Source organism: Struthio camelus, chromosome 1 (genome assembly GCF_040807025.1).
Source record: "Struthio camelus isolate bStrCam1 chromosome 1, bStrCam1.hap1, whole genome shotgun sequence".
Taxonomy (NCBI): Eukaryota; Metazoa; Chordata; class Aves; order Struthioniformes; family Struthionidae; genus Struthio; species Struthio camelus.
This window is the reverse complement of record NC_090942.1, coordinates 37,738,820-37,956,510: the sequence shown is the minus strand read 5'-3', so window position 1 is coordinate 37,956,510 and position 217,691 is coordinate 37,738,820. Positions and strand designations below refer to the sequence as shown.

General features: G+C 37.6%; 2 protein-coding genes and 3 long non-coding RNA genes across 10 annotated transcripts; 2 read left to right on the top strand and 3 right to left on the bottom strand.

Annotated features, from left to right (window-relative positions):
- Nucleotides 1–27,973: 27,973 nt before the first annotated feature.
- LOC138066284 (uncharacterized) lies at nucleotides 27,974–29,525 on the bottom strand. The gene is made up of 3 exons (XR_011139558.1): nucleotides 29,391–29,525; nucleotides 29,221–29,313; nucleotides 27,974–28,110 (listed from the first exon to the last, which is right to left on the bottom strand). It is a non-coding gene; the product is annotated as an uncharacterized lncRNA (long non-coding RNA).
- A 12,639-nt stretch (nucleotides 29,526–42,164) lies between these two features.
- Nucleotides 42,165–117,787, bottom strand: MON2 (MON2 homolog, regulator of endosome-to-Golgi trafficking). Of its 5 annotated transcripts, XM_068934344.1 has the most exons (36): nucleotides 117,505–117,787; nucleotides 102,974–103,037; nucleotides 98,473–98,600; nucleotides 97,479–97,610; nucleotides 94,598–94,727; nucleotides 93,958–94,055; nucleotides 93,168–93,293; nucleotides 92,146–92,340; nucleotides 91,196–91,320; nucleotides 90,721–90,860; nucleotides 87,181–87,334; nucleotides 84,018–84,250; nucleotides 82,326–82,407; nucleotides 81,400–81,581; nucleotides 79,840–79,952; nucleotides 76,593–76,697; nucleotides 76,165–76,245; nucleotides 76,004–76,077; nucleotides 75,835–75,925; nucleotides 74,301–74,402; nucleotides 71,841–71,951; nucleotides 70,816–70,991; nucleotides 67,380–67,542; nucleotides 66,581–66,874; nucleotides 65,651–65,849; nucleotides 63,143–63,771; nucleotides 57,963–58,106; nucleotides 57,393–57,410; nucleotides 56,994–57,122; nucleotides 54,865–55,055; nucleotides 48,103–48,163; nucleotides 46,676–46,799; nucleotides 45,621–45,828; nucleotides 44,977–45,059; nucleotides 42,698–42,840; nucleotides 42,165–42,613 (listed from the first exon to the last, which is right to left on the bottom strand). In XM_068934344.1, the coding sequence occupies exons 1-36, from the start codon at nucleotides 117,613–117,615 to the stop codon at nucleotides 42,599–42,601; spliced, it is 5,154 nt and encodes a 1,717-aa protein (XP_068790445.1). In that variant the 5' UTR covers nucleotides 117,616–117,787; the 3' UTR covers nucleotides 42,165–42,598. The 5 variants fall into 5 exon arrangements, with proteins under 5 accessions (XP_068790445.1, XP_068790465.1, XP_068790436.1 ...); XM_068934364.1 differs by lacking the exon at nucleotides 57,393–57,410 and having other exon boundaries at nucleotides 42,330–42,613; XM_068934335.1 differs by having other exon boundaries at nucleotides 42,539–42,840.
- Nucleotides 117,788–117,864: 77 nt separating this feature from the next.
- On the top strand, nucleotides 117,865–123,868 carry LOC138066276 (uncharacterized). Its single transcript, XR_011139539.1, has 2 exons — nucleotides 117,865–118,900; nucleotides 120,388–123,868. It is a non-coding gene; the product is annotated as an uncharacterized lncRNA (long non-coding RNA).
- A 10,328-nt stretch (nucleotides 123,869–134,196) lies between these two features.
- On the bottom strand, nucleotides 134,197–200,224 carry USP15 (ubiquitin specific peptidase 15). 2 transcript variants are annotated; one of them, XM_068934313.1, is made up of 22 exons: nucleotides 199,737–200,224; nucleotides 185,146–185,273; nucleotides 180,560–180,690; nucleotides 178,440–178,566; nucleotides 173,268–173,413; nucleotides 170,513–170,574; nucleotides 159,500–159,583; nucleotides 152,633–152,777; nucleotides 147,362–147,535; nucleotides 146,499–146,657; nucleotides 145,560–145,784; nucleotides 143,466–143,549; nucleotides 143,281–143,375; nucleotides 142,926–143,114; nucleotides 141,946–142,061; nucleotides 141,535–141,810; nucleotides 141,142–141,212; nucleotides 140,721–140,836; nucleotides 138,639–138,788; nucleotides 138,136–138,239; nucleotides 137,410–137,498; nucleotides 134,197–136,110 (listed from the first exon to the last, which is right to left on the bottom strand). In XM_068934313.1, the coding sequence occupies exons 1-22, from the start codon at nucleotides 199,823–199,825 to the stop codon at nucleotides 135,925–135,927; spliced, it is 2,946 nt and encodes a 981-aa protein (XP_068790414.1). In that variant the 5' UTR covers nucleotides 199,826–200,224; the 3' UTR covers nucleotides 134,197–135,924. The 2 variants fall into 2 exon arrangements, with proteins under 2 accessions (XP_068790414.1, XP_068790422.1); XM_068934321.1 differs by lacking the exons at nucleotides 134,197–136,110; nucleotides 137,410–137,498; nucleotides 138,136–138,239; nucleotides 138,639–138,788 and having other exon boundaries at nucleotides 140,719–140,852.
- A 655-nt stretch (nucleotides 200,225–200,879) lies between these two features.
- On the top strand, nucleotides 200,880–213,054 carry LOC104143155 (uncharacterized). Its single transcript, XR_011139546.1, has 5 exons — nucleotides 200,880–201,046; nucleotides 202,876–203,011; nucleotides 204,866–204,932; nucleotides 207,806–207,905; nucleotides 211,200–213,054. It is a non-coding gene; the product is annotated as an uncharacterized lncRNA (long non-coding RNA).
- Nucleotides 213,055–217,691: the final 4,637 nt, after the last annotated feature.

Sequence of the window (217,691 nt, the reverse complement as noted above, 5' to 3'; positions counted from 1 at the left end):
TTCTTAGGAATTATTATCTTAAATTTTGCTCTGAGTTTGCATTACAGTAAAATCAAAGGTGAATTCATTGATTCTATCAAAGAAAGTTGTCAGGGTATTTAATAACCAAAGACATATTTGGAGGTGCTAAAGATGCAGAAAGTAACAGCTGCCTCTTTGCATCGTACCAGCATGGAGCCAAGGGCAATATCCATTGACGTTACTAACATAGCTGAAACGATGGACAATGTGTCAGGTGTGAAGAGTAACGTACATGTCCCTCACCCTGGGGGGGTTGGGGCGGGAGGGCAGAGAGAGAAGAGAAGAGGCAGGCTCTCAAGACATCTACCTTAATAGTTGGGAGGCGTTCATATTCCTCCTTGTCCTCCAAGGTGTTGCCTACTCTACACTGAAATATGGCTCTAGTTTCTTTTCTCTGTACGAAGTAGAATACACAAAATTTAAGGACTAAACTATTCAGTACATGCAATATAGTATTTCAGGTATCCTTTATGTTCATTTTTCAACAAGCATACAAACGGGAGAGTGAGAGCTAGGCATGTGTCTGCTGTTTATATCTTTGCAAATGTTGTGCCGTAACACAAGCAGTTCTCCTGATTGTAATTTGCCTTTAAATTTCGTAGAAGAGAAGTTAAAACACGTTTGTTCTGTCTCGCTATTGTTTCCGCAGTTTTTAAAACGTTACATACGCCCGTGGTGCTCACTGAGCATAACGGAGAATGGGAAGATGAGTGATTTGTTACTTTCACTCTGGCTCTTCTTACTCTCCAGTAAATCCTACAGTTTATTACTGCAGTCAGACCAGGGACTGAAGCTTAAAATTACAGTGCAAATAAACTTCAGCACAGCTTTGCCTGACTCACTAGTGGAAGCTGAATAAATAAGTGGTGGTGGTGTGCGATGCCAGGGTACTGCTGCAAGTCAAACAAACCTGAAGGAGCATGGCCCGTGTCGTACCAGTGCTTTTCCATCTCTTATAGCCAAAATTCTATAAGATTGTAGGTCCAGTAAGGCTTATTATTTTCATTTTCTAGGTAATAAGTGCAACTCTAAATTTGGACAATTAGTTTCCCTAATTCCTGCGTGCAATAAATCCATACTTAGTGACATACTCATGTTTTTCTACTGAATGCATTCAGTTAACTAAAGCGGGAACAATCCTCATATTTTATTGTATTTTGTATAGTTACTGTAAAACAGAGGTCTGAAGTATTTTCTTCTTAATGTATCCTTGTTCAGCAACATACCTTCACAAAAAGTTTACTTCTTTATAACATTTTATTGATTCCAGAGTTACTCTAGTGCTGTCCAGGAAGGCTTATACAAACCAAAGTTATTGCACATCCTGTTCTTGTTAGAAGGAAAGATGAAGGATTTTTTTTAAATCCTTCCACTTTGCAAAGGAAAGGATGCCATAACTTTTTAGGGACATAAAATGATTTCAGGAGAAATTGTACTTTGAGGAAAAGGATAATAAAAAGGAGTACAATCAAGGTAGACAAACTGCATCTACAAGTAGATGAACAGATAATTCAGACACTCCTGTTTAATAATTTAAAAACAGTTAATCATAGATTTGAAGCTGCAGAAAGAGTCTACAGCACTCTGTCACAAAATGCTTAGGGGAGAGGGAGGAAGCTGCAGTAGAAAAATAATTAGGTCTTTACTGCAGCTAATTTAAATGAGACTAATTATTTAAATGCATAGACAGATGAGAGCTAAGCCTTTATGAATTTTAGGCCACCTAAGATTAGGATTAACATCTTGTTTCTTGGGTGCATAATTTCTAAGGCTCTAAAGAGCCCAAATGTCGCTGATCTTTACTCCTGGGCATTTATTCCCTTAAGCAAGAGAAGGCAAGCCTTTATGATGAACTTCTACAAGGACAGCAGTACAACCAACTGTAATGACTTGGTATCATCTCTGAATTTAAGAGTCATCCCTGGACTTATGCAGTCTATTTTTTTCTTGTCTATGGTCAACCAAGGACCTTCCCAACAGGCTCTACCCCAACATAGCATCCAGCTGGTTTACTTATGGGTGTTGGTTTTTTTCCTTCCTTCTTGTTACCATCCTCATCTTTTTGACTTAAGACACATTGGGGTAGTTAACTGCTGTTTCAGAAGTTCCTCTGAGGCTTTGGCTGTCCACCTCTCTCCAGCTCGTTTCCTGCGGAAGCTGATACACAACACCACCAACACAGTAAGAATCACTCGTAGCCAAAGGGGACATGATTTTTTTTTTTTTTAAATCTAAAAAACGGTCCCTCAGAAGAAAAACTTGCATGTGTGTATGTGGGTTCTGCTATTTGAAGGAGGAAACTCTTAAAGTTTATGTTGATTTCAGAGGGTTCTACCTTCTGGGCCGTTGTTTCCCCAGTGCTTTTGTTTGGCCCTATTTTTTTCTAAGGAAACTACTTCTCAGAAAATTAAGAGCTGATTGGAAGTTCCAAAGGTTGTCACACAAGCTCAAATGTTGCATTTAGCTTGTGATGCGATAGTTAATTCTTATTTCTGTATTGTTCCAACTTTTCAGGGACTAAGCAAACAAATGTGAAATTTTGCTATTTTTGCTTTAGGAAGAGAAGATTTGAATATATGGTAATTCTGCAAGATAGTCCTAAAGTAAAATTACAAGAAAAGATACGGTTTTCCCGTGAAAGTATGAGTGGGAGACAAGTGACTAGAGTGTCACCTCATCAGGTAGCACAGCTTGTTCCTAGATAGAGACTATTTCTCTGTGTAGTACAATGTTCATTAAGAGATGGAGATGTAAAAGCAGCTAACACAGCTGCAGCCGTTTCAGTCATGACAAAAAATTGAGAGTGGGTCTGCCCATCCATATCTCTTAAATGTATATTTTGTTTTTAATCCTGAACCCCTTTGTAGCTGGAGAGCCTTAGCAGATGTGGGCTGTGGCAGCTGTTTCACAGTACAGCGTGCTATCACAGCATGTACTAGGACAGGAGAGGGGACGACAAGAATCTCCAGGATCTAGACACGGACAAACCAGTTATTCAAATAGGGAACTGCCAAAGAACATATACACAGGTTTTGGGGGGAGGGGGGGGGTTGTTGGGTTTTTTTTTTTTTTGATTTTTGGCTTTTTTTTTGGCTTTTTTTTACAGCCACAAGCAATTTAGACCTTGATTCTAACTGAAGGGAGAAATACTCTTGTCCTCACGTTGTGCCTGTTTACTTTCCCCCCTCGGTTGGTGCCATGGGTTAGTGCACCAAATTTTCTCATCCTCCTCCAGCTTTCCCCAGAGGTTTGCAGCCCAATAGCAACTGCATCCTACCCAGCTGAGCTCAAGGTACTACAAGGACAAGTTAGTAATACACATTTATGCTGCATTTCCTAAGGAATAAGTACAGTTTGCTCCCAATTAAAACAAACAAAAAAAATTACTTGGCAGGTCTTTGCACCCCTCTCAAGTACTTGTTTTCCACCACCAGTCATGCAATTGAATTTTACATCTGGGAATTTGGAGTATTTGGAATGTAAGAAATGGAACATCGTTCTTACCCCTTCTCCACTCGAGCACTAGCATATAACCAGTTTAAATGAGCCAGACAAGAATAAAAACACACCCTTCAAACTAAGTCTCATGTCCAGACATATAAGTATTTTATGAATGGGAAAAATATTAAACACAATGCTCAGCCAGTAAATCTTTCTGTGGTTACATTTTTCTAAGAATGGTGTTTTAGGGAAGGTCTGTTTGAGAAAAAAGAAAAAGGAAAAGAGAAGAGACGAGACAAGAGAGGAGAGGAGAAGAGAGCGAGAAAAGGTAAGAGCAGATCTAGAGTTTTGTAAAATTTCCTAGTAGTGCTTCTCTGCTACCTCTCCTACAAGAGTTCCCTGCTGACTGCTTCACTAGGAAAGCAGAGAGAGTGATGATACTCATTAAATTAGGAAATGGGAAGAACAACACCCAACTAACCTGAAATTAGCTAAATGGCACAGGCTAAGTTTTGATAAATAAGCATTTGTAGAAAATTCAGTTTATAAGCGTGTGTGCATTTTTTTTATATATATATATATGAAAAAAATTGGCAAGGAACTTGGAACAGCAGCTAGGGTGTTGGAAATCATGGTCTGCTTGTTTACGTTCCAGGTGCAGAAAGCAAGCAGTGGTCTGTAAATAAATGCATTTTAGCTGTCAATTACCCAGAATATAACTGAGTATATGTTCATGCTTTGGTTAACTAACCCTCTACCTTTCACATGGGCTAAGGGGAGCGGGGAGATAGCAAGACACCCCTTTCTCTAAGTAAAAGTGCCTCATCTTCAAAGGGAACAAAAGTAAGTTTTTAAAAAGGCAACTGGGAGTGACTCACTTTTTGTTTATTATTTGGAGGATTCAACATCTAAGTCTGTATTGAAAAGCTTCCTCATCCAGCAAATCCTGCTGGGAATTTGCCGGGATGTGGCCATCAGATGACTTGATCCTGTGAAGCTGCCTGTGCCAGGCCAACAGCAGATGTTTGAGCCACCCAGAGAGCAGTGGAGACTGAGATTCTTGAGGACTTGCAAGGTTGGGCAGTGGGTAAAAAAATGGTAGGCCACAGATGTCTAACCAAGTGAGGGGGGTTAAATCCTTCAGTACCGACCCCTTTTTTTTTATTTTTTATTTTTTATTTTTTATTTTTTTTAATAAATGCTATTTGCACATTAGCAGAAGCAAGGCTCACAAGCAAGACCACTGCATCTTTGTAAACATCTCAACAGAGTCACTGCTCCTCCACTTAGGGAAATGGAAAATAAAAGGACTCTTCTTTCCTTCTGTCCTGGAAGCAGGCAAAGAGAAAGAACAGTGCTGTGCTGCTAGCAGTCAAAAACCTGCACTACTGCTGCACTTAGGGACGTGTCTTAGGCCACAGTCTACCCGATAAGTGGAGCGTGATAATGAGGCTTGAGGTTTTGGGGGCTCCACCTTGTTGTGCTTTGCATTTGGCTCTGTTATAGTTGGCACTCAGGAATGTTGGTCATTGTATCACAACAGCTGAGCTGGATTTTGTTGCTTTTCAGCACTCCTGTGTTGCTCCTAAAAACAGATGTGCTGAGGTTTCTGGAGAAATACTTATTATTTTTAAGTACAGCCAGGTCCATAGCACTCTGATTGGATATCAGCTTCCCCCAGCAACGGTTAGTACCCCCCCCCCCCCAGCTGGATAACACAGTATGCACCGTGAGGCACTTGCTCCCGGGAAGGTGATTCATTTCTAACAACAGGCGTGTTTGCAGGAAAAATGTTTTGAGGGTGTTGTTGTGGCTCTGTGTGACCTGCATTGAGGATGAAGTAGAAACTTCAACATTGCAGTCATATCCCAGGGTCGTGTTCACAAGGCACAGGGAAGCAGTGGGGGAAGGAGAAGACCAGGGCATGAGCAGCTCTGTTGCCTCACATGGAAATAAACGCTAATAGCAATTAAGGGAAAGGAGGAGGAAATTAATAGGGCAGTAAAGATTTTTCCAAATTGGTCACAAACCATTGGTTTATCCCCTGGATAGCTCAGCTGATGAGGATTCTCTCATCCCTTTGTCCCCCTATCTCTTTCAATAATCATATCCTTCTTCATGCAAATACAGATGGAAAGGGGAGAACAGTGAAAGGTTAAAATGGAAGCAGGCTATCTTTCATCGACATGGTAATTTTGCTGCTTGGCTCAATGCCAAATGCTCACTGCAGTCACTAGCTGCCATTCCAACATGAGTGAAAGGATCTTTAATAAGAGTGTAAATAAAAGCCAGGCTGAGAAATGAGTTTTCCATCCCAGCAATCGCTGGCCTAACCTCTGCTGTAAATAGTCTCTCAGAGTAGCACAGATGGAGTACCAGCACCTGGGGATCAAGGCAATCTCTGCACAGTGCAATTTAAACAGCTGGGTACAATTGAAACATGAATTAGCAGGGATAGACTGAGGGATTCCATTTTGTGCATTAGGTAAAAACAAGTAATTCAGGCACGTTTCCCCTTTAAAGAAAAAATGGTGTGTGGGGGGAGAACTTTTGACATGATCTTGTGGGAGGTGCTCTTCACTGCAGCTGTTGGATTAATTTAACCATGAGAATTTCCCACAAGGCGCTGTAAAAACAGAGCCCTAATTTATGATCATTGATTTAACAGCTTGAAAGTGATTTATCTGACCTCAGTAAAGATAGCGAAGACACCAGAAGAATGATTGGTCATTCTGGGCTTTGTGTGTTTGTGATTGGCCTTATTAATTTAGAGCAGAAGGTCTGTTTCAATGTCTTACTGAGACAGTCAAAGACAGTTGGCAACTGAACCATTTTAAATACTTTTTTTTTTTTTGAAGCATTACTAATGCTGCTAAGTACTAAGAATTTATTCCACATGGAAAAGATCCTCATTAGTTAAGAAGTGGTAAAGCTTCATTTAGAACCGCATAGAAACAGATGCCTGGTCTTGGATTTGTAAGTTGTTGGGATTTTTTTTAGAGTAAGTTTTTTGCTGTTGGTGGGAATCTAAAGCATCCTGTGAAATAGCATTATTTAGCATTACAGCAAACAAGAAATAGCTTTGGGAGAGATAGATAGCTAAAGGAGGTTGGCACAAGGGATTGCTGGCTCTTGCCCTCTTTAAGGGTAGATTTCAGGAACACCTAAATGCTTCACATGTTTTACTATTTTTATCATTCAGTTTTCTTCGAAGACATTACAGAGCATATCTATTGGCGTGTAAATATGTCTATGTTTTGTTTCAGAAGAATATTATTTATTTTGGTTAAAATGAGTGTAGCATCCACTACTGAAATGTCACAAATGAGTGATGCAATTTCACTGCACAAATAGGAAGAGAAAGAATGAAAGGCAAAGGGAAAGGTGAGTGCTCTCTCTACAGAAAGAACAAATGTTTTCAAGAGGAGCATAAAATGAAATATAGCTGCTTCAAAAGTTTATCATCTACACCAGAAAATTTGAATACAGAAAGCATGTTCACATGTGCATGTGCATATAGGAGGAGCTAAGATAATTTCTGGTATTTAGAGCACTAACCAGCAAAATAGACTGGGAGCAGCTGAATATCAATTCATCTCGCCACCTGGACTGATGTGCAGTTGGGTTAAATGTCACCAATTTGGATGGTTATGCATTTCATTCACTGCTGGGTTATGCCCAGCTTTAAAGCACATCTACGAGGATCTCAGTAATTGTCTTGCCACCTTTCAAGGTGGGAGACAGAAATCCTGCAGGCTAGAATTTCATCCACAGGGGATGAATGCTTACAGTCATTTCACTACTCTGATGAAATGCAATCATCTGACCTGAAACGAAGGTGGTCCACTTAATATCCACATGACAGAGGGAAAAAAGCAGAAAACAATATTTCAACCCTCCAAAATATGAAACAACAATTGTTATTTTAAACAATTAATTAAAAGATGACATAAGACAATAGAATAAATTATCAAATGTGCAGAACAGCCCAAATATATCTATCTATATCTCATACGTGTTGTCAAGAGACTGAAGAATAAATGTGTGCGCAACTATCTATCTATCTATCTCACTACAAAGGTTGGGAGGCCAATGATAACTACCAGAATAACCCTAAAACCCATAAAAATAAAAACAAAGCTGATGCCCACATTACAGACCTGAAGAGTACAGAAAGACCTATGCATCAGCCTATACGTCTCCTTGCCGTTACAGCATAGTTGAGTTGTTCCCTATAGCACACTATAGAGATATTAGGAGAATCTAATAAATTATGTCCAGTATTAATTTTTTTCCCCATAAACCTGAAGTTAAGTAAAGTAATCAGTAATGTGAGGGGCCAACTAAAAAGTTTCTACACACTGTTTTTACCCATGACAAGATCATACAGTCTCCTAAATAAATATTTAACAGGTCCTCTTCAGCTCACAGACTGGCATACCAATAAATACCAGCAAATCTTTGTTTCTCCCAAAATGACGATAGATATTTCTTCCCATTTAAAGCCCACTCTGGATGGGTTCAGATTTAATTCTGGAATATTACAAGTAAATACACTCAATAGCATAGAAGTAAAGAAAACTTGTAAAGGAATGACTACTTTTTAGTAGCCAATTTACCACTGGCTTCATGCTAACACTTAACATTAACACATACATAGAGGTAATGGAGTCTTACAGGTTAGTTTAAAAGTATGAGTACTCTTCATTTATCATCACTGAAACAACCTAAAAGATGTTATCTTTAAAATAATATATTCTACATGACCTCTTGTAACATATGATTGCTTGGCTCAGAGATTGTGTCATGTTTAAAATTCCTGCAAATGCTCTTAATTAGCATCGTCTAAAGTAAGCAGCTTGCTTACTGCTGACGTACTGACTGTTCGAGACTAGAATATACAGAATCATGTTTAGCTTCTAATAGTTTTTAAAATTTTTCAGGCACTGCATTTCCAAAAAATACTTCTGCTTTAGCAAGAACCAGAGAGAACATTTGAGATCATCAAAACTTTGAAGAAAATGCTAATAATAACTGACAAGCCCAATGAGGTAATCTTTCATACTTTGGTCTCTTTTTCTTCTTTGAACTTCTAAGAACCATTTGAATGAAAAAGTGTCTTTAACTACTGTGCGAAAGATCTGCAGGCACATATTCTGCACCATCAATGCATTTGCCATGAAATTAAAGAAAGAGACAGCCCTTTCCTCTGCTGCTGCGTTTCCCTTCCCAGATACACCCTTGCTTATCGTGCGCTTGTCTTGCAGTTTCCATATCCAGTCCCAGTAAAGACCAGAAATAGGCTTTCCTTGAAAAATGCGAGACAGAAATCACTGACTGTCCAAGACCGTGATTAATGTCATTTTTAGATGGTATTTTCACATAAAATACAACACAAATGGTGGTGCACGTCTCCCAGATACATCCATAGCTTAAGAAAAGACAGAGTCTTGGGGTTTGCTGGACTCTGTGTAGCGTGAACAGGAAAGCATAATACGAGCCAAAATACAATAGGTTTAATGAATGTCTTGCTACAGTCTAGTCGGAATGCTACACATTTTATAACAAAAGTGTAATGTCCAAAGAAACCCATAAAACAGCCTGAGAGCGTTAACATTGCTGTTAAGTCCTCTAAGTACTGATGTGGCTAGAGTTACAGAGAGGAGGACAGCGTTTGAAAGTAGCTCAGCGCCCAGGGAAAGCTGGACTCGTTCCCGCCGACGCGTCTCACGGCTAGGAGGCGAACGAGGAGCCCCGCAAGCCCCACGCTACAATAGGAGACACGTGCGCAGGCGTAAAGCCTTCCCAAGCAAAACTCTGCAAACTCAAAGCAAATTTGTCCGCTAGGGAAGGTCGGAGATTTACCTGATGAGCGTGTTTTATGCGTCAGTAAGTATAAAAATTAACTGATGTTTCAGTAATGTTGTCCAGACGTTACGCGTGAGGACAAGGAAAAAAAGGATCCTAGCTTGAATCTCTTTAATTCGTCTGTGCAACTATCTAATTTACAACGTCCCAAAACTACCAGAAATCATTTTGTTATGGAGGGGGCCGGCCAGATTCAGAAGAAACATTAAGCACAGCGTACGACGGCAGCGAGGATGACAGGGGAAAGCTGGGCTCGCGCACCCGGGCCGGCCGCTAACAGCGGTGAGTTGAGGGGCCTAACCCACGGCAGCGTGTCACCAACAAGCCTTAAGGTGATCGTTTGACCCAGGGGGCTGTTTTGAGGCAACGTAAGATGAACGTGGATGGGGCAACATGTATGACTGAAAAAAAATTTCCGGTGATGTTTTAAGAGACGGCGAGGCTGAGCAGCCCGACGCTCGCCCACCCAGCGCCATTTCTCCTCTGCTGAGGTGGGGGTGGGGGGGGAGGGCAGCAGCACCTGATCACCAAGGCTAACAGATCCAAAAAAAAGGAGGGAACTGAGGCTCAGTATGAGACAAAAGCGCAACGTAACACCCGGGAGCCCCTTGGTGGCTACGGGGGACGTGGCAGAGAGGGCTGAGCGGAGGAGCGGTACCCTCCGCCTCCCCCTCCCGCTACCCGCGGTGGGGCCGGCCGAGGCCGTGGCGGGAAGGCGCGGCAGGAGGGCCGGCGGCCGCCCTCTCCCTGCGCCCCCGACGGGCCGCTACCTGCCTCGGGGGTCCCCTTCGCGGGGCGGCCGGGGAGGGAAGCCGGGGGGTGCAGCGACACCCGCCCCGCTGTGGGGGCGCAGGGCCTTTCCGCCTCGGTAGCGAGGGGCGAGGAGGTGGAGGCTGAGGGCGGGAAACGGGCAGTCAAGCAGGCAAGAGCAAGCAGGTAAGGCCAGGGCTGCCCTGCTTCCTGGCCCCGGAGGCAGGCACAGAGCTAGCATCGATGGATGCCTGCTTCTGTAACGTCCTGCTTGCCAGACACACCTTACAGTATATGAAACTGGACCTGGAGATGCGCTAAATGTATTTTTCATTCTGTAAGGGACATACTTGTACCTGCTTGCTCTCAGGAGTTTAATGAGACTTACAGAAAATGACCAGAAGCGGTCCTGTGTACGGCGGTGTCAGTAGTTAGGCGACAGTGGGTTTGCAGCTAGATGGAACAGCATGACGCTGCTCGGCATACTGAGGTCTAGAGCTAACCTGGGCAGCTGAAACGACCATTGTGCCCAAAGTCACTCAGCTGGGCTCTTACATGCAACCCTTCTAAGTTAGGAAAGGCACTAGAATGAGGTTTACAGGACTGCAGTAAGATACAGTTTTTTGTTTACCTTTGCAGAACAGGTAGCATTACTTGAGAACTCCTGGAGAAAGGCTCAGTTCCAAAAACACACCCAGCCTGACTCAGTCCTCATAAAAAACAAAGCTGTTAATTAGTCAGGCATACAGCACATTCCTTAATACAGAAGGGGTAAGAGAAAGCCTCCATGAAGAGTCTTGCAGCTGCAGGACTGCAGTAACGATATATGGATCCTAGTTTTACTTCCACAAAAATGAACAAAGCAAAGTCAAAAATTTTGTTCAGCTTGGAAGGATGCCATTAGTAGGTGTATGGGAGGAGGGGGTTACTGCGTGTTGTGTAAGAGAGACTGTTTATAAGTGATCCATTCCTAGAGTACAAATGCATGATGTTGCAGCAGATGAAAAGCAGTACCTGACTGTCTGGGGATTAGCAAACAAAGTGAGGGCTGTGAGATCAAAGGTGTATGATGAATCTTGTTTATCTTTAGAATGAAGGCACTGTCCCCACCTCATATGCAAAGAGCCATGCTATGGATTACAGCTATTACCTATAGATATAAATCTGTGCTGCATACACAGAATGCCCGAGTTATGCACAAAAGCAGTTCTTCAGATTGGAAGAAGGACATATATGAATCCATTCCACATAAACAATCTAACAGAAAAATGTTGACTGAAAGCATTTCCTGCTTTCAGTCTCCTTCCTATGGAAAGGAACTAATTGCTGGTTATCATCAGTTGTATATACAGTCAGAACTATTTAACTTAAATTTCAATATATAATGGAAAAACGTTTCATCTGTAAAGTCATTATTCCTACCGTCACTGCATTTGTAACTATTTCTTGGGGCTAGCAGTAGGCCATCGTCCATCATCTGCATTGATGGGTGAAGGCTGACACACAGGTTTTCAACAAATTCCCTAAGAACAAAACTCCTAAGACTAAAATTCCCAAAATCATAACTGCCCAATATATTGTTGCCCTCTCTAGCTACTTAAAAATTGCACTTTATGAAAGAGTCACTGAGAAATATTCTTGTTCTCACCATGTCCTCTTTTCTACTCATGGCAGAATCTTTATTTTTGAACAGAGACTGTTGGATATATGTTTAACATCATCCTTCAGTATTGCTGAGAAACCCTATGCTGTTTTTTAGCATGCTTTCTTTAAATACTTTGGGGGGGGGGGGGAGAAGGGGGCAGTAGTCCTTTTAAACCACCACCAAGAACGGTTAATGCATGTATCCTGTTAGTTTAGCAAAGCTCTCAAGTTTCAAATGTGCTTCTTGCACGCTTCTTCTATCTTCACAGTGTTTTCTTCCTCCATTAGACCAATTCAACTTGCAAACAATAGTACCATAAAACCAGCATTTGCCAGGAAATAAAAGAATGGAAAGAGTATTGTTACTGTAGCAATATTTCTGGAAATGAGAAGATGAAAACCACCTCAGAATCCGGGGCACAGTAAGAACAGAAATTGTAGGACAGCTGAAGAAGGTAACAGATGCTCAACATCACAGTTGCAAAGACTTAATTTGTGTTAGTAGTTTTCTATTCTCATTTGGATTTTCAGTATCTAATAAAGGTTGAAACTCTTACAAAGTCTTTCTGTTAGCATGTCTCCTCTTCATCCAACTGCTTAGATAAAGACATAAACTTCTTAGAAACTTAATATTTCTCTTCTGGCTGGTCAAATTTGGATGAAAAAAGCCAATGAATTCCAGGTTCATAAGAAGAGAGTAACAGATGCACAATCACAAAAACTTCATTTTCTTAGAAAGTCAGGTTAAAAATGTTCACAGGCATAGTGAAGTAATTGATAAAAAGGCAAGTGAAATTACCTTATAAAGCAAAACAAGCTTCTGAGAAAGAAGGAACAATAAAAGAGCACATGACTAAGGACTTGTTTTATCTTCCTGTTTCAGGAGACTGAAAGGCTGAAGGCTTCAGGAAGGCTGAAATGTTTAAGAACTACTTGGCTGCAATGTTAAGTGCATAACAGTGGCATGACACAACACAACAATGGTTAACAAAAAGGAGTTATAATAAGGCAGGATCAAGCTAAACAGAGAACACGTGGATAAATATTTAAAAGCACGGAATGGAAAGGGCTCTTGGAAACCCAGATATTATTCTCTGGTACTCTGCAACCGTCTCACATATGCCTCACATGAGTTTACAAAATATTTTCTTAAATCTAGGATTTTTTTTTTTCCTCCTAATCCCAGAAGTCTGTCTAGGATGACTATAACAGCACTACCCCTCTTTCTACATGCCATAGCTTGCAATTAATGTATCATACCCCCTTTACCTTATGCCCTCCTTCTGTTTATGTAGGCATGGATTATAAGTAAATATAGCTCTATCTCAAATTAATTGCCTCCCCCCCCCCCCCAACATGGGCTAGAGCTGAATCTCAGGAAGTAGCTAGAACACTCACGTATCCATTATCGAATCACTGAGAACACTACATAAAGAATATTTCTCAACCTCCTTCTTAGCACCAACACTTATCGTCTGCTAATCATCGTGCCTTTGCCATTACTTCTTTAGGCGTGAGAGAACTCCACTGAAGTTCCTAGGAAATCTGTACACTTCTGTTCAGTGCATCATTACAGTTTTCAGGTTCAAATCTTATAATTTTGATGTTAGCAAACACACTTTTGGATCTGTTCTCATGACAGCCTATCCATTTTTCTTCAGAAGGGCGTCCCAGTTACTTACGTATTCTTTTTCTGATGCTAATCGTGTCTTCCTTAGATTTCCTATCTTTTCTTTATTCTGTCTGCAGACCCTTCTGTCACCTGTTCTCGTTCGTAGTCTGTCATGTTCACTGTTCCTTGGGCTTCACACCTCTACCAACATAATTTTTTTCCTTTCTGCTGGTACTGCTGCCTCTCTTCTACTTCTCTGTTACTCCATTTTCTTCCTTCTTTCTCTCTTTTCTCGTCCTTCAGTAAAGGAAACTTTATTCCTCAACTTTATTTTTCTTTCACTAGCCAGTCTTGTCAATCTGACTTGTGCATCAGTTACTCAAAAGATCACTTTCTCTATTTGCTTGCCTTTGTTCCAAGTGTTCTCTTTTGGTAGATGTCTACAAATATTAAGTCATTCATCTAATTTTCTCCTTCTTCATCCCATTTTGCTGCTGCTTTTCTTTTTTTTTTTTTTTTGAATCCAGCTAAACTTACGTTGTTGTCATAAGCTGCAGAGTTTATCTTCTGAAAGATGTGTTTATAGAGAAGTAAGGAAATAGCAATATTTGACTGGGATTATCTAGTATTATTTCTACATGATCACTGTTAGGTGAGGTCAGAAAGAGTTAGAAAATGGCAGCTACGTAAACTACTTCAATGTATAAGTGTATATAGGGGCTTACAATTCAGTATTTCTAATGAAATACTAAGCTTAGTGCCAGAAACATGACAAAGTAAACAATTTCAAGCGCCAGGAGGACAATAATTAAATAGTAGTCAACTTGGTCATCAGAATCAAGTGCAACTATCTAAACTTGCTTTGTTTGATAGAAAAATAAACTCAGCGGAGAGAAAAAAAATGCACTTGTTAAAGTATTAGTTGGAAGAAGATTTAGAAAGGTATTCTATTAGAATCCATTTTCGAAGCACACTGCTCCACACCTTCACTAACATTTGCAGAATGGTATAGGGAAAATACCATTATTAGGATTATCTAAAATGGAAAAGATCACAAATCCATTTACTGTAAAATGAAATTCAGTATCATCTTGATAAATAAAGACATCACCTGAAATAAACACGAGCATCATGAGAGATGTAAAGCAGTCCTGCTAGGAAGAAGGAACTAAACTCAGAAAAGCGGAAAGGGGTTAACGGTAACATTGAATTAGGAGATAAATTTTATATTCATTACATAGTAAGGTAATACTGTTCCAACAAAAATAGAAAACCTGTATTTTATGCAAGACAAATGAGGTCATTAGTTTATGTTTGAAACTGGTCCGATTTCAGCCACAGACCTAAGATTCTCTCTAGTACAGTACATTTTGGAAAAAGGTAATGAAAATGGTCACATGGGAATGGTCAAAACCAGAAAAAAAAATGGAAAATAAGATTCATCAGGCAAAGTTGTGAAAATGTGCTTGTGTTTGAATAGATGCATTCATGTCAAGAAAAGTATTTTCCACATGTAGGTGAAGATCTATCCTTATTTTTATTTTTTTTCTCCCTCAAACTGCATTAATCCCTTGAAGGAGAACATAAGTTACTTTGTAAATAGAAGAGAAAAGCAGCAGAAATGGAAACTCAAGAAAGAAGTGCAGTTATTGCTGGAGAAAATTATACTTTCATTTAATACTTGTGCAACTATTAAAGACTTATGTACATAGTTCTTGATATAAAGCGGTACGTTCTTCCACGGAACAGTATTAATTCACTATCAAGCCAGACAATGTAAGAACTCAGATTTCTTTCCATGATTTGCAAGTAACTTAAAATAAATGCAGAGATGTGCAGCGCATCCTGCAGACTGCCAAATTCAGGTTACATTGGACAAAAAAAGGGAAGTGAGAGGGGGAGAAAATATAATTGCACATGTTGCTCTTCTAGCAGTTCCTTCTTTTATTTTTGTAGTTACCAGGCACAGGTGTCTCTGAAACTCTCGGCTATGACAGGGAGACAGAGAAAGGTAGGTAGGTACCTTATTCATTCCTTTACCCTTTTTCCTGTAGGTAGGTTTTAAGATGTGTACACTTACCCTAGAAATACAAAGGCAGGTAAACAAGTTGCATTATGCAACGAGGCATCCAAACTACAAACAGGAGCCTATGTTCTGGGTCAAGAACCTGGTTCAGGTTCAAAATCGGGATTCTTTTAAAGTACAGCCTAACAATATAGTCATGGCACCAGTCTATGTTTTAGGTGACAATAACGTGGCAGGGGGATGCAGACTCCCAAAAAGAATATTTACAATTTCAATAGAAAAGGTTAGTTGTTTTTGCTATAGCTTCAGGCTACTTCTTCCAAACAACCAAACTTATCTGTGTCCCATCTGGTTTGAGTCTTAGCTCCCTCACTGATTCCCCAAGTTCACTGGGGCAGCTGAAAAAATCTTGATCCATGTTTCCTGAATAATTCTGTAAATGGACCCTTTCAAGTGTTAACAAGGCAGAGAGCAGGTTTAGCTGGTTATGCTGCAGTAGGCCACAGAGGAGTGTCCTCAGAGAGGAAGAGCAATTTCCCAGAAGTCACTTTAAGAGAACAAGCTGTTAGCACATACACAGATGCTTAAAAATAAATATATCATTCCTGTAGAAAAGAACAAGGATCTAACAAAACTAGCCTTTATCACAGCCTTTCTGGTATTTTTTGTGAGAAGCAGACCATAATTTAGATTCTGATCTGATTGTTTAGGTTAAATGATAGTTTAACCTGAGCCTTAGCAGCAGCTCAGATGCTTCTTTAAACGGCGCATGTGCTCTGCATTACTTCAAGGGGATACTGACCATACGCAGCAGTGGATCTAACATAGTCCTTCCACAGTACTTCCAAAAAGGACTTACATGGAATACACTGTTGAGTGAAGGATAATTCTAATACTTGCAGTAACTTGGAAAGCAAAGCCTGCTGGAATTAGAGAAAAAAAAATGTTTGAGAAGACAAACTTTCCTTGCACAGATAACTTGGGTATTTTTTTAACCAGCAAAGTTAAAAAAAAAAAAAAAAAAAATAGAAACCACAAGTTTGCAGTAGCAATGGTTGAATAAGACCCAAACAGAGACTATGTGTTATCTGCAACCAAAGCCAACGTTTATCAAAACTTTGTTGATATAATGGTGAAAGCAAAGGAGTCTGTCTTTGTGTTTTGTACAGCCATGCCATAACACTAAGATAACTCTAATTCACATATTCCAAACTACTTTGCCAAAGCAGTCCTGCTGTCATCCAACTGGGTTTTTTCTATAGCATACAGACTCCCCATTTATAAGAAATAAGTGTTTTTAAATTCTGATTCCAACACCAACAAGAAATTACCAGTAGACACTAGAATTTGTCACTGATAGCTTAAAAAAAATAATAAGATTACAGTCCAGCTAGCGGCCCAAAGACCGGAGGTGGCTTGCAGAACTTTTCTGACTTTATCTTTTTTATATAAGATGGCAGGATACCTCCTCCTAAGTCTGTTCCCAGTCCAACACAGAAAGCCAGGGAGAAAGGGCTACTAGTATTGCTGGAGTAAAAATGCATAGGAGGGCTGCCTTTCAGCAACAACCACGGCTTTTCATCCTTCCCAGCCACTACAGCAGCAGCTGTCTGACCTTTTGGGTAAGGCTGCTGGCCAAGCATGTTTTACGGTCTACCTCCCTATCTGAATGGTAGAAACCTGGCTTTTGGTGACAGGCAGAGAAGAACGAGTTCAGCAACTGTTAAGGGAAGGGAAAGGAAGAGCATGTCCATCTCTGTACTGTACGGGTTACACTGGGCAGGATTGCTGCAGCTAGAAAACGAGATCAAAGGACCCTGTGTTTTTGGGGACAAAGCTATGGCTTGATGCTGTTGACAGTGGGAAGGCAGAAGGCTGCCCAGATGAAGGGAAGGAAGACAGGACCCAAAAGTGGATCTGGTGATTAGACTGGTCCGGACATATTCCATGATCAACATACTTGTCAGATACATTAAGATGACCATCAGAAGAGCTACATCTAGCACTAAGGATGACACTAAACACAATTCATCATAGTCTCAGAAAGAAGCAACTTGTTCCAAAGTACAAAAGACTCCATCCAAAGGACAGAGAGGACAAAAGAGTCCTTTCCAAATGACAAAGAAGCTAAAAGTGGACATGTGCCTTGGGAACCAGAATCAGGAACATAAACTCAGCATAATTTCTAAGAACAGTCAAGTCAGCAGGATATGAAGCCAAGGAAACACTAGTGAAAAGCGTGCAATAGAATTATATTTCGTAGAGAAAATTGTGGCTTACAATACTGTAACAGCATATTGTTAATGATTTTATTTTTCTTGACCACTGGAAGAGAAGAGTCAAACGAAAATGCTGACTTTGAATTTTCAGTTAACAGCCATAGGCATTCTGCAGATTTTTGCACTACAGAAGAGAAGACCAACCATTGCCATGGCTATATCTGTTGGACTCGGTGGAGCTGAGGAATTTAAGAACAGCAAGGATGTCAGGATTACTGATTCCTAACGATAAAAACAGTAAGGGAAGTTTTTGCTAAGACACCAATGAAGAAAGGTCTGGTGTCCAAAGCACCAAGTAAAAAGTGCCAACTATTGGTGATCAGGCTTTCAATTCCACTTAGAAATCATTGCAAAAGCTTAGCCATTGAGTAGACATGGAGTTTGATACTGAAGACATCCACTCCCAGGAACAGCTTCAGCCTTGGCAGTATCACTGTCATCAGCTATTCAATACAATAGCCATACAATTTTTTTCAAGTGTCTGAATCAGTGTTTATAGTTTAAAGAGAAAGTTGCAAGTCTTTTGGCATGTTTCAGTGACCTTTCCCAGTCAACTGTTCAAATGTTTAACTACTCCCAGCACTTTAACTGTAGAAATGAATTACATAAGATACTGCTTGATCTTCTGTGCTTCTATGCAAGAGTAAAGGTCCCCACAATCGGGTCACCTCCCACCCTTTTATTTGATCAGCTGAATATATATGGTTTGTACCTTGAGACTTTTTTCCAAAAACTTCATTCTCTGAATTCTCCCCAATAGTCCTATTTTCTTACTGAATTAAAAACATCACTCACTGTGTACAATAATCAAGTAGTGTATGAAGGGAAGATCAGTTTCTAACTTCAGCTTAATAGCCTTCTTTCTGTACAATGAAGCACTGAAGAAAAGTCCACAGCAAGTTAGTTATCTATGGTGACACTAGCCCCTTTTCTGAACCTTTGCTTAATAAGATATAGTCTTCCTGTTGTACTAACATTGGCAGTATACATGGACCAAGACAGTCAAAGTGTTAACGTGATGCTGTCTTGTACAGTATTAAATGGCAGAGTTATGAGTCTAACAATCTCATTATCTTCTACTTAAACTGCTTAATTCTATCACAGTTAATGATGAGACCTTTATAAACAGAAGAGGAGGAGAAAGACACTAGAAATTCACACACAGTTAAATCATCTGAAGGGTAACCTAAGGCTTAATTGTATCCCTTTCCTGATGTTTTAGATATATAAAACACAGAAGGAAAAAAACACACATTTTGACAGTCTTGACGAACCAAAATGTTGTTAAAAGTGTTTTTAGGGAGAGGAAGAAAAATTGAAATAGGATAGAGATTCAAGGCCATGAAGCCAAAAGGGAGGCACAAATGTAACAACGGAGAAAGAGAGAAAAAAATCCAAACCCTGAACAACTAAGAAAATGCCATTCTGATATTGCTAGTTCTTTTATACCACACTAGAGACATTGCTTTTAACCTGCTTACAATATTGCAAAAGATAAGCTTTTGACTAGAGAAACAAGGCTTGATCAGCATAAAAGCAAAACCAGAAGAGCTAGAAAAGAAAGAGGGAGAAAACTGAGGCACAACAGGGCAACAAAAAGTAGCAAAGTCTGGTATTCCAGGTGGTGGTTGGGACTAGAGCCAAATCAGTAATGATGGCACGATCACCTCAGTCCTTCCTGCTGTCTTGGTTTGGTCTGAGCAGGTTATGACTTTGATGAATCATGGTAGAACCTAGAAGACTGAGTGTGCTAACCATACTGGTGCAGCTGATACTTGTAAATCAACACATCTTTTTACGCAAATAATGAATTCCAAAGATATAGACAAGGAAAGTCCCCTTATTTCACCATTTAGGCTTAACTTTGAAAACACCAGCTCCACTGTACTGTTTTCCTGTCAAACACCCTTACTATCCATCAGATATAATCTCACTAGGCTCTTAAAACCAGCAGGAATTTTTGACTGAATTAATTCTATTTTTATTTTTGTTTCCTGACGTTTACAAATAATTTTATATAACAGACTGAGAGTTGCCATCTGTTACCTCAAACTACTTTTAGGTCTTTACACAACACATCCTGTGGATATAGCCTACTTTTTCGCTACTAGATATGTTACTTAGCATTTGACAGTATTAAAATATGTTGGACAGTGACTAATGAGACGTTTTGGATCGCTCTGTAACAGTAAATGATCCACGTTTACTGTCCTATCAATCACTGTGTCCCATCAATCACTGCAGCTAAGGGTGGTGTTTTACCTTCTAGATCATTGATAACTGGATTAATAGTGGCATCTGTATACCAAATTGCAAATTTGGCCTTGGCGTGCAGGTGCCAGGGCAGACAGGTTCTGGGAAACAGCCCCAGTTCTACTGGTTTGTACTCTCTGCCTCTCTTGAATCTTCTGAAGGGGGCCCCTGCTGCTCCAAAGCTGCTTGCAACCCCTCTTCTCACACAAGTCAATAGGAGGCTAGGGAGGCTACTACAAGGACCTCAGAACTACCAAAAAGGAGTTTTGGGGTAAGCACTAAATCCAAGCTTGACATGAGCTGACTGCAGCCATCCGGCCAGGCTTACGCATGAGCATCGTGACCAGCTGAGCCACGTGCACTAAGGTTTCCTGAAGCAGAAGACCATAAAGGCACCCGACCTGTTTGAGTGCTGCCTCTAACTTCTAGCTCAGTTAGCTGCAGCTCACATGGTGGCTGTTGGGGGTTTTCAGAAGCTATGTGAGGTCCTAAACTCTCCAGCAACACATTGTCCCAGCAGCAAGAGCTGTAGGTAGTACATGCCAGAGGAAGGAGGAGAAGTAGAACACATAGCATTAATATTTAAGGGCCCTTGGTCCCTCTAGACCTTGCAGTGATCATTTTGCTTGTGTTTTAATTAGTAGCACTACTTACCTGCTTTGTTTAAGCCTTGCATCTTGTTGCCTCACTAGACCATTTTTACTTTTCAATCTTTGGTAGAACTGAAGCACTTGCCTCCTATGCCATCCTTTTACTTTTCTGCTCTAACCTATAAACATGTATTACAGTAGCATGGGCACAGGATGCATGACAGACAATGTACAACATCAGAAACTATCTAACTACATAGCAATCTTTCAGATTGCTAGAGAGACATTAATGAGGCTGGGAAGTAGTGGAGTAACTGGGTCATGAGAGAGAGAGAGAGAGAGAGAGAAGAAACTTGAGGGACCTGGGAAAGACAGGCACTATAGCTGCCAGACTGGTGCACCCACAAACATTTAGTGAGTACAGCAGTGCTAGCTCCCTTATTGCAAAAGCATATGCAGCGTTTCAGACTTATCTTACATCTAGGCACCCTAGTCAACGGGAGGTTATATATAAGTAACCCACCGCATCCATTTCTGATAGAAGCATTTCTCTAGTCCATATTCAGATTTTGCAGTGTGAAAGGTCACAATGATACTGACAGCACTGGCAACGAGCCTAGCTCAAGGGATTACTGTTCCACTGTCACACTAGATCTGTAGGCTACAGAATCTCAGCATCTTAAGTCAGATGCAAATCACATAGGGTTGCATGACACACAGCAGCAGAAGATATATACAGACAGTCACAATGTGTGCGTCATCCTGGTAATACTCACGATTATCATCATATCACCTTGGGAAAGAAGACCTCAGGAAGCACAGGCATCACATACTCCGTACAGGCCATTGCATATCTAGATACTGGCCCCTATAAGCAACTTGCCCTGAAGGTAAGGAAGTGCTTTCTCTGCCGCTTAACCCAGCTGCGAGGTGCCTACAGAAGGCATCATAGGGAGAAACAGATCCCCAACAACTAATTAGTTTTTGAACCACTGCTATGACTCAAGCCATTCAGTAATGTAGATTTGGATGTCAGATTTACCCGCTCTTAAGTCAATGTCCACCAAGTGATCAGAATTGGATGCAGCAAAGCTCTATAGAGGACAGTTGCCCTCTTGAACTTGAGAAGAGGTGTGCTGGTGCGATAAGGCAAGTCACAGCTCTTCACCCATAATTCTGAAGACAGGCCTACTCATGCAGTAGTCCTAGATCCGTTGGCAATTTCCCCAGTATTTATCTGGGTCAAATTTACCCCTTGATAAGGGGTAAACTGTAGTTTGACCTAAGCCTCTAAGGATGTATAGGCAGCTTTCCAGCCTGGAAAGCTTTAGAAAGCTAGAATTACAGAACATACGAGATACACACCTCAACCAGACTGCTGTAGATGACCTTGTTTCATCCCATAAAAGATATACGGCCTTGAGGTAGGCCTTGCTAGAGGCAAGCAGCAAGAACTAGATGCAGTATAGCAGTGAACTGACTTTGCAGGACACGCTGAAGGGCTGTGGTTCATGCAAGACCCCTACATAAATTATGCATGCTAGTGTAGTCCTTAGGTGTGCAATACATGAATAATCCCCACACTACAGCTGTCTGCATTGCCAAGAAACTTAGGAATAGCTTCCACATCGTAAAGCACAGCTGCTGACTTGCAGTACAGAGGTGACCTGTTAATCTGGAAGAAGCCCAGGGCTTCAGTTCCATCAACAGGGATCAGACTGCACAATTTAGCCTGTGCATCTACTAAAGACTACGCAGACATACCACTTCACTCAAGCGTACTCTGGCCCTATCTCTCTCTCAATTTCTAATACAGGCGTTCAATTTAGGAAGAGAAAGAAGAACGCGTGTCATTGCGTGTCTACTTCCTTGGCTTCATCTTCTTGCAGACATACTCAGCATTCAGCTGTGCAAGTTCAGCTACAACCACATCTAAAAATCATGCAAAGAAACATACAGCAGTAGGCTCCATCCACTCCATGTAGGGGGAACAGAAGAACGGAGCTAGACAGTGACTGACTTTCTTACCTGAATTAGTACCTATTAATAGGTCATTGACGTAGCAATAAATTTTTTAGAAGATTCTGACAGTCCCACGCACCACTACCAGGCCTAGGAACAACACAGAGGCTCTCAAAGAAAAGTTCAAGTTTTCAAGTTCATTTTTAGCCTCTTTGTGTTCTTTCTGTTAAGAACACAACTGCATTTACCACTGCACAAGATATGAACATGTTTGCCTGTCTGCACTGGCTGCATACATCACTAATTGATGAAACCTGAGGTTCTGTACAGAAGCACAATTCATCTGGAATATTAGATCATTTTATTGCACTAAGAGCTACACAGCTTTCACATCTACATAAGAAGAAAAAAAAAAAGCAACGCTTCTTACTTCAAATACTAAAAAATATTTAAGCATCGTAACTAAAGCTTTTTACGATAACTAAAATGGACTGTTTTTTAGTTCAATCTTCCAGAAGCTTCCTTCCTCAACTGCACCTTTAGACATATTCCACATTGCAATACACAGAAGTACAGACATAAGCAAAGAGAAAATGTATTTCATATAAAGTCATGATCTCAGTGCTCAAAACTGCCATTCCCACTGTGGGACCAATTTTTCCTTTTAAGAGCATGGTGCAGAAAGGGGAGGGACAAGTTCTGTTTTAGCCCAAAAACTAAGCTTGAGCCTGAAAAACAAGGCCTCAACAACTGCTTCAAACTTAAAATAAAAAACAGATTTTTTTAAATCAGATAAACTGGAAACCAGATAAAAAGGTAGATTTCAAAGGAGCTAGAAGTCTGTCACCATACTTTTTTTCTTTACTTCCACGCTTATTATCTTTCCTTTGCAGGTGGCATGCCAAGAATTCTCTTGCCTTTCAGGTCAAAAGTCTTAGCATCAAAGTAACATATCCTTTCAGGAACCTGTGCCACAGATAATACTAGGTCACTGAGCTATGACTTAAACAGTTCCTCCTGATGTGGTACTTCAAAAGTCAACAGCAAACTATCTCCTCCTCCCCCTCCAACACATACACCTTCATACAGAAGATAAGTATTACCTTGCCTTATTCAATGCCAACATTTTCACACTTATTCTTTCATCTCACTGCTGTGGGACAAGGCTTAAAACACAAGGCAGAACTCTCATTTCTTGCAAAGGATGAAACAAAAGGCAGAAAAAGCAGAATTTTCACGTGTCCTTCAAAATGAGATGCGGTATAGACTACTAGTGGTCTCCAGGTGACAGAGGGAGCAGAAAAAAAATATAACAACACTTCAATAATAAGATGTTTAAACATATTTTCATGGAAGTAAGAAGAACATAATTTGCTTTTAAACCTTCTGCCTTCTTTCAAGCGACTGAAGACAGTTCTTGTTTTCAAAAGTTACTGTGGAGGCAGAAAGAAGGAATGAAGTGATCAGGGAAGGGATCTGATAACCAGACATCATAGATAATATTTCCTGCACTAGCCTAGAGCAAGAGACTTACGGAATCTATGAAAAAGGATGCAACAGTGCAGTTTTTCTATTTGTGTACTGACAAACTGGTGTCACTAAGTTCTGAACAAAGTTGATCTGCTACACCAAGACAGTTCTTTGTCGGAGTCATTGCAACCCTTGACAAAAGCCTAACACAGACAAGAAAACTTCAACAGCTACTAACTGCAAATATGTGGGCAGTTTTGCTTGGGAAATAGAGGCAAGCAGGGTACACAAACTGATCAAGAAGAGTGAGAACTTAAGGTATACAGAGAAAACTGAAAGACAAGTAGCAGCAATAAGCAAGCTTTGGTAAGTGAAACTGGAAGGCCAAGTAAGAGAGCGCTTTCTCTAGGGAGAGTCTCAGACAGAGATAAGAAATGAAAGTTTATCTGGTCTTCAAATTCTTTTCCCAGACCAAACACATCAGCTCTGTTCATTATGGTATTTCTCATGCCAAAGTGCACCCTCCTCCTCCAGCCCCTTCCCATTACATGCAAACCTTTCACTCAAGCAAGTCCACTTAATCCCCGGTAAAGAGAACTTTTAGTGTTATAGTTCTCCAGTCATTCTCCACCTCAGTGGCAGGACACATGTTCTTCTTTGACAGAAATTCACAAAGTCTGTACATTAATGCAGCTGAGAGGCTACAAGACGTTTTAAGTTGCTTAACTAAAAAGGCTGAGTACTTCTCAAAAATAAACTCGTAACATTTTTACCAATTAGGATCCAAATAGAAGACTATTATATATTCAACATATTCTATACATCTAAAAGTTAGACATCTAAGACCGTTTCACAAACATCCAAACATTTTTCTTTTGTATAATGACATTGCTATTTCTGCTGGAGAAAAAAACCTCACTACACACATACACCACTTGAAATAGATAACCTCCTCTAGAATCAATGTTCTAGAACCATTCTCTATCATTTCTTTGAGTTACACTTTAGCATAGGATAGTGGAAGGTGCAAATAAGTTCAGTATGCAATCCACTTTCATTTATAATCACTAATGTAAGAATTTTCTAATGTTAATGTTTACTCATTCTTGCCGAGTAAAGAAAGCATCCAAGAGTTGTATGTACAGCTTATATTAAATGTACTGAAGGGTGAAAAATACACCTGATATATTTTAACTCAGTGTGTATGTATTTATAGACCTAACTCTCGAGAAACTGATGCTTCCTCTTACCGTCTTAAGCAGTTTCCCATTTTAAGTGGGTAATACACATACTGAGGAAGACCTCCCATGATCTACTAAAATAGAAGAACCAGGCCAACCCCCACTGACGACAAGTTCTCAAATACTAGTTTTGCTAGCATGGGAATATAGCGTTCTCCTTGGTTACAGAGAGGGCAACTGCACCCTGCAGGGAAGCAACAACCATGAATCTAAGATTTTAGGTTGATGTGTGCCAGTATCTTTAAAACAGGCATTGACAGACAGTAGCTGGAGGGGTGAGCAGCTGGTGAATGTTCCTCACAAAATAGGTAAGACAATAATGCGAAAAAAGACATCAAACCAACAAATAAGAGCATCTAAAGCTTAACTGACAGTGCTGTGAATCTCAATACATTTTTATTATTCCGTAAGTCAGAAGAGCTCAGAAAAGCTACATAAGAACGTTTCTTGCAGTACCTTCTTTCCCAGCACAGCAAACAATACACAATAGGGATACTATGAACTAAATAACTTTACGCAGATATTCCATCAGCTCAGCCCTGTGCCTATTTTAATGTTTCTGTAACAAACTTGAGTGAAATCTCTGAGGAATAAAGGAAAAAAATAATTCAGCAAGAGACAATACCACGGACAATAACGTGCCAGCAGTACAGCTTTTTAACTGGCATGGTGCAATTTTTTTTTTTTTTTCCCCACACTAGTTAATCAAATCACAATAAAAGATCATCGAATTTGCAAGATATGAGCCATTCTTTCCATTTTAGGTTTTCTCAGTATTTTCAGAAATGCCAGCTTTGATTTTACAGCCTTATCCCTAAGATAAGGCTCTCCATCCCACTACAGGATTAATCTTTGTGCCTTGAAGCTTGATGCTGCAGCCCTGTTCACATAAATAAGCAATCTAAGTTGGACAGTTAAGCAGTAAATACTGAGACTATGACAAAGCTAAGGACAGAACTTGTCTGGACTCTTATTTTTATACTTTGAACTAAGACTGAGAAATGTTTTGAACTAAGAAACGTATGAGTGCTCCTAAAGCAAAGCTAAACTTCTTGAACATAACTCCCTGAGGAAATAATTCACGTGTATGCACCCAAATCTACCAAGCAATACGTAACTGAGACCTACACAGACGTGAGGAGAAACCACCTCACGCATTACACAATAGCTCCCTAGTAGTCCCCCTACCTGCACTATTTTAGTAGCTCTATCTTATTTTAATATAGGCTTTTAACATTCTCCTGAACTTTGAAGTTACCATCCAGAGCATGGAGAATTGATTGCTCAGGCGGCAAATGAAGAGAGAGATTCTATATAGAAGGTAAACAACCAAATGCTTAACGGTAATGGTATTGGAACAAATCTTCTCCCATTGATTATCTAACAACCAAATAAAACACACTACAAAGGGAGCGAAGTCCTAGTTTGATCCAGGTTCCCCGATAATAGAAAGAGAAAGCAAAAGAGAGGACAACCTCATACCCATCCATCTTGAGGGACTCAGCTCCTTCACCTCCCTTACAACCAGCATACAGAGACAAGCTCCTCGAAAGGAGCACTCAGATCAAATAATGTCAGGGTACTCCAAAGGGCAATTCACATCAGGGACCCACCTCTCTCCCTTCTTCGCTGAAGACAGAGGAACTAGGAGATCAGCCAGCTAAAACAGATTTCTAAAGTTAGGTGATGAAAATACCACATTAACTGCTAAGGGGCTCTATTTGGGAAATGCTGTGTGTTAGAACGTGACAAGGAAACACCTATAGCATCCATTTTCCATTTTCAGTTAAGGTAGAACAAAGGCCAGGAGTAAGTTTCAAATTTGTAGATAGTCAACAATTGTGACAGATGTTTTAATCTACTAGTAATAACCCTGAACATGCTAGTTTATCAGTGAGCATAAGAGTATTTACTTTTTAAAAAGTAAAGTTTACGACAGAGCTCAAGCTATCAGATAATGCATATACAGTTTGCGTATGCAGTATTATTAAACCTGTCAGCTATGATGTCTCTTATATTCTACCAGACACTTTATATTCAACAAAGGTGAAAGAGCAATCTTCTAAACAAATGATCAGTTCAAACATTAAGAAAATGTTTCAGTCCCTTTGTCTCTTTTTATAACTTTGCCCAACTCTTCTCAGTAATAAAAATACATTAGACCTGTGAATTACAAGCACTACTAAAGCACCAACTTATAGGTGTTTAACTAGAGCTTTCATTTTCAGCATAAACTCAAAAGAGCAACCAGAACCTGGCTTGTATTTAGGTCTTACAAGGACCGTAAAACTAACTCTCATTAAAAAAAAAGAGAGACAGTTATGCACATTTATTGTAAATTTTTTAATATATTCCACGTTCATGCCATAGGAATAAATAGTCAGCACGCTAAAATTCTTATCAAAATGATATCCTTAGCCATCACTACACATACATCAGCAATATAATTAATTCACAGTAGCAGTTTCAAGGGTTTGCATCTCGCAGTAAGTAAATCAAAATACACAGAAAAGAAATCTCAGAAGTTCACCTATGAATTGTTAGCGCCAAGCAGCACAATTATCTATACCGTAAAAAGACTACCTTGTCAAAGTAAGGAAAGTGATAGTTACATGCTTTGGTTTTTGTTAGCTAAATATGCAGGATTTTGCACTATTCAAGCAAGAGCAGTTAAGATCACACATACAAGGTTTACACATTCAGAACACAGAAAATACAGGTCAGTCACTGATCTCCGTCTTCATCAAATAGAAAATCCACCTCTTTCAAGGGTGCCATGTGAATAATAAGGTCTAAGCATTAGAAGAAATGCAGATGCTTGCTCTTCAGCCAGAATTCAAGTGCCCTCCAAACAGTGTGAAACCTAGCGGTTTTTCATCCAGCTCTGCGAAAGAAACAATATCCTAGCGACAGGGCTCGAACCCCACACATCTCAGTGGCCCAGGCTAGACTCCTGCAGAAGTAGGAGGAGAAGGAATTGTTGCCACCTCAGCAGCATGCAATCCCGGGAAAACAAAGGGGATTCCCATTGTCATTGTCTTCATCTGCAGCTGATCATCACCAGCACTAGCAAGGCAGTAGCTTGCGCAGTTATCTCCACAGCGGGCAATGTCACAACCCGACCAACAGCACAAACTACTACCTCAGCCAGGGCCCTGGTGCACCCGACCCTTTCTGAAGGGGGAGAATAAGCAGACAGACAACGCGTCAACGATAAATGAAATCAGAGGGAGAAAACAGCAGAAAGATAAAAGGGCTCTGGGGTCTTTTGATGATCCTCTTGTCTCCTTTATCTGCTGCAGACATCAGCCAGACTCCGCTCGCCTGACTGTGAAAAGCAAAGGGAAACCCCGCCCAGCTCCCTCCCCAGCTTTGCCCTTTTCCTTGCATGACCTGAAACCGACGGGAAGAGCTTCATTTATCAGATACATTACAGACCCCAGCTGGTACAGTAAAGATCACGTTTAATTTCAAACAGCCACAGCTCCGCAAGCCTATAACAGACGGGGAGGGGAGGGGAGAAGGAGGGAGGAAAGGAAGGAGAGAGCCGGCGGGGGGGGGGGGGGGAACGGGACGGGGACGCGGCAGACCGGCACCCCCAGCCCGCTCCAGCCTCTCGCCTTGTCCATCCTGCGCAGCGACCGCGGCAGCACGGGAGGAGCCGGCCGCGGCGCCCAGCCCGGGACCTGCCCGCGCCGCCCCTCACTGCAGCGCGGCCGCGGCCCCGCCGCTCCCCGGCCCCGCCGCCGCCCCGGCTCCCCCGGTCGCCGCCGGGGAGGGAAGGGGAGAGGAGGGGAAGGGAAGAGAAGGGAGGCGAAGGGCTGGGCGCGCTCCGGCCCCGGCCCCGCCGCCGCTCACGGCCGGGAGGCGCCGCGCCGCCCGGCTGGGACCGAGGGCCGGGGAGGGACCGCGCCGCCCCGCTGCCCTCAGCGGGGAGCCGCCGCCGTCGCCTCCCGCGGCAAGGGGGCTGGCGGGCGGGCGGCCGCCGCGGAGCCGAGCCGAGCCGAGCCCTCGGGCGAGAGCGCCGGGGGCAGCCCGGAGGGGACGCAGGGGAAGCGCTCGCCTTTCTCAGGCCGCAGACAAAAGGGCGCCGAGCGGCCGCCGCTCCTGCCGAGGCTCCGTCCCTCGCCGCCGCCGCCGCCTCCTGTGTGTCCGGCTGAACCATAGAGATCATTTAAGGCGGGGGGAGAGAGGGGCTCATCCGCTGCCCACGTGACTGGACATGTCACTCACCCGGCCGGCGCCATCTTGGAGCGGGAGGGGGGACGCTGCTCCCAACTCGTATTCAAGATGGCGCGGGCCGGCGGGAGGCTGCTATTCACAGACCGACGCTGCGCCACTCCACTGCAGCTCTCGCTCCGATTCCCGCCGGACTGCTAAGGAGGGTGTTACGGTCGTCCTGGGGGATGCCGGGAGGGGGAAGACTCTCCCGCTCTCGATCCGGGGCTCCATGAAAGACGCGGGAAAAGCGGCGGCCGGGGCGGCACGGCGGCGGCCGTGCGCATGCCCCAGCGCCGCCCGCGGGCAGCCAGGGCGGCGCGGCGGAGCCGCTGTTCCTAGCAGGGGCGCTGGGGTCGCTTATAAAACGTTTTCAGTGGAAAAGACGTTCTAAAGGGGGAGCGGAGTCCGTCTGTAAGTCAGAGCCGGCCTCGGCGCTGGCCGGAGCCGCAAGCCAGGGCCGCGCACCAAGCACTGAGAAAACACGGAGGTGCCGCGACGCGCAGCTCCTTCCCGACGGCGTACTGCCCGACTGCATTACACAGTTATAACTAAGGCGTAAAGATGCGCCTTCGCTATAGCTTCCTACATGTGCAGTGGCATGATGCGGGGCTACAGCTCCTGACGTTAATGACAAAAATAAGTAAAACCAATACTAAATACTTAAAACTTTTTAAGCAAGAAAGAGGGCAGTTGTTTTAAAACTGCACTGTACGCATTGCATTGTGTCCGCGGGCTTTAACTTTGAAGAGGAATTCATTTTTACATTTCAGAAAGCTTTTTTTTTTTTTTTAAACACACACACGAAGCCTAGAAGTTGTTTGCCTCCCTCCTCCCCTCCCCCCCCAAATGGAAGCAGACCACAGTAAGATTACTCCACAGCAGAAAGTGGACCTCAAAGAAATAGACTGTGAACCTCATTACAAATTCACAAAAACTGCACATTTTTATTAAGTTTGTTTTGGCCCTCACCACCAACGCATCTTGTGAACAAATCTGTTGAGAAAGAAAAAAAACCCAACAAACCTACCAATACACAAACAGAAACTAAGTTGCAAGGGTCAAAAACCGCATAATTGGGCTTACAGAACCTGTACGAACAGCACTGATCCAAAAATAAGGAAATAACCCAGCTTGTAGCCAGAGTTCACATAAAACAGTTCCCAGTTTGGCAGTTTCCAGTGCAAAACTGATTATAACATGGCTCTGAGAATAAAATCCAGTGCCTTTAGTGACAGCTTGCAGCAAAATTGTAGCTGAGAAAGCCACGCCAGAAAGTGGCCAAAGCACTGTCACCTTGAAGATAAAATTTTTTGTTACTGTCTATTAGTTACCTGTTTTTAAAATTGCTGCCTATATTTAGACGTGAGACCAAATTAGATCACTGACTGCTTAAGAGACATTTAAACCAGTGACATGCTGTTGGAGAAAATATATACCAAAAGACTTTCTGTACGTTTACAAGGGTACATATGTTTTTAATCCTGTCCAAAAAGTTAAAGAACATTCTACAGATGAGCAAACAGAAGCATCTAATAACTCAGAGTCTTCTGCTTCTGGTTCTGGAACACAGTGCTTAATCTCCTCCAGACCACTATCTCCCAATTCCTCTATTTGCCTGTGCAAAGCCATGTAATAAAGTTTCTCACAAGAACAGTAAGATGTAATAGTTCTGCTATTTGAGGGCAACTCAAAAAGCAAAATATTACAAAGAGACGGATGAACCAAGGAAATGCAGGCACCAGTCTTACTCAGTTAAATGTGTACACGAGAACCCAGTTCTGAAAAAGAAACACGCTATAAAACTGGAAAAAGTGTATACCAAAAAAAATTGAGATAAACAAAACCCAAATATTCCATAGCTTTTTTGGCTACCCAAAATTTTGGGTAGATTTATTTAAACTAAGATTATATGATATAAAAGCTATGTAATAATGGAAAAAATCCTCCATGCTCATTCAAGATACTGAAGTTTTTAGTTAAAAAAAAAAAAAAACAGGCAAAAACAATTAACTGCCCTCCTGTTTTATCTGAAAACCAGAAATCTGAGAAGATACTGAAAAGTAATGAAACAGGAGCTAAAAGGATGTTTATGAGAACTGCATCATATTCATAGGTGCAGGTGAATGCAGGTACCGGTCTGCAAGCTCCAGAACCTAATGTTTGTTGGAGCCTTTCACTTCTCTGCTTCCCTCACAGTCTCCCACAACCTGTAATGCAAGTTCTGACAGATTTTGAGGATCAGCACCCTTAATTACCTTCTGCAATTCAATTCTTTACTGAAACTTGAATGTCCAAAGACTTTCAAAGAAATCATGCTTACTAGCAATTTTTCTCTTTTTCCCTGGAAGTGAGGAATTCAAGATGGGCAAATGGCAAAAATAAGTATTCAAGCACCAAGTCATAGATATCAGAAGCAACTGTAACCTTGCTAACCTGACCAACTGGATGGAAAGCATCAGATACATGCTATCAAAAAAACAGGAAAAATCCTCTAAGGAGGAATGTGTGAAAGCGTAGCAGAACCTCAAAAGTTTAGTTCATTTTACTGAGTTCATTAAGAATCTATTGAAAACCAAGACAGATCAGTGGTCAGAAGGAGAGCTTAAGGTTCAAACAGGGCCATGTTTTCTATACCAAGAGTGTATTTTAAGCCTTTAAATCTTCATCGAAGCATACAGACTAATGCAATGACTACAAGGAATGCTACCCTTGCAGATACAGTATACAACATATACATACTTGAATATGATCTGGGTTAGGGGAAAACAAACAAAAAACCCACAACAGCCAAACCTCAGAGCAGACTCCTTCAAAGGGCATGTTAAAAAAAAGAGCATGGAATGAATCTCCTGCTGGGACAGCCTATTTGTCTTCCCGGACTATAAATGAAAGCCAGGCTACATGATTTTGGTGTACACCTCAAACTTCTAATTATCTGAATCTCAGAAGAAGAATCCAATCTGTTGTGCCTCTCAAAGTGGATACTCAAAACTTCCTCACTGAGAGAGGGAATATCATAAATTTGATTCCAGGAGAAATGATTTCTGTCAAAATGTTTTTAATAATGATTTAAATAAGCAGGAAACTGTGGTTTATGTAATTTTAACCTTGTTTTGCATCTGTATTTATCTTTCCTAAAAGATTATTCATAATACTTCATTACCAATTATGTAAATGTTTTTAATTAAATACAGTCTTTGCACTAATATTGGCAGTCGTCTTCTAACTAGGGAATACATTGTCCTTCATTTTATAGCTTATCACTTTTATTAGATTTTAAATGTTTAATTTTATTTTAATCAGAAAGTGGTGCTGGTACATTTTTTCTTGATTACTTAGTATGCTCTATTTGGAGGCAAAGTAGAATTATAAGAAAAAATGGTATTCAAAGTAATTCTTTCTTAGATTGATCTGTTTTAAATGTATTGGGTACATTCGCGAAATGTGTTTTTGCTACAGATGTAGTAGTCTGTGATGTGACAGGGAAAGAAGTGTGAATCCACTAGCAAGGAAGCCAAAGACCTAAGAAACTCCTTGGCAACTTCAGTAGTTTCAAGAAAAATAGTTAGCAACAAAACCAAGACAATACAGTGTCAAGTTTCAAGTTCCCAATAATCTCTTATCCTCACCAGACTCTGCAGTCTAGAACTGTCAACTTCAGAAATATCACTGGTCATGGAAAATCATGCATGCCAAGTCTAAGGCAGATACCCTTCTACACAGAGAACAACAGTTACGATTCCAGCTTGAAGCCCAGGATCTTCAAAAACAAGACTGGCAAGATGCCAAGCAGACACTTGACATGCAAGGGATTTCCCCCCCCCCCCCTATTTATAGGTAACCTGCCCACCCGAAAACACACAAAAAAACCCCTCAATAGCAGTCGACTGACAGGCCTAGGCTAAGACCTTTGAGCAAGTTTCATCTTTGCAGTACTGAAGAAAAATACTGTGGTTGTATTTAATTCATCCTTTTTGTCAGGAACATGCTTCAGATGGAAAGAAGATTATGGTGCTGACAATGAGATTCCTTTAGAAGTGCTTCATGTAGGCATTTGGATCATGAGTGGGAATAAACATGTGTTAACATGAAAAGAAAGAACATATCATACAGATTTTTAAAATCACATTATTTGAGAATTCCTCTAAACACAGATAGTAGATTTGAGGGATGAACGCTCATCTCTTGGTATTGAAATGCTGTAGTTAGCACAGTAAACATACTCCAAGAAGGCCAAAACATACACTTTTTTTTCCTTTAATCTGTTTCATAATCAAGATGTAAATGCTTAAATAAGGAACTCCTAAGCAGAAGGATCAGTTTCTAGCCTATTACTGTCAAACTCATAGGACATAAAGGCTGTTACACCCTGAATCAGAAAACATGAAAAATGATGTGAATGTGATTCATTCTTAGCGCATTCATATCAGTTGTTACTTACCTCATAGGTATCTTGCTGATGCTAACAAATAGTTTCTAACTTTTAATTTTCAGAAAAAAATGTCTAATTGATCTGTAATTTCCATCTTCTCCATCTCTTCTTCTCTTAAAAAAGCTAGAACACTGGCTTTACACTTTTTAAGTCTTCTAGTAGTTCTCAAAGAGAACTACTTTTCAAAGAGCCTGTAAAGCTCATGAAATTGCTCTTTTTCTTTAACTATCGGGATGAAGTTCATCAGGCCCAGTCAATTTGACAACACATAGCTATTTTCTATTCCTGTTATTCCTTTTTCTAGGTCAACTTCCTCAATTTTTGACACTGGTATCAGCTGTATGAGCCACATACTGGCAGTTGATTTTTGACCTTGGATCATTCATCTCTATAAAAAAACCAAAATAATCCAACACATAAATTGCAAAACTGAACCAAACGCACGATCACTTGGGAAAATAGCCTTACTTCTCTTTCAAATAGTCAGCACTGTTGTTGTTGCAAAACTTCTAATACTTATGTTTTTGTTCTCTGACAGTTTTATCGATTTTATACCTTGACGTATCTCATTTCATCGTATGTGTTAACCCTGTTCTTCCACAGTATCTGCGTTTAATTACCTGACCTATATTTCCACCTTCTGTAGGCATGCATCCTCCTTGTGTTTGAAGCCAGTGGAGTTCCTGATTCAACTAAGCTGGTCTCTTACTACAGCTGCTTTCCCTCTGCTGCACTGGGATTCACTTTCAGTTGTGACCTTTGCATCTCCAAGGAAATGTATTATCTCCTCAGTTCCCCTGTTACCTCAGACTTGCCTGCTGTGAGATCTTACCTATCACTTTTCCAAGGTCTGCCTTCTTGAAGTTAACTGATTTTATTTTGATGTTCTCCCTCCTCCCTTTCTAAGGGTCATGAACGTTTAATTTCATCGTCTTTCTTGCCCAAATTGTCTTAAACCATCAGATTTCTTTCCTCGCTTGCTGGTGATATAGTCATTCTTGATCCCAAGAAGCGGCTCCTAGAGCGTGCAACATTGTTTGTCTCTAAAGGAGACAGCAGATACTTGGAACCTAATATAAATCTGAACACTATAGCTCAGCTATGAAATGAGATTTATATTTTATGAGTTCCTAGAGTTCACTTAAGGAAAGTATTCTCACTGAGGAAACATGCTTATATGCTTGCACCCAAGTCGCACTGAAGCCTTCTATTTGAAGAGCGCTCTCCTGAGACGTTAGATGAACTAAATACTGCACAGGCCTTGCTCATTAAATTTACTCATAAACTGCCATCAAGACAAAAACTACCCATGTCTTATTAGCTTTGTAACGGACAAAATTATTTAGTAAACTACAGGAATCAGTGATGTCTTCAAGCAGTTTACATCCCTACCTAAGCAGTTTTACCTAAAGATGCTGAAGATGAAAATCCTCAATCTCACCTACATGTGAAAACACTAATCATCAAAAGAGAGTGCTTTTGTGTACAAAACCAGGTTCACAATGAGCACCATTCATCTGCTTAGAATATTTTGTTGATATAACTCTAAGGCAGTCTGAGGATTCTTGGAGCAAGACACTGTCAGTTCACTAAGCCAAAGAGGAAAAAAAAAACCCAACACGATCCACTGGTACTACACAGAAGTTCAGTTTTGCATAGTTAATTCTTTCATAACACTATATGCATACTATACACATTTACGCAAACTGTAACATTTCGTAACCTCCTCCTCTTCCCCCAAGAAAAGTGACATGGAGAACAATGACATTTAAATGATCAAAATGGATGTACAGAAGAAGTTCTGCATTTTCTGAAGTTTATGCACCCTTGAAAAGTAGGGCAATTTCTACTAAGAGTACTTCTTAACTCAGATTTGTTTTCTGAAAAAGACATTTTTAAGCATCCGGAATTCTTGGCCTAGGTTTGCAGTTTCCTTTCCAGGAACAGACCTATGCCCTTGCATAGAGCCTGGGAACTCTGACACCACCCCCTTCTTAGGGAAATTTGTAATAAACTGCTGTGGCTTCTAGAAAGCATTTTTAATTCCACCCCCGCCCCCCCCGCCCCCCCAACCAACCATATCTATTTACACCCAATTCTTAGCATTCTCTAGGATAATGCTGATTCCAAACTTAGCTTTTTATACTGATGACATTAAACAGTTAGCCAAGTCTTCAGTCTCTTAGAGGATTCTAATGAACATTAGAATATAAAATAAAATAAAAGCTAAAAAATAAAGCTAAAAAAAACAGAAGGAAAAATGCTAATTTTGAAAACAGTTCTCTACAATGGAAAATATCCATATTAATCCTCACACGACTTTAAAGGACACAGAACATAAAAATAATTCCTTCCTCTAAGTCCTTTGCAGACTTTCTTCTGCACAGGCTGCCTATTCTACTTATAAGTACAAAGAGACAATACTCAAACATCTGGTTCTGATTGAATTTCAGGATCCATATAATTTGCTTAATTCATTTTAAAAATCCCCTGTAGTCTTGCTTCGCCTACCAAATAAAGCTTCTTTCTTCCTGTCCATTTCTATGTTCATCTAGCACTAGCTTCCTCTTCTCCCTGCTCTTCATGCAATTTCACCATTTTTAGTGAAAGACTTCCCCGTAGTTCTTCCTATCTAAAGAGATATTTCGCACATCTCTACCTTCATCATATCTCTATATTTTCAACTAAATAAAATTAAAAGGCTGTAAGAAACAGAAGCGTGAGTTCCATTACAATTTATAATAAGGAATAAGCAGACTTCTCTGATACGCATTCCGGCGTTCAACGGGGTGATAATGAAACTGTATATGCTTATGTCGGTACTGCAAAACACACCTTTATAACTGAAACACGCTTGCAAACCCTAAAGCGTATTTCCCCCCCAAATGAAACCACTGTTTTATATAACTATTACAATCATTTTTATTTTGATTTGCACTTGCCCTGATGTGCAGTGTACTGCACAGATCGATGTCTCTGCCCCAAAAACGTACAACTGAAGAAAACCATACACCAGAAAATTATTGTCAGAAAAACAGGGGTGCAAAGCCCAGGGAAAAAGCAACAATACTGGCATACCCAATTATTCCTCAGTGAGCAGCGTCCTAAAGAAACACATCACATAGCAAAATAGTATGTGTTAAATTAGTAAGTGCTAGTAAGCACTTACAGATAAGTCATTTAAAAAGATCAGATCAAGAGTTCACATACAGATCCTAATCTTAAACTAGTGCCTGTACGTAACTAGTCTGGGGAGAGAGAAATGAAATAAAATATTTACCAGATTGCTTCTTACCGGTAAAAGCACATACTTGTTTTCTGCAACTGAAGCAACCTTCATGACTAAATACTGACTGCTTTCTCTCTGCATAAAAACATAATGCACCATGGAACTCTAAATTCAGCATTAAAAAAAAATTAAGGAGAAAATACCAACTAATTCTTGCTCATGTGCATGGCTCAGAAAGTTCTGACCTGAATAGCAAAATGAACAAACCTCAAAGAAACAATTTCATACTGCTACATTGGGAGCAACTGAAATGGTCTCAAAATCCAAAAGGAATAATACACATTTTTTTCCCCCTGAACAGACAGATGAAGTTCATGCTTCAGCTCAGCTTTTTTACTTCCTGTCTTACTCTGCTTCCCGAATACATACTTTGTCTTTCACTAGATACCCAGTCATTCAGGATAGCTAATTGCTAGCATAAATAGAGGGGATACTTTATGAAGCTCATTGCTTTTGTGACCCAACACCTAAAAAAAAATAGGAATTATGAAGAATTTCCTTTTTCTCCCACCATGACTGTAAAAGGTAACTTTATAAACTTAATATTAACATGTTTACTTGATTTATTCTGATATACAATTAATTTCACATACAGTAAACTTAAAAAAAAATACTATTTGCAGGAAAAAACTATAATTTCTGTAGATCTCTCTGTAATTTCTGTAGAAACAGTATTCCACGATGCGCATTACAGTTTAAGGCGGGAGAAGAGAACAGATAGAAGAACCTTCTCTAGAGCTGCTATGCTGTTACAGTAAGCAGGTCTCACTTCAATTTATATGAACATCAGGGCATATGTAGTGTACTATAAATGCAAATCTGAATTCCTTTGTCAGAACAAGGAAACTTAATAGACATGGAGAGATATTTTATGAGTACAGTGGCATATAAGGATTCTATAGAAGAACATTTTTGTCTCAACTCCAATGCGAGATGATTCCAATTTTTTTCTAGCAGTATCAGAAATGAAAAAAACAAAACCACCACCCAACAGAAAAACAAGAGAGGATGACAACAGAGCTCACTAATATATGTAAGGACATAGGTGGAACAACCTCGCATTGTCATCACGTAATCCAAAATTAACTTAGAAGAACTCTGGATGTACTTTAAGATGTTGAATCTGAGGCTATACAACTGAGGATTTTCCAAAGAATTAGACATGATATAACTGGGGTCTTTTGAGACAGTCGACATTGATCACTTTTTCTTTTCCTCTGTGAGGTCAAACATTAGAACCTCCACTGACTACAGTGAAGCGTGAATTAAGCTAACTCACTACTTCTGAGGACACAGTAAACTGTATTAATTCATCACAGTTTCAAAGGACAAGAAGTTACTGGACATTATTAGTCTACATTTGAGGAAGAAAGTCTTTTCACCTATGTTCAACTAACTACTTTTTGAAATTTTGATTTCCTGAAGGAATGCAAATATTCTTTCAATAAATACACTGATGGAAAATAAATATTCTGCACGTACAGATATAGGCCTGATCCATCCTCTGGTCTGGACCTCAATTTAAAAAAAAAAAAAAAAAAAAAAAAAACACCCCACCCACACCCCAGTTACCTTTTCGCAACTTCCTGACGTACAGTATGACACTGGAAAAGCAATACGCTCCAATCTTAAACAGCCTTATGGACATATACTAGTCTCTATAATTAAGATGTGCATGGCTTATATGGCAATTGTGTAGCGCTTCCTTCTTTCACATGTAGAGCCTCACCTTACTCAGGAGGATTGAAGCTGAAGGTTGTAGGAAATAGCTGGCTACAAAGAAAATGAGTAGCAGGCTGCAAATTCACGGTGAACTTGCAGTGAAAGATACAGAATTGAGGCTTACAGAAACACAAGAGAGGAAAATATACTTTTTTCAAGAACAGCAGTATACTGAACTTTTAAATGAACTTCTGTAAAATATGTTGATGACTAGGACTTGCGTTTGCCATATGTAGAGATATGAGGGAGAAAAAAAAAAAAAAGGCATTAGCCTGACTAAAAATATCTTGCCCGAAAAGTTCAAGGTCAGCTATGATGACAAGGTTTGCCATTTTGCAAGAAGAAACAACTCAACCATCTGTTGAGGGGAAAAAAGCCTATCTGAAGAATACGATGATGAACTACTGAAGTTGCATAGACATACTGTTACTTGCTCTTGCAAATGTGTACTGCTGGCCGTACATACATGTGGCTTAATGTCCAGTAACATTCCACAATTCATCAATAAACAGAGGGGGAAGCAAGCATTTGTACACAAGGAACGAAACAAATTCCCTGTTAGATAAGCATCTCTGATGATAAGCAAATAATTATTGTATGTTACCTTTAAGAATTAAACTTTTTCTACAAAGTTCCCAGCTTAAACATCTGCTCCTTTTTCCTAACCCAAAAATTAGGACACCTTATAATCTTAAACCTTTGCTTACATTAAGGCAATGGTCATAGCATTGAGACAGACAAGTTTTCCCAAATAATCCAGTATCTTGGAATGACCCTCCTGATAATCTGTAGGACTCAAATTTTTACTTTGGATTTCCAATCCAAGGCTTTTTTTTTTTTTTTTTTCTTAAAAGGTGGAAGAGAAGAAGAAAACATAACAGGTAAGGGAAGTGCTTACATTCAGCAATTAATGGTTATCTTTTAACTTCCAATTTACATATTTCTGTATAGTCAACTGTACTCTTTTCTAGCTGATTTCAGTAACACAGTGCAGGCCCCAATTCTGAAAATGTCCATGCACTTTACCTCCTACGCCTAGGTAGTCCTATTGACTTGAGGAGAACGACTTGGACATAGATGGCCAGTGTTCTTCCTAATTAGATTTCTTCAAGAACATGTACAAGATTTGCCTTGCTAGAAATAGATGTAAAACTGAAATTTTACAAATTCAGAAAAAGCTGTTGGCACCAAAAGTATTCAATAAAAGGTATAAATAGAAAGAAGAAACTAATATTTGAAGTTGGTAATATTTGAGTGCTGAACAAGGAGGCACAGTAAAGGGGTAATTCTTATAAACAGACAAAATTAGTCAATGAAAAGCCTCTTTTTTAAACAAAGTGACTACGTTTGTAGTTCTCAAACCATTTATACAAAATACAAGAAAGATTTAAATATGGTCAACCTCACCTTGCACATCCCCAATTTGCCTCAAATAGCACAGGTATCATTCATCTGATCATTAAGAGGGAAAGAAGTGAAGTTAACTCATTGGCAGATCGTATTTCACAGCCTTTAAAAGATTAATGCCCAGAAGTGATAACATATACTAAACTCCAGAGGCTTAGCGAAAAGGTATATACGCTTATATGCTAGCGTACCCTCCTTTTACAATATAGATAAAGCTGAAGAGAGCTTACTGAAGATTTGCTTCATCAGACAGAATGCACCTGTGCTATCACTGAAAAAAATAGACTAATTAGAAACAAGTTCATCCACTTTGGTCTGCAGGTCATTTTCCAGAAATTCTGGTTAAGATGACACAATCCAAACAAAACTAAGACTCTCACCCCTTCCCCAAACTCTTTGTTTTTTTAAGTGACCTTACAGAGCTTGATTTATCTTCCATTAGTTAGCACAGCAGTTACCAGGATTTCACTTCTACAGAATTGATAACGTTCTTAGTTGTATATGGGACCCAGTTCTGCAGTGTACTGGAACTGCTTCTCCAAACAGGCCATTTTGGCACAAACTCCATTAACAGGAAGTAACGATTTCCCTAATGTAAAATGTGTGTTTCTCTAAAAACCATCCACCCTTAAAGATCAGGTTCCATGCAACTTTGGTCACAGAGAAATTCACAAGGTCCTAAAGCCCCTTTAGTATTTTATTGTACTTTCAAGTAGAAAGCTTTTGAAAAGGAGCATAAACTGGAGGCTTATGGGAGTAAATTGTTCAGAGCTATGCTTGCGTAACATTATTCACGCATGGTACTTCTAACCCTGACCAGTCCATTACACTTTCACTTGAGGCTCCTACAACTTTTACATCTGTTCACATGTATCAGTGAATGTCTCTTTAGCCAGAAAAGTGTAAAGCAAACAGATATAATACCATCTCTTACGCATGATAATTGCTTTTAATGTCTATAAACAACTTTAAGGAACAAGAACCTGAAAAGAAACTCTGAAATCCATAGAAAGGCACCTATCTTTCCCCCCTCCCCCCCCCTTTTTTTTTTTTTTTTTAAACATTTGGCCTTTGTGCTTTCCACATCACAGCTTGAAAATATGTGAATACAGGTAAAATATTACTGAAATCATAATTCATTAAATAAGAGTTTAATATGCTAAGCCACAACTCAAGTTTTAAAAAGAATACTATTAAAAGTATTTTGTTTCAACAGTGTATTATGTGAAAGTGAAACAAAATACACATTTACTTAATGGTAAATTTTAGTGCACTCTAAATGATTAACTATCTTCAAAAATACACTTCTCATGATTTTATATCAGACAGTTTATAATTAAAAGGTTAGAACAATTTGTTTGGGTTGAAAAGACATTACAAAACAAAGCACTTAATTATTGAACAAAATATTACAGACAAGTATTTCAGATATTTGAAATCACCTTTCTTAAGTCATAATTCAAAGACAGTGACACCTGTCGATAGGGGCCAAAAAGGCAGACAAACCTCAAGTATTTTTTTTTAAAGCAAAGCTGCAACTACAAAAATGGACAGAGCTAAACAAAACAAACATCTTGAAACGAGTATTTTATGAAGTGAGGTATGGTAGTGTTGAAGTGCTACAGTGGATTTCTGCATATTCAAACTTATTTCAGGTCAACTACTTTGAAGTTTGAGATCAGCGGATCACTGACTGTTTGTTGCAATCTTTTGTCATATGACCTCTTTGTTTAAATGTCCAACGGCACAGAGAAGATACATTCAAATTTAGCAAAAACTAGCAACACGATCAGATATGAATAAGCATATCTGGCAATTAGAAGGCAAACTGTAAGTAAAAATGCAAGCATACAACTTATTCATAATAAATACATTTTCAAGCATGTAACATTATCAATATTTTAAAAAGAATTTAAATAATAAATGCAACTATTTTATACAGAACTGTACCATTTATTATACACACAAGTATATCAGTTCCCTTTGTTTACAAAGGCTGGTTACAGATAATGTGGAATGTTACAGTACCATCTTGCATAAAATTTTAGTACAATTCGTACTTCAAAAAAGGGTGCAAAACACCAGCCTAATAAATCTGACTGAATCGAAATATTTTTTAATTACATCATTAACACATACACAACAAGCTGTACATAAGCCCACTTTTCAATCACCACTTCAAGATACTGTAGCAAGTACATTAGATTATAAATGATTCCACTATTCAGTTAAATTTATTAAAGGTTTGCACTGCTACTCACTCTGGAACCTTTTGAGATATAGTTTGTATTCATGAATTACTGAGCTCTTGTTAGTGCAGTTAAAAGGCAGTCAACACTGGTTGCCAAGTACTAGCCACAAGAGATTTCCTCAGGGAAAGATCACCTGGGAACAAACATTTTTGGATACTTTTTTCTTTCAAAAATTAAAAAAAAATTTTTTATGGGGTCAAGACTCTCCATTCTGTACCTTGGATGCTGGTGGATGCATGAAGTCCTTAAAGGGAACCAGTGCCTCTTTCAGAGCAGAACACACTTCTGAGGAGGAGCAGGTGATACACTCTACTAAAGTTGGATATAAGGCAATAACTTGTGCCCATGTGTTAGCATCAACTGTAATGAAGAAAAGAACAGAGTAAATCACTTACTGATTTCATACAACATTAATATGTTTATTACAGAAATAAAGAAAGCTGTTAAAAGCTGGAAGGAGTGGGAGTAACCTAATTCTGTAATGTGTCCACTAGCTCTCCGTATGAGAAAGCAAGCAGCAGTCTTGGCAATCATTGCCATATACTGATTAGGAGAAGCATTTCTCTCGTCCCAGGAAGAGGAATATGGGGAACGGTCCAGCTGAACTGAATTGGCTACTCTACCCTTTAAGGTAAATGACCACCAAGGTAGCACTTGAGTTGCCTTCAGGGTACACCAAACAGCTTTGTGTGTTCTGGCATAGTCTCGCCTTCAAGCTTTTTGTCATTAGACTTAAAAACCACATTATAAATAAATGCCTACTCACTGATGCTGTGAGCGAGGCATCACGTACTTCAGGAAACTCACCTGCCTATGTTTTTCTAGAAAGGACAATTTGTTTTGGGATGGACGTTTCCCCCCCCCCCTTTGCTCATAGTATCAAAAACAGGGAGACGGAGGGAAGTGATGGGTATGCAGTTCTGTCAGAGTTGCAGAGTCCAGTGCAACTAACTTAACAAAGAGTCAGTATTAGGCAGCATAATGATATTGCCTAATAAATAAGCATCTGATAGCAGCCTGAAACTTTGAGAAAACAGGAACAACCAGGTCATATGGACAGACGAATACCTATTTATCCAGTACAGCCTTTAAATAAAAAAAAAAATTAATCTATTGTCTCCTGACTGCAAATTTTCCGGTGGGAACCCTCTATGCATACAGTAGGTACAGCTTACAAGAGATGCAAGATTCTTTATTATAAATGAAGTTATGATCTTGCATTTAACTCAGCCCTTTAAATACATCATACGACCATCTCCTTGGACATCAATGGGCTAAGACATCTTTCCTTCACCAAGAGAGAAGCATGAGAAGTGTTTGTGGCACTGTCATTTCTGTTTTGTCCAAGACAGTGGCAACATCTCTAACTCTTCATTCTCATAGATTAAAAAAAAAAAAAAAAACACAAACCAACAAATAAGGTAAGCTCCTAATCAGTAAGTCCAAATAACACTGTTCTCCCAAATCAAAGAACATACATTTTGCTTTATTAGGGGTAATAAAACAAAAAAGTAATAGTATTATATTTTAAAGATTTATCAAAGACATCTAATACATTTTTATTTTAAAAGGCCTTGACGACGCTGCATTAAAATACTTTCCAGGAGTTTCTTCCCCTTGGGATACTAGAACAAAGCAAGATAATGTTTAAACTAATCAAAATGCCAATGAGTTACTATAAAATAACACAAAGTTTCAAAAGCAAAATTAAAGCCATCAACGATATTCACTTTTGTGTCAGCTTCAAATGTGCATTGAAAATTCACAAAATTGTGTGAGAGCTTCAAATAAAAAGAATGTTAGCTTGGATAAAAAGTAAGAAAGGATCCTGAAGAAAAAAACTAACATTATTCCATTAAAAATAATTAACGAGACTCACACTTGTTATACGTGCTGTTTTAAACAGGACTCTTGCTCATTCATCAGAAAGGCCTAAGTTTTTTTGCTTTATTATTGCTCCAAATTATTATACTGGGTATAGGGGCAGGAGGTACTACAACAGAAAGGGAGGGAAGGCAAGACTTAAGTACGAACAGCCCACCCATTCGTTTAACTTGTACACCCCTTTAACTGCAGATTGCATCTACAGGAATGAGATCCATAGCAACTTAAAGGACACCATAAGGAGAAAAAGGATCTAGCAAGAATAGCAAATATAGTTACATATATTTATATTCAAGAATTCTATAATATCTTAGAGTCGGGTTTTTTTAGAAGATATCAAGCTCATTTTAATAAAAGACATCAGAAATGGAAATTTTCTACTTTATTAAGCACATCTTAGAATTCTATACCGTTAGACAAACCGGAAAAAAAACTCCCCCTGGCCAGTCTACCTGGCATCTACATATACACAGAACTGCAAAATACTGAATCTTATAAATTATACTTCCCTGTCCAATCTGTGTGAAAATTATTACAGGAAAGAATAAACATGTCTACATGGCAGATATAACTTTATCTTGTTTATAACCATGTTGTTTAACCAACGCTTACCATTTTCAGGCTGAGTTTTTTTAAGCGAATCTATGAGAGTACTGACAGCTTTCAAAACAAATATGATTTCTGTTACTTGTTGCCTACAAAAGGAAAAAATGCAAACAATCCATCAACCACACAATTTAATCTCAAGAATACAAATTTCCTATGAAACTTACATAAAATAAAAAAGACAAAAATATATTAAAAACAGCTGCAATGAAGCCTACTGAAAAAGGATATTACGTGATTACAGTTATTATTGGTCTTTAACTTTTCCACCGTCATAGCTGTTGCCAACTAGGATGGCTTTAAATTTAATATAAGAAACAGTAACAGTATACCTATCTCAATCTGAAAATACTGATGTATGTGAATAACTTCAAAATGAAAATAATCAATTCCATCAGTCATTTACTGAAATACCTTGCGTATTTAAACCATCAAAACATCTCAGCTAAGTAAAACATAAATAAGTTCACACTTTAAGGAATTTACTATATTTGACCTATATTTAGGTCAAATTTTTTGTTTCAACAACAATTACTTGAGAAATGTTTCACAAGAGCGCTATTTGGATGTTTTATTTTTCTTTGGAGGGGACTCGCCACCTCCCTGTTTAGAAACTAGTACCCTCGATTTCCTAAAGATATTGGACATACCGTGGAAGAGGACATTTGCCACTCAATCTCTCATCTTCTATGTAGCGATGCAATACATCCTGTGACCTTTTTAAAAGCACAGAAAGTGCCATTCTAGAGATGTAGCCTTCCTGAGGAGTTGTGACTTTATTACTGAATGAAAACTGGAGCAGTGTTTCAAAACACACCTTAGAAAATTCCTCTCTCATTCGAATATCTATTTCTGCTTCTGTCAAAGTAAAATGTTTTATTTAATTGTGCAACATGCATGCTAGTACGCTAAATATTGCATTTCAATCAGTTAACTTTTTTGCAAAACACAACTAAAATATCACTTCTATAGAATTAAAAAAGATTAACAGTGATTTGAACAAATATTAAGAACGGATTCTAAGAAAAGGCGACTGGACAGCAATCCTAATAGTCCCCAAAATAAAAGCTAAAATATGCAACACAATTATGAACATGAGTCACCCAGTTACCTTGCTTTAATGACACAATACATAAAATCAGTTTAGAAAAGCAACCCTGGTTCTATAGCACAAGTACCAATATTTGGTACTGTACCACCCAAATGTTTTTCTCTGTAATGGTTTATGTCCACTTTCTTCATCTTTTTCCAAAAGCTGTAAGTGTTTTTTTTTTTTCCTTGAAGGCAGAGAATATACCTTGTTAGTCACACACCATGCAGTCATGCTAAGGTCATTTAATTTTTAAGAATAGGATTTTATGAGTGTCTTACAATTATCTGAAATTATTATCAGGACTATTTCAACTAGCAATAAAGGAAAACAAACTATGTAGGAAGTCCAGAAAAATAGAAATACAAGTACAATAACAAAGAAATACAAGTACAATATTGAACATGGTACTGACCAAGAAGTAAAGAAATAATTAAAAAAAAAAAAAACCTACTCTACAACTTCCATGAGATAAAATATAACTTATAAAATCAGTGATTTATACTGAATGTGTGTCACGAAGCTTCAAGTTTTTACAAGAATATGGTCATTTTCTTTACTTTCTATTAGATTTAAACATCATTTTCTGTATCTTTTGTCATTCAGGTACCATACCTGTAAATGAAGACGACTGAGAATGTATTGAGCCTTTATTGAGCATAGTCATTATTTGACCAACAAATTCCTTAGGAATAAAATTAGCATATGGCAGTATCTCTGTGCTGATAAGCTGCACCACCTAAAATAAATTAGATGTATTAATTTTCTGAAAGTTAAAGTTATAATTCCAGTACACAGAAGACAGATACATTAAACAAAATACAACGTTCAAGAGAAATCTGAATATCTATGCCTAATGAAACTTAAAAAAAAAAAAAAACCTTCCAACGTTAACTTTTACAAATTTACAAGTACATCCAAAAATTGTGGACTTGAGCTACTATTTTTGAGGGAGGTTTCTGAAGCAGTTATCACTTAGATTTGCGCTGACATTTGAAATAGGTTCTTCAAACTGAAATTAGTTTTGAAAAGAGATCAGACATTCAGAACTAACCTCCATCCCCCTGTCTCCACCCAATTCAACATCCTCACTAGACGTTAAGACACATGTCACGTGCTTACAATGTGACATTTGCAAACCAGTGCAAGAAAGGTAATCATCTAAACAGTTCAGAGCAGCACACATTAACCAAAATGCTTTAAATCCTTGGCCTTGATGCTTCCATTCAGGAACAAAGTGGGTTTAGATCTCTGTATGTTAATGTACCAGACCTCAGAGTCCTGCTCTCTGCAGACAGCACCTCTCCTGCTTTTTATCCTGAAGTCTTTATGGTCCAGCTGCCACTCTGGAGAGATGACAGGAGATCAAGCCCATAGATATCACCACCTCTTCTCTGCAACTCCCTTTCCTGTGTACTCCTACGCCCTGGTCTGCTGCATCTCTTGGTCTTGGAGCGAAAGGGGACCAGCCCCTCTTCATTTCAAATATCATCATCTCTAAATTTTCTTCAGTGTTACTCAACCAAATAATATTTTCTTTACAATCACAGTGGTCCCTGTACAGCACAAACATGACATCACTTCTCCATTTATGCACGTGTTCTCTCTATACGAAAAAGCATTTGGAGGGTAAAAATCATCACTGACTGAATACCATGCCTCAACACAAAAGGCATTCACTTCAGGTTTGACTGTCAGCTTCTTCCATTCATTTATAATTACCCATATAATTGCTGGACAATAACATAAAGAATAAAAATCAGATAATGGATTAGAAGCAGAGACACATTCTATTTATCCACTTGGGGCTGTCTTGAACTCCAGATCACAACAAGAAGAAATTTTTGGCATGCAGCTTCCTACTTTTTGCAAAACTTCGGCTTATGAATTTGTTGTCCGTTTTGTTTTCCAAAAGGAAAAAGTATTGCAGAGAAATACTGAATAGATAGTTTTCAAAAATTATTTCAGAAGTACATGCAATCTGTTAATGTCACTACCTTATACGTTTCATAGTATAACATAATTTTCTATAGTCTCCTTACCTCAACATCAATACTCTCATTCTTCTGAAATTCTTGAATTGAGAGATTATCAGGAGGTGTACTAAAAATAAACATACTACATTATACTTCTAAATTCACAAAATATGTCAGGAGATAACTATGAGGGGAAATGCAATACATTTAAAGAAAAGCTATTACATGCATCAACTTTGCACTGTGTATGATAATGATCAACAGTTTTGAATAAAATATTTCATGAATAATGATGCAGAAAATAGTTTGAAAGAAAAAAAGTATAGTTATTAAGATTTAAGAGTTAGAACTGATGGACTGGGTTAAGGATTTAAAATACCATCATTTTTCATACGCGTATAAATAATCTCTTTTGTCTTATATATTCAGAAGTTGCAATACCTGCTTAGCTTAATGCATGAAGGTAATGCCAAGGGATGACAGTTTATTATTTTTTTACTTTTGCCCCAATTTTCTCATAATCTTCCTAAGATTATGACAAATTTTTGATTTTTAGCATTATATTTGAAAAAACTTAATTTTATATCATTTTCTTTCTGTATTAATGAAACACTTTTCTCATTCATGGGACAATACTTTGTCTCTTTTTTTGATAACTCAGTGTGATACATATGTTCTCATTCTTAATGCATTTTATAAAGAGAGAATCCCATTTTATAAATAATGATTTTGAAGAATTTCAGAACTTTTTGTCATTTATCTACTATATACAGAAATTTATTTACAGAAAAAGTGTCCAGAAGTTCTTCAGTCATGAAATTTACCTACTGCTTTACAAGATCTCACCTTACCTTCTTGTAACTTTGGAAATCTTTATATCATTTGTTTGGAAATTTTACGCCAGCTATCAGCCACACATTTTTCTTCCAGTGAAGTTCTATCTCATCCACTGAGTCATTCCTTGTACTTCTGGACCATCTGTTAAGTTGATCCAACTCTCCAGCCTATCAGAAAACTAACCATTTTTACCTCTGCTTGATTATGCTCCTGCCAAGTTAAGGAGCTGAGTTCCTCAGGAGGAGGGAAAGAGGGGCCTGTCGTTTCGATGACAATCGCCTACTTCATTGCTTCAGCGCAGGTGTTTTAGTTTGGATCATACATTGGCTTTTGAGGTGAATCTTTCAGTCATCCCCATTTACCAAACCTTGGCTTGCATCTGGTCCAGATGCATCCAGAACTAGATTCCTTTTCAATGAAACTGAACCAAAAGATGTACTCCAAGCTCTAGTAGCTGCTCACACCACAGGAAGCCAGACTAGAGCTACTCTGAAGTCAAACTCCTGAAGTGAGCATTCTACCGGCGGTAGGTGCTCATCATGAACTGTTTTGCTCTACAGATCTGCTCCTGCTGCACAGCATTGTTTTTGCTAATAGAGATGCAGTACTTAAAGTATAATTTCTGCCTCCAAATAAAAGCTTGAAAGCAGGGAACCAAGTGGCAGGTTCAGGGCGCTGGGCGGGGAGGGGGATGGAACTCAAAGAAGGTGTTTCACACAGCGGAGAGTTAAAACTCTGGAATTCCTTTAATGATCCCACATCATGGGATTAGATGCTAAAACGTACACAGATTTGAAACGCGGTTGGCCAATTTATAAAAAGAAAAATCTACTATAAGTCAATGACGGCCTTTGGTACAGGGAGTTTCAGGAGCTGCATAAATTGCGAGGTTGGAGGTGTATTTCAGGAAATTATCACTACATAGTTGCCTTGCACACTTCCTCTGGTATCCACCAATCTATCAGAAACCACATATAAGTCTAGATATCTGTCTCTTCTGACCTAGTTAGGCTGTTTCTCTTTTCCTGACATAGAGCAGAAGCCAGAATCCTCGTGCCCATGTTCCTTTGAAATTTAAAGGCAATTGCAAAACCCATTGTAAACTGCAGAATCTACTTCCCTGTCATGCCTTGCATAAACACTAGTTTGTAGAGAATATAATATTTTTTTTAATCAGAACTAATGTCATAACTAGTAACATTAACAATAAAGATCTGAGATAAGGGTCTATAAAAGATCAATATGACTCCAAATAGTAAATTCTCTTCCTTCTCCCTCAATTTTATGTTTATCTTTTTAAAACAATATACAATATACATATAAAATTGCCAAGCTGAGGAACAGCTTGGAAATTCCACCACTTGAATAGACAGAAATACTGGAATTAAGATTGCCTGTGGTACTTCAACTTACTGCTGTTGCGTGTATTTGTGTGTGTTATGATGCGTCTTAAATTAAATGAAGCTTTATTTTTTCCAGAGAAACCATCTGATTAAGTACACAGGATGGTCACTCCTAGGAAGAGAGGAAAACTATGTCGTCAGTCTGCCACATTCCCTGCCTGATTTATGGTAGAATAGGCAGATGCAAGGAAAACAGTTCGGGACTGAACAAAGAACCAAGCTGGTTTGTAAGCAGAGGAATCAGTGAAGCATGGTAGCGGCAGGCAGACCAGCGTCCCTTGGCTCGTTTCCAAACGCCCTTCCCAAAACCCCATCTTTTCCCTCACCCTCACGCTTCCCCCCACCCCCAGGCAACAGCCCGCATGTGCGGCAGTAGTTCAGAACTAGCCACGTGCTGACTGGCAAGGCTGCTGCCAAATACAGGATGGCGGACCCCTGCCAGCCTTTTCCTCATAGCAGGTAATAGTCTGGGGCTGCCTTCTCTAAATCACTATCAATTTTCATGAAAGGTTTAATAACTTTGGTGTCTTCTAAATCTGGTTAGGTTGGCTACTAATTTTTTCCCCAGTGTTCCTATACAATGCTGACCGTTCAGAGATTTTTTCCAAGAGCATTTTTTTCATCTTCTGGATGCTCAGCATGGAATCGAGAACTGGAGTTCAGTCTGCACAGCTCCAGCTAATGTTTAGTTTTGACAGTTATGACAGTATGTAGCAGTGTTCCCCCTTGAAAACAAAGATATCTCCCATCCTCAAAGAGATGTTATGTAAGTAACCTCACCACTGTGAAACCATTTAAGTGCTATATATAAAGCCAGAGATAGAAAAAGCCAAAAATGAGGAAGATGTAAAATGCTATATTTAATACTGGTTTTGATGTTAGGCAATCAGCCGGTCTGGGGCTACATGTTGAAAACAAAGAAAATATTAAGTAGCCATTCAGTCAGCACCTTGTGTAACACTTAAACAATAAAGACGGTGACTATGCAAACCATTTAGATAGTTGCATAAACTATTATGATGCATGAATATGGGACTTGTTGAATTACACGGAAAACTTGCATTCTGACATTTCCTAGTTTAAGAATGCCTGACTTTATGCTCAGGTTTACTTTAAAGTGGTTTGATGACCTATCTGTCCGGTCGTCCATATTTGTTGATCTGCCATATATGACTTATATGTCCAATCATCCATATTTTATCTGCTACAGATTAGGCTAAACTCTTGTTCATGTAGCAAATTCATCCCGGATACATAGATTTTTGTGAGGTGTCAGTATGAAACATCAATCTAGGGGCCAAAAGCTTTGCTTGTTTGATCCAATACGGTCAAACCGTACCAGAAGGATCAGGAGCTGGTGAACGTAAGAGGCAGTGCCACGCTCACCGCTGCTCTCTTCAGGCTTTCCTATGCGCGGAGCTTCCAGGTGCTGCCCACACAGGCTAGGGAAGGCTTTAAAGCATCACAACAAAGGGCTAACAGGCACCATGAGACCTGCTGCGCATAGCGGCGCCCTGCATCTTTCTGGAGAGTATTGACTTAATTCCCTCATGTGAGCACAGACTTCTGCCCTAATAAATTATATACATACACATTCGTTGAATTTTATTTTATATAATGGCTTGACATGTTTCTATGAAAGCCTCTGGGAAAGAAGAATGATAAGAAATAATAAGCAGAGCAGCCTTTTACAAGACGACAGTCTTGCTTAAATTAAGTTGCATGAAATGTATTAATTTTAAAATGTCATTTTGGTTTATAATAAAAATCAAAATCATGGAGTCTTCCCAAGTGTAGCTTACTAAAAAATAAAAAAAAATAAAAACAAAGCTGAAGCTTGTTGCTTGGAAGTTGCTAATTCTGTGACAGTAACATTTCACTTTATTTACCTCAGCTTTTTTTTTTTTTTTTTTTGCTATATTTTAAATTTCTTGCTGTGCAAAGCTGCAGACCATTTCTGCTGTGCTTTGTACATTTCAAACATCAGTGAGTATCTCCTCTTATTCAGCACCATACCTGGCTTGAAAACTTATTCCTGTCCAAAAGACAAAGGCAAGGCCAGACAGACGAGGTTCGCTATTTTAGGACTACAGGTTCACGGGTGTTAACAAAATTAGCCTATTTCCACACATGCAATTTCTGGAACTGCAGTTATTAGAAGAATTAGGGACAAAAAAAGTATGTAAAATGTTGGTTAAAAATTGAAAAATGTCAGTGAAATAAATAGCTGTCTCTCTCTACTATAGGAACATTTTTTTGGTTCCTCAGCCAAGTAGGGAGGGATTTGGAGGATACAAGAATGAGAAAATTTACACTGGGATATTTTAATGCACAATGTTAAAGGGAAAAACTAGCCAAATGTGTTGAACAGCACTGACAGGAAGACTGACTGAAATAAGATATTTTTAAGTTTTACAGAGATGTAGACATTTCATTATTTATAACTATACCAGCAGTGCCAAGTCAGCTTGAAAGAACAAGGGTTTGAAGGTCAGATAAAAAAGGAAGATGTTTACCTAGTTTTGCATAAAGCCTGCACAGATAATAGCATGGAACACGTAGAACCTTAAACAGTGTAAAGTATGGAGTATGAAAAGGTATAGAGGAGGAAAGGAGGAAAAGGAAGTTTCCTTCTGACAAATGACATTTCAGTTTCCTTTAAGCAGAGAGAGCAGAGAAAAGTTACATAATGGCAACATGAAAAGGTTAATTTTCAGTTCTGACTGTATTCAGTTCTTCATTACAAGAGGCAGAAACAACTACATACATTGTATAACAGTAAAAATTCAGATAATGTAGTAACGTTACTAAGTTTTTGCCTCCCAGGATGTCTCTGAATTGCATTTTCCAAAATTCTCTGAGCCTTTTCAGTTCGTGCTGGTCTTAAGCAGAGTGACCAGATTTGTGCACTTCTGCACTTGACTTAATAAACCCTGTTGGACTAAAACTTGCCTTGCATGACATATTTGCAAGTTTGAAAGCCATCAAGAGATGGCTGAATCGCAGTAAAATCACAGTCAGCACCACAGTCAGAATAACTAAGTCAAATTTACAAGTCACAAATCTGACTAAGAGCATGGGGAGTGCTTCTCATTTGTGCCTTGGCTAACTGATTTCGGTGATACAGACAAAAACCAAGTACACGCTCAAAGTTTTAAAAAACATATCTCACTGTTAATATAAATACATCAACGAATACACTGCACAACAGTCTTTGTATCACCAAGCTAGCTTTAAAGAAAGGACCAACACAGTCTTTAGAAAGTATTTTCCCACTGCCTTTTCTCATTATTAAGGTTGACACGTACCTCAATTCAACAGATAAATTTCAGTTATTATTTGCTTTCAAAACAGTGGGTAGATTCTCCCAAATTACTCTTGAACAAGACACCACTATGCTTAACATAATTTCTCTTAGAACCATAACAGAGAAGAAGAAATTGAAAAAACGAAAAGTAAATCTGAAAATTAATTTACTTTGAAACAGAACAACCACAGATTTAAGACATGGACTATACTGTATTTACAATCCACTCTAAGATACAATAACTTCGAAATTTCCGAAACAAAAGGGACAGATTATCCTATTTGCCAAGGCCAGTTTCACGGGGTCTTGCGCAGAAGGAAATCAGAAGAGAATTACCTCAACACGGGGAACTTCCACAGCTATCTCTAGAACGCTCCTTTCATCAAGGAGAGGGGCAAACTTCAGGAGCATTGTAGGGATGAGGAGGAGGATGAAGAAAACAAGAAATGACTGCTATTGCTAATTGTCCTGGCATAAGGCAAGCTTTCTCCCTTCTTTAACTCGTACTAGGACCACATGGCTCAGGCTGATAGAGGGAACAGAAAGGCTAGCCTGTAACAGAAGGTAAAAGGCCACAAAGTGATATGGGCTCTAACCATAAGAAAGAGGAGCACGCGCTTGGGAAAACGAAGTGCTATTTAACAGTTAGAAAAAGATGGATATTAAGGGGGAAAGAAAAACAGGAATAAAAAAAAAAAAAGAAAGACTCAATAGCTGTACAATGTAAGATAACTACAGGTTTCTAAGCGAACAGCAATTCCGGGGTGGGGGGGGGGGGGGGGGTGCGAGATCAGAACACCTAGTAAGTGGAAAATTTCAAGACTCCTCAAGGGAAATGCATATAGTTGATGATGCTCACCTTACCTCGGAAAAATTATTGTTTTAGTTCTCTTCATATTGGGAAAAAAAGAAAAGTGAGTCTAAATTAATAATTCTTTGTCAAATCTACAGTAAACATTCTTGGGAGCCCATACAGAATTCCATGGCCTGATTAGAAAGCTTGTACTCAGAGCTCAGTTGAGCTATCTCTTGCTAAGACATTACCCCTTTTGAATGAACTTTTTTTGAAGTAGAAAAAATGGTCACCCTTTTTCCTTCATTCATTAAAATCACTTCCAGAAATCAAATAGCCCCTAAGGATAAGGCTACTTTTACTGAACTCTACTGACATACTGTTTTGCTTCTTTACTAAACAAACTAAACTAAATAAATTACTCAAGAATACTTGCCAGTTAAAAAAAGAATTAAATCAAATCAAATAAAAAAGGAATTTGTATTTACCTTTTAGTGAATAAAAAATCTTCAAAAGTATTGGCTAGCTCTGGCCACATACTGTCAAATTTTCCAGAAGATGCATGCTGCCTTGCAACTGGTAGTCCAATAGAAAGAACTTTGAGAAGAGAGGACACTGCTAGTTTCCACGTGCTTTCAGAAGGACAAGAATATTTCAAACTAAGAGGTATTCTCAGCGTCTGCAAAAAGAAAGTTCAAACAAGACTTATACTTCAATTTCTCTGAGCAGCTATAAGACAACTCTCTAGAACAACTCAGTAGATATTTTCATAGCTGACAGTACGAATCCTCTTTTTTTCCTCTTTTAATATAATTACAAAGATTATTTACTGTATGCTAGCTGGCTGAGGCACAGATCTGTTACCAAGTATAAGGTTGGGAGGCAGAGTTGATCCATTACCAATTACACTCAAAATTACCTGCTAATTTTCTTTTTCTACATTACCATCTACTATTTCTGCTAACTCTGACAAACAGACTTTCATAGCATCTAACAGATTGCAGGCAGTTCATCATCATGAGTCTACTATGGAGAGTTTAGTCTTTTTCCTAGAAAGTTGTCTCACGTGCTTCCAAAGTAAAGAAAAAAAAACCCCACTGAGATTAAACTTCTTCTAAAATGCAAAAGTTGAACTGTATACATCACTGTAAGACATTGGGTCATTACTGAACGTAAAACCAGATGAAGTTTACAAATAAAAAGAATTAGTGAAATTCCAAACATTAAGTCTGCAGCATAACTCAAATGTATAGCAGATAAAAAACACAAGAAATCTTAAAAATCTGTTGAGAGAGAAAGATAGCTTTAATATCTATACAGGAAACTCCTTAATGATAAAACATCTAGCACACGTTTGCACTGTATTTACTCCTTTTAACACTGTTAGTCAAACAACAATCAGTCAACTAGGAGCTGATACCAACTTATCTTGGAAATCTCAATTCTTAATTCACATTTCAACTATACTTTGACTAAATTCTGGTATTATGTACATGTCTAATGCATTTAAGGAGATCTCTAATTTAAGGGAAGCAAAGGCTATTTGAAAGCGGCTACTCACTCTCAAGAGTCAGGTAACTGGAAATAATTTTGGGAATGGGGAGTTATGAGAGACAGGAATTAATCCTAGGGAAAAACAGAATATTCTTCTTGTGATACTATTGTTTGCAGGGGTCAACTCTTATTCCAATGTCAACATGGGCTTTAGAGAAATGGCTAATCCTTTTAAAAGTGTTTTCATCTACTGCAGTGGAACACATCATCATCAACTTTCTGAACTTTACAGAGAAGTGGCATTTATATCAGTTTCAACCTATTTTCCATTGAAATAGAGGTGGAAAACAGTTGTATTGAAATATACAAATTTAATTCACAATGGATTATAAATGATACCACACAATTATTTTGAGCATATTTGTGTCTTTAAATTTAGGTACAGGAACTACCTGAGGCCAGGCAAAAGTCATCACAAACAAATCAAGGTCCCACATACTTACTTTTTTTTTTTTTTTTTTCTTAAAACAAACATTTATTACTACTTCGATTATTTGCCAAAATCATTTCCTAAAATGGAAATAAGGTCAAAAAAGGTTAACAGTTTGGTGATTCCTCCTTAAAAGCCCATTTGTGTGCCCATAGGATTCTATAGCTACATCAGTCACACACAAGGGAATTAAGTGCACAGCAAAATTAACAGACAGAACACACGCTCATAAATATATGCTGCAGTAGATAGCTGGTTTTGAGAAGACTGTGTCTAGTCTTCGATGCAATACTTACAGGGTCAAACTAAGAGGCCTGCTTTTCAGATGCTGACTTTCAAAGTCAAAGATTACTATTTTGTGGCCAAACATATCTTTCAAATTTTGTCTCAACTTTGAAATAACAATGCTGACATTATTATATCATCCAGCTAAAGAACAAGATTTACAGCCTAATCAATAGCTTTGCAGCATCAAAACAAACTATCCCCTGCCCAACTTCATAAAAAAGTCCATTTGTTAATGAAAGCTTTAAACTTCACTGAAAGCACTTGCCAACATTACCCCCAAATGAAACTCAGAGGTTTCAAAATAAATTCATTAATTCACAACATAAGCATGACACAAACTTCTACCTTAATAATGTTCTGAAGAACTTTCTCATTTACCACAGCTTTATGGCAAGCGGTCTTTTGGTACAAGTCCACAACAACTTCCAACGACCTCTCAGCAAACGGTACATAATTCAATGCTACCCACTCCGCCTAGGGAAAAAAAAAAAACAGTAAATTAATGACCTATCTATGAAAACACACTAGTTAAGGAATTGAAAATGTATATTTCGCATTGAACTCTCCATTTAAGGCATGCAAGGCTTGCTAAGAAAGTGGTCCAAGCAACAAAATTATAAATACAACACAGTCTGACTATGACAATGTACTCTACAATAAAGTAAAGTACATTTAAGTAAGAGAAATATTGCAGTCTATGCAAGACAACTACATTAGGACAATCTTTAAGGAAATTTAACTCACCGGTGCAAATAGTTGTATCTAGTGTGATTCCATTGTGTTGCAGGACAAACAGAATAAGAAGAATTAATACATACATAACAGTTACCTCTTAGATTACACTGAATTAGATTGTCATGCTTAGTGAACAGCAGAGTACACAGATTTAAAGAACTATTGAACATGTTCCGCTTCTCTACAGCATGTACAATACAAAAGTTGGTAGCTTGAAGGAATTTTCTCCATTCAAAATTATCGTGTCTTTCTACTAAGTTTGGTATCTAATACAGTATAAGTTATTTTAGATGAATTCATCGGATAAATTCAGACACGTTCACTACGTCTGGTGTCCATGCAAGACTTTTCCTACAGGGAGGAATACAAAGTATAAAAGAAAAGTAGAATTCTAAGAGAGCAAAAGAGGGTAAGAAAAGCATATTCAAAAAAAAACCACCCTAATAAATTAACTCATTACACAACATGCACATCAAAGTTTTTACAGATGGAATAAACGCATCTTGATATACAACCTCTATCTGATGTTGAATTGTGTTCATCAGCCAAATGAAACAAGTGAGATTTCTAATAAATTACCTGATTATATTTTGCATTTGCAATATGTTTGGTTTCCAGCTGTCCATATTGTGGAGGCTTACAGGAAAATTCTACAAATGCCAATAGCTGGTCAAAGATTGCAGGATACATTATCTGCATATTTTCTGAGCCCACGCATATAGCCTACACCAAAACAAAAAACACAACAGCTTAGTAGGTATCTTGAGCTTCACCATTCAAGAATCTGCCTCAATAGTAGGACCTTCTAAAGAGAAATTACTGGTATCGCAAAAGGGAATGTTATAAAAAAATACAGATTGTAAGTCTCTTAGCTATTTTTGTTAGCTACAAAATCTACTATTTTTCAGCCCATGATTGTGTTGTTGCAGCTTTAGAATTGTGTTGGCATAGCAAAATCAATCAACATGAACATAAACTGATTGCATAAATGCAGGATGAGTACTACATTACCACGCAGAAATTGGACTATGCAAGAGTCATGCTCTATAAAAGATAGTGTATAGTTTTAACTTTAAGGAAAATGAGTTTTGTTATTTTATTAAACCAAATTATGTTTCAAGATACTTAGCCATATACAGTTTAGCAAATACGGCTATCTCATTTGGTCTAATAAAAGATAACTTCTCCTTACAAACTCTGCTTTGACATGACAGCAGAACGTGGGACTTAATAATATAAGTCTTGTATGTTGATCTCAGCCACGTCTTCTTTAAGTTCTACTTCAAGGAATATTTACATCTCAGAAGTAATTCATACAACATTTTCATAAGTAGTCAAAATTTTATCTCAGAGAAAGAAATATAAATCAAATGAGAACCACATGACTTAGTGTAGCTGAAACTCATAATTTTGCTTTAAAATGGAAAATATTTTAGGAGGGGTGTACTTAGAAGTTGTCAATGGAGTATCAAGTTGTTATAGACTAATGATTTCCTGCTGCAATGCAAATCCTTAGGCAGAGCAAGAGCACTTATTTTCAAAGCCAGATACAATGATCCTATGAAGTTATCCCAATTATTTTATTTTAGATTAAATATTTTGCTCTTCCTTCTTCCCAAAGTCCTTCCTCTTAAAGCTGCAAAAACCCATCTATTTTTTGCTCAAAAAAAAAAAAAGCAGCGCCTTGGCCTGTCATTTTTCTCTGGGAGAAATCAAAATCTTTTTCCTTCAATAAAGGTCACCCATGACCCATTGTGGCCAAACTCACTCAAGGTGCAAACAGCTCCAAAGACGTCTGAGTGCAGATAACATAGCTGTCGGCTATGTTACATGAGCTACAACAGCAGAGAGGCTAGTGAATATCCTGAGGCCCCAGCCAAGAGTAGGAGCAAGCAATAGGGGCTACAGAAGTGATCGTTGCTAGATCACCCTAAGACCAAGCTGCACATTCAAGCAATCTACAACCTGCGAGAGAGTGCTCTCTGAATCATTAATAGCCTTCCTCCTTTCCTCAGCTTCCTGCAATGCCAAATGTGTGTTTTTTGACACTGGCCTGACGCCCAGTGAGCTTAGCCAACATTATGAATGCAGCTGAACACTCCTCCTCCTAAAAGGCCAGACTGCTTTTCCAGTGCTTGAGCCCAACAACTCTAAGAAAGAAGCCTGGATGCTAGACACTCATCTCCGGCAGCAGGCTAAAAGGTTAATTGCTGAGCTAACGTCTCTGATATGCTGTAAAACAACTTCAGCTGACATGCTGCTGCACTGAAGTCACTGCACTAAATGTTGACAGGTTAATGCAAGATTACATATATAAAAGGAGGAAAAGGATTTTATGGATACATGGGTCAGAAAGTGAACATCCACAAACCCCTATATAACACTCCCATGAACATAACTTACCTAAGCAGATCTTTAATATTACCATAATAGCACTTACAGAAGAGTACTATCTATAATGGCAAAATTTCAAAACATATTTGGCATTCATTCTACTTTTCTACTTCATTATTACTTAAGATCAGTGGCAACTGGTTCAAGGCACTACTTTTTCTGTAGTCTTGAACAAAAGCAACAATGACTTCTTATTTAAAGCTTCTGTATGAGTAGCTTCTTATTCTTAATATTTTATTAAATTCCTCAAAATTTTTATTTTACAAATAAGTGTTTTCCACCCATTAAAATAACAGTCTACTGGGGTATTTTCCACTGTTAAAATTAGTCATAAACTACTTACAAAAAAGGGGGAGGTTAGGTTAGCTATTTTTGAAAATTCATCTAGCTAGAGTTAATTTTCAAAGAGGTTTATGCTTTGACTGACACAGGGCAATATTTATCTAAGTATATGAAAAACTCAAGAATAGCCTAGCATAGTGTGTGACTACGGATGTTGAAGGTATTTTTAGGAGCTGCTTATAAAACAGTAGTAATTCGTGCACTAAGTGCATTTGTTTACATCCTTAAATAAAGAGATACGTAGAAATCAAGTAATACGCAGCAACAAAAACAAACAAAAAATACTCTGTAGAGTGTTGTTTTTTGTAAAAAAGGTCATGAAACTGCAGTTTTAGAAATCTGTTCTTGAAAGCGTTCTGTGATTAACTTTCACATTTTTCAACAGTTCAGACTTAACTTATGACTCTCGTTACAACTACTGTTGTGAACTACTATTATTTTTACAGCTCTCAGTGGCTAAGTCTGTACCGTCTCTGATGACGTGTGTAAATATCGTCTTGAGTTTACCACGCCATGTCCTCAAGAGGGTTGCATCCATACTGCTTAAAGAGGTAGAATTCAAATTTATTGGGTACATATATGCGTTCCTCTGTCTGACGAGCCAGCTGGCTCACTTCAGAGTTGACCCAGAGTGAATGCAGGTAGGCAGTGAAAATAAACAGAGAATTTGGGCTTGAGTACAAAATTTAACTGAGCTAGTAAGGCAATATAGACATAGCAATGATGCTTTTCTCCAGCTTTCATTCATACTTTTCCACAATGGTTAGAAAATGAGAGGCTGCAGCAAGGAAAAACCTCTTCAAAGGAAGAAGAATAGAAAAGAAGGTCAAATGAGGAATATGAAGAAGAAGAACATGACAAAAAGGTCTAAAATGGGCTCAATACATGGAAGTCTGGAAAGAGAGCAAAAGCTCCCTTCTAGTTCTATATTCTTGAGCTACCAAGTCCTTTGCTAGTGCAGACAGTCACATCGTAAAATCTCTATTTTTTATGCTATTCCAATTGCTAAGTTGTTCCAGAATTTCTTAGAAAAATCAGAATTGACCCAAATCTTCCTGTAACAGCAAAGAACAGAACTTAATCAGAATCCATATGCAAACATGTAACAAAGATCGTTTAAAATAAAAAAGATGATGTTAATATTTGCACTCTTAACTATGAGAGTAGCTCCTGTGTGTACACCTCAGAGTATTTATTTATTTCAATAGAAGAAAAAAAGATACCGTTGCATTTAGCAAAACTATTTTACAGATGGCCTTTGCTCCCCATGAGCCCTGGCAGGCTGCCTGGTCACGTGCGTTCTACTGCGTTACACGGCCTAGAGGAAAGATCGCCTGACTTTACAGAACTCACTAACATCAAAGTATATTTTAACTTATTTTTTAATGACATTAGTGCTGTTCTAAAAGTAATGTAACTATAGTGGAGTAGGAAATATTGAATAAACTCAGGGTACCTAAGACTTCTAACTAAGGTCCTTATTTTCAAAGTAGCAGGCTACCTGTTTAGACTATGTGAGCATGTCTGTTTTTCAGGTTTTTTTTTTTTTTAAAACTGTTTTAGTTGAAGTTTTCTTTAAGATCTTGATAAGAACAAGACTAGAGAGATTACACAAAAAAAGTATAGTTTCTCCTCAGGTTAGAAACTCTGGTATCCCTTTCCCTGAAAGGTGCTAATGCCTGCCAGCTTTGGGAGCTAAGAACATCTGGACAAGGAGGCTGGAATGAAATACAGAAATCTGAGGAGTGATTAAGCGAGGAAAATAGGACAGAAACGAAGGACAGGAGAGAACAGGACTTGGGCAGGGTTGACCTGCAGGAAAGACAAAGGTACAGAAGGATCAAGACCAACTGGAACAGGACTAAAATTTAGCTAATATGACTGGTCTTAAAACACTGTATTATTTATATCCCCATCTACAAAATAGATTTGATACTAACTTTGAATTTTCTAGCTCTGCTCTCAAAATACGTTTAGGAACACTTGTTAAACATGCAGCCTACAGGGATGACTGCAAGATAATGATTCTGCCTTGCTTGAGATAGGCCAACCCACAGTAAGCACAAAGAAAACAAGATATTGAATTGCTGCACATTAAGTAGATATCATGCATGCTATGAGCTGAATGAGGCAGGATCCTGTCTGAGGAAGAAGATTAAAAAAAAAAAATGTATGATTGCATAGTTAAGTAAAATACATGAAAGCCCTAAGGGGATGAAGTCAGGTTACAAGGGTAGTTTTTAATTCTGGCACTTCCTGAATACTGTTTTTTTTTTTTTTTTAAAAAAGCTTAATCTAAATATATGATCTCACTTATTAACAATGTTATTTCTTTGCAATAAATAGATTTTCTGAAAGAACAATCACTTGTGCAAAGAGATGATTTACAATTCCAGAAAACAAAAAACATTCTTTTTTACTGTCCAGTCACAGGACACCCTAGTTTTCTTTTTCTGATTCAGTTGCATGAACGGTGCTCTTGAGGACGAGTTCTATAGTAAGAATTCCTATAGCAAGATGTTGCATTTTCCTTAAACTACTGATTAATAAGGGGTAAGAGATTGTCTGCCAGAGACCTTTTCAGATTCTGTTTTGCATGAACTACAAGTTCTCAAAATCAAGATCACCATTCTTCCAGATTTTGTTTATGGCAGGACATGGGCAACATAAGGAACACTTCAGGGGGTGGATGGGAACATTGCCCCACCCCCACTTCCAGATCCTCATAAAAATACAATACTTTAAGAGATAGACAAGTAAACCGATAAAAACAAAACATCACCCTTTAAGGTATTTCTGCAATCAAGTGAAAATGCATTTGGTAAACATTACATTACTCCTTTTTAGGCAGAGCAGCTAGGTAGCACCAGGAATGGAGTTCTGATTGCTCTAGAAACAGTACGCTGTGCAGCTGTAAGTAATTAAACAATTAATGTGTAAGTCACTACACTGTAGCTCCAAGCAGAACTACTGAGACACAGTATAGTTCACCTTTCACCACACATTTGAAGTCACATTATTACCTTTTGCAAAACATCTAAAGCTGTAAGCACCGCTTCCTGTAAACTTGTCAAAATTGCTTCTGTGTAAGATGGAAGGATGAAAGGGGAAGCATCAGAACTGATCGGAACTGAAACAGCACCGTGTAAAATGACACCCAGCTTTTGGAGATCATCCATGCTGAAACCAGTCTTGATGTGCTGGTAAAGAGCTGGGAATATTTGAATTAAAGCTGTAAGAAAAGGCTGGCTGGGAATGAAAGTCAATTTATCACAAGTAATTGGAGGCTTTGTACTTTCCGAGCCAATCCTATACCAGCTGTTCCACGCCGCCCACCAAAGATTCAAATCTTCGATTTCATCTGTTACTACAGGTGGTTCAGATCCATTATATCTTCCAACTCTTTCTCCTATGGAGTCAGTTCTCATGAATGATCTGCCAAGACTAGTGGCAGTAGTTGTCCCTACAACCACAGGTACAGAAACATTGATAGCAGGTGGTGTGTCAGGTTTCTCTGAGTCTCGGACAGGAGAAACAATCTGCAAGATTTCCTGGAAGCTTTTCAGAGCAGCCAAGGAAACTTCATTATTTTTGCTGAGTGCTGCTGATTGGATATGATCAAGAAGAACATCCCAAGCTTGGGAAAAGTCTCCTATTTAAAAAAGAGGGAGAAAAAAAAAATCAACTTGGAACTAGCTTGCTTGCTTTTTTTTTTTTTTTTTTTTTTTTTTTTACCCTTTCTCTCTGAAAGGCTATTCATATAACATGTTACTCTAATTCAGAGAAATGTCATGAGGTCAGGTGATTGTTTCATTGGCTTTCAGAATATATCATTTCAACTGTAACCAAAGAATACAACGCAATAGACAAACACACAAACGAGGCCATCACTCTTTATACCAAATTTGCTAGCAATACGTCACATACCATTGAGGTAAATACATTTTCTATGTTTTTGGAGAGTGGGACAGATTTTTCTTACGCGTATCAGATGCCTGCTGATTTCAAGAAGGGTTAAGCACATACAAGGAATACAGAGTCAAGTCTATAGTCGTGCAGTTTATAAGGATTTGATTTAAAAATACTATGATAATTACACTCTATAGTTAAGATTTCATTTTGGGGTACCAGATATTCAATAAATTCAAGATCTTCATCATTTTAAGATCACTTAAGATTTTCATTAAATTTAGCCTTAGCCTTGCATTTTCTATGCCACTAATTACTGGTTCTCAATAATTACTATGTCCCTGTAATGTTTTCTTATCCATTCACTTTTATCTCAAATTTAACAGTCTCAAATCCATTACATTTCTTCACATAACTGATGTTCTTGATAGCTGTTAATATGTTGGTATCTGTATCACAAATAGCCAAAGACCATCTTATGACTGTGATTAAAATTAGTAAAACAATTTATTTTTAATTATGCATATATTAACTGCATGCTATGACATGGTGAAGGTATACTATGTAATTTGGAATTCTCTGTGCAAACTATTAAAGATGGGATATAAACAAATATAAAGTAACGTACATTAAGTAATCCTAGTTAATCTAATTAGGAAATGAAAAGTCATTCTGAAATCATATCAGAACATCTTTGATTAGAAGTCTAAACAGAAGCAAAACATTTGTTCTGTGCAAAACTAACTCACTGGCATGCTGCATTATATTCATTTAATTCAATATATTTATACTGTTCAATTATACTTACTAATAATACTATCTAATACCCTGGTAAATAACCTAATGCTTAATTTTTATAGTAAGAAAGAGAAAAAGGGCAAAATCAGAACCTGAAAACAAGTGAAGAGGAGGAAGTAATGATATCAAGAGAAAATAAAGGCTTCAAATGGGGAGAGAGAAGATTTTAAGGAAGAAAAAGAAAAGGTGAGCTCAATTCAGTTACCTGTAGCTGAGGAAGGGACAACAGTAAAGTAACTCAAATTAACACCACTGTGAAAGACTGAAACAGTGGGTGGGTGGGGAGTAAGGGGGTGGAAAAAAAAGAATCACTTGGAAGAGCATAACCTTAACATCTTCCATAGCATAATGAGTCTCACTTTTTCTTTAAGAAATTCCCTTTCTTCCTTTCAAAACAATATATGTCATTGACTTTACAAGGGTTCTCTTTTCCTTTTAATAACATTGTTAAGCTTGACACACTGATGTTACAGAAGAGTTCTAGGCACATCTTTTGTTACCTTAAAAAAAACAAGAGGAAAAATTTGTTCTGATAATCAAAAGATCAGAAAAATTACTGTTACCATGCTACTATAAATGAAAGTTATTTGGTACCTGGAATTGTGAACAGTGAGATTTAATCTCAACTACCACGATACAGAAGATGCATCTGCTCTAAGGAAAGGGAATTAAAAACTCCATTTTTTTTTTAATCGCATTTGAGGTGAGGCGCAACAGAACACCCCTCTAAGCTGAGATTCTTAGCCAGTACTCCAACTGAAAAAAATATACAAAACTGAAAGTACATTACTGTAACTTTCAATAATTTTCAACTGTAATTTTACCTAAAGGTTGCAATAAGTATCTCCTGGTGTTAAATATTCTTGCAACTCCAGCCAGTGTTAACACCCATGTCTCAGCCCACTGTTTCTCAGCTGTATCCCTCGAATGATGGATAAGGATGTTGCCTCCTCCTGATTCAATCTTCTCTTTGTCTGCTGTGGTAGAAGATTCTCGAACCCTATCCAACAGGTGAAATAAAACCTGTAATAGTCAGGAAAGGGGAAAAAAGTAACTCTTGAAATAATATATTTGCGAATTTGCTAAAACAACAAGGAAACAGGAAATTTATTTTCCATTATCCTTTATGCCATTACGAAATCTGGAGTGCTCCCTTATTCTAAGCAGTCTTTGCAACAGCAAAGAGCAACAATCAGCCAAATGATTAGTAAAGTCTTATACAGATGTTCACTTGATAAAAGTTAGAAACAGCATGATCAGAATCAACAAGAATAGCGTTAGTACTAACAAAAGGTCAATATATATGGATCTCAAATACTGCTTAGATACAACAGGCAACAACTGATTCCACTACAGCCTGATTTCTCCATAAGGCACTACTAATATGACCATGATCCAAAACAGGGTATTTGACAGATCAAATTAGTCCAATCGTATGACCCTCAAACGTCACCAAGTTTTCACACAAAGGATGGAGTAATTTATCTGTGCAGGAAGGCAGCACCCTTTCTATACTACGCTGGTTTAAGAAAGAAATGATCAAGGTCCAAAAATGAAGTTTTGCTAGAGGCTTTAAAAGATAGAGAAAAGAAAGCGTTTAAAAAAAAAAAAAAGACATAGAGGCAACTTCTACTACCATATGTTATCTCTAAAGAATCGTAAAGAAAATAGCTGATATTAGTAACCATTACAGGCATGCTACTTTAAAACATGAACGCAACACTGAAAACCTTCAGTAGAAGCTCACGTCATACCTTCCATATTACAGTGTGCCATGTCGAATGTTGCAATAAAGTTCCATGAGCAGCAATAGTAGAAAACAATGTCTGCCCAGCACTTTTTCTAACTGCAGGTCGGGGATCCACACAGAGTTCTCCAAGTTTGGCATAGAGACATAACCAAAGACAGTCAAATGGAGGTGCAGGATGAAACGGTCTATTTAGCATCACCCCCTTTTCTTCTGCCTGCTTCTGCAACACTGCTTCTTCCTTGTTTAGCTCCTTTTCAATTATTTCACCTCTTTGGAAAAAATAATCCGAAATATTCCACTACAAAATAAATACAACATGCTGTTGGACAACAATGATATTCTACTGTTCTTAATGATCATGAAATAAATCATAAATGGATTTTCACATTTAGGAGTTTTTTGCAAAGTACATTAAATACACTGATGGAAGAAGATTATCATGTAAATACTGCAAGATACAGAAAGCATATTTCTTAGCTGTAGCTTTTAGCACATCATTATACATGAACTACTAGAAAGGGAAATAATATATTAGAAAAAATATATTGGTGAACATGTCTGCAACACAGAACTATTTGTTTTACATAAATATGGTGTTACGTAGCATTAAAGATAAACTGTGCTCGCTCAATTTACGTACGATTCCAAATGACTGCATGGGAGTTCTGTAATAATTCAAAAAAATAGGTTTTGGCTTTCATTTGTAGAATGGACTACAAATTAATTTTCGTTAAAAATAAATAAATAAATAAAAGAAGATGAAAGCCTGAAGCAGCACCGCTGTAGGTTAATATAAAACTCACCAACAAACCAATTGAAGTTAAGCTAATATTTAGCTCTTGATTGTGAAGTCCAAAGCTTCCTGCAACTTCAACAACTATCTGTAGACAAGTACATGGCATTGTTGGAAGAAAGTCTGTCACAACCAACTGAAGACACTGGAATGCAGTTCGTATTAAGGACTCTCTTAAAAAAACAAAACAAAAAAAACACACACACATACACACACTCTCATTTCAAATTTCTTCAAGAGCACAGAAACTTTTTGAATACAATACCTCAGGAGATAACATCTTTAATAACACTTTCTTTAATGCTATTAAAATGTTATTATTTTTAGTTATTAAAGAAAAAAAGAAAGATCCATTAAAAATTTTCATGATGAATTTGAAACTTAAAACGTTTCAACATGGATTTTGTTTGATACAACGTTAAGCTGAAGCTTCACATTCTGATAAAGTATTTTAGTCCATGTTAATTAGTCAAGTTGCAATAAGACCCTCCAGTGGTCCTCAACTAGTTATATACACTAAAGCAAAGTCTGCTTCTCTGTTTGGAAGTTCTAGGATTTGTTAATTCAAATGTGTAAGCTAACTTTTAAACTTCCAAAGACTAAGCTGTTCTGAACAGTTTCTTGTATCAGCAGTTACAAAGAGAGATTACTTAAAGTATGCCAACCAGATGGAAAGGCAAAATGTCTTTTTATTTATTAGGAAAGATGCGTGCCAACTTAATGGCTGCTTGTATATCAGGTCTTACTTGCTTCAATACAGTGTTATGTTAGAAAAAGTCTTTTGAAAATCTCTGGCATTAAATATAGCTTTGATAAATATTTTACTTTCAGAATTGGATTCTGAATACAAAAACAAAATAACACTGCAGCGTGGAAAGGGTTTGTGAGAGAAGCTCTCACAAGCAGGATGGTCATCTACAACCAAAAACTTGTTAAGTAAAAGAGGAAATGAAAGAATCAACAAGGAGTGGTGGAGTGTAGATAACAAAATAAAGAAGGCAAGCTGCTGCAGCTGCATTTAAATTTCATTACAGAATTTTAAAAAAAGTTTAAGATTCAACCTCAAAAAAAAAAAAAACCCAAAAAACAAAGGTTTGTTATACGGAAGCCTCATGTCAGAATTCACATTCCAGGAAGAAATCCAGAATACAGGTTTGTTAGTTACATATTTCAGAATGCTAAATAAAAGAACCATTTCTTCTTTCTGTGTAATTCAAAATAAAAATCACCAGTGGGTCATTTCTACTGTATTTAACAGTCAACACAAGATGGAAGTGAGAGAAACGCACAAGAAACTTCGCATGCACAATAATGGTATAATTAATTATTCTCTATAACAAATACGTACTACAGATACACCCATCCTACCACAGGAGACCAAAGGCTTTATCTTTGCCATCAAAGATACAGCGGAAATACTCATACACTACCTTCCCTCATACTTATTATATGAATTTATAAAGTGAAACACACCCAAAACTGTTTCATTTCCCTCTCAACTGCAACGTTCAAGAGGTATGCGATCTTCAAGGACGCTAAGGGAGAAGGGAAGGAGGCAGGAAATGAAAGTATGGTCACATTACTCATTTTGAAGAATTGAATTAACGGGAAAGTAACTTCTCTCTCTGTCTTCAAATGGGAGGCCACTAGAACAAATTCAAAACACAGTTCATTTCCCAATTAAGTTCCCTGCATTACTATGTATTTGGAAGAAGTTTTCCAAGTCCTTCACGCAAATGGCAACTACAAGACAGCTCTTCAAAATGTTAGATCGCTCTTAAGGCTATGGATGGCCACCCAAAAGGGAAATGCAAAAGCAAGAAGCCTAAGCTTAGCGCTAGAAATCTTTAAGATCCCTTAAGGCTTTGTCCAACCTTAAAATAGACAGGGACATCCCACTGAAAGGAAATTCTTCAAAGGAAGAGTTCTTTTTGCTTGGTAGGCTAATACGGTGCAATCAAGAAGCGACTGAAGTATCACTGGTGCTCAAAATAGCTTCTTCTGTATTTATAACAGCCTGGCAAGAGGTTCTGCAAGGTAAATGGATCTCTACTCTGGAAGCCAGGATGTTGACTGACCAGATGGAAGACACCTGTGAAGAAAGTCTAATGATCAATAAGCTTAAAGTATGGCAACAGAGCCCACATCTTGTGATCACAACTATAAGCAAGGCAAGATATTCAGTTGTTTCCCAAGGAAAAGAGGTGGTTTGGATAAACAGTGCTACGTAGTTGAAGGAGAGTATTCTCTCTTCTTTGTACTATGAGACTAAGGTGTATCACAAGATCTTAGTAACATCTTGAGACATTTGCCGGCAAGGTATGGGCCTGAGGTCTAAAGGGATCTGAAGCCTATCTTGAGAATATATCAGTGCTGGTTCCCTTCTGTCAACAATGACAGTGAAAATGAGACAACATTCAGGAACCACAGAACACACTGTAGCAAGTGTGGAAACAGCAGAGGAAGCTTGGTTAAGATGACATCTGATCTGTACTAAAAAAAAGCAAGCTGAGAGCCACGAACGCTCACGGGATGTTTGGTGAGTATTGCTGCTAGAGCAAAGAATACTGGCACAAGAGCAAAATCTCTCAAGCATTTGGAGGCAGTTAGGAGGTCTTCATAAGGCCAGAAGACAGAAGCTAAGGGAGGGAGAAGGCAGAGAGATGCAGTAAGATGGATTCTTCTGACAGTTATTTGATGACCTATCCTCATACACACAGTCTTGACTAGTACCAAAGAAGGAATAAGATAGTTTAAGTGTAGGGGTACAGTTCTTGGGGCTTACAGCTCCAGGGTCAGATATTGATTCAACTGCTAATTGCAAAAGAACCTGCAACTTCAGCTCTCATCTTCTCCTATGGGTAAGAGGATTTCAAGCGCCAAACACCAGCCCAGTTCATGCCTCCTATCCTGACAATACAGTCATAAGCTGTGTTACTCAGTCAAGGGGTTCACTCCCAGCAAATAAATAATCTTCCACCTTTGCTCTAGCAGCAGCCACTCAAAAAGGTCTTTAACAAGAAGAGATAAAGTTCAGAGGAAGACACATTCTAGAGGCTACCTAAAGATTTAAAAAGAAAAAGAAACTAGAGAGGAACTGCAAGCAACAGCTAAGTCACGCAGAATTCTTTGGTGGCACTAGAGATATGCTCACCAGATGGCTGAAATAAACCAAGCTGGCACAAGGAGTACTCCTCAGTATATACTGCAGGCTGACCATGGGAGAAGGTAGAACGTAACAACACTTTGGTCTTCTGAAAGATCAGTTCAGTATAAAACACGTGCTACAGGAAAAAATACCCAAACTGGATTTCTGCTGAGTAAAATTGTTCATAAGTTAAAAATGACAATCATGACTATTAATAGAGTAGTTATTAAAGAAGTAAAAGCAGAACTCTTTCTGCTGTTATCTTTATTGATTTTTAAGTTTTATTTCCATCACTTACCCCTGATCACTTCGAATTGCCCCCATGACTCCAAGCACCAATGGCCAACCAGGTCCCAAGCTGTCACCCTGACTTTGCAAAATCTGTAGCACGCACTCCAACTGCTTAATCCTGATATCGGGATGACTAATGTTTGATAGCTCCTTTAGTGGATTTAGCAAAAGCAGCTGCAGTCTCTAAAAGTAAACAATAAAGCACATTAAAGATGCTAAAATTTAACAGGATCCTTAATTATTTTTGTATATAATGTATGAAACCACACAGTGCCAGCTTAAAAACCTCTTCTTGAGAATCTTAGAGTTATCTAAAATTCTGAAATTCAGTTTTGTTCTGAAACACTAGTGTTCTGAAACACCAGTGCTGTGCTGGCCTTTTAAAAAAGCTGTTTATAAAGGACCTCCGCAGGAAACCTGTAGTGTTGTCCCCCACCCTGTTATCCAGGTCCCACAGGGAGGGACCAGCATGCTGTCACAGTTGTACAAAAATATCACGCAACTTCATGTTAAACCAGCAGGGCTAGACGAGGAATTCTACCAAACAGACTTTGGAAATGCTATTCACTGAACCTCAGCAAAAATCTTCGAATGCTTTATTAAAAATGGATTTAATAGATGCAGTTCACAAGATAAGAACTTTTTTTTTGCCTGCCATTAAATCATAAACATATATATATATACACACACACATATATATACATATATATGCTTCTAAACATTCTGAAATTGTTTTGCACTCACGAGGGTAATGCATAATTCCTTCCAATGAATGGACATAATGTGCAAGCAACATCACTCTTTGTTATGCACTTGCATAACAAAGGGAGAGTTCACGAGCATGTATGAGGTGATTTTCCATAGTTGCATCTGAATGTTATAGCTTTAGGCTTTATAAACTCAATGGTAAAATTGCTTTATGAATGCCAGCTACTCATTGAACCGTAGAAAATTTCCTCTAGGGGAGATTTTGATTTCATGTTCATTGCGAGTTCCCAAAAAGTAAGACAGCTCTTCATAAGCTTACTTTACCTGATTTTGTGATAAAGGAGGATCATGGCTGAACGTCAATCCTGCTTTAATAAGAGAAGTTAAAGCTTCTGCTCCCCATTCTCTCATTCTGGAGTTTGGATGCTGACAGACCTGAAAATACAACAGTATTTTGTTTAAGACCACTTTTATTTAACCAAGATTTGAATATATTTAATATATAAAAATTAGATATTTGAATTACAGTAGACTTTTACAAACAGCTGTAATAAACTATCATACACTAATACAGCAAATGCAACTCTCCAAATGATAAAAATTAAGTTTGATAGTCAAAAAGAAAACTTATCTTTTGGATAGACATACCTTCTGAATAAGGAAGCAATAGGATGCAGTGAAAGACAGAGGAAACAAAATGAAAATTATAGCAGTTCAAGTCAAAACATTCCCCAGTGTCAATATACTAATTGCTAATTCAGATAATAATAGACTGAAAAGTACCAAACAACTCTAATGCATGCCTCCAACTCTTAGGTTTAACCTGGCCTTAAGCTACTATAAAGTTCCAAGTTTCACCTTCCACATTCAGGTTAACATAATCAAGTGTGGGAGCATGACAGCAACCAGCACAATCCAAGCGTCTGCTCTTCTACATTCTCAAATACAAAGAACAACTACATGGTGAACGCAAAACAAGGCTTACAAATCATTATTTCAAAAACTTGACAAAACAATAGTGAACATTGAGTATCTGTTTAATTTTCAAATGCACTTTTCTTTCTTTTTGTTCTTTGCATCCTAATTATCTAAACCTAATGGTTTTGCTAGTTGCTTTTTGTAGAACAGCAAAATAAAAAGACTATGCAAAACCATTCCACGTATACAAACATACTATGAACTGTACTTCCGTACCTGGTACATTTCTGTCAAACAAGACAGAGGTCTATCGTCTCACTTACCTCTGAATGATTATTTCCACCCACCCTTCTAGCCCTAGCTTAAGTGAAGTGAGAATACAGAACCTTTCAACATCCAAAGCAGGTTCACAATGAAGCAAGGTGGTTTGCAATGGTTTGCTGTCTTCTTATTAGCCACTAGCAAAATTTAAAAGGAGGCTGAGACAGAATAGCTAGCTTCATGTAAAACGAGAAAACAAAAAACCCAAAAGGCAGACAAGAAATAGCTACTCTCCTGAGTTACTCTTTTTTTTTTTTTTTTAAAATATGGAGTAAGAAGAATATAAGATAGAATTTGAACTGCTTCCTGATATGGTGGATCTGACCAGATCATCAATTTGAGAGACAGGGAAGAAATTTTTCCCTCAGGTTGCATTTAACTGAATTTGCAGATGGTGCTTTCTCCCTCCTCATTGCTCCTTGAAGACTTAGGTTTAAAAGGAAAACAGACAATGCTGTAAAATAAACTGAAATAGAATGTGTATTTTCTTCAAAATAGTGGAAAAAATCCATATTGGATAAGAGACTGAAGCAGACTGCTTACTAGAGGAAATAAGAACTCTTAGGATGTGGATGGTGAATTCTATGGGGGGGGGGGGGGGGAGGCAAGAGAGAGAGAGATGCTTTTGCTTTAAGCCTTTAGACGTTTAAGTATCCAAATTCTCTCTCCCGAAGAGAAGGTAAGATTATGTGGAGATGAGATGATTTCCATAAATAAGGTTAGAGCTGGCCAATCCGTAATACTGTCTGAAATAAAGTTATTATAACGTACTGCTTCTAAGGAAGTGTCCAACACTTTCTGGAAAACGAGGAAGAAAAATCTCTCTCCTTTACTCACTTTATATGCAACCCTATTCTTGTATTTCCACTCTTGTACATATCACTGAACACGAAAAAAACTTAACAACTACAGGCCCTCATTTGCTTTTAGTTTCAAGTTCAAATTCAAAATTTAAGATTTTTTTCCCCTTGATGAAGCACATCTTTTCATATAGAAGGTAAAATAGTTACTCAAGAAACTGAAATACGATAATGACAACTATTTTGTTATTTATACAAGATTTGCTTCTATGAGACCACCCAAAACATTTGTTTACATTTACTATTAAAAAAAACAAAAAAATAAAAAACCTAAAAAACCTTAAAAAAAATCTAATGTAAATCTAATGGCTTCAACCTATCTGGCAAAGGAACAAAAAGTATCTTAAAGTCTCCCTAGCTATTTGCACTATATGAATCCCAAATAAAACCTGCTTGTGCTTTATTGAGCATAAATCATATGTGAAGCATTGTAAACTGACATTTATCACTGTATTTATAAGGTATAACACAGACAGACAGCACCATAAAGAAAAAGTCAGTAAGAGCTATAAAATACTAGGATTTAAGTATTTAAATTCACTTTTGAATTCAAACTGTGATGTATTCAAGTTGTACAAACAAAGTGCATAAAACATATAAATTGGATTTAGATTAAACATACTTCCACAAGATCTTCATTATTACAAACTAACTTCTGGTATGATGGATAAAAGAAACTGGTTACCTCCAGAAGATGACCGGTCAGAGGTCTCCAAAGAATCTCAATCCTGTGCATGTTAACTAGTCCTGTTTCCAGTAATTTAGCAACAGCAAAAAGCGATGGTTCCTTTGTAAAATGGAATTTGAACACATGACTCTGAGGTAACTGAAATAATGTAAGAGCTTATCTCCACATTTTATTTTATAAATCAGGATGTGGTTAGTCTGCATGGGAGTACTGTATTTCATAAACTGTTGTGACAATATTCACAGCATAAGCAGCAGGGCTGGGAAGCTTCCGCAGTACCTGCAGTACTTCAAGAAAAGCCACAAGGGGGTAGCAACAGAATACCATGAAGAATATTCCCTTCATAATGTGTTATAGTTTTCTCCTAGTTTGAACAAGGAGCCAGAATCCTGATACTCCTTTCAAAATTCATTTTTATAAAATTAGTATGAAGCGGGACTGCATAATATATTTTACTAGCAAAATAGACTTGCTTTCCAACATGACTTTTAAAATCAAAAATGATATATAAATCAACACTATAGACTACTTCACTTAAGAATCCCCTTTTGATTCATCTTCCCTTAGCTTCATAAATGCCCTGCAGGCATACGTAAATTTCCATTCATCACATACATATGCAAGTATTTACAACAGACTTACAAAAAGAAAAATCACAATAATAATAATAAAAAATCTATATATTCAAAGTTACTGTTGCCCTGAAATTATTCTGCCCTTCACTGTTCCCATTTATGATGACTTTTTATTTTCGTTATCAGTGAACTTTAAACACCTACTGCTTATTTTAATTCATTTTCCTCTCTCTGCCTTAAAGAATTGAACTGATACTATAATTATCAAACATTCTAAACAAAAATGTTTAAATCAAAGTTCTATTTCCTTTCTGTCACCATTATCTCTAGTGTAAAAAATAAATAAATAAATAAAATCAAGCAACAGGGCTTTCAGAAACCCTCCTCTGGGATTAGATTATGACGAGGAGAAGACAAGTTCAATCCTCTTTGATCACAGGGTCTTTAACCTTTCTGGGCCAAAAGTTGTTTTCTGAGGCTGCCAGAAATTCTATCATTTTCCCAGGTAAATAAGAACTATCAGACTTGTTTTAATATCAAAATTGTCATGCTTATTTTTGAAGTGTATTATATGAAAAAAAAAAAAAAAAAAGGGAGGGGGAGCAAAAATGAGCACCTTACAGAAATGTACTGTGCCATTCAAAATACCTAACCTCCGAGTTTACAGGGGCTTTTTTAAATTTTATCTATCCATAATATGATTAATGGAATCAAATGACATTCCTCAGTTAAAAAAAAAAACATAACAGGAACACAATAAAAATGCTCAGAGGATTTAGTAACCATATGAACCATTATAAACAAGATATTGTCTCATTCTTAACTTATTTTACAGTTTAGAGTATCAAATGTATTACCGGCTTAACATTAGAAGCAGTTAGCTTAGCGAAGAAATAGACAAATCTTCTGCCCATTTCACAAAAAAATCTAAAAGGAAGACAAAGAACTCTTTCTACCTTATTGTTTCCATAGGCCATATCCATGGCTTCCAGAGACAAGGAGCAAAGGGCATTTATTAAGTGATGTAAGGAGACATCATCAAGATACCTGAAAAATAACAGCCATCAAAGCACTGCCAAGTTTTATACATATACATTATTTTAATTATAAAATGAGATCTCTTACTGTGAGCTTTCAAAAAGCCTTGAAAGTATGTTGGATATAACTGGCAGATCAGTCATAACTGCTGTAGTCAGAACCTTAAAAAGAAATATAAATTTGTCTTACAGATTGCAACAGAAAACACCGCATAATCATTAAGCTACAGAATGAACAATCACACTTACTGTACTGGGCCCTTCTACAGCTCTTCCAGGTTTTAAAGCACCCCCAACACCAGGTTTCAAGCCCAGAATCCACACAAGATGCTGCAATACAAAAGGATGATTTTCAGCACAGACTTTGATAGAGTGGTAGAAATATTTAAACACCTTATCTTATATTTATTTACACAGAAATAGTTAGATCTCAGATATTAGTGTTTCAGCAGAGAAACCTCTTCAGACTGAGAGGAAACTAACACTACCTGAATTAGTGGGCAGCCAGCCAGTCCAAACAGAATTCAAAGGAAGTGCTATAGTTCTTACTCAAGGCAACTCAAAGTACAGCATGAGTAGAATCAAAGCTTTTTCTATAGTCCACATAAAAATTTAAAATCCAATTATAATCAAAAAACAAAGCATCAGAAACCACACACTTATTTCCTATACTATACCTGAAGAGTAGCCAGAACAAGTTGCCATGATGTACCAAGAACAGCTCCATGGCAGTGGGCTAAGTTGAGTAACGTCCTCATACACTGGATATTTTTTGAAGTCAGCTTAAAGAAGACCAAAATAAAAAAAAAAATGTATATATATATATATAATTCTACAAAAATAATGTTTCTAGGAAACTTGCAAACTTTTTGTTTTAATAAATAGCTTAAAGATTACATTTAAAATTAGTACTGGTGCAATATACTTATTTTACATAAGTAATTCAATAGCTCTCCATCCCTCAGTCTTAATCTTGCTGGGGTTGAATACAGTTTGATCAACGTTTTCTCTCCTCCCCAGAAGTCACCTGTAATTTCTGTAACACTGAAAATAATGTGTTTTCATACAGATGCCTAACACACTTTGAATGAAATGGTTATTTCAGGCTTTAGGCACTGGATCAGGATACCAAAGGTACGTTTATAATAAATAGTGCCAATATTAGGTCTCAATTAAGAGTGTAACAAGAAAAAAGCAGTAACACCTTAAGGCCAATGGCTGCCCTACAAAGAGTTGGCGAACACCGCTTCCCATGCATGCACAGCCATTTTGGACGCCACCACTTGTAAGCTCTGACACTGCAGAACAACACTCGGCTCATGGCCACTCCAGAATACTCATAGCAGAAGCTTTCCCCTAAGTTTTAAAGGATTTTCAAACCAAATACCAGAGCTCCTTGCACGTGACAAACTTGCAAAGCTTGCTTCAGGAAATGTTTCCTGGTGGAAAAAATTGTGGCATAACTAGGTGTGCCTCAAATATTTGCGCAAACGTTATTTTTAGTTCAACATATTTAACCAGCACTCTCTGTGTTCCTGTTTCCATTAAAAGAAAAAGACTCCTCCTTTGTTTTGTCATACCTTAATCTGCTAATGAAGAGCATATCCAACAAAGTAAAAAACTTGTAAACTGTGTGGCAAACACTGGTGAAAGTTATGTACAGTTCAACAATTTGAAGACTTCCTCTTGGTGGAGGAGGATCAGATCAGGGATCGCTTGAGCAAACTGGACATACACAAGTCCCTGGGCCCTGATGGGATGCACCCACAAGTGCTGAGGGAGCTGGTCAATGTCATTGCTAGGCCACTCTCAATCGTCTTTAAAAGGCTGAGCTGATCAGGAGAGGTGCACGCGGACTGGAAGAAAGCAAATGTCACTCCAGTCTTCAGAAAGGGCAAGGAGGACCCAGGGAACTACAGGCCAATCAGCCTCACCTTGATCCCTGGAAAGGTGACGGAACAGCTCATCCTGGATGCCATTTCCAGCACATGAAGGACAAGGTGGTGATCAGGAGTAGTCAGCATGGATTCACCAAAGGGAAATCATGCTTGACCAATCTGATAGCCTTCTATGATGGAATGACTGGCTGGATAGATGAGGGGAGAGCAGTGGATGCTCTCTACCTTGACTTGAGTAAAGCTTTCGACACTCTCTCTCATAACATTCTCATAGATAAGCTGATGAAGTATGGGCTAGATGAGCTCACGTTAAGGTGGACTGAAAAATGCATGAACAGCAGAACTCAGAAGGTTGTGATCAGTGGCGCAAAGTCTAGTTCGAGGTCAGTAACTGGTGGTGCACACCAGAGCATCTCTCTCATGAGGAAAGCCTGAGAGAGCTGGGACTGTTCAGCCTGGAGAAGAGAAGACTGAGTGGGGGATCTTATCAATGTCTATACATATCTGAATGGAGGGTGTCAAGAGGATGGGGCCAGACTCTTCTCTGTGGTGCCCAACAGCACGACAAGAGGAAATTAGCACAAACACAGGAATTTCCACCTGAATCTAAGAAGAACTTCTTTACCATAAGGGTGACAGCACTGGAACAGGTTGCCCAGAGAGGTTGTGGAGTCTCCATCCCTGCAGATATTCAAAAGCTGTCCAGACATGGCCCCAGGCAGCCTGCTCTAGGTAACCCTGCTTAAGCAGAGGTGTTGGACTAGATGATCTCTAAAGGTCCCTTCCAACCTCAACTGCTCTGCAATTCTGCAATTCTGTGAATCTCACCAACTAGATTGAGAATTTTTTCCATAAAGGGGAAGCCAATCACTACCTTCCAGGAAGGAAGGAAAAAGAAAAAAAAAAAAACAAGCAAATATTATCAAGAGCAGAGATGCTTCCATACAATGAAAATGATTACTGGCCTTCTTTATCACTATCTCAAGGCTATGGATACTGAGAGGCCCAAATACTGCTATTCCTAAGGGAGTTTTTCACTGAATTTGCCACTAAGTTTTACCATTCAGATCCTCTGGAATAATAATCCATCCATGTAAATTCCATTCAGATGGATTCTTTTAAAATTAAAAAAAAACAGTGTACGTTAAAATATGCCTGGCAAACACAACACAGTAGAAAATAGGTCGCTGACTTCCTATCTGGAATTAAAAAATAGCCTTCTGCATTTGGTGTCATTCAGCTACTTGTGTGTTTCAAGACTGGCTCTGAAGCTTGCTATCTAGGCACCTGTTTCTTTTCCTGCATCATCCGAATCCTCTTTCTGCACTTCCAAAATGAAATTGTCCTACCAAAAATTTCTTCAGCCCAGGAACACAATTCATTTGGGTTCCTTTCGTTATATAAGGCCACACAATCAAGTTCTCTGCAGCAGAGACAGGAAGACACGGAAATCATGAATTTTGAAATTGGCACGCTTTGTTTTGCGGCAAGAGGCCTTCAGAGCTTTATTATTTTCCCTTTTAATACTTAACTCTGCCCATTCCTTAAAATGTGCGTTTTAAAATACCAATGATAACTTGAATAATTCTCCTGTAATCACACTCTGATGTAAAGCACATCAGAGATTAAGCAGAAACCCAGTTTGCTTTTCTAACTAGGAAACAGATTGAGACATCATGCTGAGCCTATTTCATTGAACTAAGCAGAGAACAGGCTACATGCAATAAAGGTCAAAGCAGCTAAAACCAAAAGCAATAGAAGCTCCCAACCAAAGAGTGAGTCATACGCAAGAGATCCAAGGGCTTTCAAAGAAAATAGGTAGGAGCTGGGCTAAAATTCAGATAAAAGCCTAGAGCAAGGCTTCTTTACAATTACAGACCTTTGCTCTCTCAATTAAGAGCCTAAGAGAATATTTCAGATAATTGTTGTTTGTAAGAACGCTGTTTATCTGTTGTCTCTTTTGAGACACACAGATGCAGAAAGAAGCTGTTTAGCAAGACAGAGATCATTTACAAGTTGTACTTACCATTACTGTTCCCTGCGGCTGAAGAGCTAAGGGTTGACCTACTGCTACAACTTGCTGATGAGACTCGCTTGAAGGACTGATCATTTGAACATTCTGTCCCTGAATAGAATATGCTAGAGGAAAATGGAAAAAAAAAAAAAATCCAACCTTAAAAGCCAGTACTTACTGTATTAACGACCATCACCTTCTGATAAACAAGTTTCTGTGAATTTTATCATAGTACTAGCTTTAAGGTAGCTCACTATATTGAGATCTTCAGATACATTTAGATTATTAAAGTATTGTTCTATAGGGTTAAAGGAACCAGTATTAATTTGTTCCTTATCAACTACAAGGTATTGCTTGCAACATGTTAATATGTTATGTCCAAAATGAAATATTTGTGCTAAAATACAAGCAAGTACAGGTCGAGCATATGCCTCAACTGAGTTGTCTATCTAAAATCACTCTGCTACCTTTGTCCTTGTACAGTCTGAAAATAAAGGTGTTACATCTGCTACGTTGTGATGTTTTTTCCAATACAGGACTATAAATGATCCTTTTTGTAACTTAGCTGTAGAAAGAAGAGTAACATACCAACCTAAATATAATAAGGTGAAGCTCACCGCTTCTCTCCCCTCAGAAAATCTAAAAAGTGCATTATAAAAACATCAAGACTCAACTTATTTTATGTTTCTAAACTACATTTGCAACTTGCAGAAGTACTGCACTTTAGCACACAACAGCACCTCACTGTTAGCACTGTTTCACAGATTCGTGATCTAATACACTCAACTGATGGGCTGAGGAAGAGGTTCTGGTCCTCTTTCCCAGACAACAGTATTTTCATTTTATATTAGATGTCTAACGTTTGACCCACGTGCACAGTCTCCAGGTAATTCAATTTCTGGCTACCTAATAATTCTATTTCAAAATTAGAAACACTGTACACCATTATCTAGCATATCCCATAACTTGATGCTTGTAGCACTCTCTCAGGATGTGGAAAGCACCAATTCAATCTTTTGTAAGCTGAACAGAGCCCAGAACTTAAGAGCTGCCATTTACTCAGTAAGCACCATAGTCACTAGGCAACAGTAAGTAAGAGAAGACCACAGTATATCACAAACGTAGAAAGTTCTATCCAACTCTCGAGCGTCTGCGACTTCTTGCCCAGGGACTTTCCAAGAGTTTGAATGCCTTGACTATACATCATAACAAATCTTTGGGATAGTATTTCCTCTTACAACAGGAACTTTGGATATATGCTAAGCATTTGAGGAAATAATGTTTTAGGTTGAGTAGAACAGAACCTAACAGGCTTAGGATGCTGCAAAACTAAGCAGATCTGAGAGGCAGGCAGTCTAAATCCCGCCTGACGATTCTGAGTAAATTAATGTAACCAAATACCTTATGTCAAAGAACGCTATGCTTGTTTACGTGTGCGATCGTATGTCGAGAAAAAAGTTAGGTTTGGAGTTATTTTAGCATGGACAATACAAAGTTAACACTAAAAAAAATTAGTAATGTAACAAAATTAAACATATTTGAACACATTATAAAGGAAATATATATACTTACATTTGCTGGACAGAGCTGCAGTTGTGCTGTTTAATACAGTAAGGGCATAGTGAGGAGGCAAGGACCCTTTGCAAATGGCAGTGATAAAGGCATCTCTGGATGTGACAAGACCTAATCTTCCACAAAGTGCAGCCATGGTCAATTCTGCTTTTAAAATATTTTCAGTGGCAGCTTCATCAGTGCTGAAAGAGCACATATCATTTAGTAGGAATTAATCCATGCACAGAAAAGGCAGCTAACCAAAAGTGAAAGCAACGAGAACTCACAGTTTAAAACTGGTAACATTCTAAATACTGAAGAGCAAGCATAACCAATCAATAAAATTCTTTAGAACCACTTCCTATAAAATGGGTCTTTAGTTCTGAATGACTCAGCACAAAGGAGCCTACAAGGAGATATTTAACACTGATTTCAGAAAAAGGGACAGTTAAGTTATCAAAGTTATCACCTACTAAATAGCTATTCCACTTCAACGAAAAGATTCTATAGCACTAACAAGTACTGAAAAATTTAGTCCCCTTATAAACAGTAATCAAGACTTGAGAGGAATCACTTCAATGTGATGAAACATTCAGTCAAAATAAAAAGGAATAAACAAAATTAAATAGTTTAAATGTAAGTCTTTGAAAACGTAACTAACTGCTCTCTATGTATTAGAGCTCCACGTACGTTACAAGTATGTACAATTGCCCTATGTACGTTAGAGTTTTATGTTACGCTTTCAGGGACTTGTATGTAGTTTACTCCTAACGGATCCTCACTAGGTCTAGCCATCACTCACACACAAAACTCTGGTATCGTCTGCTTGTGATTGGGGAAGAGCTCTCCCCCAAACAACTGTCAATTTGAACAGTTTCAAAACTCAGTTCAAGATATAGCTAGGAATACCTTCTAGGAAAGAACAAGAGATATAAAAGACCAAATACCTTGCATCAAGTAGGAGAGAGAATGCAGCAAGAAGACCACACCAACATGCATTCACCATTTCTTCCCAGACAGCTCTGCTAACTTGAAAGAAATGCATATACATATTTGTAGCAGAAAAACATAATTGAAAGTTATTAAATAAAATATTGGCACCAACGTACCATGCTCACTGCTGGATCTTTTAAAGTGTGTTTACATATATATAGTATACACACACACACACACACACACACATATATACATTATATATATACAAACACATACACATACACACACACTGCAGCACCATTTAAACACTTGCATTTAAAATAAAATTTCTGAAGTAAAAAAGCGTCATCAACGCAACTGCTAATAAAGAAACCACACATGAAAGGCACTTTTCATTCACATTTCTCAACGCACTCCCAGTGTCACCTAATCTAATAAACTCCCTTGTTTGCTTACCACATAAAACTAACTGTACTGTGCACAATACTTGCAATTATTTTAAGACTGTCTATAAAAATAAGCATGCAGAAGTGCATACATAAATTAGGGACCTGGGGTAGACAAGAAACCCACACTGAACTTTTGCAGTGATGGAAAGACATCTTTCTCCAGGCGTTTATAATTCTCCAGTTCCTGGAACATTTTTTCATTTCTCTAACCTAACAGGAAATAATTTTAAGTCTGACAGACTTATAATTTGCTCTTATCTTTCCCACGCTCCTGCCTCCCTCTGCCCTGCCAGCGACACTGCTGAGCAGCGGCTGTTTGCCTCAGCACCACGGAGAGCTCCACGGCTGCTGCAGCCAAGACCGGTGCCAAGACAAACCCGCTTCCCTGCCTTTTGCAGCGCTGATGCCTTGGTACCGACCTCACTGCTACAATCTCATCTTCCGGGTACACAATGCAGTATCACACCAGGGAGCCAAACCTGTCTCCATGTACCTATACTGACTCCGCATATGCTGCACAAATAAAAGCCTCCATTATTCTACTTCTAAAGAAGGTAAGTTCCTCCCTGAATCCTTACTTAACATCTCTCCATTAAAACATCTGTCTTTTCATCTTGTCACTAGAAACAGAATTTTGTAACATGCTTGTAACTGCCATGTTTCTTTCAGTCAGAATATCTCTTGTGACCTTCCTGGATCTCAGTGCTAACCAGAGTTAAGAACACAGGAAGGCAGAATAGTAGTGCTGGAGAAAGGAACGCCTATTATCACTCCTCTGCTTTTGCAACAACACACATACATGTAAAACAGTATTAAAATCCTGCAAGGAGACTATGGCTAAAGTGCTACATGACAGAAACAGTATGTGGAGTCAAGTATCTTCTTTAGCCTACTGCTGTTCTGTCCCCCGAAAAACAAAACAAAATAGAAACCTAACCCCCAAATTAGCAGTTATTTCAGAGAAACTTTAAAAGCTATTTCCAAATACTTTTAAAAAATATAACTAGAAATGATAAAAATCAACAAGAATCACAAGTTCATTGAAAGTTTTTACATATTTCAAGACAATAAATTTAAACAACAAAGCATGAACTATTTTAACTCTGCTTTGCATAAAACTCAAAGTAATCTTAATGATGTAGATGCTACATCTCCATAAAACATTAAAAAGAACGTACACATAGTAAACATACAATTCTACTAATGAGATTTGTTTCTGGTGTTGTATTTTCTGTTATTTGTATTTTCAAATACCTAGCTCTTGGTCTGATTCATCAGATACAGACTGCAAGTCTTGCTGCTCTGAAGACCGTGCTGGTGATAAGGTTGCCTCTGTTGTGATTTGACTGACTGCTTCAGCCTCTCCCAGCTCTCCTTCAATCATGGTAGTGATACCACGGACAAGATCCAGTAAACAGTGAAACGCCACTGACATGGCATAGCCTTCAGGAATTGTAGGTGGCTCTACTTTGTCCAGCATTTCCAAACTAAAAAACGGAAAGCGTTACAAGTAAGAGTGTAACAGTACAACTGTGATTAAAAACAGGAAGAAAAAAAAAAAAAGATTCCAAACACCTGTTAACTACAAACAGACCCCAAATATCATCCTTAGAAAGTTATAAAAACTCCAGAAAAATAAAATATCTCATAAATTAAGTTATTTATTAAAATAGTAAATGAGTCACTAAATAAAACAGTAAATGAAAGGGTAGAAACTGAGTATGTAGATCAGCAAATAAAATATTAAGACATTAACACATACGAGGAAGTCTCACTGAGAGATATTACGCTACTCGTATTCTCATTCTACTTAAACCTACTGCAAAAGAACCTTTTTGGAAGAATGTAAAGAGTGGAAATAAGGCAGCGTGACAGGGTGAATATTCTTATAACAAACTGAAAACAAGTCAGATGTTCCATGATCATTATCACTGGATCCATAAAACTTGAAAACCCTGCCACTGCAAGATAACGTATGACCAAATATTCATCACCTCCCACCAACTATGTTAAATGCACACGTAAACAATGGAAGTTATTTGTACAAAGAGGAACTGTTGACATGCACTGCCAAATGCCCTGCAATTAAAACATCATTACTCTAGAGCTGTTGCCTCATTGCTGCTTTTCCTCATTTTTTTACCCTAAAAGCACATAAAGAACTGCTGAGTTACAAATCCAGCCGGAAATAGATTGTAGCTGCTACAGCACCAGTGTCTGCCCAAGGAGAGACAGTCATACAGAAACTGCCTACTACCCCAACAACCAAAAACCATTTTTCACGATCTGGTCTCCAAACCACTCTTAAGGCCAGGTACTCCAGCTACAATTTAAAAATACTTTAATATCGCCTTGTCACAAGTCCTTTCTGCCCAAAGGCTTTTCTTTCTTTCTCCTCCCAAAAACAACACTACCATCTACTTTCCTGCAGAAAGTGGCCTTAGATATCTGAAGGCTTAGGAAGTATAGGTAGATCAGATGTTCAACTTTTGTTTCTACTCTCAGATCTAGAGTGGGACAAGGCAGAAAAAGTGGTGGGGAAGGTGGAGATCAAATGCTCGTTCTCTGGAGCAGCAATTAACAACAAGAAAACGTAAGGTAATCGGGACAGCAAAATCAGAGTAACAATTAAGTGAGGAACAATGACTCCACAAAAAGAAAAATGTGTAGCCATGAGAAAAAACACAGCTGTGTCAACTCAGTTTGGCATGCAAACAGGTATCGATTTGAAAAGTTGGGCACTTTTGCCTCAGCTCAGTACCATGCTACCACAGAACTTCTATATTGCAGCTGGCTATCATCTGACTACTTTGAAGGATGTGGCAGAGAGAAAAACTGCTGTGAAATTCCAGAACCAGCCAAAATATTTGATGCATGATGCAAACTTTCTCCTTTGCTTAAACCCTCTCTACCCTCGCAACCTAAAGGCAGCCTTTCAGATGATGCAGAAAAACAGGTTGCCTAAAACTAGCAGTGCGCATCTACAATCATCTGACCAATAATAAAAGTAACAGACAATAACAGACTACACTGTTTCCTCATTACAAGCTTATAATTTTCCATTAGCAGCCTCACAGATTGCAGAATAGTTAGAAAAACATTCATCATGATTTACAAGCCTTTATACAGCGACAGATAAGTGAGTTGGCTGAATCACAAAAAAGTAATATTGCATTCTTTCCATTAAGTTATCTTTTTTTTTCCCTGAATTCTACTTGACTTGAAGTGGACCAAGACTGTAAAAAAAAAAAAAGAAAAAAAAGAAAAAAAAAAAGGAGTAGTATTTTTAATCTTGCCACCAAATTTCATGGAATTTTTCAATGGAAGATGAATTAAAAAAAAAGAGTATGACTTCACATTTAAAATCCAATTTAAAAATAACCTTTGATAAACTGTATGCATTATACTGCAAAAAAACCTTAAAATGTCACTGTGCTGAAGTGTTAAAAACAACAAAGGATATTTGAGGGGGAAAAAAAAAAAGTAATACATCTCGATACTACAACCATTGTATACAGAAGAAGCCTATAAAAATTTTATCTTTTTCAAAATTACCGTAATTTTAGTTTATATTTCTCCTTTCCATTCCAAAGGCTCATGCTACTAACACTGTCATTTTACTCATTTTTGACCAGGAGGTCTAAATTTTGAAGTCATTAAGCTAGTGTAATTATTTAACAAGTGATTGAAAATATTTCTCAGAAGTTCTTAATTCTTGGATCAGAATTGTCACATATTTTGTTTTTTTTATATACTAAAAGTTTTAAATAGAAAATGAACTACATGCTTACATTTACTAAAAATTGTTCATATTAAAGAAATTTTGTTCAAAGTGATATTTTACACTAACTTTTTTCAAAATATAGTAGTTTTAGCTCCTACAACTGAGAACAGAATATTTATATGTATTAAATACCTAAAATCATGAATGGGTATTATAGTTAAGACATATCTGTGAGGTAGAGGTCATATACCCTTATTTTCACAGACAGGAAAGCAAACTACTGAAAAATGACATTACTTGTTACAGTCACATGGGAATGGGTATGACAAGTCTTCAATGCAAATCTCCTTTGTGTAGTCTCTCAAACACACTTCCTTCCTCACATAAAGAGGAAGACAAGGCACAGTGATCTGGGAAGAGAAAGGTCCACCCTGGCAAAAAGACCTCTGATGCTCTGTTCACAATCCATCTCCCTGGAATCAAATCACTGCACAAAAATACGAGATCTGACCATATTATGAAAATCTAATGATAGCACTAGGAGAGAATCCCAAGCATGGGACAGGCCTCAAATCTACAGTTACCATTTTCTCCACGCCTCCATATTAACTGATTTTAAAAAATCCTTATATAATTAAGCTGTAAATAAAAATCTTTATTATATGTATTTTTTAAATGGATAGTGGTACTTACTAGGTAGCTTTAGCACTTCCTTGTACTGTTATGTTCAGGATAGGTATCCAGGTACCTCTGTACTCAAACGCAGGTAACACAGTTGCGCCCCCACCCATTCCAAGTACTCCCGGGGTGGCTTGTGCTGAGCCAGAGCTCCCCGATGTACTGCTTCCTGTTCAGGGAAGCAAAGCAATAAAATTAACCATTCTCACAATCTAATTTTAATTATCACTGAATATCCCTTTTCTATACTTAATTTTTGCATTGAGATATATGGATTAATCTGAGACCACCAGCTCTAAGGGGAAAAGGGGAACCACTATATTTGTGCGCCCCCTGCTGTCTCAATCACAGTATTATGTGCAGAGCACTTGGTCTCAACAGTGCCTTTTAAACTATTTGCTCTGTTTTCAAAATGTTTTTGTGAAAGGTACAGCAGCAGCAGCATTCATAACACTGTGAGTAAACTAAATTTAAATGGTCTTGATGAAAAAAATATTTTATATATGTTTGCATGTATGTATGCATGCAAGTGTAGCATCAGATAGATGTTTAAATAAAAAGCCGTGGATTATTTGAATAACTACATCTAGAACTTATGAAGTTACAGGAACTGCAAATCAGTCACACCAGGAAAAAAGATCACCACAAACTTGAAAGATCTCAAAATTCAGAAGCCACATGAAGAAACTCAGTAGCTTAAGAACTGCAACGTTTGAGTCTGTTCCATCCCCAGCTAGAGGAGAAAAAACATCAAGGAAGAGCCAACAACATGTCAATCAACAGTCAAAAGGGAATAAATTTTGATTCTAATCCAAGAAGCCAAAAGAAAAAATAAGGAAGTCTATGCTTATTAGGAGTAGGTGCCACAAGTTCAGACTCTCTCTGTATAGACAAAGGAGAGAGAGAAGGACAGTCCTCAAGACGGTGCCTCAAAGCACCTATATGCATCAGTCTAACAACTTTCATTTTGGTATGTTCTCTTTTAAGGATATAAAGAGACAAACTCACTAATTCAGGCAAAACAAATACATGCAGAAGCCTGTGCACTTTAATACAGTAAAGCTTATCAGATTAAAGCAATGAAAATCATACTACTAAACCAAAATGGTCAAAGTACTGCTACTAACACAATAAACTGGTGTAATTATTTGTCATCCCACTGCAGAGTCAGTCATTGTAAAACTACCTTTGTACAAACATAACTCCTTACAGTGAAAAAGTAAAAGGTTTACACCTGCATAATAAAGGTGATACACAGCTTAGGTAGATGCAGCTTTAATCTTCTTCTGCAAAAAGGCTACCTTACTACAAAATTGAAGTTCAAAAGACAACTACATGCTTCTAAGGTATATACAGTTATCACAGGATTATCATAATAAATGGAAATTTGGGAGAAAATTAGGTTGCACTGATCTGCTCTTTGTCTGTTATGCATGGCCCTAGAAGGTGAAGAAAGAGGAAATGCAGGAGAAACGCTCAGATAGGGAGAAAATAAGGTGGAAAGTTAACAAAGAAAATAAATTGGAACGATAGGCCAGACATATAGCGACAGCAATAAGAACAAGACCGTATTGCAGTGCTGTTTCAGACTAAAGAAAAAAGAAAGTACATTTGGAGAGTGAATATTTAAGAATAGCTTTTTGCATACGCGTTTATTACGTGATGAAAACTGCTTTTCTGATTTATCATAAGGGGGTTAAACTAACCCAGAGGTAACAATAAAATTGCTCCGTCAGCTTCCACACAGATAGTTATTGAACGACAGCTATCATGATAAATTCCTCCATGTAAACAACGCTAACACCACTCGGAATTCAGAACACTAACCTTTATGAGTGAACACTGGAATGTATAGGTCTAAGACAATGTTTTTTAATGTTTATTAATTAAAACATAATTTATCTCCACATATCGCTTAAACTAGAGCAAAAACATAATTCTCTGTAGTGCCCTAGGAGAGAAAGGAAAGACCTGCTAACTTAGATACTTCTTTGACTGCTAGTGCAGGAATAAGTGACTAAGAGAAAGTGACAAACTGATTCAGCTCTTACTGGACAGATTTCTTTAAAAAAAACAAGAAAACACATACACATGATCAGGCAGTTTCGTTCTTTCCTCATTTATAGATCTTGCACATAAGTTAGCATAACTACGTATATTTGGCTAACTTTGATAAAAAATACATATCTTTTCTTTTTAGGGACCTGAAAATAAATAACCTTGTCTTCCAAATGCTGTTGTATTGCGGGGAAATAAAGTGCTCAGTGTATTTCCCTGCTACTGGTTGCTTTTAAACAGCAAAAAATAGGTGTCAGATTGCCTGAAGGGGTGTCTCAGAAGTGAGCACAAATATTTTCCTGTTCTTCGTTGCAGAAATCTGTGCATCACCAGTGCTATTCAACTTTTTAACACGACACTTAACTATATACCTCAGTGCCAGATAATCCATTTACTTCCAAAGTGGTCTGGGTCATGGCTCCCAGAGTAAACAAAAAAACATTCATGAAAGTATAAATAAATATAGCCAAACAAATCTACTTTCCTGATAAAACTGTAGCCTTAGCCTGCCTTTTCTGCAAAGCTTCCCATTTGGAGAAACTGGAAACCATCTGTGACTCCAGTGAGAAAGTACTCACCAAGCTTAATGATAAAGATTTCCATCTCATTCTTTTCATGAGGGACAATCACATACATTACAAGATCTGAAGCTGATAGGGTCACTCTCTTGATCTTTTATATCTATTATTTTATATTTTTATTACTGACCTATTATCAGAATTATTATTGAATTATTATCTTGTTTAAGAAGGCATGTCAAAAGAAACCCTTAGCAATTATGTTTATTTTGTTTGTTGCTGAGCTTCTACTTTCAGAGCCATGTACAGAAGCAGGGCACCCTAACTCAGATGCGACTGCCTGCAAAGGGATTAATAAGACCATTCCTTCTTATAAAAATAAAAATATACCTACTGAAATGCCAAAAATCCTGGCTGCAAGGGAAGATAATCAAGTTTCAGTAACAAACTGTTTTCTGCCCACAGAAAAAGCAAAGATCATCTGTAAAACACAGGTGGTCTTTCTACCCTTTGGCTTTCTTAATCCAGTTCTGCCCCTAAAAGCCAAATATAAATTAGTTTTTGCCTCTCAAAAGAAGCAGCAAACACTGCTTCTACTACTTATTCTTACTACTTCAGGTGTACAAAGCCCTCAACAACATCTCAAAAAAGTTAGGCAAACAGAGTCAAGTCTGTAGTAGTCAGAAATTAGAAATAATTCCCACAGTTTCCTTCAGAAAAGCTCTGAATCAAGGAGCTTGGTCATTCTAAAGCAGATATAGCTGGACGGGCAATGCTCTGCTGACTGGGGGCTAAACCTACCCCAGGATCCATTGTAACAGATCTGAAAACATCAGTTTATCTCAAGCTAACTTTTCACCTAAATAAATGCTAAACTACAGAATTGTACCAAACCAAATGGTATGAAGTGGAACAATTCAAAATTATTATTTTAAGAAAATATTGAAAAATTAAAACGATAGTAAGAGTAAGGCTTTACCTGCTTGGTTTGGTGTTGCTGATGTGTTCCCTGTGCTTGTTACCAGAAACAGTGACTGGATGAAGGACCCCAGTGCATTCACAATATCACGGAAAACTTTAGTGGAATGCTGCTTCATATCATAGGACTGACAAAAGGACCTGTAGAGTATTTTTTAAATTATAGTAAGTATTTGACAAATTAGAGAGTTAAAGCACATTTTAACTGCAAATATATAGGTGAATAATAAAATTTAGTTTCGGGGGAATGCTTCTTTAATACTAGTGAGACACAGAGGGTTTGGGATAATCAAATAACTTTAATGCAGCTACTCCTGGATAATAAGTACTGTCTAATGCTTCCAAAACATTATCTTGAAGAGTATACTGCTTTTAAGTTTCTAAATATTTACAATATTTTAGGAAATCCTTTCCACCAGAGAAAAATAAAAAGATTTCTTCACTTCCACATAAAAGTGAAGCTTGATAATTTGTACCTTAATAGCTGAGGCTGCACACAAAGCCTGTGAATAGATTCTACTGCAACAGCTCTTAACCACTGTGGTTTATCTGCATCCAGAAACTTAACCAGCAAGGACAGAAAGATTTCACATTCTGTTACCTAAAAGATACAGTTTACAGCCATTAAATTAAAAGAAAAAGCCTCCTGCAAAGTATTTTCTCCCAAAAACTTCTGTTTCATATTAGGAGACCTATGCTAGCAAGTTTTTGCACAGAATCTAAAAAGCTTTAATAAGCATTCACGTAAAGTAATATACAATATATACCTAATAATCATAATATTGTATTGCCAAACTAACGTAACATACGTAACTGTATTCAGGGAGTTAAATTCCTTACAGACATTTCAATAAAATTCTAAAACGTGCTACAATAAACAAGTGAAAGAAAGGAAAAAAAAAAAAATCCCCCCCCGCCCCCAATACCTAAAACTTGGGAAGTAAAAAACAGCTGAAATATAAGTGGCATAATAAACGAACAAGGTTTTAACTTATAAATATATTTGATAAACTTTTGCCCACACTTTATTTAAGCAACAGAAGTTAAAAGTTAAAAGCCTCTTAGGAACCATTAACAAAGCATCACAACCAACATATCAAAAGGCACGCAGATAACATAAGAAGATTAAAAGGTTCCCAAAAACTTAACTGAAAGACAGGTCAAGCAAAGGAGCTACCTTTTAGTAAGTACAGAAAAATCCAAAGACTGTTAACAATCTACTCTGATAAATTATACAAGCCCAAGTTTAAATCATACACGTAGACTACAAGTAAGCAGAAATACATACAAAAGGAAGATATAACTGAGGCTTTCCTTCCCGCACTATAGGTCAACTGTTCCCCACAGCTAATACTTTGCTGAACTCAGTACCAGTACATACACAGAAAAACAGAACTATATACATAAAATTTGAACATATTCTTACCAACAAACTGTAAAACTGCTTAATCAAAACAGAAACTACTCTCAGCAAACGCATACAGATGGGGAAATACGGTTTTTCCACTGGTGCTGGGGAAGACGATGAGCTGGAACCTTGTCTGAATTTGATATTTGGGGAGAAGAGCTTTATAACAAGGGGGCATACCCTTTCTTTAAGGAGAAAACTGAATTCTTGATGCTGGAAAAAAATGAAGAAAGAAAAATTCGTATTAAGAACAAATTATACAAAAAAACCCCACAGCTTAAATATTATTTTCTTCGATTGCTACCTGTAGCTCTGATTAAGCATCTTATTTACATTTAGTGTTAAGACCAAAAACTCCGAAGTCACATAAATCTTTCTGTATATTACATGCTCAGGAAATGAAAAGGACAAACAGCAGACACCATTAAAAAGCTACCAAAATGCACAATGAAACGACACAGTCAGGTTCATATCACACGCTCCTCTTGCACTTTGCAAACTGTAATAAGATGCTATTACGTCATTTATTATATAATTAACTTCTGAATTTAGCTGCTGCCTGTTAAAATGTGTTCCTGTAAGATCATGGTGCATTCACATGCAGCATATTCATACAATTCAAAGTCACAATTCCTACTGCTTTGCAAGTGGGGTGAAGTTATCGTTTCTGTGGAAATAACGCCACAAACTAAGTTACGGAGCTGTGTTATCAACAGTATCATAAATCATGCAAGAAGATAAGGAAATGCATCTTTGGAGGAGATACAACTGGCAAAATAAAACCTGAAACAGACCTTACAAAGTACAACGTGCACTATAAAAGGCACAAATACAGAGGTAAACAAATAAACTGTATAGGATAGAAAAAAAAACAGATAGAAAGCGTGCGATTCATTTCTATCAGAAAAAGAAAAAATGTAAAAGTCACAGCTCCTCTTAAGTAGTAGTATATTGACACATTCCCACTAAATTAATGAGGATTTTATTTTATTACGCATCAGGAAAAAAAATCTTAAATTTCCCTTCCAAGAATTACTTACCTGTAAAAACACTTGTGGAAAGTCATTGAGGACTGACTCAAGAAGCTCAAGTCCAAACGTCCGGGTCATTTCTGTCATACCCACGAGCCAGTAGGGAGCATCAGCATTAACTAACTGGCAAAGATCCTTAGAAAGGAAAGCATTAGCTGTTACAGTCTCTTCACAATCCTTTACTGGGATAAAGCTTCCAAGTTTTCTGAGTCTACAACGAAATCTAAACCCCCTCCCTCCTTTGTGATGAGTAATTGTCCAATTTCAAGTTTGTTTTTCCTCAAATACTCCTTTTACATAAAACATTAAGCAAAAAAAAAGACTTTTAAACAAATTTTAAACTTTGGTTGTATCCTCGTAGTAATCGCATTCATTCCTGCTCTCAAAAATATCTCAAGACAAGTGAATTTGATAAGTAAAAAAAATATGTTTATTGGTATAATGAATACAACCATTACTTTTCATTATATATTCTACATTACAATGCCATACCAAACACAAGAAACAAGACTGAACTATGGTGCAGTGTTTGGCTAAAGCAAAAAAGAACCTTGAAGTTAATGCAGACATGCACGCTTAGTTATTAGTTAAGATTTATTTAAAAAAAAAAAAATTTCTGAGGCCACTTTGTCTTTATTTCCAACATTGTTGACAGTTGCAGTAACTATGCAAGAGAAAGCCTGCGGCTCTGGTTAAGGACTTTATCAATATGCTGACAGAAGATTTTTGAAATATCTTGTAGTGGTAGAGAAGCATCCAATCATAACTGCAAACGTATAAGTATATGCTCTGCGATTACCTGAAAAAGCATATATGCATCTTTAGCACATGGCTTCAGTGTAGTGACAGATCTTCTGTTACTATTTCCTTGAACTGCAACTGGCTGCTCAGTAGTATCTGTGTAAAATCAAAAATCAGTTTGGTGAACAAAAGAACTGTTCAAAAGCAAGTGCATGTTAAATGTTCTTACAAACAGATTCTAGAAAAATGGCTAGGTAACTCTTCTGCAACTTATCATTTCTACAGAAGTAAAGGTTAGATTGAATACCAAAGATCATGAATACCAAGCACTTATTTAAAATAAATGTTCTTGTCAGAACAGAACTGTAAGAGTTATCTCATACTAAGTGATCTAAGTTACCTGCACTTTAAATAACTTTCTCGCCCCAAATTCCTTTGCAATACTGGCCTTAAGACCAGCTCCCACGTAAGAAAAATCTATTTGATGGATTAATGTACTGGTTTGGACCTACACAGTAGCTGAGGATTTCATCTCCTTTCTATACAAGTACATCTATAAAAAGACAATAAAAATTAATAATGTGTCTTTTCTTCTAACATGTATATACTTTTTTCCTGCCTATCTGAAAAAAATAAGCATTCGATGCGTCCCCAAAAAACAGGTTAACACAAGCGAGCAGAAGAAGAGATATACCCACCTTTGTATCGTTCATCTTCAGCAACAACTCTCTCAAATACAACAGTAACTACCTGTCGCACTGTAGCTGCTGCTGTGTTATTTGTGATATTATCTTTTGTGAAGTGTAATCGAAAACAAAGTACAATTGCCTGAAAGAAAAGAACTTAATCTTAAACAATATACCTCTATCTTTTCGTCAAGAGTCAAGATAGCTGATTGGAGAACATTTTCCATTGTAGCTTGCCAAAAAGTTGTCTGAAAAAATATATTTAATCACTGTAAATGTGAAGAGCCAGAGTAGTTTTGTGGATTATCCCACAGAAAAATCTTTTTACTAATTCCCCTCAAAGGTAAGCTAGAAATGGTATTAACGAAGACACTATGAAGCACCAATAAAACTATAATCATCATTATACAATCATCTATGTATTCAGAGAATACACAGTAATCAACCACATAAAACAACTTGTATTAAAATTAACGTCAAAAAAGATATAGGATTATATGGCTAACCACAAAAAAGTCAGGCAATTCTAAAGCTACGATACACATGACCTATCACTTCCTCTCCTACAATACATCACAGTACTTTCACAATCATGTTGCCTCTGCTGCAACTACTCCTCTCTAAGGGGCATATTTTCATGTGTCATCGGGCTGGCACAAACACTGTTTCTCATTGGATTTCATATGGCCTCTAACACATAGTTATTTCACAATAAACTGAAAATTAGTATCTGTGTTTGTAGCGAAACCTGTATTGCATGTTCTTTTGCCCTTATTCCATGTTCCTGCACTTGTATGAACCTCAACCCCACCTAGCCATAATGTTGCATGTTTTGAGTCATAAAGATTTAGAATTTTCTTTTGCTTCCTTTTCCTGTAAATGATCTGTGGACTTTGCTCGGATGGCGTCACCATATTGGTCTGAATTTTTAAAATACATCACGCAGTTCTGGACTTTCTGAAGATATTGCACGATGTTCTGGTTAACCTAACAGCGATGCCAATTTTTAAGGGCCTTTTCAAGAACGTTAACCAGTAATTTTCTTAATTTCAATCAGTCAAGTTAAAAACTGCACATGCAACTTACACCTCAAACTGACTTTTTCAAAAGCAACAAACGCCCCTCCCCACACACATTTCAGATATCCCTTAAAGAAATTTCTACCTATCCCAGGTAGAAAACAAACGAATCAACCCATCATTTTACCCATATTACGGCTTACATTTGGTTCACTGAGAAACTCTAGTAACTCCACTCTAGAAGTTTACAGGACATTGCTCTATGCCAAGAATTTTTTTTTTTTTTTTTTACTCCTGCCGAAATCTGCCCAAATTTGACTACAAATTTCTGAAAAACATTAGTTTTTAAATGTGCTCTAAGAAATTTGTTAAAAATCCAGTAATTAGATTTTCCAGCAATTCCATCATGTAAGTGTGCTTCTGGATCAGGATATATCCTAATAAGATATATCAGGACATGATATCCTGTCTTGTAGGACAGGACAAAAGTGGCGGGAAAGACCTTTCCTGGTTATTTGGCGCTATTATTATTAGTTATTATTATGAGTTATTCGGGATATTCAGAAGAGAAAGGTAGGGTGGACTTCAACAGCCTGCCTCTTTCCAGAGCCTAGATTAAAATATGATCAAACAATAATGTTGCAAGTCATTAGAGAATATCTGCTATCCAGTTAAAAACCGAGAATCCCACTTTCTAAAGTATTTCCATTTTCTTCATCAAAAATTATGGGTCTGCCCCAGAATACCTATTTTATGAGAAGCTACTATACAAGGATGAATAGCTTATATGAGAAAACTATAAAATTCAAGGCTTCTTCACAACTTCCTAGAGGAAAGGAGAACAAGGCTGAACATGGAAAAAAGTTCTTGAAACAAGGAATCCGTTGCTTTTCATCCCTTGCCATTCCCATTCCCCTATTCCCATTAGAGAGTGAAGGAAAAACCTGCAAACACAATAACAAATAACGGAATAATATTAATCATGCTGAGGTTGTGTAACACTACTCGGGAAACAGATTCAATGCAAGGTGGGGGGCAGCTTCTCCAAACATTCACTTCTCCTTACACTGTGCTATGTGCTCCGATTTCTTCGGTTTGAAATCATACATAAGACTAATTTTGCATATCAGAAGGACAAGCAATTGCCCAGCATTTTAATTTAAAATGCCCATTAAGTCAGAATTCGATTACTGTGGAGAAATTAAAAGACACATTAACAAGGAAGCTAAAAGAAGTTCTATTTTCAGAGTCTAGATATGAAGACCGTATCAACATAACAGAATCAAGAAACCCTCCTCCTCCATTATTTCCAAATGCTTCATATGTAAAATTTCTCCTTGTTTTTCCTCTAGGTAAACTCTACTTAATGAAACCACTTGCTGTTGCAAATTTAGTTACGCTGTTTCTTTTATCCTAAAATTACAATGTAAGTGCTAAAAATGATATTATTTTATATCTCCTTATGGAAATATTTTATGCAGAAATATATTTGTTGTTATATCATGCCTGTTACCACATAGTAAGAAAAAACAACACACAAATGTGCTGAGCTAGTAAATTTAAAGGTCCAGTACTACTTGCTTCTTCACAGTTAGACAGTTTTAAAGTATCATAGAGATTATTATTATTAGATGCATAGTATGCACATCAGTATATAGGTTTAAGCTACTACAGGGGAAAAAAAAAAAAAAAAGAAAAAAAAAGAACCTTACTGAAGATTTCTTCAGCAAAGCTACCATTTCTGAATGACAGATATTTATCCACGGCCTTTAACGCAAGCCTCTTTTCTAAAAGCTGCCCGTATTCTTTGGTACAACTGATGCAGCTGAATTAGCATATTATATGTACTATAGATGACACTAACAAATTCTTACCTTCGACAGTGCTTCATCATGCACAACTGTATTGGTTGTTAAAAGTACAAGAACTGTCTGAAGCAATTTAAGTTCTTCAAGACTATTTTCCATCAGTTGCCAAAGCATATTAATAATGTTTCCTGCTGCCGCCTACAAAGAAATTATTTTGTGTATACAATTAATATGTTTATATACTGCTATGTCACGTGTATCGTTGTAAGAATAGCACTCTCGTAACTGAATATAACTGAATTTGACTGTTTTTCTATACCATAGGACTACATTTTGAATGTAAAACTAATTTCATTGTCACAGGCTTCACTAAATATTTGTTAAAAGTCGATCTTTCAACTTTAAAAGCTGATTTTGTTTTTTAGTTGAGAAATCTCGTAACATGTAGTCCAAATAAAAGTCCATACTTTGCTTTTTACTTGAAAAGGTAGAAGAGACTGTACAAAGATATTTTACTTTCAGAATTCCTTCATGACACAGAAAACACTGTAATTTTACATTATGCAAGCACAATTGTGAAAATATTATTAAAATATATCTTCAAGCTTCTTAACATGCTGTACATGCATTACCACAACAGATCACACAGCATTTCAAAAGGAAATGCTGCAGGAAACGTGTCTCCATTTTATATTATTTTTAAGAAGTAACATATAACAAATGCATCACAGACTAAATTTTGTGCATGCAACCTTAAGTAAGTTTATCACTGAACATATATGTTCCACTCCTGCAGTGCTAGTATGCAAACCAAATGGGCTGTTTTGAATGCCATGGATTTCCCTGTAGAAGTTACTATTTTTTCCTCATCACTTTTTTTTTTTTTAAATGCTGAAAAAGAAGGTTTTCCTTTAAATTACTACTTTTAGAAAAGTAGATAAGTAAAATTTTGCAGGCTATGTTCATTATATTATTAACAGCCTCCTACAAAAGGGTGTTCACCTTCACTTAGCGGCCTGTATTTCCCACACTGAAATATTTATACGAACAATTATCTTACCTCTGAAACAACTTCATGGGACATGAGCCTTTGTATGGCTGCTAGACACAGCTGAGTGATCTTTGGTTCCTTTGTTCCACAACCCATTAGAAAAGGCTGAACTACCTCGGAGCTGTTCTCTTTCAATGCTTTTGAGATATGGAAGAGTCAAAAGAGATATGGAAGCAGTCAATTTTCAATACTTTGAAGAATACAATGCAAAAGCTGTGAATCATATCCATAAAGAACAACAAAAAGCAGTCTCCAGTCTTGGAAGTTTGGGAGTTATTTTTGCACCAGAAGGAAAAGCTACCTGAAAAAAGATAACGGATTGCCAGAGCTCACTTCAATAACTGATGTGAATAAGGCTCTAATCCAAAGCACCTTCTCCCTTACACGCTCTTTCCTTTCTCAATGCCCTGCTTTTCACTGAGTGACTTTCTTAAAGCCTTCTCCAGCCTTAGAAATACCCAATCTTAGACTGGCATCCTTTTCTTTCTGATCTCCTTCACCTCTGAACTGAGCTCAAAAGCAACACAAAGTCTGGCACGAAGAGACATACCAAAGCACATGGCATGGGGAGGAACATGCCGCCACCAAACAAGGAGGAGAAAGAAACCGGACTGTTTGAATCCAGGAGACATACACCTGGCTGTGAATTCTTCAGTCGGGGTTTTTATGAGAAATGGCAGCTTATTAAAATGAAAGTTATCCGTAAGAAGTCACAAGTTTCACGAACTTCTCTTTTAAAAAAGAAAACAAAAAACCCCACACGCAATTAATACAACATTCCACAGTGACATTTTAAAGTTTTCCCCATAAAAGTATTTCAAGACATCTGAGCTAAACACCATAAAATTAAAGAAAACATTTCTAAAAGATCAAAGCAAAGCATGATTCAAATCAACTGAGTGCTTTTTTGATTGTGTGCAAAATTTGTTGCTTCATGCAAAGTTTTAAGATTTTTAGCTGTTCATTCTCATTTCAGACAATTTAAGTTTCCTCATAGTTGAAAATTCATAGGGTGTTCTTACACCGAATGTCTTTCCCTATATTTTAGCCTATATGTAATAACAGAAATAGAGTTATGAACATGTTTTACACACATTTCTAGAGCATAGCTCTTACCACAAACAAAAAAATATTCTTGCATAAAACTACAAGCACCATCAACTTCAATTTTATTCAATTTGTTCAATAGACAAGATAATAATAAACCCTCTCGAGGGCCAAACTTAAGTACCACAACAACTAATGTGAAGAAATAAAATGAAACAAACATGAAGTTAAGAGCTACAAAAATATATTTTAATGACATTTTAAACTGAAGCACTAGCACACCATGAACAACTTGCTTTGAAAAGAACAGGCTAGAGCAGATTACAGATGCCAATTTTGATACGATAATAGTTCTTAACACATGGGGTATAATACTAACACACAGACAGCCCATAGTTATCTCAGTCTCTTCAGAGCCAGTACAGGGCAGCAGCTAAGTCGACAGAAGCCGACCAAGCACCAAATGCCTAATCAAAATCAATAAAAATGTCTGCATAAATGGGAATTAATACAAGTCACTACCTGTTTTAACACTCTGCTTTGATGTCTACAGGTTTTTTTTAAGCTATCAAGCAAATAAACCTTCTTTTCAACTGTATCCACCACCACTATTCTTCTGGGAAGCATCCCATAATTTTCTCATTAAAAATTAGAAAAAAGTGGCTAGTAAATCACAAAGTGGAAGTGAGTTCCCATTTGAGAAGATAATTTAAGTGTCAATGTTTACATGTGAGCTAGAAGCCTAAGCTTTATAGTCTGTGAACACCTATTACAGAGCTGATAGGGCCTAGAGACCTCATTCTAAAGGATGCCTCTTACTCATACAAATTTCCAAATTGCCACCAAATTCCAATCATCAAAGACTAACCTAAAAGAAAGATACCACAAAACACTTATCCTTAACTTAAGGCTTAACATAAGACTCATGATAGAGTTCTGAAAGGCAAAAATGGCAAGGTTATTAATAAATAATGGGATAAAGAAAAGTTTTAACTTTTTACAGGATCGTTCCTGCAATCCATTCAAAACAATCTCACAACAGTATCTATACAAGCATTTTTGTTATTAAGCTGAACAGTTTACATGCTTGGTAGTCTGTACTACTGACTAGTGCATTAGCTTCAGTCTTAAAACACACACACGAGAATTTGCTTATATCAAGGTCTGCTTCCATTTTACTAAACCAAAGTAAAAGAAATAAATGATATTAAAAAAGAAATCTGCCATAATGAACCACAACATAAAAGAAATTTTTGGAAAAAAAAAAAAAAAGACTTAGTACTTCATTCCATCAGCAAAGATAATAATCCTATTTTTTAAAAGAGCTTCTTTAGAAAAAGTGTGAACTACCTAAAAATAGCACATCTTAGAGCCATGTGGAAATAACTTCTCACATTTATCTCCTGTGATCGGAAGCTCAAGCTAGCTTCTCTTTTAGAAGCACCGAAATCTTCATAAATAAATTTAAAAGCACGTATAGACTGCCAAGAGCAAAAATTTTGAAACTGCTCAACGTAACTTTTCCAAGAGAAAGAAAGAAGTTACATCAATGACCTCAGCGTTCTGGCAAGTTAAACACATCTCATCAGACATAATGCTACTTCTGTATATTTGTAATTTTAAGATTGCATCTATTTTCCAAATAATTATAGTCTTACACAGTGCAATGCTTCAAGAAAGTAATAGTTTGGCTTATTTAAAAGAACACGATATAGTTGTTCTATTTCTGTGGAATGACAGATTCTTCATCAAAATATAACGAATAATCATATCCTGATCAAAATATATTTTTGGATTTTTTTTAGAAAGTCTATTAGTTGCTCTTAAATCATCTAGCAGCTAAATTTGCTTCATTAGATCTCACAATTAGAGTAGCCTTTTTCAGCTTTATTATTACTAAAGTATATATACCACCTTCTTCCACAGAAATCTTAAATAGCATGTAGGAGACAACAGAGATCTGGGTATTAACTTGTCCACAAGATTAGGTTACAACTGATAGCTTAAAAAATACAAGAGTCAATAAAGAGTTGGGAGTGTTTAATGGCATTATGTTTAAACTGTAAAATGTTAGGATAAGCTGCGGGCACAGTACATGTTCCCTCCTGCCCCTCAGTTTCTCACTGGAAAAAAGTTACTGTCCTATTAGTAAATATCAGCAAATCAAAGTAAATTTTTGGGCCTGATGTTATTTCAAACCTCATACTAACAAATCTGTGCAGTTTCTGGGTGAGTGAAACACATATTTAATATATCTTAGTTTAAATCTTTCAAATGAAAAGTGTTTACAAAACGTGACACGCTACCAGAAAGTGTTCCTTCGAAAAGATAAAAGGAAAGACTGTCTATACCTGCCCAGAATCAATGACCTTTCACATCTCCTCACTTTGAAATGAAGAGTAAAACACAAAAACAAATTTGCAAGATCACAAACTAGCCTTTAAAAAAAAAAAAAAAAGTGAAGATCTTTACACAGTAATATTCCAAAGAACGTTGCTAGGTTCTCAAATGGCTTACTGAAGATTTGTCTCTTACGTTTGTGTATTTTGATGCATAGCTGACATTACCTGGCATAGTTTTCCCACTTATGTCAGCATTCATGACAGCAGTAAAAACAAAGAAAATAAACAAATAAAAAAGAGGCATTAAAGTGAAATATTGAGGGGAGGGGCTGCTATTTTAAATAATTCTAGAAAGTGCCTCCTAAACAATATTTAATTTACATACTTCAAAACGAGAAACAGATTGACATTTCATTAAGTTTCATTTTAACCTTTCCAGTAATTTAGCATTGCAAGGATTCTGACTACAGCTGGTGTAGACACTCATGTGGACACTCAGGGACATTCAAATTTGGCCGAAGGCTTAAACAGCAATTGGCAAGAAGCCTTCACTTTACGTGCAATTTAATAAAGCTGAAGAAAGTTAAAGATACTGTTTTAAGTGGTTAAAAAGCTGCAACTCACAAGAGATCTCTTGTCTCTCAAGGCAATGATACTTCTTAAATTGAATGACCTCGTTTCAGACTGAGATGGATTTTTGCCTGCCAGGTGCAAGTCTCCACAGGCTAGACTCTCACACTAAACATCCAGATGAGGATCACACTGCAGAACTCTACACAGAGCACTCCACGACAGCTCTGGTGAACATGGGTAGTGAAGGAGATGATAAGAATTTGGAGCCTAAGAATTTCAATTTGTTTTTCTATGTTGATGACTACTTTTGTAGAACCACCACCGAAAATGGAGACCCTCCTCAGCATCAGTACAGCACTAACAGAAATAGGGTAAAGGATTTCTCAGTATTACTGGATTTTTGTTAAGTGCCAAAAGGAAAGTACCATTGATACAATGTGCACTAAAAAGCCTGTAGGGTTATTAAAAAGATGTTTCGGATTTGTGCAAAGTTCTGAACTAAAACCCAAAATTTACTTTTTCCATTGTGTTGATATTGAAATAATTACCTGCCAAGATATCAGTATTTCGTGCTGCTATTGTTTTCACTTTTATTATTCCCGACTCAGCAGCCTGTAAGAGAGAGAGAACAATCAGTTTAGACATATTATATTATTATTATATTTCATATATCATTACCTGAAAAGAAATAAACACATCTATGATAAATAAAAATGCATAATCTCAGACCAAAAACACTTTGGTAGTGTTTTCAGTAAGCAAAGTTAATGCAGCAGTGAAGCGTTTGTAGTTTCTGAAATTAGTTTCCAGAATTCTACAGAAAGGCATATATTCTGAGGTTCAGAATTTTCAGAAAACAAAAAGTTTTCATTAAAACACTTTCCAGCTCTACGAATCCAAAGAAAAATCACTAGTAAACAAAAAACTGATAAGCAATTTTTATGCTGCTTTGAACGGTAAAACAATTACGGTTATATATATAACATCTGTCACACTTACCAGGTCAAAATTCTGAAGACATTGTGAGGATCAGTAATTATATCATCACTTAAGCAATAAAATCCAGTTAATAAATTGGACGTGGTACTCAACGCTTGAATTTCATCACTGTTCCTCCAATCTCCTAGTAGTACTTCCAGTTCTAAAACAAATGCTTCTACTAACAACGGGTATCAGAATGAAATCCATTTTCCGATGGATTTTGTATGCATGTAATTTCCATACGCAAATTATCCCAATGCTGTAACTGCAGTGCCATGTATAAGCTCTACAAGCCTTCCTTGTCAATAGCCTTGGTTCCTCCTGACATGCCACACAATCTGCAGCAACGGTTCCTGCCTTGGCCCCATAAGCATCACCCGAGTTACCAACAACAGCACGTTCTGCCTCCACTGCAGGTGCCCTCTCAGCTGGCCAGGAGCCTAACTGAGGGTGCTGTGCGGCCTCACGGATACAGTTTTTCCCCAAATTATAGGACACAGATTACTAGAAAATATTATTTTGTCAAATTTAAAGTACACTACCACTGTTTAATTCAGTTTCATATTGCAGTGTACTTTATGCACTAAGGCTTTCTACTTTTCCCCGATTTTACCTTACTATTTAAAGCAGCATGCTGTCGCTATACAAAACAGACTAGAGAAGCCGACAATCTACAGCAGCAGCAGCAACGTGAAAGTGACAGAACATAAAGTTCTACCATGTAGTAACATTTCCCTTCCATCAAAACACTATTCTAATAAGATTTCCCATAAAACCAGATTAAGAGGAATATACATTTAAAATCAAACACTGCAATTGAGATTTCATATACATATTTTATTTCTCCAAATAGCTAATTTAGAAATAGAGAACTTCAATTTTCAACTTTATTTTTTTAGTTCCCAACACAGAGAGATTAAGCGCGGCCGTACCATCATTACATTTGACTATATTCGTGAAATTCTGGGGATCTATATAAGCTTTGCTGAACACGGTGAAAAAATTGTGTAATACACACACAGTGCCTGGACTGACATATAACATGCTCAAATGAACATAAATCGACATGCAAATATATCTTCTGCATAATTAAAGCAAGGAGTGCTGAATGCAGCTCATTTATTTTAATTACGTTAAAGTGTTGAAATGTCTAAGTTTTAAGTCTATCCCTGTTCTGCTTCAGTTATAAATTGTAAGCTAACGTGGGGGGCGGGGGGAAGTCTTGCCTCAACAAATTATTCCTATTAATTAATACAAAGGATTTGTCACAGTCCAAGTTAAATTATCGTCAAACTAAAACTCATCACATCTACTGGCAATTAATTTCTTTCTTGCTAGTAGTGCACACTCAGTCTGAATCAAAGAAATATTAAGCCTGCCCACACATGAGACATTCACACATACTGTGGCCTCTTTGGATGAAGAGATAAAAAGTAATTTACCACACATAGTCCAGTTAGCTGTTTCTACATTGGCTTTATATAAAATAGCATACATTTTTTAAAACTAAAGTAAAATAAAACAACAACTATTAGACATTTTACTACCATTCTGAACACAACAAATTTTTTTCCTTATGAGATACAGAAAGTTCTATGATTATCTGAATTTTACTTCCTAGAAAAAAAAAAAAACCACAATTATATACGTAAAAAACAAACACATTCTAACATTTACAAAAAACGACTTTAGTTGAAAAAACATCCACTAGAAAAAAATGAAACTATAAATAGTTATCTGGCTATCCTATTAACAGCAACATAAAAGTATATTTGGATAGCTTCAATTTCACTTGGCAAGTTAAAATAGGCATTAATTTTACAAATTACCTGAATGAGAAAATTACTACAGCACTCTCCAAGACACTGCTCCATTAGAAAATGATCTTGTAAGAACACTAATCCGGGAGGTGGCTAGCATAATGCTGTACATTTACTGATACAAATATGATAATCTACTTTCACATAAACAATACAAAGCACCATGTTTTTAAAGCAGTTACCACTTTCATAAGTAGTGCTACCAGAGCTTCAGTTAGCACCACAGTAAACAGGAGCAGTCTAATGAGCAAATCAGTTAAAGCTCTTTCTTTTTAAAAAGAGGCAAACATACATAATTCCTGCAGAATTACAAAGCTCAAGTGTACCCGAAACCCTCGGTCAATTAGCTTTCTTATTGTGCTACTTCAATACCTGTGTACTAAACTGAACTGAACAACTGCCACGAACACGCACTAGCCATTAGTGGTTTGTTCCACATCTCTGCTGAAGTAATTGTAGCATTCAGTTTGGGGAGAGGACTCTTTATGGAGAACATACATTGATTTGAATATGAGCTATCACTGAGAATCGATCTTCTGGATATTTGGAATGAAACAGTCAATAATCTTGCACCAAACTTCATCAAGGCCCTCTGGGTTCAAGCACTTGCTTCATTATCTTTCTGCTTTGGCAGAACTTGCTAGGTATTTGCTTATGACATGGAAATCACCCGTAACAGAAACGAAAGTAAAGCAAATGAAGAATTTATTTACAAAAATGAGGACACACTCAGTGCAGTTGCAAAGCTTATAGAAAAAGTAAACTGAAAAGAAAGCTATGTATAATACCTACCTCCTAGATCCAAAGCTCTCTTCCAGTGTACGGTCTGACAGTGAAAATATTCATAGCTCCCTGAGAATTTCAGTCTAAAGCTACATTATACACATATGCTTACAAAATACGAATTCCCACATGCAGATCTACTGGGTTTTTTTTAGGTCCCCCCCACCAACTGTTTCTCAGATCCAAAACTCTTCCCCTTCTCACTGACTTCTTAGTCCAAATGGGAAAGAACTTCAGTCTTCCTGTCATTAGACTTCTGTGTACATCCTTCCAATCTTGGCGACGTTAACACTTGTGTAGGGCCAAAAGCACCAATCAGGAAAGAGACAGCTAATTACTGCTTAGGCACTCGGCTAACTCCAAGCAAAGAGTTCACCCAACCTCCAGCAGAATCAACAATTTCCAACAAATTCAGGTCCCAGAGTTAAGTTCCTCCACATAAAATATGTGCATATAAAATATTTATAAAAAGATTTATAACTTATAAATACTGCATGTAGGTATTAGACTGTTAAGGTATGCAATTTTACTAGTAACCGCTCAGAATAATGTAACGGTCACCCACCAGTATCGGGAGCACAGCGATAACTGCATCTGAAGTGCACCAGCCTGTCTTTTCAGCTGTGAAAGCTCTCAGACTAAACTGCACTGGATCAGACTACATTACCAAAAGATACCACTGTAGCTAATTCCATGGTGATGACGATGTTACTTTGCAGCGCAAGAAAAGAACGGCCAAAAGGAATAATGGCACGGTGTATACTTGAATATGTAGCTGTGTAACTATTTAGGGCAAAGGCATCAAGGACCTCAGCAAGCGCAACGTGGCAACACATACTGACGTGCAGGCAAGGTGCCACAGGGTTGCGTGTGCCATTATTTGACAGCAAATCAGCTGCTCCACAGTAATTCCTACAGACTTGCTCTTACTCTGGGGTAAATGAGAAAGAGCTACCCTTTTTTTGGCTGAATAATAATAATAATAATAATAATATAGTTACTAACTTTTCATAAGGGAAAGATGACAAAATTCTAATCTAGAAGAGGCACTTGTAAATGAGACTTTTTCAGGAAGTGAAAAAAAATCCATTATTTTTACCATATCCGCAATTTTAAAAAGGTGTTGAACTTACCGATCTTCAAAGGGATTGGTACCTAACAATTAGGACCAGAAGTGTCAGCACTTTTTTTTAAAAAAAAACTCAAGAATTATATCCCCACCTAAAGATATTCAATAGAACAGCAGGCCTGAGCTGAAATTTCTTATACAGTTTGATCTAATTTTAAATATATTTTTGTGTATGACCTTCTACATGAGATAGCATTGTTACTAAAAAGTAATAAATTCAAAAACTTCCACCACTAATGTTTTAAATGACCTTTTTTGTCTCAAGTAAATGCTCAGAGTAAATTGCTGCCTCCAGAGATAATAAAATTGCTGTAAGGTTTGCTGCTCTGACTAGGTAAGCTTTTGATTTCTCTCTTCTAAAAAGAAAAGCACTCAAGTACTTTCAGGAATAACAGCCTGCGTTGTTATTTACATGACATCGTTTGTAAATCTTTTACTAAGACTGGATCTTATTTTTTCTATTCATCATTATTTGTCTTTCCAACTGGAACACTAACCCTACATTCAATAGCTTAGGCAAGAGACACTCTAAAGTGCAGTTTCAGTTCATACTTCTGCTGTGCTTTGCAAAAGTACACTACAAACTACCACGGTACTGCAGAACTATTATTTTGGAAAAGACCACACACACACACAAATCCACACTAAATCAGTCCCATGAAAGTATTCAAGTATAACGTATTTGTGTGAAAAAGACTGTCCTTTCCTTCCATGTTTTTATCTTCTTCATCAGGAGTACAACCCCTACTCAGAGCCTTCTCTTCTATACAGATCTATGCTAATTCTGGTCATATTTAAACTGGTGAAACGCTGGTTCAGATCTGATGGCACTGGGTACTGACAGGGATTTATTATATTACATAATTTAACGCTTTTGGATTAGAGGTTGCTCATGTCCTACTGGCTCAGAGAAAAGTCTACTAGCAGAGTCTCTGAGAATGCAGCATCACCCACTGTAAAGGAAGACACAGTTAGGGAGTATGCAAGCTAAATACTTAAGCTAATTGGACACATACAAGTCCATAGACCAAAGCGTAGGCACTGAAAGGCCACCTTCTCTCAGCATCACGCTGACTGGGGAAGGTTACTGATGACTGGGAAAAGGTAAGTGCCACACACAATTTCAAGAAGGGCAGGGAAGAATGTTAAGGGAACTACAGGCAAGTCATCCTCACATCAGTCCCTGGGAGAGTTATAGAGAGTTATAGTTTTCCTTCTGGAAACCATTTCCAGGCACATGCAAGGCAAGATGACGACTGGGAACAGCCAACACAGATTTACCATGGGCCTGACCAACTTGGTTGCCTTCTACAGTCAGGTGACTGGCTGTATGGCTAAGGGGAGAGAAGTATATATTTTATACCCAGACTGCAGAAAGGCCTTTGACACTGTCTCCAACAGCATCCTTATAATCAGATGGCTAACATATGGACAAGTGTACAATAAGGTAGGTGAAAAACTGGCTAGACTGTCAGGCTCAAAGGATAATGACAAGCAGCAAAGTCCACTTGGCAGCCAGTTATTAGTGGTACTCTTCAGGGATCAATAGCAGGGTAAATATCATTTAATAACTCAGCGACCTTGATAATGAGATGGAGTCTGTGGACAGATACAAATTAGGGGAGGGCTTCAACATGCTGGAGGGCAGGGCTGCTGTTCAGAGGAACCCAGACAGGCTGAAAAACTGGGCTGACAGAAACCCATGAAGTTCAACAAAGGTACCTGCAAAGTCCTGTGCTTGGGATAATTTAAGCCCATGCAGCACTACAGGCTGAGGGGTGACTGGCTAGAAAGCAGCTTTGCAGAAAACGACCCAGGTGTCCTACTGGAGAGGAAGTGGAACAAGGGCCAGCGCTGTGCCCTTATAGCAAACATGGCCAACTGCATGCTGGGCTGTATTAGTAAGAGCATAGCCAGTGGGCTGAGGGAAGCGAGTCTTCCCCTCTGTTTCACACCTGTGAGTCCACTGCTGGAGTACCGTGTCCAGTTTTGGGCTCCCCAGTATAAGGAAGACATCAACATACTACAGCGAGTCCAGCAGAAGGCCACCAGGACGGTCAGGGGCTGGAGAACAACATACAAGGAGAGGCCGAGAGCTGCATTAGTTCAGCCTGAAGTCGACACGGCTGAGGGGAGAGCTTGTTGCTGTCTACACATACCTAATGGGAAGCTGTAGAGAATGTGGACTGGTTTGCAACCACTGTTCAGATATATGTATATATATCATCCTGGATACGTGCACAAGCAGAGGAAGACAGTAAGGAAAAAATGAATGCAGCAATTCTTTCACATTACTTGTAATTCTACAATTCCTGCTCAAGTTTCCTACTGCAATTTTTGTTTCACAGAATCTTAGTAATCACAGTAAAATATCATTAATTTTCCTAAAATTCAAAATTATACTTCAGGAAGCTATTTTCATCATTGCAACATCTTCAACAGAAAAGCAGCTGCAGCTACAGTCTTCCCAGTATTTTAAGCTTGAAATATGCAATTTACGTGAATTGTTGAACAGCCTGACCGTTTTTCTTTTTTTAATTGAGAAATTATTACAGTTGCCTTTTTTGTTCCTGTTACCTCCGTTTAGCACATAAATGCAAGAAAGTCCAAAGCGATGGTCAGTGTCTATTCATCTAGAAAGTTTCTTTAACTGCTCATGCTCTAACTGAGACAGAAGCAAAACTGCTCTGGTTTATTCTAAACCATGGTCTAGTAGTGCTCAGTAGAAGAAATAAATAATGTACATTTCCTGTTCTATGACATCCCAACAACATGGACTATAGCGGAAGATACTAAACTCTAATCCCTGCTAGACTTGACTCAAAGTCAGTACTATTCTCAGTTACTGGTGCCCCAATACTATAAGAAAAGAAAAAAAAAGTGCTAATTGATTCTAAAATTTTCTCCACCAACTCAAGATTTATGATATTCCATATTTTTTGGAGAGATCCTTGCTCATTTCCAGCTTTAGTACAACTATATTAGTTGTCCTGATGTTAAAAGTGCTATTTCCCTTGACAGGAGCGATTACTCTTCTAGTCTATTAATCTTCTGAAATTGTCAGCTTGCAGTATCAGCAAACGATTCAGAGACCTGAAGGTTAACTGTCAATAATGCCACATGACGTGCCAGTGCCTTCTAAATTGCTTCAGAGCTGTTATGTCACCTGATGCGAATGTGTAGGTAAAGATAATGAAATACAAACATTTAATTTCAAGAATTTTCATCTGACAATCAAAACACTATACCACAGCTGAGAAACTGTCATATATAAATCAACAGTCTGAATCAAAACGAATAACATGCAACAACCCATTACTGAGCTGCTGGTGGAAATGAGAAGAAAAATATTAATCAAGAGTTGATACAGAAGAAATACAACTACTTAGTGAAGATTTCTCAGTCAAATCTCTTTCTTGCATAGTAAGACAGAGTAAGGATATATGCAATATTTCTTATGTATATTATATATATAAAAAAGTGTGTGTGTGTATACGATGTATGGATATCTTAATAAAGTCCATGTCAAGCATTAATGCATTTCTGAATAATCCATCAAGTACAACACAATTGATTATAAAACCCACTGAACTAGAGCATTTGAATTTTCATGACATTCTTGTCATGACAAATCACCATTCTACACAATAGCATGTTTCAGAGCTTTAGGAGATTTGCACTTGAAGTTCAAACTAGTTTTGTGTTCTGCTAGTTGATCAGAACAGATGGGACCAGGAAACACTTGAGGCACTGCCACAGATACTATATTCAGAGTCACCTAGTCAGAGACTGTAAACCCATGACAGTGATGGCTGTTTGCCCGGCACCTGGTCAACAGTTGACCAGAGTCAACAGTTTGGACACTAGTTTAGAACCTGGGTCTCCAAAATCTAATTTCCAAAATACAGGTTTCCTGTATTATCTTCAGGAAGCCATGGGAGGGGGAGGGAATTCAATCTGAGATTAAGACACTAGAACTTACGTATCTAGACTCCCACTAGAATGGAGATCTAGTTTCTACTGAATGCTCCTTAGTTCTTAAAGCCCCTTCTTAAACTAATTCAGCTGACCCTCCAGCAGAGGCTCAGTACAGTTGCCTAAGCTTGGGTCTCCACATCCAAGACATCTACATGTGGACAGCAGGACACAGTGCAGGACCTATGGAAGACATATGCTTTCCTGGATTCGCTGCTGCAAGCCAAGCAAAATACATCAAGGCATCTCAAGTGGCAAAGATATCTATGTGTGGATGACAGACTGATTCAATTCTCTTGGCCTCTACTGCAGACTCCTCTGAAAAGCTGCCCAGCTCCATTGACTGTATCTCCATAACAAATGATCAATGAAGGGACATTGAACAGGCACCTGAATCCTGCACTGAATTCTACCTTTAAAAGTTTACAGATAGACTGAGCTACAGAAATCTTTTTTCATAATACTTCTGTTATATCTTTTAGGATAGTAAGAAGGGTACATTAAAGTTTTAAGGTATTGTATGACGGACAAATTTGGCCTACATGCATAAGGTCAGCCATTCTTGAACCCATGGCTTTTCTTATAAAAGATAAAAATAAGAAGACAGAAGAACAAAAGGTCACATGAAATTTAAGGTCTCAATAAGTCCTGAAACTCAGAACACATTTGAATAGAATTTGATGGTCCCCCAGAAACATAACAGTGTACTGTTAAAAATAATTTATTCAAAAAGTATTACTGTACACAGATCATTTTTGAATAAAAACATAGAAAAATTAATTGATTCCAAACATGAAGCTAGCAGACTTGGCAACTGGTAAAGATTAGCAGCAGGAAAGGGATGGTAAGAAATACTAGGAGTCACCTGTTTCAAGTTACCAACTCAGCTACTGGCTAGTGACCAGAGAACACTACAGAATAATTTCAAGTCACATGCACAAGACACATGCTTGAGCGGAAGCTGCCTAATTAGGAAAATATGCATTTTCGCATCACATTTCTCTGTCTCAAAAGAATCTTCAAAACATTAGTTAAGTGATGACTCAATTAAAGCAAACAAAAGCTCTTTCTACACTATTTGCATCTTCCTGAACTAACGCTGAGGATGTGAAAATTAATCGACTTGGAAAGCTCACTGTAGGTTAAGTTCCTTATAGGCTACAGCTTCAGTATTATTTAATACATTTTCAGTAGAAAAATAAAGTAAAAAACAAAAATTTGGTTACCCCTACAGAGACTGACTTATGCACTAAGGTTTGTTCTATGCCAAATCCGTTTTGTTTCCTGTCTTTTCACTGTGATAGGAGCACGAACACAGTTCTCTCAAACCCATCAATGCTACTAATACATTAAGTGCCTGAAAGGAACAAATTACAAGGCGTTTCAGCACATCTTTTCCTTTCTTAATCCCTTCCTGGTTTGTCTAGTGAACTTTCAACAGGCTTTCTGAAATACTGTTACTATTGCAAAACAAACGGCTAATATTGACACATTCAATTTTCTTTTTTACTATTCATTATGGTTCCATCAGGAATCTTAAAAGTCAAGATTTATCAGTACGAACATCTGAAGATCACTTGAAAACTATAAACCTAATTAACCTTTGTAACATGTTTAAACTTGGCAATATATCCTCACATTTGGTTTCATGCTGCTACCCAACAAGATCAGAGAGATTCCCTAAAAGAACAGGCTTCCAAACTAATTTTTCAGCATTAGCACTAAGATGTGTTCAGTATCCACACATCATTCCAAAACTAGAATGCCTTAATCAAGTGGATGCAACTGTCACATATATCTCCATACAGACAGCAGTGGGCTCCAAAGGAAGAAACGCATGAATAAAACTGTGTTCACAGTACACAACAGGGAGTCCCTAAGCGGCAGCCATATAACTTACAGTGTAATGAAATAATTTCAAAAACAATTTCTTGCTTATCCAGAAGCCGCTCCAGTCTGGACTCTTTAAGCTTTACTCAAAGAACTTAAAGCCACCTGCCTATACGTAAAGTTCTAATAAAAGAAGGAAAATAAGACTGCAAAATCAGATCCTACTATTTCTCCTAGATAGAGCGAATCTACTGCACTGTTTCAAAAATGTTTTAATACACCAAAGGTATACGCAACTCAATAAATAGTTAAACAAAAGCAATCCTGCTCCATGTCAAAGGTCTGGAAAAGAAACAATATGGGAAGGATATCAAAAACTATCTTTCAGTAGTCTCTGGAGAACACTTTGACTGAAATACTCCAAGCTAAAAAAGTGATGCTTTTCAAAGTGCCCACGTAAAGTCAACGGAAATCGAACATGATTTCTTTTCCATGCCTACTCTTCCAAGTTATGTCAGCAGCAAACATCCTAAAACATAAAGATACTAAGACTTGCAATTAATTAAAGGGCTGCTAAAATACTGTGTTGAGCTCTGTTATGTGTACCGTGCAGGTCAGTCCAGAGTTAGAAGTTAAGCATTACTTTGTGCTAATAAAGAACAAAGCCTAGAGCCCACCACATTAAAGAGAATTACGGGCAAGTAATACTATCTTCTAGGAAAAACATCAGATTACTTAACATAACATAAGCACAACTGCTGCTGGTGCCAAAGACTGCTTCATCCTCCTTAAACTCCAAAGATGCAGTTCAATTTATGTTTGTCCTGAAAGCCTCTATCATCTCCCTGCTTAGTGTTTGTTTCTATAACTGGGATATGAAAAGACACTGTGAAAACAGGAGTATGTTTTTCAGCAGTGTAATTAGTTGTACTTCTGCCAATATAAACAGTTTTGGCATACCTCAGACATGCAATCACCAAATCACTCTTTGGTCACAGCATATAGCTTTCATGTTTAATATATTTCTGTAGAAAATCTTAAGTAATACATAGGATTTATATACCCTAATCATACAGAAACAGACAAGAAAACTCTAATAACAAATAGATGCGGGTCTGAAATCTAATAGTAATCAGTATTCCCCACACCCTTAAAAAAGGAAGTCTAACACATGGCTAATCCCAAAATACCGCCAGCAACATAATGTCAAATCCACAGATTCCTTTCACAGCTCCATTTTGCACAGGATTAAGTGACATAACCTAGCAAAACAAACGGTTCTATTCACGTGCATAATCTGTCATACACAGCAAAGATGAAGCACAGACTGCTTTGGGGGCAAAAATACATTCTGTTCTTTCTTAGGCAGATATTCTTTTTGCTTGTAAGGGGAAGAAAGTTTCAGGGTTTGTCACACACTTAAAGATTCAGTATTAGGAGATACTGAACAGTTTCAAGGCTTCTTAACAGATTATCAGAGCATTAGTAGAAACCTCAAAATTCACTGTTAGAAGTGACTGGACTTACAAACTACATGATCTCCACATAAATACGACTTCCTAAGAAAACTTTACAGACTCACAAATAATTTAAACTACATGAGACAAAAGTGCTTAAAACACTGAAGAGTTCAAGTCTCATTCTCAGTAAGGGTTTAAGATTTTACTTCAGGCACCTGTACGAGGAGAAGGTCTAAATCTCACAGATTTCAAAAGACAGCCAACTGATCTCTTTCCTGCTGACCCCCAAAAATCTGATAACGCTCTCTGTGCCTAATAAATATGGCATTAGTTCATAATAACACGTGCATTACAAACATATTTAAAAGGTGAAAAACAAAACCCTATTTAATTAAAACAAGCATTATTTTTCAGATCATGCCACTTTCTAACTCCTTACAGTACTAAACCAGAGGTTTTGTTCACACTAATCAGTTGAGTAACCAGCAGAACTGAGAACCATACTAATTCTTTTATCAGCGGCAAAACTATCAGCTAAATTCATTTTATAGAATTTTCATAAACACTATTAATATAAAAATCCAAAAGAACAGACAGAAATAATTTGAGAAAGGGCTAATGACAGCAAATAGCTGTGAGTAAAGTTTTCACTAGAAATTGAAAGGATTATTAGAAGCATCTTACCTGCATACAGTACCTATCAAATCTAACAACTATAACAGAGCTCATAACTATTAATTTTAGACCATGTATTTTCAATAGCTTTATCACACTATGATAGCATTACAAAGTGACACAGAGGTGCACGTATCAGCTGCAAGATAAGCATATAAGCTACACTGCACGTGGTGGTGAGGAGAACAGTTTGGTTATATCACAAGTATACGGTGAGATTATAAGTACTAGGAATCAGTTTAAAGAAGCCTGTATTTAAAAGTTGTTCATAAAACTGGTGCTGCTCCAAATCAGTAAAAAGAACATGCACCTCCTCTGATCACTAGCCAAATCCAATCATGATTAGAACAAACACATACGATTTAAATACCAATTCATCAGTTGAGACTTGACAGACAGAAAAGTAGGATACCAGTTTCCTTTAAAACTAGAGAGAGAGAAGAGGAAAAGGAAAAAAAAACAAAAAACAAAAAAGCTTCCAGAAGCAGGAAATAGTCTTACTTCCTCACAACTCTATCATATATCCTATTTTAGGACTGCTACTCATCTCTGACTTCTATATAAGGACCCCCCAAACTCCATACAACTGTGAAAAACTTAATTCAAAATATTGACAAAGCAAACTACATAAACTGCTGTCAAGCTGCAAAAGGGAACACGAAAAGTCACACACGAGAGTATGTTAAACACGTAAAACAAGCACATATCAAGAACCGTAGGTGCAGTGGTTATTTTAACCTTCCACATGGCAGATATAATGAAGCATTACTAAAAATACTAACTTAAGAATTGCATTGCCCACCTCCTTTGTAGATCTTGAAGAAGGTAAATGTTATTACAGCGGGGAGAGTAGTTCAGCAACTAAATAACTTACTCAAAGTCACGCATGAATACACTGGGTAACGTGGAAATGGAACCCCAGTCGCCCTCTAAAATACACACTGGGCCTTCTGTTCACACATAATCAAGAAAAGGTTGTGATCATTTAACCACATACAATTTCTCAAACACACTGGTATTCTTCTCCAACCTATAATCATAGGTAACATGCTCTGCTACAGTATATCACTTCAAGCCTTTCAAAACAGCACTGTCATTAGCTTCAATTCACCTGTTAAAGCGTGCAATACTTTGTATGGCATTAAATATACTGTCTGTTAATTAAAACTAGAGTCATACTATATATGCAATTCCTTTCTTCCCAATTGACAGTGTCTTTTTCATATCGTCGCAGGTACCTTTCTGGTTCTGCAACTTAATCGCAGTTTTTCCTTCTACTGTTGTGTGGAAAATATATTTTAAGAAATGACAATGCACAAACTACTGATAGGAAAAAAGTTAAATTGACCACATAAATACGTTAAAAAAACCCTACAAACGCACTGTTAAAATGTATACTTTAATTAGAGAGAATACTCTGTTCTGCTTTCAGTTAGAGTAATCCTAGTTATCAAGATAACTGAGGTCTTGAGCTGCAAGTACAGTAAACCCGGATCTGAAAAATATAACATGCAGTCCGGTTAAGGTAAGATTATTGATGGATTTAAAAACAAAAAAAAAAAAGGGTGTGGGCGCTGGGGGGGGGGGGAAGAGTAACCTAGACTATTCTGTCTCCCAAGCTTCTCCAGATTGAAGGAACTGTCCCACAGAAAGTGCACGCGCGACGCCAAAAATCACCGAGCGCGACCGTTGAACCGGCGGCCGCTGGCAACACGCGCGGGCGGTCCGCGATCAGCAGCGACGAGGGGCGGGCGACGTCCCCTCCCTCCGAAGCGGTGCTCCGGCGGGGCCGCGGGTCTCCCGACGCCCGTGAGGGTCGGACCCCGGCGCCCCCGCCAACTCCCGGCCCGGCCAACGGCAGGACGCGCCCGGGCGGGCGCCGCGTGCGGCCCTCACAAGCCGGGCTCCTGCCTCCTCGCTCACCGCCCAGCTGCCGCTCCAACGCTGCCGGGGTGAAATACGCGCTACGCCAGCCGCTATTTCCCAAACGCCAGAGCGGAGCCTGCCGCGAGCGAGTCTCTCGAGGAGGCGCCAGCGCCACACGGCTCGGCCTCCCCCCTCTCCTCCCGAGGGGCTGCCAGGGCGACCCGACTTCGCCCCCGTCCGAAGACGCGTCCCCACCTCGCCCTCCTCAGGGAGCTGAACTCTCCCGGCCCGCGTTCCCTGCTTCGGTAACGCGCTAAAAACACCAGCGCGAAGGGAACAGCCGCCCCCGGGCACAGAGGCGCTGGGGGAGCTCGGCCGCAAAGGACGGACCGCTGCCCAGCGCCGCGCCTCGCCGGGCCGGGCCGGGCCGGGCCGGGCCGGGCCGAGAGGGGCCCGGCGGACGCTGGGCGGCACTGCCCGCGGCGGGACACCGCCCCCAGCCCGCCCGCCGGCCCCGGCCCAGGCAGGCCCCTCGCCACAGCGGCGCCCCAGCCCCTCACCTCCTTCACGGGGGGGAATTTTTTCCGGCACTCCAGACTCAGGCCCCGCAGGTCTCCCTGCATGTTTTCCAGCAGCTTCTTGACGGCTTCGGGGCTGCTGGTCCCGGACATGGCGCCGCCGGGCCGGGCCGGCCCCAGGCCGCGACCGGAGCGGACGCGGGAGCTGCTCGGACGGGACGGGACGGGACGGGACGGGACGGGACGACAGCGCCTCTCGCCCCACCGACGCGGCCCGACACGTCTGCGCCCCAGCACCGGAACCCGTCACCGCGGCCCCGGCCCCTCCCCCGCGCCGCCGCCCCCGCCCCTCCGCTCCCACAATGCCGGGCGCCGCGCGTCAGCCCGGCCTGCGCACAGCCGGCCCCGGGGCGGGGAGAGCGGCGGCGGCGGCGGGGCTCGGCGGGGTCCCGGGCAGCCGGACCGCGGGCAGCGGGGCGTGATCGAGGCCGGGTAGTGCGTATCGTCCGCCCCCGCCCGGAGACGAGCTCCCGGCCGCCGAAACCACGGCGCGCCAGGTACCGCCGCTGTGGCCGGCTGTGGGGATGGGCGAGGAGGGCTCCCGGGCCGCGGGAGGGCCGGCAGGGAGCGGGGCGCAGCGCGGCCGCCCGCGGCTCTACGGAAAAGAGCACGTAAGAGATGCCGCCGTTGGGGAGCGGCCGCGGGTGACGGGGTGGGAGACGGCTGGGGCCGGGCGGTGGCTGGGGCCGAGGGGAGCCGCCATCACAGGGCGGCGGGCTGGCGCGGACCCGCCGCCGGCCCTGCCCCGGCCGGGGCATCTCGCTCAAAACGCCGCATTTCGTAAAAACTACCTCACGGTTGTCTCGGGTAAGGACCCCCCCCCCGAAGGTAAGCGGTGCAGGTGTTCTTCAGCAGATAGACAGCGCTGCTGGTGGGCTAGAAAAGTCCTCTGGTTTTTGGATGGAAGGTCTGCACTGAGTGCGGTTAACAATTATGAAACCGGCTCTTCCGTTTTCTTTGTGAAGTACTTCACTTTTTTCTGCAGGCTTTAACTCTTGTATGCTTTGCGATCTTCTTGTGCTCACAGCTTTTCGATGCTTTTCTCCATGCAGAAGTCGGACTGAATTCTTAGTTGGTAAGAGATGCAGAGGGAGCACCTTTATGAAAACAGGGCGGAGGGACGCGAAGATTTTTCCAGAGATACCTTATTCACGGTAGCTATACAACAGTGTTCCCCTAAAAACCAAATGCTTTTCATCTACCTAAACCATGTTTCAACAGCAGGGATGCAGATGAAAATCCTAAGATCTTCAGGCAGTCGCTGTAGGTTTTTGTAAGTTCCCTGTGTAACCTCAGCCGCTCCAAAAGCTTCCGTCCCAAACCGATTGAATGCTTTCTTGGAGCCTCTTTGTAGAGGATCCCGTTCATCATCAAACAGGTAACATTTCACAAAGATTTTGGTCTTCATTGAAGTAATTATTTCTCCATAGCCTAGCTGTTGTCAATTTTGTACTGCAATAACTCTTCTGCTATAGCACAGAATAATTCTGTAGTAATTCCATAACCCCAGAGAATTTGAAAACACTTTTGAGTTTCTATAGTCGGTAGCTCTAAAATTTGAGAAGATTGAAAAATTTTACCAAGAACAAAACAGAGAAGAAACTCTTATTGGATTACTTGATCATCTTCTTGCTTCTTAAAATCTGTGGAGTTGTTGAGTATTGATTTCCCTCCCCACCAGGTGTTTGAACTTTTCCCTGGCAGCGTCATGAGAGTCTGTTTAATTTATCTCATTTTGAAATTCCTTCCTCCTAGTCAGTCTGTAAAATAGTAAACCTTTGCATTATTGTTATATTTGTTCTTTTTAATTTTTTTTTATTTTTTTTAAATGCCTCAATTTAATTTCAAGTCACTTTGGAGTCAGTAAGTGCAACAGTTTGTGTGGATGTTTCTGAGGGCACGTTTTTGACTAGCATGTTAGAAATGCTAGTTAGTGCAATACAAAGCTTAACAGCTATGGTTATTATATTGTTGTTTGCTTTATTATTAAATTATATGTTATTTTGTGATGAACACTGAGTGACTGGAATCATTCACAGTACTTTATGACCCTAATTAGCAACAAAAATGATCATGAGACTTACTATGATTCATTCAATTATCTCTTGGAACCACTGTTCATGTTCATATGATGTGCATCAGTCCTTTTCTTTATGTTAAAAATGGTGTAGCACTTAGCTGTGTTAATTTCAGGTATCTGCTCGTAGCTATAATCCATCCTAATAGGCATACAGATTCCGACTTTGACTATGGGAACGTGGTTCTGTTGCCATTGTACTCAGAAGCAAAACTATCAAATTTTGCTGTAGTAATAGAATTGGGCTGAGACTGCTTGGAAGAACTGGTTTTTTTTTCCTCCGAGTTCCTCATCCCGTTGTACTTCAATACCCTTCTGTAACTAATATGCATCTATACATGGAAACAATACTAAATGCACTTCGGGATATGAAATACCATCAATTGCGCGGTCAAGTAAAGAAGTTTACAAGTGTCTCAGATGTTTTCTGCCTGCAGAGTTAAGAGACAGGATGGAAAGAGTTTTGCTGTGAAGTGGATTAAAAACAGATACTAATATCAAAAGACAGATATTAGTTTGAAAGAGAGAAAGTGTGAGGCACAGCTTAATTAAAAAAATTCCTCCCTGTAATCCTTCATTTAAAAAATATACATGGATTGCATTGGTCTGTGCAAGCACAAACAAGCCTGGTAGACACCCTTTACTATGTGAGCATGTCATAGGCATCTTCTTAAATTATGAGCCCAAGAACTTGGGGAAGAGTACTCTTCTGGCCACAAGTTGGTAAAAGCAGAGGGTTAATAACCCTCCCACTAGTACCTGGTTTTATTTTTATCTTTTTTATCCAGGATGAGCCCTCATTGCTTTTGGACGTGGCTGCATTGAAGATTTGTATTTACCAGCACCTCAGGGATTTCTACAAAATGTAATATTCCAGCATGAACTCCCCTTGTGCGTTTAGCCTGTGTTCCTTTTCAGTTAGGTATTAGTGTATATTTACATGTTAGTACAAGTGCATGTTTGCATTTTTAGTTCACTTTTTTTTTTTTAAATCAACTACAAGAGCAATCCCAGCTGCTGTCAATGAATCATCTTCTTGGTCATTTGCAAACTATCAGTAATTAATCTCACATTAAGGTCACTGACAGAAATTTTACGTAGCAGATGCCCAGCTCTATGACATGTATCAGATACTGAGCAATGATTCCCTATTAGATTACAGCACAATTACTTCAAGTGCTACATCTAAATCTCTCAACTGGAGACTTAGATGCTTTTATGACTCCTGTGTATACAGCGAATGGACTTGTTTTACCTTCTCTCCTGCTTGAATCTCATCCAAGCTGATTCATAGCTTTTTTTGTGTTGTCCTTTTGAATACCACTAAGTGAATCAGCTGAACCTGTTAGCATCTTTTCTGAGAAAGCACTGTTGTCCACTGCTTGAATTAATTTTTTGATAGAGCTAACAGGGTAACAGAAGACTAACAGATATATGACATTCACAAAAAGTTATCTGCGGCTCCCATACTCTTCATGCTTATTTTACAACTGAGGATGACTCAGAATAGATTAAATAACTTTCCCGATCACACAGGAAATATGTGGCTGGCTTGGCAAATAAACCACAGTGTGTGCATGAAACTGAAACTCTCTCTCATTCTCTTACATAATATTTATTGTCTCATTGGTCAGATAACTGAACTGTTATCTGTTCAGGCAGCACCTGTGAATTTTCTCTGTAGACAAAGAGAAGCAACAGTCTTCATGATCTGTAACGTGGTATGTTCACAATACTTTTTTTCCGCCGAGTGTAGGAAATAGAGGAACTGTGATAGAGATGTTTCATGACAATTGCTTACATTGACACATCCCCTGCTGAACATCTGTGCTGCTATATTAACAATTAGCACAGCGTGAGAGCACCATTAGAGGATGGAGAACCTTCAGCGGTGCTGCACTTCACATCAGGATTTACTGCAATTTTCATGTCTCTTCTTAAGAAGATAGGTTCAGAAATAAAGGCATAGATTTGTGGAAGCAAAATAATTCTGATTCTAGGCGGTATTTTTTGATCTAGACCTCTTGTTATAGAGAGTAGACTCATCTGCGCTGTCTGGAGAAGTCTTTCCCTGAATATCTCATTCCGACTGCAGAACACGTCAAGTAAAAATTCCCGTCAGGAATGTCAGAAATTTGCATTTGTGCTAGTCTCTTTATTTTGCTACTCTCTCGTGTATTTGCCAAAAAATTCCCCATGTATTTTTAATCTTTTCCCTTTTATCTCTTCTTCAGCTTGTTTGAAAAGTATAGTACTATTTCCAGACACCCAGCAGCCAACAGACAATCTACTAATCACAAAGCAACATGAAAGAGGAGAAGGGTGATCCCGTATGTAAAAAAAAATAACTCTTATGGCTGCTGCAGCAAAGGGAAGAAGCCACTGTATGCTCTCCCCGACTCTTGTGAATTCTTAAGAAAGTAATTCCAGACTGAAGACTTGATGCTGCAGATAGATTGATATTATTACTACAGAGGAGTTTCTGTCTACTGAGTGAATTGTTAGAGCCTTTGTGTTAAGAGTGCTTGCCAGGAGTGGCCCCTGACTGTTGCGCACGCTGAAGTAAGCTTTTTTATAGATATACCCACATAAGTAGCTTGGAGGCCAGCACACTACTTAGTTATTTTTTTCTCATACTTCCACTGCTGCACTGCTAGCATGACCAACTTAATTTGTAGCAAACTCAGATCAGTCTAGACAAGACTCATTTTGGCTCTGTACTTTTGAGCACCTCCAGCACGACTGTCCCCACAGCTAACTGAAGTGTAACCACTCAGTTATTTTATGGGCAGGTGTTTATTCTAAACTAGATGGATTAGAGGTTTCCGAAAGTAGAGATCTTGATAAAGAGCTTCTTGGTATCACAGCCTTGATTTACTTTTTTGTTGTGCTCGTCTTTGTTGGTTTATAAAGATTGTAGACCTCTTAAAAACACTCCTTTCTCTTCATTTCATTCAAAAGACTTTGCCATTTGTATGAATATTTGTTTGGCTGCAATGTTGTTGTGTTTATAAGCAGCAACCTGAAAGAATTTTGTTATTTAGGTTGAGTCAAAACAGATAAACAAAATAAACATATTTCCCAGAGAATTTGGAAGACATCCAAAAAAAAAAATCCAATCATAAGGAGCCACATGCTTCTCTTTGTAGTAAAGTGATTATATGGATCACCTCCCCATGTAAATATGTATCATCCCAAATAAAGTAGGACTACAGCACAGTACGTATCTATGTCCTGGGTCAGGAAGAAGCAGGTGCACCTGTATCCAGGTATGCATACTGCAAGTTCATAATTATCACTAGAATTTTAGGAGCACTTCTAGTTTTATTAAGTATTTCACAGATTGGAGCCCTCTTCAGGAGTCAGTTCGCAGGGTGCTGTAGATGAGCTTGCCTATCTCTTCGCACCAGTATGTGGATGTGTTCTTGGTTAACGCTAATTTGAGCGTAGGAAATTCCAGTTCTGACTACTCCTCGTTCCTGCTGAGAGCCAAGCCACCTAGTGACCTGTGCAGTAGCTCACGGGCACATGCAGGAAACTTGGGGATACCTGTTCAGCCAGTCTGAGACTTGACTTCCTCTTGACGACGTGATCATAAGTAGATTCCTGTGGCTATTTATTTTTGTAGAGGACTTCACTTACCTGCCCTTGTCATAAGTAACAAAACTACACCATAAGCTAAGATCTGATAAGCAATTTAATTATAAAATTAGAAGTTAATATTTACTAAGTATTGACAAATTCTACTAAAATTTCAGCAAATGGCTTTGCTCCTGGTCAGTTCAGCCACAATTTGGTATACAGGATACAAACGTATGGTGGGCTTGAAGGTACTATTTTGATGGAGATAAGATCATAAAAAGCCAGACCAGTATTATTAATAAAGTTCAGTGGTGTTTCAGAGACCATAACACTTTGTTTTTTCCCTTCAGCACATTTGGGGCCTTTCCTTGTAGATCTGTTCCCCAACGTTATTAACACATCAACTGCTCTCCTTAGTATGTCATCCAGTACTTGGATATGCGTAACCTGCAGTTTTCTAGATAATGACTAAGTAAGGGCTCATGTAAAAAAAAAAAAAAAAATAGCGGAGCTTTTCTATTACTATTTTATTTCAAAATGTCCTCGTAATGTGCTTGAATTACTTGAAAATGGTTCCTTTCTAGTGGTTTTCTGTATCTTTGCTAAGAAGTTAAATCCATTGCTGGGAACCACGTTACTTTTGTTTTTTTTTTTTTTCCCTACAAGACAAGCCACATCTACCAATGACTTCAGTTCTCAGCCTCCTGTTAGTTATTTTTGCAAGATTTGCTTTTTTTAATCATGGGATTCTGCTTTTTTAGTATGTATTGGAAATCCTGTACCGCATCCTTATTAGTATTTTAAAGCTACCTTGTAGTTATATTCATCTTCTATATTCAGGCAGTATAGGCTTCTCCCTATTCCTGCGCTTCTTAGCTTTGAGTCATTGTTTTCAGATAAATTCATAGTTCTCTCCAATTTCTTTCTCTCTGCTGTGAGTTCTTTTGCTTTTGTCTCTTACTAGTGTATAGTAACGTTAGAATATTTCGTGTGTTTGTTCTGGAATGGATTGTGTATATTTAATTTAAATTTTACATCTGCTTTGTTTCCTTTTAAGTGTTCATTTCTTCTCATAGAACTTTTTGGGAAGACTTTATTGATTAAATAAAGTTGATATCTCTATGTGGGCTTTTTATGTCAAGAAAACAATATCATGTCAGTCAAGTCCTAATAATATTGTCAAATGCTACTCGTAAAACTTAGACACTGTAATCCATCACGCTTGATATTAAGGGAGCAATTTACATAGTAAAAAATGAGCTTTCCATATGGCAATCTCTGGCTGAGCATGAAGTTAACCAAACAGAAATCCAAAGGTTATATAGACAGGATAACCAAATGCATTCCATAGTAGGTAGTTCTACAGATTGCTTTATTTCTTTGTTTTTTCCCTTCATCTTAGCCACCTTATCACAAAATTATTACAGAAATGTCTAAGGTTACGTTACTTGAAGACAACTTCTACGGCATTATTTCCTGTACTAAAAACCAACATGTACACCTAATATTAAACTGTAAAAATCAGTTAATTCAGCAGTTCAGAATGAATATTTTCTGAAGATAATTCTGTTATCTCTATCCCATCAGGTGTTTAAAAATAGATTATTGTGTATTATGGGCATCAGAATTATGAATATTTTAATCGTACTAGATCAAAAACTTTCTATTGACTTTATTGACCAGAAATTAGCTTGATTAATCTAAAATGTTCACTACATTTTTTCATTGAGAATTTGGAAAACAAATCATTTTTTCGTATATGTTTTTCTTTTACAATAAAAAACAAAAACACGTAGTTTCAGTAACCAGAAACTCATTGGTAGCACAAAATTTTTAAAGGGAAATAGAAGTGAAAAATCAAACTGCCATTATTGACAGTCCTAATACACTTTTGAAAGGTGCATAAGAATCTCTGTTTGAGTTCTGCAAATGCCTTTTCATGAGAATGTTTGTACTGTAGTTGCTCCTAAAGCAGTATTTGAGGGATAAAAGCTCCTGTGTGCTAATAGACTTTAAGATCCTTTCAAAAATATTCTTTTTTTGTTGATCTAATCTGCTAATAGGTGAGCCTAAGCAGAATTCAAGACAAGAGTGATTGAATTATTTAGATTAGACCGATCCTCGGCAGGTCCTCTGATCCCACCTCCTGCTCCAAGGAGGACCAGCTTTGAAGTCAGAACTTCAGAGTTCCGACATGCTGCTCAGCGTCATATCCGGTTGAGTTTTGAGAATCTTCAAGGAGGTCCATCATGCTTCTTCCTTTTTACTAAAAATCGGGTGCTTCTTCCTAGGTTTTCTTTATTTCTTTTGGACATAAAACAAGGAACTTGTGATACTAAAACGATTTCAGTAAGAAAAGGAAGATGTTTTGCACATTAAATCTCTATAGGATCCTTGGTTGTTCAACAGAGGCTATCATTAAAGATGTTGTATTATTACATTATCCCAAGTACAAAGAGAACTAACAAAAACTGCAAGTGAAATTGCTTTTTGCCTCCCCCAGCATCTACCATATCAAAATCCTTTCAGCATCCTTAAATATGCTGTTGCTGCTTAAGCACTATAGTCACGAGTCCATTAGAAATCCTTGTTCTAAATAATTGCTTTGAGTCAAAATATGCAGGGTGATACTGACTGGCAAAGAAAAATCTGGAGCAAATTCTCTTGTACTGCAGAATGAGGAAGTGTCAGGGAAATGCATCCAAAGGAAGCAGAGCAGCATGTCTGCCACAAAACGTGTGGCAGTTGTGGCCCGTCACTTCCAAAGGCAAGTTTAAACGGTAGCCAGCACAAATTAAAACATGCAAAAACATTCATCCATATATGCACTTAAGAACTGGAAGGCTGGGACTTAACATAAGACCGTTTCAACTTAACGCTTAAACTGGTATTTAGGATCCCTGCCATGACGAAGTTATACAGGGCATTGGTCTCACCAAATAAATAGGTTCATGTGGACGCTGCATTTACTTCACTGAACAACTATTAGCTATTAAGTCATACCAAGTCAGCATAAACAGTGATATTTTACATTCGATACGGAAATGCAACTCTGCTTTGCAACTTTTATTGACATGTTCACATGTAGCAGAATGTTGTTATGGTTTGTGGAAACTGATGTTTCACCTTTGGAATGAGGGGAGCAGAACTAAAATAGGACTCAAATATCTTTTATCTTATTCAGCAAATTGCACAAGAAAACCAATATTATATAAACTGTCTTAAACTGTATGTTCTTTGAATATCACTGAGAACATACAGCTTAGCTGGCAGAAGATGGTTTTCTTTGTGTTTGCTCTTAATAAGTGTAACTGATACAGAATTACAAATTACTGTCCCTATTTGCAGATTTTCTCCTCAGCTGAGAGACACGCTCACATTTACAGATCAGCCATAGAGTAGTGTGTATTTTACAACGTAGACAGATGTTAAAAACTAGTGCAGCTCATCTGAGTTCTTCTTTCCACACGTTTTCAGTGTTCTGGAAAACTATTTCCTGCCCTCAGAACCAGCAGAAGACTGCACTTCATTTGCATGATTTCTGGTTTTTAATTTTCGTTTTTGAGGAACTGCATTTTTCAACACGGACATGTCTGAACCTGTCATTGTTCGTTAGCAGAAATCTGCATAAAGCAGCAGCAATACTCACCCAATATTGCAGAAAGAATGAAGAGGAAAGGTATGTGCTTGAGTTTAGGAAGTAACCTGGAGGAAGAGTTACTTTGAGGAAAGGACAGTAAGTCAAAGAGGTCGTTCTAACTGTATCTGGTGTTGCTTCCTGAATGCAATTTTGTGAGTCAGTAGTGATGACACTGAAAGAAAAAATAATCATTCCTTTTTCTTTCTTGAAACAACAACCTGGGTTTTATTCCCATACTAATAAATCGTAGAAATGCTAGTGAGTGAAGGCCTTGACTCAAAACACATCGAGCTCAGAGGAAATTACAATTCAGCTGAACATATAGTTGATTTATTAAATGGTGTCATTTGGTCTGAACAGGCAAGAACATTCCTCTGAAGAGAATGTGGTATTTACAGATTCATAGATTTTAAAGCTACAGCAGATAATTCAGATTTTGTCTCCATGCGGGCAGAAGAAGGGCATTACATTTCAGTTACCTCTGTATTTAGTCCAGAAGAGGTTTTCAGCCTGGATAGAGCAGAATCCACCACTTTCCTTTGCTGGCTGTTCCACTGATATCTTCCTCTCACTGTTAAAAAGTAAATTACATTAAACACCTCCCTCCCTTGTCTCTATTTTCAGTTTGTCCAGTTTCAGTTTTGAACCATTAATTCTTTAAATGTTACTCTCCATTCCAGGACCCCTCCTGCATGCAATTATTTCCCGCCGTAAAGTAATGCACACAAATCAAGTCACTTCTGAGTCGCCTTTCTGATAAAACATCTGTTCTTTTATGTGTTGGTGCAAATGCATTTACTCAGGAGTTGTAACTTTTTTCCATAATGTCTCCCAGTTTTCATCTTAACTTTCAAAAGGCAGCAACTCAAACGATGTATTTTTCCAGCATCCCACTTAATGCTGATCTTGGAAGATTAAACCAACTCTTATTTCTGCTTACGCATCCAAGGCCAAATTCTTATGCTACTGTTTCACTGTGAGCTCATGGAGAATTGCCTGTTCACTAGGGCTGCACAAGATCTAGGAACACTTGCTACTTTCTGGTATATGGCCCACCATCCTATAGCTGTGGGTTCCTAATTTCTTCACTATACTTCTGCGTTCAGCATTATTAAGCAGTTCAATTTTGATTGATTGACTCAATTTACTAAATGAGTCAGATGATACTTCACTCCCTTGAAATTATTTCTAACTGCTATCTCCAAATTTTGTGAGCAGTTATGTACACTCAGAGTATATACACCGAATAAAAACATTAAGACCAAGTTCCACAGACGCTCTAATAGCATGCCTATTCCACATTGAGTTCCTAGTGAAAACTATTTTGAGATTGTTGGTCAGGTCCTAATCTTTGGAAATGTATAGCATAATACTGCATAATACTAATGTTTTGATGAGAGTTATGTGACGCTACGGTCAGCAGTTAAATTGTTTTAGGTGCCACCTACATTGTTATCTTTATCAAGCCTATTTTCTAATAATAAAACTCCTGTAAGATCTAGCAACACTTATGTTTCATGAAACCATATTGATTGACACAAATTCTTTATTATTTGAGTCCTATATTGGCTTTTCCATTATTTGGCCCAGGATGACTGCTAGTAGCAAATAGAATGAACCCAGTTCATTCCATAGTCAAGGGAATAAATGGCCATAGATTTGTCACACTTGCGCTATTCTGGAGTTTCCGTGCTATTCCAAGATTTACTTGCTTTTCAGTGAGTCAGATCTCTAGCTGCCTCAGGAGTACCTAATGCCACTTGAGCACGCAACATTAGAACTAAGTAAGTAGAACTGTTCTTACGATTTATACTGGAGATAAAAAAGATATTAAAAAAACTGAAGGTAAAAAAAGCATCTTGCCTGCAGATTAAGAATATGCTTATTCCAGCAACTATAGCCTTAATACTGTTTCACTGCATTTACAGTGATCATTTTCTTTATCAGCGTAACAAGTACTTAAAAACAATGTGAAACTGTACTCTGAAGTCACAGCCTGATGTCGAAGAAGAGTGTTTATTTTTTGGAGAAAAATTATGGGTTTGCCAGTTAATTACTTTGCCCGTCATACTGACTTTCCTGTGAAGATCTCAGAACACTTAAAAACAGTGCAAGTTTACTGGGAAAGCTAGAAGATGCTGTAGCTTTCCCAGTAGCAACTGGCTGTAGATGCAGAAGATAGATATTCCTACATCATCTGGCAGGGTAACATCTGACTGCTTTTCTCCTCTGACCCCTCGACTGTAAGTTGCAAACTTTACTTCGGTGTGCTAGGAAGGCAGGTAGAAGTCTAGAGAAAATGGATAGTAAAAAAGACCAAGGCACTGATCTACACAGAAGCACCCAGTACGCTGACTGAAGGCAATGAGAGCAAGTGGTCACAGGCAATCTGTCTTCACCTCTGGCCTCTTCACCAGCCGAGTCAGGCCTTAAATAATATAAATATTGTTGGTGCAAAAACTGTAGAGTAAGTGGGCGTTGCAAACTGTCTCCTGCCTCCTCTGTTTTGTCTCTGTAAATCTCTCATTAACAAGGTTAACTGTATTTTATCATTTTTGTCTTTTGCTGCTATTATTTATAATGATCAAAAAGCGTGCTGTCAGTGTAACAGAGAAAAGAAGTATACTATAGTTTTCTTGTCAGGAATGATTCTAAAGAAGAGACTGTAGGAACCTCTTTCTTGACTATTTAAAAGACTGGCCGAATGACAAAAATTTTGACAGACACCATAAACAACTAGAATTATATGCTGTCTATAGTTTTAAATTTAAGAATATCCACACTGAATGAATTACTGTATCTTATGTATGAACACATACTTATTGCTATACCAAACTGACAATTTGACTAAATTCCCACAAGTCTGTACGTTGTATATGACCTCTGATACAGTCATATAGAAATATTATAAATTTTTATGTCTGATTAGGAAGCTAATTTACAAACTCGGTGTGTATAGTCTAGGAAGCCAAGTTAACAACAACAAAGACAAAATAATTTATGTTAGAAACTAAAATAGCTATATAATTTTTTTTCTAACTGACATTTTCCAAGAACTTCCAAAAGTTAGCCTGGACAAATTATAAAGGTCCTTGATAAAAGAGACCTCATTGAATTTCTGTCTCCTTGCCCAAAATATGAAAGTGGCATTCTTGAGAACTGTTTCTGGGAACAGGCTCTAAAAGTCAGCTTTAGATCAGATAGCACTGTGACAAGATGAAAGTTGTCAGAAAAATTTGGTAGGGAATTGTACTGAATTTGCTTTTTGAGTTTCCTTGTTTTCTGTTAATATACTGAATTATCACCATTAGACTGTAGTTCTGTTTGAAATGCAGATCGTCTAGACATCCTCATCAGTCCCTGGTGTACCATTTGACAAGGGGCAGATTCTGCTTGGTATTGGTTAATTAAACAAACCTTACTTTGAACAGCACCCTTTAAACATTAGCCAGATTGAGCTATTAGTGGATAAGTACATTCCTTCAAATATAAGATCACATATATAGATGAGCATTTTCAAAGGGAGAATGAAGTCTGCCTGGAGACTAAGTTATCACATATTGAAGCTCAGATCCACAAACTCTGAAGTGGCACTTAAGTGTGTCAAGCCAGATCCCCTGTTTAAAACTCCATGTTCTCTTAAGTCCGAAGTGTACCGAGTTTTCACCAGTAAAATTTGCAAGCTGCTTAAGCTCTGCTATTACGCATATCCAGAACTGCCTCGTTGGCACACTGAGTAGCTCAGTGCCAGTCTTATAGGTAAGCCCGCTTGGGATCCCTGCTCCTAAGAAGGGACAAAAGAAAATGCTCACCTGAGAGAGGAGTTCTGATTACAGACCACACTCCCAGAGCTGATTATGCACATATTCATTATTCACAGTATTCATTGCACATAATGCATAAATAGCTGCAGGTGGAAGAGGAACCTAGGACTTTGCTCTCTCAGGAAAGTGCTCCTGGGCCTGGACCATAACTCTCCTGTTCTCTCTGTTGTAGGACTGCAGCGTTTGCTTCTGCACAGTAGTGTACAGGGCAGCTGAAGACTGATCTATCCCCTGAATGACAATGTGATTATATAGGGTAATGGAAGCCCCATCCGCTTCTGGGAGAATCTCTAACTATCCTTCCTCCTCCACAAGCAGTGGTAAAGAACTAATAATAATAATAATAATAATAATAATAATAATAATAATAATAATAATAATAATAATAATAATGTGAGCCAATCGTTCATTTCCAGAAAGGCCCTCAACCATCTAAATCCAGAAAAAGATTCATAGAAATGAATCCCAGTGTCACAGTCCCCATTCACATAGGAAAATTACTTCAGCTCTGGAGGGCTGTCAGAAAACTTCTTTTTGCTCAACAAATTAACCAGTTAGATTAACCACTCTTGTATACGTGCCAGTGTGCATCCTATTCTCTTCCTAGACAATGTAAACCATTTAGGGAGCATCATGAAATAAAATGCGGAAAAAGTGAGTTTCTCTATCCTCGGCCAAACAAACTCAATCCGGAAATGACAGCTGCGTTAGAGTGGTATTGTGCTTGTGCTGTTACAGTTACTTCTCATCGCTTGCCTCCGGCGGAACACACTGTTAAAAACGATTCGCTTCCAAACCAGAGCTGTCTTGCACCTAGCTAGATATTCAGGGAAACATGCAGCCGTATGGGCCTGTATGCTTAATACTGGCATTGTAATTCTGCGCGTCACTGCCAAGCTCCTTTTGTATCTAACCTTACATTTAAAAGCAGCTAAACCATGAAGTGTGTATAGTAAGACAGTAACCCATCTTCTTTGTCCTTACTTTGAAAACAGTAAAATACCCCAAATTCTAATCCCATTTTTAAAAATTGACAGATCAAGGCATCTGCAAAAGTATTCACAGAAAAATAGACATCATAGGTAGATACGATGTTAGAACCAACAATGAAAATCACAATAGAGAATGCTTAATTGAAGGCGGATGAACAACATTCATTTTTGTGATGGGATCCAAATACAGAGCTGGCAGTTTTGACTACTAACAGGTCCCTGAGCTTAATATGGGCTTAATGACAACATGAAATGGAAAAGGATTGAAGAAATCACCATAACTCATCTCATCTAGCCACAGTAGTGGATTTTATCCCTTTATGCATTTACCTTGTACAAAACTGTTTATCTGGTCACGTTACTACTCCTAGCCCAAAAATCTAAACGTTCCCAAAACTTATACCAACTAACTTTATGTAGAAATGCTTCAAGCTCTGGGGAACATGCTGCTCTGGGGATAAAGAAGGCTTCTCATACATACAGGGCATAAAGCTATTCTCATATACTTCCAACAAATGTAAAAAGATGTATTTCAAGCAATCATAGCCTATAACAGATGTAGCCTCAGTCATATCTTTCCAGGGCTGTTCTGTAAAAGCAGCCCAATTTTTTCAGAAAGCTGAAGCTTCCAAGGCAAACTGCAATAAAAAGCTCCAGCTCTTTTGAGTGACAACCACCCAAACCTAAAAGATTAGTGAAGCAAACCCTGAACTGTGCAGTAAGAACTAAGAGAAGAAACCTGTTTTGAGACACCAAGCCTCTCTACTGCAGTTGTTGATGTCAGCTTGGGTTTTATAGACTTTTGTAGAAAATACTGAAATTAATTTTAGCAGTATTTCTGTCTGCAAGACTGAGGGAAAAATGGATTGTGGGCTACAAATATAGGATCTTCCTAATTGTGATGTTCATTAACAAGCAATATGTTTAGGTGCTATTTAATGAAAGAGTTTTACCATGCTCCCCTTCTCTCAAACAAAAAAAAATTTGAATCAAGATTCTCATTTTTAAAATCAAAGCCAGTGTTTCTTGTTTTAAACTTTTGGTAATTTTCAGATAAGCAGCAAAAACATTACAGCTCTGATAGTCTAAAGAGGCAAAAATCCCCATGGAAAGAATTCTGATAAAGCCAACTAGTACAGCTGGAAAAAGAAAGAAGCCAAAAGTATTTGTAGCCATATAAACTCTCTTTCAGGTCTGAGACACAAAGAGAAATTCTCAAAACTGAACATAAAGGGTAAAAAATTGTTATATTAGACCAAGAGAGAAGTTAGCAAGCACTACTAAACTCTGAAGCAAGGCTGGGAGAGAAGGAAGGACCAGCAAACAGATAATGAAGCTCTTAGCTCTTTTAAAAATGACAAGTGCTCGTTGAACATACAGATTATCTTGGGCAGGTGGAAGGTAGAGAGGCAGGGAAGACTACTATTTTGTGCTGTAAAATCCAGGATCTCTATTAAAAGTAATGTCAGCTTGGCATATTACTGTTCCGATCTCATCTTTGGAAAGGGCTTTTCGCAGGCCTTCAGAATTAGCAGCTGTTTTACGAAAAACCATTCTCAGTGCCAATTGTGCTTTTCCCTCTTGTCAACAGTCTGAATGAATGCTGCTGAACCCATTAAGTCTTACTGGATAAAGTGACTCAAAATTTGGGAAATCTACACGTTAGGGCTGAGCTTCTGATTATTCTTTTAAGGAAGAATTTATTGTAGTACTTGTGGAGATGTGTGGACAAGTTTTAAATCTGTTACTCAAGCATAGTCTGGTACCGTTTGGTGTATGGTGACGTGCAAGGAGCTTGCTTCTGACAAATACAGACAAGTTGGAGGAGCTGTACGACAATTGGTAATGCAGCTGTTAGGACAATTTCAAGTAATAATGTCTATAAAAAGACGATCCTACCGGTTTAGTTATTTCCCAAGTTCTAGGCTAACATGATATGGGAAAACCAACAGGAGTATAAACGTAGGGGGCTCTCTTTGCAGGAAAGTAAATTTGTAAGTGGTATTCAAAGATGTGATTCCCTTCTCTAGAGTTACTTTCTCCAGTTCACAGATAACTCTTCTCTCAAGTGGTTTGATTAACATAACCAAATTAAATTCAGAAGCTATGTTTTTATTTAGTATTTAGCTTTGTATTGGGGTTTTGTATTTCAGATCTGGATGTTTCATGCCTAAAGGCCTATATCATTTTTTTCTCCAACATATCAGTTGGTCTAATATTAAATATATTGTCTCATTCCACCAATCATCCTAAAGCTCTTACATTTTTACTTGACCATTATTGTCACTGTCTCATCATTTTTTTTTTTAAAGTAATCTTGGCTTTCATGGAATTAAATAATTTTTTCTGCTGCCTTATAAGTGTTTTAGAGCCAGACAATGACAGAATGTGTAACATGGATTCTCTTCTATCTTCTGGAAATACTGTTAATCTCATTCTCTCTTGGTCATTAAATAACCTTTTTGTAACCAACGATAATATAGGTCTTCTGATTAAACAAAGACTACACATTTCACAAAGATTGTGGGAAAAGAATTTGTAAGAAACTGAAAGACTGAATAAGGCCTTGAATAGCTTTATTGAAATCTGTATAAATAAACATGCGCATTTCAAATGTAAACCCAAGTGAACTCAAGTGCAGACAAAATTTTAACCTCTGTCATGCAGGAGGTTAGTTTACATAAAAAAAAAAAAAATTCAAAGCAGCTTTAAAATACCAGGATGAAACACCAGTTTTAATATCAAGGTATAAAGCAAAGCCATGTCCAACATACCTCATTTATATCCTGGTCAAATGCAATTTTTTTTTTAAACTTTTAAATGCTAACATAAATAAATAATTTACCAAAATGTGCACTCACAGAGTGAACTTTTATTTACAATACACAATTTATAACCTATTGTATTTGATTAGTTCAAGTGAAGAACATCATACTTTTTGCTTTTATTTTTATTTTTTTAATTATTTGTTTAAATAGTGGGACACAAAGCAATTCTCCAGGTAGCAGATATGTGAAGTGTGCCCCTGCACTGAAGAGTTCCTCTCAAAGGCAGTATTGTATATGAATCAACAATACATTCTTCCAGCTAGATCAAAGGGAAAGCAGCAAATTAAAAAATGTTCCTATCTATCACCCTTATTTTGGCATCCTGGACCCCTGAACATAGTTAACCACAATCCAATTCAAAGTTTGTATGCCTTATATACCGTACAGGTTCTGACTTGAACGTGCAAATGCCAATTCTCTTATAATGAGTTATCTTTTTAGATACGCTGCAAGGCTATGGTGAGTCCATCAGGAACACACAAAGAAAATTAACCAGCCTACTTTTAAAACCAATTTGTTCATTAACAATTTAAAGGCATGTTATACGGGGGGGGGGGGGAAGTTTCATTTAAGCCTGATACATAGTCATTACTATGGATACAGAACACTTAACTCTGACCTTATTACAGAGTAGTTTGCAAGCTGTCAAACTACCAAAACTGGGGAGAGAGAACTTACAGCACAATTTTAAATTTTGGACTGACACCAGATTAAAATTATGCATGTCTTATAAGCAAGATACAGGAATTATGTCCGCAGAGTAGATTCAACAAGCAACAAAGGATACTTACATTTAATTGAAAAACTTTTTGTTAATGCAGCATGAAATCCAGAACCTGTTCCACAGCAGCAATAAGATGAACATATTATTTTGGATGCTCAACTATACCACAAAAGGTTAAAACACCTTTTCAAGCTATTTTCTTCTATCATGATTGATTTATTTTAAATTAATTTTCAGGGAAAAACATAAAAATTTGATGTTTCAAGAAAGCTACTGCTCATATATTTATGACATTTTTATTTGTAGTTTGTGTGACAGCCTAATGAACAGGAATATATTCATCCAGAAACTAGATTTGGCAGTAGTATTCTTGCAGTACTAAGGAAATAAATGTCAGAAGTCCACAAATTTAACAATTTAGATATCAACTCACATCCAAAACAAAAGAAAAACATAATCCATCAGAACAGCAGCAGAAAACTTAAAAGGGGTTTATTTGTGATTTCCTATATATAGCTTGTGAATACAAGACTGTAAATGCATTAGAGACAATTTTTGTTAAAGTTTTTATTGTTTCACTTCAAGTACTGCACATGTTAAAATGTAATAAAGATTTACATTCTATTATCTGAAATTCCCTGTCTCAGATTTTTGTTTTTAATTTGGTGGGCGATTTCATTCTTTCAATAGGTATCCCCAGTAAGAAAGTCTCTTTTATGGCTTCTAGGTCTTCCATTAGTTAGTATGCATACAATTTTCATTTTCTATATCATTATCATTTTCATTGCTGTCTTCATCACTTTCTAATGGGATGCCTGTGGCAGCTGAAGCACCTTGTTTAGTTTCCCGGTCAAGAGGGAAAAAGCCAGTTCCACTGATCGTGTCCTGTCGCTGATAGAAGAGCACATACGCTGCTTTGGACTGTAAAAAGAGATATAAACGCTAATGAGAGTCCAAACAAAACATTCACAATCAGAGAAACCATTCCTTTTTGTCAATAGAAGCGTGTGAGATTTCAGTATCTTCTCCTCTTGACAGCTTCTCACTTCTTACAACTGAATTGAAAGGCGATACAGCTAACGATGAGAATGGATTTAAAACCAAAAAGCTCTTAATCTCAATAAGAACAAACAGCACTGGACAGTGCTACTTCTTACATTTTAAGGAAAACATTCCTGTTCAGCTGTAACAGAAGCCACTAATACAAACACAAGACAATACGTTCATTTCTTATTAAAGCCCATAGTTTCAAGCTACCTGCCCTGAAGAAAAAAAGACTCACAGCAATTTGCTGTGGATCCCTGACATGCTGCAATATAATCCTGCACCTTGAGCTCTTCACAATACCATGGCCATGTTTCCCCCCCCCGCCATTTTTAGTAAAGCCAAGAACTCCAGGTTTAATAGCACTTGGCAGACTGTAAAATTAACAATTCATCAAATAAACATTTTAGACAAGTATTTCACCTTTTTAAAAAAAGAAATTTTAAACAAAAAACAAAATTTTCTTCCACTTTGTGAATGAAATTATGTTCAGTGAGTTATCCTGTGTCCTACATAACCTACTGATAGAAAGATGACTGGTGCCAAATCAAAAAAAAAAAAAAAAAGGGAGGGGGAGGAGAGAAAATGAGAGAGAGGGAGAGAGAGAGAAAGAGAGAGAGAGAGAGAGAGAGAGAAAGCCCCTCCATCAAAACTTACTGCAAATGAAATACTACTCCAAGTAGAGCTGCTTATTGAAATACAATGCAGTAGTTTACTATTTTTCAATGTTCCTAACATTTCTTTGATGCTTTTCATTTTTTTTCCTACCGTACTCCTATTTATATGAAAGTACTGTAATCCTTTCCAACTTCTACTTTGTAAAAACGATGATGTCTGGTTTTGGGGTTTGTTGTTGTTGTTGTTTTTTAAAAAAAAAAAAAAAGCAACCCAGAACTTCACGGTTGTTCACCTAGAAAACACTAAAAGAGTATCCTAGAGCAACTTTTATTTTATAAATTACATAGAGATCCAAAGGTTTCATGAGAGTTAGTTCTGGGTTTTTTTTGTTTGGGCTTTTTTTTTTTTTTTTTTTTTTGGCTTTTTACTGTCCTTTAAAAGAAGGCAAAGTCCTAGCTACAAATTTATTCCCACATTTTCATGATTTGCCCTTTATTTTCCTTCCCTCAGGTTAGTAATGTCAGTAGGCCCAGTTTTAGAAAAGTAAAAGGTACTTGCCACTATTTGGTCCTCACATGCAGTTGACACACTACTGTCATCAAAGTAGTACCATTTTCCATCATCCTTATTTTTTGCAAAAGCAGTATCTAGGACAGAAAAAAGTGCAACGACTGAGGACTCTGCACCTTCATAGATTTGCTGCAATCAGTTGCCAGAGTTAACCAGCGCGTGACATTCGACACTTAACTACTGAAATCTATTACTACTGTAGAGTCAATCTCACAGTTCTTCACTTTTATCTGAGGGCTTAAGTATTACCTTACCCTGTTAACAGCACAAAGATGATAAACTACAATTACAATTCCTTGTCTCAAGAGAATGTATACAGAGAAAGAATAGTCAAAAGTTCCTCTATCACCTTTTCATTTTTCTCTTCTTTCAAGGAAATGTGTAATGTACACAAACACAGACCAGTAATACGAATTAAGCTGTGAGAATACATTAGCTCTTATGGAGCTTTTATATTTTCCTCTTTTTGCAATATGCATGGCTAGAAGTATAAAAGAACCTACAACTATTTTTGAAAACTCACTTCATATAGATGTTTGTATAAGAACACTTATGAAGGCATTAAACTGGTCCTCTCTTATGCGTTTCGAGGTAATGAAAAAATTTCACCTCAATCTTTAGAAAAGACCACTGATTCAAAGTGATCAGTGCTTATATCAAAATAAACAGAGAGAAGGTTGATGTGTGAAACAGTAATATTTTAAATCAACTTACAGTGCCCTCCTCCCATTCCTCCATAGTGGTTGGAGACAGCAATCAAGTTATAGCGGCAAGGCCCTGCATTTGGATTAATAAGGAACTCTGATATGTCTAAGTCACTGTTAAAAAACAAAACAAAAAACCAAAATAAGCTCACGTTAATAACATTTTTGACCATTTCACATTTTATTTGTCCTTGAGCCCTTTATCTTAGATTTCACAGAGAAAAACACATATACCAGAGCACACTGACAGTGCATCTCCTTCGCTCTTTAAGGGATGGAATAGGAACCACTAGTCTTTGCCAAACCTACTTATAGGAGTTCTTTCACACTTATCTACTATTACTATTTTCTTAAGTTCATTCTTCTCACCTCCACACATTTTCTCATTAGTATGTACTAGATCCAGGTATGGAAGCTGAGCACCAACCCATTCTATATAATTGTTAGATTAAACATATGTCCTAGGCATGCTAACATTTACACTTCTAACACCAACATATTGAGGTTTCTTACTTTATTGGAAAGTCAACCAATGTATCCAACTTGTCCCTCATGTATCTGCTGTAGGAAAAGCGCTTTAGATGAACTACCAGTACTGGGGGCAGTGACCACAAGTCTAATTTTTTGGTAGCTTGCTGATGTTCTTTACAGTTTGGACAATACCTAAAAGAAAAAAAAAATTAAATAACTGCAGTCCTTATGTATGCTAAAATGTATTATCATGGAGAAAGCCAGTAGCAAGGGAGGAACTGAATGAGCAAAAGCTGAAACACACACACACACACGTTCCATCTTCTGCTACTAATGCCGTTGATATCCCTTCTAGTTTAAAACATGAGGTGCTAGTGTGCTCGCCAGCTCACAGTGAAGCCTTGACAATAATTTAAACACATTCGTGGCACACTACAATACAGCATTCTTCTTTTCCCATACTAGTCTCTGGATACTTTAAAACACAAGTTTTCTCACATTTTATAAAGCAAGATGAAGGCTTATGGAAAAAACTTCAGCAAAGTTGACTGTATGAAAGGCCATAAATAAACCAGGCAACTGTGGTTCTTCCAAGTTTCAATTTTCAAATCCATCCCTCTCCTCCACCCCCTCACACCTACCACTAAATTCAGACAACAGTGATTACTGGAACCTGAAGAGCTCCTTACATCTCTACTGTGAGTAATCAAATGCTAAAAAGGCTGTAACTTATATGCGCTTTTGTTCCCTCCAAGGCATAGTTGAATCTTTCAAGAACCAAGGCTCAGGCAGGAGGGTAAGTAGTAAGAACCATAAAGCAGCTCTTCTCAGAAGGAACCTATGTCTATTCTATATCTTGGTATCTAGTAGTAAAGATCTAGGAAAGCAAGATAAACCCTAATTAGAAAAGACTGCACAACTGCCTTTCCAGAGCAACATCAGATATGGACAAGTTAAAAAAAACTGTAAGGCCAGACTGTGATTAAAGAGCTGTTTTCCCACTTGGCTTAGAACATTTGCAGTACAGGTAGCGCTGGACCAGGGACGATGAGCTCTCGCAGATTAGAGCTGGGAATACCTGACAAATCAGGAATGTTATGAATGACCTTTTATGAGATGTATCTAGAAGCAACTGCATGACTTGAGCAGTAGCAGTATTTAGTAGTTTCCACATACTGCTTAAAACGCACTGCAAAAACGCAAACACTTCACCATACTTGAGTTACACAGTATCTCAAGTAGCCTGTCCAGTGTTGTATAATCTAGCCAATCTAGAAAAATAAAAAGTTGCACATCAGTACTCCCACTCCCTTCTACCAAAAGAAATGAAAAATGTATAAGGCAAGGTTCTCTGGTTACAGATTTTGGAAGTATCCAAAAGTTTTAAGCATCCACAAAACAGAATACAAACTTCTTTTTTCTTTCAAACTTCATTCTGAGCTTCAGGTGTTGAGGAGAATTCTTATCTATTTGCTAGAAAATTCCTGGAAACGAATGACATTATGGGAACATCCTGTAATTGTGAATATTCAGGTATCATTCAAATTTAGAATTTGGAAGAACCACGAGTCATAATAAATGTCTCGCCCAAAAATTAACAACAGAGGGTTGGAACAAGAATCCAAAAGGTTCTATTCATTCTAGATATCCCCCATCCCACAAATCTGCTGTTTAAGCACATCACTATTTCATATATCAATGCAAGGCAAATTATGTATTTGCATAAAACAAATATAGTATGCAGCAAGCTTTTTCATCTCAAAAAGAATACTCGTTTAAAATCACTGTACTGCATTTGGCATGATATTTAGTAATTTAGCATGGATCACAGCTCACAGAATACGATCATGAATCCATTTTTCCTCCTATGCTGAATGCATGAATCATCTCCTGTACAAACACAACCTTCAATACATAGGAACAGCGTGTATTTATATAATAAAGCAAAATAGAGAACATTTTGATATTTACTGTAATTCAGCTACTCTTGAAATTTAACATAAGAAAACACTCAAAGCACTATGAGAAATCAGTTAGGTATCTGTGATGATCAGAAGTGATTTTTTACTACGCTTTGAGAAACACACTCCATAGAACGTATCTATTTTAATTTTTCGTCCTTACCATGGGTCTTCAGCACCAAGTTTTTCCTTTGTTGTGAACAGTTCAATGCAATCTTTTAATTTCACAAAGGGCTTTTTGGGAGGTTTATATTCCACACTTTCATGCTTTTCAAAATCCTAAAGAGAAGTATTTCTTGAGTTAAGAGAACAAATGAAACAAAACTCATTTTAGTGGTGTCATCTTAACAGTAACTACAAAGCTCCTATATATGGAAAAACTGATCAGAAACCATTTACTTCTAAATTAGCCTCAGATTTGCTAATTACTTAAATGCATAAATTAAGCTTATTTAATATGAATGACATGAAAAACACGTGATATTCTCTTAGCTTCTAAAATCTCAATGTCACATGAATTACATTATATTTTTCACATTTATTTGTTATTAGTGCTGGAAAGGGGAGCAATGTAAGCAGCTTACCTCTGCTGCACTATCATCAAAATATCTCTTCTTCATTTCAGGATCCCAATCCAAAGCAAGGAAAGATCTTTCTAAGATCAAAAACATATTTTCTCTTAATAAAATTTCATTTAAAGCAAGAAATAATATTTACTTTGGGCAAACACTCATCAAAATGAGTTCAACAACACTGGTATGAATTTAAGGTGAAAAATTGAAGCACATACAACTTCTGCTTTTCTAATAGAATAACTACATAATTATTCATACAGGATTTATTCTTGGGGGGGAGGAAAAAAAAAGACTTCAAAAAGAAGCACACAGAGGAACTGAAACATTATTCTTAGTGGGGTCAGAAAAAAAAAAAACAAACTTTAGAATCAAAGATTACCAAATTTGCTCCCCATCACTTACCATCAAGCCTAGGTTGCCTATCATCAAATCTAATATGCCTGGTATCATCTTTGATGTAGTTTATATCAGTATTGCCTAAGTTATTGAACTGGAATGTAAACAATCGCTTTTTGTGTCCCGTGAGTGGTTGACCTTTGCAAGTGTCCTCAGTACACAATCCATTCTCAGAGTCATTGTCACCTCCAACTGAGTCTTCTGACTGGCTGTTTTCATTCTCTGAAGGAAGCTCCTGATCCTGGCTGGATTCATCATCTTGTTCATCTGTCTCCATTTCACCTGAAACAATTGACAGAATAAGGAGGAAGAAATGAGGCACAGTAACAATAACTGAAAGACAAAGACACTACAGAATTAACTGCAGTTTCAAATTGAACACAAAACACTAAACAAGTTTAGATATTCCAGTCTTACTTGGGGATCCTTCTTCATGTATTCCGTTTGGGCCATTACCATTGACACCATGGTCCTTACAGCAATGTAGGGATCCTTCAGTGTCTTCACTTTCAGTACATGTTTTTACATATCGGCTAAACATAACAAGTGAAAAACAACAACTTAGTATCAATGGATTTTCTTAATATTTATATTGTTGAAGCCAGAGAACTAAATCATTACAGCAAATCCTTTCCAACTTACTGCATTCCTGCAATCCTTTCTCCTTATTTATTCTCATTCAGAATAAATAATTTTATCACCTAACAGGTCTACTGTTAAAGGCACAACTGAAATTCTGCAAGTCCATTATCTTGCTTTTTTTGGCAGTTATTCAATTTTATATAACCTGGTTTGTGATATTAGTTTCTGTTTAACCAGAAATCACTTCTTTAACTGCTCATTAACCATGCTTTTCACAAAAGAAAGATATGAGGTCACTTATAGGGAAAGCTAAGGTTAATAAAAGATAATGCACAAGTTTAAATTGAAGGTTAATTCCTCTAAATTCCTGTGTGATGACACTTATTCGAGTTTAGTTTGAAAAAGTCTACCATGTAGCTTTACTATACAAATTAGTACACAAAACTGTATAGTAAATACAGATGCTTAACCATATCAGAAAAACTGGTGAAACGTTTCCATTTTACTAAGCCCTAACAAACAGCTACATATACAGCAGAATTCCCCTAAAATGACAAATACAGATACTCTCCACTGACCTTCCAAATCATTTTTGGATGAGGTCATGTTAACAAAAATCAAACTGAAATCCACACAAATTCACATCTTAAGCCTCTAAAATTTGAAGTTTACTATATTTAACAGAAAGCATATAAAAGACTAACTACTCAAATCTAATCAATTTGTTAGCAAAGCATGTAAAAACAACTATCTACTGATTTCAGCTGTAAGTATTTTTCACAACAGGCATATTTTTCTTTAAGCAATAACCTTACCACATTCTTAGCAGCAGCAGGTTATACAGTTTATCTTCAGTATTGTTTCTAGGCACTGCTATGAGAAAAGGTTGACCAAACAGCGAAGAACCACTATGGCTGTAGCTAGTGTGCCTGCACTTCTCCCTCAGACAAACAGGAATTATAACTTGTTCTGTATCTTCTGTTCTATTGATAGCGATTTCAAATCTAGAAAACATGAAACAATCAGAAATACAAAGGATACCTATAATTTAAAAGGCTACACAGGGGGGAAAAAGCCCCCCAAGATTTGCCTTTATCCTATGCTTAAGTTTTAATTTCCTGCAAGTAACTAAAACTGGAGAAAGTCGTAAAATATATGATTTGTACTTACACATAAATGTCATCACGTTCCATAATACTACTCAGATTTTCATCCATGGCAAATATTCTGTGGAACCTGTGATTGTATATATCAGTAACAATCATCTAAAAGAAAGCAGAGTATGCATGATTAAAATCAGGTTAATATATTTTAGCAGATTTACTGTTGTGCTTCATACAAGAAATTAGTCTTACCTTATCTGCAGCAACACCAGACAGAGTTGACAATGCTGTGCAAAGATCCGATATATTTCCAATTTTTGGAACAACTACTTTGTACTAAAAAATAGAAGTCACTTTAATTCTTAAGAGACCAAAAATGCATGAAAAAGACTTATCACACGTTCAGCATAGTCCACATACTTCTTTCAGATTCTTGAACTTATGGCATAAGGTATTTACAACAACTAACAAATACAAAGACTAACTGAAAACTGCATTACCAAAAACATTTGTTACCTACATGCTTTAATCATATGAACATGCACACTTTGAATACATTTCTTAATTGATGAAGTGCTTTTCTAGATGTTATTTTATTTTTTTCATACGACGACTAGCAGCACCTACTTATTTAGACATATTTAAATCATATGCATGCTATTGACCACATTTTTAAATGTCTGCTTTTCTTTGGAATACAAGACAAGTGGTTTGGAAAGAATTACTGGAATTTATTTTTATTTTAACTTGCCCTATGAAATACTTTGCCTTAAACCTTGTAAGCACCAAAAAAAGCCGCAAAGCAAACAAAACAAAAAAAATAAGTGAAGTAATATTTTGTGTGTTCTTAAAATCAAAGTCAAAAGTTTCTGGTAGGAAAAGACAAGATATTGCTTTCTCTTTAGGATGGTTATACTTGGGAATACTTCCCAGGTTACTAGTCTTAGCTGTTGTTTGTCAAAGTATTTCAATGACCTTTGCACTAAGTGCAGTGTATTATATTGTTGAATGGATTGCTATTACGGGAACAGTTTTTTTCTCTGGCTGAACTTTCAATACAGGAAAAGCAAGAGAAGTCGATGGCTAATGACTGAACTCCAGTTTCATACATAGAGAGAATGTGATGATAATAGTCAAAGAAAATGTCTCCATGAGTTCCTTTGTGCAAAACACCTGCAGTGTGTAATGAAACCCCAGACAGGATTTGTGGCTGTTATTTGCATAATAAATAAAGACAGGATTAATTGGAAATATGACTTTCTAACCTGGTAATTAATGGTCACGTACAGCATATCTTTGGTATCTCCTGAAGTCTTATGGTTACTCAGACTCACAATAATTGCTCTACTGAACTCATACTTTCCGATCTCTCTTCATTCCTGCATAGCCATCTCACCTGTCCTACAGGGGTCATTCTCAACTATAGTGTGTCCCTGCACACATCCTGTCGGATTATATCCAAACTATCTTTTTTCCATGCAATCTATTCTCCCAACTAAATAAATTCCTAGCAGGATCATCTTCCACCAGCTATTACATGTCCCTTAATCTTCGACTACCCTTAACTCACATTGCCTTTGAGAACAAAAATAAACCTACTGTTCTGACCACTTCCCCCCTCTCCCATTTTCCTCTCTCCTTTCCCACTTCCAGTACTCTGATTTCAGGTGCCAAAGCATTTTGCAGGTCTGCCTAACTGCCCATGTCTTATTTATTTCTGCTATCCTCCTTTTATCCTGCAAGGTACAGCTAGAACCATTTCAACATTATTTTGTTCTTATTATCTATGTAGACTGTTTCCTGTCATTCTTAGGTGTATAATACCCTCTTCCTAAAAACAAAGGGAAAGGAGATTCTCTCAACGAAGAAATCTCTTCTGAAAAATTTTCTTTTGATTATTAAGTGACAGCACAGAAGAATTCAGGACAACCTAGTATATTTAGTCATGCTTTCCTTTATCACCTATCACGAATCCTCCATTTTTCGGGATTAATAAATTGAGGAATTAAACCTGGATTAAGGCTATTTTTGTTATCATCATACAAATAATTCATTATGGTAGCAGTAGAAAGAAAAAAGAGCACATTATATAGTTTAAAGATTAGGAAACCTTATTGATGTAACCATCAGAAATTACCAATATCTTCCTTGAAAGTGATAAGAATCTAAGAAGCTACGTATAGTTTTCCTCAGATATTGAGAGCGAGACTTCAGAACACGCACCAGAAAACTAAAGCTCGTTGGATTCACTTATTGTAGTTGTAAGCTTTAAAAACATAAGTGAGCTCAGACTCACTGTTTATGCCACATGAACGAGAAGTGTCATATATAAACTAAGATGCTTACCTGCATAGGCTTAGCAAGTGGATCCATTCTAACTAAATAAACTTCCAAAGTGCGTTCTTTTTTCATGGGTAATGGAAGTGTCAAGTAACAAAAGGGATCAAAGGTTACAGAAATCTTAGCGCATTCAGGACAAACTAGGGTGGACTTAAAAAGACCATGAAATATATCAACAATGATGGAATCATTTCTTTTTAAATGATTTTCCCAGGCTTCTTCAGCAACCACCTGTAATTAGAGCACAACCTGGGTTATGACAAAGTAGTAGGAAGTGAAGAGTGAGAATTATTACTAAGAGTACTTGACAGAACATTCTCGGTTACCAGCTAGGCAGAGAAATCTTACTCCAAAAGACCCCATAAGATATGTTATTATTACCAGGACCATGGGTCAAATGAAGTATGCCTTTTCTAGGACAGAGATTCTCAGAAAGCATTTCTGACAGTTTTGGATACTCCATTTTCTGAAAGAGACTTCAAGTGACTCAGGGCAGGACAAAAGGAAATAAAAACTTAAAAAATTATCTGAAGAAACTCATACTAGGAGAGAGCTGATCAATATGCTTGTAGCTCAATGCTAGGGGAGTCTCCCAAGGTGAGAGCACTGGAGAGAGACAGTACACTGCATACCGTACACATCAGAATAAAAGAACAAGAGAATGGAAATTGTTTTTCTAGTTGAAAACAGCAATGATTTGAACAGAAAGGACTTAAAGGCTTGACAGTGCCACCCAGCAGGACTTCTCTTCAAAATAAACAGAAATTTACCTTTGTATGTAAATAGGATCTCCAATTTAAGGTCTCAGCATATTTTCTTAAATCTCTTCCAGAAAAAGTGACACCTAAATAGTGTCTCAAACTTTCAGTACCCAATCATGTAAAAAAAAACCTTACAACTTACAGCTTCGATTAAAACCAAAAAACCTAACACCAAGAACATTACCTTGTCTGGCCTCCCATCTGCATCCTTCAGCTGAATATAAGGCTTTTTCCTAATTCGATTTAAATCCTCATGTAAGCCATCCAAGAGAAAAGCTAGTAGCTCTTGGCAATCTTGTTGCTGATAACCAGAAAATTGTGGTGCAAATCGTCCTACTTGTGTCTAAAGAGAAAAATACAAATTTTTAGTTTAGAAATTTTAGTTTTTGCTTTAACATGGGCTAACTAATAGCACAATGCCATTAGAACTTTACAACAATTACAGATTAACACTTCTGGTACCTTAATTATTATAAAAAAATTTTAGAGAACTATTCTAAAATATAAATATCCACAACAAGGAACTATGCAAGACAAAGATATCTGAACAAAGGAGAGGAGGGATAAGTTAAGTACATTAACACATTTATTGACAATCATAAAATACTAACAAGTTTTGAAATTTATAAATAGAGTATTTAAAGAATGAGGACTATGCACAGTGCAGAGAGAAATGAAGTACAAAGTATTCATAATACATAGGTATATGTCTTCTTCCAAAATACTCAAATTAAAACCAGATTATCTTCAGAAAAAACAAAGCATATTGATATCTTGTCCAACATCAAGTCGAAAGACCTCCGAAAAAATTAAAGATAAGCTTTTCAGTGGTGACAGGAAAACAAAACTAATTTGCAATGAACAAAGCCCAATGAATAGCTGACTTTTATTTAAATACATATTAAGTGTTTGAACAGAAAGTTAAATGAATGGACTACACACTGGTGAATATTATGTCAAATTCTTATTCTTGCATACTTCCATGAATTTTGTATACTATGGAAACAAAATTGACAATAACATTCAAGTTAAATTCCATATACTAACCTTAAATGCCCTTGGCGTAACATAACTATATTTTCCTGACCACATTTGCTTGATGAGCTCTGCATAAGATTTTGCTATTTCACCTCGCATCCCTAAAGGATTGTCAAAATTCAGCTCTTCTTGGTATTTATCATTGAGGAAATATTCTGTAAGTGGAGGTGTGTTGCTCAGACACTGTAATTAGAAACAGAGAATTTTTAGACATAAAAAGAACCGATTTGAATTAGTTCTGGGGAAAAAAAAAAATTTGGGGGGAACTTTGTTAAAGTACCCATAAACAATACTCTAAATTGTAATGCCTTGTGCCTACAAGAAAAAAAATAGGTCTTTTCCAGAAACAAATAATGATTTTAAACCAAGAACGGCTGCAAATATCATTACAAGTCCCTCAAGAATAACAGCTTTTGAAAGCTTTACAGCAGAATTTAATAGACACAGTAACAATAGCTTAAGTACTGTGTATGAAAACTGATGCTTTTGCACGGTCTCTCTTCCTGTAGCCTAGTGCGATGACACTATTTGCACCCAGGTTCAAAACAAACAAAAAAGGTGGTTCTTGACAAATGAAGGGTAGCTTTATGAAACTCCTTGCAAAAGGATGTTATAGATGCACAAAGTTTACAAGGCCTCAAGGAGAGTCAGCATAGGTACTTGGAAGAGAGAGCCAATGGGACTTATTTAATCAAATTACACCACATTCAGAAATACTTGTGAGTTGAAAATAGTTGGAAATTGTGAGAATTTTTTTGGCAGGGGTGGGAGGGAAGGGAAGGTTAGGATGTTTGCCCTACTCCTTCTCTTCCTAGGCATCTGCTTATGGAGGCTGTTGAAGACAGCATACTATACGTAGATGGACTGGGCCCTGGGTCAGAACTAGTGCAGCCCTTCCTATGTTTTCTTCAATTTTGTGAAGCTCCTTAGAGCCTGAACTAGTTCAAGGAAAGCAGGGGCTTTTGTTTAGGCTCATATAAGCATTAATCCTCTGTATCAGTTTGTTTCTTCTGTCAGCACTTAGAGGTACCAGGATATAATCATTGAAATATCACTTACAATTTTGGGAAACCACTTTGAATTTGCGTATGCTACTCCTCACACTCCTTTAAGCAAAAACTTCTCCAATAACTCAGAAATGATCCATATGCCATGCCTTAACATATGGATTTATCAAAGCTTCTTCATTATGCATTACAAGCTTTTCTGCATTCTTTCTTCTATTAAAGGTTCAAAGAAAGATCAAACATTTCATCCTTCTTATCTGCCTCCCTGCAAAGAAGGGGAAGAACAAAAATTTTGGGTCCACACGCTCTTCTGCTTAAGATGAAGCAACTGAGGGTGGAAGAATTACAGCTTTATTGAGAAGGGTGGAAAAAAAAAGAAAAAAAGAAAAATTATATTTGTGGGATACAACTAAGCAAAGCCAGTCTTGTGTGCTGCAAGCAGCTCTCCATACAGAAGCTGAGTTTCATACCATATCACACTTCTTTCTTCCTCCTTACTCCTCCCCTAAAGTTTTCATAAGCTGTAAACAGTGCAAAAAATATCCTGATGTTACAGGGCCTTTTGGAACACTGAGGGTTGAAGAATGCTCCTTTTTCTCCTGTCATGCGGCAGAGTTTTATCCCTAGTAGCGCTCATCAAAAGACAGTCCTACCTCACAGATCTGTGCTGTCAATTCTGAACTGTTCGCTGCAGCCAAGAGGAGAAATACTTGGTCTCTAAATGCTGTAGAGAAGCGGTCAAGTGGAGAGTTGTCAATAGACTGTTTTTAGCGTTAGCCTAAAAATGAATGGACGGACTTCCAAGTTCCACCAGTTACCCTGAAACCATTCTGTGCAAACCAGGCTAAGCTAACAATAGATAAAATTACACTTCATAAAATCGCATGTTCTGCCTGAGTGATGTGACAAATAACTGCTGCTGCCCAAAGAAGTCCTGCTCCTTCTCTGCTGGTTCTGATACTCATCTGAAGTACTATTACCCAATAAAGCCTACTCAGTTCACTAACTAGACAAAAAATATTTTTCCTACTCACCTTTTGTTTAGCGCAAATGATTTTTTTTGGCTGGTTTAGCAGGTCAAATCAGCTTAGCTGATTAGCTTAGCATGATGACAGTTCCAGAACAAGGAATTAGGCAACGCAAAAACAGTAAATTCTTCTATAGGTTCTTAGCAAAGCACTATGTTTAACGTGTTAACAATGTGTTGTTTCACCAGAAGCCTAATTCTTCTTAGATTATCAGTTTCCACCTGATAAGTTAGTTTTATCACTTTCTCAGAACATTCACTGTATCTGTATGTATGAGACAGGAAGATTACTACAGATCATTGCCCTTTTTCTTTATATCTATTTTCACATTCCAACAAGACAAGACATTAACGGTAGAACTGGAATGCGCACATATCTATCTCTCTGAATGTAGCTGTATCTGAGATACGGAGCTGTTATATTTTCTACAATTTCAGACGGCAACTTTTGAGTAGCTACTAAAGGAACTAATACAGTTGGCCACTTATCCACTGATGCATAATCTTTTCACCATACTTGCAAGGCTAAACTTAAACTGTGAACACATTTACTTCTTGAGAGGATGGCAAGGGGGACCTATTTAAGATTATGACTGTCATCAAGGGGAAAAAAAAACATTCAGAAGCCAATTTGACAGGAAGCCTACATTCTCATCTCCACCTTATGACCTGATGCGTTGTAAATATCAAGGAAGCCTTACAGAAGGCATCAAAAGTTAGAATCAAATCAATCTACTAGATAGCAAAGCAGTCATACGTATGTGGTCTGTTCAGCCTACACTACTTTGAAAAAATAAAGATTGATAAACCAGCATGTACACCAATGGATGAAGAATAACAGAAAATAATAAGAACTAAACAAATACACCAAATGACTTGAAAACTACAGAAAATTATTTATCAACTGAAGAGCAAACAAATAGCACCTAATTTCAGGAAACGGACAGACTCCACAGGCACGATATTTTTCTACTGATTTTGTATGTCAAACACTAGAAGAGGTTGCCCAGAGAGGCAACAGAATCTCCACCACTGAAGATACTCAAAGCTCAACTGAGCAAGGCCCTGGGCAACCTGCGCTCACCGCAGCTGCTCTGAGCAGTTGGGCTGGGCCAAAAAACATCCCAAGTTCCCTTCTGAGCCAAGTTATTCTCTGACTCTACATATACAGAAGGCATAGCCAATCTGCACAGATTATGTATCACTGCAATATTTCTTCTACTGAACTAAGTTCAACAGCTTTTTAAGTTTAGCTTACAAAAGTATCTGGAACTATTTCTTTCCTGAACAGGTTAAAGGAGGAGTTTAACATGTTTTCTCATTTCACCCTAAGAAATCACAAACATAATTAAGGAACCACTGGGATGATGGAAGGAGGAGATTAACTCTGATGTATGCTTGGTTAAGGTTTAATATCTTGATACTCAGCTGGAAAAAACGTGAAAGGCAAGTTAGGTATACTTTACAGTTTTTAGCCATAGGACTGCTTTGATGAAAAAAAGTTCAAGAATGAAACAAAAGCAAATTAAAGTATTGGTTCTTTCTGATCATTAATGCATCTACCTCGGCAGCTTCCACTTAAAAATAAAAGGATTAACGTTCTTTATCTTGGTAAGAGTACAGGTATACTAGTATTTCTATAGCAATCATCTCAAAGAAACTAGCCTTTACATTCTAGTTATATCTCATCCATGAAATAATGGCTATTCACAGGGGTGGGGATGGGGAAAAATGTTTTCAAGGGTTCCTGATATGCTAACCTATGTGGCAAAAATACAGGATAACTAGTTAGAAACAAAGGCCAAGTAATCCACTAAACTTTTCCATTGAGCTTTTTGATACCTCAGCACTATGATCTCTATTCAAGTGCATCTCAAAAAGATAAAAGTTTAAATGTTTATCCAGTCAAGTAAAGGTATTAAAAATCCCCATCGTATTCCAGCAAGTTTAATAGCAAAATTAAAATGGCAAAAACTTCAGAGTCAATACACATACAAGAGAGTTGTTTAGCTCAGGTTGCACTTCATTAACAGGCCAATATAAATGCCTTCAGACAACAAAGAACTATCACTTTTACCAAAGGAAGGGTAGACGGTTTACTACTAATCAACTGTAATGGCAGACCTCTAGTCTACTAGAGGACAGAGGTATCGTAAACGCGGTACGTTCTTTTCAGAAAAAGAGAAAGGTATGGTTTGCATTATATCAGATATGAAATGACTGAGCAATGAAGTTAAAGAAAAAAATCCACATAATTCTAGGTAACACGACAGAAAATCCTGTAAAAGAACTCTTCTGTCCTCCTCTAAACACAAAACTAGTTTATTACAAATAAGCTAGCTGTCTTTTCTTTAGCACATAGAATAAATGCTTGATTCCACTGACAGGATAATATTCTACCAATGAACTCATAAAACAGTGCAAAAGTGCTCCTCTCTTTTATAAAAATTTATTATTACTATCAGTATCAAGAAATACTCTTATTTCAGCCACAGATTAAATCACAAATGTAGCAAAGGAATAACTCTGGAAAAAGTCGTGAAACTTGCCTCAGGTTTCTTACTGGAGAAATAATATAGCTATATAAAGGATTATTCATAACATTTCAGAAATGAAAAAGTAAAGCTTTAAGCGACATTTTGTAAAAAAATGGTAATAGCATTAGCTAGCCAGGGAAACTACTAAACACTATTTTTTCATGTACTTACAAAAGTAAGTAGTAGTAGTAGACAAGAGTGAGAATTTAAATGCATCTTCTCAGAATTCTGCCTTTTTTCCTCCCTACATTTTGCAAAACAGCACAGTAAAATCATTTTCTGATCTTTATTATGTGTTCTCCTTATTTCCCTCTCTGTAAAGGAAGTGTAATTCTTTATAGCTGAGTACATATAGTTAATTGAAAAAAATACTATAATATTACAATAAATATTTCACTTTGTTTCTATTATTTTTCGTGACATGCATGGCAATCATTACAGAAGGCAAAGAATCCCATTTAAGGGTTCCTTCATTTAGAATGCTTGCCAAATTTCTTTTTGATATTGGTCACCAGTGCAGAAACAGGGGAAACCATGAAAGAGGCTATATAAATCTACTTTGCCAGTACACCAGTACTATTTTCTTATTATTAATACTATCTTGCCACTTAGTGGAGTCTCTTAATGTCAGCTTCACATATGACAAAATACCATAAAATATTGGTTTTAAAATAGTAAGATAAACTCATTTTACTACAAAGGTACATACCTGAATTGCTGAATTCATGAAACACGTATTTCCCAAGTTACTCAGGCCACACAGGCCTGGCTGCTCATTGCGTCTTCCTGGCTCTGAATAATCATAGTTCTTATAAGCCGTATATGATGGGAGACAATAGTTTGAATTTTTCACACTGCAAAAAAACAAAATATCTTTCACAATGTAAATAGGTACTCTCCAGTGCTTTAATACATGCAAGTACTTTGCACACTTAAATGATTTAAGAGTTTTAAAGAACTACTGTGAACACAAAAAGATTTTAAAGAAAAATTTAACTTTGATAATAACATCAGATTTCAATTTTTAAAAAGTCACCTTTGCAAACAACCAAATCCAGATGTACTGTAGTAAGCATAACTATTACGTCCCTACCCCTTTTTGACAGGGGCAGCTTCACAGCTCACTCCATTCTTCATTGCTCCATCAAATTTAATACATTCAGACTTTAGACACCACCAGCAGCAATAAATCATTTATGTCCCTTTTGCTCCCTGCTACTGTAAGACAGTGAGGACAGTGGGAATGGGAATGCAAAGGGTTTTGCAGGTGAGGGCTGAGACTTCCAAGGCCACTGTGGCATCACTGCTTCACTGCATCAGAGACTATTTATAGCTTCCCTGCTAGGGCAGCACAATCCAGCATGCAAACACAGGAAAGGCTAGGCAAAATGCCTTTTAACAACTTCCTTAGAAATTCCTATGATGCATCTATTTGGAAAAACTGGAGAACTTTGAAATAGGTAAAATGGTTAGATTTACAGTAATCTATTTCAGTGGCACAGTCTAGCTGGAGGCCTGCAGCTAGCTGTGTCCCCCAGGGGTCAGTCCTGGGTCCAGTCTTGTTCAATGTATTCATCGATGACCTGGATGACGGCACAGAGTGCACCCTCAGCAAGTTTGCTGATGATACTAAACTGGGAGGAGTGGCTGACACACCAGAAGTCTGTGGTGCCACTCAGAGGGACCTGGACAGGCTGGAGAGCTGGGCAGAGAGGAACCTCCTGAAGTTCCACAAAGGCAAGTGCAGGGTCCTGCACCTAGGCAGGAAGAACCCCATGCAGCAGGACAGGCTGGGGGTTGACCTGCTGGAAAGCAGCTCTGCAGAGAAGGACCTGGGAGTCCTGGTGGACAAGTTAAGCATGAGGCAGCAATGTGCCCTTGCGGCCAAGAAGGCCAATGGGATCCTGGGGTGCATTAGGCAGAGTGCGGCCAGCAGGTGGAGGGAGGTGATCCTGTCCCTCTCCTCAGCCCTGTGTTTACTGGTCATTTTCCTTGCAAAATTCCTGCAAAGCTCATGCTGCCTGTTCCACTTATTCCTAATCCTTCACTGCTTTATACAAGGTATTTTCTGAACTCTGGAGCCCATATTCCCTTCAAGTTCTTTCTGTGGTCTTCCCCTCCCTATCATTAGTCCCTAGTTCATCCATGTGTGCAAAGATTCTCAGGGAAAAATACCTTCTGTGTCTCTTTGTAACTGCAACCTAGGTTGTTGCAGTCAATCCCAACTGCCTTAAGTTGGCAAAGCCTGGTTCTCTCGGGGGGGAAAAAAAAGCATTAGCTCCCAATGGCAGGACTGGGCAACCTCCACATCTTAACCTCCACATCTCCCCCCTGACTCAGCTCAACAGTGCACAACAGCAATATGAAAGTGCTCCTTATGGGTTGCACATATACAGGGTACACAATAAATTTCAACTTTTGGCTCTGTTTGCTTCCCACTGCTTTCTTCCTCTGACTCAAAGATAATACTTTTCATATGATTATCAGAAGAGAGAGCTCTTTTGGAAATTTAGGAGGTGTAGGGCAATAAATAGGCTGAATGTAATTTCCCTGGGGATTTTCACTCCTCCTCTTTTTCCTTCTCCAAGACTTCCATCCCACTCAACAACTGTCACCTTAGGAGGGACACTAGAATGTTAGAAATTGCAGTCAGTGTCTTTCTTCTGGCCATAGTGCATCCATGTGAAAGATTTCCTCAAATTGGCTGAGTAACATCATGATAATTTAATTCAAGATAATTGTAATGCAGATAGATCCTCAGAGTTGGGTTGCTATATGGGACATAAAATTATTCCGAGTTATTTCTCAAAAGAAAAAGCCATTGCTAAGCTCTTCCACCTCCTGTACCTGCCCACAGAAGTACATTTTAGAGGTTCAGAGAACAGGGTTACCACACTCATCCCAGGAGTCATATCTACTCATTTATTTTTCTTCTCATGGAAGAAATATTCCTTCAATTGGTGAAATAACTGTACTACCTGATTTAGTAATTAGACTGGCAATCATAATGGCCCTCAAGAGACTACAGAGAATAGGAGGAATCTGGCAAATCCCTTTTCTTTTCAAGTTAAATGCTGTTCACAGATGCCGAAACTTTCAGGTTTCTGCGGTTTTTTATCAAAAGGCTTCAGACGAAACACAGCACCTATTATGTGTAGGAGACAGTATACATAAGAGTTATTTGGTTGCTATGCATTCTCTGGGGAAAAATAAGAAGAGGGGTATACAAATCAAGAATCCCACCTGCAGGTAAAAAGAATATTTAAGATTCGTTTCCCTCTCCTTATAGCTCTTATCAGTCTGCAAATATCATTTTTTCTGGAAGAGTTATTTTTATTTAAATTACATTTTGCTGCTGGCTTTTTATGCTTTTGAGACTGGACAAAAGCTACAGGATTATTAACAGCCATTAGTAAATGGCTAACAAGGGAAAGTAAACCTAGACCCAATCTATATAAACTTCTATTCAAGCAGAAATACTGGAGGAGAAATAGTTTGCCACAGCCACCCTGCCCCAATCAGCTTTCCCATAAACCTAGAGAAAACAGCCTGTAGGGAAGGAATAACGCAGGAAAAATCAGTGGGGCAGCTTCAGAATAGAGCATTCATGTCCAAGAACGAAAAGGGAACACCACTGGCTCTTAACAGAAATTGCTGCACAATCAAAAAACAAGGCAAGATCAGAGAAAAGAAAATGATCTTAGGACCCTTGAATAGCTGGGCAGAGTTCCTGGAGTAATGAAAAAGTTAAAAGGAGGTTTCTGAATGAGATTTTATTATCCATAAATTTATAAATCTTGGGTTGTGTGTACAATAATTGAAATGACTTATATGTACTATCTGTATCCTTGCTTTAAACTTCAAAGTAGCAATCAGATGATGAGATTTTAATCCAGGGCACTCACAGCATAGCTGGTGTTCTGGGAAGCCTGGAATTGGTACAGAGAGGTTTGGAGAAGCATCGCTATCTTTAGAAACTACACAATGTGACAGTGGAGCCCCATACATCAACAACAGGTGCTGCTAAAAGCCTGTGCGCAGCAAGAATGAGCCCCAGAAGATCCAAATTTTGGAACATTTGCTGAGCTCTGTCACATTTCAGTCACTTCAACATCCTGTCAATGAGTTCTTGTGACCAACCACTTTAACAAAGCCTTAACTGGATTCCATCGATTTTTAGACATGCCTGATGCACCAGGAAAGGCCCGTGCCACTATAATTATAATGACATTATAATCTGTTTAGATAAGATTAAAAAAAAGACACAAACAAACCAACCAACCACTTTCTTCATACTATGCTCCCTATGTGTCAGATGTAGTAAGAAGAAACTGTTTCTGCAGGTGATATATAATCAGTAATTATACTTATTGATTATATATCTAATTATACTGGTATCTTCACCAAGCATGTGAACAAAGATGTCAGTTGTCCATCTTCTAACAAGCTGATGCTACTAAATGACGAAGCATGTCATTTTAGGAGTCTGAAGCAATGGTTACAAATGAAGAAAACAAAACAAAGTTTTTCATTTAAATCCCCAAGGAAAATCCTCGTTCAACTATTTTTCATCCTCTTCTCCCCACATAATTAAAAAAAATACCATATATGTGTCATGAAATGTATTGCTTTATGACAGACATTTCAATAAGACCTAAAATGATGCATGTCTCTCCCTGCTTCTGAATCCACTAACATACATTACGCTAATCCTCCTATTTTATTTTTTCAGCAGGATCACCTACAAAGGCAAAAGAATACCAATGATCAACTATTTGGAACAGTCCATTCCATCAAACGCGTAACTTAAACCCATGTTTACAGAAATGAAGGCTTTAGTCCCGAGAAAATTCGCATAAGCTATTTCTAACAGATGAACAGCTCAACACACAACTAAGCATTTACCCATTTGAGGCTTAGTATCACTCAGAATACTTCCTGGATTAGACAAGTATTCTAAAAACATATGCTAGATAAAATAATATGATATTTTTCAGAGTTTTAACACAATTTGTACTCCATAGGCAAGCTACATTAATCGCAAAAGCAGGCTTGTAACTAGTAGCATTTACTCCTATTACTACACAAGCTAGGTGTTCAAATTTCTTGTGCTAATTATTACTCATTTGTTAGCAAAAAATCAATTTATATATGACTGTTCTTTTCTTTTTCTGCCTTATAAATCAGCTTTGTCAGCTAAAATTTTCTTCTCAACAAATTTTGGTATGTCTTTAAGAGTTACAGCATCTCATGTCCATATGGAGGTGCCAATGGATCCTGAGAGGCCCCAAATGCACAATTTCTCTGTTGTACTAAAGATACAGTGCAATGTAAGAGACAATGAGGCAGAAATATGAAAATTAATTCCAGACAAGGCTGACATAAACAGTTAATTAAGAAAGTAATGAATAAAAAGGTAGCACTGAGTAACAGAAAAGGAGGAGATTTGGGGGAAGAGTGGAAACCAGTTTTTTCCCAGAATGATTCAATATAATTAAATACAGAAATGTATTTTTTCAATTAGCTTTTGAAGCCAAAAATTCTTAATGTAACATTACATACTTTAAAACACACAATCTGTACATAAATTGATGACTTCTCTATTACTGAGCTACTTCATCTTGAACATGCATTCCATAAAAGTGCTGCTAGAAGTTCTCTTTTATTATATATGGTAGTGAATTATAAGGATTTTTTTATACTTTTCATTTTAGACTTATTATAATTAGATTACTGCATTGTAAGGAAAAACACATACTTCTGCATTGAATTTCTGCCTTGCCCGACATCCAGATACGCAGTGTTTTGAGTTACAAGAGAAAAATAGCTGGTATTTCACAACACTACAGAGAACATGCTCCTACTATCCAGTTTCCAAATATTTAAGTTATACTTAAAGGCACTTTGAAGGATTCAAATCTGAATGTTGTATCACTTCCTCTTAAGCATTCTTTTCTGTTGAAAATCCTCAAATTCAAAAAAAAATTAATTCAACAGAACATTACATTCTAAAAATTCCCATTTTGGCTTCAAAATAAAACAAACAAAATCAGTAAACCTAAGTGAGAAGAGTGTTTTTAAAAGCTGCAAGACCTGGCAACAGGTTTCATAAGTGCTTCCTAAAAATAGCTACAGCATCACTAGGGAGATGATAACATATGTTAACACAAAAGAAACCCCAAACAAAAAAGTCCTTACCGACTTGATTTAAAATCTGGTCTCCCTAGAAAATAGTGATTGTTAAGCTTTGCTTTAAGGCATTACAACTGTCTTTTGCATAAGCAACGGGGGAAGGAGAGATTAGTTCTCAGCTAGAGGCTCAACTCCAGTCAAGTAATTTTTCATACAATCATAGATAAAAACACCACGTTTATTGTTTCTTCTTCGTCTTCTTTTTTTTTTTTTAATTTACTACACATTCACACACAGAGTACAATAGACTGCAGTTAAACACATGGATTTGAACTGTTTAACAGTGAGAGTTGGGACTACTCACAATTGGTAGAAGCACAAGTGACACTTCACCCCTTACGAAAAATCACTTCTGATAAATGCAGTATTTAACTGGAAGATATTGTATAAGATATTTAATATTTATATCACCTTTTTAATATTTAACATCTTCATGTTTGATCACAAAAAACAAGTTCAGAAAATATTAATTTCAATTTGAATGGTAAGAATAAGCCTCTTCAATTTCCTCAAGCTTGCCTTAAAGATGGATGCTTTCTGGTTTTAAGCATTTGAAAGATGTTCCAATATCTGTTAAAGTGAAATAATTCCTTATTTTTCTATATTCAGCAACTTTTTACGGTTGTGTACAATAAAAAGGATCACATGAAAAGTTGGCCACTGGATTATGAAAGCGCTTTTTTTTTTTTTTTTGAGTTTTATCAAATTAAGCAACCCACATACTATATACAACTTTTAATTGCAATATAAAGGAGAAAACCCTTAAAAGTGAGAAGTCTCTTACTAATTCTCTACTCTGTAATACTAATTCTCTCAAGCACACCAGTCGCACACTGATCTTTCTCAAAACTCGAAGTGGTAGACACAGTAGTTATATTACTGATGATTAATAGAGATATCACTATGAAAACAATTACAGCTTCAGTTTTAGCGGTCTCAAATGACTGTGCAATATCATATATGATGCTGTAATACCTTAGCATCAATCAATAAGAAAAAACCTGAACACCTTAACTCAAAGTAGTTTATACTTATTTGTTGGTCATCTCAGACAGGAGGATAACAATGTTCGCAATACTCCGTGTTTTTAACATAAACTCTGAATAAAGTCCTTGTATCTTTCCTTATGGCGCTCACCACTCTTTTCAGTATTTCATCTACTGAGGACTGAAATCTACCGAACATCTTCAATTGGAGTTTCATGTCCTGACACTATGCAATACAACACCTACACTATAAATTACCAATCGTTAACAATTTACAATCCAAATATTACCAAAAAACCTCCAAATGCCTAACCTAATAACTACAAAACAAGGAAATTCCCTTATGCCGTATTTGGGTGATTCAACAAAGGAAATAGTTTTTAGGATATATTACTTACTTTCTGTTGTTCATGTTGTTATAATTATTTGATAGAGATGGAGAGATCTTTGGTAAAGCTGAAAAATTCGATGCACCTGGGGACCTTTAAAAATATGAAAATGATGAATTAGATAAAAATGCTGAGATATTAAAAACTATGAAAGAAAGCTAATAAATGAACAATACACATAAAACAAGCAAGAAAAGGGTTTTTTTCCTTTAAACTCAGCTAAGCACTTAAGACAGCCAGGACACGCAACTCTCAGAATTTCCCTCGAAAAGCAAAAATACTTTACAACACTTTAAACTTGCATATCATGCTGAAGAGATAGCTCTATTAAAAACAAAACAAAACCCAAACTCCATGGTAGTAAGAATTATTCAGTTCATAACACGACTTACAGATTTGTTGTTGTTCTGAAAAGTACAATGTAAAGTTTCTAACACGGTAATTTTATGAATTTTTCATTTAACGACAGCGGGTGTTAAGAGGAACTAGGAAAATGATAAAAAAAATGCTTACTCCAAGGTTAGTTTAAAAGCAGCATGAAACCACTTAATTAAAATCGTCTTATTAACATTGTTATAAAATTTCATGGTATTATGCAGATTATTAAGCAAGCTTTAAAACCTCTTTAGCCAAATGTAATAGCATTACCACTCAACCCCACTGCATAAGCCTATTTTTAAATATAAGAATATGGAACATTTTAATCACAAAAGACCCTCTGAATGGAGCAATTAAATACAATATACAACTATCTTGCAGTGTATTTTTCTTTTCTACATCAAATCCTACAAATACTCAGGAGAAAGGGTCTGAATGCTCAAAGTTATTGAGGTACCCTCATGCTTTTGTGAGGTGGACCCTATGCAGCTCCAGCTGGGTAGGATCAAGCTCCAGCTGTCCGTGGAAAGCTTTGAAATACATCTCATAATATTAAGCCAGCAAGAAATTAGGCAGGCTCAGGATTTTTTTTTTTTTTAAATACATTTCAAGAACTAAAATCTGCAAAAAAGGTATTTTCACTCAAATGTACTTTCCCAAATACATTTGGACATTTATTTTCAGCTTCATGTTAATAAACCTTTTCCAAAAGAAAATATGCAGTATCCATCTGTGAATAAAGATGCATTTAATTTTTTTTAAATATTCTGACCAACATTCATAAAGCTTTTCTGTAGATTCTGCTTAACAATCTAAATCCTCTTCTTTGAGCAATATTATCCTTCAAAGAAGTAAAATATACAGAGTATGTCCACAAGAAAGATAACATTGAAGTCAGTTTATTCCCATTTAAATTCAAGGCAAAAGTTAAATTATGTACATTAGTTATTTTAGAAGAAGCTATTTTGAGTGAGTCATTTGGAACTGAAACTTGATATTGACTTAATTTTCAAAATAAATTTGAAGCTACTACATAAACCAAATCCAAACAGAATATTCTTTTAATATTAAAACTTTGATGTACAATAACTGATGCCTAAAATTTCAAAGTAACCAGAATAAGCTATACAAGTCCAGTTTTCACAGGAAATGAAAAACAAATTTGATCCTTAAAGAACAGGACAATCAGTAGATTTACTGCTGGTTGTGAACTTCTGTCCACATGCTAAAACATCTACTCAGCATTTGCTATCAACTACAAAGTGATACTGACACAAAAAACTTAAGAGAATCCTACTACTCTGAGGCGCATAGCCTTTCTACATGCCATACGGCTGCTTATGTTCTTGTTCATACCACTAAGTCCTGCATATAGAGATGTAATGTAGTAACTCTTCCTTGCATTTAAATATATAAAAGCTATTAAGATTTTAGATTAGATTTTTCTGTTTTTAGAAAATTAAATCAAATTGTGAAATGTCTGCATTGCTACACTATGTATATCTCTTGAGGGCATTTTAACATCAGATAATAGTTATGAAGTATTATAAACAAACATTTTTATTGTAAAACAAGACAGTACGTAAGAAGAGAACCCACAGCAGTATTTTTCTACACCTCTGTATATTTCAATATCTGAGGTAAAAGTTACTCAATAAATTGAATACTCGCATATATTTAATGTTTATTTAAAGAGTGGTACGTTTGGCATTCTTGTAATCAATTCTGAAGAAAGAATCTACTGGATTCTGTCAGTTAATCTAACTGTCAATCTCACTGCATAATTTTCTTATTTGAGCCTTTACTAGTTAAATCAGATTATGAATCGTGAATAATACGATCAACTAATACTTGAGTTAATTCTAGAGTTCCTCGAATTATTAAATAAGTTAGAGTTGTGTGGACTTAAGGCATGCATCATGATTCAACATACCATATTAGAATTTACAGACTTTAAGACTATTTTAGAACATGATCACAAGGAGATATTTAAAGTTTAATGATATTTTGTTTTTCTCCACCTAATTTTACCTTGTTGCAAGAGAAAAGCAGCATTAACAATTTGTTTCATCATTTCATCTCTTAAAATAGGAAAAGTAGTAGCAATGATGAGAAATACAACTGGCATTCAACATCCCTATCCCAAGGTTGCAAATATCTATGTAGCATCACGATATAGCTGACCACGGAACTCAGAACTCTGTACCAGAAGACTGTCCCTCCTTCCTTCCTTCCTTCTAGTTTGGGAAACAGCTAGATCCAGACTCTACACTCTCCCATGGACAAGCTATCAGAAAGGCTCTGGGTAGTAAAAACAGAAAGAACAATTCTGCTCTGAATTTCTGTTTGGTATGTACAGAAGACTCTCTATGGTTTTGACTAGAGTTCCTTGTCTAAAGTGCTTCCGTTTTATTGGTGGAGCTACCTTTACATTTAACACATCCTTATGTGTTTTTTTTTGATAACAGTAAAATGAAGTATGCTCCCTGAGAGGCCAAAGACCTGCTGTCCCATGTCCACGTATCAACTACCAAGCAATCTTGACCTCCCATTGTCAATAGTAATCATGACCTCAGTCTACCACTCTCTCTAACCAGGCTTTCAAGCCACCCAATGCATTTCACAAATAGCTTATTCTGTTCATCCACGTTTATAAGCACCTCTTCGTAGATATACACATATGGCTCCCCCTGAACACCTACAATCAAGTAAGCAATGGAAGATGACTATCAAAATTAGAGAGAAAGATAAGGGAAAAAAAAATCTAGGTGCTGCCATCCCAGTTAACAATTTTTCTAAAAAAAATAGAAAAATAATAACAAAAACTGCTGTCAGTGGGTGATTATGTCACATTACTCCTGTAATAACGGAGGCTCTGCAACATCTGAGAGGAATAAAGCTACTCAGAAGCGTACATGGCTGAAAAGTCTGCTGAAGGAAGAAAAAAAAAAAAAAGAAGTAGAAGACAGAGAGGCTAAGAAAGTCAGCAGCTTTTCAAAGCCCTGCTTTACTTCACCGAGATGAACCCCTAAACCAGGGACCACTGAAAAGGAGGGAAAGAAGATCAAGTATACCTATTACTGCATGCTTCTCTCCCCCACTCCCCCAACTGTAACCCATTCTTCACTACAGTTCTGGCTTGATTTCGTGTTTTACGCTGTCCTTTATTTCAATACATCTTAGAACAATTTTTAAACCTTCACAAGGCACAACAAAACGTATGTTGTTGCTTCAGACATTCTGCTTTTGGCTAAGAACAACAGGATACAACCTAACGAGCTGTATACATTCTTGCAGCACAATGCTGTGTGTCAGGGAACACTTGATTTCCACACTGTATTTGGCAGTCATTTTTCTTGTCTTTATTGCTAATAACTGACCAACACTCCTTTCATCAGCAAGAGGCTGGCACTATATAAAAAGCATACAGGCTGAATTCATAACTGGAAGTATAAGAAGTCTAGTATACTAAGTCTAGAAGAAGATCGCTACATCAGTATTAATAATTTGAAACAACTGTAAGAGTCAAAGTATATTCTCCCTCCAAAAAAATTGTTACATACTTAACGGAAAAAAAACCTGCAGCACCAACACAGAAACATCTGTAATTTTGCCCCAACCCAAATCTACCAGTAGTGTACTGGATAGCTGCAGTTCATCTGGTTTAGAGCAGATCTCTAAACAAAAATTCTGAGACAATATACAGAAGAATGAGGCAAACTAATGAACAACATGAAATTACTTATGCTTCAAAGATTTTTGTTCTAGACACTCTCACTCACATCATTGGCTTATTCTAGAGAAAGTCCTAAATTAAATAATATCACCACGATATATCTTCTTTGCCTAGCTCATTCAAGTTTTCAGTCCAATTCAGAGCTGGCACAAAGATTTGAGAAACCAAAATCCAATGCATAAAAAGAACTGCAGTTAAGATCAAGGTTAAGACTCTCTCTGCATTGTCTAGGGCAAACAATTACTTGTCTTTCCTCTCTTAAAACAGCCGGTAGAGTAGGATAGTAAATTATAATGCAAAAAAGATTCAATATTGCTTTAATATATGTAAAATATTACAGGCTACAGTGCAGATGCTAGGCACATATTTCTCACTATCAGTAATCCATGTGGCTAGACACACTTGAACATGGGACATGGACATACCTAACTTAAGCCTAATCCAGATCTGATGCTCGACACAAAGAAATATCCGAATACACACACAGCTATTGAAAAATTCCTTCAGAGGAGGCTATTCTGTGAATATCATGTCCTAGACAAATCCTGATCAATTGAGGAAGGCCAGAAAGGACAACGGTGATGAAAAACCTGTCCTTTTTTTTTTTTTTTTCAGCAAATGAAAGTTGATTATACTGTCCTGAGTTTACCACAAAAAGTCACAAAGAAATTTAAGCTAGTCCGAAATGAAACCATTTGCCTAATCAGCAAGCAAAAGGTAAGAAGGTAAAGGACATAGCAGCATGATGACTGAGTATACAGAAAAGAGGTACTGTAAGGTAAGCCATGACATTAACTTACAGTCTGTCCATTATCCTACGTATCCATGCACTGTGCCCATACTTTCACCCGTAACAAATAAAGTAACTTATAGTCTTTTCTGGATATAAGTAATACTCTTGGAAGACATCAGGTATACCTGATCACTTGCAGTAATGTGTATGACTTCACACACTCATATGAATGAACAGCTACTGACTTGACAAAAACCATCAGTTTGAAACTCTGGCAGTAAAAAAAAAAAAAAACACACACACACACACCACACACTAAATGGCCTAGTTTCTCATATGCAAGAGAAGTAGGACAGCAAACCAAATTCTCAGCATAGCTGGAAAACAACATCAGGAACTATGTAACAGACAACTTTGAAATATGTACTTTTGTGTATTGCACTAAGCGATCATCAAAAACTCTGGTGAACCTGGTGAGATTGCACGAAGTTAAACTTTTGTCTCATTAACTTTATGGTTAATTTACTCTATTTTAACTCTAGTAGCGATCCACAGACAATATGTAAGTACAGACAACATACCAACACCATTGCAAGCAGAGAACAAATCTTTCCCTCCTTGATTTCCGCCTTGATTTCCAGCTGTTTAATATTTTACCTAGATTATATTTTCAACATTTCAGGTAAATTTTTTGTTTTACTCTTTCATTCTGTCATATTCTTTATGCTTACAGATTATGCTGAGTTTTCTTTTACTCATCCAGCATAGCATATGCACAAAGGAGAGTCCTGAACGAGTATTTTTCTGGGATAAGGTCCATGAAGGTGTGGTTAGAATTATGCTGATACACAATTTAGCTGTTTTAAAGCTAGCTTTAGTATGTTTACCCAACTATGGTGTAGGCTGTTCTCAAAAAACCCCCCAAAAACAAAAAATCCACCACACCTAAATCAGTAGTTATTTATATCTCTTTGCGTGGCGGGGTGGGGGTGGGGAGGAGAATGAAAGGTTGGTATCTTAACATTCAGCAATCAAAATTTTTTTGATGCTCAGGGCATGCATTTGTTGGGGTTTATCAACCCTGAGTTATTTGATATCAAACAAACATGTTTGTTAAAGCTAACACAAAAACATCTCTGCTGTACGTTATGAACATTCAATGTTTACGCACGTGGGCTCGGACACGTGGTTATCATAGTCTAAGAAGTAATTATGCATCAGCAAACTACAGGCTGACTCTTTGGGTAGTGGTAGGAAAGCTTTGCCAGCTCTCACTTTTATGATTTAAGACACTAGGGTTAAGTCCCCAGTTGTCAGCTCTATTCTCTGCAATTATCTTTCTTACAGCAAAGAAAGTAGAAAAACACACCTATCTGCACATTAATTGCTTTAGGAAAAACAAATTTTAAATCTCTTGCTGAAAAATAATACCTTTCATTCCAGTAAGCAAATTTAGTTTTTCTTTTGAAGTACCAGGGATGCTTTTTTTCTTAAAAAGCTTAGGATAACAAGCATTAAATGTTTGAGTAGAGATACACAGTTACCCTTTCGGAAGAGCATGAAGGTATCTTTTATTCATAAATAATACTTTACTTAAACGCCATAGGGACCTAGCTCGGCAAATAAAAACAGATCAAGTAATAGCGACTTTCTAAGATAAAAAGGTATACAGTTCTGAATCAAATTTTTTTCTTATAAAAAACTTAATCATGTGACAAATGCTATAAGAAAACATTCATTATTCCAAGGAGGAAAAAAAAATAAGAATGTGTCTAGTCTCAAATTCTTATATGGTCAAACAAAGTCAGTTTATTCTCTGTTACAAAAGGGAAACGGCAACAATTGTTACAGTTTTTGGCATTGTGCAAAAATTTGCTAGCTATTTTATTAGGATGATTTACTCCAAAGCTATGTCTAAAGACGGAACAAGCCAATCAGAATTAAATATATTACTTTTATTAAGATATACACAGATGTAGGACAGATTAATAAAAAGACTCTTATATGGCGAAAAACTAAAAACAAATAAGTATTACTGAAGAATATGATGAACCAACAGATTTAATACTTTTTTTAAACCTAGCTTTCTACAAAAGCAAACTTCTTTCTGAAATCAGAAGGAAAAAATATAAATAACTTCTTTGTACGTGTCTTTACCTTGCTTTTACATTTGCACATAAACAGGTAAGAACTTACCTTCGAAAGTAAAACTGCTTAAGCTTTACTAGCAAAACTGCTTAAGTTATTTGAACTACAATCTTTGATTTTTGACATCTTAGTTGAAAACATGCTCTTAAGACATCCAAATAATTGCTTTTCTGTCTGTGGAATAATCAGCCCTAGACGGATCCAGATATGAAAACTGTTCTCTGCACTCACATTGCAAATTTTAAGGATTGGGATCAGAGCAACTAAGCTACCAGAACAATTGGGATCTCCATGTTTGGATGAGTTTGCCACATATATGGCATTTATGAGACAGCTATTCACAGAAAAGTTCGCATAATACAGTTTACTTCTGCAGAACCACCTATCAATGCCAAATAAAATCTATTTTGGGAGCAATGACAGTAAAGACATTCCAGGGGAAGTCACTATCAGGTCCCTAGAAACACTTTCACAGAAGCCAAACTTCCTGAGCAACAAACATCCCGGTAGCTACTATAAACAGCTGATATAAACAGAACCTCTCCGAGGGCCAAAAATCCAGCTATTCTCAAGATACCAAGCCAAAAGACTGACCTCGTATGCATTCTAAGAACGCATCTCATACATTCAGATACTACGAGACAAAGGACATTTTAAGTGGTGTTAAGATGTGAGACAGTAGCAGATCTGAGTAGATTTAAGAGGGAGTTTTACGGGGATGCTGCAATTACTTGCAAAATTAAGTAAATTCAGAATTTAGAGCAGTGAACATAAAAGAAATTCAAGCACTGACAGGCTTGGACATAGAGCTGAAATTTTCAGTTGCACAGCAGGGTCTCTAGTCCTACATAAAACTGATCTCAAAGTTTAACTTGTTTCCTCTGATTTTCTTCACAAAAAAAAGAAGGTTGTTTTGGTATGCCAATAATCTTTTCACTTATACTGCTTCATAACAGTCCTGAAGATCAGATAATTGGAATTGTCGTTTTCCAAGATGTTCCTTCCTCTCCTCAGCTGAGGCTTCAGTTTGGCCATTTTCAAAATAAGTAAGTTCTTCTCTTGCTGTATAAAAGATGAATACACCTTTAATATGTTTCTCTTAAAAACTGCCACTATTCCACGCTTGCAAGAGAAAAAAGTTGCCAAAGGACATAATCAATATCAAGATCACTATTCTGCTTCAACTATCAAGAAAGAGGCAGGGAAAAGTATCACAAACACAGCATCGTGCTATTTCTCTTTTTCAACTGACACCATATAGGTTGTGCTGCAATTCAGAGAGACCTCGAAAGGCTGGAGATATGGGCAGAGAGGAATCTTAGGAAGTTCAGCAAACGGAAATACAAAGTCCTTCATCTCGGTAGGTACAACACTTGCACCAGTACAGGCTGGGGACCGACCAGCTGGAAAGTAGCTTTGCAAGAGAGGACCTGGGGGTCCTGGTGGACAAGTCGAACGAGGGCCAACAATGCACCCTTGTCGCAAAGAAGGCCAGCAGCATCCTAGGCTGCGTTTGGATAAGTGTTGCCAGAAGGTGGAGAAAGGTGATCCTTCCCTGCTATTCAGCACTGGTGAGGCCTTATCCGGAGTGCTGGGTCCAGCTCTGGGCTCCCCAGTACAAGCGAGATATGGAGTTACTACAGCTAGTCCAGAAACAGGCCACAAAGATGACTGAAGCATCCATCATACAAGGAGAGGCTGAGAGAGCAGGGATTGTTCAGCCTGGAGAAGAGAAGGCTCGGAGAGACCTTATCAATGTGTATAAACACCTGAAGGGTGGGAATTAAAAAAAGGCGGAGCTAGACTCTTCTGAGCAGTGCCTAGTGAAAGGACAAGAGGCAAGGAACAAAGCTGAAATATGTTTTTTAAAAAATACATATGTATATTTTTTTTTTCCCTGTGACAGTGATCAAACACTGGAACAGGTTGCCCAAAAGAGTCTCCATCTTTGGAGGTATTCAAAACCCAACGGAACACGGCCCTGAGCAACCTGCTCTAGGTGACCCCACTTTGAGCGGGGAGGTTAGACTTGAGGACCTCCAGAGGTTCCTTCCAACCTCAACAATTCTGTGATTCTATAAGACGCTTAGCTGATGTTCTGAGACAACCTTGTCCGTTTCAAGCATTATAATTCTTTCATATCTGCCAATATTCAATATTTTGATCTTTCTAAACATGGCATTGCAGTCCCAGGCCTAAGGATTAATAAAATTCACAGTATGTACTCTTCTAAAATAAATACTACAAAGAACCAGTCTCAGCACGGACTAGTGCAGTATGTGTGACCAAAGACAGGACTGTAGGAAGGTGTTTGGGGGGTATACTATTAGTGATGACAAACTACCAGTAAAATAATGCTACTACTAATGCATCTGACACACAAGACTCAAAAGCATTTTACACTTTTATTTTAAAGATTTACATCTGTTTCATAAAAATTTTAAATAGATGTAAAAACCTGGCCCCGTTACAACTTGTTGCTAGGGTATAGTTTCTTCTACTTAATTTTGTGAACCTTCTGTTACTACAATGCATCTGCATTTTTCCAATCAATTTATGTTTCTGATAGCTGCCAAACCTCAAAAAAATATACCTCGGTTTAGTTGCAGAACCATTCGTCCTCATTTGCTGTTGTCCAGATAAGCTTTCAGTAGTGGAACTCTTAGTTAACCTTTTACTTTTCCCAAAATCATTTTTTCCCCCCCCCAAGAGATATTCTTTAATTTAAATACTACTTCTGAATATCTTCCATACAATGGAATGAAAATTTGGCAGAATAAAAACAGGTGCCATCACCAAGAATATTTTCCTACTAAAACTTTCGAAAGGAATCAGGACGTTCACTATCTATTAGCTTTCAAATATGCCTTTAAAATTTTGACTCAAAATTTATATTTCAAGGAGATACTCTCCAAGGCCAGACAGTAAACTTCAAGTATTCTGCAGCCCATTCTTTTTGCTGCTCTCCATTCTCTCCATGAAATAACATCCTGTTAAGGAAGGTTATACTGTTCATACAAAGCTTAAATTAGACAAATCAGATTTCACTAAGCAACTTAACATAAACTGGTGCTCCTAATGAAAGTGTTGGCACATAAAATGCCAGAGATTAAGAATCTCTGTCCTTCAAAGGATAAGAGATGATAATATGAAAATGTTTTAAAACTACAGTGAACCTCATTTATATGAATTCCAGATGTCAAAATAAATAAGAGGAACTTAACTTTTTAATGAAAAATATGCTTCAGAACCAGATAACAAAGGAAAAAAAAAACAGTTAACTATTTGTGAGGCGGAGATAAGGTCATAAATCTACCAGGAATTAGTTTCAATTGTTGTTCAAAATACATGTAAACAATGAACAACACAATTTAAATTCCGGAAAGGATTTTTTAAAAAAGTTTAGCCGATTAAATGAAAAAACAAACAAAAAACTTCCCCACATAAGGCATTTCCTACTTGCTTGCCACTATCAAGATGCTCCGGATAACGTCAGCAGAAAGAACAGAAAAGAAATAACATCATATTCTTAACTGAGGACAGCCCCAACAAAGAACAAAGGTAACCTCCTGGTAATACAGACTGCAATTTAAAAAAACGTCTGTGTGTAAATATTGTTCTCTGGACATAAAACGATAAACTATCTATGAGAATATTAATAAAAATACTGATAAAACACACATATCTATGTTCTCCTAACAAACGTATTATGCTTTAAAACAATAATTTAAAATAAGCTAAGTTTTATAGTTTTCTACCATGGATTTTTTTCTATTTTTAAACGGAACAAAGCATATCACTGGCTGAAGTCAACAGAATTATGCAATTTATACGTAGAAAGCCATCATTTTAAATTATGTTCTACAACGTTTAGTATTAATAGAGTATTTTGCGTGTTTCCAGCTAAGACTTTTAAAAGTTGATTTTCAAGATAAAATATCACTTGCAAAAAATAGTTGTTTTCAACGTAAAATAAGTGAAAATATTTAAGCTACATCAAGCAACATGACTCAAATTCACAACTTACTTAGGAGTTGAAGGACCTCTTGGCCATGTTCCATCCTCATTCTTCTGTTCTATCACCAGTACCTACCACAAAAAGCAAAATAAAAAAACTGAAATAAAAATATCAACAGATTGCATTCTGTTCCTTTTTTTTTTTAAATGGGTTTTTAATGGGTTTGCCGACACATGACCAAGACAGAAAAGACTGATGTTTAAGTCACAGTTCCCTGAGGTTCAAGAATACACCATTCAATTACAAGAATTTCCTCTTGCTCCAGTTCTTTCCCCCAGGTTTGTGTAACTTTGGGAAAATCATTTATTATTTCTGTGCTTTAACTCCACACGGATAAAATGGCAAGTCCTTACCTGTCAAGAATGTAGTAAGAATTCAGTTAAAGAGACTAAGATTTGAAGTTACCATTACAGCTGGGATGCCATTTAAGCATCTAAGGTAGACAAACTATATTGTCTGTTCAGTTTAGTTCATAACAGATATTTTCAGAGTTTGAGGACAAAGCACTACATCAGTTAGAAAAAGAACTGCAGGGTTGAAACAAATCTATGAACCTGTACGAATCGCATGTCTATACAACAGCCCTGTTAAGGAAGGGGCATTCCTGACAGAATTTTGCCTCATACGCTATACTGATGGAACATATTTGCTGCCTTGATATCTTTAAAATAGTACCATCTGGTTACTCCTGTATTCTCTGCAAAAGCATTCATATAATATTTATTTCCCAGCAGGACAGTTGGCTAACAAAATTCATTTAATTCAAGTTGTTACAAGTATAAATGGGAGTACGGAACACTCAGTTCTAAACACAGGCATCAAGTGCCATTTGAAACGCCGTGGGGTATTTGAGGTATCCGGCCTGGCCTGGCAGATATGACACAGGACCTACAAAAAGCTCATGCATTTCTGGATTGACAGCTTGAAAGCTAGGCAGGACAGCCTAGATCATCTGAATGGCAATTAGACTCCAAAATTTAAGCAGAATCTAACTCTTAGTTTCAAACGAAACTCATTCTGCATAATTGTACATCCATATTTCAGGGTTATAACTAACTGCCAAACCTTGTCACATTGTGTCAGCGTATAGACACATAAAGGCATACCCATTCACGCATGTACTAATGCTTAAAACCTGATGCGTAAATCGTGCTGCCACTGAAGATGAAATCACATTTCACTCTGCACACGCTAACACAAGAAATCTGAAAACAGTTTTCTACTATGACCACCTAAAAACCTGCAAAAGAGTAGTTTGCTATCTTCGCTCATAAGTGCTCTAAGATAGCCAAAGCTTCCTTTCGTTGGCCTTCCGAAACTACTAATTAAAAGGAAGAATTAAACTTAAGAGTTGAACGGAACCCTTAAAAGCTCACTTCAGAAACCAACTTGTGAACATTAATTCAGTTTCAAAACATTACTTTATTTACCAATCACACACAGAGTTTGGTATTAGGTGGTAAAAAAAGAACTATTAGATTAGATAGAATCTGATAGCCAGAATAACTATTACTAGATAAGAAGGCTCAATAAGAAAAACAACTGCCTCTGGTGTGTCAGCAAGTGCAACTGACCCAAACAGATACGGTATACCATGACATTTAGCGTTTTCAGAAACCGTGGTTTTGAATAATATTTGTTTTGCTGCAAGTACAGATGTTACCTGTAGATCTTTTTATGGCTAATTTCAGGTCATGCATGCTTCACAGTTAATGTTTCACTGGGATAGAGGCAATTTACAAGTTATATCTTTGACACAAATCTCTCATGGAAGACGTGTGCTCTTACAGCAGGACCTGCACATTGTGAAAATTAACTGTGTTAGGATTTAAGTGTGAGCAGCATGAAGCTAAAAGGGCACAGTGTTTCAAGCTGTTATTTTGACGCACTGATTTTTTACCTTCCATCCCTTGCAGCTAAAGCACTGCATCATTACTACATCAGGTAGGTTAGTGTTAAGCATTTTAAGGCAATAGGAAATATTTTAATATAATTTCACCTGCAAATATTGCCATCAGATTTCATCCATTCATATTTGTAGCAGGACTGCATAAGCCATGGCAATTGAAAAAATATCCAACTGGATTTGAAGACTAAATAATACAGAATCAATAGAACGATCAGAAAAGTTACTCTAACAATGACACCCCTCAAATTATCCAGTCAGTTCCCATTTATATTTGTATAGCTTTAACTTCCAGTATTTGTTCCTATATTAATCTGAGAAGCTAAAAAAATTACAAGAAATCTTCCCATAAAGACTTTTACGTCTTTATGGGAAGAATTTTTGGAAGACATTTTTAGGAAGATATTTTTAGATGATGGTAAAGCAGGTTTTCTAGCTCTTTAATCTCTACAGGTCTATCTGAAACCTTTTCCATTTTTCTTAATTATTTTCTGAAATCTGGACACTGGAATCAGAGCAGAAGGATTTCTTCTTCTAGAGCACCTAAAAAGTTATTCAAAACTTGGTTTGCAGGATAGAAACATATCCCAGATCCTAGCAACATTTCAGGTTTTACCAAACTCCTGTCAGCAATGTGACATTCACCAGGAGAACGAAATTCATTTTTAATCCTGAAAAAGCATATAGAGATAACCTTTATTTTGATGAATTTGTTTATAAAATCCTGTATCCCAGACACAACCTATTAGGACAGGCGGTAAACTTCATTTAAAAATAAGGAAAATTCACTGAGGACAGTCACGTTTTCACGTGCAAGAAATTAACGTGTACAAAAAAAGAAATGATATTACATAGTACCTGTCCCTGGTATAAACCAGCGTCTTGTATGGTACTGTCTGGTTTATTCAATGGTTCAAAAGTATTACTCATGTATTTGTTCCACAGTCTGGTCTCTTTTTCACCTGGAATATTGAAGATTTTTCTTATCTCTTTTTCAATTGTATCTGTTTTGGAAGAGAAAGAACAAGTTTAGCATTTCAGTATACAAACACCATGAGGTTGAACGAAGCACAAGAATCACCTACTCTTTTCTTACGTTCAGAATCTTGATAAACGTGTGAAAATAAATATGCAACTACATCATGTGGTAGGAAAAGCAGGAATTTGCTAGTTGGCATGCCTTTAAGAAGATGGAAACAATCAGAGGACTATTTTATTCCTGCCTGATTCTCCTTCACCAGACTGCTCTGGCAAAGCAGACCAAATAAAGACAGGTACATAAATAACAGCTGAAAGGATCTACACAGGTATCCACCTACTCATTCCCCAAAGAATATGGTAACACAGGAAGGTAGATGGTTGGCAATGACTAGAAGTGAGACTGGCAGCAAAACTGGGGGCAAGGAAGGCAAGTAATTCTGTTCCCCTCTCCAAATCAATCCCTTAGGGGTAGTAGAAGTGTGAAAACCGATCATTCACCACAATACATATGCCTAAACTCTAATTTGCGCACTCACAGGAAAGAAAGACTCCTCTGTATAACTGAAGTACATACAATTACTTAAAAAAGATCATGAAAGATCTGAGATCCCTGAAAGAGTTAACATAAAAAGGTTTAACAGCTTCTACTCCCCAGAAACATATTCAGCGTTACATAATTTGAGGTAGTATAACTATCATCTAAAAGTGGAACTTAAGAAGTTAATCATTAACTCCATTCTCCTCCTGCAAAAGTGAAGCTTATGAAAGCGTTCTTTAATTTGAACTAATATGTCTAAAGTCGCTGCTACATCACAGTAACTTTACTTAGGTGATTTTAACTGGTCCATTCATAGAGTCCAACCGTCAACTCTCATAACAGCTAACACAGACAACAAACAAAGACTATAGTAAACAAACTGTACAAGTTGTATTCCTCATGATCACTGAAAACCACAATAAAAATGGGGCAATATAAACTCTTTGGAAGATGCTCCCCAGAAGTCTCAGGATAAAAATGTCAGTTTTTCAGCTCCTCTAGCATTCCCCTCCTGCCTCACCTTTACCTAAAACTTATTTTTCCTTCTAACACCTCTACAACAAATACAAAGAGTCGAAACAAGATCTAAAGCTTAGATGTAGCTTGTAAAAATCCAACTGTTGGCTTGCGAAATGCATGACACAAGTGGCCAATATAGTATTTGTAGGCAACTGAATGCCAGTTCCCTTTATACTAGTTAACTTATGGTTTTAGCGTGAAAGCAAATGCGTAGATGATATGTAGCAAGGTAGGTGTTATGAACAAGGCAAGAGGCTGCTGACCAATTTGAATTTTTTAAAAAAATGACGTACTGTCTACATCAATTATCAATCACTTTAAATCATTATACTTGAATAGAAGAATAAATTTACCTAGCAACAATCTTCCAAAATATTCCAAATTTGTCAATCACTTTCACTAGAAAAATGAATTCTACAAAATATATTTTTTCATTATCTTATTAATACCATGATACATTAAGCATTTGACCACTGCAGTCCTCATTCGTAACAAGCACTAAAGTAACACCTCCCGTATCTTCTGTAAGAACTGTTACGAGACAGGAAGTATTAGTCCCATCAGATGACTACACAACAGACACATACGTTCAAGTCTCTGGCAAGAGCATGTTTTGCTTGGCCGCTACGCTACTTGGAGACTGTGAAACTGAGGTATCTTTAATACACTTATACTAACTCAACCAACGCACACATAATCCTCTACCCCTTCCCACCCTCTCAAGAAAGTATCACTGAAGTTTTGGCTTATGATACAAAATGAACACTCCTGTTCAAGTATAAACGAACACATTACATTGAAGCGTGTATGATCTGAGGCATATTGTAATGGGTTCTGCTCTAGCAATGGCATATACATGCCCTAGGTATGAGACCATTAATACTACGATCACGTCCAAGAGTCAGGAAGAACTGCCCTCTGAAGATGCCTCTCACTCCATCACCTATAAAGGGATTCTAGAGTACTTTTAAACTTGAGAAGGTTCAGTTTGCAAGAGTTAAGTGTTATGTGTTCCTGTACAGGACATATCCTAATCCTTAAAAATGAAATGGCTCCCCCCAAAGCCCTACATGATTAAACTACTATTTTACATAACTACATAGAAGAGCCTGGAGGAGACGCTGGGGAAGTTCAGCAGATCCTAATACAAGTACACTATGCCTCCTAAAGGCTAGTGCCATCACAAATACTGTTTGAAGGAAACTGAAGATGTTAAAATGTACTGTGAAAAAGTAATCTCGGCTTCCTAAGGAAAAGAAAGGGTAGTCACAGATCCCAGAACAAAGTGTCCTCAAGGGCAGCAGGTTTAACATCCTTCTTTTGTTCTGCAGCAAGTTAACAGAAAAAGACTCATTATAAAGCCATTTGCCAAGATTGTTTACTAGTGAAAGTCCAAAAGCCCATCAGATGCATAGCCATGGGTGCAATCTTCTGAAAAGTGTATCAGCTCAGTTTTGGAATTATTTTACGGCATCACAGAACCTGACTCCCATCTGTCCATAGCAGAGGCTACAGACAGTCTCTCTGTCATTTTGTGGTTTATAAAACCCTTAAATAAAGGTAGAAAAGGCCTATGCATTAGGTGGTGACTGAGTTTAATCATACATTCATATAAATAAGATTCCTGAAGAGATCATTAGCACGCCTTCGCTCAGAAGCCCTCAAGTTCTCTAGGATTAGCAACAATAACTATGCAGAAATGCTGCCTGAAGTCTAGCTCATTCTCTTCTTAGAACAGAAAAGAAAGAAGAAAAAGAAGAAGAAAAAAGGCTTAGTCATCAATCAGCCTCAAAGTTAATATGCACTGACTCCAAAGTCAGAGTCCTCAATTGCAGGAGATCTCCAAGAAGGTCCAAAGAACAAACTAGATGTAACCAATACAATCCCAAGAAAAAGGCACTCATTATTAGGCTCGTCTACCATAAGTAATTTTTTCCTACCTTGTACTACCTTATTCACATACAACTTAGCTTAGTTAAATAATTCTACTTGGGCAGAAAAGCAAAGGAATCCCAGGAATAACACACACTGGAGGACTGGCAGATGAATATACTATTTAAGCGTCTCCAGGTCTTTCTCTTTGGATGTGAATTAAGGAATCTCTTGTCCAGAGCTCCATAGGGCAGCAAATAACATAAACAATTACAATGAGAGGTAGAAATTTTCAAACTTCTTCAAAAGATCTTAGTACCTTATACTCACTCACTTCAATGGGGTTGATACTGACTGTTTTGTGCTGCAAGCCTTTTGCAACCATAACGAAATAGTGACATGCGTCCCCTTCTCACTGGCATATGCAAGCAAGGGTGAGAAATAGACAAGGTCCTGTAAGACACCCTTTGCATATTCTTTATTGATATATAGCAAAAATGCTTATTATATTTGATGAATTCCAGGACTACTTCAAATATACTAAAGGTAATGACAGAAGAAAAAAAAAAAACACTGTCTCACTAGGGGAGCATAACAGAAAAACTGCAAGGATAAGTTATTCTTTTACCCTTGAATTCATTCTCAATTTTTCTACCTCTTTTTCTAAGACACAAGCGCTCTTGGATGGCCTCTCTAGGATGGCCCACCATGCTGCTGCGCGTAAGATGATTCAGCTTCAGAAAGGGCATGTTTTTAAGGCTTCCAAGAACATCTCATCCCACATCTCGGGAAAACAAATAAGGTCAATGCTTGCAACAGAGCTGCCAGTGAGCCTGACTGTTTCTTATTACCCTGTATGAGAATCTTGTCATAATTACAGTTCTCTCTATGCTAAGAAAAAACAAATATACCTTCATAGAAATAGTCATTTTTGAAATGCCCTGAAAGAAAATATCAGTAACATATCCATTACCTGTGATACCGATAAAACAATTTAATTCAGTGTGACTGCAAAATAGCTTATATTCAGTCCTCATGAAGGATAACACTGAATTGTTTTTTCTAAGCTTCTAGGTGTGCTTATCGAATAAGGTACCTTTTCCTTAGTTAAATGAGGCCCCAGAAACATAAACCAACGTACAACACTGAAGCTTTGTTTGAAGGACACTTCCTAATTTGTAAGCTTTTATTCTAATACAGGCAGACGCTTACCTCGTTAGAGTTTAATCTTTAAGTTAAATAGACAAACAAGGAAAATAATTCTAAGTAAATAATTTTCAAAGAACTAAGCAAAGAATGATTGTGACTACTCATAATGTAAATAGAAGCAAACACTGAAAAGACTACATCACTGTCAAATAACAGAGTAATGGCTGGGCTTGATTTTATGCCTTTGGCATAAAAAAACGACACTAACTGCACAAATACAGGTGGCTGACAGGATCTTATCTCGTATACAGATACACAAATATATCCATAATATCTGCATGTGCTGTTGTTTTCAAAGATAAATACATTTTTTCAAAATATGGTTTCAAAAAATTGATATACAATGCTCAGAGGACAAGCAAAATAACTACAAATAAAGATCAGGTAGAAGTTTAAAACAGAACTCAGTTACTGTAAAGCCATTCCACAGCCCAAAGAAAGTTATCTTTATAGGTCACCTTTGGTCATTAACGTATCAATTTAATTCATTCCCGTGTTTCCCAATATACCTTTCTAAGTGTCTAAAAGTGTTGATTAATGAAAGGCATCAATGGAAACACATGCAAAACTACATTTCTTACACATCAGAAGCCAAGAAAAAAAAACCGCTGTGGAATCCAATAAAGATAACAAAAACCATCTAGCTGTTCACTCTGAAAAGCACAAGCTCCAGAGTTAACACAAATGCCTAAATAATAAAACAAAGTTAACTTTTTAACATGTGTATTAAAACCCAAAACATTCCAAATTGATCAATTTCTACTTTTGACCCAAATAAGACTAGTCCCATCCATCATAATGGTTTCAATACTCATCTATCATTTTCCTAGAGACATATTTATTCAGAACTTGCTACCAAGTACCATTTAAATACAACACAATCATATAGTGTTAAAAATAACTGTACATACCTATTGTATCAGCTTTACTAAATCTTCGTGTGACAACATTGTTCATATTTCCATTTTCACAAAGCTTTAATTCTGTTAGATATACTTCTACTTTGCAGTGCTTTACAAACATACCCTGTTCAACGACCTGAAAAACAGACTGGCATCAGGTATCAGTCCAAAATATATTTTAATATACACACTTTGCAATATGTTTAAGAGTTCTTCAAGAAACTAAACTAAAGTTCAGGTAACTTAAGACACTTAATAAATGCTAAAAATGAGAACTACAATACTTCTACAACTGTTTACAAATATAGTCACGTAAAAAGTAAAGTTTTCTCATGATTATATCTTACTTGAGTATAAACGACACCAGGCTGTTCAGAAGTGTTAAGCACAGTGAAAAATCAAACGTGCATACTTAGTCAAAAGATAAGATACTTAATTAAAAGATAGAGAAATACAGGGTTTTTAAAATAGTTTTAAAATACATTCAGTGTAGGCTATTTCCTTAAAACACAAAGAGCTACTTTTTACATGACAGTTAAAGAATACTTATCGAAAACAAACTACAACATTCTGGATATCGCATTTGCTGATTTTTAAACAAATACCGACAAATCAGATCTTTCAGCTATGTTCTGACATTGAATATATTAATTATAATTTCACCTACTCGTTACAGTTGTTTATTATACGTTCATTTTTGAAACACCTATTACAAAACAGTAAAGTACACAGGAAATTTTTTTTTTTTTATAAAGGTAAAATGTAGAAAATAAATATTCAGGGTCACCTCTTAAATGTTTTTCCCTTTGATCTTCCCAAGCGTAACTGCAGTACTTAGTCATGTAGACTGCTCTGAAAATAGCCATCAGCCTGATATGTGATACATCTGACAAATATGGCGTTTAAGGAAAAAAAAAAAATCTCTACTTGCTAGGAGAGATTGGCTGAACAAATATAACTTGTATACATATGCCACGGTATAAAAAATGGTGAATGAGTCTACTGCTAATCAGTAGCTCACCTTATCTATAGTGACTGCCAACCACGATATTTTAATTTAAAATTCATATTAATTTGGGCAGCTTACTGGGATTTTCAGCTACTAGAGTAATGACAAAATAGCAGCTGTAAACAAAACTGGGCAGTGGTGTTAAGACATGTCTGAGAATGAAACTGATATCATACTACTAGTATTTTCATATGCTATTAAAATCATAATGTTGTTTGACATAGATCAAATATAACAATGTATCAATTTAAAATTTGGTTCCACATAAAAAAAAAAAGTTGCTGCAACAAATGGGATGAAAGCAAAGCATTATCCGACCACTGCAGAAAAATATTTAAAAAGACAAGAGAAATTAATGAACAAATTAGAAAAGCATCACAAAGAAAAATTAGCTTATCTAAATGGGAATACATTATCTCACGTGACAGCTACCGTTCATATTGGCAGAGACTAACGACTACTGAATCTATGCCTGTCTACCTGGCTACTCGTTATTCCAAGTATTTCTCCAGTTAGTTCCTTCCAAGCAGAAGGCAAGCTACTCTAACTACCCTTCTCTCTTCTTCCACTTCCCCCTAAATTGATAGAGAGGAAAACAAAAGTGAAAAATTACAGAACCTGTATTTTACCAGGAAGAAAGAAGAACATCCAGTTTGGTGAAATCCATCTTCGGGAACAACAGTAACAAGTTAGTAATAGATAGCTTTAAAGAAAGAGAGCCATCTTAATGGATTTCAGCTCTTATAGAACTAGAGAAAAAAAAAAAGACATTCCAGGGATGTCTCTAAAAAATATTTTATTGTGTTAAAGAGAACGTTAAAAAAAAAGAATGATTCGGTTTTCAGTTCTTGAGCTTCTTTTCTGGCTGACCACATGAATCTTGAAGACATAAAATTCCCTCTACAGCTAAATCTGGCACCTGTTCGAAAGCTATACCAAAGTAGATTCTAATTAGAGTCTTTCAGCAAATGTTGAGGAATTGTAATAAAGAGTAAGTCAAAGAATATGCCTCCTAATAAAGACAACTCCTAACAGATTTCTGTCCAACTCCTGTGTATTTGCTATTATTTGCAGGATTATATGTGAATCATATTCATCCCAGCGAGTAATTTAAGAGTACCTTGCGTGCTATTGGCTCTTGACCTTGCATCAGTGTGTACCAGCTAAGTAGCCTATTCCAGCCTTCAGTTGGCAAAAGGATGTAGTCCAGCTCATCAATGAGATGCTCCTTGAGAGACTGAGAATCACCATCTGTAAAAAGAAATTTATTTTCACTTGAATGTTGTAACTCTTGATTTTTTAATGAAACACTATTTTAATATAAATAGCAATGAAAGTACTTTCTGGGTCATAATTATGTCACCAGTTTAATGGAATTCAAAGCAAAACTATTCTGAAGCTATTTAGGTAAGCTATCCAGTATGTCCATGGCACACCTATAACACGTAGCATTCCTGCTCTCACGTGTTCCAATGAGGACTCCACATCCTCCTGCAATCATGAGCTCCTGTCTTGTTATCACACACCATCACAACCTTTAAAGAACTCAATCCCATTTCCTCATCCACTTTGCATGTATTCTCACATCACCAACTCATGCTACTCATGAAGCTATTCATGCTTCAATTTCATGCTACTCCTGCATCCTTGACTGAAAATGCAGGAATGGGCAGCTGCAGTAGATTCAAGACAAAGTTCAAAGTCATTCACCCATGCTAAACTAGGAGAAATACATAGTACAGTTCTCCTGTTTAAAGAATCCAACAGGCTCTGAAAAACACAGTCCCTGCCAAACTCTCCACAGAGAGAGTGAGATCCAGCACGTGAAAGCAGCACGCTTTGACTGCCTCTTACATAAAGAGTATGCTTTTAGCTTTGGTTCAATTTGTATTATAGCACTAAGATAGCAGCTATCCTGTATGTGTAAGAGTTCATTCCAGGTTGAATCACTGCGTGCCTCAGACAATTAGGACAGCCACCCTTCTACCTGGAAGCATACAACTATAGGCCAGCAAACATCTCTCTTTATAGGAGATGAAAGAGGGAGACTCACATATTGAGCTCCAAAGAACGAAGCAGGATGGCAAACAACACAGAAGTAGGAAAATAAATAGATCATGTATTCAATTTCATTGTTTTATGTGAATGAATTGCAGAAAGTACGCAACTGAGTATAAAAATAATCTCATATTGCTTCAGGTGTTGGGCTTACTCTTGGAAGTTGATTTGTAAGTAACATTTCTAAACAAAATGAATAGTTACCCACATTTTTCTGCAAGAAGAAAAATAAGTCCATACTGCATGCATGTGAAAGGCACTATGGTTCCCTCATCTGATCATATTTTTATACTTTTCATGTTTCTCCTCTGTACAGATTTAGCAAACACAGCATTACACTACTTCAATTAAAAAAAAAAAAAACCTCTAAGCATTAAACAAAATCCTTAAATTAAAATTTCTTTAATAATCACTATCCTGTGATTATCTCCTGTGACTATCTACCTACCCTGGTATAAGAATTTTAAAAAATGTGTTTCCATATGACCTCTTCTGTAGGATGGTCAGCAGCAGGACTGCTGAGGACATTTAAGAGATATATTTAAGGGACGTAGTCACTTCCTGATTGGAAGAGTCAACGAGATTCCAGCTTACCAAGACTGTAGCAATTTCCCTATTCTACCTGCATTTGCTACATCTTAAGTTGGTTTAAGGGGTTTGTGATCTGATAAGAAAATAAGGGAAAAAGCAGTGCTGTTGATTTAATCCCCAAAATGGCAGAAAAAAGGACGATGAATGACGCGTAGCTCTCTTATCCCCATTAACTTATCACCAGTGCTGACTCTCTCTTTCCTTCTCTCTCCAGCTAGGTACTTTCACATGTGAGTGAAACATGGGAGATGCACATTGTTCTCAGCTCCTGAATTTCAAGTGCATGCTATTTGTTACTACCACTAGCTGCTCAGAGGTGGCAAAAAAATCCTGTTTCCATACTATGTAATATCTGCAGTTCAGAAGATGACTTGGTGAGCAGATGGAGAGTACAATGTGGTTTGCATGCACTTTTCTCTGATAAAAATCATATAAAAGACTTAGCAGGAAGAACTAAATATAAAAACCCAACAACAACAAAAATGCTCAAATATCCCAAAATCTATATTCAGGAGCTATATCCAAGTAACTCACTGAAACAAGCTATGACTTGTACCATCAATTCTACTACTTGGCCCCTTCAATAATATACATATGGTGATTGATAGTACCACTACAGACGGCTCCACTAGAACTGAGAGCAGTGGGTGGGGAGGAATCCATAAACATCTGTGTCCAGTTACCACACAGGAAACACAAACTGTATTTCTGCACTAGTTTGATATTGCTACAGGTGTCTATAGTGAGAAGATACAATACACCATTCTGTCCTAAAAACTCTAACTTTTTTCTAGCATAAATTTTTCAGACCCTTACTGCCATCAAAGAAGCCTCTGACACTGATAACTGAGCCTCTCATATGCAAAACTGTTTTCTGTGATCAGCAGTCAACTGGCCTGAATGACAAGTTCCTTGTGCTTGTTTTGCTAATCTAAATTTGACTACGTATCTATTCTTCTGAACATGGTAGGGATGCATTTCATTATATTCAGCAACATTTCTGAGTATGTTGAGATTAACTGAAACCTGTACCAGTTATGTTGCATTGCTCTCACTTCATCCAAAAGTTCTGGAAATAGGAAGCAGTACTTCAGCAATATAACCACAACATACTGCTTCACTTTCCTGGAATTAATTGCTCTTCATTTTAATAATAGTTTCCCTCATCAGGGCACTACACCACAGAATATCTGAGAAAGCATGAGCATTTTTATTTTATACTCTATCAGTTGCAAACTTGCAGAATTAACACTTTAGAAGAGCAGTATGAGAGCAACTAGTGCTACATAACATACAGTTATGTATATAACATATATAACATAACATACAGACAAGATTAAAAAGCATGAGTATTTTCAGGTTCAACTTTTGCTCCCTAAGAAATCTAGCGCAGAGAATTGCTGTTCTGCAGCACGTGAACTACATAGCTCCTATTTGCTGAGCACTAATGCCCTAAATTTAAAAAGGCCTTCACACAGAAACAGCAGATGTCAGATAGCAGTTGAGTGTGTGCTGCCAACGCACCACAAACGAGCAAAAAGTTGTTAAGCCCACAAACCCTGAGACAGTGCTTATTTTGAAAGGGGTGTGGGGCCGTCTCAATGTGATATTAAGAAAATTTTATTTCAGGAATTTTTAAGCAAAATGGCTAATATGACTTCAGATTTGGACTGCTAACTCTTAACATAGGCTTCACATCCACAGTAACTTTAAACATAATCTGAACATGTCTGGAAAGGTTAAGAAAGTTACCAGTAATCCCAATCAACTACCACAGTGCTTTGCACATCTAGAAATCACCTTGCTCGAGTGGGTTGACACAGAAGAGAGAATAATCTGTTGCTGCCTCACTGAGGCTACAAAGGATCTTGCTACCTCCAATTTCAACTGAGAAGAAAAGTAACACCTAAGCAGGTGGGCTTCATTACAAGACTCAGTACAGAAACGTACAAAAGAACTGAACCCTCACATTTCAGAAAATAAAACATGCCACCCACCTAGAGAAAAAGATCTTTCCGTCTGTAGATAGAATATACACGCGCACATGACAATAAAGCACCTGCCTCCGAAGCACTGATGCTAGTCACGGTCAAACATGCAGACTCACTGAAATTGACAACTAAGGCAACATTGTATGACAAGTCCTATGAATAAGTGATCATCTTTCACATACTGCTCATTATTTAATGAGATATGAATTCTAGTTAGAGGTTTTATATGAAAAAAATAATAGACCATCATAAACCCCATAAAGTTGTAAACATTTGCATTAATATATGTAAATAAATTACGTAGTACTGTTATACTACCTGTAACTACAAAGAGGGAAGTTAATTATCTATTAGATTCTGTATTCACTATATTTTGCAGATTAGATATTATAGCGTTCACAGTATTTCAGTACTTGGACATTAAATATAAAATGTGGCCACAGGATTAATTTTTAAAATACCTGGGAAACTTTGAGACTCGTATCCACACATCTGACTACATTCAGTAAGAGTCAGACCGACCTGTGTAATTTTAACAAAGGCCGAATTTAACCATATTTAGAAGTCCATAAAGGATTACAAAATTATCCTCTGTCATTTCAGAATGCTTTATACAATCACTGAACTGTATAATAACGCTTCCTTAATTGCTCCAGAATCAGTGTAAAGGTTTGGAGCTCGTTAACAAAAGAAATTTTATTGTTCAACTTTAAAAATGTTATTCTAAACCAATCTAGCTAAATTGAAAAAGTTTTGTTAAAATTAGGCCAGTTATTTGTGAACTTGACTGAATTCCATGTCCCAACTATCATTACAAACTAATAATTTGTACATTATTAAATATTTTGTCACCATTGCAGAGAGGTTCTAATAATTTTATAAACACTGAATCATTAAAAGATCTCTCTACTCCAGTTCCCTTGTCACCGTATGAAAACCAAAAAAGGTTCATTGCATAAACGCACAGATTCACCTATGCTACAAACAAGAAAAAAAAAAATCAAAAATCTGTGAGAAATTCATACTAAAAATTATGTTAGCTTAATACACAATCAGAAGCAGTTACCTTTGAGAAGTCCAGAATTGTCAATAGGACCAGGGTACACGTTCTGATCTCCCATCTGGTATTTGTCCCAGCTGTCAAAACCAACATATTTTTTCCACTGTTTGAACCAGCGACTATCCACTAGATACCTTAAATGGAAAAAAACAAGTAAGTTAATTATTGGTAGACTCTATAGTAAAATTATCTTCTCATTAATATTGAAAGTACTGTAAATTATGCATGATGGTATACTTTGATTCTAGAAGGACAAGTTTGTATATGTTTAAGCACATTTGATGGCACCAGAAGCTTCTACTCTAGTTGCTAGGCCTTTCTGCCTTACATTTATAGTCACTTTTGATATTTTTAAAAAAATAAATAAATAAAGTCAGAGTTTAGAAATGAGTGTCATTTGTATGTTACTGCTCCCTGTGGTACTAACTCATTCATATCAATTCACTTGTACGTACCAGTCTCGCAAAATGGAGAGTATCTTTGTGTATGGTCTGTTAAACATTATAAGCCCCTCTTACCAACAAGAATTTTTACTGTGGGCAATTTATGGTCCCACTAATCACAGGGGGCAAGTAGAGTTTCACAAGGCTGCTGATACAGCACACCAGAAGCTGAAGAATGGCAAGTTCCAAAACCTTTTCCTCTTTAGCATGAAATATCACCAACTTCAATTTCTGTTCTCAGTTTACTAATTCAAGAGCTTCAAGTTAAATCTTCAAAGACATTCATTACTGAACAGTCTTTTTCAAAAATAAAAAGTAACTTTTGGTAAAATAATTTCTCTGATGTAGTTTTATTTTTATTTGTAGCATTCATATGGAAGCACAAAGATTTTAGAACTCTGATTTTTGTCAAGAACCAGAGCTTAGGTATTTTGACACTTTGTGTCAACATCAACACATACAGCAAACGTTCTGAGTTTGAGGTACTACTAGATGTTTCTCCCTACATACTATGAACATCGTGCTTCCATATAAAGGGATCTCTTTGCAAACTCAGCTCCATAGTACTTCTTCCCAGGTTAAACTCTTGACATTTAGGCTTATTACTAAGTTCAGCGATACCTACATTTTACATGTTTTAGTCATACTTTTATCTAACTTGAAGATACCAAATTTGTTCAGTGTTTCTCAAAGCCTCTTTTGAATAATGAAGCCACTTTCATTATTTCTTTTTCCCAAAAGCATCCAAGTCCTTCTATCTGGTCTGTACCACCCTCTCATGCCAGAATATCAGGATGAAATGCTAGGTAAAACTAAAGATCTAAGCTAATCCTCCTTTTCTCTAGTATTTGACTACTGAAAACTCTTTATTTGTAGCATAACAATAACATGCTACTGAATCCTTGACAGGTCTCAAAACTCTTCTGGCGACTCAAATACCAGTCTGCTAATACACATAGCTGTATTAGGCATTTACCATGTAGGAATTACTCATGAACACCAGCGAAAGAACGTAGAACAAAACATTCATACTGACAATACCTGTTACCAAAGAAGTACAAAAACATTGCTTGGGTAAACACTCTATTGGAAAGGTTTAAAAATAAACAAGAGGTGAAATTTCTGTTTCTACACAATGTAGCTAAATAAGAAATAAGAAAGCTAAGGTATCTAAGTCTTGACTTCAATCTTCTTTTTGAGTTCAGTTTCTTTCTCTCGGTCAGACACCCAATCTGGGGTCAGCCTTCAGAACTATTCCTAGCGAACCTCTGGTAAAATAAAGAAGTAACAACTACTGGGTTTGCACTTAGTTACTGAATCCTTTGTAGTCAACTTATCAGATTCTCATTAAGCCTCAGTTGTTCAACTGTCTACAGAACGTACTCTTAAGCATCTGATAAAAGTCCTTTGGAAAGTAAGAGGAAGAAGGCGCTAGATGGGAATACATGAGATCACAGGCTTTTGGATGCTTTTTTCCCCCCCCCACCAACCTTCAAAACCAAAGATTAAGGTCTCAAAGGCAATTTTACAACATCGATGACAACACCATCCTAATTCAACACTGTGAATAGTTTTGCTCCAGAACGTGGTTACATCCACAATAAAAGATTGTGACAAAATGATTCTGTGGACAAATTATTCCTAGCATTAAATAGGACTAGAGCACTTGTGTTGTTTTGCTTAGGATAGTTGCAAACTAACAGCGGATACAGAGCTCTGTCTCAACTGTTACAGTCGCAGTTCCGCCAGTACAAGAACTTTGGTCAGGGACCACATTTCCCCCTACCATACTCTGTAGCAGGTACCTTGACCACCTCACAGTGCAGCGCTTTGGCTCACGTCTATTTCACTATCTGCAATCTGTTACTACCCTTGAAGAGCTGTCAGTGCTACCTAAGTTGCTATCTTTTCTCAAATTGTTCTTGTACGCAGCTTTTATCCTTGCGCTTGTAGCACACAATTTTCTTCTGAAATTTTAAAAACTTAATAAAGCATTTGGGAAACTGTCTCAAATTGCTTTTTCAACCAAGACTATCTAAATATAAAGTTTTGTTTTAAATAATATTAAGGAAATGTGTACAAAAAGTATTTTGCTGCGATAATGTCCTTTTACAAGTCAGAAACAGCCAGCTGACTTAACAGGGTGTTTTGGGCACAGCGCATCCCATCAAGGTGGTATGAAACAGCACGGCTGAAGTACTTACTATTCCAGAATTTTGAGATACTTTATGCTGGCCAATCACTGATTACTTCAGGATTGAGGCAAAATTTCCTTAATATGTTTCCTGTTCAAATCTGAGCAAGTTCCAGTCCCACACGCATTCTGCACTCAACTGACTCAAACTCAGTCAGTTAAAACACACTGACTTCTTGACACCATTCAATTGGCTATACTGTTCAATGAAATTGCAAGTACTACATAACACAGCAATAAACTTCCAAAAACATTTCAGACTTTTGCATACAGACCCTCTGGTTTTACAACACAAAAAGTATCAAAGTAAAGCCCTGCTCCCCTGTGTTAAAGCCTTTTCTGAACGGATCTTTTCAGGTTTACTAACACAGTAATAGATTTAATGATCACTGCAACAAAATTCTGTGAATCCACAAATCTAAAACAGTTGCAAAACTAAACAAGAATCAGCTTCAACTATCAAAAGTGACCAGCTTGCGAAAACAGGTGTATAATGTGATGATCTACACTGAGTTTAAAATTCAGTAGTCAATTGTTTAAAACAAGAATTCCATAATAAAATAAAAAGCATGACTACATATTTTTAAAGATCAGATGAAAGCAAAGATATAAACTTTAAACATTCAAAAGTCCCTTCTAAACACCATGTTTGCCATCACGCAACACACAACACGAAGCGAAGCAAGATCATATAAGAGCTCCCTAATATACTTCAAAATATTTTGTGAGTTTGTTACAAGCAGTTTGCAACTATACCTTTCCTATCCTAATCTCCATTTAAGCAATACAAAGACAGGATAAACAAGTTAGGTTTAAATTCTACAGATTTAACAAGTGCCTCCTTTCCCCAAATCAACAGTCAGACATAGATGTCTTCAGGTGTGATTTCATGCAGTAAATACAAGAACGCTTTTGGAGGTGCAGACTCAGCAGTGAATGCAGAAAGGTTTGCAAAAATCTAGTCCTTTCACTCTGCCTGTACAAGTCTCAATTCCTTTTCCAACTGCCTCTTAATATCTATTTTCTTTAATAAATGTAAAAAGGGATACAGATTTTCATTATTCTGACATGCCGCCGACTTTTGTTTCATAGACAAAGTTTTCAGTCTTATGAACGTACTAAAGGCCAATAGCATTCTCATCTTTCTCTTCCTCTGCTTATCTTCTAAAATCTGTGGCCCTCCAGCACTATCCCACTGCGTTTAATCACCTTCAGCCATCCATTCTACTACCAAACCTGCCATCCCTGTTCCTACTCCATCCCATGGTCTGTACTTTCTGGACCAGAAGTTGAAGGAAACTATAAACCCTAAAGAAGGAAAGCTATAATTCTACACAGAAGGCAAATTATCACATAGGCAAACCCACCCACTCTTTTAATGAACAGCTAACAAAACATTGCTCACAAAGTAACTGGCTAGGAGAGTAACCTGTAGAACTGTATTGCTTTAAAAATGCTTTCTCTTACATGTCTGACCATACAGGTAATATACAGATTAATCAAGAATTTTGATGGTTGGGCTCACTCCCAGTGCAAGAAAGCTCAAGGCCCACTCTTATAGATTTTAATGCTCACTATTAACAATGCAATACTTTATCAGCTCCTTACTCTTCAACACCTAATTAATTTTGTACTGACCAAATCTTCCTCTGTGATGTCTCTTTACAGTTCTTCTAACTGAAAATTTCTAACATTTCTGTTTCCTAAAATAAAATGGAAGAACTTGAATTTCTTACCTTAAAATCAGGGAATTTGTATTTCCATGCTCAAAAAAGAGATTAATATTTAGAGCATAAAAGTATTGAAAGGCCATTTACAAATCATGCAAGCGCATCAGTGATAAGAACTGAACAGCACAGCTGAGGTCCTTCCCTGGAAAGGAAGCTCTAAAACCATGTTGAAGGACAACCAAAACTGGAGATTCCCTGAACAACGGCTATCTAGTGGTATAACGGAGAAAAGCAAAGTGAAGAATGCATGAACACCAAGAATTTGAAAGCTACTCAAATCACTTTGCCTTTTTATCTTTCTTCTTTCCTTTTTTTCCTACTTCAATTCACACTGACCAATACTCTCTGGCATATTTGGCACGCATGGTCAGAGCTCTGCGGACTACATCACTGGTAATTTTATTATTTTCAGTCATTAAAAAACACATGAAGCAAAACTCTTCTGAAACACTGACTCTTGCAACTGTAAAAAAATAAGGTAACATATATAAAGTGATCAAAACTGATTATGTTGTGTCAGACAAATAAATGACTACATGCTTTTTTTTAAAGATCTATTTTACCGAAGATTAACGAAAAGACTGAAGAAAAGATCCTGAAACCTCAGTGCTCTCAAGATCAAAGCTTAATAATCCAATTAATGCTGCTTGTAACACAAAGTAGTACTTATCTCTGCACAGTAATTTTTAAATAGAGCAATGACAATAAAATGATCTTCCTGGTAAGCAGCAAACAGTCCAACTGCCAGTTCTCAGGGTTCCTTATAGACTATATCATACCATAATAAGGAAGCTTGAAATAAAACATTAAAGATTTGATACGGCTCTGGAAACCTCTCACCAGAGCCTAGTGAGCCACAAGCTGACCAGACCATGGCTTTGAAATTACTGCCTTATTTACTTATCCCAATATAAAGGGTGTTAGGAATTGAATAAACAAAGTTAAGCAGGATATTTGCACAAGTTTGGTAATATATTTATTTTCTGTTTTGAAATAACAGCTTTCCATTGAATTAGGACCCACCAAAACTAAACTTCTTGATTTAATCAAGTATAGTCTTTATTCTCCAAAGGATAAAAGCAAACTCAGTAAACAGATGATGATTTTACCACTATTGTGAGATAGAAGTATACGCATTACATGCGAAAGGAAGCTTTAGTGATTTGTGCAATCAAGAAAAACATTACAGATAGCTTTTGACAAATGCTAGCAGATACAACAGCTGTGAATTTTTACAGCTGTGAATTTTTACAGTGACTTATTGGCTACGTGTGTGTGCGTGTATATATCTATATGTATTCTCTCTCTACATATATATGATGTTTTAATTAGCATCAACTTTTACTTCAACAAGAGAAAATTGCTTTTGATTTACTATGGAACACTATCACAGTAGCAGTAACCTTGCACCTTTTCCAGAATTTGTTCTCAAGCAATAGATGAAACACTACTTTTTCAGTAAGATTAAGAAAAATGGATAGTTGTGTTCAAATGCCATACAACTCCTCCTCCCTACGCAAAAGCATTTACCATGTTAAAAATTATATTGCAAAAAATGTAATTATACCATGCTCAGCTTACGGGATCAACCTGCTAAAGCACCTAAACCACATACCTAAATCCAGACTTCTTAGTGTTAAGGGAAAGAGTAAAAATCAGATCTTTAGAGACCATGAATTTCAGTCCTACAAACGCATTCAACCTAGCTCTCTCACCAAAATCAACAAAGCTAGTCAGCTACACAAATCAACGCAGGGAAACCATAAGAAGTTTGGCAACTTAGTTTGTCTTCTCGTCAATGCTGCAGTGTCTGTGATACAATAAAGCACCTGAAAACTAAATATTACCTAATTACCTCACTAATTGGCTACGAGGAAAAATACACACCCCAAGTAAAAAAACTAAATCTCCTGAAGCCTCATTTCTTAAATAAAATTTGGTAACTTTTTAGGGGAACCTTATCAAAAACTTGCAGGATACTCTTGAGACCAGATACGTTTCAAGATTATGTATTGTCCCAGATACATAAATAGCATACTACGCACTACTGATATAGAGATACAAATGCCTGCATGTTATACTTGTTACCTTGCTTTTTTTTTTGTTACTATTCCCTAATGCAGGAAAGCTCTCAAAAACAGTCTAATACTAACTACACTACTTTTTTTCAAACTGTGAACCTCATTGAGAAAGCTGCCCCAGGACACCACAGCAAAGTTCAAAAACATGACCTATCCATGCTTGAAAAACACTATTAACAAATGATTGTTTTCTACCACTGATGGTATCAAGATTTCATTCAATTCTGAAAGAGCATAATTTGCATTTCCTAAGTCAGTCAAGCTAATGAACAGGCCAGCCAACCCATCTTCATGGGTGAAATGCACATGGAGGATTTGTAGTAGAGACTGAAAGGAGAGAACTGTCTCAAATTTCTAGATATGCTGTTTTGAGGTGAAAATCTAAAAATCAAGAAGACTTTGCAATGAGGTGAGCTCATTAATTTTAAAACAGCAAATGCTTAACATTTACAGGCATTGTAAACAAATCAGAGTCACTTCAATAAATTGCTTGAGATGAACACTACAACCAAGTTCATTTATATTAAAGTCACCTAGAGCTGACAAGTTGATAACAGAAATACGTAAGTATCAGAATAGCCCCAAAACATTACCTAAAAGTAAACAAAAAACCCACATGTCTGATTTGCTGAAAATCACATTGAAGTATGATATTTTAGATAGTTCTTGTTATTGGAAATATTTGTATGACTTAAGTAGTTCTAAATATTTCCCCTTAGTTATATTGCATATGCTTAAAGAGATCTATATTTTCTTTCAGCAACTAGAATCAAAAAGCTATAAAATATAGTTTATGGCCAGGTTTCCAGTTCAAGTCTGGCCTACTTCAGTATTCAGTATTTACCTTTGACTGAGCTTCAGATTTCTTTGTAAGATATACCTGCTCTCATCTGTAAAATCTTTCTTGTCATTCTGAAGCAGATTATAATATACAAGAGACAATTTATACTCCTAAAGCCACTGAGATGCCAGATGCTGAGTAAGAATAAAGCCTCATATCCATCCAGATCACAAGAAAGGCTCGTATAATCAAAGTCTACGCTACCCACATCAGGTCAATCACAAGAAAAGTCAGTCCTTGCAGACATGTTTCAAAGATTTGCAGAATGTCTTTAGAACACTTTCTGTATCATTCTGGTAACAAAGGCATGCAAAACCTATGCAATGGCAAAGATTTCCTTGCACGTGGGGCTCATACCAACACACTTCACCAAAGCGTACTTTTTGCCTTTGCTACGTTGCAGGCTTTCAGATCATATGGGTTCAGTGTTATCACCACAGATGATGAAACAGAAGATGAAGTTATGGACCTTGCAATATAAACTCCAACAATATCCTCCTTTCAGCAGCTGATGACAAAAATGATAGGCTTTATTTGTGGCCTGCAGGTCCTCAAAGATTATGCTTATTTTTCATGTCTTCCAGTCTTACTTCAGGCTAGTAGGAGTCTATTGATCATGGAGAGGGGTTGGAAACATATAGTTAGAATAACCCTTGTATCTTCTGATATTCTGTTACTTCATTTCCCTGAAAAGCAATAACTGCTGGTCATACCTTGCTCATCCCATACAGAAACTATTTTCTAATACTCTCTTACCATTTAGGCAGAACATTTCTTTAAGTAATTATTTATTTGAATGATTCCTTGAGAAGTACTGATAATTACAAAGCATAGTGCTTAATATTTCAACCTTTCCTCTTCCTGCTTTCTATGCTCAGGTTGCTTTTAAGGCATAGATTACTTTTCATCTTAAGCTACTTCTAATTAAAATTGTTTTCTTGAAAAAGAACACATTCCTCAAAGTTATATTAAAATATGTCATAGTCTACTTAATTCTCATGGTTAGAAATTAATAAGGTTTGTTTAGAAACACTGGAAACCAACATTAAAAAGCAAAAGACCTAACTGTTTAAAACTTGCTTTAGCCAAAAGCACTGAACAGACTAATTTTATCTTTAGGATTCTGGTACATAATGACATATTCAAATATTAAAACACAGTTACAAGTTGATAGCCGTATATTATATCCAAAATATGTGCCTGTATCAGGTAAAGCAGTTAAAATTACCCACAAAAACTGTATCCTTATGAAGGATGAAACATAGAGAATTAGGGCAGCCAAAATGGGACGGCTTAAAAGTCTTTGTCCATTAATTTATCAGAACAAAAGAATGAGGCTATTACAACTGTTGTTCATGGGCTTTCATTTCTTAAACAAAATTCAAATAGAAAAAAAAAATCAATAATAAACTTAAACAAGCTTTAAAATTTCACAGCTGCATGACCACATAAGAAAATAATGGCACTAGCAGGACAGCTGTTAACTAATTTCTAAGATTCTTTTGTGGTCTTCTAGCTTTTTCATATAATTTAACTTCAGCTGTGGTTTACTGCCATTTTGAATTCATACGCTATTAACACAGCATCAATATCACAGAAGCACGACTCCTTTTCTTAACATATCGGTTGATACCAAAATACTTAAACAATATGACTATGATCTTGGTATTTTATAATGCTGTTCAGAGCATTCTGAATGCATTCTTCAGTTATACATTACGAGAATTAATCAACATATAATCTAGATTTATTTATACTGTCTGACAGTTCAGTCCCTGGATTTCAAAAATCAAAGCAGTTCACTTGAATACGCAATACAGATGCTTCATACAGAGGCGCTCGTTCCACCACTGCGTACTGCCGGGACGCAAGATCTTCTGAACGCAAGTCGTTTCACTGCAAAACTGCGCAAACTGTCCAGAGAGATAGTAGTTCAGTTTTTTCCCCCCCTCCTTACTGTGGAGGTGTACAGATTAAGCAATACTGAGGACAAAGTGGAACAACTATGTTGCTGAAAGCAAATTAGGACTCCTGTTTAAAGGTGCAGCACCCAGTTTTTGTTCTTGCAAGATTCCAAGCCAATATTTCAGAGTATAAAAACATGTTATATAAGAAGGGGTTTAAAAGCTGTATTGCTATTCTAAACGATTAGACTAGCCAAAATTGTTCGACCAGGTACACTCAGGATTAATAGATGAGTTCAAAATTCAAATTTCTCTCTGAATTAACAAGCTCTACATATAGGAAAACTAAAATCTTAAGAGTTCAAAGACGATAGTTATTCTACTTTCTGATGTACAACTGAAATTATGATTTTATTCAAAAAGTAGGCAAATCCACAAGAATAAAATTCGGGGGTCAAAGAGATCAAAAATACATCACTTAGCTCCCAGTTTTAAGAAATCTCAGCCTAAATATTTCACATCCCTCAGAAAGTTTTGTTGAACTAAATGCATCAAAATAATTCCACATCAACTAATTAGATTATAGCAGTCAACAATCTAATGCAAAACTTGGACAATAAGATCTTAAAGACAAAAATTAGCAACCTCAACCTCATCTGAAAGCAAAAGCAGCCTATTCTCTCCTTGGAACACTGACACAGTGCTCCTCATTTCTGGGCATACTAAGCCATCAGTTTTGAATATTATTCTAAATGCTGGTGAGGTGCAGACCCATAACCTCTCATCATGCTCTCAGAGGTATCATTAATATTCAGCTTGGATTCCATTCATGTGCAGCACAATAATGGATGATCAAACATGGAAATCGGTGGGAAGACTAGAGTATAAAATGTTATTAAGGTGAAGCACTTCAACATCAATGTTATCATCAGTGACGGGCACTGCAGAATTTTAATGCAGTGCTATATATGCCTGCTCATTAAGATTCAGGAGCTTTCGTTATAACTTAAGTATAAATAAGTATTAAAACGCTTAAATATTTTTGGAGTGGAAATCCTTAAAGGCTGAACTTTTCATGCAGACTGATCATTCAGACTACATTAAGTGGCATAAACCCCCCTCCCAAAGTTTTACCCATTCTCTTCAGTGACTATGAATTTTACAGTGGAACAGCCATTTGAATTGTCACAGTGGAAAAAGGGAGAATATATTGTTCATCTCCTAAAAAACATGTTAGTTGGAGAACAGTGGTACTCCCTCTAGACTCACCAGAATTTCAGGAGCAATGTGTATCAGAGACACATCTGAAAGAACACAAACTACTATAGTTCTGCAGCTTTTATAATTTGCAAGTCCTAAAAATCAAGAACAGATGATGCATCTATCCCATCACTATGTAAATGGCTCCAAAATTTACTGGCTAGCAACGCTGGAAATCAACATCTTCCTTCTGGTCTAAACTTGACTAGCTTCAGTTTGCAGATACTTTCTTAAATTTTCATCTGCTAGTTTTAAAATTCTTATCCTACAAGATAGTATCTAACCAATGTAACTGTTTGAACACAGGACTAGACATTCTATCAGGACAGAATGAGCCCCTTATGTTCCTCTCTATAAGGCAAGCTTCCTCCTCCTCTATTAAATTTTGAGGTTTTGAACCTATTCCAAATCAACACCTTCTGTGACATGTGAACACCAGAACTCGACAGTATTAATGGTTTCACCAATAATCTTACTCTATACGGTGTATCTTTGTAGTGCTACACAGTATTCCATATTTAAACACTTAAGGATTGTGTGTGTTCCCTTAGCCACCAAATAAACTCCTTGTAGCAGTTATTTGTCCACTGTGGTCCTAATCTATTTTCAAGTTGATGCTTTCAAAAATACAAATACTGTCTATATTCTCTCCTGCTCACAAGTTAATATGGCAAGAAATATAGGAAAGAAACACAATGGGGAAAATCTGGGAGAAAAAGAGAAAAGCAGATGAAACTGAATAACAGAACCATGCTGTTAGTCATTATTAGGCATTATTACCCAGTGTAAATGAACTATTTATTAGCAGACGCTATTTAAAGGTGAGAAACGTGGTCTCACAGTCTAGCCCACGGAGGGCAAATGTGCATAAGAGGCAGCAAAGTAAAGAGTATGACAGTATTTATAATGTGATTTTTAAATAATTTAGGAACATTGCTGACTAAGAGAGCCAAAGAAGAACAGGAACTAGAGAGAAAGCAGGGCTGACAGAAGACTCAAAGGTAAAGACAGTAAACCTTGTTCTCAATTGGGGGGCGGGGAGAGGGGATTAGAGATATTCATAAGTCACATACAAGAACGGACAGTCTTCATCATCTCCTTAAGAAAACTGCTCCAAGATCAATAACCTTCAGCATTGTAAACTGTACCTTAGTGACATCGTAAAAAGCAGAAAAACTTGGCAAGGTTGTCAAGAGTTCCACTGCAGCTCCAAAGGCACTAAATGACAACATGAAGGCCAGTTGCTCATGCAAATTATGCAGTGACTAGAAAAATGATGAAAAAAATCAACAACTGTCAACTTTTTAACAGTAGATTCAGGAAGACACTGACTCGGACCAAATTTGTCTGCAACTGTAATAACCAAATTTTTCCTTTTTCTTTCTAAAGGAGAAGTTAAAATCTGCACAATTAAAATTCCCTTCACTTGCCAAGGATCAGTGGTATTTCAAAATACTGAAAAGTAACCATATCAGATCTGATGAGATATAAAACCAAATACAGCATTTCTTCTGTTCCAGAACAGAATCAAAGGTACTTTCAGGCAGAGAACAAGAAGGTGTTTTTGGACAATACTGCAAAAAGAAAGAATTAAGAAAATATATAATTCAAGTTCTGTGAAAGGCCAGTATGGTTTATAATGTTGAATTCACTAGTACTAGTAAGGTTGTGCCCTGGAAAAGCTTAATTTTGATGTTTAATTAACATACCTGTTTAGAAGAAAAAGGGTGAGATGGAAGAATCCTCAGTCTCTCCTACTTCAACCTTTTAATTTATTAACTGTCTATAACAATAGGAGTTTAAAAATGCAGTAAAGGCCACTCCAGATGAACTAGCCCAAAATCTTGTCTCCGAGGACAAAATAGTCAAAGGACACTCACCTTGCCCATCCATTGGGGCAATACTTTTTCATCTCTACTACGCCCAAGCTATTCTTACAAACACCCTATGAAACAAATTCTGCAGCTTAATCAATTGTACAACTGTTTCACTATTCTACCAATTCTTAGCTAACATCTAACTTTAAAAATGTTGCATTTAAAGTTAGCTTCATTTCCTGCTCTCTGCAGCGAACGTGAAGAACTAATGAAGAGTTCATTGTCCTCATTACAGATAATAAACGATTTGCCTCTCTTTGTCCTATTCTTCGGTTTTCTCTTTTACTAATGGAAAACCCCAAAGCTTGATACTTTCTTTATATAGCTTATTGCTTTCCTCTAAACTCTAAATTCTGAATAACTGAGACAAAACTTTCAGTACAAGCTGCTAATCTTAGAAGGATTGTATTTTACATACAGTGCTTTAAGGCCCAATCAAAACAAGCTGCTCATTGAATTGTTATATATCATTGTTCACATTCTTTTTCAGCAATACTAACTACTGAATGAATGAAACTGCAATTTTGAATCATGACTTACAGTGCTTTAACTATTACATTTCCTTATTGACCCCATCCCCTCAAAATCAAAAAGCTATTACCAAAACATCTCTGAATAACATATCTGGACTAAATATATTCTTCAACTTGTGAAATCTTAAATACATAGCTCTAAGTACTACCCTACGAATGAACATGTACACACATTTTTGTTTCTAGATTTACTAGGGGAAGAGTCAAAGTTATTAAGACTTTATCATAGCTTTTTCAGCCTTAAAACATCCAATTAATATTAGAATATGAGATTAATATTAGACAACAATCACAGCTAAATATACTTAATACAAATATACTAAATATACTTAATTGGGGAAATAAGCTTCCAAACGAGTATATTTGATTTTTACATATGTTAAAATGTTTAATGTACTAAAAATGTAGCTCAAGAAACCTACTGTTTTTAGTCGTTATGTAAACAGTCATAAAGTTATTTTCATTTTGAATAATATTAACCATTTGAGAAATCTTTCAGTACTTGGAAAGTACCCAACAGACTCATAAAAGAAAAATCTCTTAAAATAAAACATTTCAAGTCCAAGCAGCCTTGTACTACCACTGGTCATTTTCAACATCACCATGTGAATTGATTTCCTTTTTCTAGTTGCTTATACTTCTCAGTTTAAGAGCAGCCTGTTCTTATGCCAAAAAGTGAACGTATACTCGGCAGTACTTGAATAATGCATCAGAATATATGTATGGCTCTGACACATGCTGCAGTATCAACACTGTTAAATATAGTCTTTTATAGAACTGGAACAGTGAGTGATGACAGCTGAAATGAGGTGGGCAAGTTCTACTTTTGTGTATTTGTAACTTAATTTTCTGTAAGTTTGTGTTTTAGCCTTTGTATTTAGGTGATCATTTCACAAGGGAAAAGATGAAGAGGTTGAGCGGTGGAAAAAACATCAGTTCCTTTTTCTGTTGTCTTAAAAAAAAAAAAATTGCTTCCTAGCCTCAAAGAACTCAATCACAGAAGCTCAATTAACCAAGCACATCTAGAAAGAGATGCTCGTTTAACCTGCCTAATGCTTTTCAACCACGGATTATTCTGTTGGCAATCCGCATGGCATACTAAGAAATATTTTGTCACTGGTCAAAAAAACATATATTTTTAGATGCTTGCTGCAGAACACGCGTTCCTAGGGGCCTGGCGGCACCTTCGGGGAAGGCTTCTTTTATGCAGTTAACACGGCCACAGTGAAAATGAAGTTTCCAATTGAGGCCTACCGCAGCCGAGCACGGGCTTCACCGCGACACCCCTACGCTATAGATATGATTCTTGGCAACTCGGAAGGTGACGCCAGAGCCGTTTCCTCCCTTTAGCCTGGCGGACGGCAGAACCGCCCGGCAGCGGAGCGCTCCTCCCGCCGCCTTTCTCCCCGCGAGGCCGAGCAGGCGCCCCGCGGCCCCCGGGCCCCTCATTGTCCTCGGCCGCCATCCGGCTCCGGCACCGCCGCTCCCTGCTCTTCCCTCCCCCGCCGCTCGGCGCCGCCAAGGAGCCGACCTCGGCGCCTGCCCCCGGCCGGGAGGGAGGTGCTGCCCCCTCCTTCCCCCCGCCCTGTCATCCGCCTCCCACGGAGCACGCAGGAGGCCGGGCCGCGGCCAGCGCGGAGGGAAGGAGGTCGGTCCCTCCGCCAGTCCGGCGGCACCGGGGGCGGAGGGAGCCGCCCGCGTCCATCCATTCGGGTCCCCCGGCCCTTCCCTCACCAGGTGTCGCCCTTGCGGAGGGCGGTTTTGAGCAGCGCCGCGATGTCCGTGCGCTGGGTCTCCAGATCCGCCGCGCCTCCCTCCGCCATCTTCTCCCCCCGGCAGCAGCAGCAGCAGCGGCGGCGGCGGCAGCGGCAGCAGCAGGGGCAGGAGCGGGCCGCGCTGCATGCTGGGAGTGACGCCGACCAGGGAGACGCCCTCGCCCCCCCCTCCCTTCCCACAATCCGCAGGGCGGGGAGCCGAACCCGCCGCAGCCGCTGCTGCCGCGGCCTTTGCTGCCCCCCTAGCGGCCGGGAGGTCTCTCATGTCACCGCGCGGCAAGCAGCGCGCATGCGCGCAGCCTCCCCCCCCCCTCTCTCTCTCTGTCTCTCTCCCTCCCCCCCCCGCCGCAGGGTGGCAGGGGGCGTGGGGAGCCAGGGCGCTCGGCGGGACGGGGCCGCTGCCGGCTCCCGCCGCTTCTGTCCTCTCAGGCAGGTCCTCCTCGGAGCGGAGGGGAGGGGAGCCCGGGGCCGTGGGACGATGACTCAGCACGGCTATAGCCTGACGGGAGGGGGGAGGGGAACGACCCCGACCGAAAGCCTGGCTCCCTGCCTGGCGTTGAGCCCTGCCCGCTCGCCCGGCCCCGCCCCCTCCGCCCGGCTCCCCCGCAGGCCCCACCCCCTCCGCCCTGTACCCCCGGGCCCCGCCCCCTCCGCCCGGCTCCCCCGCAGGCCCCGCCCCCTCCGCCCGGCTCCCCCGCAGGCCCCGCCCCCTCCGCCCGGTTCCCCCGCGGGCCCCGCCCCCTCCGCCCGGTTCCCCGCAGGCCCCGCCCCCTCCGCTCGGCTCTCCCGCAGGCCCCGCCCCTCGGCGCTGCCCCGCGGGGCTTGCGCGGGCGCGGGGCGTCCGCTTGGTGCCGCAGTGGTGCTGGTGCAGCAGCGTGCTGGTTGTGGCGTCCGCGTCCTTCCCGTTCCCGTTTCAGCCTTGGGAGACCATATTTCAAAATGGGTCTGAAGGAGGGTTTTGGTGGAGACCATACTTTTGGAAGGAAGAACTAGTGTGACGCTTCCTGTTAGCGTTTTAATTTAAACAGAGATATAATGAGATGTTGGACACCTAGCTAGCAAATGAGTGATTTGGATTCCGCCAATGATACAGTCTCTATTATTGTGCAAACACTGTTGGGAGTGTAAATATGCTGTGTGACATGCATGAATATTCCCAAACCTGTACAGAAACCAAGGGATAATTTACTGGGTCTGTTTCCGTCTTGCCAAAACCTGATGCTTGTACAAGCAGCGCAACGGGACATACGATATCCGACCAAAAGCTGCGTGAGTCCATGGGTTACATCACATTAGCAGAATTCTCCCCTTTCTACCTTCCTACTTGTATACAGATTTCACCAAATCAAAATTGTATAGAAGACTGTGCTGGGGGGGTGGCAAGTGCTGATTGCAAACAGCGGAAAACAAAATTTGATTTTGTAGATCTATCTGGTATATCTATAAAACATGCAATTGTATGTCCAGCCCCTTCCTCCACCCAAATCATTACACTGTGCTGAATTGTATGACTAACACTAGAAAGGTATCATAGGCTGCCACTCATATTATAAGCTATTAGGCATTATTAGCTATTAGCTAATTGTCACTAATGAGCTAATAGCATGTAGTTGTTATAAATAGCACTGAAGATTATTCTTTAGATACAGATACATCAAAAAAGAGAATAGAATTAAGGCTATTAAATGCAGCCAGGAGAGTACCAAACTAAGTAAATTGCCTGCATTATCAGCAAAGACGATGATGTTGAAATAAAGGCAAAGCCAGGATTTGTATTTGGAAAGGGCACATGGAAGTCATGTCCAAAGTAGAAGAAGAGCTCCTAAGAGCTTGGAGGGGCCAGCCGATCACATTCATAGCTTCTGTAAGCATGGAATATGCAATCCCAGGCTGAGGGGCAAGCGAGTCAAAGATATCTGTTATGTGGAGAGTTGTATTATATGGAGAACTGTGGATCTGCTGGCTATGCTTAATGAGACGGAAGAGTGAACCGGGCAATGACAAGAAGGTTTCCAGCCATTGAATGAATAAATGTCAGGGTTAGAACCTCACAACGTGGGAGGAAGAATTTGTGAGCCCCCTCCCCCCCCCTCGCCCCCCATCCAGTCTTGACAACTAAAACCAGTATTATAAACAGTGAAAATCATCCGTATGTACCAATGTTAAATTTTTGCAAAAATTGCATTTTCTTGGAAAATTGGAGGAAAACATTTCTTGATTCACTATGCTGGAAAACAGCTTTATTGTTCAGTAGTCTGTAATAAGACCAAGAGCCACTTGGCTCTTGGAGCCACGTGTGCCTCTACTTTTTGGGTTTCATGATTGCAGTTACTAGGTGAAAGATCTCCTGTTCCTGAATTCAGTTTGTTCATGGTTCAGAAACAGATACTAGACAGATACTAGGTATTAAAGGAACTAGACAGAAAGGAGTATAATGTGCTATCTGAATCAGAGCTTTGCTTAAGGATTGTAAAGGAGAGACAAGAATAACTAAGTCTCCTTCTGGGATTGTCAGTGCTTCACAAGAAGTAGCTATGCCTTTCACACTAAAACAGCATATAATCTTCCTAAGCTTCAGGAAACCTTTCCGCTATGCAAAATTCTTGAAAACTGCCAGAGAGTGTTAAATCTGTATTTTTAGTAAAGCTTTCTGAGTTTCCAAGTACATCTACCCTAGAGAGTGCCTGGGGATCTTTGCATTTTAAACCACTGGATACACTGAAACAGCACTGATACTGATGAACTGCCTCCTGCCTTCTCTGATGAAAAACAAGCTTTTGTGATATAGATTTACATCTTACTAATTTTGATATAATTGAATTCAGGATACTGTTAATCTAGGCGAGAAACGTGGCTGACTTTCCAGTAATCATTGGGCCTGCATTGTTACCTGATTTCATTGCTATCTGATGAATACTTGTAAACATGTTGCATTGTTTTTCTAAACATTGATCCTAAAAAAAAGGGAAACAATTAATCCAATATGTAGCTGCTCAGACATTCGGCAAACGGGCTTCAGATAACAAACCATGTAAGCTGAGGAGTCTATTGATTCCCAATACAGCACAAAGTTTACGCTCTCCGTTCTTGTCTTCAAGTCAGTTAGTGGACTCGGATAAAGAAACTTACGGCTTCTTCTTTTGGGATATGAGCATCTCTGCTTCTCACTGGGAAAGCTTGTGTACGCAGTAGATTCTGTGGAAGTGACCGACAACTGTAAGTCTCACCTCGGAGGTACTGTAGACCAATTTACTTCTCCACTTTTTTCTTTTCTTCCTAAACCTCCTACAGCGTAGTTGTGAGTTTATGGAGGAGAAAAATAGGGTTTCAGGTTCCCTTCCCCAAAGGCCTGGCAAACACCCCGGCCCTATGGTAGGGTTACAGCTAGCGTGGCTCTGTGAATTTCCTATTCAGTTTGAAGCTGAGTCAGACATGAAGCCCGACATACCAGCATGAATACAGATGGATACATGTTTTACATATAGCATTCACACATATAGGCAAGAAAACACTGGTAATTTCACTTTTGGGTGACAAATCTGATGGAAACTCTTTTAAAGCTAATCTTACTAGCTTAATGTGTTTTTACATGTTTAAAGGGGAGTGAAAGATTATCAATTATCAGTTCCCACCGTTGCTCTTTTTGTTCCATGTCTTACTTTTTTGGGATGTATGGGAGTTGCCTTAAAATAATGATAAAATTATAAGCTTCTTTGAAGTAGTTCAATAACAAAACAAGAAAGCAGAAATCACAAGAGACTGGAGTTATATAATGGGAAGATACAGCAGGGCACTTACAAGGCAAACTTAGACATGGGAACAAAAAATCAGTACTTATGAAACCTGCGGAAATCCACGGTAGCATGGATGGACCGATGGTAAGAAGCAGATGAGAATATGCTTTTTTTTTTTTTAAGGAATAAAGAAGAGTGGGATAAATTTGAAAGACAGAATGTGGGGAAATAATTTGTAATTAAGATACCCATTTCTGTCCAGACAGTAAAACCAAGACTGCATTCTAGTTTTTGAATAGTATTTATCCTAATCCACTCTATGCTTGGTTAATGCTTTCCTAATTCACATAGGCTGAATGCAACAATGCTAAATCCTTGTATGAGTTAGGTGGAATTGCAATTTCTAGCTGTTATTGCAATAGCACACTATCTTTCCTTGAGACAAGAAAATGCCCCCAGATTTTAAAATTTGATAGTTCTTTATTTAGTTGATTTACTCAAACTATTACTTTCTTACCACGTTTTCAGTAGCTATTATTACCAAAAGGATTTTTTCAAATGAGAGAACAAGGGTTTAGACTGATGGAGATGTGACTATTATTTTTTTAATTCATGTAACATGGAGTATTCAGTCTTATCTTCATGCACTTAATCTAGTACCATAGCATCCTTAGAAGAATTAAATTGGAAAGTTCGTAGATGAGAATATAGGGGAATGAAGATAAAGAAAAGTCCAGTGGGACCAACTAAGGGTGTCCCAGAAGTTTTTCTGATATAATGACAGTAGAAGAAACACTAGTATTTTCCCATTATTCTAGTTCAGAATTTTTAAATAGTGGGAAGTATTCTTTTTATTTGTTTTTATAATTTTCCAGCAAATTACTTCTTAATAGAGTATACAAACAATTAAAGAAATAATAAGCTGAATATGACATGCAGTAATATTAAAATAATTTTCTAATTAGTTTTATGAATGTAGTTATTATCTTTTTATTGGTTACCCCTCTGTTTAATTGGAAATTTCAATTCTACTTGGACTTGAAAAAAGATGTCTGAAAAACAGGCCTTTCCTATTATCTGATTTTAATCAGAAGTTCGTTTAAACAATAATTACGTATTTTCACCAAGATAACATGACTTTCCATGTCCTTAACCCAATGCTTTTAGCTAGACATAAAAAATCTGTTTTCAAATTATTACGCATTAATTAACCTTTGTATTTCTCTTTCAAAAATGTTTTTCCTTCAGGAATTTTAAACACAGGAACTATTTTAAAAGGTATTACGGGAACAAGTTTCAGTTGTGGTTGGCAGATATGTCAAAACTGTTATCCGTTTCTATATTTGATTTGCAGACCATGATGGATCCAAATTTTCTCCTGTATGCTTGATAAAGGAACTGTTTGCTTTTGAAGGCAAGAGGTAAAATTAAATATATTAAGTATACACAAAACATGTCAGTTACTGTAATTCAAGAGAAACGAGTTTTAAAAGGATGATTCATAACGCAGGGTTTAAGCAGTAGCTGCTGAAGATTTATGAAATCTAAACATAATGTAGAAGTTAAGTTTGGTAAGGTTTGCACTTTGTGTGCTAAAAATAGGCTGCTCTTCTATGAAAATAGTTGGTACTTAAGTGGAAGGAGATAATAGTGAGATTTATAGCAGCACCTAACAGAGACAATAGTCAAGTTGAAGAAATGAATATTCCTGGCATAAGGACATTTTTTCGGCTGTCTACAGTATGAATAAATTGCTACTCATTTTGTTAACTAAGTATCATTGAAAATCAAGAGAACGTGAAGCAAAATACCAGTATAGGATGTATTAGAACAAATTCAAACTTTACATGCACAAATACATACATATATGGATGGCAACCATTAACGCAGTATCTCATTGAAGGTATATTTTCTTATACATGGTGTGTTAACTTACGTAAAGACATATGTTAGTACTGTATGTTCTAGATATGTGGTTTCTGCTCTCCTGTTTTAAGCCTCCCTTATAAAACATTACTGTTGCTGGAGAATCTGGTAAAAATTGTTCTAGCTGGGAAAATATTTCAACAGGGTGTTGGCAAAACAAGATATAGGGAAAGGCAGAATGCCATGGATCCACAGAAGGAAAAAATAATACCTATTTTGACTAAAATGTCTCAAGCATGGAAAGATTTAGAAATGAGAAAATTCTTGAGTTGCTGCTCTGACCTTCCAAAACTGTTATAGGAGATGTTGGTGATTAGAGATTTTTCAGCAGAAAAAGTGTAAAAAGTACGCTGATTTCATTAAACATTGGCGTGATCTCTTGCTGGACGTGTACAGGAATTAATAAGAAGAAACAGTTCACTTGAAGTTGTGGAGCGCAAGGTTTAGCCGTCCTGGTATGCGTGACACAAAAATTCTTCTTCACTTTCTGCAACGGGACCAAACTGCCTCTTGTAATAGCATGAAGGAAAGCAATTTCCACTTCCAGCCTAGTGTGAGGCAGACGTCAGTGACGGTCGTGAGCAGGCGTTTGATCGGCTAATGAGCAGATTGGAGCTGTGCCCTCCAGTGCTTTAGGGAGAGTGATAAAGAAACTATTTAAACTGCCTCTCCTACCTCTGAGAGAAATACTAGTTTTTTACAAGTCTATTCTTCTCTACAGGCAATAGGGTTACTTACTGTCAGTTATTCAAGCTCTAAAAGGTATTTCCTACAAAAATAGTAGTATCTGGCCCTCATAAGGCTATATTAAAGGGATATCTATAAAGCATGAATGCTTTAATTAACTGATTTTCTTTACGAATAAAATAAATATGAGTTTGGATGGACCAAGGAATCAGGATTACACTTGAAAAAAATATCAGCTGTCTGTCTCTAATACTGCCAAAACCTATGCTGTGATTATTGAAAGGAAGTAGCAGACTAACACACGAAGGATGTAAACTGTTACAAACAACTAATGAACTTCAGTGAATTCAATATTCCCTTAAATTCTCTAGTGTAGGTTAGTAACTGAATTACAAAGTTTGTACCCGTTTAAGCATATCTATGCTAAAGGTTTGTTCTGGCATTATTTTGTAGTATATACATGGTGTTAATTCCTACATGACTTGACTGCTCCTCGAGTGCCTATTAAGCTTTAAATTCTGATGCCAGTTCTCTGTGACCTTGGACAAGCCTCGGCAAGTCTTCTGATGGCCAGTTCACTACTTGGCAGGCACTCCGTGAAGCTTAATTAGATGGTGATATCTCTATCTCTATCTCTATCTCTATCTCTATCTCTATGTCTCTGTCTCTGTCTCTGTCTGTCTCTATCTCTGTCTCTATAGATACTATATCTTAAAAACAGATATAAATGGCCATTTGAAATTCTTGTAAATAGAATATTGTTTACTTCAAACAGCTGCAAGACTCAGGCCTTTGTGAACTATCTGATGGCTGAACTCTTTGATGATCAGATTAATGGAGGACTGGGAAGGGAGGAGGAGGTTTCTGTTCTCAGCTGGACAACTGATCTATCATACAGCTTTCTCCCTACCTGTCACTTTATCTGTCTTATCCGTTATTTGGGACATTACCCAGCTACTGGGGACAAGGACTTTCTCTTCCTCTGTCAATGGTGTCTAGCATAATTGGACATAGGGGGCCATCTAGATGCTTTTTTTTACATAAATAATAATAGAGATGTTAAAATTTTGAATTCTTTTTCACTTTATGAATAAGGATTTCTTACACCACGTGTTAGCCTTAAATTAATTATTTGATGGGTAATATTATGCTTTATTATAAATTGATCTAAACATCATTCTCCTGGAACACATGTGGAATAGGTTTTTAGACAAATGACTTTAGGTCTGCTCCGACATTCACTGAGCTTAATAAAATACATTCTAAGAGAAGAAATATAGTATGCTATTTTGATTCTTAAAAATAAGTGGAAAATCATCTGGGAAAGAAAAGAAATTGCATCTAATTAGCAATGGAAATATATCCTGGGTGTAAAATGAAAAACAAAAATCTTGAGTCTTATGTGAAAGTGGTACAGTAGAAGTGCATATAGTTGAGTTAGGATGAAAATTTGATAGTTGATGAAGGAAAGAGGTATATTATGAAAAATACTGCAGACTGCAGCATACATTGCAATTAGACTGACAGGTTTAAATGTTAAAATATAGTTGTATGGCAGGTAACTAAAGAATTTATTTTAGGTCCAGAGAATTGTTAAACCGTATGGTTTTGTCTTTTCTGTACCACACAGAGGTGTGACAGACCGCCTGAAATTGTGACTGCATCTTTTATTCCATTCTAGAGTTAGAAACCATAACCCAGAAGTTAGAAGAATCCAGAATTATGTTTTGAGTAAACAGGAACTGCAGGTGTTTGGCACCTCTGCGTGCCAGCTTGCAGCGGTAAGTTGTAACTGATTTCTCAATTTCTGTTTCTCCAGATTTTCAGTTGACTTTTTAAAGAGAATGGACCTACTATTAAACCCTCCGCTCCCCACTTCTATATACTAGAATGAGAAATGGAAGTGTATTTTGTTTTAGTTTACCATCTATGAGATTCACCTGAGCTCACTTTAATATTGAAACATTAGTTTAGTGTCTGGTCTTAGCTAGCTGATCCTTCACTTGTCACTAGAGAAAGATGGGCTCTTCTAAAGGATGATTCATCCTGTCTGTGTTAGGGTGAGATAACTTGCAGTCCGGAGACATCTTTCTCGTGTTTATAGAGGGAACCTAGAGCATGAGACTGGCAGCCGCTGCTTGGTGAGATGAATCTTACTTCAAGTGCCTTCTGAATTTTGAGATCTAAATTTGAGACTGAAGTAACAATCACTGATGTCAAAATAGCTCAGAAGTTATTGAGTAGTGATAGGTCAGTGACAGTATTCTAGCTTGTGTTCTTTCTAAGACAAAATCATTGTTGATTTAAAACACAAACCCAGAGTAGTTTCCTTTCAATAATTAAGTATGCTTTCAGAAGAGTGAAACATCTTCTCTTCTTCTTTTCTATCTTCAAAAAACTAAGCACCCTGGATGAAATGCTAGCTCCTGGGAAAAAAATCCTATTGCCATGAAGGCTGAAATGGTGGCTTCACTTGTTTTTTAAGGAAACTGGCTTATGTGCTTGTGTTTTGCACCAGCATTATTTATTAAGGATTGCAGTCTGTTTAATTTTATGCAGGTAAAAGCTATGTTGATATTCATTTATAATCAACTTTGGAGAAACTAGAAGCTGGTCTGTATTTATATCAACTTTGAGGCTGTTTCTGTGTGAAGGTGATTTTAATTTGCAAATAACTTATATCTGAAGGATAAGGGAGACGGTGACATTAAGCTGATGACTGATAACTTCAGGTCGACACTCCTAATTACAAAAGTACTAGGTATCTCTTTGGTTAGAAATAAAAATTATAGACAAGAACAGGCAAATTTACCTCACATAAATTGTGAAGACATGAAAAGTTAAGCTGAAATTAGGGACTAAGCTGTTCCTGCTGGAAAGGAAATGAATTTGCACACTTCTGTGGTTTAGTTATTTTAGTAGCTACCAGATGAACTTCAATAGCAGTATTGGCACCTTTTTTTTTTTTTTTTTGTATAGCTATCCCCTGGAAAAGATAATTTTTAGCTACTTTTCAAAATGTCTTATTTGTCCTCTCTTCTTTCTCATATAGTATTTACAACCCTCAAAAGAGTGGGAAGAGTTGGAGAGAGTTCACATGAACTGGCAAATCAGAGGCACAGGCAACCTCCAACAGGGAGGGCGTAGCCTTTTCTACAGGGCCATCTGTGTCTAGGAAAGGACATTTGTCCACTGGAAAAATCCAGTTACGTGGTGAATTAATGGAATATTTTGGAAAATAATTCCACTCGATTTCTTAGGGTTTTTTTTTTTTTCCCTAGCATTATAGTCTGTCGACTATGTTAAGTGCTACCTTTTTTAGTTGATAAATTTAAATTGTTTAGGGTGCCTTTTTATTTGCTAGTTCCTATTCACAATGTGCATTTATAAATATGCAGTTACGGAAAGGTTTAAAAATCCCAGAGCACATTGCAGGGCCATAGTCTCAAGTTTAGGTCCCAGGCCTCTCAAAAATGTCTGTGGAGAGTAGGCACCCAAGAAAAGGGGACTCAGAAACCCAAGGCATGGGGACGACCACCTAAACTAGCCCAGGATTAAGCATGAAAACTGACAGTTTCAGTGGGAATGGCATGTGGAAAATATGAGACGTTTTGACATATAACTATTTGAGAAGCAGGTTCCTTTCTTGAGAATCCTGAGCTATTCTTTTCGCGTTAAGCACTTCAACCAGATCATTTTCTTAGGCAGATTTTCTTCTGGTGAAAAGAAAACAAAAAACAAAAAACAGGAAAAATAAGACAGACAAACTATACGATAGCCAGAACACTTACCTGGAATATCTGAGTTGTTTTTTAAGTCCCTGCCCTTGCTTGCCAGGTGACAACGGAGGGCCCTGAGCTCGGCTTTGCATTGGGGAATGTGCCCCTGTGCCATGCAGGGACTCCAGCAGATTGGGGATTTGCATGTAGAGAACTGGAGGGGAGAAGCGGCTTACATGGAAACGTGAAAGAAGAGTATGGTAGGAGTCAAAACACTGAGTCAGGCTCTGCCCTGGGAACTAGGCAGGCTCCTTCATCTTTGGGTATCGGGGTTTTGGCGTAAGCTAAGCCTCTCAGCAGCTTCTTAGCTGTGGTGATAGCATTAGTCATGTCACTTCCCAATTGCTGAGTGGCAAAATCTTAAATTTCTAGGGGTTTGGACACTCAGGAATGTTAGCTGGGCCTAAATGAGAGCTCTAGTAGAAGAAATCCAGCTGAAAGTGAGACTGAGGGTTGTACACCTCAGATACAGACAGTACGTATACACTGAGAAGCACACCTATGTGTCCTAGGCAAAGCTCCTAATTTCTTTCTTCTTGTGGCCCAGCAGTGTCTTAGCCTCAAATTCCGCAATGTACTTTGGAAGAACTAAATTTGCTGTATTTCCTGCAGCACACACTAGGCAGAAAAGCATCAAGTGGAGGTGCGGCTCTCTTCCACCCAGAAGGTTCAGAGCTTTTTAACGCAGGCTTGAGGATATACAGTGGGGGTAGTGGGAAAGTCTGGCTTTGAGAGTGTGCTTACTAGTGTAGATAGATGCCTTGACATAGGTCATCAGAGGTGTTTAGGCACCTATTTACCTCTTTAGACACCTTACATACTTGGGTGCCTTCATCCCAATCTACATTTTATCATTACGTTTGAGACAAAACATACTCTGGTGCTGCTATTTGCTTCTAACTGCAACTATCTGTGTTCTGATTTTATCTTTTTGTTATCTGGCACTAAAATAAATATGAATTATTTAAAAATGTGATACATTAGCAATGGAAATATAGGTCTTCTGTTCCTGACTTGGGAGTTTAATGTAAATAATATAGGTTATTCAAGACTTCTCTTGAAAGAAGAGGCATGAAGTACTTCAAGAGATGCTCAGTCAGTGTAGGTCAGACTCATGTACCTTGTTCAAATACAGACAAAATTATTCTACTGTTGACATTCGGTATGACATTCAGCCTATAATGTAATAAAAAGGATTACTGATTGACAGCTAACACTGTAAAATTAAATTCTTTCCTTTTGAATTTGCAAGGATAATCAAATAAATATATGAAAAGATTTTGGGTTTTTTTGGAGGTGATGGTGAAGAATGAAAGGTGATTTAAAAGAACTTTGGAACAAAGCTGCCTGGCAAAAACCTGCTGTGTTGAGAGATTAAAAACGAAGCCAGAGGAGTGAGTTGGAGCTGGCAGACACATGGGGGCAGCAACACCTCAGCCATTGCAAAGAGCTGAGCACATTTCAGAGCTTCTGCCTGCCCGCCTCAGGGACTCCTCCTATATCTATCATATAGCTTTTTCTGGGTCATCTCCCTATTTCCCTTTATTGAAGAGCTAAATGTACACCTAGTAAAACATAGGACAAATTACTGGAGAGGTCTTGCCCCTACGCCAGATTTCTGAAGCGGACCGCAACTGGGAACAGCACAGACTGTTACTGTTGGCCTGAATATGGCCGTGCTCATACTTCAAAAAAAAATTCAACATTTTACACCTAATATTTACATATAAAGGGATGCAGTTCGCATGTGTTAGAGAATTTTCCTTGGTTGTATTATCATCAAGGAGAAAATAGTAATTTGGCTGAAGAAAGTGGCTGTGTTCTCAGCGGTACCTTTCTCAGCAGGCCTTCCTCACAGAGCTGAGGACCCAGGAGATTAATATGAAAAAAAAATAGTAGGAGGAAGTTACTGTGGATATTTTTTCCCTCTTGAGATGAACACTTTCAGTGTATTAAGTCTGTGATCCTTACAGAAAAAAACAGCTTTCTATTTGAGCTGATCTGTGTGAATACAGAAGAGCATATAAAGTGCAAACAGGTGCTTGAAGCTAGAAGCAGCGACACTGATGCGAGGTTCAGCGACCACTGACAGTGGTTTCTTCTCTGAATTAAATGCATATTCCACCTTTTGTCATCCAGACTTCTGCAACCTGGCACTTTGGATTGGATCTTGTTTAGCATTACTTTTTCTGAGAAAATGATGACTTTTTACTGCCCCAGCTACTTACAGCCTACATCTATTATTTCTTCAAGCAGGAATACTGGAATGTGATGCACCGTGGCCTGCACACGACAACCGCACAGACTTCAACTAGAGCTGAATATGGATTTAGCAGTTCACACTTTTCACCAATAACCAGCCTACAGAACTATAACCCTTTGCTTGGTATACTTAAAAGTGCTGCCATTGGGTTTGGGTATCCATAAACTAGAAAGCCACCGCGTTTTTGTTTAGTTGTGTTTTCCATTAGTTTGCACTAGATGAGATAATGTAGTTTATCACACTCACAGGAGCAAAAACATTTTGCTTGGTCATTTATTCTTTTCCTCTGAGCTGTGATACTCCAAGAGTGTTTATTTTCAGTGTATGCTGGAAAATCTATTTCTTCCACTTCTTGTCCGCTTGTTAGTCTGTTTGAGGGATGGTAATAGGGCAGGCAGGGAAGCTGCTTTTAATGTGTTCAGACAATTCTAATGGAGCAGTCTGACTTTTTTTTTCAGGATGAATGAGATGTACATTTGGAGACTTGTTTAAGTACTTTAAAAATATTGTCTCATGTTAAACTATGGCATTAAAATTTCATATATGCTATCAGTGTTTATGAGCAAATCCAGATGCCTCCATTTAGTAAGTGGATTCATTGACCTCCAAAGATGTGCTTCGTGTAACCAGGGTGTTACTCTGGAAGAAAGGCAGACATTAATGGGCACTAGGGTGAAAGCTGTCCTTACCCGACAATATCTGCAGTATTGACAATACAGGAGAGGAATAAGAAGGAAGCATTTTTAAATCTGTTGCTAAATTTTTTTTGATGACATGTACTCTCAAGTCATGTAGGATAAGCACTCATTGTAATGCAGCACAAACAGTTTCACAATACAAAGGGATTAATTTAAGTTGAGTATCTAAACAATAGCTAATAAAAAACTCATTATGCTTACATTTTAAGGGGTAGACAAATCGATGCTTAAAATGTGATGGGATAATAAAGTAAAGCTAATTAACATATTAAAATACATACAATCAAAAGAGCTGAAGTAAGCACAAGCTTACAAGAAGAGAAAAATGCTGAGGGTTTAACCTAACTCTTATTGAAGTGATTGTAGAAATTCTGAAAAACATCGCCTGGAGTTACATCATACACATAGTAGGCAAATCTACTCTTCTCTTAACTGTTATGAATGCTGCCTCTTTTGCTGTACCAGAGGAATGTGGAAATTTGGTGTAAAGGATGCATATCGTGCTATCTACCATCTCTCTGTTTTGTAAAGAAAGGAGAAAAAAAGAGGGGTGAGATAACCCACTAGTATGTGACCATAGGAACTAGGGTTTCATCAGGCACATTTTAACATATTCCATAAATTCATCATCTGGTAGAAAAACGAGGAATCATCAGAATTCTTAATGGAACATTTAAATTGCCAGTGCAAGTTCGGGTAAGTAATTCTAGCAGAGCTATACTATAAAAAAAAATGGTCTCATTAATCTAAGTCTTTAATAGATTAAAGTGTCCTTGCATTTCCTTGCTGAGTTTCCTATGGAAGCAAGTCTTATGTAACCACAATGTCTATGCGTCCTGTTGCCCTTACAGCTTTGCACCCGCAGCTAATTTCAATGAAATCTCAGAGATGGTTAATAGTCTTAAAGGTATTCAGCTACAATAAAAATAGATGTCTGGAGAGAAGGGAGAAAAATCACAAGTGCCTCAGTCTGAAAAGCTGTCCCCTGGGATTACCTTTACACAAAAGAGAGAAAATTTGAAGTGCTCTAGCATAGGAAAAGCTTCAGTCAACCATAAGGTAAAGCCCATAGGAAACTAGACTTCACTGGTTCCAGAGCTCATGGAACTTGTTACTATTCAGTTTGTTTGGCAACTTCAAATTTTAGATAACTCTCAATCTTTTATATGTTACCTTAAGCTTAACAGGGCATTAGATCTTCTGCTTTTTATCTGTGTATGGCTACAGTGACAACAGCAAAAAAACCCAGCCTTCCCTAGGTGCTTTTCTTTTTGTATACACATACATACATGTTACAGGAGAGAAGGAAGACAGGAGGAAGGGTGAACATTAGACTATCCTTTTGCAAGACTTCATTAACGCAGTGTTAACTATAAAGTCTGTATTCTGCCCACTGACATCTAGCGGCAAAGTCTCTTAATTACAGTATTTGATCTGAATTTTTCAAAGGTACCCCATACCCCCAGCTCTGCAGGCTTCTGTGACATTTATGGGTGCTTAATGCCAATAAAAAAACAGGCCGCTTGTGCATAATGAGGTAATTCTGGAGTCAAACAAGGAACGACAGCAGATATACCATGAAGCTTAAAGTAGGGGGAAAAACAAAGAAGATTTACATAATGGGCTTATTGCTTTAGCTCAACAGAAAATTTCTCTGCCTCCTAGGCTTTGCCTTAGTTCTAAACTGCTCAGAAAAGCAATTTTTTTCCATGCAGAGCTCTGAGTAGTCAGCCTGGTTCCAACTGCCAAGCTCCGGTATACCTGCCTGACACTGCATCTGCCATGCATGTGCGCCCTCCAGGCTGGAAGCTAAAAATGCTCATTTTTCTCATTGTGAAAATTGAACTTCTGGCCTGCAAGCACATACAGAAATGATCAATCCTAACGTACTTTTCTAGAAGAAGCATGTAAGTGGTTAAGCATCAGTTAGAATGAAAAATATCTAAGTAATTCTCATGATCACTCAAGATACGCACATCCCCAAGAACCCAGCGCTACCGCAATTGTTGCTCATAATCCTTATGTTAGATTTGGGCTGAGTTTCAGAAAGCAGGTGTTACCCTCATCCAGGATCAAGCTGAAAGAGTTAGCCTTAAGTTTACTATGCCACATGTATGAGAGAGAAATTGCAATTTGAACTGACCTTCTTTCATGTGAGGCTGTCCCCCACGTGGTGATGCTCTTCTGGTTTACCTGAGTTGAGGCAGTCCCTCAAGGCAGATGCTTGCTTCTCCAGAATGCCAGCCTCCAGGCAGAGGGCCACGCTGTCTGCGGTGATGACATTAGTGTCCACCCACGTGTGACTATTTAGCATGGATAACCAGTTATTGATTTCATTTCACCTCAGTTATGTAAGGGTGGACTTATTTGCAGCACTGGAGAGGCTGACGGGAACTCTGCTGGGGAGTCTCAGGGCATCATAGTTTTAGCTGTGAAAAGCTAAGGTTAATCTGAAGAAGCACTGAATCCAGACTTACTCCCTTCAAAGGAAAATGACAGCCACAAAAGCAGGAAAACTCAAAGGTCCACATCCTTTAGCATTTCCTACCGCACGATGAAGGAGGAAAGGCTGCAGAAGGAAGGCAGAGTTCATTCGGAAATATGGCTTCCCAGCCCTGCAGAGCCTGAGGTCTAAGCAGCAGTAACCCTCTCTAGGCGCATATAGTTTTCTTTCATATTCACACATGGAGAAAAGCCTTGTGTTCAGACTATTAGCTATGCAGTCTGTTAGCTGCACATTTGTAATTTCATTGAAAGGTATGGATAAGCTAAATAGAAAAATGTAACTTGTTACATATATCATATATGGGGTTGACTCTCTTGATTCTGCATTAATCAGAAGTGTTGTTTTTGTTCTGAAGGAATACTTACCTGTCCTCAGCCAAGCAGAAATGTTCTTCCGTTCGCTTTCCTAAAAAAAAAAAAAAAAAAAGCATTTTCTTTTTATGGGTCTTGCTTTTGAAAATGCCTTGAAATCTGCAATTCAGAACATTTAAACTTGACCATATTCTGTTCTTGTTTCAGTCCCCTCCCCACCCAGTTTCAGGCTGTTTTGAAATAAATACAGCGTATGTCCTAAATAATAGCATTGCCTCTGCTCTCAGCTCTTTGAAATCTCTACTTTTGCCTGTAATCAATATGCAGAAAGATGATATCAAAATACACCTTTTTGCCTTGCTATTAAAATGCCATAAAATGTAAAGTCTATAACAACCTTTAAGGCATCTTTTAATGCTTTTTAATCCACATACCCAAGCCTAGCGCATACTAGAGTGTAATTCTCTTTTATTTTTCCTTCCCTTAGTAAAATATAGGTGGTTAAAGTTCAGAATAAAAAAGGCTTAAAAATAGGAAGAAATACTGAGAGACAGAACAACTTATTGCTATTTAGTGCACTGGATTCTGCACTGAAGTTGCTTACTGAACTTTGGATGGTGTTATTGGAAAGACTGTATTGTAATCATAAAACAGAGGTAGTATTATTTCTCTAGAAAAAAATAATGCAGGTGAGCTCACACTGACTCTTTTTCCCGCAAATAACACATCGGACAACCCCCTAATTTATTCCCCACTGTTGAAGGAACTGAGTTACTAGGCTAATAAGCGTTGACACCTTTTTTTAGCAGAATTTGTGATGCCTGTTTTTAAAATGACACTACACAGATTAGAAAATGGTATATCACGAGATAATAAATGGCACCATGAATCTCTACAGTGAAATCTAATCCTTCTTGTAGATGAGTTCTCAGTCCACCAACAGATGTTTCCCTCAGTAAAGAGGTTTCAGAAGCAACTAAATGTGATTCCTTTTATGAAATCAGCCTGACCTTTACTTACCTTTACTACTCTTGGTCAACCAGCATCCTGTTTTCTCAAGGTCTCCTTTTCTTTAGTAGAATTTAATTGTATGAAAATATACAATTAATAAAAATAATTCAAGATATGATTTTTCAAATTTATTTTAAGAAGGGTAGTTCCTGTTTTGGAAAAATCTCGTCTGCTCATCAGTCTCCTGCGAAATCGTTAATTAAAAAGTTTGGAATTTTTTTGCCTATTTTGTCTATAATGCAACTTGAACTGTAATATTGAAATAAAACTAATGAACGTTTAGCCAAGGATAAAATATTTGTTGGTTTTGAAGTTCTTGGTAAGCACAGCTGCAAGACCTGATACTGTTTGATGCACGGGAAAATAGGAGCTGCTGTATCTTATCAGATTAAGAAATATGTAACGTCAATGAATGAGTTCTATCATTTACTAACCTAACTTTAGGCCAGATCTGTATGAACAATTTTTCTCCTGCCAGCAGTTTTTAAAATGAAAAAAGCTCAATGAGTCCATTTGTGAAACACGCCTTTGCAATGTTAAAATGGTCCACGAGCAGTGTTCTTGCAGCGACAGTTCGGTCTACAATGAGATTTTCCACTGGCAATCATTATTTGGTCAAAACTTTAGAGAAATGCAATGGTAACTTTGATGGAGGAGTGAAGGATTAAATAAACCTCAGAAGGTAAATTATTATTTGTGTTTTCATTCAATGTGCAGTCTTTTCTGGTTATCTTTCAGTTTTTTCCCCGATTTCTCCCTTCAGATACCTGATTTAGTGATTGTTTCTATTTCCTGCCCTAAGTCCCACAAGGTAGGTGGAGGAATAATTTGAAAATAAAAAGGGAAAAGGGCTGACCTTTTTTCCAGGATACAGTTTTGTGCTTTTCCCAAGCTTATGAATAGTACCAGCACTGTACTTACTCTTCCTGTAACCTTTGTCGTGCAGTAGAATCCTATAGCCACCCAAAAATGTTTGGCCCATGGACTGTTATTTTTAGT

Bases quoted from the DNA above. Each gene is read 5' to 3' on its own strand.
- MON2 (XM_068934335.1), bottom strand. From the start codon at position 117,615: ATGTCCGGGACCAGCAGCCCCGAAGCCGTCAAGAAGCTGCTGGAAAAC. The intron at 94,728-97,478 runs GTAAGAATTTGT...CTTTTCTTTCAG, and splicing joins ATGATGAAGCACTGTCGAAG to GCAATTGTACTTTGTTTTCG. The intron at 46,800-48,102 runs GTAAGGAGACTA...AATTTATTTTAG, and splicing joins ATGAGAGTATTGATGTTGAG to GTGGTGCAGCTTATCAGCAC.
- USP15 (XM_068934313.1), bottom strand. From the start codon at position 199,825: ATGGCGGAGGGAGGCGCGGCGGATCTGGAGACCCAGCGCACGGACATC. The intron at 141,213-141,534 runs GTAAGTGATGGG...TTTTGATCTTAG, and splicing joins TAGGCAACCTAGGCTTGATG to AAAGATCTTTCCTTGCTTTG. The intron at 140,837-141,141 runs GTAAGCTGCTTA...ACTTCTCTTTAG, and splicing joins TTGATGATAGTGCAGCAGAG to GATTTTGAAAAGCATGAAAG.